Source organism: Malaya genurostris, chromosome 3 (assembly GCF_030247185.1).
Source record: "Malaya genurostris strain Urasoe2022 chromosome 3, Malgen_1.1, whole genome shotgun sequence".
NCBI classification, from domain to species: domain Eukaryota; kingdom Metazoa; phylum Arthropoda; class Insecta; order Diptera; family Culicidae; genus Malaya; species Malaya genurostris.
The window spans coordinates 264,003,717-264,292,074 of NC_080572.1; the positions used below are offsets into that span (position 1 = coordinate 264,003,717).

At 37.2% G+C, this 288,358-nt stretch overlaps 4 protein-coding genes across 11 annotated transcripts in view; 3 read left to right on the top strand and 1 right to left on the bottom strand.

Annotated features, from left to right (window-relative positions):
* The first annotated feature begins 10,472 nt into the window (after positions 1 to 10,472).
* On the top strand, positions 10,473 to 22,442 carry LOC131434309 (hybrid signal transduction histidine kinase B-like). Its single transcript, XM_058600975.1, has 3 exons — positions 10,473 to 10,523; positions 21,418 to 21,948; positions 22,389 to 22,442. The coding sequence occupies exons 1-3, from the start codon at positions 10,473 to 10,475 to the stop codon at positions 22,440 to 22,442; spliced, it is 636 nt and encodes a 211-aa protein (XP_058456958.1).
* An 8,587-nt stretch (positions 22,443 to 31,029) lies between these two features.
* Positions 31,030 to 31,395, top strand: LOC131434310 (uncharacterized). The gene has a single exon (XM_058600976.1). It carries the CDS (start codon positions 31,030 to 31,032, stop codon positions 31,393 to 31,395), a length of 366 nt encoding a protein of 121 aa, XP_058456959.1.
* Positions 31,396 to 50,916: 19,521 nt separating this feature from the next.
* On the bottom strand, positions 50,917 to 233,921 carry LOC131434544 (RING finger protein nhl-1). Of its 7 annotated transcripts, none has more exons than XM_058601359.1 (14): positions 233,752 to 233,921; positions 232,932 to 233,279; positions 118,546 to 118,686; positions 113,867 to 114,002; positions 113,665 to 113,807; positions 112,316 to 113,602; positions 110,876 to 111,576; positions 110,546 to 110,779; positions 109,804 to 110,484; positions 102,941 to 103,100; positions 102,727 to 102,867; positions 101,630 to 101,706; positions 51,571 to 51,798; positions 50,917 to 51,488 (listed from the first exon to the last, which is right to left on the bottom strand). In XM_058601359.1, exons 3-13 carry the CDS (start codon positions 118,678 to 118,680, stop codon positions 51,585 to 51,587), a joined length of 3,909 nt encoding a protein of 1,302 aa, XP_058457342.1. In that variant the 5' UTR covers positions 118,681 to 118,686; positions 232,932 to 233,279; positions 233,752 to 233,921; the 3' UTR covers positions 50,917 to 51,488; positions 51,571 to 51,584. The 7 variants fall into 7 exon arrangements, with proteins under 7 accessions (XP_058457342.1, XP_058457336.1, XP_058457337.1 ...); XM_058601353.1 differs by having other exon boundaries at positions 50,917 to 51,492; XM_058601354.1 differs by having other exon boundaries at positions 50,917 to 51,492; positions 233,748 to 233,921.
* Positions 233,922 to 267,342: 33,421 nt separating this feature from the next.
* The window catches only part of LOC131435963 (5-hydroxytryptamine receptor-like), a 494,311-nt gene continuing 473,295 nt past the window's right edge, over positions 267,343 to 288,358 (top strand). For both annotated transcript variants that reach the window (XM_058604276.1, XM_058604277.1), the window contains exon 1: positions 267,343 to 268,925. The gene's annotated coding sequence lies outside the window, so the exon portion shown is untranslated. The remainder of the gene's footprint in view (positions 268,926 to 288,358) is intronic.

Sequence of the window (288,358 nt, forward strand, 5' to 3'; positions counted from 1 at the left end):
CTCAAAAATGTTTAATTTGAATGCCATATTTGATACTGGTCATACGAATCAACAACGGCCATACTGGTCCTAGGAATCAGTTTCCGGGAATACCGAAAATAGTGATCCAAACCTCCAAAACAGAACTCTCTCACTTTTCCCCAGAATGAAACCGATTTTTACAAACACACGGATACAAATCCACTATTGGTACCATGATTAGGCAATCATGAAAATCATAATACATGTCTTCTCTTGAGACCATGCCTATTACTAATAATTTTATTATCAAAATGATTCATATCATCTTCCATAAAAATTTTGCTCGAAACGTCATTAATAATAGGTATGATCTTATGGGAAGAGCTGTTTCATGATTTTCATAATTTCTCAATCACGGTACCAGTAATGAAGTTTCATGCAGAATCTCTGAATTTGTTATGGATACCGGCTCCGAAACTAAAAGGCGTAATTGGATATGCATATTATGTTAGTTTATGACCGATGTTCCAATGAATTCCACAGTAATATTTGTGAAAGTCTGAGTAATATGAGAAAGGCATAACATTATTTAAATCGGATGATCGCGTAATAATAAACATTATATCGAGAAAACGCAGCTATTTCTGAATGCAAAGTGAAACCTTGGTATTACATTCCTTTTGTTAAATTTGACCTTCTTTTTCAACAGACTTCACAACCAATTCATATCGTACAGAACCATAGCAAGACTGGTGCTTCAGTCCTACTGACACTAACAATCCTTACAGGTCGGGGCTCGAACGTACGAAAACGGCCTTCTGAGTGCAAGTGAACTCGAAACTTTTCAAATATCTTCTCAGTTAATATATCTTTCGATCGACATCGAATTTGCTTCAACGGAATTAAACTGATAACGTCGTATACATACAATTCTACTCGAAGAGTAGCTGAATTCGCAAAAAAAATAAATCGCCGAAAGCCTCTGCCTTTTCATGCGATTTTCCATTAAATCATTCGGCACATATGATTAAAAACGAGAAACATGGCAATATTGTAACAACCTGATACCGACGGTTAGTCTTGCGAGAAACCGGATGATAAATAATCTACACCTACGGTACTTCTACTTCACTGAGCCTCACAAACCACAGTATTTCTGTGTTAGTGCGTAATTGACTCGGAATGAATTGAAAAAAAATACATATTTTTTAGATTTTTGTACATTTCATTATTATTGCCTTCAAAATAGGCTCCTTTTGAACCAATAACAGATCGGCTGAAAAGTTCGTATCGTTTCTATGAGAGGGCGCCACTAGAATTAAATCCATACTATTTTCAGTTAGTATCAACCTTCAAAAGATACGTGTATAAATTTGACAGCTGTCTGATTATTAGTTTGTGAGATATTGCATTTTGAGTGAAGCTACTTTTGTTATTGTGAAAAATATGGAAAAAAAGGAATTTCATGTGTTGATGAAACACTACTCTTTGACTCTGCACCGGGCGAAGCAACAATTTCGTACTGGTCATATGAGCACCGAAGACGATGAACGCAGTGGACGTCCAAAAGAGGCTGTTACCGATGAAAACGTGAAAACAATCCACAAAATGATTTTCAATGACCGTAAAGTGAAGTTGATCGAGATAGCTGACACCCTAAAGATATCAACGTTCCGTGTTGAACATATTATTCACGAATATTTGGATATGAGAAAGCTTTGTGCAAAATGGGTGCCGCGTGAGCTCACAATCGATCAAAAACAACAACGAATTGATGATTCTGAGCAGTGTTTGGAGCTGTTATATCGAAATAAAACCGATTTTTTTCGTCGATATATAACAATGGACGAAACATGGCTCCATCACTTCACTCCGGAGTCCAATCGACAGTCAGCTGAGTGGACTGCACGCGATGAACCGAACCCAAAGCGTGGAAAGACTCAACAATCGGCCGGTAAGGTTATGGCGTCTGTATTTTGGGATTCGCATGGTATAATTTTCATCGACTACCTTGAAAAGGGAAAAGCCATCAACAGTGACTATTATATAGCGTTATTAGAGCGTTTGAAGGACGAAATTAAAAAAACGGCCTCATTTGAAGAATAAAAAAGTTTTGTTTCATCAAGACAATGCACCGTGTCACAAGTCGATGAAAACCATGCTGAAATTGAACGAATTGGGCTTCGATTTGCTCCCTCATCCACCGTATTCTCCAGATTTGGCCCCCAGTGACTTTTTCCTGTTCTCAGACCTCAAGAAAATGCTCGCTGGTGAAAAATTTAGAAGCAATGAAGAGGTAATCGCTGAAACTGAGGCCTATTTTGAGGCAAAGGACAAATCGTACTACAAAAATGGTATCGAAAAGTTGGAAGATCGCTATAATCGCTGTATCGTCTCTGATGGCAATTATGTTGAATAATAAAAACGAATTTTGGCAAAAAAATGTGTGTTTCTATTAAACGATACGAACTTTTCAGCCGAACTGTTACAGGCATTTCAGAGGTTAATCCAATTTTCCATACACTTGCCAAAGGCCTCGGCCGGGATGGCATTCAGTTCCTTCAACGAATTACTTTTTATGTCCTCGATCGAGTCATGGTGCGTTCCCCGGAGTGGATATTTTAGTTTAGGAAATAGGAAAAAGTCACAGGGAGCCAAATCTGCCAAACAGCTGCCAAACACACACTAATTGGCATATCCCGCTCAAACTTAACAGGAATATCGAAAGAGGTTGTGCAAACCTAGGAAAAAAAATTACAGATTGGGGGTTTATGCGCGTGGTTTCAATTGACCAGTCCGGGTCAACTTTGATCAGAAGGTAAACTGCTCCATGCACTGATGAGTCGAAGACGAGACGTAAAAACAGATTTCAATGGTTTTATGCGTTCATCGAAAATTTTTTAACCCTCAAATTTCCGAAGCAAGATTCTTTTTAAAAATTTCAAACATATATTTTATATGGGAAAACTATTTGTTGAACGAAGAGAAGACACTAAAAAAATCTAGCAATTAAAAGTGGGAAAGTAGATCTTTTACGACATGGAAGTAAGAACTCAGAGGATCTTTTATTTTTTTTGTCGCCGGATGCCACACGGCCTAAACGTCTATCAGGTTAAAAAATGATTGGTGCTATCGATTTCCTGGCGCACCTTAGCTGTCTCATAGTTTAACTCGTTTTTCTGCTACAAGGTTCTAAAATTTAAGTTTTGTCATCCTTCTAGTGAAGAATAAAAATAGGAAAGGATGACTTCCTTCAACCTCTCATAATAATTTGGAATAACTGATATATTTCGTAAAAACTTCTCAGATTCCTGAAATTTTCCACTCCATGATGAAACACCACAATGCTCGTTTCGAAGCCTCTACTCGACACGCAGCCATCAGTATATTTTTTCACTCTAGATTCTCGAAGGTTATTCCCAATGGGCGCACGTTCCTTACTTTTTCGGCGAGCCTGTCTCGTCTGGTCTTTGTAGCGTGATTCCCCACGCTTCTTACGAGTATTACTGGAAAGAGGCTTACGGCCTTTACGAATTTGACTTTATTCCATCAGCATCAGTGCCGTGTCTCTGCACGTCGCGTCCGCTGATGTCCGCTCAGAGCAAGAATTCATTCCTCGGGCCATCGACTACAGAGTAAAGTGTGGCTCCGTTGAGATCGGCTCGCTTTCCTCGTTTGCCAAATGTATCTCTGGTGCCCGGTCTCGGGAAAATTTATGACAACCATTGAATTGTTGCTGCGTGCCGTTTTCCGGAAGGCACAGGAAGATGGAACATAAAAAAACTAAAACACAGATTTGATCCGACCTGAACTTTTTGTAGAGGAAAGACTAGCATGATTAGAAAAGATAATTTTGAAGCGGACGGTAGTGACGGCATTCGGGAATAAGATTCGTTAGAATCTAGTTGAGCGTTGTCTAATGAGATTAGACAGTATGATATTATTTAGTACATAAGAATAAAAACAAAATGAGCATGGAACTCGGATATCGGAATCTTAATTAAATTTTTAAAAGCTAGTAGGAGGTGAAAATGCATCAGAAGACAAAGTTCAATAAACATAACTGAACAGATTTTGAGCAAACGATTTTTTCTGTATTTCTTTATGTTTAAACATATCCAGAGATTTGCGTTCAAAAGCAACTCGGTTTCTGATTTTGACACTATTTCCGGTAACAGAATAGTCAAGTAAATTTGTATGGCCATCAGCTATTAAGACCAAAATAGTGGATTTTTTCGGAGAATACTTATTCAATTCTCACAATCGTTGGTTCAAATCAAAGGTCTTACAACCCCATATAACTCTACCAAAATTCTTCCGGATACGGTTGGAAATGTATGTATGTATGTAACAAAAATATGCACTCACTTTTCTCGGAGATGGCATAACCGAAATCCACAAACTTAGACTGCTATTGAATTTTATTTGGATCCGACTTCCGGTTCCGGAGTTTTAGGGGAATATGTAAAAATTAGGTATAAAATGTGAACTGATTAGGTATAAATGTGGAAACGGCTCGCGAGACTCAAACGAAAGGTATTGAAGTTATTAAAAATTTGCTAGAACATTTCATCCAGGTCCTGCTTTTTGTTTCGGAACTGGAGCGCGATAAGGGGGAAAATTTCAATTTCAAGAGTATATTTTAACAAACGAGTGCAAAAACATTTATAAATCCCATAATTCTGACTGATAAATTCTTATAATATAAACTTAATTCGGCAGAAAGGAGTGTATAAAAATTAACTATCCACAAATTTGTCTTTTAAATTATGACAAAAAACGATAGTTTGAATAAAAACTAAAAATTGATCCTCTATTGTACGAGGTTAAACTTGAGCATAATGATAACCGGATTAAACTTAAGTTATTCCTTCACGAATTTTCGAAGTTTTGATTGAACGCTCTTCATTAAGTTCCGGACAAGTGTTGCATCGCATTTTTTGGACGTTTGAGCCCGAATTTTTTGAACTGCTTTACTGAAAATTTTGAAGACTCTCGTCACGATTGCCCAGTAACTTTCGATGGGTCGAAGCTGTGGGTAATTTGGTGGATTGATATTTTTCTCAACGAAATTTATACCCTTTTCTGCAAGCCAATTGAGAGTACTGAGTTTTGGAATAGTGAACCGACGCTAAATCCGACCAAAAGAGTGGAGGTGTACTATGCTTCCTATATAAATGTAGCAATCTCCCCTGGAGACACTCAGATCGCAATCTCTCCTGGAGACACTCAGATTTCTGCATTTATAGTTGCGGTAGTGTAAAACATGGTTGATTTCAAACCACAGGAACATATTGCTTGCCATACCTTTCGACCGAATTTCTCCACTTGAATCGACCTGTCCGCATCGCTCACATCCTCCCCAACGACGACAGTAAAGTCTTATAGACCTGAAAGAGTTTTTGAGTCCTCCTTTACGCAAGTCTCATCGTCCATCAAAACGCATGCATCCGGACACTCCAAAAGATGCGAATACAATTTCCGGGCTCTTGTTGCTGCTCGCTTGTTCTGTTCTACACTTTGTTTCGAGATTTTCTGCTTCTTGTAGGTCTTCAGGTAATTTCGCCTCTGGATCTGGATCATTCCGACACTCGTTCCTGCGTTTTGACCAAATCTCGTATTGATATTCATTTGTTCTTCATGATTAGAGGTACCACTTTCTGATCCAGTTTCGGGTTGGAAGAACCGGGTTTTCTGCCTCTTTCTGGTAGCTCATCCAAAGAATAGTGTTCCCCAAACTTATTAATGATGGTTTTAACACTGGCATGATAAATTCCAAACCGCTTCGCCAATTTTCGCATAGAAATACCCTTCTCACTTAGCCATGTGTCCAGAACCTTAATTTTCACTTACTTCTCAATACGCGACATTTTGAAATCGCAGAACCGCACAAACAGGCAAACAAACGAAAGCTGAGAGCCAAACGCACAGCATGCTGTGATCTGAGTATAAAAAACCATCACAAATGCATGCGTACACCACAAATGTATGTCGATAGCTTATTTTCGATACACTCCTTACTGGTCCGATACAAAGCCGTTAAACAACGGTACGGACTGGCACAGAAGAAGAAAACACAACACGCCTTCACAAACGATGCACACACCGAAGCTGATTACTTGCCCACTTTCCTCAGATATAGCGTGTCCGATTTTCAATACAAAGCTTTAGAATTTCATCTGAATACAACTTTCAGTTCGGGGGTGAAGAATATTAAAAAATGTAGGTAACTTTAGGCGGCGACGCAAAAAACCGTAAAAAGATTTCCGAACTGGGTTCGAAACTATTCCAACCGTTAGTCATTGTTAGTAGACGGCCTATCAAATTAATTCCAGCTATCCTGGCTCTCGATTTCTGATCCCGGAAGCATCGAAAATAGTGTTGAAATACTCCAAAATGAAACTCAGACTGTTTTCTCAGAGATAGTTAGGCGTTGAATATTTTATACCGTCACCTAAATCGTCAAGTGAAAGAGGGAAAAATTCTTTTGTCGTGAATACGACTTACTTTACTATGGGGCGCCTTTTCAAAATTTACCCTCTGAGAGAGAGAGAGTTTTTGATCGTGAATATCTCCTGTTGTATCTAATGAATCAACATTATTCTTGCTACACGCCATCGGAAATATGATCACAATTTTATGATAAAATTTTCAGTTGTGTGACATGATCTCAAATAGTTCAAAATTAAACTTTTCTGAAATGTTTGGTATAAACGAGTATCAAAGAGGATAATTCATAAGGCGCGTTTGCCTTGAACTTGAACGTGTATTGCAACAACATTGAAGTTTTTCAATAGTACACTATTGAAAAACCTGTTTGATTTAACCCATGACATGAGCATCCATATAAAAGTTTTTCCTACCATTTGCTTTGCTGAGCAACTGTTCCCGAAATAAGACACACGGGAGCAACATCGAGGACTTGTCGTCTCACTGTTTCCCGTTCTGCGAACAGGAAAAGGAATTTTGGCAAAGGGGCTGTTCGTACACCGCTGCCAGTAGCAGGTATAAAATGAAATGTGATGTGAGAAATAGCGTCATTTAAGTTAAAGCAGTTACTGTGAACGTACGAGACACCGTTAGCACGATGGCACCGAAAACCGGTAGAAATGCCGCCAAAAAGTCCAGCAAGGCCTATTCAAAACACTTTTCAGACAATTCAGAGCACTATTCAGTACTAAAGATTATCATAAAGAACTAGTTGAATTTTGTCGCTTCCCTACCATTTCCTGAGCAACTGTTACCCTTGTTTCGGCAACACACGAGAAGTTAACATAATTTGTACCGTCACTAATACATTCAATTACTCAATTATTATTATTATTATTATTATTATTATTATTATTATTATTATTATTATTATTATTATTATTATTATTATTATTATTATTATTATTATTATTATTATTATTATTATCATTATTATTATTATCATTATTATTATTATTATTATCATTATTATTATTACTGTAATTATTATTATTAAGATGACCCTTGCATACCGAAGATCGTCGATACATTTCAGACCAGGCCATTGCAATTGTCTCGTACTAAAATTTCGAGAAGAATCAGATATCTTCGAACTTCATAGCTTCAATAAAAATAAACGACAAATTTGTCGTACCTAGCCTCCTATATTGGGAAATTAAAAAGGAGTTGTTTCAAATTTGGAATATATAGTTGTAGAATAGTAGCTAATAGTAGTGTAATTATTCTGTACTTTAATGTAGGTGCATCGCTTCAAACTCTATAAGTGAAAAAGGGGAAAGCTTGCACAATTTATACAACCAATCAACTAACTGATATTCGGAAAAGTGATGGGAGCGTGCCAGTTTTTTCGTATTAACGACATCCAGTTATGTCTCTGACATTACCCACCCGTCTTTTTAACTGTTCCAACTTCGGTTATTCCGGTCCTTGAAATTAGATTTCGGGAGTATTGGGAATAGTGATTAAAAACTGCCAAAAGGATCTCACTCACTTTTCATTTTTCCTCATTACTCCAAAACCGGAAGTCTAGTCCGGACATAAATATACAGTAAGCTATGGGACTATGAGACCTTTCATAAATATCCAAGGTTGTGATAATCGGTCCAGCGGCTTTTGAGAGTATCAAATGCAATTTTTAAGCATATTCTACCCCCTTACTCTAGAACCGCTGATCGGATCCGGAAGAAATTTCAAAGCTGGCTGTGGGATTCGGAATTCGTGGGCACATTTTTGAATTCCACTGCAAAACCGGAAATAAGATCTGAATACATTGAGGTCTTTGGTTACACGGTTTTTTATTCGGTTTGTACGCGGATTTTCGAAGTAAGCCGGCTTTTCATGCGAATTTTCAAAGTTATCCTGTTTGCTTGTTTTGTCTTAGAAATACATGAAACGTCGAGATCTGTGAAATTTTTTTCAAGTCAACCCTCTAACAATTTAGATTTTTTTCAACAAATTCTTTCGCTTTTTTTCAAAATAATTTTTTTTTGGATTGTCATCACCAGATTACAACGTTTATTGTATTTCTAAGACATTTGGCAAGAAAGAAAAATGTTCGATTTCGGAAATCTCAAAATTCATTTATTTTGATTTCCCAAAGTCGATATTTTTCAAAAAATTGTTTTTTTGGGATTACACCGGGTATGGACGTTTCCTGTATTTCTAAGACATTTGGCAAAAATTGAAAAAAAATCAATTTCGTAAATTTCAAAGTCGATTTTTTTTTCTTAACAAAACTTCGTTTCCTTAGAGATGGCCTAACCAACCTGAATGCTGATTAACATCATACAGTACACACACACATTTATATAAAGAGTGTATCGCAAAGTAGTTAGCAACATTGATTATTGAATAAAAAAGCGAAAAAAACATATTTTGACATCAGTTTTCGATATATTGTTGAAAAATTACATTTTTATGCATTTCACTGATTATATTGAAGAAAATCCTAGTTTTTGTGAAACGCTCGCACTTTGGACTTGACATTTTTCCTTAAATTCTGCACAGTTACTTTTGTGAATTTCCTGGTGGCAGTTGTCCAGTTTTTTTAACTCCTGCATGTTTTGGGACACTGTACCTTCCTTCCGAAAGTGCCGCTTGACAGTTGCCCAATACCTTTCAATTGGCCGAAGATCCGAGCAGTTCGGTGGGTTGATGTCCTTTTCCACGAATTGTACATTATTTTTTGACAACCACTGTAGAACGGAGTTGGCGTAGTGGGCTAAAGCCAAATCCGGCCAGAAGAGAGGAGGAGCCTTATGCTTTCTGTACAGTTGCAGCATTCTTTTCTTCAAACATTCTTCCTCGTACACCTTGGCGTTAATTGTGCCCTTCGTGAAGAAAATCGACGACCGCAAACCACAGGTACAAATTGCTTGCCAGACCAACACCTTCTGCCCAAACTTTTCCATCGCCATCGTGGTGTCAGCGTCGTGCAGATCCTGGAACACCGGTTTCGTATAATATTGCGGTCCGGGCAGCGCTCGAGAGTCTTCCTTGGCGTAGGTTTCGTCGTCGATCAGGATACATCCGTCTTTATTATGTAGAATTCGGTTATACAATTTTCGCGCTCTTGTTTTGGCCTGAACTTGCTGTACCAGGGACTTTTTCGGCACCTTCTGTTCGTTGTACGTTTTCAGGGAGTTCCGAACTTTGATCCGTTGAATCATCCCGATGCTGGTGTTGAACTACTTGGCCAAATCCCGCGTCGACACCGATGGGTTCTTTCCTGATGTACTCAACCACTATCATGTCCCGGCCGGGCTGGCTGGGACCCTTTTTCCTACCGGATCGGGGCAAATCCTTCATGGAAAGGGTCTTAACGAATTTCTCGACAATATTTTTGACACTGGTGTGGTGCACTTTCACCTGTTTTGCAATTTCGTTGTACGTGACACCACTTTCTGAGCACCAAGTGTGCAGAATTTTTTTTCGCGTTTCCGGATCAATTCGACTCATCATTGAAACGATAAACCGCACCGAAACCAATCGATTGCGCAGCTGTTATTGACATGTAAACAAATATTTCACCGCAAAACACGCTGCAAAAAATTAAGCCATTTCAGAGTAATAACTGTTTGAATGTTGCTTATATCGATACACTCCTTATATGAGAATATGAGAGATATGAGAAAGGCATCATTAAACCACTGGGTGCATTAAAACAGGTTGTTTGACGTTTGATCAGCTAACATTCTTTTTGAGAAGGAATTTCAGATGAAAAGTAACCAATCAAGTTATGATATTACATAAATTAAAAAAAAACACTTTCCATTGTCCATTTTTTGCCTTCGTAGGTCAATTTTTAACGTGGCTAATAAATCGCCTAAAAACCGGTTATCAACTTTTTCTCTATTACTCCACGTAACAAACTTCAAGCAAATATTTTCCTATTTTCCTGACAGCACTCGGTAAACTTTCCGGTCAAAATGCTTGACACGAATAACAATCTAAGCAGAATTTATGTTGTCGAAAAGTTAGTTGGTCCCCTTCTCCGAATTAAATACGATCCCAGGTCCCGTATGTCCCGTATTACCAACGCCGTCCCTCTCGAATTGCTTCTGCAGCTGACAGTTAGTCATATGAAAGTAACCACCGATCGGCCATAGTTTACCCCTGGGGGCACATGCACATTGATGGACGGTCGGTGGTCAGATAAAGCAAAACCGTTTCCATACGGGCAACAAACTGAAAGTTTGATAAATGGTTACATCGAGTAGCCACCGTTCCGGGCTTCAATCCCATCGGACATTTAACGGTCGGTACGGTACCGACTGACTGACTGACCGTTTTCTAGTGATACTTCCAATGAGTTATTCTTTTCTTGATAGCGCTGGGCTGGGAATTGTTGGATAAAAGTTCAATAAAAGCAACGTCACTTGGAACCCGTATCTAAATGATGGAGAAACGATTTACTCCCTGTGAGAGAATCAAATATTTATATCTTTTAGAAATTAGTTGTTTGAATTTATGCAGCATGTTTTGATATTTTTCTTACTCATTTATATGTGAGCAAAAAAAAATACATTCAAACTATAATTATTGAAAGTCGTTCTCCAATAGGCATTGAAATGCCTCATCTTTTATACAAAGCGATTTATGCATTAAATGCATAAAACAATGTATAATTGATTAGTTCAAGACCTTTCCCCTGCACTTCAAGGCGAAAAGCAATCATTCGATCAAAACAAAAACCAGTTTGAGAGTTTTTTTGGCCCGGGTTGGTGGTTCAATGCATAGGGCGCTGCTTCTACAATATAGTTGTCGTATGTTTGAGCCCCGACTTGAAAGGATCCTTAGTGTCAGTAGGATCGTAGTACCAGTCATGCAATGGTTTTGTACGCTATGAAGTCTACGAAATGAATGTAATGCCAAGACTTTGCTTTTAGTTTAAGAGTTTAACCAAAGATAAACTCAACATAGAGGGTTCTGCGATTTATTATGTATCATTTAAATAGGACTCTCTAGATGCGTCGTAACTATGACAATGATTGTTTATGTTTGAAACAATATCAAGTTACAGTATGAACAATATTTTCAATTTTGTTTCATATCCTCTCTCACGTAACATAAGAAAGTAAAAATTTTTTAGAACTATTGCTTAGAATTTATTAAGTTTGTTTGTCTCATCCCACGAAGCATTAAAGTCAATTGAAGCAAGAAATTATTGCTGAATGTGAACATATATTTGCTTTTCTCCTAATTTGTATTGTTTCCATGGCATTTTGCCGGAACTAGTCGACGATTGCTAACGAAGGGTCAATAAAATTACCTAATTACTAAGCCTTCAGGTTCACTATTACTGACCCAACATTTTTCAATGGATTGTATGGGACATTGTAATCTTGAGTATATCTTTGGTTTAATTCTCTGTTGGTGTACTCGATATTTTTTTCAACCAACGGAATATTCGAGCACCTTCAGTTGTTACCAACCTTTTTTGAACAAATTGCACACCCATAAAGGCTTTATTACACTAACTAAGGAAATAAAACTTCTCTTGAGCTGGAACTACCAAAAGCAGTACTCGCGTCCCAACTCCAACTAAGAAATCTACAATCACTCAAATTTCTCAAGTGAGAATGTCGGACAAAACTATTGCCACCACTTTCGGACATCGTCGCACCGAAAAAATCATCCGACGGTAAAAATCTTTTCTCGTACCTGACTTGAATATGGGAAATTCCAGTATTCGGGATCGAATACTCGAAACCCGACCAGATTTTTTAACCCGAAACCGACTCGTACCTGATAAAAATGAAAAATTCATCGCCTGTACTCGACCCGAACCCGACAAGAATTTTTTTGTTGAACCCAAACCCGACCAATACCCGTTGGGTTCGGGTTAGGTTTCAGGTTTCGGGTACAAATACCAGAAACCCGACCGTCTCTATTTACTGGATCGCCTTCGCACTCTACGACACACTAGAATAAATGTTCATTTTACTGTATTGGAATAGGAAAAGGTACGAAAATTCCGTTGATAGTGTTTGTAGCTGATTTTTTGAGGGTATGGTATAACATTTTCAAAATAAATTCAAAATGACAACATTTCATGTGGTTTATGTTTTTCACTATTAGATGCTCTTGAGATTTAGTTTGAATTTTGCTACTTGAAATTTTTAACTTCCTTCACTATTCTCTAAGCTTTCTATTTTATACTAAATACTGCTTACGCTCTGTACTTTTTACTATATTTACTACCATTACTTTTTGCCTTTCTCATAGAGAAAGGTTATGCAATCACTGTGAAAACCGACTTTTGAACCGAGGCCCGGAGGGCCGAGTGTCATATACCATTCGACTCAGTTCGTCGAGTACGGAAAATGTCTTTGTGTGTATGTGCGCATGTGTATGTAACGTTTTTTTGCACTAACTTTTCTCAGAGATGGCTGAACCGATTTTCACAAACTTAGATTCAAATGAAAGGTCTCGTGGTTCCATACAAAATTCTTGAATATTATTCTGATCCGACTTCCGGTTTCGGAGTTATGGGGTAAAATGTGCAAAAAATTGTGAAAAATAAGTGCACCAACTTTTCTCGGAAATGGCTGAACGGATTTTCACAAACTTTGATTCAAATGAAAGCTCTTTAGGTCCCATACTAAATTCCTGCATTTCATTTAGATCTGATTGTCGGTTTCGGAGTTATGGGGTAAAATATGCAAAAAATGAAAATATGTTTTCCAACTTTTCTCATAGATGGCGCCATCTATTCGATTATCACAAACTTAGGTTCAAATGAAAGGTCCTGCGGTCCCATATGGAATTCCTTAATTTCATCCGGATCCGGAAATATAGGGTAAAATGTGTCAAAAACTTTATACCATCACTGAAAAGGGCAAAAAACCGTTGTAAATTTTCCAAATTGACCTCAAATCTTCTCAAATTGATAGTTTTTATTAGTAGATGGTCAAACAAACCGATCTCAGTTATTCTTTCAAGAATCGAAGAAAATTATTTTGAAGAATACTACAGTACTTTATATGATAGTATGATCGACGACACGACCTGCCACTCGTCTAACAAAACTGTATCGTAAATTTCACTACCCCTAAGTAACTGGAAATGTCAAATCGAAAACGCTAGTGAATTTTTTTAAACTGGCAGCACAAGTTTATATATTTATTGATTTTGAATAACAGTCACCATAACCTTGGTTACTGCATATCGAAGGCAAGATGAATGTAAACAAAATAAATTTCAGATCGGTTATTATATTACGGAACATTTTAATGGATTTACCTGACTCGAGTGGAATATAAAAATTGAGGAGTATGAGTTATGTCTTTTATAAAGCCAAATTCAAAATTCAGGTCTTGACTTGGAACCGTTGTGTGAGATGGAAGACATGGAAATGACCGACAACGAGCTGAGCGAAGCTAGTGCTCTGCGGTACTGCATAACGTACGGTAAAATGATTTCTTCGTGAAATTCCACTAGTAATCCTCGAATAGTGGCCAACAAAGTGAAATACTGTTTCCACTGCTGCGCAATCAACCGACACAAAACAATTTTGACACCGGCATATTACACCGAATCCTACTGCCCAGAAAAGCTAGCAGTTGAAGTGTACGGATGAATCGCTGGAAGCAGATCATTGTCCTCGTTCGTTGGTTTCATCCATAGTTTCGATTAACTTCCGAAAATCGAGTCCATTTAAATGCATTTCTGCTTAATTTGGACAAAGTTTAACACTAATAGAACTATTCCACCGCTTTCAAAACATGTTTATTTGTTTTGGGGTTCCTTGGTAACTAGTCCATAGCAACTTAAACAGTGTTGCTCGAGAAGATTATTTTTATCATTTACGGGGGGTCGCTAGATTTGTGGTAACTGACGGTGAATCGTTAGCGAACAGTTTTAATGCTGATTTTTCTTCGGAGTGCCTGGTCGTGTCGTCGGTATGATTGTTATGAGAAATGCATCATTACACCACTATGTGTTTTTTTTACTTTTTTCTTTTCTTACTCTTTGTACTCTCGGTACTCTCTTTACTCTCTTTACTCTCTTTACTTTCTTTACTCTCTTTACTCTGTTTACTCTCTTTATTCTCTTTACTCTCTTTACTCTCTTTGCTCTCTTTACTCTCTTTACTCTCTTTACTCTCTTTACTCTCTTTACTCTCTTTACTCTCTTTACTATCTTTACTCTCTTTACTCTCTTTACTCTCTTTACTCTCTTTACTCTCTTTACTCTCTTTACTCTCTTTACTCTCTTTACTCTCTTTACTCTCTTTACTCTCTTTACTCTCTTTACTCTCTTTACTGTCTTTACTCTCTTTACTCTCTTTTCTCTCTTTACTCTCTTTACTCTCTTTACTCTCTTTACTCTCTTTACTCTCTTTACTCTCTTTACTCTCTTTACTCTCTTTACTCTCTTTACTCTCTTTACTCTCTTTACTCTTTTTACTCCCTTTACTCTCTTTACTTTTTTTACTCTTTTTACTCTATTTACTCTCTTTACTCTTTTGACTCTCTTTACTTTGTTTATTCTCTTCTTTCTCTTTACTCTCTTTACTTTCTTTATTATCTTCTCTCTCTCTACTCTGTTTACTCTCTTTACTCTATTAACTTATTACTCGCTTTACTCTCTTTATTCTCTTCACTCTCTTCACTCTATTTACTCTCTTTACGTTTTGTATTTTTTTACTTTCTTTACTTTAACCTGAATATTCTAACGTTAATCTTTTCTCTCGTCATAATTCAGTTTTGCGTCTAACGACTGGTGTTGGAATGATATCAAACGAAATACAGTTGTCACAGCCTGATTCAAACAACGCGAAAGATTTGTTTAGGAAATTGTCTGACGTTTCGATTGTGATCGATCGCATTTTTCAAGACAAATTTGGTGCAATTGATATTGTCAAAGACGTTGTTTCCCAACGGTGGTGAGTCTGGGCTTCGTTCGACTCCACTCCGTTGGTATTTACTTGTTTTCTCTTCATTTTCTTCACTTTTGTTGTCCTCACTCTCATTCGTTTCCTTGCTCTCGATCTCTTTCACTTTACCTTTCTCATTTAGAAATGCTATACAATCACTGTGAAAATGGACTTTTGAATCAAGGCCCGGAGGGACTCAGCTCGACGAACTGAGCAAATGTCTGTGTGTATGTCACAAATAATGTCACTCGATTTTCTCAGAGATGGCTGAACCAATTTTTACAAACTTAGATTGCTACTGAATTTCATCCCGATCCGACTTTCGGTTCCGGAATTACGAGGTAATATGTGAAAATATATGAGAAAATGCGCACTCCATTATCTCGGAAATTTCTTAACCGAATTTTACAAACTAAGATGCAAATGAAAGGTCTTGAAATTCTTAAAAAAGTCCTCTAAAAGTTTATTCGGATCCGGTATAACAGTTCAATTAGTCAAAAGTTTCCGCTTCCGAACGCGCCGGTAATAGTAAAGAAAAGCTCAAAAAACGGTACTCACTTCGATTGTTCAGCAACTGTTAAACTATTTTCACAAATCATACGTGAAAATAAAGTTCTTAGTGTCTTATAAGTTACTGTGCAATTTCATACTGATTGAGATTTATTTCTATAGGCTTGTATTTTCAATCAATTATTTTTTCATTTTTTCAAATAGTTGACATCTAGTAAACGTTTAAAAGTTGTGATTTTCGATCAGTATTCACTTTGTTTTCTATGCAATTCATGTTTGAAAATTTTCAAAAAATTGTGAATTTTCGTTGATTGACAACCCTAGCCCGCGATTTTTTGTTGACATTGACGTTCACCTTTTGCGATAATGGTTTGAAATTTGAAAATTTCATTGAACAGCATCGAGATAAAAACAGTCACTAATGAATTGCTTCATAAATGTTAGTTACCAGAAATGAAATTCGCTTCGAAAACAAAGTGCAGGCGACCATATTGATGACTATCATTCTTTCGTTCAATTCATCGTCCAATACGAGTGAGACTGACGTAAATATATTCATGCGGCGCTCGATCATGACTGTTACATGCGACATTCAACTGTGCGATTCGACATTCATATATGACTGCCCGGATAGCAGGCAACGTGAAAGTTTTCATTCACATGTCATTCATAGCAAAACTCTACAGAAAGTCGTATCTCTAATCATGAAGAACAAATCAATGTTAGTACGTGATTTGGACAAAAAAAAGCAGGAACGAGCGTCGGAATGATCCAGCGTATCAAGAGGCGAAATCACCTGAAAACCTACAAGAAGCAGAAAATCTCGAAACAAAGTGTAGAGCAAAAGAAGCGAGCAGCGACAAGGGCCCGGCAATTGTATTCGCGTCTTTTGCAATGTCTGGATGCATGCGTTTTGATGGACGATGAGACTTACGTAAAGGAGGACTCAAAAACCCTTCCAGGTCCACACTTCATTACTGTCGTCGTTGGGGAGGATGTGAGCGATGCGGCCAGGTCGATTCAAGTGGCGAAATTCGGTGGAAAGGTACTGGTATGGCATGCAATATGTTCCTGTGGTTTGAAGTCAACCATTTTTTACACTACCGAAACTATAAATGCAGAAATCTATCGATCTGAGTGTCTCCAGAAGAGATTGCTGCTTTTATATAAGAAGCATAGTACACCTCCACTAATTTGGCCGGATTTAGTATCGGCTCACCATGCCATAACCACTCTCAATTGGCTTGCAGAAAAGGGTAAAATTTTTTATCAATCCACCAAATTGCCCTAAGCTTCGACCCATCGAACGTTACTGGGCAATCGTGAAGAGGGTCTTCAAGAATACTGGTAAGGCAGCTGGGAACATGCAGGAGTTCAAATAAATTTGGGATCAAGCGTCCAAAAAATGTGATGCAACACTTGTCCGGAACTTGATGTAGAGTGTTCGAGCAAAAGCTCGAAAATTCGTGAAGGTGTAAGGTTGCCCAAAGAACCTAAATCATTTTGTGCTTCGGTTACACTGAAACCAAACAAGGGAGGAAGAAACCGAAGCCGGAACGTAGAAGAATGAAGGTTTATTTTCGTCTAGTATTTTTCCATCATGGAACACTTGACTGTCGCTCACCGCGTTTGAAATTGATAACTCGTTCTTGTAAAAATCAGTCGCACGTCACAACTATTCGTGAGCTTAAATTTGTTTTTAAATTAAAGCCTAAATGCCGATGCCTTTGCGTAATACTGTGAAGCTGTGGGTGAAACTTTTTGTAAAAACAAGCTCTGTGACTAAAGAAAAACCTTCGGGCCACGTCCGGACTGTTCGGACACCAGAGAATGTTGAACGAGTTTCGATCCGCTATTGTGAATAGTTCTGCGCCTTTGGGCAAGAAACATACGGTTGCTCTTCAAATTTCTCGTCGTTCTTTCCATCGAATGGTCAAGGAAGATTTGTCGTTTCATCTATATTAGATCGCCTTCACGTAGCCGTTAAAACCGTCGGATTATGGAGCTGGTTTGTCGTTAGCGAACAAGATGCTCGAAATGCTAGACAGTGGTGAAGTTTCTCTAAGTGACATAATGATGAGTGATTAAGCCTATTTCCACCTGGACGGGCGCGGTAAACAAGCGTACTTGTCAGTATTATGCCATACGGCTGATTCTTCATAAACGAGTTATAAATAAAATCGCGGTCAACGACACTTCAGTGCTCCATGATGGAAAAATACTAGACGAAAATAAATCTTTTATTTATTATAAAATTTTATTTGGCTCATTTGCTTCAGACTAACGTGGCCGATTGTGAAAGTAAACCTTCATTTTTCTACTTTCCGATGCCTTGTTCGGCTTTTTCCTCCATTGTTTGGGTCCAGTATAACCGAAGAATCTTTCTAGAGTACTAACCTTTGCTTGAAACGGACCAGAAACAGCTGAGTTATCGAGGTTGGTGTAAAGTCGTTTTGTAGTTTGTTTAAAAAATGGAAAAAACCGAGTTTCGTGTTTTGATAAAACATTGTTTATTAATGGGTAAAAACACCGTGCAAGCGAAACAATGGATTGAAAAATGTTATCCGGACTCTTGTCCATCAAAAGCAACGATTTGTCGGTGGTTCGCCGAGTTTAAACGTGGTCGTACCGACATAAATGACGCGGAACGCTCGGGTAGACCTGTGGAAGCCGTTACACCGGAAAATGTGAGTGAAGTGACAAAAATTATAATGAAAGATCGTAAAGCTCCGTGAGATTGCTGAGATGACACAGATATCATATGGAAGTGTATTTACTATCCTTCATGAAAAATTGAGCATGAAAAAGGTTTTTTCCAAGTGGGTGCCGCGATTGCTTTCGATGGAACAAAAACAGCAACGAGTCGATGAAAAAAAAAATTGGAAAAACGTTAGAACCATTGTATCACCCTAAAAGGTGATTATGTTGATGAATAAAAAAAATTTTGCAAAAAAAATGTTGTTTCCATTGTTAATCTCGGGACTTATTGATCCATGTGTTAAAAGCTCATCTACTTCGGTGATTCCGGCAACACTGCAATAAGTAAGTGATATTGTTCAATACCATCTAGGTTGTGAATGAGAGCATACAAATGGAAGTGTAACAGACAGAGCAGACAAATGGCTTACACACTTCATGAAAAATATGATTATAAATGAGATTCAGAGGAGTTGATCAAATGACGAACATTTTCCAGCAGGCTCTTCGACCATAGTCTATCGCGGCCCTCCCATTTATCACTGTCACAAATAGGCGCCTCTAATGTGAACACGTTCCACGTCATCTGCTCTCTTCAAGGACACTAAGACGGGCTTTAGATACGGTAAAGTAATAAGCTAACATATTCATCCCTGATTTCCAATTTACATTCAATTGAAAGCAGCCTCACCGAACAAGACATCAAAATCACTCACGCTTCATGCACGCGGGCACGCATCAAAAACCTTGACATATCGGGATAATCCATTCAAGATGCATGAACGGTACCTTGATTGTGAGAAAAGGTCCTTCTTCCTTTCGGTTTTCATGGCGAGCTGCTTCGAATTCATCGTTAATGGAGATAGATTTGTACGCGAAAGGAAAGCAAAAAAGTCTATTTTACCATGATCAAACCGCACACCCCGCAGAGGAATCCTACGAGATACGGTGAACTCTACGCGGGAGCAGTACATCAATTCCGAACATGCCAGAGTTCCGCATCAAAAATATATGATAATGATGCCAGTCGAAAATATGCTGTCATTGAACAGAAGGTAGTACTGATGGATTCAGAAGGGTTCGGCGAAAACGGTAGAGTGTATCAGCTATTTGAATAATGGGAACCGGGTAGTGTTTCGGGAACGACAATCGGATTATTTGAAACAGTACGGAACAGTTTTCATTATGAAATATTGACAGAGAAGTTAATTCTGGTTGCATTATAATAGTGGAGATTGAAATTTCACCGCACCCTACGGCGACGATCGACGACAGACAAAAGTTCGCCTGCCAGAATGCTAACGATATTCGGAATCAGCACACAGACGAACGAGAGTAACCTGATATGATAAACGGATGACGTGATAGCCATGTCAGTCATTGGTCCCCACCTGCTGGCATACCCCCCAGCCACAGTAGAAGCTTATAACTAAATCGTACGGATTCGGATACCTACGCACAGGTGAAATATTCGAACAGCAGCGAATGTCAGTAATCGAATCTTTCTCTCAAACCGACAAAAAAAGCACCCTCGTCGTTCGACAAACCGAAATAGGAACAATCCGAGAAAGTGGATTGCGGCTGACGGAAGCGAACAAAAACTGTAGAGTATTTCAATCATGCCGATGAAGAGGATACTCCTCTGCTTTGCTACCTTTAATTGGCAAATCAAAAGGAAAAGATTAAGTTGTCAGTTTCCCTCTTTGGCGGTGGAAAACCAGACGAAGGTTGATTGGCGGAAATTATGAATTCGATGGCAAAGCTCGAGTTCAACAGGTTAAGCTTCGATACTCTGTTTCCGCTGGGTGCTGAAGTTGACTGGAGTTGATTGGATGGAATCTGTGTTCGCATGAGGTTAGTTTTCGGTTGACATACTTAACCCTAACATAAATACCTTCAGTTTCAATAAGATACTTGAATATTTCCTCTTGACGACGCTGAGGAAAATTTCTTATTCTATGGCACGACATTCTAAGATCTGATTGCTCTGCTCAAATTAACGGCGAAAAATGTTATCAAGTTTACGGCTAATTCTTTTTTTTTTAAATTAAATTATTTTAATAACAAAATAGCAAAAATATCCGATAAATCAGTAGATATTTAGGATTTATTTTGCAGAAAGAATTCTTGTTCTTACTGAATACGATTATTTGGCGAAATCCTAGGCATAAATTAGTAAAATATTGATTTGACGCGAAATTCTCTTTGACAACTAATTTTGTGGTTAATATAAGAAAATCGAGTCCATTCAGTAAAAACCATTCAAGCGAAGAGGCTGTGTTCCGATTATACTGGCTCGTGAGTTAACGGCTGCAGGTAGTTAAAACGTGCTTATTCCACCTAGTAGGGAGATGATACCTTTTTTTTTATCCATCCGCATGTGTTTTTTGCATGAATATTCTTCGGTGTTTTAGTTTTCATGACATTATTCTAATGGCCGTCGTTTTAGGCGACATTTTGAGATTTTAATCACTCATTACTCTGTAATGTCGAATTTGCAAAACGGATCGAATTTGAATCTAAACGTGTGATAATCGTTTGAACATTCCATGATATGTCGAACTAAGTTCCACTTTAGAGTTTATGGTAATTTAAGGTACTTCCAGTGCTGGTATTCAGGAATCAGCATAACCCAAACCGATTCGTATGGCCATATGACGAATAAATTGCAATATTTTTAAGTCCAACTTTAAAGGTTTTCCGGATTGTCATCTTCTATATCGCTTTGAATTTTAAAAATTCATCATCCTACAATTCCAGAATCGGAAGTCAGAATTGGATAAAATTGAATTTATTTTAAATTGAACTTTTGTATCTGAAATTCGATTTGGCTTTTTTTAAGAAAACGATTGAGCTTCGAAAAACGACAGTAAAAAAAGAAGCGGGAACAACAAGAACAAGAGAAGCTAGAGAGAGACCAACCTGCCCGCGAGTGCTCGAAGCTGCAGCAGCAAGAGCAGCAACAACAGCAGGAGCAAACACAACAGCAAATGGCGTGGAGTGTACTGCCGAATTCCTCGAGAGTGGAAGTGGCGAAAAGACTTGTTGACGATCTCCATCATTATATTGATAAGAGACACAACGTTCACAAAGACATTAAGGTGATGGTGGTCAAAACCCGCGGAGCTATTGGATCAGCCACTAAAGAGCTCAAAAGAGAAATGCAAAGAGCTGAATCTGCAGAAACTGAACTGGAAGCGGCCAAGATTGTCGCAGCAGCAGCAGCAGCAGTGACCCTTCAGACAAAACCTAGTACGACCTCGGAAAAGTACCAAAAAGGAGGTCGAGGAAAGCTAGCGGGTACGGCCAACACACCGGCCTCGACATCCAAGAGGGTCAGATCTTCACCGGGCGAAGGAAAAACAGGGGCGTCCAAGAAACAAAGAGATACCCTGGGAAGACGCATCGATGTAGGTTCAAGAGATGAAGAGGTTTGTTTGTTTGTTTATTGTCCAGTAGTGTAAGGTAAGACATCTTTTGATTATTACTACCTCCGATTTCACCGTTCGCATATTCATTCTTATATCTAATTATATCTAATTGAAATTTCTTATTTTAACAATTAAAATACTACTAGGTACTAGTTACGATTGAAAAAATCGATGCAGCCAACTTTAAAAATTGTTTCCGAGGGAGAGCGTCTTACTGCAGGTGGCAACAAGTTCCAGTTTATCACACCTCGAACGAACAGTGAATTAGCGTAACACACCGTATTATGAGCAGGAATCACTAAGTTTTCCAAACGACGTCCTCGAGACTGAATAAGTTTTCCATAGAGTACAGCGGGGAACTGAGTTTTCTGAAGACCTCTAAGGAAAACACAGGAACGATATGCCTAAAATCCATTTAGAGTACATCCAATGAGGTTCTGTTGCAGATGACTAACGTGGTCGTAGCGATTTAATCCATATACGTATCGCACACAGCAGTTCAATGCTACGCGTAGCTGGTTAAATGAGTTGGCACTAGGGGAGACATGAAGAACATCTCCGAACAAGAAATGTGGCAAGATCAATGATTTGAACAGTTTCAGTTTTGTTGATGACGGGGCGGTAGGAACACAGCTGTACAACGTTCGCAAGCTGGCATAAATTTTTCCGCATTGTTGCTTTATTAGTCTATCCCACTGCAAGTAACTTTGAAAAATGAACCCAAGGTTATTTGCGTTTTCGGACCAATCGATTTGTTGCCCGTTCAATACAATCGAGGGTACTGGTAGAGTAAATCCGTTGGTTCTACGTTGCCGGTTTGTTATAAGCAATGCTTTGCTTTTATTTGGATTCACGTATAAGTTGTTTCGTCGAGACCAGTTCACGCACGCACGGTCCAACCCGACCAACATAGAGTTGCACATCGTCAGCATAAATCTGAATCGAACAGTACTTCAATACCGTTGGGAGATCGTTTATATGGCAGCAGAACAGTAGGGGACCAAGAACTGAGCCTTGCGGAACACCAGACATAACATCAGCAGTGTTTGAGTAACGATTACCACAAAAAACGGTTTGCTTTCTACGACACAGGTACGATTCAATCATGTTTACAGCAGGCGATGAGAAATTGAACTGTGCTTTCAGTTTTTCCAGCAGTAAGTTGTGTGGAATTGTGTCAAAAGCCTTGGAAAAATCCAAAAGAAGAAGAATGGCAGTTCCTTTTTTATCAACGATGGTTCCTAAGTCGTGTACTCGTAGAGTGGCGGTTTTGATGCTTTGACCTCTGCGAAAACCAGCCTGAAAGTCCGACAACAGATTGTTCGTTTCGATATATGTGGTCAATTGCTGCTTGAGAAGCTTTTCAAACACCTTTGACAATGACGGTAGTATGCTGATTGGACGAAGATTGGTGATGTCGTTCAGATGTGCTTTTTTCTTCAGCGGCACAACTTTAGCGTGTTTCCAACAATCGGGGAATGTACTTGTTCGAATGAGCAGATTAAACATGTGTATTATGTGTTGAACGATTAACGGACAGATAATCTTAATAAATCTAATCGGCAAACCATCCAGTCCGAGTGCATTCGACTTTGTATCCCAGAGAGCTTTGACGACATCCCAATATTCCACCTGTTGGAATGAGAAATTCTGTGGCGATGATTGTGCTGATGTAACAAGTATTTCACTTCGAGGAGTGCTATCCGCAAAGCTAGCCAAAAATGCGCGATTTACTTCGTCTGGATCGTGCTCACACGGTAGCGTTGTTTTTACTTTACCAACACCAAGATTTTTTATCCGTCTCCAGAGGGTTTTTGACGGAGTCCTACTGTCCAAAAATCGGTTAAAATATCGCTGTTTGGCATGACTTATGCTTGTGTTGGCGCGATTTCTCATCACCTTGTAACGTTGTCGTTTTTCGTCTTTCAAATTTCTTGGAGCCTGTAACCAATCCCTGTAAGCCAAGTCTCGTTCGAGTAAAGCTTGACGTACACTTTCCGAAAACCAAGGATTATATCGTTTACGGGTTGACCGCAGGGCTTGCATATTGAAGCAACGAATATGAACGAAAGGGTTTCACTATCTGTGCTGTTCACACACATTCGTATGTCAGGTAGAATTCACAGCGCAACCCAAGCCAGGAGAGCTGCTTCGTTCGTTCATTAGTTCATGAATATGCCCGCTTGCTGAGACCTATGCTTCATGAGGTTAGCATTTGATGAATGGTTCTCATATTGTTGATGCCTATGAGGAAACTAGTTTCATAACTTTTAGTTCCGATGAATATTAATTTAAAGAACATTGCTTTTAGTGTTTCTAGGATATGTACACAGTGTAAACTGCCAAGAAACAAATGGATCGTTTTGAAATGGGCTCAAATGCAAAATTTCTGCTATAAAATGTTTAAAGTCTGTTTGAAATGTGATCAAATTTGGTCTTGGAATGCGAACATTATGTTAAAAATGATTTCTGTAAACCTACTTTTTAAAAATAAACCGTAAACATTGCCTATATGACGTTGCTTCGCGTCTTGTAGCACACCGTGAGGCATGGTCTTCTTTCTCGTACAATACTAACGAGAGTGAACCCTTCATTTCATTACATTGTCATGGATTGCTTAGTTCATGTGTTAACTGAGAATGAGAGCACAGACAATTTACTTGGCAAGGGGAATTGGTCTGCTCAGTAGCATATACTCTCACGCATCCAGTTTCTCTCTAATATAGGTCTCTCATTCAGCTATGTCAAGCAAAGTGTTCACAGCAGATATTTTTTGTTGCTTCGTTCGTTTGAGGATTCACAATACAAGCCCTGGTTGACCGAACACGAAGCGGAATACAACAGTCGTGTATCGTTTTAATGTGTGCGTTGAAGAAAGCGATGGCACCGTCCGGGTTTCCAATTTCATAAAATTGATTCCAGAACGGTCAGAAGGTCGAGAAATCTCACAGTCAATTGACGCAAAGATGAGATCGTGCTGTGATAATGCCGGGAAACTTACTTGGCCGAATTTTAAAACCTTCTCGCTGTTATTTGTTATCAACAGATCAAGTTGAGAGCACCCTTCATTGTGATAAAAAGTCGGTTTTCGCTCACGAATGACAGTGAATGATTCAAGAGCATCGATTCAAAACGTGCACGTTTTGTACTAGGACGAAGCATATCAGTGTTGAAGTCTCCTATCAGAAAAATTGTCTCATAGCGAACAGCGAAATCAACCAGTTTTTCTGCCAAAAAGGACGAGCAATCGTTATCGGGAGGACAGTATACCGTCAAAAGCAATATCTTTTGACCGTTTATTCGGAACTCTAAAGCCAAACATTCAGTTTTATCCATTGAATCTTCCAATAAGGCCGTGTTGAAAACCTTGGAACAGATTAGATGTTTTCTATAGTAAACAGCTATTCCTCCACCGCGCCGATAACCCCTGTCGTTTCTCGCAACCGAAAACCCAGGGATTCCGATACTACTGTCACTAATTTTTGAAGTCAACCACGATTCGGTGAAGCACGCAATCTCGATTTTGGAACAAGACAAAAGAGACCGAATTTCGTCAAGCTTGTCTGCATTACGCGCACAAAGACTTTGAGCGTTCCCGTGACAAATGTTTAGCTTTCCAGATAATAGAGCAGCATTCAGCACCGCTCCAGGAATGTTCGTTGAGGTGTGATTCTGTGGTAGAACCATCAAGTATAATAAGGGAAACAATTTTTAGTGGGCTGCATAGTGTCAAAGGATTTTACAATAATTATCTCTGTCATAAATTTACAATAATTATCTCTGTCGTCTCAACAATTCACAATACAAATAATTTTAACATCATAAACAAAAACTTCAAAAAGTAAACGAACAAAAAATAATAATAGTACTGACATATAGTTACGAATACTTATTTAAGTCATCTACGGATTTTATCACGATGGATGGTGCACCAGCAGCAGTTCTCACGTAGACGATCCCTTGTTTAGTGTACACTGACGCTAGCTTACCCGCCTTCTTCAGATGTAGAGCCACCGATTTCAGTTTGCGTGCTTCGGAGGTAAGACTCTCGTTGATGTACACACGGCGATCGGAATCCCATCCAATGTGCCTTAGATTAAGGTCGCGTTTTCGTAGGTAGGCACTGTAGAACTCGTCCCGTGATGTCTTCAATGCAAACTCGACCACTATAAGGCTGTCGCTGTTAAATTTGCCGTTGTATTTCATACGCCTGATCACCGCTGGGACGTTAGAGATGTCTTTTACTGTTAACTGTTTACCGATTTCCTTCAGTGTCAAATTTAGATCTTCGTCGGGTTTGTAAGGAATACCGCTTATGATAAGCTCGCTTCGGTTTTCCAGTGCACCAATTTTATCTGTCATACCATTCATTTGATTGCTTAGCGATTCCAGTGCAGTGTCGTGGTGTAGAAATTTTACGGCACATTCTTCACGAACGGATTTTAAATCGGTTTTAAGTTCAGTTTTAACGGCATCGATTTTGTTGTTTACGTCTTTAATTTCACTCCGTACCGAGTCAATCAAACTCTTGGTTTCCGCAAACTGTTGCAACTGTTGTCTTCATCATACCTTCAAGAGAAAACGAATCGGTACTGACATTATCCCAGCTTTGGTCATCGGTCCTCTGGCGCTTTTTCGTTAACGAATTGCCGCTCCCAGCAGCAGGAGGAGTGCGCTGTAAGTTTGCCATTGCGTGTGTAAACAAAAAAGCAGCGTACACTGATTTCGCACTGACACTATTGATACTACCGAGCCGGTATACAAAAACAATGGAGAATTGATAAACGGTTTGTTCGTGGATTTGCGAAGCAAAATTTCAGCTTATTAGTCGCGGTACACGCTGTATAACATGAACTGTACTGAGCTTAGACACTCCGAAACGAGCTAGAGAACTTTCGATTTTGTACGTACGGTGGAACTTCACTTTTGAAGCAGTTTAATTTGCTTCTGTTATCGACACATACTCGCGTCGTGTTGTCGTGATACCATCAACGGTACTCCCGAAACTCCCTGGCAAGTGGTTGGGGGTCGACAGGACGAGACTAAAACCCGGGACGGCAAAAGGAAGCCTCCTGGAGAGAAAAAGATTAGGAAGAAGGGCGAAGCACTCGTCGTGAAGACAAGCGCGGAGGATTATCTTGAGATTCTGCGAACCATAAGAATTGCTCCAGAACTGAAGGAGCTTGGTACGGACGTGTACAAAATCAGACGCACCCGAACGGAAGACATGATCTTTGAACTGAAAAAAAAAACTCGAAGAACAAGAGCTTATATTATAAAGATATAATCCAGAAATTTGTTGGAAATCAGACCGAAGTAAAAGCCATAACCGCAGAAGCGATCCTCCAGTGTGAAAATCTGGATAAAATCACTACCGAGGAAGAGGTTAAGAATGCCTTGAAAGAGACATGTAAAATGGCTGATGCTGAGTTTAATGTTCGCCTAAGAAGAGGAATACTTGGTATGCAGGTGGCAGTCATAAAACTACCAGTTGACGCAGCCAATAAGGCACTGGAGATCGGTAAAATCAGAGTCGGTGGGGCAGTTTGCCCGTTGAGCATCCATCAGCAGCCGGAGGTGTGTTTCAAATGCCAGGGATTTGGCCATGTAGCAAGAATCTGCAAGGGACCTGATAGGACTAAGCTGTGCAGAAGATGTGGTGAAGAGGGCCACAAGGCAAGGGGCTGCTCGATATCTGCCTTATATGCGCGAATGAAAAAGGTAACAATCATGTGACCGGAGGCCTGAGATGCCGGCCTTTAAGAAAGCACAATGGAGGTAACACAAATTAACCTCAACCATTGTGACACAGCACAGCAATTGCTGAAGCAATCCGTGTCGGAAATGATGAGCGATATTGCTATAATATCAGAGCCATTGGAGTTCTTGCTGAGGATGGGAACTTGATAGCTGATAAAGCTAAATCAGCGGCTATATGTACAGTGGCAGATGGATGGACGATAGAGCAGTTCAACCACATGCTGAATAAGCTAACGGATGAGCTCATTGATCGAAGACCAGTTGTCATCGCCGGTGACTTCAATGCTTGGGCGGTGGAGTGGGGCAGTCGTTACACCAACATGAGGGGACGCAGCCTATTGGAAGCTCTAGCAAAGCTTAACGTAGACCCTGCCAACGAAGGCACTACTAGCACATATCGAAGAGATGGCGGAGAGTCGATCGTCGATGTCACCTTCTCTAGTTCTGGAATAGTGCGAAACATGAACTGGAGAGTAAGCGAGGAATAACACATGGATCAATAAGTCCCGAGACTAACAATGCAATGGAAACAACATTTTTTTTGCAAAATTTTTTTTATTCATCAATATAATCACCTTTTATTGTGATACAATGGTTCCAACGTTTTTCCAATTTTTCAATACCATGTTTATAAAAAAATTTATCTTTCACTTCAAAATAAGCTTCAGTTTCAGCGATGACCTTCTCATTTGAGCCAAATCTTTTTCCCTGGAGACTGCTGCGTTTTCGGACGCTTCGGACGGCTTTCGCCAGCTGTGCGCCACTCAGATGACTGCCGCTTCGACTCTGGAGTGTAGTGATGTATCCATGTTTCGTCCATGGTCACGTAACGACGCAAGAAATCTTTTTTGTAGCGAGTAAATAGCGTTGAACTGCTTTCTGAATCATCGACTTGTTGCTGTTTTTGTTCCATCGAAAGCAATCGCGGCACCCACTTGGAAAAAAACCTTTTTCATGCTCAATTTTTCATGAAGGATAGTAAATACACTTCCATATGATATCTGTGTCATCTCAGCAATCTCACGGAGCTTCACTTTACGATCTTTCATTATAAGTTTTGTCACTTCACTCACATTTTCCGGTGTAACGGCTTCCACAGGTCTACCCGAGCGTTCCGCGTCATTTGTGTCGATACGACCACGTTTAAACTCGGCGAACCACCGACAAATCGTTGCTTTTGATGGACAAGAGTCCGGATAACATTTTTCAATCCATTGTTTCGCTTGCACGGTGTTTTTACCCATTAAAAAACAATGTTTTATCAAAACACGAAACTCGGTTTTTTCTATTTTTTAAACAAACTACAAAACGACTTCACTGACCCGTTTCAAGCAAGGGTTAGTACTCTAGAAAGAAGTGGTTACTGGTTTACTACGAGCGCCATCTCTGCTTTAGTCTCGGGACTTATTGATCCATGTGTTATACCCACAGCGATCATCAAGCAATCCAGTATCGTATCGGGAACAGGAGACAGTTGGAACCACGTGAAAGGCAGTGGAGCGAGCGAAGGTGGAGAACGGAAAACTTTGATAAGGACGTGTTCGTCAAGGCACTTCGTTTTGAGCAAAATCCGTTAGATCTGAGCGCGGAAGAGCTGATAGCAGTAATAACACGAGCCTGCGATATAACTATGCCGAGAAAATCGAAACCAAGAAATGATCCAGCAAGAAAGCCTGCATTGACGAGCTCTGTACAGAAGCCAATGTGAAACCCTGGGGAGATGGAAAACCCGGATATGTTTAGGACCACGATGCAGCGATGTATAGACGAAGGAAGCGACAGAAGCTGGTGCTGCTACCGAAGCCGGGAAAACCCCCCGGTAATCCGTCGGCATATAGACCTATATGCCTGTTGGACACAGTTGGTAAACTACTAGAGAAAGTAATTTTGAATAGGTTCACGAGATAACAGTTCGGCTGAAAAGTTCCTATCGTTTAATAGAAACACACATTTTTTTGCCAAAATTCGTTTTTATTATTCAACATAATTGCCATCAGAGGCGATACAGCGATTACAGCGATCTTCCAACATTTCGATACCATTTTTGTAGTACGATTTGTCCTTTGCCTCAAAATAGGCCTCAGTTTCAGCGATTACCTCTTCATTGCTTCTAAATTTTTTACCAGCGAGCATTCCCTTGAGGTCTGAGAACAGGAAAAAGTCACTGGGGGCCAAATCTGGAGAATACGGTGGATGAGGGAGCAATTCGAAGCCCAATTCGTTCAATTTCAGCATGGTTTTTCGTTGTTGTTTTTGATCGATTGTGAGCTCACGCGGCACCCATTTTGCACAAAGCTTTCTCATATCCAAATATTCGTGAATAATATGTCCAACACGTTCCTTTTATATCTTTAGGGTGTCAGCTATCTCGATCAACTTCACTTAACGGTCATTGAAAATCATTTTGTGGATTTTTTTCACGTTTTCATCGGTAACAGCCTCTTTTGGACGTCCACTGCGTTCATCGTCTTCGGTGCTCATATGACCAGTACGAAATTGTTGCTTCGCCCGGTGCAGAGTCTGGATAACACTCATCAAGCCATTTTTTGGTATCGGCGGCACTTTTTTTCATCAAAGAGTAGTGTTTCATCAACACACGAAATTCCTTTTTTTTCCATTTTTTTCACAATAACAAAAGTAGCTTCACTCAAAATGCAATATCTCACAAACTAATAATCAGACAGCTGTCAAATTTATACACGTATCTTTTGAAGGTTGATACTAACTGAAAATGGTATGGATTTAATTCTAGTGGCGCCCTCTCATAGAAACGATACGAACTTTTCAGCCGATCTGTTACACCGAGAGTGATAACGGTCTTTCAGATATGCAGTTCGGTTTCCGAAGTGGCAGGTCGACAGTGGATGTCATTCACGTGATGGTAAAAGCTGCAGAAGTGGCACAGAAACAGCAGAGACGGGGTAATCGCTACTGCGCCGTTGTCACCTTGGACGTAAAGAATGCGTTCAACAGTGCCAGCTGGGAAGCCATAGTCAACTCGTTACACAAAATGAAAGTACCGGAATATCTTCGCCGAATTTTGAAGAGCTACTTTCAAAACCGAACTCTGATCTACGAAACTGAGAGAGGAGAGGAAAGAAGAACAGTCACAGCAGGCGTTCCTCAGGAATCTATTCTTGGCTTGACGCTCTGGAACGCGATGTACGATGGAGTTCTGAAGCTGGACCTTCCCAGAGGCGCGAAACTGGTCGGCTTTGCGGATGATGTGATGCTAGTAATCGTGGGTGAATCAAAAAAGGAGGTTGAAGTTCTTGTTACAGAGACTTGGTAGAAGATTGGATGCGAGAGAAAAAGTTCACGTTAGCGCACCATAAAACCGAAGTGGTGATGATTAGCAACCGGAAAGTTGTACAACAACTGAAAATTACGGTCGGGGAACATATTGTCAACTCAAAGCGTGAGGTAAAGCATCTAGGGGTGATGATTGACGACCGGCTGAGCTTCAACGGGCACGTAGATTATGTGTGCGAGAAGGCGGCGAGATCGATCAAAGCTTTGATTAGAATCACGCCAAACAACTCGGTGATAAACAGCAGTAAGAAGAGGCTCCTGGCCAGTGTGACTACGTCAATAATGAGATATGGCGGATCAGCCTGGGCGTCGGCGCTCAAGACAAAAAGAAACCAGAAGTGTCCACGTGGCTAGAGAGAAAACATGGAGAGATCAACTTCCACCTGACACAGTTTCTATCTGGTCATGTTTCAGGAAGTACCTGCATAGATTTGGGCACGCAGAGTCTCCGCGTAGTCCGAGCTGTGCAAACGTCGAAGAGACACCGGAACATGTGATCTTTGATTGTCCTCGATTTATGGCAGAGCAAATGAAATGCGTCTAGTAGTCGGAGAGGACATTTGCGTCGACAACATAGTGGAAAGAATGTGCGGCAATGAAGAAAGGTGGAAGGCGGTCAACAGAGGGGTGATGTATATAATGTCATGAATTCAACGGAAATGGCGAGAAGAGCAGCGTAACGGTCAATAATGGTGAACGAGAGCCTGAATAAGGATAAACAGTGGATATCACTGAGCAAAAATGTAATGTGAGCTAGAGTAGATGTGCAAGAACGCAGCCCCCTCCCGGAGTAATAACTGTTATATTGTGGTCCCGGGAAGATAAGGGCAGGGAGAAAAGGGGGTGTTTTAGTGGGTTCGACTCCCACATACCGAGCTATCCTGCCTGCATACAGAGCTATGTGAAGATAGTTTGATGATCCGGCGATTTCACCTCCTATTACAAAAAAAACACACACACACGGAAATTTGCTCAGTTCGTCGAGCTGAACCGATTGGTATATGACATCCGGCCCTCCGGGCCTCGGGAAATTTGTCTAAAGTTTGAGCGAATTCTATACCTATTTTTTATATTTATAAAAAAAGGTAAAACTGCTGGTGCTAATCGCAAAGGCAATATTCGGGGCGTTTCCCGACTGAAAAGCTAGCAGCGAAGGCCATCACGTTCATGCGCACAGAGGTGTAGAGACACAGAGGTGCGAGCGCATAAAGGTGCGAAGACGAAGGGGTGCAACCCAGTGCTGATCTCCAGGTACCAGAATTTGTACGCTGCGTAGGATCGAAAGAGACTACGTATATCCCGAGGTGATACACTGCAAGCATCACATTTGATGCCCACCAAGAGCAATAGCACTCACCTGGGGTATGGTACAGGCAGCACTCCAAGTTCAAAGGTGACAACAACGACGGCAGAGCAACTGAGATAGCAAAAAACGATACCAAAAGACTGCCAATTGGAAATCGTTGGATGAGTTTCACGTCGTTCTTTACGACAGAGGAACAGAGACAACAGCAAAAAGGTAGATTTAATTTAATTTAATTTTTTTATTTCTCTTATAACTGAAACTTTACTATACATAAGTTTTCATTTTGTTTTTTTTTATTTACAAAAAAAAGACAGTTAATGTAATGGATGATCTCATGGAAGATCACCTCGAATTCGATTCCGGATACTAGTAAAATAATAAATACTCCAAGGGTTAAACATTATCCAGATCCATGGATAGTCTATTTTCGAAAAAAGGAAAAGGTATTAAATTTGATGCAAATTACAAAGAAATTGACATCACATTTTTCAAAAGTTGTAAAAATCTCTAAAGTTAATAGAGATAAAATTCAAGTTGTTGTTGACGATTTGAAACAGGCGAGCGGAATTTAACCTGTCAATTATTTGCTTTTGAATATAGAGTTTACATTCCATCGAAGGAGGTGGAAATTGACGGTGTTGTGACTGAAGCCAGTCTGACAACCGATGATTTACTTAAAAATGTAGTTGGTCGTTTTAAAAATTCCATGCTTGAGGGAGTTAAGATACTCGAGTGCAAGCAATTGTACTCAGCATCTATTGACGATGGATTTAAATCTTATCGGCCCTCAGATTCGTTTCGAGTAACATTTACCAGATCTGCGTTGCCTAGCCATGCATATATCGATCAAATTCGTCTTCCTGGTCGGCTTTCGTATCGCATGTTATGAATTGCACGAATTGTAAAAAATTCGGACATACTCGGCTACTTCGGACATATTCGGCTACTTATTGTAGTAATAAATCTAAATGTATAAAATGTCAAGGATCTCATAAGGATAATCTTTGCGATAAAGATATTGAAAAATGTGTTTATTGTGGGGAGAGTCCTCATGATCTTTCAGTATGCGCTGCGTTTAAGTTGCGTAAAGACAAAATGAAGCTTTCTTTCAAAGCACGGTCTAAGCGCACATGTGCAGAAATGCTTAAAACGATAAAACGATCATTGATGTCCCTTCTTCAGAAAACGGAAACCGTTTTTCAAATCTAGAACCAGAGGAATCTGACTCTGATGAAAATAGTGAAGTCACTCTTTAAGGTTCTGTTGAGAGGAAGAAGGCATAAAAAAATTTCATCTGGATCCGACCTCCGCGTTCCGCAGTTACAGGGCGATGAGTGTCAAAGTTCTCAAATCTCCATATAGATTGACAATAGGTTTAACACCGAAAAAAGAAGAAAACACAAAACAAACGAACGATGCGTGCTTTATTCTATATCGTACAAACTATAAAGAAAACGAAACGGTTACGGATGTCTGCTACTAGTGTTTGATATTGGTAAAAGATGGTGCTACTGTTGATAACATTTGTAGCTAATTCATGATAAGTGCAACCGAAAGAATAAAAGAATGTAAAGCCGGTGTAAAATAAATGATATAAAAAAATAAAAGAATGCCAATGAATTGAAGTTTATTTGAAAAAACATGCAATTTTCGCAGCCGGTAGTGCAGTAGTAATAATAATAATAATAATAATAAAAATAATAATAATGATAATAATAATAAAAACGCAGGTTCGCTTCGTTTGTTAAATTTCGTTTAATTGGTTGAATCGAAATAGAGTATGAGATGGTAAGTCTAGGTTAACCTAGCTTCAAAACTGTTCAAATTTGGAAGTCATATTTGTTCCTGGCAAACGAACCGACTTCTGCGGTTCCGGTTTCTGAAGAATTTGAAATAGTGACTAAAAACTGCACTCACTTTTCTTCAAGAAGGCCAAATCTATTTTCATAAACTCAACACTAGGTGAATTAAAATAGGTTTCAGGAATATGTTGATAGTTCTAAAAAGAAACGATTTATAGAATTCAGGAGCTGGATCTGAGTTCAAGAACTAAACAGGCTCAAAATTCACTTGAAATTAAGTTCCAGAACCGAACTATGAATTTAAATTCTGAAACTAGTTCCAGAATCTAATTTCGGATTTCAGTTCCACCATGCAGGTTCTTAACACTCAAATGCTCGGGTTGGGATTTTCATCGAATTTTTTTCAAAAATTTGTAACTACTGAATAAATTGACCGATCTTGATGCATTTGGTGTCAGAAAAACCGGGTATTCTTTAATTTCATTTTGCCTTAATCGGTGTTGATATGGTCCAAAAACACCGGTGTTATTCCAGATCGCCTTGGGGTAAGTCGGTTTTGCCATTTGGAGTATTCTATCTAAAAAACTAAAAATGTATATGGGAACAGTTCTGGAACAATCTGACATGTGCAAGATTTACTACAACGCATCAATTTGAATAAACTAATCATTTGGCCAACCATCCCAGAGGGTACTGGAACCGATTACAAAACTTATGAAAGACTTTTTTGAAAAGACGCAAAAATGTTATCAGGAAAAATAAATTCTATGTTAGAATGAACGAAATACAATGTAAAACTTCACTGATACCGCAAAACCACCTGAAATTGTTCACCGGTAAATCCGGATTATGGTCCCGGAAAACTGCTCTGGGATTTGGGCAAGGCATGCGACATGTCAAAAAACATCTACTGCTCTTCACAAGCTGTTTGAAGACATCCTAAACTGATTCGAAGACGATTTGGTGATAATGTCCCACTCCGGTAAATCCGGATTATGGCGTTTACTTTCGACTTTTTGACGTATTCCACACCGGGAATTCGGGTTCCTTCGTGGATATAGCTGATTGAGGAACGCCCCCGAAACCCATTTTTGCGCACTTGGTAGTCTTAGTTTTCGTTGTCATGGCATGCGATGAGCGTATTGTGAACTACCGCGGTCGATGCGTATTCGTAGTGTACAAAAAAGCGAAACCACATCCGTATGGTATCAAACTGTGGTGCATAACTAATTCCAATGTGGTGCATAACTGATTTTCCGATGTTTATACAGGTAAATATTATCCTTATCCAAATTATACGTAAATAGTATAAATGTACTGCAATGTAATACTTTCATCTTAACAATTCGTTTTAGGAAAAATAGGTGAAGTAGCCGAAAAAGGTCGTCGAGTGGTATTGGACATGGTTGCAAAGTTTCCGGATGCTAAAAGGAGAATATTTTTCGATGACTTTTTTACATCAATTCCACTATGCAAAGACCTTCTAGATCGGAGGTTAACGAGCATTGGTAGGCTCCGAGCTAATAAGCAAGAAATTCCTGAAGCTTTCTTGCTCGGTAAAAACAACAAAAACCCAATTCGCGAAACTGGTTCCTGTTTACAAGCTTACCATGGCCAAATTATGCTGACTTCATGGATCCCCAAAAAAGCGAAGAATGTCCTTTTATTATCGTCAGATCCAGAAATTATTGAACAGAAAAGGAAAGAATTTGAGAAAGATAAACAAAAAAGCTCACGAAAAAGAAGACAATCAGTTGAACAATGTTCCAGAAAAACTTTGATCAGAGAAATGAAAACAAAGGTAAGTAAATAAATATTTTCTTACATTAGAAATAATACAAGAAAACCAGAACGACCACTTTTGTTGTTATTGATTGAAAGATGATTTTTTTGTCAAATGTAACTTCTAAATATTTTTTTTGCGTTTATAGTCAACGTTTTGAAGAAATACCCCTTCTTCTTCACGACAAAACGGCTACAAATATTATTTCGTCGAGTAGGTTGTAACATTGAAAATGTTTTAAAACGGGAACGGATTGCACGCAAAATAAATATTTAGAAAGAAACATTTGACCAAAAAGCCATCTTTCAATTAATAGTTAGAAATAATTATGTATCCCTTAACGTTTATAATTTTAGCGTAAGTCTAAAATAAATAAACCGAAAGTAATAATGATCCACAATCAGCACAAATCAGGAGTTGACACAATTGATCAGAAAACCGGTGCATACTCCTGCCAAAGAAAGACAAGAAGGTGGACAATGGCACTTTTTATGAATGTAATTGACTTGTGTTGTCATAACTCGTCTATATTATTTATTGAAGCGCAACCAGCCTGGAATGCAGGAAGTGGATATAGAAAGAAACTCTTTCTGGAGTGGCTGGCGAAGGAGTTGTGCATAGAACAAGTAAAAACACGAATCAAGGAACCAGGTTACAAAGAGGATACAAAGCAACTGATGATGCTTTTTATTCAAAATTAAGACAAACTGTATGCAAAAGATTGTTGTCCTACAGCTACATGTTCCATATGCGACGACAAACAAAAATGTCGAAAATGCGATGCGGTAGTATGTATGTTTTGATCTTGGATGAAAATATGAAAATGTTGTATGGAAGTGCTCAAGAGTTATGGTATTAGATATTGCAAAATACATAATTGGAAAAAAAATCTGATTGTTTGCGACTGACAAATAGTCGGTCTTGGATCTCAGAGTCCTTTCATAATTTCATGATTCAAAATTTGAGAATAATCATTTAATTTTTTCAAATCATTTCTGTTTCTTTTCAACACGTATTGAAAAATAAGGAAAACTAGCGTCTTGCAGCAAGCCAAATCGTCTCCGAATCCGTTTTGGATTTCTTCAAACAACTTGTGAAGATCAGTAGATGTTTTTTGACATGTCGCATGCCTTGCTCAAATCCCAGAGCAGTTTTCCGGGACCATAATCCGGATTCGCCGGTGAACAATTTCAGGTTGGTTTGCGGTATCAGTGAAGTTTTACATTGTATTTCGTTCATTCTAACATAGAATTTGTTTTTCCTGATAACATTTTTGCGTCTTTTCAAAAAAGTCTTTCAGAAGTTTTGTAACCGGTTCCAGTACCCTCTGGGATGGTTGGCCAAATTATTAGTTTATTCATATTGATGCGGTGTAGTAAATCTTTCACATGTCAGATTGTTCCAGAACTGTTCCCATATACATTTTTAGTTTTTTAGATAGAATACTCCAAATGGCAAAACCGACTTACCCCAAGGCGATCTGGAATAACACCGGTGTTTTTGGACCATATCAACACCGATTAAGGCAGAATCAAATTAAAGAATACCCGGTTTTCCTGACCCCAAATGCATCAAGATCGGTCAATTTATTCAGTAGTTACAAATTTTTGAAAAAAAAAATCAATGAAAATCCCAACCCGAGCGTTTGAGTGTTAATTATGGACTTAAACTTTGACACATAATTTTAAAAGTAAATTTTGAAGCTAAATTCTGAGCCTGAAATTAGTTTCAGAATTCAGGTGGACCAGAATAGATTCGGAATTCAGTTTTAGTATTCAGTACCAGAAATCAATCTGAATGCGTTTTGCGTTAAAATGAGAGCACAACCTGGCCGTTTTAGATTTTGTACCACCCAAAAGGACTGCTTTCATTGCTGGCTACTGCTCGCCCCGACGACCGAAGTCCAAATGAAAGCTCTAAATTTAATGTTAGTATATTTATTAAGTTAAGAAGTAGAAATTCTTTGAATGCATTTTATGCAGTTTCTGATAAAAAATGGCCATTTAAACAATATACATATCGATGTACAGATGAAAAATACTGAATTTATTCATAATTTATTCATAATTTATTCCCCTAGAAAAACTCCGAGATCCCTAGACATGAAATACAAAGATCTTAGATATTTAATGAGAGCGCCGTTTCAGCTAGTATTTTATTAAACAATTTTCAAAAAAATAATTCTACTACTTTCAATACGGTCTAAACGTATTCTACATGGAGGTTTGGGAAAACAATTTCGTTTCAGTTTTATGTTTTATGACAAATTAAATTGAATGAAATTTCAAATTTTTCTAGTACAGTAAGTGTCTAAAAACAGGGCAACTGAAATGAGTGTTATTTATTCCTGATCAGACAAAGTTTTAAACCACTCCACCGAACCGGTAGGTTTCGAAATAGAAGAGTATCGTGCGCTAGGCTAATATATTCCAAATATCTAACCGATCAGTTTCTCATATCCGAAAGAGAACCGCATTGGGATAAATCCCATCCTTAATAAAAATCAATTCTATTATGCACTCACTATACCTTCCAACAAACCCAAGTGAAACGAAACCAGTGACTGCGATTGCGAGAAGAAAAAATAGATTCGATTTTCTTCGAAACGCAATGTATTCATGCAATATTGCTAAGTGCAATTGGAAATTCCCTCCCCCGCGACTCCACGACGCACGAAGAAAACAGCACCGGTGTGTTTTGCAATTCAATTGATTCTTCCTGCTCCAGCAGTCAGTCAGCCATTCAGTCCCGGTGGCCCGGATTCGGTGAGATGCAAACAGATGGCCTCACTACCGTAATCGAATGCATCCATTCTACACATCGGGCAACACGGGGGCACCTCCTTGGTGCAAAACTTTTCCCTGAGGTTGCAACCCTTCTGGAGATCCTGGGCACACACACCGAACAAAACTGCCTCGCCGCTTCCAACGTCATCCGGAGGAACGGTCAAGAATGGCGCCCGGTCAAAGTTTTTCTTTCTGTCCAACCCGTACGAAAAGTAGTCTCGCTCACAGAAATCTCATTACTATTTTAATTAATTTTGATTGAAAACACCAGCGCTCCATCGTTTCGTTGTCGATTACGAGTTTATCTGCTGCTACTTTTTTTGTGTGTCTGAATTTTCTCTTCACTACGCGGAGAATTTCAATATGGATATGTAATCGATGGGAGGACGGTTCGTCTAAACTGGGACACCGCTGTCGATGATGGACAATGAAAATAATGGAACCCTGCTGCTACGGGTGCTAGAATGTATGCGACAGCCACTCTTGCACGGATGAGAAGAGATTAGAGAAAAATTGATTTAGACATTGATTACGGGTAGCAGCTTTTGAGCAGGAAAGTGGTCCTTTTTTGTTTGGCTGCCGGATTACGTGATAACTAATGGGTAGTGATCCGGTGTTCAGTTGATGGATGAACTGTGGATTAGCATATTTTTTTTTAATCCGATCAAATGATTACACATAGTGGAAATTGGGGGCCAAGTCGATGGAATGTTCAAAGTTAGAAATAATTATCATTTAGTAAAAAACGCTTTTTCATTAAAAATGTAATCAGATAATCATTAGCACTTCTAGACTCCTACTTTTTTTTTATATCGTTTATTTATACCCGGTTTTAACCTAGTTGCGGTCGTTCACCGGGTAGACTCCTACTTAACTTTTCCCCATAATTGCCTTCTAAGTATTTTTCGTACCGCCCTTATTCTGAATAACGTCGTATAGATTTTACGACTGTATTTCATTTGTATTCCCGATAACGCTAGCAAAATCAAAGGTAGCTAGGATTCGATCGAACGTGGTCGCTATTCAGAATAAGGGTGATTAACCCTTCTGCTCAGAAACTCACCGTCTGCGAGTTGAGCCAGATTTCACAGACTTTTCTTAAATTCCCGTCATCATGAAAGCGAAAGTTTTATATTCTTTTGCACTTTTTTAAAGGAAAAAGTTTGCTAGCTTTTTAAGGGTTTTATGTGTACTTTATTTAAACAAGCAAAACACATTTTTGGTAGTACTATCGACGAAAAAAAAACACAAGTTTATTTAACTAAAAATAGTAAATATTGTTAGAGTTAAGGCTCCTCCTCTTAAGCGTGCTTTTTGGCAGAGGCTTGCGGTGATCACACTCCAAAGTGAACCGATAAACAGAAGGCCCTTATTACCGTTCTCACTTCCACTTCCACTTTCACTTCACTCACATATCACTTCACTTGATTTTACCTATTACCAGTATCAAGCTCAGTTAAATAATCACTGTAGTGAAAAAAATCATTTTTTTATCGTTTATCGTTTATCGTTTATCGTTTATCGTTTATCGTTTATCGTTTATCGTTTATCGTTTATCGTTTATCGTTTATCGTTTATCGTTTATCGTTTATCGTTTATCGTTTATCGTTTATCGTTTATCGTTTATCGTTTATCGTTTATCGTTTATCGTTTATCGTTTATCGTTTATCGTTTATCGTTTATCGTTTATCGTTTATCGTTTATCGTTTATCGTTTATCGTTTATCGTTTATCGTTTATCGTTTATCGTTTATCGTTTATCGTTTATCGTTTATCGTTTATCGTTTATCGTTTATCGTTTATCGTTTATCGTTTATCGTTTATCGTTTATCGTTTATCGTTTATCGTTTATCGTTTATCGTTTAACGTTTATCGTTTATCGTTTATCGTTTATCGTTTATCGTTTATCGTTTATCGTTTATCGTTTATCGTTTATCGTTTATCGTTTATCGTTTATCGTTTATCGTTTATCGTTTATCGTTTATCGTTTATCGTTTATCGTTTATCGTTTATCGTTTATCGTTTATCGTTTATCGTTTATCGTTTATCGTTTATCGTTTATCGTTTATCGTTTATCGTTTATCGTTTATCGTTTATCGTTTATCGTTTATCGTTTATCGTTTATCGTTTATCGTTTATCGTTTATCGTTTATCGTATCATTTATTATAGGCAAATAGTCTTCAATAAAGACTCTACGGTCAATTTCACCATCAATTATTTCGTAATGCTGGGCGAGATGTTTTGAGCGAGCAGGATTATATCTCACGCAAGGTTGGAACCAATAGATAATCCATTCGAACATAGTTTCATTTTCTTCGCACTTATTAAAGTATCTGGAGATGTTGCGCCCTACTGTATTCGTGTTCCATTTTTTGTGTGAAATTTTATAGTTTAGCCGTGCGGTTTATAAATATTGAATTTTAGGTTGGTCACTTCATCGTGACTTGGTACAAAATCTAATGCATGTTTTTTCCAAGTCACAAATTAGGAATTGTTACTGAAAGTCGAAGCTCCACAATTGTATAGATAAATTGGGTAAAAAACCTAGGTCCAAAAAGTGTCCGACTTAGCCTCGGTTTTCCCTTTATATGATCTGAGAGCTCTGTTCAAGTTATGTAATTTACACATAATTTGCAAGTCCCATGCTCGGAGTTTATGTGAACTTACTGTATGAACAGTTTAAGGCTTCATAATGGCTGACATCTCACTGACAGCTTTGAACATTATTTGTTGGAAGTTCACAAACGTGCGTACTGTCCGTAATTCTTGTGGGGAGACCGGGGCTAAGCCGGACAATTTTTTGACATTAAAAAAAGAATCCATTACAACTAGCTTTTACCCAAGTTACCTATACCTTTGTACAACTTCAACTTTCAGTTACAATTGCCAATTTGTGGTTTTGAAAAATATGCAATAGTTTTCTTGAAAGTGATCAACCCAAAAACAAAAAATTCAGAAACTGCGGGGTATCCTTGGAAATTAAAAAATATATCCATTACTTCCAATTTATCTACACAGTTGACTAGCATCAACTTTCAACTGCAATAATCCTGCTCTTTGGGAATATCGATACTGTCTTGAAACTTCGCGCCCTGCAGTACCAAATACACCCAAACCTCCGTTTACGAACACTTTTTATACGTTACCTCTTTTTATGTAACTCTTTTTACGAACAAAATTACAAATAACGTAAACTTTTTTTACGAACCTGCTTCGTAAAAAGAGGTTTTGGCATACATCGAAAGCGATTTCCGGCTCATTTATATTCCATGGAAACTACTAGAATATGGGTCTTTTTGAAACGGGTTTAAAGAGTAGATTCCGGAAAACGATGATTGAGGTGGTTCTGATATTCAAGATGGCGACTTCCGGTTTCTTGATATTCTTTGGAAATCCTTACAATATGGGTATTTTCGGAAAGAATTAGATTTAATAACGATCACAAACATCTTTCTTTTTTGGTAGCTACACACCAAATCTGTTCTGAAAATAACCATATTGTGAGTATTTTTAAAAAATATCAATAGAGCGGAAGTGATCATCTCTGAATCCAAGATGATCACTTCCGCTCTATTGATTTTTTTTAAAAACGATCACAAACATAGTTTTTGTGGCATCACATCAAATCCTTTTCGAAAATACACATACTGTAAGGGTTTGCTAGGAATATCAAGAAACCGGAAGTCACCATCTTGAAATTCATAACCACCTCAAACATCGTTTTCCGACATCTGCTTATCAATCCCGTTTCGAAAATACCCATATTGTTAGAAGTTGTAAGCAATATCAATAAACCGGAAGCCGCCATCTTGGATTTTGAAACGAGCGCAAACTTCATTTTCTTACCCTTACTCGAATCCGTTTCGAAAATAGCCGTATGATGGGCGGTTTCCACATTCAATACACAAAACTTTTTTTACGAACCAAATCCCAAATAACGTAAACTTTTTTTACGAACTACCTTTTTTTACGAGCCCCGTTTAGTTCGTAAATGGAGGTTTTGGTGTAATTGAAGTAGAAAATGTAGGAAACAGATTCGACAATACTATACGAATCTGATCTGAAGAGTTTCACTTTTGACAGCTAAGTCAGTGACATTACGAACATCCACCAAAATGAGTCGCAGCAATCCTTGACTACAAACGAGAACAAGCAGCGACTGACATCGGCCTCTTTCAATCATAAGCCGCAAACTAGGCAAGCGGAGTAATTTCCTGCAGTTCCATTGACAATTTTTACAGAAACTGACTACAGAATCTTGATTGAAGACTATTTGATTGTTTCGCTATATATAACGAACGTTTTGCTTAAATTATAGTAAATCTAGTTTTAATAAGTGTTTTTGTTTGTAATAAAATTTTTATTCTGGCCTTTTTGCGTTAAAGCTTTACGTGGCCGATTGGTTTACATTTTTGTTACTTAAAATTTATTTTTTGCTATTGGATCTCGTTGTCACCCTTTTTCTAGGGGGAGATGAGTTTCCAATTCCATCCAACGAGGATCGGGGCTCACTTCGTCCGCGGCTTATCTCATCATCCATTGCTTCATCGTCGGTGTTGTGTGTGATTTCCGTTTTCTTTTCATTTTCCTTGTTGATCGTAGTCTTGAGCTCGTTGAGAGTTGCTGTAGATGCGCCTTGTTGTACATTGGTTGCAGTTGCTGGTTGGTTGGAGGGTAAGTTGTTAACTGCAGCTGGTGTACTTTGTTCAATAGGGGATACTGATGGTTTCGTTGAAGGGGATGCTTCATTGTTGTTGTTGGATGTCATAGGTGTACTGGGGTTGCTTGGGGTTGGTGTGAAGGAAGCACCGTTGTCCTTTGGTGTAGTTGTCTCCTTGTCCAGCTTATCACATGGCTTACCGTAGTGAACAGCTTTTTGGCAATATGCCATCTGATTGTCATAGGTAACAAGTGATTTGCACGGAATTCTTGTATCTTGACCGAAAATCACATAAGAAGGTATAGGCCTCTTCAAGTGTATACGTAACAAACGTACGCCATTTAGAATACCGGGGAAATAGTTCTTCCACTTTTCTTTTTCGATAGAAAGAATCTCTCCGTATTGGGACATAGTTTTGCAAATATATGAATCGGTGACGCTTGAAGGAAGATCATGCACACGCACTTCTATAGTACTATCTTCCATATATACTGGTTTGTTGTACTTGATATTTTCATGCTCCACATAGTGCACATTATTGTTGTCTTTAGTGAATTGAATTGCATCCAACTCTTTATAGAACTGGATATAAACAACATTATTGGTCTTATTATATTGAAGTAAATGCACACGTTTAATGTCAAGATGCATTTGCTCCTTAAGCAAACCTTCAAGTTCTCGTATCGAAGATCGAATTTTGCACTGTCTGAAGTCAACAATAATTGTATTCTTTCGTACCGGCGGTAGCTTTTGTTCGTTTGGTTCACTCATTTCGAGGTCGTTCTATTGTTCACTACACAGTACTGTACTTGGTTTCTTCTGTCCGGAACGTAAGCGGTTTTGTTATACGACTGATTGGATGCGATGTGAATGCGAACTGTTAATAAGTGTTAAAAAATAATATATCAATATATTGAAATATAGATATCCCCTTTGGGACTTTGGGACTTGGGGACCGCGTAACTTCAGAAATCCGCATAGAAAAAAAAGGCAAAACTAAAAAAAAATTTCTTCCATGCCAAATGTCTTAGAAATGCATGAAACGTCCTGATTTGATGTGTAAAAGTTATTTTGAAAAAAAAATCGAAAATTTTCCAAGTGCCAGAAAAAACATTTCGTAATAACACCAGATCAGATAGGTTTCATGTATTTCTAAGATAAAACAGAAAACCGGATAACTTTGAAAATTCGCGTAAAAGAAACCATACAACTCTGGAAATTCGCGTAAAAAAAGTGGGTGAGTAATATCATAGACACAACTGGAGGACGTGAATGGGAAAGAAAAATATTCGTTCGTATTAGTTGATTTGTGAATTTTGCAACTTTTACTGCTTCGCTTTCAGAATTGCAATGGTGCTTTTATACTAAAGATTGACATATATTTTCTACCACACAATTTAATAACGCAAAACAAATGAGATTAAAAAAATTGCTACACACAGAGTTTTGATGTCGATTATTTCATTTCGGATATTTCTGTGAAAGAAACTATCAAAATGCTGTACGGGATTAATTTCTGGCATGCAGAAGGGCCAAATTGTGAAAATTTCTACGATATTAAACACTGCTCGGAACATTTCTCTCGAACACGAAGCAGTTAAATGCTGGCTTTATTCGTACTCGTTTGGTGCGAATTTTTCTCTTCGAAAAGTACACAAAACTAATCAATGTATTCTAGATTTCCGCTAAATTGATGGTTTTTGAAAATTGGATTGCAAAGAAGGAAACTAGACCGATCTTTAGATAACATTTGAAGCCATTTGAAAGGCTCATTTTCCTTTTTTCGTTATATTTTGCTCCAATGCAAACGACCAGCAACAATCGATCTTCTTTGAAGAGAAACTGGCTTTGTGGGCGACCCGCAATCGACTCAACACTGAACTGAATTCTTGACACTGAAAATGGAACTGAGCTCTGGACCTGAACCAACCGAAATGATGCACTTGCTTCACTTCCTGATCAGTCAATTGCGCAGGCTTAAATGAACGAAATATATCAAGTGTTAACCTTTCATACCTACCTAGGTAAGAGAAAGGTGTCATGAGTTTTCTTCTTTGATACTCATTGATACCAAACATTTAAAAAAAACTTTAATTTTGAATTATTAGTTACAGCTAAAAATATTATCATAAATTGATGATCATAATTCTGATGGCATGTAGCAAAAATTATGTTGATACGCTAGATACAACAATAGATATTCACGACAAAAAACTTATCAGTCTCTCAAAGGATAAATTTAGAAAAGGCGCGTAGAAAAAGTCGCAAAAAGAGCCGCATAAAAAACTACGAAAAAAATCACAGTATGTGCAATTCAGACTAAACGCCGAATGTCAAATATTTCGAACATACCGGCCCTTATTACCGGTATCACTTCACGGTGGAAATCAAGTGAAGTTAATGTAGATCCTTATCATGGAAATCGTTTCTGAGAAAAAAGTAATTACCTAGGTCTCAGATGAGCTTACGAAGATCACATCACCAAAAATTTTTTTTTCGCTATAGTGATTACTTCACTGTACGTGATACTGGTAATAAGGAAAATCAAGTGAAGAGAATGTGAAAGTGGAAGTGAAAATGGTAATAAGGGCCAAACCAAGATCCTGAAATCATTCAAAAAGTCCCAAAAAAGTTTATCCAGATCCGACTCTTGGTTCCGATATTACAGCGAGGTATGTGAAAAATTTTCAATTTCATGAGTATTTTTTCAAAAGTGATGTTTACATTTTTATAAAACTTACTGGTAAATTCATCTAGTTGGGAGACCTTGTTAGTTAGAGGATATATAAATCTGCTCTGGAACTACTCGTCTTAGGTTTCCGCTCCCGAAAGCACCGGTAATTCGTAAAGAAAAGCTCAAAAAACAGAACCCACTTGGATTTCTGAGTCATGGTTAAACCGACTTTCACAAATTATAATTCAAATTGAAGCTCAAGTGTCTTAAAATATACTGCGTACTTTTTTTCAGATCCGACTTCCAGTTCCGAAATTATTGAACGATGAGGATCGAAACTTTCAAACTGTCAAACAAAATGATGATGCACAACCGGTACGCATCCGATGTGATAGAAACAGGTGGGAAAATGGAGACACTTTAGTATTTTTAAAACAAATCTAACGCTCAACGAATTCGTGAAATCAAAGTATATTTCTATTCAATACATTTGTTATTCACCAGGCAAATTAAGAAGAATGTCTTCGTATGCTGTTAAAGGCCTACAGCCTCAAGCTTTTAATGAGTGCAGAAAAAATGATTTACATGTTATTTTTTACCAATGGTAGGAAATTATGGTTGCTGTTTAGTGGAATCAAGATAACCAAGAGCGTATTGATTTGCTCCAGGCATTTTACACGTTTTGATTACGAAAATATATTCAAGGAAAAAGCTCGAAAAAAGTTAAAATCAAGTTTTTATTAGCTCGAGACTTAGAAGCTTGAAAATCCATGTGTTTCTGATTCATCAATTAAGCAAGGATATCAATAATCAAAACCATTTGGTACAAACTTTGAAGCAAAATGTAATTTAAGATTTCTCCAGTTTCGCTAAAAATATTTTCCAAATTACATTTCTGCAAAAACAGTTATGGACAGGTGAAAAGAAAAAAAGGGAGGAAGATAGGGTCATATATGAATCTGGTTACATTACTCAAAGCCTTATTGATTTCTGAAGGATGAAGTTTCCGATTTTCACTAACTTAGACTTAAAAAAAACTGATGTACTTATTCACGATTATCAGTAATGCAACGATTTTCACTAGCAGATGAAGATATTCAGATGTCGGTAGTTCAATAGGCAATAGCAATAAACAATGTAAATACAGCGAAAATATCAGGTGTACAACTTTGCCGTTTTATCCAAAATTAAAAGCTTATTGCGAAAAAGTTCTTACAGATGTATTATTCAAAGTATTGTCCTTCGCTAGCGACAGCTTTCTCCCATCTTTCCGGCAATTTTCGGATCCCGGCTCGAAAAGGAGTCTTCTTTTGACGCTATCCATTTTTCCAACTCTTCGAAGGATTGAAAATGTTGATCTTCCAGGCCGTGTGCCATCGAACGGAATAGGTGGAAGTCAGAAGGGGCGACATCCGGGAAAAACGGCCGGGTGGGCAAGACTTTCCATGTCAGCGTTTCCAGGTACTTTTTGACCACTTTTGCGACGTGAGGCCGAGCATTGTCGTGTTGGAGGAGGGCTTTGTCATGTCGTTCTTGCTGTTGTGGCCGCTTTTCTTTTAGCGCGCGACTAAGGCGCATCAATTGCGTTCGGTAGCAATCTCCTGTGATGGTTTCACTCGGTTTTAAGAGCTCGTAGTAAATCACACCGAGCTGATCCCACCAAATACAAATTATGACCTTGGCGCCGTGAATATTCGGTTTTGCCTTCGACGAAGTAGCATGCCCGGGCTTTTTCCATGATTTTCTGCGTTTAGGATTATCGTATCGAACCCAATTTTCATCACCGGTTACGATTCGATGTGAAAACCCCGTACGATTTTGTCTTTGAAGCAGTTGCTCACATACAAATAGACGGCGCTCGATGTCCCACGGTTTCAACTCGTACGGCTCCCAGTTTCCTTCTTTCTGAATCATGCCCAGGGCGTTGAGACGTTTTGAAATGGCTTGCTGACTTGGATTTGGCACGAATCTTCATTAAGCAAAGCTTCTAGTTGTTCATCTTTGAAGGCTTTGTCGTGAATACGACTTACTTTACTATGGGGTGCCAAAAATTTACCCTCTGAGAGAGTGATAAGTTTTTGATCGTGAATATCTCTTGTTGTATCTAACGAATCTACATAATTTTTGCTACATGTCATCGGAAATATGATCACAATTTTATGATAAAATATTCAGTTGTGTGACATAATCTCAAATAATTTAAAATTAAACTTTTCTGAAATGTTTGGTATAAACGAGTATCAAAGAGATAATTCAAAAGGCGCGTTTTCCTTTCTCGTATTTTTAAAGCTCATAGCTCAGTGATCTGTGAAAGGATTTATGTAATCTAACTACCAATAGAATCGAAATTTTTCAACTTAAGCGTGTATAGAAAAAGCATTGAAGTATTTCAATAATACACTTTTGAAAAACCTGTCTCATTTGACCCATGTCAACACCAGCCAATCAGAACGCGTTCTGAGGAAGAGAACAAAATATTTGCTGCTGTACAACAAATGGTTCGGAAAAGTGTTTAATATCGTAGTGAGTTCCACAATTTGGTCCTTCTGAAAGGCAGGAATGAAACCCGTACAGCGTCCGGATAGTTTCTTTCAATGAAATGCAAATCCGAAATGAAATAATCGAAATTAAAATTCTATATGTTACTATTTCTATAGCCGTTAGGACCGCCCATTAGTGAAAAAGCTACAAACGAAATCAAGTAAAAACAAAACTCTTAACAAAAATTGGATCAGTTTGGATTCTATCGCCACTGCGAGCAGATGTATTTTGTGTCGTTTACAAAGCTAGTTTCGCTTCCGACAAGAGTGATTACGTCACAGCTGTCAGTTGTTTGCATTGGTGAAAAAACAACGGTAAGAGCACAACGGTGGAGAGCATTACACAAAATCAGCCGTTCTAATGGCTCTAAAAATTTGCTAAAGAACTATTAGGATTTGTTGTTCGGAAAATATCCTCAGTTTAGTGCAAATCTAGAACAGTTTTGTTAGATTTGTGTACTTTTCGCTGTGTGAAATTCACAGTAATCGAGATCAAGTGAAGTCTTCTTTGTTTTTGCGAAAAATGTGGAAAAGGTAAATGATATTCGGAAGTGTTAAGGAACATGTCAGTTGTTTTCGTATTCACGACATTCAGTTATGTCTCTGACATTACCCACCCGCCTTTTTTCTCTTCCACCATCATGTTTGTCTTCGACATCGAAATCACCATTTTTAAAACGTTGAAACCACTCCCGACACGTTCTTTTACTCAGAGTACCGTAAGTTTCTGAGAGCATTCGATGCGCTTCAGCTGCATTTTTTTTCGAATTGTAACAGAAAAGTAAAACTTCCCGCAAATGGCGAAAACTGGGCACATAAACAGATATTTTCGAGTGTGAATAATACGAAAACAAGAACAACTGTAACTGAAACGGCGATGACAATTCGTTAGTCACTGTACACACTCACTTTAAACGCATTATCATCTATGTATTTTGACCGGCCTCAGCCGGTACAGCCACCTATCGGAAAACGGCGGAAGCAAAGTTGTACACCTGACAAAAATTAAAAATGAAAATTTATATGACAGTTTGACAGTTAATAAAGACAAAAGATTTTGCTTTCAATTCAGGATTGACTAGCTCTCATGGTCAAATAAGACTAAACCCAATTAAACGCTATTTAGCATGAATTTGATTAATAGATATAACAGGAGTGCAGGGATTTGCGCAGCATTTGAGCCAGCTCTCTGTTGATAAGTTATGTTGGCTACGATGTAATAAAATGTAACTCAATAACTTTCAGTAGGAAAAATGAAACTATATCCACAAACATACATTTAGGAAATCAATTTGTAGAAAAATGTAAAATTGTAAGAGATTTTGGCGTAATCTTGGACTCCAAGCTCACTTTTGTGGAACACTACAATACCATAATCAATAAAGCGAATAGCATGCTGGCTTTATTAAACGCTTCAGTCATAACTTTTAGGACCCATGCACAATAAAATTATTATACACTACATATGTCAGACCTATTTTGGAATATTGCAGCCTAGTATGGAATCCATACAATATTATTCACGAAGAACGCATCGAATCTATTCAAAAACAATTTCTTTTATATGCACTTTGTAAATTAAACTGGACAGCATTTCCTCTACCATCATATGAAGCACGCTGCATGCTCATCAATATACAAATACTTAAAGAACGCCGCGACCTTGCAATGCTTTATTTTATCAGTGACATTGTTTCTCAACGCATTCAATCACCTTCTTTATTATCGCAACTAAATTTTTATACACCTAGCCGTCAATTACGAACCAGGAAATTATTTTTAGAAAGAAACACTAGAACAAATTATGCAAAATATAGCCCAATCAATCGTATAATGCACCACTACAATCAATATTGCGAACATTTCGACCTTGGTATGTCCAAAAATGAAATGAAATTACAGCTTAGTCGTAGAAATAATGCGTAGTAATTAAGTAAATATTGTAAACCATTGATGTAGTCTACATTTGCTTGACGAAATAAATAAATAGAACTTGGTCGAACGCTTGTTTGTATTCGCTCCTGCGCTCCTGCTACTTGTCTAAATGGAATTCAAAAACATTTTGAAATTTTTGAAACTGCTACATGAAACATGCTTTGTGATGTCACTGATGTAATTGTTTTTAATCACTGCATGACATAGTTTGAAATTGATTTCCAATTCAACACCTACCATATTGAATATCACCATTTCCAGTGAAAATCGCTGTAAGACTGATAATCCATACTCAATAAAATCGGTCATTTTCATTGTTTTCATTGTTGTTTCAAAGTGTCTTCAATTACATTAACGGGTGTGATATACGATAAATAAAACGTTTCACCTTTTCAGCTGTTCAAACACGAGTAAATCCAAAAATCTTTATCATATTCTAGTATTCTACTATTTCGGTAAAGGGTGGTTCTGTGTTCTCTACTCATTAATGTACTTTTTCATATGCTACCATAAATACGTTTCGCAGCCCGGAGGGGATTCATTATCAATTAGCACTAAATTCTCGAAAAAAAAAAAACTACTCAAAACTGCAATCACAAGAAGTAGCCAAGAAAAGCACGCGCGGAAGTCTATTTCTAGTGTGTAACATTTACCAGCAAAGCGACTTTCCCTGGATGAGTTAGAAAAAGGAGCCTTATGGCTCGAAGGGATGCAATCTGAAACCGATAGCTACAATCATGGCGATTGAGAAAAGAATCGACGAAGCGAAGCACAGAATAGCGTCGAACAACTGATGCTTTAAATTGATTTTTCTGATTTTCCGAAGTTGAGTTTCGCTATGTTAGAGAAAAATTATCATTGAAAAAAAAAAACAACTAGAGTGGGTAAATGATATGGTAACAGATTGTTTCATATTTCTTCCTTGTCGCGAACAATTGCCATCCGCATCCGGAGGAAAACACTATCTGAAACGAAAGTAACCGAATGAGTTGGGAGTGAATCGCTGGTTTTTTTCTTGGTTCCAGTGTCCATGCAATCCTTACCAATCTCCAGTAGCCTAGAACACCTGCACCCGGTGATTTTCCCGATCACACACAAGGATATTCCCGTTGGACATGATGGCCACTCCTTCCAGTCCCTTGAATTCGGCATCGCCGGAACCCCAGGAACCGAAGGCCCGCAGGAAACTGCCGTCCGGGTGGAAAATCTGGATCCGATTGTTACCCGAATCGGCTACACATATGTAGCCCTGGTCGTCAACTGCGACGCCTCTGTGGGTGGGAAAGCGGAAAAAGACAGAATACGTTAAAACAATGTCGCACGATTTTTTCTCTTTTTTTTTATTTCTTTCGACGACAAACTTTACGATGTGATAATGGCCGGTGTTTTGAACATTTTCGCTTGGTGGATTCGTTACAGAAATCCAGACGGTTTCGGCAAGCAGACGAAAATTAATGAAAACCGGTAAATTGAATTAGAGGACAAGTGAAAGATCGTTCTCGTCGTCGCAAATGGTGGCACGAGAAAAAGTTATAATCTGTTCTTTCTCTTTCTCTCTCTCTCTGCTGCCTCAGCTCAGTTCAGTTCAGCTCAGCTGGAACGTGGCTTCGTGGGCTGCTGTGTGCTGGTAGTTGTAATGGTTGACGGTAAAAGGGCGTGGGGCGGAAATGTTAGCTGCAGCATAAAAAATGATATCGCGTAAAGAAAAATGAAAATGAAATGATACATTGCAAGAAACAACACAACAACGCTAAGATGGGACAACATGAGTTGTGTTTAATGAAATTAGCCGGCAATGACAATCAATCATTTCGGCATGTCTCTTTGCGTGCGTTGGTTTGTGTTTGTGAATACGCGGGTGGAGGTTTACGTCATTTAATGCAAGGGGGATGTTCTCCTCCGAGGTGGATCCGAAATGGGTTTACTGGTTCCCGTCTAATTAATTAAGTGGAAGCTGTCCGCTATCGTAAAACTTTTCTGCTGTATTAGTGCGTTAATTTGTCAAGAGCTGTCTCAAGCGGTGCAATTAGTTTAAAAAATGTCTAAAGTTGTTTGAATTTTAAAAATTAGATAAAATTTCGACCGGAATTTAATTACTGCTCTGACGAGAAGTTGGCCGTAAGTAATTTCGTTTGTTACATTGTCCGAGCAGGTACGGTAAATGGCTGTCCATTTACTAAGAAAAAAAAATATTTATCGATGACTTGAAATAGCATTCAATATTGGACATTCTTCTACAAACAGATCCTAACACAATTTGTAAAAAATGTTACTTAAACTTCCGAAGCTTGAATCATTTAATATCTGGACACACTGCTTGTTTAATTGTGACGCTCTAACCCACACGGCATTTTGGCTGCTATGGCGGCCAGGATCGATTCAATGACGGCATTTAAGGGCTGATGACAGTACCGTAAAGTGATAGGTTTTTTGCTATTTTCCCGTTTCAAATTTTCTTGAAAACGGTGCAGAATATAGAAAATCCCACCTGACAATGTCTCCGAAATTTAGTTGAGAATATTCTGTGAAATTTTCAGAATGATTGATTGAGTTTAGTGGTCGTGTTGTATTTTTTTCTGACTGGAGAACTGCTGAAAATTGGAACGCTCGGAAATGCATACCTCTACTTGTTCATCGAATATCTCGGCTTTGAAGGCTTGTATCATAAATCTACCGTGACAAAGTCTAGATAATTTAGTTTAGATGCGATAGGTACATTAAAACATGTATGTTATCGCGATAAAAATAAAGTCTTGTATTTTCCTGTGAAACAAAGTCAGTTTCAATGCATCCGCCATTTTGTTTTTCGCTTTGGTTTCCTGATAGCATTCTGAAAAAGGAAAGAGAAGTAAAATTGGCTCGACAAGGCTGCCAAACACACGGACATTCAATCTTACGATGCGCAAAGGAAATTGAGCGAGCAACGTGGTCGATTTAAAACTCAACACGTGGCCCTGTGTCCTCAGACCTTAATGCAAATATTCGTCCGTCATCTAGCAACCCGCGCATTTTCACTGACTGTTTTAAGCTACACTGAGCCCAAACGACACATTAATTCTATGTGAAAAAGCATACACTTATTAAAAACTACCATTCACATTATGTTTATATGCATCATATGACATTTATGTGTTTATATGTAAATTTCAACGGAAACCCGATAGCTCTTAAGTGTACAGCACATACATCTTATGTGAAAAACACATGAATATTATGTGATAGTAAACTGTAAGAAATAAGAATTTCAAAATGGTGTTAAGTAACGAGACGTTGGTAGATACGTTGCTCGCGGATTTAGGATTCCCGAAAAGTTTACTGGAAGTTTTTGAACGTAAATATATCCTACTGATCATAAAGAATAGTACAATCATTTAGCTTTAAATTTTTCAGAGTTCGGAATTGGAGTATTTGAGTTGCTTACAATCACAGTCGAACAACTACAAACTTATTTAGAACCAACGGAAACTGCATGGAAGTATGACGATTTGTTTAATAATATCACAATCTGGAGACAACGAAATGTAATTAACACATATTTTTGAAGCCATATTTCTGTCAACCTTCACAGCCTATTTCATTTATTTATTTTCAGAAACACAAAATATTAAGAGCACTGAATGCACCAGAAATCGAAAACGCAGATCAACCGTGTGCAGATAACGATCAAGTTCCTGAGGACAGTATTGCATTTATTGATTGATTCTTGAAAGAGAAAATAAACAAATAGAAACTGTCACTTGTATTTATGCCCTTTTGTCGTGGGACAATAGATCTGATAATTATTATAACAACACAAAAGTTGCTTGAAAATTAAATAAAAGCTATACCAATTTCAGGTAAACTCCATGTGATTTTCCTATGATAGGTTAGTGAAGTTCACATGAAACATACATATTATTCAAATAGAAGATGTACAGTTTTCAAATGATATGTATGTGACATTCCCATAATAAATAAGTGTGGCACATGTATAATGCATATGTTTTCAACAATAATTTTTATTGTATGGAAAAAATGAATGCTATGTGTGAGAACAGTATCATTTACGTGTAAAACATTATGGAAAATATTTATATGGTTTTGCATCTGAAAATTAAGTGACATATTTTTTGAGTGTACGATTAGATTAGATTAGATTAGTTTATCTGCAAAAACTTATGCAGTTTGACCACAAACGAATTTCCAGACATGACAGTCACGATCTTTTTTTGGCGCACATCTGCAGTCCTCCGTGAAACTGGCACCAATGGTGATAAATTGGTTGCACTGCTGAGTTCCCATCATCGCATTCATAATGCAAATGTCAAACCGTGAGAACCCTTTCGATACGTTAGCTCATTTGTATATATTGAGATTTCATGGCACACTATGGTCGAAATGATAACAATGCAATTAATCTCGCGCTCCACCAAGCGGCGAGTGCGGTCATTTTAGAAGGTACCGGGAACGGACCAGATTTTTGTTTAATATTTGTAAGCACATACATGTCTTCATTATTTATGTTTGGTTTGACTGTAATATAGTGTAATCGGTTCGCAGTTGTCAAAATCGGTTTGACTGCCCATCTGTATGCAGTCTAAATGTGCAGATTATCTGTAACAATGCAATCACATTGTGATCACAGACAGACGAAGAGTTCATGACTGTACAGACAAATTTGACTGTTTCTGAAATTGTTGTGCAGAAGTTGTCTGCCACAGATTCTTGGAACCAAAAACTTGTTTATTTCATCCAAACCCAAGCAAAAACGTTCCAGCACCAGTGTGAGAAGTGAGTACACGTGGTTTGGTTTCGTGATCAATTTTTTTTTCTAATGTGTAGAAGTTAATATCAGATAGTAATAAAAAAAACCTGTTTGAATCCACCTAGTGGTGTATTGATGTCTTTCTCGTATTACCCATATTCTCACATTCTCACGTATGTGATGTTCTTCGAATTAATTTAATTGCTCTTGAAAGAAAACAAAAAAAAATCTACGCATCAATTGGTACAACCAACAAAATGAAACAGTTTTGCTATTGCAGGTACTTTTGCAAACGGTGTAAATGAAGCCGGTTCGAATAACCATCTATCAACATGACTTACAAATTGTATTAATTTTAGTCAATTTTATAAGATTTTATATGATTCGGTCGTAGTACTTAAAGTACGGTCGTAGTGCTTAAATTTTAAACGAATTATTTGAACCTAAATTTGTAAATATCGGTCAAGCGACTGCTACAAAAAATGAGTTCATTTTTGAGTATATAACCACTATTTCTGGTGCTCCAGGAATAGGAAGCCGGGACCCAGGATAGCCTAAAGCTCTTTGGATATGGAGCTGCGGCTCTTTAGTTCTATACATAAATATTGTTTATTTTACAAGAAGTACATAAAAATCGATCGAAATCTCTCAACCATGTGTACTCACTTCTCACCGAACTTATGGATTTTCATTGGATCTGATTTTTGAATCTACCACTCCATTTACAATTTATTTTTTTATCGAATAGCATTGACTTACCACCAATTCCTACGAAGAAGCCGAAAATTTAATATCTGATTGGCGAGTTATCTACAAATTGCCAGAAGGACGGTCACACTGTGTTTTTTTTTATTTGCTCATTAAAAGTAAGCATTTGCTTTTAACAAAAACACGATCACTTCATACTTGGGTAATGAATAGTTTTGAAATACATTGAAGAGCTTCGATTTCATTTTTTTTTATAAATGTGGAAAAGTTCAGTATTTGAGTTTTCCTAAAATAATGACCAATCCACCATGCGCCTCCGGGCCTCGGAACATTTTCCTAAAGTTTGAATATCTATTTTTATTATTTATAAAAAAGGTAAATAAGAAACCGAAGCACACTTATGTATTTAAAATTTATTTGGTCAATACTTAAAAATCTAGAGTTGCACCCACAAAAAATGTAAAAAATCGTAAAGCTTTGTCAAAATGGCAGTTCAAGAATTTAAATTTCGGTACATTTTTTTACAGTCCAAGCGACTCCAAATGTAACACAAAGTGATCGCAGTTCTACAGTTAATTTTCATAGAATATCAAATTTACAGAAGTTTAGAAATTTTAATTCGATTTAATGATTTGAATCAAATGCTACAACCCAAAAGTGGAATCAGAACTAATTATATCAAGTGGAACAATCGCCCTGGTGGTGGCTCAAAGCACAGTTCGCTGGTCTTATAAGCCAGTTGTCATATGTTCGAGCCACGACATGGAAGGATCCTTAGTGTCAGTAGGATCGTAGTACTAGCCATACAATTATCCTCTACGCTAAGAACGGATGCAAAGTCTGTTAAAACACCAATTCCACAAAAGGAATGTGATGCCAAGATTTTGCTTTGGCACGTTCCTCTGGTTACTTGTAGATTTGTGCCATACATTTGACAGCAGTTGCACTCAAAACTGGGATGGGTTTTACTTCAAGCGTAAGGAAAAGAAACCCAGTCTATATTTTGAAATAAGAATGGCTTTGCTCCGAACATTAACCAAATAAACTAATTAAATTATTTAACTTTCAATTTCCAAGACAAAATTGCTACAAAACGAGTGAATCTGCTGACACGAATTACTTTCGTATTGTTATAGAAAAAAATTAAGATAAATTTGACAACAGAGTGAAATTCATTTCAATTCAATTCAGAAATTCAAAGTCAAAAAATCTATCTAACATTTATAGTGAATACTGCTAGTTTAAATAGTAACGACATCCACTTTGATCCATTTGAAATAATTATTTTTTTTATAAAAAATATTATTTATTGTTGTTCAGAAAATGTTTCGTGGCTCTTCAAAAAGTTGTTCAATTTTGTAAATAGCATTTTAGGCTTTTTGGACTCAAAAGGTTTACGACCCCTGGGAAATAACTTTTTGGACATCTATTGATACTGAGTATCGATTTGAATAGTTTTTAGCTCAGATTACAATTTTTTTGTTTATATTTTGCTCACCGCTAAAAGCGACGGTATAAAATTTTGAATACCAGATTTTGAAAATGCTTAAAGCGACGCACAGTGGGGAAAAAACGATCAAAAACGCGACTTTGCTCAATAATTTTATAAAAACATGAGCAAATATTTTCAAAATTAGTATTTCTTATGCAAATTTTTCTGTAGAATCGATTTATGATAGCTAGAAGATCCGCAAAATTCACTATCATGCCCGTTTTGCTCCAATTCCTCTTTTTTTACTTTACTTTGAAAACTAACTGTGAAACTCAGGAAAAAATTCAATTCTACCAATCGGAAGGTATTCCTGACATGCTCATAAGTTAAATAAATGGATTGCTTTTAAAAAGATTGTTCGCGTACAACTGTATTCTGTTTTACCCCCTGTCATCTTCTTCCGTGAATTTACAGAAATAAAAGTTCTACTGATCGGTGTTAGGACCAATTTTGGTTAAACAAGACAGTTCTATGATTCGCATATAACCTCAAATAATAATTTACAGATAGTGTTCATGATCGCATGCATCGCATACCGAAAGCAAGCTGATTGCAGTTGATGAAAATCGATTGATGTTACGAAGAAAGACCTGTAAATTGGATTACAAATGAATTCAATGTGGAGCAAAATCTTAAGACTCAGTTGAAGGATAAATTGGGGTAAAACGGTATAGCAAGATTCGTGCGGTCATTGAATTCATTTGTAATCCAATTTTCAGGTCTTTCCTTGTAATATCAATCGATTTTCATCAACCGCAATCAGCCTGCATTCGGTATACGAAAGAAAGTTTACCCAGAAATACGACTTATGAATTAAATTGGGATAAAACGGGTTAAACAGGCTAGTACTGTCATTACCATTGTGTTTAATTGGATCACAGATGTTTTGCACGTATTATGAGCCAATATTGATAGATCGCATTGGATCTGCTTTTGGATTGTAGATCATATTTCAACTGAATATTATAACTAGAAAAGAAATGGGGTAAAACGGTGCAACGAGTTTTCTGCTGTCAATAAAACTATATGCAATCGATTTGTTAGACTTTTTTTACATCGGAAACACTCTATTCGCTCTTCTGCAAGTTCTTCGGTTTCATGTTATATAGTTAAGCTTGAATACAATACAGTATGAAAAGGGAACTTGGGGTAAAATGAACATGATAGCGTTTCGTGCGGTCCTTCTAAATACATGGAATCGATTTTACTGATAATTTTACACCAAAAAAGTGCTTTGTGGTCAGCTGTATCATGCCCTAAAAAAATTGTCGCGTTTTTGGTCCATTTTTCCCCACTGTGCGACGGTTTAAAACTTTTAACTTGACACTGTGCGTCCATTTTTGTTATATACGGAGATACAAGTAGTAGTAGTTCTTCGGAACTCTGTCGTGCTGTTGGAATTTTGGATAATCCTGAATAAAAAGTTCTTCAATTAGCTCAACATGGAAACCATCACTATGCCATTTTTTTATAAAATTTGAAAGCCATGTACGTCTGTGTTTGGTAGGTCTTTCTCCGTCTTTGATCGCTTTCAAACACAAAACACCAAGTAGCAACGCAACGAACTTCTTTTTGTAAGACCTGATCGACATTTTATCATAATGCGATATTCCGTGAAAAGTTCTTTGTCCCACAAACTGCCTTCCAATGTGATCACTGTGTGCAGAAAAACTGCAATAAACTGCCCACTCCCTATATTTTAGTGTGTATCCAGTTTTATCTGTCTGATCAATGTAATCACAATACAGACATGCTCAAAAAGTCTGTCGCAGCCAAACATAACAATTGTAAAAATATTGACTGTCGGCAGTCAAACTGGACTGTTGCAGTCATTTAACTGTGAATAATTTAATCACATTGCCCGATTAAATATAAACTGCCGAAAAATTACTTGTACGAGGTCCGTTTTTAAAAAGTTCCAAAAACATTTTTTTTATTGTGTTGGTACATATGTCCCTAATGTATGGTGAAATTTTCAGCTGTATTCATTGTTTACATTCTGTCTTGTTGCGGCTGGTGTAGACGTGTTTTTTTGAGCTCGGCGATTTTTGTGTTGGTGACGTTGGGTGCTTCCACGTGGACGATTGTGCTTTTGTTTCGACATCATAACCGTACACCCATGTTTCATCACCAGTTATGACCCTTTCAAGTAAATTTGGATCGTCGTTGATGTCATTTAACAGCTCCTGAGCGATGGTAATGCGTTTGTTTTTTTGATCAAAATTCAGCAGTTTTGGAACGAATTTTGCTGCCACTCGTTTCATGCCCAAAACATTTGAAAAAATATGATGGCATGAGCCAACTGATATGCCAACTTCATTAGCAACTTCTCTAATAGTGATTCGACGATCATCCATAATCATTTTTTCCACTTTTCCCACATTTTCATCGATTATTGACGTGCTGGGTCGACCGGAGCGTTCGTCGTCTTCAACGTCTTCGCGGCCATCTTGGAAACGCTTATACCACTCGTAAACACTTGTTTTTTTCATAGCAGACTCACCGTAGGCTCTCTGTAACATTTCGCACACTTGGTTACACTTTATTTCATTTTCACGCAAAATTTAATACAAATTCTTCAATTCTTCCGTTGTTTAAATTAACAAAAATCGCCGACCTCAAAAAAACACGTCTACACCAGCCGCTACAAGACAGAATGTAAACAGTGAATACAGCTGAAAATTTTACCATACATTAGGGACATATGTACCAACACAATAAAAAAAATTGACCACCGGACTCTCCAGACGCGCGCAATTATAAAATTCCGGAAACTTTTTGAACAGACCTCGTATGTGGCAAAGAAACTGTGACAGATAAACTGGCTAGTCTGATCGTATCTTTAGCTGCAAATGTTGACGAGAGTAGCGCAGTATTTTTTTCACGAAAACAGAAGAGTAGATCGATAAAATGAATAAATGCTTTGGTCGATGAAAATACAAGAATAAAAAGTGTTTTGATAAACAGTAAATCTTTTTTCTTTGCCATCTGAATTTTTTTCCTTGTACAAAAACTAAAATGTCTATGAAAAATAAGAAGAAGAACTCACATTGTCACATGCAGTTCTGGACATTTTGGCGGCCAGCAGCAGTGTTGCAGACCATTATCCGGAAGATATGAAAACAAAAAAAATAATGTGGCGAAACGACTTTCGGCTAAATGGCTTTCGGTGATCTGACCAGCTCCCGTAAACTCACATGTTTCAGTCCTTAATAATATGTCAGAATGCATTAAGTGTATGATTGATCAACTATAGAAATAAGCCATTTTTGCTTATAAATGTGCGGTTAAAAATTTTCTTAAAAGGGGAGGGGGGTGGCGGGGGCAGTGTCTAAATGATAAAAAAATCATCATTTAAATTTTTTTTCAGAATTATCGTGCAACAAAACAAATTCAAATGTTTTGCATGATAAAAAGCATCGTTCGAACAACATTTTGTGATTTTTTCGTGAAAAAAATATTGAGAAATAAGTCGGTGAAGAGGTACTTTTGAGAACGCTCCCATAAAAACCTGATTTGCGGTGTCCATTGTATCTCAGCGCAGACTAAGCAGAAGTGAACAATTCAAAGTAACATTGTTAGAGTAGAAGTTTTTCTAGACCCCAACGTTACTGTTTTATTTTGATTTGGTTGTTCAAAGTGAAAACTACGATTTTTTACGAAAAAATCTGCCATTTTGTAACTGTAAAATCTCTCTAAACTTACAAACAACGAAAAGGAAAACGATGGGGTCTGGTTTTTTATATGTAGAAAGTGTGTGCAAAATTTGAAAAAAAATTTAGTAGTTGACGATGGACACGGACTTTCAAAACCTGCTTTCGAGAAAAATGCGTTTAAAGTTTTTATCTATAAAATCAATGGGAACAATTTACTACTCAAGGGTCTTACATTTTCAAAACATCATATTTTTTCTTTTATAATTTGTTATAATGAAACATTTCAAGAATGTTTTGTCAAGTTTTTAAGTCAATTAAAGCAGAAGTTTTGGGTCTATGCGCCGAGTTCTTATTTTTTCGCAGTATAAGATAAACGAAGATAAAGTCCCATAACTTGTTGAGTTTTGTTCCGATAGGCATGAAAATTTCACATAATATTCTTGAAATGTTTTACTAGAAGGAAATATAAAGAAAAAAATTAATGGTTTTACCTTTTTTTATGTATATAAAAAATAGGTATAGAATTCGCTCAAACTTTAGAAAAATTCGATCAAACTTTAGAAAAATACCGGCTCTGGTAGTACCATAAATAATGACGAAAAACTCTAAAGTGAAACTTACTTCGACATCTCATGCAATGTTCAATCGATTGTCACACGTTAAGATTGAAATTCGGTACGATTTGCAGTTTTGATATTACAGGGTAATGAGTGATTAAAGTCTCAATTTGCCATTTAAAACGACGATAATTAAAATAATGTCATGAGAACTAAAACAGGTGGATTAATCACGTTTTTCAAAAGTGTTAGATCCTATCCGCCCCTTAAGTTTTACATCGATGAAGGAAAACCTCAAATCAAACTTTCGATTCAACTCATGTCTATTCCATGATACTATTGATTTACATGGCGTGTAAATTTCATTATTTATTTATGTGTACGGTGTATAGTTTATTTAATGATCCAGATAAAGACTAGAGCCGTTCAACAGATGCCGAAAGTCCGGCAGCCTGGTGGCTTCTTCAAGGCCCAACACTAGCCCGAACGGATGCAATCTGACTTATGCAATAATAAAAAAGAAATTTTAACAATATTTTGAAAGGACCCAGGAAAACGGAAACAACCCTTTTATCTAAAATTAAGTCCGTTTATCAGATCCTCGCTATGACAACGGAAGTACTTCTTTATACTTCAATCAGCTGTATAGATTGAGTTGAGCTGATATTGTATTAAATTTTATCACAATTTGTTAATTGAAAGTTGTATAATCGGCAAAATAACATGGCGATTCTGTTTCTAATGAGATGACTATTGGTACATAGTAATTCGTAATGCAAACGTTGTCCGGTTTGCGGAGCACTTCATCGGTTTCGACTATTAAATTCGCGAATTCCCAACTGATTTACACAGTAATTGCATATTTTTCCAATCTGAAATCGTTATAAATTAATTGAAAACCAAAAATAGGTCCGAAATTTTCGATTTAAAATATCCAAAACAATTGAAGGTTATTTAAAAATAAAAGAAAGAAAAAGTTTCCAGCCCCAGCCAGATTCTAGCTAAGTTTTGTTCAACAATCTGCGGAAACCTCTGGGGAACACTCCGAAAGATAATGAAATTTTTAATATTTCCCGTATCGCCTCCATCGGTTCGTGTGCCGCAAAAAAATAAAATTCCGGGTCAAGCAAATCCGGGTCGTTCCCGTTCTCGCGCGTTCACCGATTCATTCATCACAACAAAGTACAGGAAACGGGAGCGACCGCCGCCGCCGCCGCCTTCTCACGATCGTGTCTGCCAGCCAAGTAAAATCGGGCAGTTTCCTGTCGCTTGTCGAGATACCCGAAGGGCAAAGACCAAATTGCAAGTATAATTTTTCGTCGACCCCATTATTACGAAACTCGGCTTCCTCCCTTCTGGTCTCCATCCATCTTCCTGTTCTTACAAGAAAGTACGGCCCCAGCAAACAGTCTCCAACTTTTGCGTTATGCATGCGGGCTTCCAGGAAGCATTTGTCTGGCCGCATGAGCCACTGGTTGGACAGCTGTAGGATGACAGTCAGAGTTTGGATTATGCTGTCCGAATCGGGTGGAAACTACGGAATGGATATAGTTGTTTTTCTCATCTCATCTTTCAAAGCGGTCCTACTTCTGTGATTCCAGCTGATGATCCATCTTTTAAAATTACATTCCCGGCACAACTTTCTTGCAAAGTTTCGATTGTTAGACAAGAGTGGACCGGAGTGGACAAGACATTCGGAACAAGGGCAGACAGGACTGTGCTGCCCCGTCTTGCAGGCAGCTTAATCATCTTCTGCTAAACTCTGGTAAGCACTTTTCCATTCCTTGCCAAACCAAAATGATTATTAAATTAACGTTCAAATTTGATAAATCAGCCTTTTTATTTGATTCGGAAAAATGAGTACCGAAAAGTGGGCAGAACAGCCGGATGTAGCCGGAAAATGGAACTGGTAAATTTTCTGTCGACTCGACTTCTCTCTTCGTTCAGTACTAAATTGATTTCCACGCTAAAGTGCAATGTATTTGAAGTATTTCAACTAAAGTGCGTTCAGATAATTTGAATTCTACTATTTTAAGACTTAGCTAAATAGTAGAGTTAAAAGGTGACTAAATAATTGAGAATATTTTCTACTAATCACCTACACACTTTAAACCATTTCTTGAGCTCGGCATAATAAAATGCCGAAACTGATCAGCAACACGTAAATTTGCTGATTGCTCAGTAATCAATACGCATGTTTCTGAGCTTCGTTAAATGCATTCACTGATATTTCGGTAAAATGCTTGACTTTGCCGAAATTTGGCATAATTGCTTGCTGAATTTATCAGTAAACAACAGATATGCCGACATCAGCAGAGACGTTTGCCGAGATTTCGGAATATGCGCTAGCTGTTGCCGAGATTCAGCACGACAGCTGTCATTTATTGCCGCGTTACATTTTCGCTCCGCATTGCGCGATTATTTTCTGATGAAATTCTCGAGTGAAAAAATGGATAATCTTCGAAGAAGCGTGGAACCACTTGCAAGTAAAAATATTGAATAAATATAGTGACATGTTTTGCTTAATAAAAAGCGACTTTATCAGAGCACTCGCGATTATAAGGGAAAAACACCCAACACGGGGCTCAAAGCGTCCTCGAGGCAAAACTTTGGGGGATATGCGAAAAAATAACCCAATGCATGGAATAATTTAATAGATCAAAGTAACTTTATTTTTTTAACAATACCGTATATGCCTAAATAAATATTGAACATTTTTGTAAGCCAAATATAAATATATATTTTTATTTTCATATATCCAGCTCGACATAAGGTGGCCGGAAACGCCGCTTTTTTTATGCTACATGTTTTCAGGTAGAGGCTTTAAGCACTACTGGCAACAAATTTATAAGCCTCCTTTAAGTGTTAATAAAATAAATTTTTGATCCTGAATGGCGTGTTTATAATGTTGAGAAATTACAAACAAAATTAATTGACTAGATTTTTAATTACTAATGATTTGGTAATTTATTTTTTCATTTTTTCGTTTTATTGGATTGCCGAATATTCAGTTAACGTTTCACTGAGCAAACAGTAAATCTTATGCTGGCGATTTCGCCAATATTTGACGTTTGTCAAATTTGAGGGTGCCGAGACGCTCAGTAATTTTATTTTTGCCGAGATGATTGCTGATTACTCGGCTGTACGAATCTCGGCATTTTTTTTGCCGAGACTCAGCTAAAAAATTTAAGTGTGTAGTGAAGTTTTGTTTGCTTTTATTTCATTTATTTACTTGACACGGCTCTACACCCTATAGACTGAACGGGAGTTTATTTTATTTAAATAAGACGCTGTCTTTTTTCATTATTGGATTTCGATGTTGCTATCTGACAAAATGGAGAAAGGGCAGTGGTTCACTGTTCCAACCCTCGTCCATCGATTCATTGTTGCTGGAAGCATTTTCTTTGGGAGTTTGTGTCTGTTTTTCGTCTCCTCATGGCATTGGATTTGCTGTCAACTGAGATAAACGTTCCTTGCTGTATAATCGTTAGTGGGTTATGAAATAGCAACCCATCGTTTAGAGCAATAAGCAAAATAAGGAAAAAATCATCTAAATTTGGTTCAAAATTGTTTCAATTTGAAGGGTGTATTAGTTGCTAATCAAATGAATCGATAGAACAATTTATACCGTCATGTCGAGCGAAAATGCAAAGAAAACGAAGAATTTCTATAAACTTCACTCAACAACGATTTATTATTTAGTTGTTTGACGTAAAGTCGCCATAACTATCAGGAATCAGGAATCAGAACAAATGGGCTCAAATGGCACGTTCCCCTTGATATTTGGAGATTTGTGCCTTGACATCAATTTGTTTTTAGCATCATTTTCCCGATATATAAGAGGGAAGGATTGAAAGGAAATGGTAAGGGTTGGACTAGGAGGATGGGAAAAAATGACGACACAAAAACACATAAAAGCAGAAGTAAATTCTGCACCCCTAAGGGATGCCGAACAATCTGCTGGGGATCACATCTGGTGGAAGCAGAAGTAAATTCTGAACCTCTAAGAGGTCCCGAACAGTCTGCTATTAATAAAACCTCCAACCCCCGAGAGGATTTAGAGATCTTACAAAAGTGACACCATTCTGCACTCCCGGAAGAATGCAGAATGATTCGCAGTATGTACGAGCAGAAGTAAATTCGGTACCCCCTAAAGGATGCCAAACATTCTGCTAAACCCTATTTAAGGTGAATACAGAAAGGATTCATTCACTCCATGAAGAACGATGAACCCTTCTGACTATAGCTCCTTATCACATTGGGTGAGAAACGAGAGAATATCCTTCAATTTTAGCTCCGCATACACAGACTCAACCAGGTATGGAGAACCAAAAACCCGGATACGAAGCTGCGTCAATGCGGGGCAGTTACATATCAGATGATATGAAGTACCGTAATCGCATTCACACAAATCACACGAATAATACTCAGCACGTTGAATAGTAGCCATGTGATAATTGAGTTTGCAATGTCCAGTCAGAGCTCTGACCAGAATACTGCAATGATGCTTGGAGAAATGCAGTAGACACTTTGACATTTTCAGATTTAAATCTGGTAGAAATGCTTTTGTCTGAGCGCAAGTTTGCAAGCTGCGCCAGTAGCTGGCATGTTTGGATGCAGCCCAAGAACGAATCTTGTGCTTTATCCAACTAGTTGACAGTGGTAAAGCTGGTTCAGGACAAACGAAATCATTCGTTGCACCAGCTCTAGCCAACTCATCAGCCCATTCATTTCCAGTAATACCAGAATGGCCGGGTACCCATAAGAAGTAAACAGCATTTGAAATGCTGAGGTCCTCGATTTGAGTTCGACATGCGATCACTAGATTAGACCGTGAGTCATTCGAACTGAGTGCTTTTAAGGCTGCCTGACTGTCGGAACAAAAATAAATTCGTTTACCACAGATCCTCTGCTGAAGTGCCGATTGTACTCCACACAGAATCGCGTAGATCTCTGCTTGGAACACAGTACAGTATCTACCAAGTGAATGAGACTGCTCCAGCCTCATTTCACGACAGTAGACACCAGCACCAGCACGACCATTCAATAGAGAACCGTCCGTATAACAAACTATGTGTTCATCAAGTTGTCGTTCCAGACAACCAGACAACCATTCCTCACGAAGAGGATAGCTCACATTGAATGTTTTGAAAGGAAAACTGCATGTGAGAGTTAGGTCACTAGGAGCGAGTAAATACTCATCCCACGTAACCATTTGAGACCACAAGCGAGTGTGGCTGGTAGCATAATCTAATGGGTTACTGTTCCAAAGCCCTGTAACCTTAAGACGGTATGCACAAGATAATGCTTCTTGTTTTAGGAACACATGTAGTGGTTTAATACAAAGTAGCGCCTCTAGAGTAGAAGTAAGAGTTGTCGTAAATGCTCCTGTCATCGCCATTAGGACCATCCTTTGGAGATGATTTAGCTTTGACTGAACTGTCGCGACTTCTCCTTTCTGCCACCATACAAGACATCCATATGCTAAAATTGGTCTAACAAGAGTTGTGTAGATCCAATGAATATATCTGGGTTTGAGTCCCCATGATTTTTCAAAAGCTCGTCTGCATTGGCCGAAAGCCATGCAAGCTCTTTTAATCCTGAAGTCAATGTGAGCAGACCAATTCAGTTTTGAGTCAAGAATAACCCCGACGTATTTAACTTGATCGACCACAGTGACCTCTGAACCGAAGAACTGTAACGGACGAGCTCCTGTGATTATCCTACGATGAGTGAAAAGCACCATTGATGTTTTGCCCGGATTTACAGATAATCCAACCTGACAACACCATTGTTCAACAGATCGCAGGGCTTGCTGCATTAAATCAAAGAGAACGAAGAATTTCTATAAACTTCACCCAACAACGATTTATTATTTAGTTGTTTGACGTAAAGTCGCCATAACTAAGTTCAGTTTTTGCAATAACTGAGCGGAAACATATATTGGAGAAGCCAAATGAATGAAAAACTAACAGAAAAGATGAATTTTTGGAAAAAGATACGCTCAGAGACAGGGTCTGTCGCTGACGATGTCCAACCAGCGACTGGCACCATTAAAGAAGGTGACAAGCGATTATAAATACACTCTCCTACTCAATGCTTGATCGGAGAAATAGGTATAAAGCGAAAGGACTAGTGTTTGATGGACAGAGAAGATGTTTGGATATAAGGTATCGATCGGGTGACTGCCAGGATGTAGACCATGTTCGATGTACGCTCTACTATGTCTGACTGGCGTTTTAGAGTGACTAAAACAAGATTCAAAGTGACGAAATGGTAGCGCGTATGCACGGAATGCATAAGAACGCAGGTTCGAGTCCTGTCTCTGAGCGTATCTTTTTCCAAAAAATCATCTTTTCTGTCAGTTTTTCATTCATTTGGCTTCTCCAATATATGTTTCCGCTCAGTCATTGCAAAAACTTCACTCAACACTTTTTATAAATTTCAAAGGTTGTGCTAGTGTATACTCAAACAAACTTTTATGTTCCTATTCAAGATTCAAATAACAGTTTTCTGACGAATCCCTTACTAGTATTTATTACAACATGAGTTATATAAGAAAGGTATCGTTACACCATTAGGTGGATTAAAACGAAGGTGTTATCCTCATGAGACGCACATTAAAAGCAGCTTACCGTTCAAAAGCTTAGAAAGCTCATTATTTGGCAAGGTATTTGCAGCTGGTATTCATGACGAACAGGAGTGTACATTTCCAAGTGTACAAACAAGAGTACCTGAAAAGGTGTTGTTCTCCGTGCATTAGAGCTAAAAATGGATCAGTAAAATTTTAGCCTGATTTGACAAGCGATCATAGCTACAGTATTTTCGAGACAACGCAGTGGATTATTTCGAAAATACACCAATCCACCCAACTGCCCTGGTTAAAATGTATCAGGCAGTTGTCAAACAGAAGTTGAAGAAGAGTGAAAAGTGAAAGATAAAAAATGAGGAATTTTGTTTTTTTTTATAATTAACAAAGTGATGAGTAGCGAATTTTTCAAATTGGCTTATAAATCGCTTTAGTTCACAGATTTCATACCGTCATAGAGAATCGTAAAATATCTTCTAAGTTGTGGTCGAAACTGTCCCAATTTGTAGGTCATGTTAGCTTATGATCATGCGATCTGTTTTTAGTTATACTACACCCGTCATTTATTTCAAACCGTCATTCAAACCGAAAGTGCTGAAAATTTTGGGAATTCTTTCAAATTGAATTTAAAACTGTTTCAGTTTGTAGTTAACATTATTTGATGGTTTAAGGCTCTACACAGATAAAAATGATGAATTTTACATCAGTCGGGTTTGAACAGTCGTTCGCACCGCACGCGTATAGCTCTTGGCTCCTGGAATTTTTTTCTGGCTACCTAGAGTTTCATTGATTCAAGGCTTCAGTCTTTTTCAAGGCTACCTGAATCACTAACAGTCCTTTTAAAGACTAACAATTAGTCAGCCTTTCTCAAGGCTATACAAAGAGTGATATTATTTTCAAGACTAGGAAATTGATCAGCCTTTTTTAAGGCTGGCTATTCAAAGAACTATTCTTTGAACTAATCAGTCTTCATTAAGACTACCACAAAATCAGTCTTACTCAAGACTTTTCCAAACTAGGAGTCTAATCGAAGACTAATTTAGCCTAGTTAATTTAATTTCAAATTTCATTCATTTCAAAAATGCCTGCGTCCAACCGGAAAGGCAACAAGCTTAAGGCTAAAAATAATTCAATACGGAATAAATCACAATCCGTTATTCATCATTTTTCTAATAACATTAACGATCTTATAGAATCTGAATGTAAAAATAAAAGACAATGGACGGATTTCCCTTAAGTTGATTCTAAGCCGTCTAACAATATTTACGAGATTCTTCCTGAATCCGATTGTAGCGACATAGAAGAAAATTCTTCAAAAATTTCCAAAATGGACGCTTGTCGTTTTGGGAAGAAACATCAATCTATGCCACCAGTAACGGTGATGATTTCCGACTTCAAAGCATTCCGTACTGAGCTTTCACTTTTCTCCCGGAAGTAAAAGTCTCATTTCAAATCGGACGAAGAGGAGAATGTCGAGTCTTGGTTGATGGATTGGAAGATTACGAACGTCTCATCCGATATTTGTCCGAGAAACTTCATAAATTTTATTCATATGATATAAAATCAGACAGACCCTTGAAGGTTGTCTTGAAAGGCTTATCAAATGATCAAAGTACTGATGAAATGAAAAATGAACTAAAAGAATTGCTTGGTAATAGTAATACTTATGAATAAAAGAGCGAATGGTACTTCTAAACCACGTTCTGGACTTTCCCATGAACTTTACCTAATACACTTCAATCGAAGTGACTCAAACAATTTGAAAACTTTAGAAAAAGTACGTTTCATTCCGGTAGTGTAAAAAATGGTTGACTTCAAACCACAGGAACATATTGCTTGCCATACCAGTACCTTTCGACCGAATTTCTCCACTTGAATCTACCTGTCCGCATCGCTCACATCCTCCCCAACGACGACAGTAAAGTATTGTGAACATGGATGGGTTTTTGAGTCCTCCTTTACGTAAGTCGTCCATCAAAACGCATGCATCCGGACACTGCAATTTCCGGGCCTTTGTTGCTGCTCGCTTCTTCTGTTCTACACTTTGTTTCGAGATTTTCTGCATCTTGAAGGTCTTCAGGTGATTTCGCCTCTTGATACGATGGATCAATCCGACACTCGTTCCTACTTTTTTGGCCAAATCATGTATTGACATTGATTTGTTCTTCATGATTAGAGATACCACTTTCTAGTTCAGTTTCGGGTTGGAAGAATCGGGTTTTCTGCCTCTTCCTGGTAGCTGATCCAAAGAATAGTGTTTTCCAAACTTATCAATGATGGTTTTAATACTGGCATGATGAATTCCAAACCACTTCGTCAATTTTCGCATAGTAACACCCTTCTCACTTAGCCATGTGTCCAGAACCTTAATTTTCACTTCCTTTTCAATGCGCGACATTTTGAAAACGCAGAATTTCAACCGCACAAACAAGTAAACAAACGAAAGCTGAGAGCCAAACGCACAGGATGCTGCGATCTGAGCATAAAAACCATCACAAATACATGTGTACATCACCAATGTAAGTGGATAGCATATTTTCGATACACTCCTTATCAAACCATATATGCCAAAGTAATTCGCCTTTCTGTCGCAAACTACAGATGAATTTCGGATTCAGCCGGAAAGCTGGACAATTGATAGATTTTAAACGATATCAAGTAGTTTTCAGCAACGGACTTGTTTCGGAAAAGTTACCTACTTTTTCTGGAATACCACAAGGTTCTGTGCTTGGTCCAACACTGTTTTCACTGTGTGCCTATGACTTGCCGTCCCAACTGCAAAATTGTAATATTCATTTGTTTGCTGATGACGTTCAAATCAACTCCGACTGTTCTAACTTATCTGTAGAGCAAGCATCATCAATTATCAACAGAAATTCGGAGATTATTGCTAGGAAAAATTCATTGAAACTGAATGCTACTAATCTACTTTTCTCGAACAAAAGCCTTTACAGCCAAATCTACAACCATGTTTAATAACAAAATTATTGATTATAACGATATAGGAAAAAATTTAGGTGTAACAATACAAAACAACTTAGAATGGGACAGTTATATATTACAACAATGTGATAAAATTTATTCAATATTGCGAACACTACGTTTACTCGCATGTCATTTGCATGTGGCTCATCGACAACAAAAATTGTTAGGATGCACATTTAAAACGTTTCGAAAAGTCAGGTGCTTAACAGAGTATCGTAACAAACCGATCAGCTTTATATTTAAAATGCAAAATGGTTCTTTTGGAGGTGTCCACGTGGAAAAAATATCATATTCCAAGATTCAGGACTGCTCATTATGTCAAATTTATGCTTGGTGAAAAGCATTGCACACTGAAAGCAATCGCCACAAGCGCTACAATTATTTTTGTTTCAAGATAGGGTTTAAGAAAAAAAAAAAGCAAAGTCTTGGCATTATATTCCTTTTGTGGAATTTGGCTTTTTTGTTTCAACAGACTTCGCAGCCGATTCTTAGTGTACAGAATCATTGCATAGCTAGTACTATGGATCCTACTGACACTAAGAACCCTTCCAGGTCGGGGTTCGAATATACGACAACTGGCTTGTAAGCCCAGCGTCCTATGCACTGAACCGCCAACCCGGGACATATAGGGTTTAAAAAAGCATGTTTAAATTTTTTTAGTTAAATCAATAGAGCACGTTTGTTATATGTATTTTAATACGTATTTTTCTCAATTTAAAATCTGGCACTTCATCTTACCTCATAAGTGAACATAAAAGACACACTGTATTAGGTTTTTGGAATACAAATACAATGAGCATTGCATTGGAAAAGGCATGTCTCAGTACGGAATGATTATTTCCGTCATCGAGAAAATAAGTCCATTCTTGCGTAGGGAATGCTGTTCTAGTGTTCCGTCAGTTTTACGCGAGATTTGGTCAGGGCGAGAACATTTTAGAAGAAAATTAAATTTTAGCCATCTTTCATTCCAAATCGCATCACCGTGCAGACGAACTGTGTCGTTGTTAACCAAAACCAGTCCGCTTCACTTCCATAATTGAGGGGGAACTCACAGAATCGGTACAACTCTGGTTGACATCTTACTTGCTTGTGTAACCAAACGCCCGTTGCGTAAATACACAGCAATGGGAAAATGTTTGCGAACAACAACCAGCAATGATTCGTAGAACCGACAACTGTTCAGCGTCAGTTCTGTTCGTGTGGTAAAACTTCCTGGTTGGAGCTCGGAAACACACACTCGAAGGATTGTGTTATAATTTTCAGCGAATTGTTTGAATTCCGAGCCCGGTTAGTTAGTGGAACTTCACTGCCGCCCCGATCAGAACTGGGGTTCTCTTGCTAGAAGGGAAACACCATACCGGAACTGCAACTCGGTGGAGGATTCTGGGAAGCGAGGGGTTGCCATCCGTCCACCGTTGCGTACATAGTTCCATTTAGTAGTCATTTAAGCACTGGAAGTTACGCGCTTACAAGTTTATAATAAAAAAATAAATTGAAAAGTATAATCCTGAAGAGTTTGCGTCATTTAGAGTTCCGATCATGAGCAAGCAAGTATTCTTATGGCGTTTTTCATTGAAAAACACTGGTGGCGTGGATTGCTCTGGTTTTGTACTTTCGAGCAGAAGTCAATTTTTCGACGGTGTTTTATTTATTGCCATTTCTACTCGAAAGTTCAAAACCAAAGCAATCCACGCCACCAGTGTTTTTCAATGTAAAACGCCATCGATGTCAGTCGAATCAAAGCACTAGTCATGCAATTGTCCTGCACACATATGAAGAAACTGCAATAAAAGTATGGGATCAGGTTCCGCATCAGAATGTAGTATCCTAACCAGTGCCGTAAAACTTCATTTCAATCGAATATTATTAGATGGAAATGAAATTTATGACCGTTGACTGTCATTCATTTTAATTTTGTTTCCGAAGCTCCCACAATTCATCGTCAATTGAATAACCGTACCTAGTCGCTTGAAGTTTTGCTTTGCTCAGTTTGTAGTGCCAGGTAGTGTACCTGTTTCATTGTCTTCCTTGCCTTCATTGTGGGTAGTGAGCAAGTGCTAATGAATCAGCACTCTCTCTCTCTCTCTCTCTCTCTCTCTCTCTCTCTCTCTCTGACCATAATGATAAATAGAGGGTGGCGGTTCTCATTTGAGTTTTCAATTATCATCAGCGAATTAAAACCGATAGCTTCGACTGTTTGAAATGTATTGAGATGTGTTTCGAAATAATGAAAATGAAAACTGAAAGAGGGAACAATTAATTCATGTTTATTTTGTAATTGATATTTCAGTTATCATCTTTCATCCTTTATCTTGAACCAATTCGAATGTTTATATGAACCTCACTTGAAGGCCACTCTCTCAATAAATTGTAAGAGATATTTTGTTACTTCAAAAAATAAACTGACGGTGGTTAAACTGAGCTTCGGTAGAAATAGAAACGAATGAAGGACGGGATGATGCCCATTCGGTGCGACAGCGAAGGTTGTGTGTTGGCATGTGAAGTTTACTGCAGTAGAGCGATCATCCGGGTGTGCACACATTCGATTTCAATTGAATTGAATGAAGTTTTACAGCACTGATCCTAACAGTCAATGAACACTCTTGAAACGCATTATTTTTGCATTGTACATTCCATTGCAGCTCTCATTTCAATCATCCCGGAATTGCTTCGAAAATAGAAACCATTAGTCAGATGAATTATCCAAACAATATTCTAGTGTGACGCTGTTTGGATCCCGATCTTATCCGTGTATCCTCTTTACACATTTAGCAAATCATGTTACACCTGATACGTGAAGCACTGCAAATCACTGCCTAAACACTACTACATGTTTACTGGTTTTGCGGTTTGCAGCACAACAGGGAAATGGATGTCTACTTCTCGTCTGCGGGAAAATTTTTGCTACTTTATCAGCTCTGATTTAACAAGATGAACTGATTTCAGAAAACACCGGTGAAAGATGCTTTTCCGTTTGCAAAGTTCGTTATGTTTTGCTCTTCGAATGACTATTGATTGCACAAATCAAGTGAAAAAAAAATCTATGCTAGAATGAGTAACGTACCCCACCCGGGAGCAACTCCACAGAAGCAATATCTAGCTCATTTGGAAAGAATTTATTATGGTTTTTATATTGATTTTATGTTTTTCAACATGAGTTTGATTAATCGAAAATTCCCGAAGGAAATTATGCTTGAGCGGAAGCTACTTTTTCGCTTCATCTCAGATCTTGGCTTATGATTAAATTTTTTCTCTTATGGTAGAGAATAATGACGGAAGAAAAAACCCCTTACATCTTGCTGTTCCTCTGTTTGACATGAGGAAGACAAAAAAAAAACTTTCTATGATCGGAATGCTGTTTCCAATAGAAAGAAACCAGAAAATTTGTTCCATAAAATCAATTAACATTCTTCACTAACTCTTGATTCGCTTGGTTGTTTCCCGATGCGCAACAAAGTTATGGGAAGCAAACTCACCAAAATCAAGTTATTCCTTGATTAGAAGCAAATTATGTTCAATCGAGTCGTAGGATCCGAGGAATCTTTTTTTTTGTTTTCTTTGAGAGCAGTCACTTTGGAACTTTTTTCCGGAAACTTGATGAACCGAAATTCACTTCACGGTTTTATGTATCGTGACTTCATATACATTTTCATCTACCAATTTCTAAGATTGATTTTTCTACCCCAAATCGTATGACTCACCCTGCAACAGTTTTATTTCTGGAAAGAACTTGTTACTGGGGATGGATATTCTATGATAACCTCAAGAAGAAAAAATACGCTATGTCCGGTCAATTGTTGCCATCGACCTCAACCAACATCAACACCAAAGCCGAATATTCATGGTTCGAAAGTCATGTTGTACATGTGGTGGGACCAAAAGGGTGTAGTGTATTATGAGCTGCTACAATCAGGCGATACTATAAAGGGCAATCGGTATAGGATGCAATTGATGTGTTTGAGTCGTGCAATACGAGAAGAATGGCCGGAATACAAGCAAAGACATGATCAAATTATTCTCCTGTATGACAACGCTGGGGGTCATGTCGCAAAAGTCGTGGAAAAATATTTGGTAACGCTCAAGTATTCTCCGGACATTGCTCCTTCTGGTTACTGGTTGTTCCGACGGATGCAGCACGATCACTTCACGAGTAGAATATTTAAAGCTTCAACTTTATCGAGTCATAACTTTGTTTGCTAGTACAACAGAAAGCCAAAACTGTTACCATTATTGACTTATATAATTTAAAAATTTGTTTATTTTTGAAATCAATTCATTTACTATTTACAAGAAAATTTCACCGAATATCTAAAAAAAAATTGGTAAATATACCTAAAGTCTATTTTTTTGTGCGTTGTAATAAAGAAAGAACACAAAATAATGTTAATGTATAACACAAACTCAACCAATATCTACCACAATTTTGAATTTGTTCCATATTTTCCGTAGAATCTCAAAAAAAATCGGTGCAGGATCGGAAAGTTTGAAATTTCTGTTATGCATTCAACGATTCAGTATATCGAAATAAATATGTTTTCATACTTCTATCGTTTGCAATCAATACAAGCTTTAATTCCAATTAAATTTGAAGCTTCTAGACAAAACGGAAATTCCTAATTGTTGCGATAGCTCTGTGTAATAGGAAACGGAAAACACAACTACAGTTTAGAAAAATATATTGTTTGATTTTGTTTCCAACAGATCTCAAGAATTCAATAATCAAATTCAATTAATTTCATGAAAGTTTCCTAAGATTCCTGAGAGTTTTCGTCAATTGACGGGTTCATGTTTTTGGAACGAATGTTGAACAGTTTTGGTGGTATACTATTCTGCTGTTGATTTGGCATAATCAGATAGCAGTATGATCCTTATGACTTCGAGTCATTGGTTGAAGCCGTTGCTGTAAATATTGCTTGATTTTTACTTCGCTCTACATCGAAGCAGTTGCACAGTGGTTTGAATCGACAAAAACGAGAACTTAATGCTCTAGCTGCTAAACCGTTGATCCAATATACATAGTTCCTTTGGAGAACTCATTCACAAAAATATACTACGTGATTTGATCACAATAAAAAATGTGCAAAGCCTACTACGATAAAAGTACATTTCAACAACTTTTATCCCTTAAGAGATAGAAAAACAATGTCTTCTACAAAGTTTTAGAACATCTAACGAGAATAAACTTTGCCGAAGAAGCTATAGGTCTAACGTATATAGTTTCGGATAAATGAAGCATTTTTGTTTGAAATCACTTAAAATAAATTTTTTGTACATAACTTTTTTCGTAATTATTTTCAAATTCTACTATGTTCGAGACAATTACTAAAAACGTAAAATTACACATTTTTGTTGAAGACTGTGCACGGTTTGGAATTTAACATTTAAAATTTTATATACAATAACTTCAACTACTAATAGGAAGCAGAGTCGCAGACAAAAAGGCACATACATATACTTTTTGGAAAGCTTAAATCAAGTAATATGAAGATTCGAAGTGAGTAACGTGGCCTTTTTAAATTGTGTGAAAGAGACAACAAAATATAGAGTGCTTTTTTACAATTTTCTTAGGAAGAACGTACATTAATGAAATTGTTTATCTTCATATCACGCGTTATTTGTGATATTGACTGAAAAGTTACCTTTGAGCAAAAACTTTTGCAAGAAATTGCAGTCGAGGTATAAAAAATAGAGCATTAGTTTTAACACGAGACGAAAGAGAAGACTTTTCACTGTAGTTTACTATTATGACTTACTGCTTCATTTATCCGAAACTATATGCGTTAGACCTATAGCTTCTTCGGCAAAGTTTTTTATCATTAGAAGCTTAAAAACATTGTAGAAGACATCGTTTTTCTATCTCTTAAGGGAAAAAAGTTGTTGAAATGGACTTTTATCGTAGTAGGCTTTGCACATATTTTATTATGATCAAATCACGAGGTATATTTTTGTGAATGAGTTCTCCAAAGGAACTATGTATATTGGAACAACGGTTTATCAGCTAGAGAATTAAGTTCACGTTTTTTCCTTTCTCATATAGAAAGGTTATGCAACTGTGAAAACCGACTATTGAACCGACGCCCGGAGGGCCGAATGTCATATACCATTCGACTCAGTTCGTCGAGTACGCAAAATGTCTGTGTGTGTGTATGTGTGTGTGTATGTGTGTGTGTGTGTATGTGCGTATGTGTGTATGTAACGTTTTTTTGCACTAACTTTTCTCGGAGATGGCTGAACCGATTTTCACAAACTTAGATTCAAATGAAAGGTCTTGTGGTCCCATACAAAATTCCTGAATATTATTTGAATCCGACTTCCGGTTCGGGAATTATGGGGTAAAATGTGCAAAAAATTGTGAAAATAAGTGCACTAACTTTTCTCAGAGATGGATGAACCGATTTTCACAAACTTGGGTTCAAATGAAAGGTCTTGTAGTCCCATACAAAATTCCTGAATATTGTTTGGATCCGACTTCCGGTTCCGGAGGGGTAACATGTGCAAAAAAATGGAAATATGTTTTCTAGCTTTTCTCATAGATGGCGCGACCGATTTTCATAAACTTAGGTTCAAATGAAAGGTCCTGTGGTCCCATACGTAATTCCTGAATTTCATCTGGATCCGACTTCCGGATCCGGAAATATAGGGTAAAGTGTGTTAAAAATTGTATACCATCACTGAAAAGGACGAAAAACCGTAAAAAGTTTAGTAAATCGACCTCAAATCTTCTCCAATTAATAGTTTTTTTATCAGCAGACGGTCAAACAAACCGATTTCGGTTATTGTTTTTAGGAATCGAAGAAAATTATTTTGAAGAATACCACAGTATTATATATGATAGTATGATTGATATGAGAAAGGCATCATTACACCACTAGGTGGATTAAGAAGGGTTTTTTCGAATCAAACCACTGTGAGTTGTGATGATGGGGTGGGATATCTTATCGCAACCACAAATAGCTTGCTAGACAATATCTTTATTATCATTTTTTTTTCGATTTGAAACGATGTCTCTGACTATGCTTGCATCGTTTCACGTAGATTTCGGCGTCCTTGAGTACACCAATTCACAGCAAGCAACGTATCGTTCAACTTTCGAACTTGGCCAATTTTGTTGCCCACATCTCGTGCTGAAATAGTTTCCGTGAACGGTTATCCAAGCGCGTGTTTACAGGAATTTCTAAAGCAGTCCGAGTTCTGTTCACTACATGTGCACAAGCTTTGGACATTGTTTTGCTATGCATTTTGAAACAATCCTACGGAAACAAATGAATGGTAACAAAAGCTGTGAGAGAAAGGTGTAAACAGCAGGACACCGCCATACAAATTGCTGGAATAACGATTGTTGCGAAATGACACGGGCTTTCAACTGCCTTTATACTTTTTGAAACATTCGTTTGAGAAAATCAAAGATAGGAAGAAAGAGAAATAAGAACTACCTCAAACAATTTTCATGCGAATATTTCCTTATTTTTTTTATCGAAATTAAAGTCTAGTAGTTTCTTAGTTTAGCCTAGTTATTTGGTGTTCTTTGTTGTATCAGCTAAACTGTATCAAATAAAGCTCAATCTATGGTCGCTGTTCGGCAGTCAGTCAAGGCCTGGATACTTTGTAAATCCCGCTTCACTTGATCGATCCATATTGCTCGCTGTGATCTGCTTTTTCTCGTGCCTTCCGGTCAGATTCAAGAGCCATTTATACTGGGTTGCCGTCCGGTATTTTGATCATATGCCCAGCTCATCACAGTCGTCCGTCTTTTGATGGTTCTCCTAGGAGCTGTTGTAATTTATGGTTCATACGCCGTCTCCACGTTTTCGAAATAACTAAACATTCAGTGAATCTCTTTCAGCATAGTTTTGTAGAAAATGATCTTCTCGATTTCTCTTGCGGTATCATTATCGGCGAGCACCCGTGATCGCAAACACACGAACTCGTCAACCAACTCGATATCGTCATCGTCTATCAATATTCGTTATGGGAGAGGTAGTGTTTCTTCTCTAGAATCTCTTTCTCCCACTTACTTACTTACTTTACTATGGGGCGCCTTTTCAAAATTTACCCTCTGAGAGAGTGATAAATTTTTGATCGTGAATATCTCCTGTTGTATCTAATGAATCAACATAATTCGGAAATATGATTTTATGAATTTTATGATAAAATTTTCAGTGGTGAAACATAATCTCAAATAATTCAAAATTAAACTTTTCTGAAATGTTTGGTATAAAAGAGTATCAAAGAGGATAATTCATAAGGCGCTTTTGCATTTCTCGTATTTTGAAAGCTCATAGCTCAGTGATCTGTGGAAGGATTTATATAATCTAACTACCAATAGAATCGAAAATTTTCAACTTGAACGTGTATTGCAACAATCTTGAAGTTTTTCAATAGTACACTATTGAAAAACCTGTTTGATTTAACCCATGACAACACCAGCCAATCAGAACGCGAGATGTCTGCTTCTATACAAGTTGAGTGGTTCCATCCATATAAAAGTTGAGTGGTTCATTTTTCCTACATTTGCTGTGCAACTGTTCCCGAAACAAGACACACACGAGAGCAACATCTAGGACCTCTCGTCCCACTGTTTCCCGTTCTGCGAACAGGAAAAGGAATTTTGGCAAAGGGGCTGGTCGTACACCGCTGCCATGTGAAATGAAATGAAATGTGATGTGAGAAATAGCGTCATTTGAGTTAAAGCAGCTACTCTGAACGTACGAGACACCGTCAGCACGATGACACCGAAAACCGGTAGAAAGGCAGCCAAAAAGTCCAGCAAGGCCCATTCAAAGCACTTTTCAGTGCATTTCAGACAATTCAAAGCACTTTTCAGTGCTAAAGATTATCATAAAGAACTAGTTGAAGTTTTTCGCTTTGCTACCATTTTCTGAGCAACTGTTGCCGAAACAAGACACACACGAGAACCATCTCAGATCTAAATGCAGATCTTGTTGATTGTGACAATTCAAGGCACTTTTTAGTGCCACAGATAATCGTTAAGAGTTAATTAAACTTTCAATATTTCCTACCAAAAGATTCATCAAGATGGAAGTTAAATTAATTTGCACCGTCACTAACACATTCAATTACGAACGGGAATGCGAAAGTGGAAGTGATGATGTTGAACACATCTTTATACTAGTATATAAATATGCCGTGCGAAACATAGTTGTCACGTATACAGATCAATATGTATTTTTGTCGTGAATTCTTTAGTATGCGGCCGAAAACAAAAATGAACAAATTGTTAGAACAAAGGTTTCCGCTTGATTTGCGCATTCTACTTTCCAGGCGTATCAGAACTGGCTAAACTTAAAGCAATCTTAAATATTTCTTTATCACAGTGATGTGGTCGTCCTGAAAAGGGCGGGGTTTTCAACTCCTCGTCGTTACGGATGGCCAGCTGCAGATGACGAGGGATGATTTTCGTTTTCTTGTTGTCACGGGCAGCGTTGCCGGCCAATTCCAACACTTCGGTAGCCAAGTTCTCCATTACTGCCACCAGATATACCAGTGCACCGGCACCGACACGCTCGGCGTAGTTTCCCTTCCGGAGCAGACGATGGATTCTGCCAACTGGGAACTGCAGACCAGCACGGTTCGAGCGGGACTTTGCTTGCCCTTAACTGTTCCTCCTGTGTGCGTGTTTCTGCGTAAAAATTCCATGAGATGCTGTTCACAGCTAGATAGCCAATTCAGTATTACTGGCTGCTGCTCTACTAACTCTCTCTTTTATGTCGTCTCACTGTTGCCCGTTGTGTGAACAGGAAAAGGAATTTTGGCAAAGCAGCTACGGCGAAATGGCTTTCAATATGATCTCGAGGGCCAGTCAAAAACCACCGTTTTCTGATATGACTCGTTCAAGGGACCAAGGTCGTAACAAATCGATTGTTAGTCGAGCTGTATGGCATGTTGCACCGTCCTGTTGAAACCAGTAGCCAGTCAAACCATAACTCGATAACGAACGCCATTAACAGTTTTGGTTATTCCATCATCGTGTTGGAAAAAAATAGGGACTAGTCACCATGGGTCGTATAGAGGCTGTTTCTCAATTAATTGACGGTTTTCAGTGGCATAGAACCGACAATTTTGCTTATCAACGCATCCATTTAACAAGAAATGAGCCTCGCATGTCATGATGATTTATCGCCACAAGTTGGCATCGTTTTGAATGTAAAGCTGAACAATTTCAGCGCGTTCTTCTGGTGTGTACTGTTCCATGGTAAAATTGTTTTGGAATAACGCTTCCAACGCGGTATGTTATTAGTCGATCAGACAATTCTGTCAAAAGTTATTGGGTTGTCCGATGCTTCCACTTTAAGTGGCCCGTCCTGTAGTACTCTTGTTTACAGATATAAATGAAAAATTTATTTGTCAGAAAAGAATAGAATCCTTTCAACAATCTACAACAGCTTGGATGAATTAGTTTCAAACAGAATCATCAAACAACCGAATGAAATTGGCAATAATGTCAACATCATCCCATGCCCACTAGCGTCGGTCTTCTCCGTGTCTTTTTTCCCCGAAATTCGATCATCTCAATCAATATTCCTCTCCAGGGCAACATCATTCGCTTCCGGCAAACATCCAACAAAGACACCCGACTGTGGCTGCTGACCATGAAAATCAAACATATTGCAAAACACGTGCTGGATCAGTTGGTAGGAAAAGATTGCTTCTAGCAAGAAACTCCTTCCTGATCTGTCCCAATAACTCCCATCCCGGTCTAGCCCCAAACCAAACCAGGAGCTGATGCTTACAACAGCATTCGAACTCATTCATCTCTATCCCACCGTCATAATCTGCTGCATGCTTGTCGAGGAATATTGTTTATTTATCTTGGATCATAGTTTTTTTTCTTCCACAATCCGCCCGTCGGTTTCCTCAAGTTCTTTCCCTTGGCCACAAGTCCGCAACCGAGAACGCGCGTCTCCTGCGTTGTCCAAGGTGATGTTTGCAATCTGAAGATTGTTGCCGCTGCGATACTGCAACAAGGATGATGATGGAAGTGTTCCATCATCCGAACCAAACCAGCTGTCACATGACGGAAAGTGTATATCGACTTGGGCTTGCAGCTTGTTTTTCTTCCGTGGTTCAGCTTGCTTCGGTCTATTGCCGTCCGGACCACAATCGACGATGGAGGGGCTTCAAAAAAACACCGGATGGACGGACGGACGAGAGCCCAGGCGGTGAAGAGAAAATCAATTTTCCTACCGTTGCCTCTTCATTTTAACAACCCTTTGGATATTAAGCCGGACTCAGAAGAGAAAGTGTGGGAGTCAAGGGAAGATTTGGAAGAATGAATGCGAGAAGCCTTTAATCGGTTCTATTGGGGTAGCTGCAGCTCTTTTGCTCCATTATTAGAAGCACGGAAAGGTAACTGTGAGAAATGAGATAAATGTTAAATATTATTGCCGAATAAAACTTACTGATTTTGGTTGCCAATATTAATGACTAGAAACGTCGGCTTTCATTAGTACATCAGTTAGCATTTTTGACCCGTTCGGCCTCTCTAGGATGCATACGTGTAGGCTTCTGTCTACTTCCGGACATTTATTCTGTGTTCTCTAGTGCGGAATAATGGCAACAGATTTTATCGACAGTTACCAAACGTCGCCCAAAATTCCTTTTGACACCACATCAGAATGGCCAAACACGCTTCCAGAAAATACGCGCGTTCGTGTTTTTGGTCCAAAGCCAGAACGTATGGACTCAGCGGTTATGCAATTACTGTGAAAACCGACTTTGCAGCCAAGGCTCGGAGGACCGAGTGTTATATACCATTCGAATCAGTTCATCAAGATCATCAAATGTGTGTGTATGTGGAACGTTAATGCGCACTCGATTTTCTCAGACTTAGTCGATTTCGACGAACTTGTATTCAAATGTAAAAAAAATGATTGCATTAAATTTGATCGAAGACGTCTTAACCAATTTCTACAAACTTAGTTCAAGCGAAAGTGTTCAGGATCCCATAGGAATGTCCCGAATTTAATTTGAATCCGACTCACCGGATGATACATGCAAAAAAAATCAATTCCGAGAGATTTTTCTATAAGTGACCATGCAGACAGGAGCGGAATCTTCAAAACTGGTTGAAAAAAACATCTAATTCGCAGATTTTGATAGTTGATAGTCAAACAAATTCATTTCGGTTATATCGGTCAATAGTCAATCTAAACCGGAAATAGTGATCGAAAACTATAAATTAACACTCACTTCGATTCAAAAATTATTAAAAAAATTTAGCTACCATTGCACAGATTAATCCCCCTAAAAGTGAGATAAACATTTTATTTTAGCTCAGGGCCAACATAGGGGATAAGTTACTTCGACAAAGTTATGCAGAAAGTTATTTCAAACAAGTTTGCTGAAGATACTATTCCCGTAACTTACGTATAATTAAAGATATAATGTATTTTCTGAAAAGGGTGTCCAAAAACCAGTTATTGTAAGAAAACATATATATTTTCAATTTATATGAGTTTTTCATGTTCTACAAAGTTTTTCATCTTTAAAAACTACATAACTTTTTCGAACATACTATGCTGCTATCATTTCAGTTTAATGAAATAGAGCAATTTTTCATGTTTTTTAAAATAAAATTCTAACTTGTCTATTATCAAAAGGCGCAGGAAGGTGCAGATGAGGCTACTTTCATATTAAACTATTTCAAAAGAGCTTTCATACCGTGGTTGAATTACTCGTCTGCGATCGTCTGCAGGCGAGATATGTTCTTTTCAAATATCCTTGTCCTTGACATTTTCAATGATAAGGTTCATTGTATTTTAGATCAGATTTCAGTATATATTCATTACTATGGTACTTGCCACAAAATATTAATTGATTGAAAGTTTCAAAAAAAGAAAAAAAACTGTTATTCTAAAGAATTTATCCTACTGAACGCTAAAGAATTTATCCTACTGAAATGTTATCCGAATTCAATTTCCGGATCTGAAATGACTAGGAAAAAGGTGATTTTCGAAAAAACATATACTCTAAGGAGTGTATCGAAAATAAGCTATCCACATACATTCGTGTTGTACGCATGTATTTGTGATGTTTTTTTTATGTTCAGTACGCATGTATTTGTGATGTTTTTTTTATGTTCAGATCACAGCATGCTGTGTGTTTGGCTGTTAGCTTTCGTTTGTTTACTTGTTGTGCGGTTGAAATTCCGCGTTTTCAAAATGTCGCCTATTGAAAAGGAAATGAAAATTAAGGTTCTGGACACATGGCGAAGCGGTTTGGAATTTACCATGCCAGTGTCAAAACTATCATTAATAAGTTTGGGGAACACTGTTCTTTGGATAAGCTACCAGGAAGAGGCAGAAAACCCGGTTTTTTTAACCCGAAACTGGACCAGAAAGTGGTATCTTTAATCATGTAGAACAAATCAAAGTCAATACGTGATTTGGCCAAAAAAGCAGGAACGAGTGTCGGAATGATCCAGCGTATCACGAGGCGAAATCACCTGAAGACCTACAAGAAGCAGAAAATTTCGAAACAAAGTGAAGAACAGAAGAAGCGAGCAGCAGCAAGGGCCCGGAAATTGTATTCGCGTCTTTTGCAGTGTCCGGATGCATGCGTTTTGATGCACGATGAGACTTATGTGAAGGAGGACTCAAAAATCCTTTCAGGTCCACAATGCTTAACGGTCGTTGTTGAGGAGAATGTGAGCGATGCGGACAGGTCGATTCAAGTAGAGAAACTCGGTCGAAAGATACTGGTATGGCAAGCAATATGTTCCTGTGGTTTGAAGTCAACCGTTTGTTACACTACCGGAACTATAAATGCAGAAATCTATCGATCTGAGTGTCTCCAGAAGAGACTGTTGCCTTTATACAAGAAGCATAGTACACCTTCACTGTTTCGGCCGGATTTAGCGTCGGCTCACTATGCCAAAACCTCAAGAAGGGTCTTCAAGAAGACTGGTAAGGCAGCTGGGAACATACTGGAGTGAAGATTTTTTCTCCGGATTTTGAATTTTTGATCTGACTTCTAGTTTCGGAATAACAAGTTGTTAAAAATGTCAAACCGTAATTTGTGACGACTTAAGGGGGGAGCTCCATGAAAAAAGATGGGTGGGTAATGTCATAGACATAACCGGATGAAGTGAATAAGTGAATAAAATGAATGGCTCAGTTTCTTTGACATTGAATCTGATTTTTTTACCTGGATCTCTGGAACCAAACTTCGAATCCGACTGCTAGAGCTGACTTTTGAATCTGAACTCTCAATTTTGATGCTAGATTCTGGAATTGAATTCTGAAGCTGAATTTTAGAACTTAATTCTGGATTGCTGAACTGATTACTGAATCTGTGTTGTGGAACTAAATTCGAGACCAGGATTCTGGCTCGGCACGGAATTCTTAACCTGCATCCTAGTAATGTACTCTGCACCTAGATTCTACAACTGAGTGTTAGCTCGAGAATTCCGGTTCAGGATACAGTTTTAAAACTCGGATCTCGAACTCAGCTCCGAAAATCTAATTATTTAGTTAAAATATCTTCAGATTCTATTTTCTGATTTCAGCTATTCTTCTAGATTGTAGCACCGAATTCTTGAACCAAATTCTAATCCTGCACTGAACTGAATTTTGAACTTGGATTCTGGAGTGTACTTTTGAACTAAATGCTGGAAATACAATTGAATCTAAAACTTCAGGTTCAGAACTCAGTTTCAGGATTCTGATACTGAATTCTGAACTCCGGACAGAAACTTTGAAACTGAATTCTGGTCTGATACGCATTTTCAGTTCCAGAATTCAGTATAAAAATTCAGATCTAAGTCCACAATTCATTTATGAAATTTAGTTCGAAAACCCAGGTCGAAACTATGATCTCAGCTGCAGATTCAGAATTCTGGAACTCGATTCTGAACTTGGATTCTGGACGAGGAACTGAAGCTAACGTCTGGATTGTGGAAATAAAAAAGAATATCTGGTCTTAATCCGAAATCCAGAACTGATCTCTAGAACTGTTATCTCATGCTACTTAAAATTCTATCACACCTTTGCTGATCATATCTTCAATGACGTGGAGAGAAAATTATGTTAAATGGAACTAAAATCGAAAACTTTCCACTCACCCATACGATAAGCCCTTGAAAGGCGCTTCATAGTGAGCAAAAATTTTCTAATTAGAATCTATCAGACTCTAAACCTTTACTAAATTAATAATCTTCACTTTCGATTTGCATATTTCAACAGATAAATAATTCTAAAAGTTCTTTACGTAAAATTTAGAGCCCTTTGAAGGGCTGATTTAGTAGAATGTTCCCCATCTTTGTTCACTTTTCGTTGTATTTTTCTCCAATGCAAACGACTAGCAGCTGGATGACGCAATCGAAGTGAAACTCACACTGCGAACGATGCACAAAAGAAACCGTCACGCAGCAGAACTAAATGCTTAAATCTGTATCTGGAAATAAATTCTGAAAATTCGTTCAGAAACCGTATTCTCTACACTGGAACTGAAACTGAACTGTAGACCTCAACCAACCGAAATGATGCACTTGCTAGCTAATAAAGTAAATAATTTTTTTTTTGGAATTCCGTTCTGAGGACCATGAACCAATTTAAAAAAAAACATTCAAGATTTTTTGGATTAAACACAGGGAAATAAATAGGGGGAAAACATTATGATCTATCATTTGTTATTATCTTAAATCAATTCCAAATACGATATTAGAACAATTGAAGAAATCGGCGAAATTGAGCTTCCGTCGAAATGGCTTTCGGTAAAATGACATTCTGCGAAATGACCCTTTCGGTGAAACGACATTAGATTAAGCGACCCTTTCTGCGAAATGGCTTTCGTCGAAATGATCCTGACCCCTGAGAATATCATTGCAAAGTATTAGACACACAATATTTTTCTATGAAAAGCTAGAATTTGCATTGTTTTTATGAGGGATTTGAATTTGTTTATTTTTCGACGAAATGATCCTTTCGGCGAAATAGTCTCCTCCCTTTTGAAATATATGATTCAAATGTACTATTAAGGTTACAATGCTCATGGTGACTTGGGCTGGGCTTTTGTGCGATTGCAGTGCATGGCCGTAGCACTGTGATGGTATGGATTAACAGCTTTCTAAAAAAACTCATTGAAAAAAGAGCAATTCCAACAATTAACTACAAAAACTAAGGTGAAATGAATGAGGTCAGCTTCGATACAATATGAGAACTTCAACCGGCGCTTACAAAGGATCATGCACGCGTTTCGCGCTTCCTGATCCGTTTGTCTTCTGAGACGTTTTTCCACATGTACCAGAGTCGGTTATTTTGTTGAGCGTCTGTATGGTAAGTGGAAGGAAGTGGATACAAGTTCTATCTCTGGAGGTGCTTTTTCTAAAACATTAATTTTATCGTAATTTAATTCATTTATCTGTGGCAGTGATGAAAAGTGAACACACAAACTCACACAAATGGACCAATAAAGTTAACAACTTTTCTCTTTCCGTGTAAGACTGGCAAAAAGCAATTAATACTTATTGAATCAATCCGAGTTGAGAATGCTATCAATAATATGATACAAAATTTGATAATTAATGGGTTATACAACTGAATTACGATTGAATTTCTGTTTCATAGTTAGAGCTGTTCTTTGAAACAAATTTTCCAATCAGATTTTCTGCACCGGGATTAGGATCGGTTAGATTTATCAAGATGTGTAGGCTCTTACACAAGCTGCACAAGGACAATGGTGGTTTCAAACAAGGAACGACAATTGGCAACAAGCATTGTTCGGTTGAGTGGTCTTTCAACAATAACTGATACTCTGGGCTTAGCAAAGATAATTGTTTGACATAGATTATCAGTGATCTTGCTTTCTCTCTCTCCTATCTCTTTATCTCTCTTCGTGAAGTACGTGATTGCAACCGATCGGTGTATTGGCTGTGTAGCCTTAATAATGAATGATTCTCTGTTGTAAGTTTTCCTCACTGCAAGCAAGCCTTCACCATGGCACGGAAAACTTTTAGCCCCCGCAAATCCTGCAGAAGATTGCAACTGATAACTCTAGAATGGGAGTTAACAGAGACTGACGCACATAAATCCGGTTTCGCTTCCACTTCGTACCGGAAACCGTGGTGCCCGTTTGGCATTTGAGAAATCTGCTGGTAAGTGTACGAAAGATTCGGATAATTTCGTGGATGGTTTCAGGATTATTTTCAAAAATCCATTTGTGCCAAAAGTATTGAGAGTACAAATTAGTTCGGTCCATTTTCAAAAGATGGCTCTGGCTGTTATGAATTTTTAACAATAACAGCTGATGTCGATAGTATCGAGAGGTTAGACATCTGTCTTTGATATTCAGTTAATTTTGCTTTAAGTTTTTTTTTAACTTGTTTTTCACTGTGTTAATTATAAGCAATTTTGTGTTAACTAAGCATTTATTTGAAAGAAAAGTGTGATAATGCCCCAACTGATAAATCTAGTAGAAAATGGTTTCGATGGTTTCAGAATGGAGATTTCAGTGTCTAAGACAGTCCTAGCTCTGGACAACCTAAAAAAACTCGAAGACAAACAGTTGGAGGCATTACTCGATGAAGATCCGAGTCAAACGCAGAAGGAGCTTGAACAATCATTGGAAGTGACTGAGCAAGCAGTTTCTGTACGATTAAAATCCATGGGAATGATTCAAAAGCAACGCAGAGACATTTAAATGCGATTTTTCACTTGCGAGTAGCTGATTTAAAGGCAACAAAGAAAGGGTTTTTTACATCGACCTGTTAGTTCTATGATAACCCCCAATTTTTACCATCGATCTCAACATCAACACCAAAGCCAGATATTCACGGTTCGAAGGTCATGTTGTGCATCTAATGAGACCAAAAGGGGGCTTTGTATACTGTGAACTGCTACTACCAGGCGATACTAGAACGGGTGATCGGTATAGGCTGCAATTGATGCGTCCGAGCCGTGCATTACGAGAAGAGCGGCCGGAATACAATAAAAGACATGATACAGTTCGTTCTAGCCATCAGAAAGGATATAGCATCTCGGTTCAATATCCGAAAAGTCGTTACATAAATAGTGTAAACTTTGCGTCTGCTTAGCGGTTCAAATTGAACTGTTAGGCGGAGATGGCAGTTCAATTTGAACTGCTTTAAGCACTGATGAGCCGAAGGCGAAACGTGAAGAAAGATGATACAGTTATTATCCTGCATGACAACGCTCGGCCTCATATCGGCCGCACCCGCCGTATTCTTCTAACAATGCTCCTTTTGATTACTGGTTGTTCCAATGGATGCAGAACGTTTACTTCTTTCTCAGAAATCGAAAATTGGCTTGAAACTAGGATCACCTCAAAAGACGAGACACTTTTTCGAGATGGAATTCGAAAGTTGTCTGAGAGGTGAAAAAAGGAGTAACTAACAATGGACGATACTTTGCTTAATCTTAAAATTCAACATTCTTTTCTTAAAATTTAAATTTATTTTTTTTTCTTTTAATTATTTTGAAATAAATGCATTTTAAAAAACAAATGGACCGCACTAATGCTACCAATAGTATAAGCGTAAATTGGTAAAAAATGGGTTTCTATTTTAAACTTAAACTTATTGTAAATCTATCCTCTTCCATTCCTTAGAATTAACTAATAAATTTCTCATATTTGTCGAACTCGATAAAAAGTCAAACACACTCAATTCAGTTATACCTGTGCTGTACTCTGATTTCTCAAAGATGATTAGAGCAATTTTCACAATAAAAAAATCTGTGACTGCCAAATTTCATCCGGATCCGGTTATTTGCCGGGCACGTATGAGAAATTTTCCCCAAATGGAATTCATATCGTTCAAATATGGAATTTTGAAAGAGAATAAACAGGAGACAACTTTCTCAAAATTTTAACTTTTCAACTCTCTTGTTTACGGAGCTAGGGTGGTTCTGGTTGAAGTTCATTTTATTAGAACCGGTTCATTTGAAAAAAATTTGAACAAAAAATCAAAGATGTTTTAGGTATTGTCGGGAAGGTTTACAAGTTTGTTAATTTTTTTTGGATATATTTTTCTTGTATTAAAAAAACTTAAATATTTTGAAATTTACTTTTTCACCATTTTGGTACCACTTTCTTTTTCTTCTTCTTCACTTCTGGTGGCGTCACCTCACTTGAGATGACGCCAATTGATGGCACAGCGATTTAGCTATATTGCCAGTTAGTTTTCGTTTATAGTCCAATGGACTTTCTTTTCACTGGACTACAAGTGAAATCCTCGCTATGTGACAACGTGGAGTCACCGAAGTACGGATGAAAATCCTATCTTTCTCGCGAAATACTCGAATTTTCACCGCACTAACACGATACCACGTGTTCAATCGTTGAGGGTTTCACCGGAAGTCCGGTACCACTTTGAATATTGGAAATAAATAGTTTTTTTAACGTGTCAAAGTGCTTCTGTTTTATATTCTGTTTCGAATGTGGATGACTAAAATATTTGATCTTTTCAAAAAATTTAAAATTAATAATTATTCATGCTTTTCCAGTTAAGCTCTATTGTACACGGAAACGCATGGTGTTTAGTTCTAGTGAATATGCACCATGCTTTCCTTTCTAACAGAACTTCAATTCAGACGCATGGTTCAATGATAATCTACAAAAACTCTAAAACAGTAGTTTTCCGTAGAAAATATGAAACCAAAGCACTTTAACGTGTTCAACAGTTATTAAATTATTACGAAAAATCTAGAGTAGTACAAAAATTGGAGATGAAAAAAAAAGTTGTTAGATTTTTAATATATTCTAAAGCGTTGTTTACCTTTCTGACAATGTTTAAAAAGCACATAAATGAATTTCAAACAAATTTGTATTCCAGAACATATTAAATTGTGTGAATTCAAACATAGCTTGGAATCGAAAGAAATAAAAAACAAAAGATCAATTAGCAACAGTGCGACTAGAACCGAGAAAGATTAGATCACAAAGCCCGTCAGTTGATCGACTGAACCACAGAAGCACATATCTCCTTAATGAACAATTGATACATATAAATCCTTTCAGCGGCGCTTGGAAGCCGAGTGCAAATTACACTTGGAACCGGCAAATTCTGGACGAATAGAATATTACGTCGTTTAACAAGTTAAATAGTTATGAATTGTATTGTTTGTAAAATATGTCACCTGTAAAATTACTATTTTTTTCTGTGCGGAGTCAAATATTTGTAACCGCTCGATGACACCCAGGTACTAATGGAAAATGGAGAAGAATGGTACTAATGAAAAAGTATACGAAAGAAGAGTACGACGACACACGGTGGCAGGACTATAAAATAAACAGTCAGACAAAATAATCACACCAGAAAATATACGAAAAATGCAGTTCAAGTGACAGTTCCTAGTTATGGCAGTCTCAGCAGTTAGATTTAGGATTTCAACAACATACCCATTCTATTTACCACTCTCGCAATCAAATTGGAACATTGGAAAGATGGGCGTAAAAAGAAAAAGTTCTTGGTTAGGGTGAAAAATGAGACGATAAAAGCTTCTATTATTCGGTCTTTTATTGGCATTAGAACATTTTAACGCATTTATGGTTGACTTTAATTTTATGTGCCCCGCCAGATGCGACGCAGCTGTTCAGCGTCCGGAAATTGCTCGGAGCGATGGAGTTATTTTATTTTGTACGTTTTCGAAACTCCTTTAATAAGCTTTAATAAACGAATGTTTGATGTGACTTGTGAGATAAACTATTCAAACACTTTCATTGCAGACTGACAACTCAGATTACAAAGTAATTGAACAATGAGTCGATTTTAGTTTAATAACTTCTTCTTCAAACGTTTCAAGATTCGTTTCGTCGATAAATTTCCAACAAAACACATTGCGAGCTTCAAATTTTGTATTGCTGGAACTAGAATCTAGAAACTAGAAACTAGAAACTAGAAACTAGAAACTAGAAACTAGAAACTAGAAACTAGAAACTAGAAACTAGAAACTAGAAACTAGAAACTAGAAACTAGAAACTAGAAACTAGAAACTAGAAACTAGAAACTAGAAACTAGAAACTAGAAACTAGAAACTAGAAACTAGAAACTAGAAACTAGAAACTAGAAACTAGAAACTAGAAACTAGAAACTAGAAACTAGAAACTAGAAACTAGAAACTAGAAACTAGAAACTAGAAACTAGAAACTAGAAACTAGAAACTAGAAACTAGAAACTAGAAACTAGAAACTAGAAACTAGAAACTAGAAACTAGAAACTAGAAACTAGAAACTAGAAACTAGAAACTAGAAACTAGAAACTAGAAACTAGAAACTAGAAACTAGAAACTAGAAACTAGAAACTAGAAACTAGAAACTAGAAACTAGAAACTAGAAACTAGAAACTAGAAACTAGAAACTAGAAACTAGAAACTAGAAACTAGAAACTAGAAACTAGAAACTAGAAACTAGAAACTAGAAACTAGAAACTAGAAACTAGAAACTAGAAACTAGAAACTAGAAACTAGAAACTAGAAACTAGAAACTAGAAACTAGAAACTAGAAACTAGAAACTAGAAACTAGAAACTAGAAACTAGAAACTAGAAACTAGAAACTAGAAACTAGAAACTAGAAACTAGAAACTAGAAACTAGAAACTAGAAACTAGAAACTAGAAACTAGAAACTAGAAACTAGAAACTAGAAACTAGAAACTAGAAACTAGAAACTAGAAACTAGAAACTAGAAACTAGAAACTAGAAACTAGAAACTAGAAACTAGAAACTAGAAACTAGAAACTAGAAACTAGAAACTAGAAACTAGAAACTAGAAACTAGAAACTAGAAACTAGAAACTAGAAACTAGAAACTAGAAACTAGAAACTAGAAACTAGAAACTAGAAACTAGAAACTAGAAACTAGAAACTAGAAACTAGAAACTAGAAACTAGAAACTAGAAACTAGAAACTAGAAACTAGAAACTAGAAACTAGAAACTAGAAACTAGAAACTAGAAACTAGAAACTAGAAACTAGAAACTAGAAACTAGAAACTAGAAACTAGAAACTAGAAACTAGAAACTAGAAACTAGAAACTAGAAACTAGAAACTAGAAACTAGAAACTAGAAACTAGAAACTAGAAACTAGAAACTAGAAACTAGAAACTAGAAACTAGAAACTAGAAACTAGAAACTAGAAACTAGAAACTAGAAACTAGAAACTAGAAACTAGAAACTAGAAACTAGAAACTAGAAACTAGAAACTAGAAACTAGAAACTAGAAACTAGAAACTAGAAACTAGAAACTAGAAACTAGAAACTAGAAACTAGAAACTAGAAACTAGAAACTAGAAACTAGAAACTAGAAACTAGAAACTAGAAACTAGAAACTAGAAACTAGAAACTAGAAACTAGAAACTAGAAACTAGAAACTAGAAACTAGAAACTAGAAACTAGAAACTAGAAACTAGAAACTAGAAACTAGAAACTAGAAACTAGAAACTAGAAACTAGAAACTAGAAACTAGAAACTAGAAACTAGAAACTAGAAACTAGAAACTAGAAACTAGAAACTAGAAACTAGAAACTAGAAACTAGAAACTAGAAACTAGAAACTAGAAACTAGAAACTAGAAACTAGAAACTAGAAACTAGAAACTAGAAACTAGAAACTAGAAACTAGAAACTAGAAACTAGAAACTAGAAACTAGAAACTAGAAACTAGAAACTAGAAACTAGAAACTAGAAACTAGAAACTAGAAACTAGAAACTAGAAACTAGAAACTAGAAACTAGAAACTAGAAACTAGAAACTAGAAACTAGAAACTAGAAACTAGAAACTAGAAACTAGAAACTAGAAACTAGAAACTAGAAACTAGAAACTAGAAACTAGAAACTAGAAACTAGAAACTAGAAACTAGAAACTAGAAACTAGAAACTAGAAACTAGAAACTAGAAACTAGAAACTAGAAACTAGAAACTAGAAACTAGAAACTAGAAACTAGAAACTAGAAACTAGAAACTAGAAACTAGAAACTAGAAACTAGAAACTAGAAACTAGAAACTAGAAACTAGAAAGTCGAAACTCAATAGCTAAGCTAACGAAACTAAAGAAACTTGAGAGACTAAAGAAATTGAAGATATTTAGCACATTGAAATTACTGATGCTAACGAAAGTAATCAAACCAAAGAAAGTAAAAATACCAAAGAAAATAAAAAAACACTGAAGAAACTAAAGAAAATTAGGCAATTAAACAAACTAGTAAAACCAACGAAACGAAAGAATAAGAAACTAAATAAACTAAGTAGAACTAACGAAGCTATAGATACTGAAGAAACTTAAAAAAATGAAGAAATCAAAGAAAATAAATAAAACTAAAGAAAGCCATGCATATAAAAATATAAAAAATAGAGTCACAAAAAAGAAAAAGATGCTGAAGGAACTAAAGAAATTAAAGGAATAGAAAAATAAAGAAACGGAAAAAAAACTAACGAGTCTAAATAAACTAAAGATACTAACTCAGTGGCATATCAAGGTTGAGGATGAGGGTGGGGGTGACGACGACGTTATTGGGGAGCGACAAACTGCTCCTTGAGACCTTTAAGCTTTTGTTTTGCTCGCCCAAGTAAAAAAAATGGAGATGAAGTTCAACATTTTTTTTTGTTCACAAAACCAACGATGGGGGCGGCAAATCTCTTATTTTACCCCGGGCGCCAAATTTCCTCGGTACGCCACTGAGCTAACTGGAAACTAGAATCGTGAAACCAGATACTAGAAAATCTAAAAAGTATCTTTAATACTGAAAAACTGAACAAATTTAAGAAACTAAAAGCAATCAAAGAATGCATAGAAACAAGAAAAAACTAAAGCAACTGAGGAAACTAAAGAAACTAAAGAGAAACTGAACTATAGAAACTGAAAGATCATAACTTAGGAAACCAAATGAAAGAAGAAACTGGAAAATCTGGAGAAATTGAAGAATCTTGAGAAATTAAAAACTAAAGAAATTAAAAAACAAATGAATTGAGTAAATCATGGAACTATGTAAACTAAAAAAACTATAGAAAATAAAGAAACAAACAAAACTGAAAATACTAAGGAAACTAAAGAAACTAAAATAAATAAAGGAGCTGAAGAACTAAAGAATCAGACGAAAATAATAAATTGAAGAATAAACTGCAGAAACTTAAGAAACTTTTGAAACTATGTGAACTTCAGAAACTAAAAAATAGATAAAGAAAATGAAACTATTTAACATACAGAAACTACAAAATAGAGATGATAACAAAACTAAAGTAACTGGAGAAACTAAAGAAATTATAGAATCTAAACAAACTGAAGAAAAAGGCGTTGGATAATTTATAAGCGCATTTTGTACGGTCAGCGACGTTTAGAAAAGAAAAAAATAATTTTTGTATCGTTCAGGGGAAAGTTTCTACCTAAACTGTTCAGAATGCCGCTACTTGCGCGGAAAAAAGTACCCAAGAAACCGTAATCAACTTTAGACAACAGCTTTGTGACAAGACAGAAAGTAGAAATTAACACGTTGACTGCCACGACCATTCTCATACGACCAGAATATACGAGTTATCTCGTAGGTTGGCAGTCAACGTGTTAATTGTTGTAGGAAATATTATATAACATAATTTGTGATAAACCCTAGTGTAAAGGAAAATAAAACGATTTTTCAAGTTAGGTAAGTGAAAACCATACCTTGAGTAGTGAGAAATAGTTAGACTGAGTCAGCAATTTTTTTTTAATAGACATGAAGTGTTATGAACAACACATGAATTGTGAAGTGGAAAATGAGTGTCGTATTTATTTCAAACAAAAAGATGACACTAAATCCCAGTTTCCGGTTTTCGCCGCGAAGGCTCCCTAAGTGCCATAGTTCCATAGTTTCGATTCTAGTATTGAAATGTTAAAACTTTCACAATTTTAGTTGCTTTTGGCGATGCAAAAATCTCAAATTATTTAAAACTGGTTTGGATATGTTAGTTAATGTCCATAAAAAAATTATCTCTCTACACAAATTCTGAGAATCTAGGAATAGAATGTGTATCAATTTCTCATACTAATGATTATGAGAAAGGTATCACTGTAATTTAAAAAAACCAACACAATCGCTTTGAATATGTTCATATTTGCATTATTTTCAGGTTTGACCTTGCAAAAAATTTAGTAAATCTTTCAAGACGTAGAATTCCGTAATTTTTAAAATGCTTCTGGAGATCTAATGTGGCCTTGGAATAGCAGTAATAAACCCATCCAAAGCAAGTTGTTGATTTTTGTTCGCACGCTTTCGGTAGCTCCAAGTAACTTTGTCACCTTTGGTAATACGGTGAAGTTAATACTGGTTGTGAAGAGAAAGTATTCGATACGTCGTCTCCAAATTAGCAATTTGGAGACGACGTATCGAAAGCTATCTATTCGTGGCAATTACTGTGCACGTGTATCGAAAATATGATTTCAAATGTGAGGTAGAAAGAAGACATTTTATTAACGCCAGAAACATTTTGCGTACAGATTTTCCATTACTTCAATATGGCATCACTGCACCTGGCCGCTCCGATGCGCTAGGAAGCAAAACTTCTTCTACTCCTAGCAAAGCAAAGGAACAAATGTTGAAACGAATAGTTCTGATGCCATTGGAATGAAAATCGTCGAAACTTTACAAACCAATTTTCCCCTCGTTCCATCCCCACCCTTCCCTGGCATGGAAAGTCAATACGACTAACATGGAAAATTTATTTCCTTCCGTTCGATCGTAACTAATTTCTTCTTTCAATTTTTTTCTACAAACAATCGTTCTGATGAATGGGTCGAACATGGGCAAAGCCAAACTGAAGAAGCACCGAAGAACTAACAGACATAAAATTCCGGCAGGTCGCGGCAGGTCGAAACGGATCCTAATTTCTTTATTTGTTAAAGTGCCGATGCTTCGGTTGACCGACTGGCGGTGGACCAATCGAGAAACCGTTTGAAGTGTTTACGTCATTGATCAGACTGAGAATGTTTGCACGGACCCCCGCACCCGAATGGTTGGAAATCATTTAATTTTCGATTCGGTTTGATTATGCCGGGGTGAAATAGTTACGTGCTGTTGTCTTTCGAATTAAGAAGAATGGCAATGATTGTTTAGAAAGGGGTTTAAATCATGTATACGGGAGAACTTTTCAGTGAAATTATTTACAAACTGATCCTTATTTAATAACAACTATCAACTGTTTTGTAGTTTCGATTGTTTTGTCGTGAATACGACTTACTTTACTATGGGACACCTTTTCAAAGTTTACCCTATACAAGAATGCGTAGAACTTAATCCCGAATATCTACCGTTGTACTTAACGCAGCAACATAATTTCCTTCAATGTCATCGGAAATACGGTGAACAATTTATGACAAAATTTTCAGTAGTATGAGATAACCACAACTAACTCAAAATTGAAGTTTTCTAAAGTGTTTGGCATGAACTAGCATTAAGGTGAAATTCAGTGCCAAAATAAAATGCGCAAATTTTGCATGAATTGAACGAATCATCGCACAAAGCGTATCGCGCAAAACCGAAACATAGAAATAAGAAATATTTTCAGTGATCGAGTGCAGTGTGCTTACGACATGTTTCGTTCGTTAGTAAAACAGGCACTAATTATGAATAGATACAATCATACTTCATTAACAAAGACATATTTTTGCATGTTGTTTTAGATGGTCATTCATCTTATAATCAAAATGCTCTTATAATTGATCTATTGCGAAATGGTTCATTCTTTGTTACAAATCAAAACCTTTGGAAAACTAGAAACATCTAGTTGATGGAGAGCATATCATGTCAGTGTATAAATGAGTATCATTTTACCATTTTTGATTTAATCGGACTTGTCCCCCGAAATTTTTTGCTCTTGTGTGTTCCGCCTTATAATTGTACCATTACAACTATGAAAAAGACGCATAGAAAATTAGCGAAATTCACACAATCAATCAACTAGTACGTGCGATTATTGATGTTCGGATGTGTGGAAAAAGCACAATTGCATGATTTACATAACAGTACAATAGTAATCTTAAACTTAATATTTTTTAAAAAGTTTTTTCAGAGAAATTCGTAAGAAATTAATTTTGAATAAACCCATCGTGCTACAAATTTTTACCAATTCCATCATGTTTTGGCGCCCTCTAAATGTTACCGCCCGAGGCGATTACCTCACTTGCCTCACCTTCACTACGGTACTGCGATTTGCACATACTACAAACAATACAATTTTATTGGGCATGTTATTGTTACTAAAATGAGTATCTCTGAAGATTATTACTCATGAATTTTTAGTTTAAAAAAACAAAAAATAAACGGATCGGAATCTATTTAGTCAAACATTAAAATGAGAACCATTCGAAACCTGATCATGGTAGCAACATCAGATTAAAATGTTAGTTTGATTTCAGGTCATCTATTTTCAAATCGATATTACATGATGTTATAATTTTGCTATTCACTTAAAAAAAACAAATTTTGTTAAACTCAAACTAATAAAAGCAATGCATTAAAATTGGACCAATTTCAGAAGGCCATACAAAAATGTAAAAGGAAATCTCAATGGTAAAACTATTCCTTCAATCCTTAGTTGTCTTTGAAAACAATGGCGGGTGGGTAATGTCAGAGACATAGCCGAGTTGAAGTGAATACGAATAACAATGACTTGCTGCAACTCAAACTGTGGCCGGTATCAAGCCGGATATTATAGTTCAATATCAAATATGATAACACACAACGAGAGTATAAGAAATATAAAACCCATATCTTCACAATAACGCACGCGCTATCCAATATAATGAACATTTTAACTATAGTGGTTTTACAAAGCAGTGGAAATGTTCTGTGAAGAATATTATTCCTTGTATATTGAACCTAAAATCGTTACCTGTAGCATATCGTCAATGTTTCAATTACTGCATTTTTAATGTCACCGCAATCGGTCGTGTCTTGTACAAAACCCTCTAATTGTTTTAATAGTCTATGTTATGTATGTGTGTATGGGACAAATAAATGAACCGATTTTCAGAAACACAGATTAAAATAAAAAGTTTTATGATCTCATAGGCTGCTATTCAATTTTATCCTGATCCGACTTCCGGTTCCGGAATTACATGGTAATATGTGCAAATTTATGGGAAAATGCGAACTGACATTCGCTCTGAAACTCCTTAATCGATTTTCACAAAATAAGATTTGTTTATTTGTTAAAATAATTCATCTGACAAATAATAGTCTAAATGAAAGGAAAAAGTTACAAACGGTCAATTTATAAAAAAGAAACACTTGATACAAATTAAAAGTTTTGAAATTGTTTAAAATGTCTTCGAAAAGTCGATCCGGATCCTATTTCTGGTTCCGGTATTATAGCACGGAAATTGAAAATTTTTTAATTGCATGAATATGTTTTCACAAATAATAGTAAAATTTCATAGAGATCCGACTTCCGGTTCCGAAATAGTATGGCGATGAGTGTTAAAACTCTCCAACCGTCATACAAAATGACGATGCAAAACCGCTTCGATTTGTGCTGGTATGGAAGAAGAAAACACTACCGGCTTCGCGAACGATGCACACAGCGTGTTTTGTTCAATTTCGTACATGTACGGAAAACAAAAAGAAAACGAAAACTTATAATGTTTTCAAAACACAACCGAATCGATCGTTTGTGATTACATTGATAATAACAACAAAAATAAAAATCCAATCCCAAAGCATGTTTCATTATGCTGCTTGAAAAGTATAGCTGTCCATTTAACTTGAATTTCTTATACATCAGTAACAGAAGCACAGGTTTTCATTTGGTTTCCTTTTCGTGCAATCGACTCAATCTAAATAGTGCATGAGAGGTGAATCAACCAGTTTCGACTTAACAATAGTTTTTTCGATGAACGTATTATATGTTGGTCGAAATTTCTAATGAACATAAACAGATAACAACGAATTTTTATAAGCAGATTTTATCATTATTTAGGCTTGTAAGCCTGACTATTTGATGGCCGCAAAAAAAAAAAAAATTACGACTATGACGGTCTCCGAGTTCCTTCGAAATTATTTTGTAAAAAAAGTTTTTTGCATACAATGAATATGATTTTCGGCTGATTTATATTATGGCTGATTATGGGTTATCGAAACTTCAATTAGTAACCAACAATTTATAATTTTCCCTGTTTATTAAGCTGTTCTCATAACTTACCCTAACACAGAAGTCAATTTCGTATACATAAGATCACTTTGCATTTCGTACAGCATGGACGTGACTATTTAAGCAGCCTCTTCGCTTAGTATTGAACTGACTTGCACTTTGTGCGGTTCGTTAACGCCGTGAAAATAGATTGTGAACACCGTGAAAATAGGCCTCTGGTGGATTTTTATGCGCCGTTCGAGAAGCAATGATTTTAGTTGACGTTCTGCTGATTTTTCGCATTCGAGGTGTTGAACGACCTCGATAATCAAGTGCAAAATGATTTTCATCGGGGGTGACATTATACATTCAATTAGAATCAACTTATCCGTACAAGCGCTCGTACAAAAAGTCTTTCGCTCCGACATAGTTTATGCGTAACATAAGCAGACTAACGGTACTTTTTTTTATAAATCATTCATACTTTTGTAAAAAAACGTCTTTACTTCAGTTTCAGCGATTAGTTATATTTCCTATTTTTATCTATACATTCACGAGAAAAATGAAATCGCATTTTTTTTAATTTAAAAAAATGCGAAATGAAATTCTTACGATGTAATTCACCCGAACACATTTAATGTCTTCCGTAAAGTAGGTTTTAAAACTTTCGTGAATTTTAAAACCATTTCGAAACAGATTTAACTCGGGTTTATTCTGATTCTTTACTATGCTTTATAAACCGAATAATTGGCTGGAATATGGTCTTCAAACAGTTTTCAGTAATCTTTTATTGAGTTTAAAATTTGAATGCTAGATTTATGATGAAACACTCGAGACTGAAATAAGAATTCAACAAAATTCAAAATCGCTTGAGATTGACCATCTCGTCTTCAAAGTGTTGGTTGAAAAATTGGTGGGACGAATAATTTTGAGTTCGCCTCGGGCGCCAGAAACGCTCACTACGGCACTGCCAAATCGTGAAGTTTAGTCAAGTCTTGACAAATACCCGAATTTTCTACCGAACCTAGTAGTCGCCTGTAACTTACAACATTTTATTCATGCGAACCAACGTTTATGGCATATTTCTCCGTGATGCCGAGCCGAAACCATGGGGACCAATTTTTCCATTTGTTTTTTTTGTGCTCAAACGAGATTGTGGGCCCACATCAATTTCGAAGGAAAAAGAAAAAAAAAATGTTTCGTCTGCTTGTCCGAAATTTACACAGTTACGAACCGCAACATGTGATATCTGTCCCCAATTGGTTTCCCGCATGTATGTATTTATGTATGTATGTTCGTAAACTTACCTCGGAAATTTGAATTGACCCTCGTCGGAGCCTTCGCCACCGAATGTGGTCACCACGCGACCGTTGACGTCAAAGATCTACGGGGAAGAGATAGAGAGAGAGAGGGAGGAAAATACCTATAAAAATCATATAAAGTACGAATGAATATTTCAGTGATAATAAGATGATAAACAACAACGCCCTTCCGGTGTCCTGTTCGTGTGTGTGTTTGTGTTTGTGTTTGTGTGTGTGTCCATCAAGTAGTCCATCACACCGGAACGGATTCCGGAAACATGTTGCGCACCGGAGAGTGGGTGCTCTTAAAACGAGATGTGCGTGTTTGGGATGAAAAGGTGCGAACGTCACAAAACACTCGCAACACAGGACAGAGGAGGATGAAGAAAGAAGATGAAAAAAAAAAACGATTCAATATCGAAGTGCTGTTTTTGTTAGATAAGAGCCCTCACCTAGGTCAATCTACACGTATTTGCTGAGCCGAAATATTGGTTTCGTTGATGAAATGCCACTTGATAAGGGTCCTGTCACACGGGGGGACAGCAGCAGCAGGCAGCAAAAGCTGATGAATGGAACCGAATCGAATGAGATGGACTTTTATTGTCGGCTTACGCACCGACCGTGTTTGACCGGAAACAGTCTGCTTAAATGAAGGAACCGAAACGATTGGAACGGATAACTGGACTGGCAGATGGACACATGGACAAATGAACGAATGAACGAACCAACGGACGGTTTTGGTCCCATTGTTAGGAAAGGAATTCATCTGTTTTTACACCGGCCAAAAACACGTGTGAACAATATGTTCGACCAGATTGCCCTCTTATTGAAATTCCATCTTGATACAGCGTTGAATGGTGGATGGTTTTGTTGTTCGCCAAATCCAACCAACGAAAAATGGTTTCATTTTCATAGGGAGACCTCCGGCAGGTCACGGATATCTGTTTATATATTCTGTGAGTGTTTCACAACAAAAAACCCCCAAACTCCAAACCGACACACAAACATTTAAGCCTCCTTTGAACTTGATCCGAAAATTCCCGAAATCCGGGGCATCGAACTGCCGGGCCCCCCTTTTTCCCGTCCCTCCTGAGTCCTCTTACCTGAATGCGATGGTTGTTCGAATCGGAAACAACAACACGGTTCGTGTTGGACACTGCGATGTAATGTGGATGTTCGAGTTGACCTTCGTCCTTGCCGCACGAGCCGAACTTGCCGATGAAGGTACCATCCGATTGGAATACCTACGGAAAACGGGATAGCATTAGTAACCACCTTCGCTTTGAGGATCAGTTCGACCCAGGAATCCGTCCGTACCTGTATGCGGTGATTTTCCTTGTCGCACACGTAAATGAATCCTAACGCATCGGTTGTGATACCCCACGGGTAGTTGAATTTCCCGTCCGCTGTGCCCTGGGTGCCAAACGAGCGCAGGAAGCGACCGGCTGGATCCAGTACCTGAATGCGGTGGTTGTATCTGTTCGGAATAGTATCATTAGTTAAATAGTTCTACAGATTCTTTGAAAAATATTTCAACACTACTTTCATACGCATCTGTTATTTCCTATGCACCATTGCTTACATTTCATTCCATTACTGTACTGAGTCTCAAGTTCCGGTGCATTTAATTTTCATGGAAATGTGAAGCGTGAACAGTTCGTGCACAAATTCCCAACGTTTCTCAGAGCTTTTCGCAACGCGATTCGGAAACATGGTGAGGTGTTTTTCCCTCTCAGGACAAGCTAGAATCTGGGCGTAAATCGGACTTAGCGTACCAAAATCATGACCGGAAAATCGTACAAGCTTTCATCCATGAAAAAAAAAAATCTTTTCGCCTGAAATGTGACTAAAAGCCTAATGACGTCTACCAAGTGAAGTAAGAAAAAACCGAGACGAATTAAAAATGAAAAGACAGCACTCTTTAGTTATGTAATAATCTGCAACCGGGTGACTAGCCCTAAACGAGCGGTGCAAGTCAAAATACTAGAGAAACTCGGTGAAAAATAAATGGTTTGGCAAGCAATATGTGCACGTGGAAAGGTTTCCAATTGATTTGTAAGATATTGAATACGATGTTTGCGCCCGAGAATGCGGCGTCTATTGTTAATTATCCGAATACATCAGTCACCAGTAATGTATCAGTTTATCAGTTGAACTTGTTAAAATAAATTTAAATCAAAATCTTTTTCATAAAAACATAATCAAACAAGGTCAAAGATGAAAAGTTTATACTAAGTAACTTTTCATGTAACAAAACTAAAATAACATGATATGTAAAAATCCTTCTTATTCCACCTAGTGGTGTGACAATGCCTTTCTCTTTCATCAAAACAGTCTCATAAAAACATTTTTTATCTTTTTACAAAATAATTTGTGACATTAATTTGGGCTCATTTCTGACACCAATTGATTCAGATTGAATCGAGTAGTTCACAAAAGCATGCTTCAGTGTTTATATCACATTGTAGGCATCATTTTTCCAACCAATCGCTTGACATTTGCGTTGCCTATTTGTATGAGAAGAGTGATGCTAATATAAAAACCCTTCTTAATCCACCTAGTGGTGTGATAATGCCTTTCTCTTCTTTCATTACAGTCTCATGAAAATATGTTTCATACTTTTATTAAATATATTTGGATACTAATTTTGACACCAATTGATTCAGATTGATTCGAGTAGTTCACAAAAGCATGCTTCAGTGTTTATGTCACACAGTCAGCATCATTTTTCCAAACTAGTGCTTGACATTTGCGTTGCCTATTTTTAATCAGTGATGCTAATCTAAAAAAGCCTTCTTAGTCCACTTAGTGGAATTTTCATATATTTTGAAAAATCACCATAGGGAGTACATGAAATTTTCGAAATCGAAAAAAAATGGAACCAAAAGTCACAACCATTTGATCTTAGAACTTGATTAACGGCCCGACAGTAGCTTTCAAACGAGCCCAAGTTTGTTCAAATCGGTTCAGCCATCTCTGAGAAAATTGAGCGCGTTCAAATATCCTCGAAAAGTGCACACACACAGGTATTTTACGATCTCGTCGAACTGAATCGAATGGTATATAACACAAAATTTCAAAATTGCAAGTTGGAATCAAATAAAATTCACCAATTCTGTATGGGACCATTGGTTTATTTTAATTTTAATTTTCGTTTATTAAATTTGTTTTGGTCTTGATTTAGTTTCTCTATTCCCGATATTTTCGAAACAGAATTCGGAAATGGGTGTAGACGAATTCAGTTAAATTCGCGTAACCATTTCATTATGTTCTAAATTTTTGAAAATCGGTGTAGCCATCTTAGAGAAATTGTAGTGCGTTCCATATAAAATTATTGAGTACCTTCCGAGATCGAATACCGAGTACCGGTAAAACTAAAATAAGTTTATTTGGTCGTCGACTCTCAAAATCTGTGAATCTGATAAATTTTTAAGAAATTTTTTACACTAATTACCCAGTATCTCCTAAACCGAAAGTCATATCTGACTTAAAAAACATGCAGTTTTTATGGAACCTTAAGACCTTTCATTTAAATATTAGAAGGACGAAATCAGCTTGGCCATTTACGAGCAAAATGAAAGACGTTATTTTTATTTCATTGTATATATTATCCTGTAGTTCTGGAACCAGAAGTCAGATCCAAATGAAATTCAGAAACCTTTTATGGAAGCATTGAACTGTTCATATACACTGGGGTCTCTTTTTGCGCGGTTTTTTTTACGCGGATTTCCGAAGTTACGCGGTTTTTTTGTACGCGGATTTCCGAAGTTACGCGGTTTTTTTACGCGGATTTCCCAAGTTACGCGGTTTTTTTTGCGCGGTTTTATTTTATGCGGTACGTATCCCCCGCGTAAAAAGAGACCCCAGTGTAAGTCTAAGTTTGCAGAAATCAGTTAAGCCATCTACGAGAAAAATTAATGAAATAATTTTTCACACACAAATTTGCTTATCTCGACGAGCTTTTTCGGATGGTATGAGGGTGTAAGAAATTGTGTTCTGCTAAAAACTGAAAATTTTGATATTAAACTTCGTATAACTCAAAAAGTAAACATCCGATCTCAAAACGATTCAATAGCATTCAGGGTTCAGGGAGACCTTTCATTGGCGACTAGTTCGATCAAACTCACACACACACACACACACGAACATTTGCTCAGTTCGTCAAGATGAATCGGTTGTTATATGACACCTCCGGGCCTTAGAAATTTTTTCTAAAGTTTGAGCGAATTCTATACCTATTTTTCATATTTATAAAAAAGGTAAAAACGCAATAAGCATGGAGAAATGCGTAGACGAGAGCTGCACTATGTAAACCAACAAGCTGACTTGGAAAGGTTTATGAATGCGACAGTCCAACGTGAGATACAGTAGAGAACCTGTAAGAGGCCGTCAATTACGGGGTAGATCTCGCATTCGTTTGGTGTGGAAAATCGAGATCGCCTAAGATTGAGTACCCTGGAAATATCGGCTCACAAATCCGGAAAGAAATAATCGTCATCAAAGTTCTGTATGTTGCTAGTTTTGTGACCGTTGGGACCGCCCATTTGTGAAAAAGCTACAAACCCTATACCACAATAGCTTCAGTATTGAATCAATTCGCACAGGAAGCAGTTCTGCTGCGGGACGTTCGCAGAGACAGTTTCGCTTCAAACTAGAGCGATTGCGTCATCCAGCTGCTGATCGTTTGCATTGGAGTAACATACAACGAAAAGTGGACAACAATGGGGAACATTATGCAAAATTAGCCCTTCTAATGGTTCCAAATCAACTATTTGAATCACTTATCTGTTTAAATATGCAAATTGTAAGTGAGTTTAGTAGAGGTTTGCAGTCTGATAGACTCCAATGAAAAATTTTCGCATGTTTTTATCGGTTCTTTTTTATTTGGATTTAGTTTGCTTAGGTTTGAGTCAGATATTTTATTGTTAATTACATTTGCATTAAATCAAAGGGAATTTTACGTATGATTCACATAAAAGGTCTTATGGTCCAACATAAAGTTCCTGAATTTCATTTGGATCCAACTTCCATAAGCAAATTTATGAAATTTCTTAACCGATTTTCACAAACTAGGAATCAAATAGAAGTACTTGAAACTTTTTAAAAAGTCTCCGAAAAGTCGATCCGAATCCGAGTTGCGGTCCCGCTTTAGCGATAGCGATAAGTGAAAAATTTTTCAATTTCATGAATATTTTTTCACAACTGATGGCGAAAGGAGGTGCAAATTTTCATAAAACTTACTGTCATATTCATCCAGTTGACAGATCTTGTTAGTTGGAGGATATATAAACCTAATTTGGGATTACTAGTCCCCGGGTACCGGATCTGAAAGCACCGATAATAGTGAAGTAATATTTCAAAAACGGAACTCACTTCGATTTCTCAGCAACGGTTAAACCGATTTTCACAAATCATGATTCCAATCAAAGCTCTCATTATTTTAAAAGATAGTGTACAATGTCATCCAGACCCGACTTCCGGTTCGGAAATTATACGACGATAAGTGTCAAAACATTCAAACCGTCATACAAAATTACGCTACAAAACCGGTACGCATCGGTACCCACTGGTACGGAAGAAGAAAACACCATCGGCTTTGATCCGTTCGCAGCGTGCTTTGTTCAATGTCGCACAACGAGCATGGATGTAAATTTGTAAATCTTTCATTCAATTTGTACCTACTTGTCAATGTTATTACAAAATCATGATAACGATGCTTTTCTATGAAAGTACACTTATTTCCTTTCTCATATAGAAAGTTTATGCAAACACTTGAAAAATTGATTGTGAAAATTGGCCCGAAGGGCTTAGTATTCTGTACCATTTGACACAGTTCATCTAGCTGAGCTATGTATGTTTCTGTGCGTGTATGTGTGTGAGTATGTGTCAAATAATGTCACTCATAAAATAAAGATTCTCATAGTCCCCTAAGTTGCTATTAAATTTAATCATGCTTTCATAGGGTAAAAGGAGGTTAAAATTGCAGTTCGTCATTTAGAGCGACGATGCAAAAAAAATTATAGATTTGTCACAAAACTGATTCAATGTGTACGCTATATTCGTTTCTTACTAAACGAACCGACTTCGGCTATACTGGTTCCCAGTTCCCGGTTCCAAAAGTACCTGAAATATTAGTCAAAAACTCTATAATGAGACGCACTCATTTTTCTCAGCGATGATTTGATCGATTTCAACAAACTTAGGCCAAACTAAAGGTTCCTATAGTCTCATAGGTAGCTGTTAAATTTCATTTGGGTTCGACTTCCGGTTCGAGAACTATAAAGTAAAGTGTGTTTAACCATCTAGTGTGACGATGCAAAATTAAGAAAAAAAATTATTAACTTGACACAACTGTTTACAAATTGAAAAGGTTATGCTATTTCATACCGAAAGAAAGTTTCTTATTTAAATCAAGATTAAAAAAAAATTCTTGACAGCATCCTATAGTGAAATTTTTGGGAATATAAGTAATATGAGAAAGACATCATTACACCACTTGGAGAATTAAAAAAGGTTTTAATGTCGTTTTTGCTTAATGCCAAATCTATCCCCATTCCCACTCTAACTGCTGTCAAGCCGTTTGCTTGAAGCCAGCTTCGAATCTGGTTTCAACGAAATTGGCATCGTTATCGAGGTAGTTTCGAACCTGATTCATTTACCGAACTAAGCTAAGTGGGAACGCACTTTAGTTTCGTGAAAAGTTTTTGTTTGATAAAACTACCTTGAATCAGTTTCAGTTTTTAACGGTCTTTTAAAATTACGCTTCCGAGAAAAACGCGTCTAAATTTTATTATCGTCAAAATTGAAGGTAACAATTTATTTTTCTAGGGGTCGAAAATTCATATTTTTTGTTTGTATTTTGTTATAATAAAAAAATTTAGAATGTTTTGTCAAACTTTTAAGCCAGTCGAAGCTGAATGATTGTGTCTGTGTGCCGAGCTCATACTGCGAAGAGAACACTCGTCACAGTATAAGATAAGAAAAGATAAAGGCCCATGACTGCCAGTGTTTTGCTCCGATAAGCTTGAAAATGTTACAAAACATTCTTGAAATGTTTTGCTGTCAGAAAATAGAAAGAAAAAAATAAAAGAAAAAAAAAAGTGTTAGACCCCATCTGCCCCTTAATCATTAAATCAGTACCAGCTGGATTAAAAAACAGACTTTAAATACTGTGCCATTACACTTTGACCGGCAATAAGGCGGTACTAAAAAGAGCAAAAAACTGAATGTCCGGTTGCAGAACTGCAAACTGTGTGAACTACTTGCTTGCTGCTGCGATTTATGAACTTTTTTAGACCTAAAAGAACCATGTCGTGATATTGTTGGAAATAATTTGCCCTGGTACTGTTCAAACGAAACTCAATCAATAAACCACGACACGAGTAGGTGTTGACTACACACTTAGAAAAATTCACATCTTTATAGATGCACTGAAGCTTACATCGATACAGACGCAACATGTATTTTTAAATTTTAATAGATGTAATATTGTGTCATCAACGAAGGAACTACGGCATGCTTGAATTTACGTCTTGCTTGATTTTTTTACAAGGGTGTAGGTTTGAACGCTTTAATCTCATCAGCGTTTATATTTAGTACACAGAAAAAAATTATGAGTTTTACATGTGTCATAATTCTAAAAACGACACAATTCATAACTATTTAACTTGTCAAATGACGCAATATTCCTTTCGTACAGAATTTTACAGGTTTCAAATGTAATCTGCACTCGGCTACCAAGTGCCACTGTATGGATTTGTATGTAATATTTATTCATTATCCAGATATGTGTGTCTGTGGCTCAGTCGAATCAATGACGTACTTTGTGATCTAATGTTTCTCGGTTCAAGTCGCGCTGTTGCTATTGTTATTTTGTTTTTTTTTTTATTTCATTCGATTTCAGCCATGTAATTTTCAAATCACTCAATTTTACATGTTCTTGAATACAAATTTGTGTGAAATACGATGCTCAATTTATGTGCATTTTACGAGATATAAAATCACAAGACTTTTTTCGAACTGTGCAGTTTAATTTCAACTGCTAATCCATTGATAAGATGAAGACGAAACGCGGAAGGATAAAAATAAAAAAATGTGCATATTTTTTTTATAAAAACCCGTACCGATTTTTACAGATCAAACGCTTTTGAGTAATCGAATTTAAATCTCACGCCAATTACCTGTCGGCAATGATGAACTGTCCGATCCGGTTGACGGCCACGCCGGCCAGACAATCGAACTCTCCGTTCCCGTTGCCGTACTGGCCGAACTCCTTGACGAAGATGCCATTCGAGTCGAACACCTGGACGCGATGGTTGGACGAATCCGCGACCACGATGCTATTGTCGGGGCCCACGGCAATGCCGCGGGGCCACGTGAAGGAACCTGGTTCGCTCCCCCGACCTCCTATCTGGAACAGTTGTCGGCGCTTCTGCAGGTACTGCGTCCTAGGGGACATACCTGCTGCCCCTGGTATACCGACTACTGCCGCCGTAGGAGAGGTAGGGGAGCCTACCCCGTTTTTTGAATCGTCGTCGGAGCTGAGGATGTCTGTTTGGCGCAGGGGCAAACCTAGGCTCAATCTTCGTGCAGCGGCTGACGACGATGCAGACGATGTCGACGGGGTGGCCAGCGATGAGGAGGCGTTGGATAGCGAGGACGATGGCGTTTCCTTACTATCCTTGGCGGAACGGTTGCCGTATTTGTTCTTGAGGTAGCGGGCCCAGGAACTGAGGGCAGCTCCATCTTTATCGCTACCGGTGCTACGATCCGGTGAAGGTTCGCGTGATTTTAACGCATGCGTCGAGCGACTACGTGACAGATCGGCCGGTTGGGATGCGAGAGAGGATGATGCTCCATATCTGAAAGGAGCATGTTAGCCATTATTGTAACGCGTGATCAGTTGGAATTTCTAGTTCTGACCTAGAAGCCAGATATGCTGATGGTGAGGATGTCGTCGGTGAGACCGGTTCGTCATCTTCGTCATCGTTTCCGAAGTTGTGCGATGAGCGGCTTCGTGCTAACCGATTGCGACGATCCTGCAGGGCAGTAAAGCGGCTGCGGTTGCTCCGACTGTCGGAGTCATCTCCCGTGGCGTCGTCTTCGGGAGCAACCACGGCCGTACTTTTGCTTTTGTTCAGGAACCGGCTCGTATATCTGAAAGCATAGAATGTGTCCTACAAACGGATACCGGGAAAGAAAAGAAGGAAAGAAAAGCAAGCAGATAGTGATGCAATTGAAGCAAGACGTTACCCGGAGCTGCCAAATTTGCTCTCCTCTGGTTCCACGTGGGCAGTGGTTCGCGAACGGAGCGCAGACGATGTTGAGCTTCCGTATTTGGGACTTTCATCCCGGTCGTAATTGCTACGATAATTTGTGGGGCTTGAGTAGCCGCTGGATCGTGGTTCTTCACGTGAGTTCCGCTTGGAATCGAGTGCGGCCGCTTCACGAGCTTGAATTCGACTGAACAACGGAGAATTAGGTGTTTCCGAACGAATCGAGGGAGAAGTTACGGTTGGAGTTGGTTTGGGTGCCGGTTTCACCGGTTCTTCCTCTTCCTCTTCATCTGATTCTTCTTCCGATGAAGTTTCTTCTTCACTGCTGCTTTCGGATTCTTCCTTCTTAGCCGACGGTGGCGGTGCGGGCTGTGTCTGCGGCAGGAACCGACTCTGGAACGGTTTTCTCTCGGTGGTCGCGGTCGAGGTCGGTGATGCAGTGTTCCGTGCGGGTTCGGAGTTTTTCAGAATCGAAGCTTTCGGCTTTGGTGGTTCCTCAGTGCGAACTGGCGACGATGGAGCCGGCGATGCACTGGAAGATTCGCCGGACGACGAACTGGACTCGCTACTTTCCGAACGGGCAGGTTTTTTCGATTGAGGGCCCGGGGTTCCCGACTTTACCGTAGAAGACTGACGGGAGCGACTAGTGCGTTCCGTTTCGTCCTGGTCGCTATCGGCCTGATGGCGTAATTGATGATTGATGGTATGAAAAACAGAGACGGAAGAGGTTCATTTGATGTAAGAGATGTTGATGTGGACATTTAATTAGTTGAATCGTGTTTTTTTTTATTGTCGACAGAGAGCATCATGTGGTTTCATTTGGTCCGCGTCGGATGACCAGGATGGGACTGTGTACCTGTGCGTGTGTGTGTTTGGAGTTTTTGTTGTTCAACCACATTCGCGACTGGAATTTAGATTTAGCCGCAGCTCTATGAAGACAATTTGATAAATTGAATATTTTTCTCCTACGGCACAAGGCTTTTTTATTTAAATTTCGCGATGCTTCAACAATGGGAAAGAAATATTGATCAGTGAGTTGGACTTCGTTTGTTATTGACGAGACGTGGCGAAAGGTAAATTACTTTGGTGAGTTACAGTTTCGAGTCGGTGAAACATTGAATGCAGATTTGAAGTTTTAGGTGCAGTTAATACTGTTTTTGTTTTGCTAACAAAAATCCAAGTTACGGTGGGTTGATAAATTGACGAGCGTTTCTCTCTCACATACACACATTATTCGATAGCGCGCGAGACATTTCGGGATATACAAAGTAATACTTAGCAGCGAAAATTGTTGAAATGTCTTTTTTTCGTTGAAACTGTAGTGTATTTGATTGCATCTAAAAGTTTCCACTAGGTTTGTAACTAAGAAATAATCGATATCACTAGAATTAAGTTATGGTTCCTCTTCGGATCTCACCTCGACATGCGGAGACGAACGCCGAACCGGCGAACTCGGAGAACTGTCACTATCGTCACTAGCCGCTCCTGCTGACGCCGCAGTTACCCGTCCTTTCAGGGCGGAAACTCGGTCGGCAGCAGGACGCTCGGGCTCCGTCGCTACCGGGGAAGTTGGCGTGGCCGCCGCGTTCGTCGTAGCACTCGTAGAAGCTCCCTTGTTCTGTCGCTTGATCTTGGCGATCTCATCATCTTCGGATAGTTGTCTGGCTGTCGTGACCTTCGGTTTAATTGCAGCGAGTGGTGAAGGCTTCGGCAACGTTGGGGTCGTCACGGGAGAAGCTTTCTTGGTTTTACCTTTTTCCGTATCCTGAAGTCGTTTCATTACCCGTGGTGAATCCATCAGTCTGAAGATTCCACTCAACGGGCCCTTGGCGACATCCTCGGTGCTGGATACCTTGTTGGTTTTCTCTTCCTTTTCGTTGAAGCGCACCTGTTTCGACTCATTGTCCGAGTCATTGTCCATCTGGTGGCTGCGGGCGAACCGAGACCGGAAACGGCCCTTCGTGGACCTGCTAGCGGGTTCATCGTCATAGTCATAATCGTTTCCACGACCATACCGAGACTCATTTCCGTACTTCTCTTTCTCCGGTGGTGGTTTAATCGGCCTCTCTCCGAAGCGACGTCCTCCTAGCAACGGTTCCTCATCCGCATTCCATCCTTGGGCTTCCTGTTGACGAAATTGAGCCGCCAACCGGTGATCGCTCTTCGATCGCATCAATCCCGGCCCTGAAGGTGGTTGCAGCAACATGCTCTGACTTTGACTTGTACCGACGGAATCCGATGGCAGCTTCAAATCCCCGTACGACGACACTTCCATGATCAGCTTGTTCGGGTCGATATTCATGATAAATCGAACCTTTCGGCTGTAATCCATTGTTTCGCAGTCGAAATTCCTGATGAAGTCAACCGTTCGTAGGAAGATTTCCTTCGTGTCCATCAGCTCACAGTCATCCCACTCAACCGAGCCCTCGTTCATGTACTTTTCGGCCAAATCAGAGTTGCTCTGAATGTTGGCAATTTCCAGTTCCAAATTTTCCCTCATCGTTACAACGTTCTTCAGCTCCGTCGACAGATACTTGTCCATCTCACCACGCAGATGATCTGTCCGGTCTTTGAGTGACTTCTGGAGTCGACGGTAGATCTCGTCGATTTCCTCCGATACACTGCCGCAATTGTTCTGTAGATTTTGGGCATTTTTCTCGACCACCGCGAGAACTTCCTTCAGACGGTGAAGACCGCGTCGGATCTATGAAAAAAAAACAAGGAATTGTTTTCAACTTTCACTAGCCAGGCGTCAAGATTCCCTACCTGATTATTTATACGATTGATCTCCCGCCGTAGAATGTCCATGTGGGCACTTTTGCAGTCCGGACAGATCTTCTTGTCGCAGTGCACGCACTGAGTGCAGTAGGCTTTCTCAGAGCAAACGTTGCAGCGTTCCATCACTTGACCTAAAGGGCAATGAGTTAGGTTAGACCGTTGTGCAGGGTCAATGCCTTAGGTGACTTACCGGAGGTGGGATCTGGTAGTTCGCCAGTAATTTCGATGTGTAGCTCTAGGAACCGTTGCAGCGTCACGTTGGTCGGAAAGCCCTGCACTCCCTGGTAGGGGATGCGGTGTTCCGCGCGACATTCGGGGCATTTTACCTGACGATAATCCAAAGCACGGTTGAGTAAAGAGAAAATAAATATTAGGAAGAATTAAAGTTTGTTATTGGAAATACTGATCAGTTTATTTGCATGGATTCTACGAAAAGAGTCTTCGATTCATGAGTGCTGATGTTTAGTTTTTAATTTGTTATGCCACCTACCAAAACCCCAAATGAATAAACATGTATTTCTTATCCGATATCAGATAATGAATTCGATATCGGAAACCAGATGTAAGAAATCGGGAATTGGAAATCGGAAATTACAAACTGGAACTCCTAACCTCGCAACTCCGGGTTGTCGGGTCAATGCATAGGGCGCTGGTCTTACAAGCCAGACGTCGTATGTTCGAGCCCCGACCTGGAAGAATTCTTTACGCTAGTAGGATCGTGGTGCAAGCCATGCAAATAACGGTTATATGCCACAAAAAATATTCTGCCAAGACTTTGCTTGGACTTCTGAACTCGATACTTAGAATTCGGATCTCGGATCTCAGAAATCCAAATTCGGAGCTCGAAACTCGAAACTCGGGTCTTGGATCTTGGATCTTGGATCTTGAATCTTGAATCTTGGATCTTGGATCTTGGATCTTGGATCTTGGATCTTGGATCTTGGATCTTGGATCTTGGATCTTGGATCTTGGATCTTGGATCTTGGATCTTGGATCTTGGATCTTGGATCTTGGATCTTGGATCTTGGATCTTGGATCTTGGATCTTGGATCTTGGATCTTGGATCTTGGATCTTGGATCTTGGATCTTGGATCTTGGATCTTGGATCTTGGATCTTGGATCTTGGATCTTGGATCTTGGATCTTGGATCTTGGATCTTGGATCTTGGATCTTGGATCTTGGATCTTGGATCTTGGATCTTGGATCTTGGATCTTGGATCTTGGATCTTGGATCTTGGATCTTGGATCTTGGATCTTGGATCTTGGATCTTGGATCTTGGATCTTGGATCTTGGATCTTGGATCTTGGATCTTGGATCTTGGATCTTGGATCTTGGATCTTGGATCTTGGATCTTGGATCTTGGATCTTGGATCTTGGATCTTGGATCTTGGATCTTGGATCTTGGATCTTGGATCTTGGATCTTGGATCTTGGATCTTGGATCTTGGATCTTGGATCTTGGATCTTGGATCTTGGATCTTGGATCTTGGATCTTGGATCTTGGATCTTGGATCTTAGATCTTGGATCTTGGATCTTGGATCTTGGATCTTGGATCTTGGATCTTGGATCTTGGATCTTGGATCTTGGATCTTGGATCTTGGATCTTGGATCTTGGATCTTGGATCTTGGATCTTGGATCTTGGATCTTGGATCTTGGATCTTAGATCTTGGATCTTGGATCTTGGATCTTGGATCTTGGATCTTGGATCTTGGATCTTGGATCTTGGATCTTGGATCTTGGATCTTGGATCTTGGATCTTGGATCTTGGATCTTGGATCTTGGATCTTGGATCTTGGATCTTGGATCTTGGATCTTGGATCTTGGATCTTGGATCTTGGATCTTGGATCTTGGATCTTGGATCTTGGATCTTGGATCTTGGATCTTGAATCTTGAATCTTGGATCTTGGATCTTGGATCTTGGATCTTGGATCTTGGATCTTGGATCTTGGATCTTGGATCTTGGATCTTGGATCTTGGATATTGGATCTTGGATCTTGGATCTTAGATCTTGGATCTTGCAACTCACATCTCACAACTCACAATTCAAAATTCCCTATTGACAATTCACAACTTGTAATGCACAATTTGCTTTAATACTCGCAACTTAAAACTCAAAAGTCACAAGTCCACAAGTCACAAGTCACAAGTCACAAGTCACAAGTCACAAGTCACAAGTCACAAGTCACAAGTCACAAGTCACAAGTCACAAGTCACAAGTCACAAGTCACAAGTCACAAGTCACAAGTCACAAGTCACAAGTCACAAGTCACAAGTCACAAGTCACAAGTCACAAGTCACAAGTCACAAGTCACAAGTCACAAGTCACAAGTCACAAGTCACAAGTCACAAGTCACAAGTCACAAGTCACAAGTCACAAGTCACAAGTCACAAGTCACAAGTCACAAGTCACAAATCACAAGTCATAAGTCACAAATAACAAATCACAAATCACAAATCACAAATCACAACTCACAACTCACAACTCACAACTCACAACTCACAACTCACAACTCACAAATCACAACTAACAACTCACAACTCACAACTCACAACTCACAACTCACAACTCACAACTCACAACTCACAACTCACAACTCACAACTCACAACTCACAACTCACAACTCACAACTCACAACTCACAACTCACAACTCACAACTCACAACTCACAACTCACAATTCACAATTCACAACTCACAACTCACAACTCACAATTCACGACTCTCAACTCACAAGTCACAACTCACAAGTCACAACTCACAAGTCACAAGTCACAAGTCACAAGTCACAAGTCACAAGTCACAAGTCACAAGTCACAAGTCACAAGTCACAAGTCACAAGTCACAAGTCACAAGTCACAAGTCACAAGTCACAAGTCACAAGTCACAAGTCACAAGTCACAAGTCACAAGTCACAAGTCACAAGTCACAAGTCACAAGTCACAAGTCACAAGTCACAAGTCACAAGTCACAAGTCACAAGTCACAAGTCACAAGTCACAAGTCACAAGTCACAAGTCACAAGTCACAAGTCACAAGTCACAAGTCACAAGTCACAAGTCACAAGTCACAAGTCACAAGTCACAAGTCACAAGTCACAAGTCACAAGTCACAAGTCACAAGTCACAAGTCACAAGTCACAAGTCACAAGTCACAAGTCACAAGTCACAAGTCACAAGTCACAAGTCACAAGTCACAAGTCACAAGTCACAAGTCACAAGTCACAAGTCACAAGTCACAAGTCACAAGTCACAAGTCACAAGTCACAAGTCACAAGTCACAAGTCACAAGTCACAAGTCACAAGTCACAAGTCACAAGTCACAAGTCACAAGTCACAAGTCACAAGTCACAAGTCACAAGTCACAAGTCACAAATCACAAGTCATAAGTCACAAATAACAAATCACAAATCACAAACCACAAATCACAACTCACAACTCACAACTCACAACTCACAACTCACAACTCACAACTCACAAATCACAACTAACAACTCACAACTCACAACTCACAACTCACAACTCACAACTCACAGCTCACAACTCACAACTCACAACTCAGAAATCAGAAATCAGAAATCAGAAATCAGAAATCAGAAATCAGAAATCAGAAATCAGAAATCAGAAATCAGAAATCAGAAATCAGAAATCAGAAATCAGAAATCAGAAATCAGAAATCAGAAATCAGAAATCAGAAATCAGAAATCAGAAATCAGAAATCAGAAATCAGAAATCAGAAATCAGAAATCAGAAATCAGAAATCAGAAATCAGAAATCAGAAATCAGAAATCAGAAATCAGAAATCAGAAATCAGAAATCAGAAATCAGAAATCAGAAATCAGAAATCAGAAATCAGAAATCAGAAATCAGAAATCAGAAATCAGAAATCAGAAATCAGAAATCAGAAATCAGAAATCAGAAATCAGAAATCAGAAATCAGAAATCAGAAATCAGAAATCAGAAATCAGAAATCAGAAATCAGAAATCAGAAATCAGAAATCAGAAATCAGAAATCAGAAATCAGAAATCAGAAATCAGAAATCAGAAATCAGAAATTTTGAAAAATCTTGGGGAATTTCGAACCTTTGGCAAATTGTGACAATTCTAGCAAATATCGATGTCGTTGTTTCGGTGCCGCAGTTTCTGATTTATCATGTTTTACTTCGTAACGTGGAATACTTAGACACTGTTGACACACAATTTACTTTAAAGATTTGGCTTTAATCAAAAATTTTGGAACCCAATATAGTTTTTAAAACACCATAACACTATTGGAATCTTAGTAATCACTTGATCATCGCAGAAAGCACAAAATACGTCTAATCGGCACGACTGCAAATGAAAATATGCTCTGACAGAAGTTCCATATAGATTGATGTCAGATGATGACAGATAAGACTAATGGTTCTGAAAAACTCTGCTTTCCCCTACGTTATCATAAAAAGATCAATCTATATGTAAGGATAGTAGTCATTCAGGGGTGTTACCAGTTTGTACTAACTGCATACGACTATCTAGAAGCTTTATGTTTCGTCTTCGACTCATTAGAGCATGGACAGTTTTTATTAAACTACTAACACAACTTTGAGGTTCAATAGAAACCTCAAAGCAGTATTATGAGTTGAAGATGATACGTAATACGAAAGAGTAGGCTAGCTTTCATAGAGAACGAAGTGTCCAACAATTGAGTAAATAAATTCGCATAGAGTTTCTGGTAGGTAAATAATACTTAAACAGGTTTCAGTTCAAACGAAGTAGAAATTCAACAGAAAAGATTTGCCAGTATCTGATTTTTCACGTCAATGGATGATCATTGGACGATTTGAATACTACCGTTTACTTCCTTAGTGACTTTTAACTTTTAACTCACCTGTCGTTTGACGTAGTCGATCAGCCCGTCCATGCACGGTTCCATGCAAAATGAGTGCTGACATGGCAGTAGCTTCGGATTGCGGTATCTGTCCAGACACACGCAACACGTTAAAAGTTGTTCAAATTGCTCCATCTTTCACTGCAACGAGGGAAAAAAGAAAGAAAAGTGGGGGTAGATGAATAGATGTAATAATAAAAATTCCTGAAGCAATATAAAATGAAAGTAATACAACATTAATTGATGCTTGGAATGTGAGTCAGAATTTTAACGGAGGCGACTTCGGGTCCGAGTCGACTGTTGCGCTTCATTACTTTTCCTGCACGAAGATGGAAATTAAGCGGTGGGGGATGAGGTAAGATTCTTCAACGACAGAGAATGACAGCATTAGGAACGGTGGAAAATGTCGGTGCTGAAGGAGGCGGCAGATGTGCAATAAAACAAAGTTTCACTTGTCAGACCCTCACAACATGAGAAGCGTTTTCCGTCACGTTCCGAGAGACGCTTGCGACAGACTTTCTTTCGAAAAACTCCCACTCCCACGTTGGACTCGGGCAGATGTTTCAGTTCATCGTTTCGCCAGTTTGTTAGATTAAACTGCCCTTCAACGGAGAGGGAAGAATATGATTCCTTAACCAGGTCTAACAACCATTCGGATATAATTGAATAATCGGAAACATCACCTTCACAGTGGAATGTTTCACTGAATGCCTCGCAACCGGTGCAAATTAAGTTTCGAAATTCGGGCCCCGGATTCCACACCCAGCTGGAGTGACACATGTCCGTCTGACGAAACGGTGAAAAGATGGAAAATATTTACAAATCCCCCCTGATAGCCACCACAGAAAAGGGGCCGTCGTCGTCGTTAAATCCTTGTCACTGCCACATTTTGCACTGTCTCTCCGTCATCCAATGTCGAGAAAGACATACACACACGACATTCATCACATTTCATGTACCTACATGAGGAATAGCACCGTGGCCGAAGTTGACGGCTTAAGCGCAATTCCGGAAGGGGGGGCTGGAACCGACCAGCGATCCAGAACACAACAATAGAACCATGACGCGTCAGTAAAGTGAAACCGATGTTCGCAAACAAACAGATTATGGTAAGCAGGTACTAGCTGTTGCTTGTTAGTTGTTTTAATCATCAACATTGGAAGCGGTTTTGTTGTAGGTATTCATTCCAACTGTCCGCACGCATTACAATAACAAGGGTTTCTGTTTCGACGTGGTTACAATTATGAATGGGCCGACCCGACAGGGAGTGGGAGGTCCTTTTCTTCCCCAAAAGGCAGATTTTGTATTCAGATAGATATGTAGTACACTTCAAATTGGTAGAATAGAATAATACAGATTGGACTAGTTTACGTTCCTAAAATAACCTGGCTATTGAAGAAACGAAAGGTGAAAATAGTAGAGAAAGAGAGCGTAGAATTGAAACAAAAACGAACGATTCAAATCTTACGCGAAGGATTTTTTGAACTGGTTTTTCATACAAAATGGTAGATTCGTTCTGATTTTGTGGTGAAATCTAGGCGACCCTGAAGTTCCCTGATTGCGGTAATATCGGGTTTCTGTCGGTATCTGAATTTGAATTTGAGTTGAATTTTTGGCATCAAAAGCTTTTCTGTCGACTGTCGCTGTGTAACGCAGCATGGATCTGACCGTCCGTAACAAACAAATAAAACATGCTTCGTTTGCAGTGGCAGTCACAAAATAACTTTGAATGCAAGAGAAACATTTGTTACGGAAAATCCGGTTAAGTTTTTATCCTGTTTTTGCATTCAAAGTTTTTCTGTTCGGTCCCTGCTGAAAAAATGTTGTTCGGTTTTTGCACTCAATGTTTTTATCCGGTTTTTGCATTAGAAAATTTTAAAACTTAAACGCACTTATCTGATTTTTGCATTCAGTGGTTAAAATCATATCCGGATCAAGAAAATGTGCCCAACAGCTTTTAACTCGATTAGATTTGGGGAGCAATTTGTAATTGCGGAATTAGAGTTCAAAATTTCATTATCAAATTAATTTCATTGATTTGAAGCGGAAAAATATTCAAAAACCTACGTCTTAAACATACTGTCCTTAGTCTTCAACGCCATCAGAATAATTTTCGTTTGTAAAATTCCGCTTCTTTCGATTAGAACAATATTTTGATTAATTCATATCAATCATACTATAATAATGTATATTTTTCAAAATAATTTTCTTCGATTCTTAAAAGAATAACCGAAATCGGTTTGTTTGAATGTCTACTGATAAAAACTATCAATTGGTGAAGATTTGAGGTCGATGAATTTTAAAATTTTCAACACACTTTACCATATATTTCCAGATCCGGAAGTCGGATCCGAATGAAATTCAGGAATTACATATGGGACCACAGGACCTTTCATTCGAAAATCGGTCGCGCCATCTATGACAAAAGTTAGAACACAAAACTTTCATTTTTTTTAACATTTCATTCCCTAACTCCGGAACAAAAAGTCGGATCGAAATAATATTCAGTAATTTTATATGGAATCACAAGACCTTCCATTTGAATCTAAGTTTGTGAAAATTGGTTGAGCCATCTCCGAGAAAAGTTAGTGCAAAAAAACGTTACTTACACATACGCACATACACACAAACAGAAATTTTGCGTACTCGACGAACTAAGTCGAATGGTATATGACACTGGTTCAAAAGTCGGTTTTCACAGTGATTGCATAACCTTTCTATATGAGAAAGACAAAAACAAAACAAGGAAACATGCCAAACACAGAATTCTTTAAAATGGCTTGGTGTCGGGATTAGAAGCAAGGATGGCTTTTATCGTATCAAAGAACGCTCACTAGCAACTCTTCACACGATTGTATCAGTGCCATCAAAGAGAGACTGATATCATCGCAACAACAAAAACCCGGCATGACTCATCTAACATAGAATAGACATCAGTGCGAGAGCGAATTTCTCTCGATGACATTTCTGAGAATCAAAGTTTAGCACGCTGCTGTGGGGATCCTCTCTGAAGCAACAAACGGTCGCCTCTTCTCGTTTCGCGATCCGATTCTATACAGGCAGTTGATAATTGCGATAGAATCATTCTACTATTGCCGCTTATTCTAACTATGTGCATTTACCCTTTGTATGAGTTGTGTCTATGAAAATGTATGTGAATGCTCCACACAAGGGTTTTGAAATATTGCAACCCAGTATGAGAATCATCAAGTTGAATCATCGATTCGATTTTCTGCGATAATTGTCAACCTGCGATTCTCTCTTGGTAAATTCCACACAGCGGCGATCATTATCAGACTGAATTTTTTTTTAAGGGCCGTGAAATACTCAAAGTATGAAGTGGAGGGAAGAATTGTAGAAAAATTCTCTCGCGGCTCAATATAGATAGCAATATAGCAGCTTCTGTCAAATTTTCGGCAATCACCAATACTGATTAGAAGTATCGTTTATTGAAGACAAAAAAGTTTCGCAATCAATTACTGAAGTAGAAATTAAAAAAATACAAATGTCTGATTAGATTAAATGGCTGTCACTTTCGGGTACGAAGATATAATGATATAAATGATGTAACTGACAAAAAGTAGCTGTCAAAACGCTTTTTTCCCATCTCCGCTAAATCTCTTCGGAGATGACTAAACCGATTTTAATTGGGTTGTGAACCAAGTTTGAAGATCACTTAGCTATCATTTCCGGTTTATTTTGTTTATTTTGGGAGCAGGGAAAAGCCCGATGAAGATGAAATTTGGTAATCTCTCTCTCCAGCAGGCATTAAACCTCCTCATCTTTTGTATCAACAGATTAGAATGATCCAACAGGTACAGAAACGTGGATTATAAATGAGCCGGAAATCGTTTTCATTGTATACAACAACATTTTTGTACGAAGTAGATTCGTAAAAGAAGTTTACGTTATTTGGGATTTGGTACGTAAAAAGAGTTATGTAGAAAGAGGTTACGTAAAATAAGTGTAAAAATTTTACATTTAAGGTTTGGGTGTACCCTGCATGTGAAACACATGAAGGAACAGCCTAATTAAATAGAGAACGCAAAATGTGTGTGTGTCTGTGTGTGTGTCTGTGTGTGTGTCTGTGTGTATGTGTGTCTGTGAGGGAATGTGTGTATGTAAAGTTATTTTTGCACTAACCGATTTTCACAAACTCGAAATTCAAATGAAAGGTCTTGTGGTTCCATACAAAATTCCTGAATATTATTTAGATCCGACTTCTGGTTTCGGAGCTATGGGGTAAAATGTGCAAAAAAAAATGAAAATAGGTGTTCTAACTTTTCTCATAAATGGCGCGACCGAGGTACAAAAGTAGGACGATTTTTTTATGACTGAATTGTTCGGAACAATTACTTAGCGTAACGAATATTGAAGACACTAATAATTTCTAACCGGATTATAAGTAACCATAGACAGTGCAAACTTTTATACATAATAAATATTTCATTTAAAAAGTGGAAACAATCAGTTAATCAAAGTGTCCCCGCTTTGCCTCTCCTTCCCGTACAATTAGTGAATTGAACATATCGAAATTCTTGCCAAGTAAAGAGCAATTGCCGGAAGTGTTGAATCATTATTTTGTTTTGCAAAAAAGTGCTTCTGAATTCGAATTCTCGTTGAAGCTTACGGAGAATATGTTCTGGGGTTTTAAGTGTCAAAAGGCAAAGAGCGCACAGGTCACGATAGCACAAATAGCGAAAAGGTTAAACGATAGTTGCCAAAACAATTCTGTTCGTCTACACGTCATGGGAAAGATTCAGAAGGTGAGAAAATGGGTTTCTCATGAGTTGAATTCTGCTACCGATCGTGAGATGAGAAAATAATTTATTTTGAGATTGCCAAGCACCGAAAATTAATAAATTAGATTAACTGGTACCTTTGGTAAAAGCATGACATGAACACAATTTAAACTGACACACTTCCGAATTAGCAGTGCAAAAATGCAACAAACCGATTATCCTCAACCTACACAATTTCACAATAATCGCTTGTTTATTACGACATTCATTGATGCATGAAGATATATTGAGACCGTTATAAACTTTTCGCAACGAATATTCGTTCATTCAGCGAATCTTCTCAAGTTGAGTACTTGAGCATCGTTGAGTGTTGCAATTCTGGAATTACAGGTAAATAACTCCTGAACGACTTCCATGGAAAACAAAAAATCGATAGCACTGAGCAACAACAGCAAATGGAGATGATGCTTGAAATCGCCGTCGAACGAATGCCACGTAGGATGAGAAACGTAGCAACGCGATTAGAGATGATACAGCACCGAGTTCAAGGCCTACTGAGTTCAGCTCGATCGGCAAGCATCAAAACCTGAAATCAAATTTGTGACATTCTTCATTCCACTCAAGGAGTAATCCTTCCGTCGTTTTCGTCATCGTCGTCATCGTTCGGGGATAGCAAAATGACAACGCTATCATGCGAACCGTGCATGACACAAACATCTCAATCGAAAATAACCATGAAAACATCGTTGCTGCTCACAACGGCTGCCACATGCGCTTACCCTTTGATGATGAGTGCCGTCTTGATGACATACCATTGTCGGAGTTTCCCGAAACGAACTGCGCGCCCAAATTGCTGTAGGTAGCTCTCCATTAAAATTACGTTCGCTAGGTACATATTCGTCATTTCGTGGCAGCGTTGCTGTGTTCGCAGTGTGTCCCAGAATGTGGATCAAAACCAAAAAAAAAAAACACACACACACACACAGTAAGGCTTACTCAACCCAAAGCACAAGGGCACTTCGACACCGAAAGAAAACGATGAAAATTCATACTATGAGTCAACCGTCGTCGCCGCTTTGAGACAATATCGAATCAAACCCGAAATCAGAGACGAACGAAAAAAAAAAATACATCACCTACTCGCAAACAGCCAACCGCCACCCAGTGGAAGGTAGGAACGATGTTTTCCTTTTCGCTTCCCTACCAACCAATCCACCCACAGGTTTTTTTTTGGCCCAGTTTCGTCGGGGAGCGGCTTTGTTACAGAGATTGATTACACATTCATAAACTTTTGATAACATTGCGATGCAAATCGGTTCGGTCTCCGAATAAGTACTGTTTGGCGCCTTCGCGGATAAAAATTATTATGCCACAAAAACTCACCGGGAAACTCGAGTCAGTGTGCGTGTGTGTGCGAAGGTGGGTGGGTTGAATTTTTGTTTTTTTCAGTGGAATTTTCTGCATTGACAAACGAAAATCAGACTAAAATAAACGGGGCCGTTGATGCTCGATTAAGGGAATATTATTTTATAAAGTTTTTATAGACAGGTTTCCGTTCGTGTTCGCGTTTCTTTGGAAGGAGGTGTAAAACCGAGTAAAGAAAACGCAACTCGAAAAGTATTGAATCAAGTTTATTATTTTGTGGCATTCGTAAAACGAGATTCAATGGTACAGAAGTCCCAAATAGAAATGGTTGTTTGTAGGGCAGCAGACTTAATCCGGCTGAAATTTATTACTTAGTTTTATCCACGGTCAAAAGGCGGGAAATGCGTTGGGCGTTGGGGAAAAATTTGCAGAAATGGGCCATTCCGCTTTTCGTGAAATGAAAAAGAATAAGTTTTCTCACGAAGTCATAGTTGCTGACGATACTTTTTTGCCCTACTAGTCAAAGTTAGCCTGCGTTAATAACCAGATTCTAAAAAAACATTATTAACAGCATCCTCACTCGATTCCGGAGTTACGACTTAATTAGTTTGTTAGGATATAAAATTCTTGACTAAGCCATCAATCGATATATGGATCAAATGTAAAAAGTAGTGCACAGGTAGTTTTCCGAAAAAAGTAGAGCTAATCTTCATCGATTTATTCTAATCTATTTAGGACGCAGAGCCATCTGGAACTAATTTTAGGTTTGATCAGTATCTAAAGAGAAAAACAGAAAAAAACGAATACAACCTTGTAATGAAAACAGCGCAAAATATTTACCACAGTTAGTTTTTAGGTTATGAAAATACACCATGACTAACAGTCCTAACGTCATAAAGTCATGCTTTGTTGTTATTTTTGCGTAACATATCCTACAGTAAAAGAATCAATGATTCATAATATGTTTTGCTCTGTTCTAAATGTTTTTAAGGCGTACAATCTTTGAATGTGAATCAAGAGCTTTTTGTTGCCGTTGTGACATTTTTCCGTTTTGCACGGAACGACCGAAATCAGCATTTTCGCGAAAAATTTAGTTGATTTGCTGATTTTAGTTAGTTATTTTTTGAGACAACTAAAAAAATCTTACTTTTGCTGAGCTAGATTTTTTATTCTCATTCCCTTAATAATAATAAAATATTTGTTGAAATGACTATTTTTTTTAGTTGAATTCACAAATTAAACGTACTGTCATTTCTTAGCTAAGGCACACTTCATATCCAGTCAACTAATTTTTTAGTTGAATTAAAGAAATATAATGTTGTTTTCAACCAATATGAATGGTTGAATTGGCTTCTGCAATCTGCAGCTATATGGCGCCCTGTCACCGAAACGGTAACACCTTAATGACTACTAGCCACTAGATGGCACACTACTGCCGAAAAAAATTCAGACGCGGTTGTCTTTTCTATATTGGCAGGTATAAATACGATGTTGTGTTGGAGAAAAAGACATAAACGAAACGTAAACATCTTTTTGAATTTTTTTTTCTTCTAAATCACTGTTTTCTTCATTCTCACTGAAAACTTTGAGCACACGGAAAATAAAAACCGAATACAAATAGTACACCGGACGGCGCAGCTCGGAAGGTTTGAAGATACAAAAAAACTTCATCACAATTAGAGTGAAACATTCGAAATTCACTTCACTGTTCCGCGTAAAAACATTATTACGCACAATCGTTTCAAGTGCGCACAAATTCTGAATAAATACGATTTCCACTAACAGTTTACGACATTTTTACATATCGGGTTAGAAATTTAAATAAAGATATATCGAACACATGCGAAAAACATCAAAACAATGTTCCAGCAGTTTCAATAAGACTGTCCTTTTTAGCTTTTTAATGGATTGTTTTGCTTTGACACTTCTCATGAGTTTTTGGCTAATAAACTTGTTAATAATACCCATTTCAGTTTTAGTTTTTTTGTGCTGTCCTTCAGTAATGATGGTAATAGATAAATAGAAACAAATTTTCTGATTTTAATAACAAAATCAGTTGTCAATGAGAATTTCGTGTTGGATTGAAATATTGCTGGTTTGAGTCCAGGATATTCACCAACTAAACACATTCTCTAAAACTAAGAGTTTTTTCAGCAAAGTAAATTCTCAATTTTAACTAATTTTATAGTTATTTTGGAAATTTTGTTGTTAAAATCAACTTATTCAAAAACAGTAATACGAATTAGGCGCAGAGCTAATTTCGGTCGTTCCGTGTGCGTATGTTTTTTCTCCGAACATACTTCTTCAAATGATATATTTGAATTCAATTAACTAAACTGAATGCAGCCTCATTCAAAGCTACTGTTAAGGGCTGAGGACAGTAACGTAAAGTGGTAGGATTTTTGCTATTTTCCCGTTTCAAATTAAATTTTCTTGGAAACGGTGCAGAATATAGAAAAACCCACCTGAAAATATCTTCGAAATTTAGTTGAGAATATTCTGTGACATTTTCAGAATGATTCATTGAGTTTAGCGGTCGTGTTGTATTTTTTTTTCTGGCTGAAGAACTGCTGAAAATTGGAACGCTCGGAAATCCATACCTCTATTTGTTCATCAAATATCTCGGCTTTGAAGGCTTGTATCATAAATCTACCGTGACAAAGTCTAGATAATTTAGTTTAGAAGCGATTAGTACATAAAAGCATATATGTTATCGCGATAAAAATAAAGTCTTGTATTTTTCTGTGAAATAAAGTCAGTTTCAATTCACCATTTTTTTCGCTTTGGTTTCCTGATAGCATTCTGAAAAGGAAAGAGAAATAAAATTGGCTCGACAAGGCTGCCAAACACACAAACATTTAATCTTTGTGAAAGTTGAATATTTTTTCATTGTTCATTAGAATCCATGTAATGTCCAACCCATACGATAGATTAATGTGATAAAACTTCACATCAAAATAATAACATGTATGCTGACAACCCGGTACAGTTTGCTCATATACGAGAGAGTACAAGAGAAATACGATGCGCAAAGGGAATTGAGCGAGCTACGTGGTCGATTTAAAACTCAACACGTGGCCCTCTGTCCTCAGACCTTAAGTCATCGATTGAGTTTAAAGATCAAACGCCAATCAATTCCGGTTCCGGAATTAATGACGTAACCGACAAAATGCGTTGTCTTTACCGCTCAATTTTCTCAGCGATGGCTTAACCGATTTGTACAATCTAAAGTTCGTTTGAAAGCTTGTTTTTATTATTTTGAGCAAGTTTAAACTAAAAGACAAAGAACGCACAGGTCAACCCAAAAAATTTGAAAAAGTCGAATTGCAGGTGTTGCTGAATGAAGAACACGCCGCTAAATGAGTTTGTCTGTTTTTGTAAGAAATCGTTAAAAAGATGGAGCAATTAAAAATTTTCTTATCGATTTGACACCTCTTGCTAAAAGTATCATCTCTAAACAAGCAGAGCCTCTACATTTCATTTTAGCGTCATTGTGCCTATCGTTGCGAAGATGGAGTCGCAAGAATAACAACAGCGTAAAAAGATTTCACGCACGCACCTTTAAAATCTGCATCTCTCTCTTCGTGTCATCGGCAGAAAGCATGAAATTGCATAATCTGCGGAATCGTGTTTTAAATCCGTACAACGAACTTAGAACTGTTGATCGGAAGGAAAAATGTGACCGAAATAGGTTCCCGTATAGTGAAAATGAGTAGTTTCAGCCTTCAAATGGAATCCAAACAGCTCTGTAAGAGATGTGGCAAAAACTGCATTTGAGTAAAACTTTCATACTTACCTTACCTAACAGCTATAGTCCTGGGGTGTCCTTTGCTGTATCAAGTATACGTCTCCACCAGGCCCGTGCGCAGGGGGGGGGGGCTTTGGGGGTTTTAACCCCCCCCCCCCATGAAGAATTTTTTTTAAATTAAGTTTCATGAACAATGGAGTACTTATTATATTAAAGTGCAAATAACTTGACAATTCATACTACGTTTTCAGAATTTTTTTACAGTTTCAATATTGTGGATGACGCAACTTTCTTTTTCAAATTTTGCGTGCCTGAAGTACCGACTACCACCGCTCTAAATAACGCGCATCTTTTCTCTAGAGTAAAGCCCAATACTTACATGCAGGGGAACTATTTCTTTTATCGTTTTCGCTAAAAAAGGTTCGACAAAATTGTCCCCCCCCCCCCCCCTTTAATGATTTCTGCGCACGAGCCTGTCATAATTCGTTTTACATTGTCAATATAGTGGACACCCTTGAAACCCTTGAAACCCCCCCCCCCATGGATGATTCCTGCGCACGGGCCTGGTCTCCACATAACTCGGTCCATGGCTGCTCGTCGCCAGCCACTCAAGGTACGGATGCTTCTGAGATCACCCTCCACTTGATCGATCCACCTTGCTCGCTGCGCTCCTCTTCTTCTTGTACCAGTCGGATTAGATTCAAGAACCATTTTCACTGGGCTGTCGTCCGACATCCTTATGACATGCCCAGCCCATCGTAGACGTCCGATTTCAGCTGTCCGTACGATGGGTGGTTTTCCTAGCAGCTGTTGCCATTCGTGATTCATACGCCGTCTTCACGTTCCGTCTTCCATCTGCACTCCGCCATAGATGGTCCTCAGCACCTTTCTTTCGAAAACACTGAGGGCGTGTTGGTCCTCTGCTAACATAGTCCAGGTCTCGTGGCCATAGAGAACAACCGGTCTAATTAGCGTTTTGTAGATGGTCAATTTCGTGCGGTGGCGTACTTTTCTCGATCGGAGGGTTTTTCTGAGTCCAAAGTACGCACGATTCCCTGCCAAAATACGTCTATGAATTTCTCTGCTGGTGTCATTATCGGCGGTCACCAGTGAGCCCAAATACACGAACTCGTCAACCACCTCGATATCGTCACCGTCTATGAATATTCGTGGTGACAGGCGTATTGTTTCTTCTCTAGAGCCTCTTCCTCTCATGTATTTTGTTTTCGACGCATTTATGGCCAGTCCGATACGCCTAGCTTCAGCTTTCAGTCCGATGTAGGTTTCCGTCATCTTCTCAAGGTTACGTGTTACAATATCAATATCGTCAGCGAAGCCAAAAAGTTGTACGGACTTTCGGAAGATCGTGCCACTCGTGTCGATTCTCGCTCTTCGAATCACATCTTCCAAGGCAATATTGAATAAGATGCAAGAGAGTCCATCACCTTGTCGTAGCCCTCTCCGAGATTCGAAGGAGCTCGAGAGCGTCCCAGAACTCGAACGTTGCACATCACTCTATCCATCGTTGCTTTGACCAATCGCGTCAGTTTATCCGGGAAACCGTACTCGTGCATATCTGCCATAGCTGTTCTCGATCGATTGTGTCGTTGTATTCACGTAAATCCCGTTTGGTAAGGCCCTACGAATTCCTTAGCTATTGGTGATAAACGACGGCAAAGGATTTGGGAGAGTACCTTATAGGCGGCGTTCAGCAATTTGATTGCGCGGTAATTGCAACAGTCTAGCTTATCGCCCTTTTTGTAGACGGGACATACCACTCCATCCATCTATTCCTGCGGTAGAATCTCCTCCTCCCAAATCCTAGAAATTATCCAGTGCAGCGCTCTAGCCAGTGCCTCTCCTCCATGTTTGAGCAGCTCGCCTGGCAACTGGTCATTGCCCGCGGCATTGTTGTTCCTCAACTTGCCGATCTCACTGCACCCAGATTGATTCCTGTGTCGTTCTCTGTATTTTGTGCTTCGCCATTCAGATGCTCGTCATAGTACTGCTTCCACCTGTCGATCACCTCACGTTCGTTTGTGAGAAGGTTACCACTGGTATCTCTGCACGTTTCGGCCTGTGGTGTGTAGCTAATAAAAATGTTTAGGTGAGTAAGCCAATTCTAATCGTCTTTTCGTCATGGAAAAGATCCAGAAGGTGGAAAAATGGGTTCCTCACAAGTCAAATTACAGATAGGGACAAACGTGTCGAGCGACATTTACTTTCACAGCAAGAAACAATTTTTGCTAATCCAAAGTGCAAATAATCGCGGTCGACATAACTTTGGAATTGAATCAAGCATTGCTCGTGAAATGACAAAAATTTTTCCCATGTCATGAGAAAGTCATTTTTCAGTACGACATCTTCTCTATCCATCAAACACTATTTTTCGCTCAAGCACTGAGTATGAGAGTGTATTTGATATTATATGATGATTTATATTGTGGCTGGTGTTTTAGAGTGTCTGTAACAAGATTCGGAGTGGCGAAATGGTAGCGCGTATGCACGGAATGCATAAGAACGCAGGTTCGAGTCCTGTCTCTGAGCTCTCTAATAAATCATCTTTTCTGTTGACTTTGATGTGGAACACATCGTTATTTTCTATATAGGGGTGCAAATTAGAAACTTAAAACGATTTGAAGCTTAAATTGACATGCTCTGATCTTATGTCATGCATGCTCGGATGAAATTCCATGTTATGTTGTTTCGCCTGAGAAATTGACTACTATCCCAGGGTAAATTTTGAGTGCTTAAGAATAATTTGTAATTTATATAAGATTAACTCGATGGATAATGAGAAAAAGTTTATCGCTTCAACCGAAATCACAGAATGGTAGATAACTTAATGCTATAAAAATAACTGCTTGCATACAAAACTTGAACACAAGCTTGGCGAAGAGAAGCTTAAATACCAAATCGTATCGCAAGTATGTACAAAGATATAATTGCACGATTCTGGAGTTACAGGGTGATGAGTTTTTAAAATTCAAACTGATATAGAAGATGACAATTCAAAAAAGATTAAAAGTTGGACTCAAATCTATTGCAATTCATTCGTCATATAAATTTATGGCCATACAAATCGTTTTGGATTATGCTGGTTCCTGAATACTGGTTCTGAAAGTACCGTAAATAATAACGACAAACTCCAAAGTTGACCTTATTTAATGTTCAATCGTTTGTCACACGTTTTGATTTAAATTCGATCCGTATTGCAGAATATTCATGATAAAAACACATGTGGATTGATAAAAAAAGTTATCATCTCACTCCTAGGTGGATTAAGCACGTTTTTTTTTTGAAAATTCTATACCTTTTGAAAAATCATCCTTTAGATTCAAACAAATTTTTTACTGCTTTTACTCGATCGCCATTAAAATGCTTTCGTCCAAACGAAGGTTAGAAGAACCTTATTGTAGCTCAGTTTACAGTTTATCCTCAAAGCGGTTATAGTTTTCTTCGCTTATTTTTTCAATTTTTTGCTATCTTTTTTAGCCCGGGTCACCGTTTGTGTACAATATTTCGATTTTTATCACACGGAACGACCGAAATTAGCTCTGCGCCTAATTCGTATTACTGTTTTTGAATTAGTTGATTTTAACAACAAAATTTCCAAAATAACTATAAAATTAGTTAAAATTGAGAATTTATTTGCTGAAAAAACTCTTATTTTTAGAGAATGTGTTTAGTTGGCGAATATTCTGGACACAAACCAGCAATATCTCAATCCAACACGAAATTCTCATTGACAACTAATTTTGTTTTTGAAATCAGAAAATTTGTTTCTATTTATCTATCACCAGTTTATTAGCCACAAAATTCATGAGAAGTGTCGAAACAAAACAATCCAATAAAAAGCTAAAAGGGACAGTCTTGTTGAAACTGCTTGCAAATTGTTTAGATGTTTTATGCATGTGTTACGATATATCCATATATAAATTTCTAAACCGGTATGTAAAAATGACGTAAACTGTTAGTGGAAAGTGTATTTATTCAGAATTTGTGCGCATTTTAAGCGATTGTGCGTAATAATGTTTTTACGCGGAATAGTGAATTGAGTTTCGAATGATGCACTCTAATTGTACAAGTCAAATGATGTATTTTGTATCTTCCAACCTTCCGGGCCACGCCGTTCGATGTACTACTTGTATTCGGTTTTTATTTTCCAAGTGCTCAAAGTTTTCAGTGAGAGAGTCGATTTCGCGAAGTCGAATGAAGAAAACAGCGATTTAGAAGAAAAATGTTCAAAAAGAAGTTTATGTTTCGCTTATGTGTTATTCTCCAATACAACATCGTATTTATACCTGCCAATATAGAAAAGACAACCGCGACTGAAATTTTTTTCGTTTGTAGTGTGCCATCTAGTGGCTAGTAGTCATTACGGTGCGTTATTTCGGCGACAGAGCGCCATATAGCTGCAAATTGCAGAAACCAATTCAACCGTTTATGTTGGTTGAAAACAACGTTTTATTTCTCTAATTCAACTAAAAAATCAGTTGAATGGATATGAAGTGTGCCTTAGCTAAGAAATGACAATTGGTGAATTCAACTAAAAAAAATAGCCATTTCAATAAATATTTTATTATTATCAAGAAAATTAGAATTAAAAAAACTAAATTAGCAAAAGTAAGATTTTTTTAGTCGTCTCAAAAAATAACTAACTAAAATCAGAAAATCAACTAATTTTTTCGCCAAAATGCTGATATCGGTCTTTCCGTGCAGCTTCCAACGGTGAAGCTATTGGAAAAGAGCTGACGAGGTGTCGATCAGAAATGAGATTTCATGAAAAAATCCCCGCAGAGACAGGACTTGAACCCGAAACTTTTCCTATCCGGGGAATAATTAGCAAAACGACTTCCGGTAAAAGAAATGTGTAAACAACATGCATCCAAATTGACAGCCCAAGTAGCAAATGTAACTTATTAATCTTTCAAGATGTTTTACAATTGATTTAGAAATGTTATTTATGTTAGATATGTTCAGAAAGATTTTTAAATATTTTAAAATTGGTTGTGCAACTTATCACTGTTAAGTTTCACAATACTACCGAAAAAATCACTGTAGAACAAGTTTAAGTACATCTAAAACAATTGTGCAGTAAATCACTAACTTGTTAATGTTTCACTAGAAGCTCTACAAAAAATTTCACATCGTCATGTAAAACGGGAGTAACTATAATTATGCAACTTATCCAAAACTTTTCAAACGGCTGTGATAATTGAACCGGACACAATATGCTTGATAACGTTGCTGTAAAAAATATATTTCTGCAGAGTCCGCATTGTTTTTGCAGCCTCGTGAATTTTTAGATCAGTGTGCGCAGTTTTCTTCAGTTTTAGGAAAACATTGATATAAAATTCAAAACTGCAAACATGAGATTATTATCATTATCATACGCAATGAAAACAAAAATCAATCAGATAGTTGGTATTCGGCTTTCATCTCGCGAAAATAAGCAGACCTGACATCACTTTTTAAAGATATTGAACGAAAAGTTAATTTCATCATAATTACTCCCATAGTTATATATTACCGCTTGTGCAACTTGTTTTTGCAACTCCAGCACACGGACTTACCAAAATAATACCTACATTGCGTATCACAAAAGTCGGGTCCGCTAAGATGAATGACTATACTGTATTGTTGTTTAATTCAACTAGAAGATTTAAACTGATAAAAAAAAACAAAACGTGGAGCATTTCTTTTCGAAAAATTAACATGTTAATGTTTCCTGTTATTTAGATAATATATGTCATTACGTTGGGTGAACCATTTTCTATTCAACTCACTGTTACCATCGATGCCATATTGGAAAATATTCAGGAAAAATTCATTTCGAGATTTTGCAGGTTTAATTACTTATTAACTTGATCAAAATCATCTGAGTATTTTAAAGAATGTTTGAATACACGTATTTTAAACACCATTCCGACGATTCTCATTAAAAATAATAGACTGTTATTTTCACAGAATATTGTGTACAATCATCAAAACACGTTAATTCAAAGGCGTTTGAAAATATCGGGCGTACGAATACATGTTTCACCATAAAAATGCAGTTCGTTGTCGATTTTTCATTTACCAAAACACAAAAGATTAATTCTACAATATGTAGCATTATCATTTTTCATGTGCAGATTATTTTACAAGATCCACGTTTCTGTTGAGAGCAGTTGTATTGAAAATCAAATGTGAAACTTATTTTTTTGAAATTGTGATTGTTATGTATCTGCAAACGTCATTCCATTTCTTGTTTACATTACGTAGTAGATTGCACGAGTTTCACCATTGTTTTTTCGCTGATTTTATTACTGCCTTTTTCATGGGATCGACGCATGAGTTTTAGTATCAGTTGCACAATCGTTGTGAATAAATGTTCTTAATAACGGATGAACTTGAAAGTATGTTGCACAACACATAAAAATTGCGCTTTTTCCATAACACAACAGTTACAAGAATAGTGATAAAAGCTAACTTGATAAATTGCACAATCAGTAGAAAAATACAGGACAGCAACTAAACATGCTACTTGGGAGATTCTGAATTATTGCAAAATAGCATTGTTGAATGCATCCGTACTTTTTGGGATCGTGTTTTGAAAAAATAGCTCAGATTTAATTTTGTCCATCATCTTTATCGGGTGAACGAGGAAAAAATCGATAAATGGAAATGGTTTTTGGGTCCATGCTCGCGATATGAGCACTGCAGATGGTCGGGCTTCGGGTATTTGTACTCGAAACCCGACCCAGTGCCAAACCCGTCGGGTTCAGGTATAGATATGTTTGTCGTGTTCGGGTCGGGTACGGGTTAAAAAATTTAGTCGGGATTCGGGATTTTTTCTGGATTTCGGGACTTTTTCCGGGTTCGGATCGGGTACGGATAAACATTTTTAATTGTTTATCGAGTACGGATCGGGTTCTGGTTTGCAAAAATGCTCACCCAACCATCTTTAATAAGAACATACTGCTAAGATTGAAGACAGCTTTTCATCGACCATGCAAGATACGATAACAAAGGTATTTTGGCCACTTCATATATTTCACCTAACAAACTTTATGGATTTAATCGAAGAGAAGTAACCCATGTTGCATCAATTTCAAGCTAATCACATTAAATTACCTTGTGCGGAAGGGGTTTTTCAAAGATATTACAACAATTGGTGGATATTTTTACAAAGTGGGCAAAAATAAAATCAATCCTAAAGTGGGCCAAAATACCTCTGTTACCCTATAAATCGGGTTGATTGCCTTTTGAAATGAATTCGATCTATCCCAAGATGTTTAAATTGGTGCAATAGTTCCAGGGATTGAAGAAGGTGAGAAATTTGGAGTTCTGCCTACCAGGAAAACTTTTTAATTTTGCTATCACATTCCACTGTCTAGTTTTATTGTTAAAACAATCTTTCGTTTAAGTATTGACTATTCCAGAATATTACTCTTTAGCAGTCGTCTATCGTACTGCAACCTGGGTGTGATTTCCGGAAGTCCGACAACTTGCCGGGTGAGATTCGTGCAGGTGGCAACCCTACACTTGAAGTCAACTGAAAATCGCGTCCCAAAATCCCTTAAATGTAATGGAGTAATCGATACCAGAACATTATCGTTATTGTTAACGTTAAGTTGGTCGGTAGGTCGTTTAAGGACCCTTCGCCTATAAGTAAGAATTAGAAGTGGATTACATTTATTTAATTCCTTTCAACGATCGGATAGTGGCAGTTGGACGTCAGCAAGTATACCAACAATCTGCGTAGCTTTGTAAAAGGACCGAAAGTCTTGAGCCCGTGTCGTTGGAAATGAATTACAATCGGATTACATGGTGTACGAAATCAAACCAGGCAAGTTCGCGTCGCGGCTAGGCGGAATATAAACGAAACTATGAATACTGGTTGGTGGGTGGCAAAGCTTAGCTGTGAGTTTATGTTTATTTTTCGTCATCCACGACGCGCGATGGACTGATAATAATCATCATCGGCAGCAGCAGCAGCAGCAGCAGCAGCAACAATGACAACAAGGACAACAACTAAAATAACAACAACAACAACACCAACCGAGGATGTGGGTGGAACAATATGGGCTCAGTTGAGTGCTGCGGGGGATCTCCTTACTGGATCCTTAGCGAAATACAAAAGCAAACTTCCGAGATTTCGGAAGCGGACGCCTGTGGCGGCCGTGCGGGGGGAAAACATAATAAGATCGTTTATTGTATTAGTGAGCGTTGAACGAATCAGAAACGTGATGGAATTTACATTCGATTATCTGGGAGACTATGTCGGGATTTTCGTATTCCGAAAACGCACGAGATTCAAGCTCGTGTGTGCGTGCGTGTTGTTTGTTTGTTTGTTTGTTCTTAGATCAACAATATTTTAACCTATCGAAAGCGGCGACCTTGCTGGTGACGCCTAAATAGCGGCTTGATCCGTCGAGAATTTGCTGAATTTGCTATGGCAGAAGCTAAAATAATCGAATTATTTAGTAGGACCAATTCGGCACAGCAGTGATTTCGAATGAATAAAATCATCGTCGTCAGACGGCAAAGCGGTGCTAGCGGTGAAGTGTCACTAATTTTCGAAATCTTATTTGACTGCTGCTGGTGCTGGCTGCTCATCACAAACAACCGAAGCGGGAAAATTCATTTCGGATTTTCTATTTGTTTTCTGATTTAGGATTACTGAGATTGTAAGTCCACATAGCAGTACGGGTCTGGCCTTTGGTGAAGATTAGAAGCGAGAAACCATCATTCACTTACGTATACCTACTCTGGTTTAGAAACACCCAAAACACTGGATGCCTATGCTATTTCCAGACACTGCGCGTGTGTCAGGTCAGCACCCAGCTGACATTGAAAAGATCAATATTTACGCAAAATTCTAATTTGGTTGTTCTCATATTGATCGTGTCATACGTGTGGCATCAACAAACGCACTCGCAGTCGATTGGTTGATTGGTAAGTCGATCGGACCGAACGACCGACCGACCGACCGACCAGCCGACCTTCGTGTTGGTGAAAACTATTTTTGGCCAAAAAATGAATGGCGACCGAATGAGCCACTGGATGGATGTGATGCAGAGCAAGAATGAAATGAGATATAATTAGCCAGTGCCAGGTTAGTGGGAAACTCATCTGAGATGGTCGAATATAGAACTGATTCCGAAAGGATCAGCAAAATTAGTTCCGATTTAGCACTAAAACAAATATTTTTCTTTTTTCTCGTTTACTGACCCTTTGGACGATGGTCATCGAATTGAATGGCGATTTTCCGATTACATGAGAAACAAAAACTTTCACTCCGAAGTTGACTCGGATCAAACAAGAGCCAGCTAATTAGGTCAGCTTTCAGTTGCTGACACTGCTGCTAGTTTTCGGTACGGTATTTTTGCAGTAAGCCAGAGTAGTTGCAAAGCCGGAAACAACAAACTGAAATAAGCTTTCTGTGTGATTCTGGGATACTGGATGAAATACTCACATTCTCTTCACTTAAGCTCAAGTAACTAAAAATCTATTTAAGGCTTGTTCCCCTGAATAATTAAATCTCTGGAAACACTTCACAAACGCCTGAAAAATTTCTTTCATATTGGTATAGAGCGAATGGAGTCCATGTTGTATTGAAAGAGGCAACCTAACTGCCCGGAGTTGTGACCTAGCGAGTGATATTGGGCTCTCACAACAAAAACAACAAGCAACAACTATAAAATAATCTTGATAATCTTGGCCAAAAGCAGTTAAACCGGTTACAGAGAAGTCAGCACATATTTTCATGGCTAAAGAAAACTTAAAAAGTTCGTTATTTCTTCATGCCGCTTAATTAAGTAACTGTAACTAGTTGAAGACAACTAATAATTCACAAATAAATGAATGAAAAATGCATTTTTAGTTAGCCTAAGTAGCTGTTTGTAGCTTTAACATTAAACTCACAGATGATATAACATGAAACAACAACTACGGGGTTCTTTTTGTAGCAGTTTCTAACAGCTCCATAAAGAAATTTTTTTTTCGTCGTGAAAACGCCTTTGCCAATTTTATGCTGTATAAGAATGGGTAGAACTTAATCGTGAATATCTATTGTTGTGTTTAAGGTAGCAACATAGTTTTGCTCCATACCATGAAAAATATGTTCAGCAATTTATGACAAAATTTTCAGTAGTATGAGATAACCACAAACAACATAAAATTTAAAGTTATCTGAAATGTTTGGTATGAACGAGCGTTAAGGTGACAATCAGTGCGAAAAAAAGGTGCGCAAAACTTCAGATATATGAATTGAACAAATCATCGCACAAAGCGTATCGTTCAAAACCGTCATATGTTTTGCCCTGACAGCCAATCAATGAAACGGTTTTGTAAAGTTTGGTTTGCACGTATGCTGCTCGGAAAAGAAAACGGACTGCACGAAAAGTGCACGAATCGAGCAAAACACTCCACGAGTGTTCTCAATGAAAAACGACATATGCGTGTTTACTCTTAGAACTGATTTTCCCGCATATAACGAAATTGTTCATTCTTTGTTATAGACCAGAATCATTGTCTTGAGCTGTGTACTACTCATTCTGTTCATTAGCGAGAGATGTGAATACTGAGTGTGATACTTGTTGTGGTCAATTTATCGCCTATACATGTGTGTAATTCCTTCAAAACTTTTTAAAACTCAGATACATGGTAGTTCCCATAGACAATACGAGTAGTGAAAATTTGGCTATTCACCATTTTTCAAGTTTTCAAATTCAAACAGCCAAAACGGAATTTAGTTTCATTGTATCCTCTTATTTTTGCAGTGAAAGCCGATTTTACTCAAATATCATTAGTCTCTCTCTCTCTCTCTCTCTCTCTCTCTCTCAATTTTCTCAGAGATGGTTGAACTTTTCACTAGCTTAAATTCAAACGTAAAGTCTTACAACCTGAAACAAGTTTCTTGAATCACATTTAGATCCGACTATACCAGTTCCGGAATTACAAGGAAATATGCGCAAACTTATTAAAAAATGCGCTATCAATTTTCTCGGAAATATCTTAACCGATTATCAAAAACTAAGAAGCAAATAAATAGTCTTAAAATTCAATTTAATTTTCAATTGCATGAGTATCACTTCACAAGCACCGATAATTGTGAAGAAAATCTCCAAAACGGAACTCACTTCGATTTCTCAGCAACGGTTAAGATGATGTACACGAATCATAAATTAAATTGAAGCAAGCTCTTATTGTCCTTGAATATACTCTTCAATTTGATCCTGGGGTGGCATTATGTATCTCGATTCGACTGAAATTTCATCTAATCGACCTTGTTTCGTATTATGGTTCTCGATTCGAAGTCGATCATCGAGCTTCGTTCGACTTCACTCGAAGAAGTATTAGATTATCGAGAAGTTTTGACATTATAGAACCAAAACGATCGAGCTCGTAAACGACTGAACTCGATAAGAAATGGTCGAAAGCCTTATTATTATCGACTATGAGTTTTCGAATACGTTTCTTTTTTATTTAGGTAGTTATCGATGACATCCTAGATTTTCATAAACATATTAGTATCGATAATCTTTATTTTAATGCATTGTTTTGTATATCGTTGTTTATATTTTGTGTGTTTGGCATATTATGTACAAGTCGAACTGTTTAGAAAGCATATTAATTGAAAGCTGCGTGGTGTTTACTTAAAATAACAAAAGTAAGTCGTAACTAACCTATGTCCAGTAACTGTAGTTTGTAATAAAATTTCTGAATCCTGTGGACAGAAAACGTCGCTCAAACGGATTGTAGGAAAAAGCTTATTCGCTCGATAACAATGAGCAAATAATGTTTTTACCCATATATCTAACTCAAGTAAATTGAAAATTTTTTTCAAACACCTTGAAAGTATTTAGAATATGCCAAAAGCATCACAATCTCGTGCTATTAGCGTGTATTTGACTCTTCAATAGTATCTAAATAGATTATGAATACTACAAAGGATGGGTTGCTCCTGGTATATTAGCTAAAGCAATGTCTCCTATGATAAAATACTACAAAGAAAGCTGCAAAACCTAAAAGCCTTTGATTAAAACTACACATATGGATGACGTAAATTGTATTAGACTTGAAACAATACATGAAAAATACAGATTTTTTTTATTGTAATTTCAAAAGTTCATCAATAAATTGTGTACAAAAACACGCTTGAAAAAATTCTTTACGTTTTCAAATGAAGTGGAAACGAATCTGCTTCTTGATTTAAATTTCAGAAATGTGTTCATGTTAATTTCGTGCGGCAACTTAAAACCGCAGTATTACAAACAGTTTACTTCTTTTCAGTACTTGAACTGAATAAATGTATTCGAAAATACCCAAACAATAATTCAGTTTGATTTTTTTCATGATTGCAATGTATATGGGTTTGTTTACCTATGTATGTTATGACCAGAGATGCCAGATATTTTCATAGAAAATCTGTATTGATTCGTATAAAATATCTGTATTTATCTGTATTCGCTAATAAAATGAAATGTCTACAATACAATTATGTTAAAAGGTGTCATTCCAATAGATTATGGTTATAGAGTGGTAGATTAAATTTCATATCTTATATTATATTCATCGACGAAATTTTATAGTTTTTTCCTATCAACAACAATTGAATTATGGTGCTATATACTTGTCTATTTTGAAAATGTTCACTTCATAAGTTGAGATGGATTTCCAAAACCCAATATGCAACGTTAAGTCAGGTAATACAACTGTCAGTCTGGGAATAATTTTTCATGATGCCAAGACTTGTCTAACTTTTAAGTTCAATTTAGTTACAAATTTTAATATAAATGGATTTCAGTGTTCTTCATCAAATATCTGCACAAAAAATATATATTTTAAAAAGTGATTTGTACGTTGATTCCTAAACGTTTATCTCGTCATTGCAATCAAATACTAATAGATAGCTCAAATACTAATAGATAGTTTAATTTTTTCCTTAATACTTTTGGTGAAATCTGTATAAATCTGTATTAAATTTAAGAAATTTGCACTCTGTATTAAATCTGTATGCGCATGTAAAAATCTGTATAGTACAGATAAATCTGTATAAATGGCATCTCTGGTTATGACAGCTCGAGCAGCGTCAGTCGAAATCTAGTACCACATTGTTAGGATCTCGATCACGAGGTCGAAAGCGATACGTAATGCCTCAGTTCAGTCGAATCGACTTCAAAAATAATCGTTTCGAGCAACTCGATTCGAGATGCATAATGTCAGCCCTGATCTGACTTTCGGCTCCAACATTATAGGGCGATGAGTGTCAAAACATTGAAACCGTCATTCAAAAAAAACGATGCAAAACTGGTACGCGTTAGTACGTGCGGCTTTGCTCCGTTCGAAGCGTGCTTTGTTTAATTTCATATAGCGTGCAGGGTTGCTACAATAAAATTTATATTTTTCAAGTGAATAAAATGTAATTTTCTAATTCTTTTATTCAATTTATACCTACTTGTTAGTGTTATTACAAAATTATGGTAACGATGTTTTTCTATAAAAGTATACTTATTGCCTTTCTCATATAGAAAGTTTATGCAATCACTTGAAAAATTGACTAGTGAAAATTGGCCCAAAGGGCTAAGTGCTCTGTGCGTGTATGTGTGTGAGTATGTGTTAAATAATGTCACTCATATAATAAAAACGTGCTTAATCCACCTAGCGTTGAGATGATACCTTTTTTTATCATCCGCATGTGTTTTTTGCATGAATGTTTTTCGGTGTTTTAGTTCTCATGACATTAATTTAATAACCGTCGTTTCAAGCGGCAATTTAAAGTTCTATTCACTCATTACCCTGTAATATCGAAACTGCAAATCGAATCGAATTTGAATCTAAAAGTGTAATAATCCATTGAACATTCCATGATATGTCGAAATAAGTTCCACTTTAGAGTTTTTCGCCATTATTTACGGTACTTCCAAAACCGGTATTAAGAAACCAGCATGAACGAGAACGATTCGTATGGCCATAAATTAATATGACGAATAAATTGCAATAGCTTTGAATTCAATTTTGAAGGTTTTTGGTATTGTCATCTTCTATACCGGTTTGAATTTTATAAACTCATTACCCTGTAATTCCAGAATCGGAAGCTGTAATCGAATAAAATCACAAATTTTGTATGCAACCATAAGGAATCGGAGTTCGAAAATCGATGTAGCCGAAGTCAGTCAAATCCACCTCAGGAGCTGTGTAGTTTACATTTGATTCAAACTGTTTGAAAATCAGTGTGGACATCTTTGAGAAATCGTAGTGCGAGTTAAATTTTTTGGTACCTTCCGAATAGAAAACTGAATACCCCTACAACTGAAATAAGTTTATTTGGTTATCGACTATACAAATCTGCAAGTCCGATGAATCTGATTAATTTGTGTGAAATAGACATTTTTTATACTAATCACCCTAATCCGGAAGTTGGATCTGACTGAAAAGCAAGATGTTTTATAGAATCATAAAACTTTTCATTTGAATCTTAGATCGGTTCAGCCATCTACGAGAAAAACACAATTTCAATTTCGTTTCACATATCATCCTGTAGTTCCGGAACCAGAGGTCGGATCCATACACAATTCAGGAACCTTGTTTAGGACGACTTTTTATATGATAAATGAAAATATAGTATATGGGTGTTATGTTCTTCCAATATTTATTGCTATACTGTTTAAATCAGTATAATTATGGAATTGCTTTCAACTGGAAAATGCTTCTATCATGTGGTTTACATATGGCATATTCGAATGACTATGTTGCCAATAACGAACCGTGCTAAATTCGGTCCGAAGCATAATGTAATGAAAAGGATGTCGATATCTCAGTTGAAAATGGACGGATTTTAACAATCTATGGCTTGTTGGATAGGTATTACCGTGCGAAAACTAAGTATGGAAACATATTCTGTTTTCAAGGTCAAATGAGACAGATACTTTCAAAAAACTGAAAATTTTGACATAAAACTTCGTATAACTCAAAAATTAAACATCCGATCTCAAAACCATTCAATAGCGTTCTGGATGACCTTTCATTTGCGAGTAGTTTGATCGAAATCGGTCCAGCCATCTCTGAGATCTCGAGCTCTTAGTTGACAATACACATACACATACACACACGGACATTTGCTCAGTTCGTCGAACTGAATCGAATGTTATATGACACTCGGCCTTCCGGGTCTCGGAAAATTTTTCGAAAGTTTGAGTGAATTCTATACCTATTTTTTATAGATAAAAAAAAGGTAAAAACATCGTAATCCGTCATTTAGAGCGACGAAGCACAAGGCGTGAAATATTTCTATATTTGGCTTAAAAGTGATTCAATTTGTAAGCTATATTAGTTACTTACTTAACGAATCGACTTCAGCTATACTGGTTCCAAGTTCCCGGTTACAGAAGTACCGAAAAAAGTGGTCAAAAACTTTAAAACGAGACTCATTTAATTTCTCTGAGATGATTTGATCGGTTTCCACAAACTTAGGCTCGAATAAAAGTTCCTATGGTTTCTGTTTAATTTCATTCGGATCCGATTTCTGGTTACAGATCTGTAGGGTAAAGTGTGTTTAATCATGTAGTGCGACGATTCCAAATAAAATAGGAAAAATTCTTATTGACCTGATATAACTGTTTACAAATCGAAAAGGTTATGTTAGTTTGTACCCAAGGAAATCTAGTCATATTTTTGGAAATATAAGTAATAAGACAAGGGCATCATTACACCACTAGGTGGATGAAAAAAGGTTTTAATTTATGGCATATATGAATACTTCAGATACAACAATTTACCAAATATGTTTTGACTCTTCCCAAAAGGTACCCCTGAAAATACAAAAAAAATACGAATATTTTTCGTAATAGTTTGAAAAAATTGGGTTCGTTTGATTTTTGCCTGATATACATTGTTGTCATCATTTTACTTACAGCATGAATTGTAAAATACAATTGATAGATGCAATGGACAAAATTTTTGAATTTCTATTACGTTTTTTTACCATTTTTTTAATAAATGAGTATTGAATTGTCTTGAACTAAAAAAAAATTTTCTGAAGTGTAGAAAATCATGTAAGTTTTATTCGTATTCACTTCATGCAGTTATGTCTCTGACATTTCCCACCCGTTTTCTTAAATCCACGTTTGAAATGACGAAACGAAAACTCCCGTTTACAGAAGAAGCTCCCTCTAACGATTTTATGCAGCGTTGTGGAAATATTCCTTCTAAAAACGGCTGATAGAAGATTAGATAACCTTCCAGAGGAGCACACAACGCGTTCGCTAGTCTGATATCCTGACGGCTTAATTTTTTTTCAGAGTAATTTAAAAAATGTCACACAAGAGTTACATGTAATTCTAACTTTTTGGAAATTTAGAAAACAAAACCACGGCTCCGTGATCCACTTTCATATGTTGAAAACGGTAGGAATTTCAGCGAAATACCTCAAATCACAAAGTGTGACGACCTTACATTGAGTTACAAGACATCTTATGGGAAATGAGTGCGCGAATACGTTCATAAATGTTTGCAGTCAAAATCTGAACCCGCCTATAAAATATCCATTTGAGACTACAGGGCTGATTGAAGGCATCCTTATCCTTGTTTCACGTTTATATTCGCTGAATTTGAAATTTTTAACTGCATTCCGAAGCGATGAGTAATTTAACACATAAAAAAACCATTCTCTCGCTTCCCCTCACTTAAAATACATCGACAACCTCCCCGTTGGTGACATCCTGGTAACGTCGGCTACACTGGCCTACTTTGACCAATGTAGCCGTGCTCGATTCAGCTACCGGTCGAGTTAATCAAAAAGCCAAACATCATATTCCATATGTTCCAATGACGTTCTTCATGAAATCACACCACGGTAACCCTGCACAATGCCAGAGCTCTGCGCAAATTGTCCCACTCACATCACTCACCGTGGGACTGACTCGTCTTCTAAATACGTACTTTCATTCCTTTGTGTGCACCGACTCGAATGACTTCCCTAGTCCGTTTTGTATTGCGCCTTGTTTGGCAGTTTTGAGTCTTAAATTGTTTTCTGTCACTGCTCGCCTGTCTGCCTGCCTCCGATCCTAAGATTGAAAATGGTGGTGTTTGTGCGCAACGGAAGTAACTTCACTCACAGCGAGCACCTCGGACAATTGTGCTTATTTCACTGGTTTTAATTAAAATAGAACAGCAATCACGAATTATTTTCAGCTGAGGTATTTTCACTTTTTCCGCCGATATTCCGCGTTTACCGCTCTTCACTCGATTCTTGGCTAGGAAAGCTAATCCTCGCCACGGTCGGCAAATGTTAATTATTACCAGGCAAAAACGGGTTACTTTGAAGATGAACCCGCAACACGCACAACCTCGTACTACCTTTCGCGGCCTTTTCTTTTAATAATTTTCCTACGCTTTTTCACTCGTAACAAATTATCGGTGGTCCGGAGAGAGTGGGATCTATGATACGGCTTATACACGGTCGAACGAACGGGAGATGACTGCCGTCAGAATGAATCTCCGTCTTGACCAGAAACAGCAGCAGCAGCAGCACCAGCAGGAAAAACACCTTCCACCACTTAAAGGAAAAGTGCAAAATGTAGATGTAGTTCGTTCCCTACCGACACCACGACTACCACATACGGATGGAAATTTCGCAGGAAAATGAACCCTTGTTATTTTTTTTGCAACCACACACACACACATACACACAATCATCTCTTTTTCTCGACGATCGCGTACGATCACGACGAATTGGTATTCCCGACAAAAGTTGGTGCCGGGTGTTGTGTGAGTGGGATCGCGCCTACGGACTGCAATACGTCATACAGTTTTTCCGGAAACGACTGAACGATTCACTACACAACAAACCGGGTCGAAACCGCGAACGATTTCGTGTGCGTCAATGTGCGGCTTTTGTGCACTGCGAGACTCGGGGGGAAAGCGCGCACCTGTTGGCTGTGGTGATGGCGGCGGCTGCGTCAAATGGTTTATATCGGAAAATCGGACTGAGCGGAGTTGTTAGCCAAGTGCATTTCGGATTCGGTTAGTCCGTGGTGATCGTTGTTGTTTTTGCGATACAAGCGTTGAACTGTATTATTTCTTAAATGAAATAGATATTAGCGTTTTTGTATTCTATTCATCCTTCAGCAAAAAAAAATACTTCAGATTCTGGAAAATATTGAACAACGTTCCTTTTTTTACCTTCATTGGTTCGAACCGTACGTCTCCGTCAATGACAGCGCAACATGCTTAAAATTACGTCATGATTCAATCCAGATCAATAATCTTGAACAAAATAACACATCATTCAAAAAGTCGTGTGACTGATTACGTATTGTGTTCTTTTTCAAACGTAATACAATCATTCCAACACTCTCTCTAACATATCGATGACGTGCTTGTAGAAGGATTTGTCATTTGAGTTGACTGTTGAGCCAGTAGTTACTCGGGGCCAGATCTGGTCTATACGGTGAATGAGGAAGCAATTCAAAGTGTTATTCGTTCAATTTGACAATCGTTGTCATCAACTTGGTGGAACAGTGGTTTTTCATTTCCTTATATGATAACGGTTTTTCGTTATGTAGCATAATCGATGACAATCATACCTTGTGCATCCCAAAATACTGAAGTCATAACCTTCCCGGCTGACTGTTGTGCCTTAGATGATCGTGTTGATTTGGGAGTGAAGTAATGGATCCATGTTTCATCCATTCTCACATATCGACGCAAAAATATGATTTATTACTCGCTGAATGCTCTGATGCTCGATGCTCTAAACCATGATCACATTTTTGTTTTTGATTGGCTGTAAGTGAACGCGACTCCTACTTTGAAAAAACCTTTCTTAATCACCCTTGTGGTGTGATAATGCTTTTCTCTTCCTTCAAAACAGTCTCATAAAAACATTTTTTATCTTTTTATTAAAAAATTTGTGACACTCATATTTGACACCAATTGATTCAGATTTAATCGAGTAGTTCGGAAAAGCATGGAGGGAGGGGGTTGGGACGAAATCGAAAAAAATTGAAACTTGATAGCAAAAGTTTTAGAATCGCATGAAACGTCGAGATTTATGTCGTTTTCGTTTTTAAATTGCACTACACCGGTGTAGCGAAAGGTGCACTGAATCCGTTCGTTTTTGCCAATTGCACTACACCAGTGCTACACTTTTTCTGCACCGATACCACTGGTGTAGCACTCATCAAAAGTTTGGTGTAGCTCTGTGCAATGGAATCGTTTATTGTAGTCAATGGTTACTGTTTATGTTTTCGTCAGTTTTGTTCGTTTATTCATGCCTCAGTGTAGCACTGCACCGGTGTAGTGCAAATTAAAAACGAAAACGCCATTAGTGTCATCTAAAAAAAACTTTTTTTTTTAAATCGACTTTCTGGGACTTAAAAAATAAATCAACATTTTTCTAAGTCCGAGAGAGTGGATTTTTTCAAAAAAAAATTTTGTCGTGAATAATACTTACTTTACTATGGGGTGCCTTTTCAAAATTTACCCTCTGAGAGAGTGATAAGTTTTTGATCGTGAATATCTCTTGTTGTATCTACCGAATCAACATAATTTTTGCTACATACCATCGGAACTATGATCACAATTTTATGATAAAATATTCAGTTGTGTGACATAATCTCAAATAATTCAAAATTAAACATTTCTGAAATGTTTGGTATAAACGAGTATCAAAAAGGATAATTCATAAGGCGCGTTTGCCTTTCTCGTATTTTTAAAGCTCATAGCTCATTGATCTATGAAAGGATTTATAAAGGGTGATTTTTTAAGAGCTTGAGAACTTTTTTAAACAATAAAACGCATAAAATTTGCAAAATCTCATCGGTTCTTTATTTTAAACGTTAGATTGGTACATGACATTTACTTTTTGAAGATAATTTCATTTAAATGTTGACCGCGGCTGCGTCTTAGGTGGTCCATTCGGAAAGTCCAATTTTGGGCAACTTTTTCGAGCATTTCGGCCGGAATAGCCCGAATTTTTTCGGAAATGTTGTCTTCCAAAGCTGGAATAGTTACTGACTTATTTCTGTAGACTTTAGACTTGACGTAGCCCCACAAAAAATAGTCTAAAGGCGTCAAATCGCATGATCTTGGTGGCCAACCTACCGGTCCATTTCTTGAGATGAATTGTTCTCCGAAGTTTTCCCTCAAAATGGCCATAGAATCGCGAGCTGTGTGGCATGTAGCGCCATCTTGTTGAAACCACATGTCAACCAAGTTCAGTTCTTCCATTTTTGGCAACAAAAAGTTTGTTAGCATCGAACGATAGCGATCGCCATTCACTGTAACGTTGCGTCCAACAGCATTTTTGAAAAAATACGGTCCAATGATTCCACCAGCGTACAAACCACACCAAACAGTGCATTTTTCGGGATGCATGGGCAGTTCTTGAACGGCTTCTGGTTGCTCTTCACTCCAAATGCGGCAATTTTGCTTATTTACGTAGCCATTCAACCAGAAATGAGCCTCATCGCTGAACAAAATTTGTCGATAAAAAAGCGGATTTTCCGAATGGACCACCTAAGACGCAGCCGCGGTCAACATTTAAATGAAATTATCTTCAAAAAGTAAATGTCATGTACCAATCTAACGTTTAAAATAAAGAACCGATGAGATTTTGCAAATTTTATGCGTTTTATTGTTTAAAAAAGTTCTCAAGCTCTTAAAAAATCACCCTTTATAATCCAACTACCAAAAGAATCGAAATTTTTCAACTTAAGCGTGTAGAGAAAAAGCATTTCAAAAACCTGACTCATTTGACCCCTGTCAACACCAGCCAATCAGAACGCGTTCTGAGGAAAAGAACAAAATATCTGCTGCTGTACAACAAATCGTTCGAGAAAATGTTCCGAACAGTGTTTAATATCGTAGTGAGTTCCACAATTTGGTCCTTCTGGAAGGCAGGAATGAATCCCGTACAGCATCCGGATAGTTTTTTCAATGAAATGTAAATCTAAAACGAAATAATCGACGTTAAAATTCTGTTTGCCCTATTTTTATAGCCATCCATTAGTGAAAAAGCTACAAACGAAATGAGGTAAAAACAAGCCTCTCAACAAAAATTGGATTAGTTTTGATTCTATCGCCACTGCGAGCAGATGTATTTCGTGTCGTTTGCAAAACTAGTTTCGCTTCCGACAAGAGCGATTACGTCACAGCTGCTACACGGAAAGAAATCCGTTACTGATGTCATGATTAGAAAATCATGAAACCAATCATGTTAACTTCTCATAAAACCATGAGCGAAAAGTCTACTCCCATGAAAATTAATCATGATCCGAAAATGCGTTACTTGAGGAATGAATTTCTTTTAAAGCTCGTAACTTAATAGATTATTGGTAAGACAAAAAGCAGACATTGAAAAGCATGGATTACTGAAAATTTTTACTTGATCCTGAGGCATATTCAGTTTATAATTGTGTTGGTTTACCCACAGGCTGACAGAGAATTGACAACATAAAGATAATGAACCGAAAATTAACATCATAAGTTTTACATTTTGTATGAATTTATCTGAATGTATTCTTACATATTCGATGTGACTATTGTTGTTAAAATAACAGATAACGTAAACCGAAACATAATTTCGACTGTAAATTAGGAGCACCATCTAACGAAAATAAGATTTTTTTTGTTCAACAAGTTTAATTAATTTGTTTCATAGATATAAGAACACAAGGAAAAATCGATCCGAGGTATTTGCAATAATTCAACATACAGTATCTTTTTTAGAGGTTTGATTCACACGTGTATTTTCATGCAGTTCGTTTATGTTTTCCAAATTCTGAAACAAAAAATCAAATCAGGAGCAATGAACGCAAGTAAACACGTTCTTTTAGATGTCGTAGTTGTTCAAAAACCTATTTAAATTGTTGATTCTTCAGATTAAAAGAAATTCATTGTGCTTTTCACTGTTTTGCTATTTAAATGTACATTATTTGAGACATTAGTTGAAATAATCGTATAAATAAATAAATCGTATAAACAATACGCCACACACTTTCGCACCATTCCATTTAATTCATATTTAAAATTTTCATATTTGAAAACGTAACGCCTGAATTTATGTTGCAACAACGTCAAATGCGTTACGCTAAATTTCAACGAAATCAGTCTAAATGGATCATGATCCGAGAACTTTTAATCATGGTGTATTATCATAACATGAAAATATACTATTTTCCCCAAATCATGACTCGTTTTGCTCATTTCTTGAAGCGGAATTTTGCCCGTGTAGTCATTTGCATTGGTGCAAAAGCAACGGTGGAGAGTCAAAATCACAAAATCAGCCGTTCTAATGGCTCTAAAAGTTTTCTAAGGAACTATTAGGATTTGTTGTTCGCAAATCGAAAGGAAATATCCTCAGTTTAGTGCAAATCTAGAACAGTTTGGTTAGATTTGTGCACTTTTCGCTGTGTGAAATTCACAGTAATCGAGATCAAGTCAAGCCTTCTTTGTTTTTGAGAAAAATGTGGAAAAGGGGAATGCTTGCATAATTCATACAATTGATCTACTAATTGATATTCGGAAGTGTTAAGGAACATGTCAGTTGTTTTCGTATTCACGACATCCAGTTATGTCTCTGACATTACCCACCCGCCTTTTTTATCCACTTCTTGAAAATCCTGATGCGATCTTGCTCAACACCACCATAGAATTTCTTTAAAATTGTTTGCGTGGTACATAAAAATCATTCAAATATGATTTAGAATTAAATATAGTAATCACGATAGTAATTTTAATTATATGAAACTACTTTTTAAACCTGAAAATATCGATAATTGAAGTAATTTATCACACTTTTATGAATTTTGATTGCGAAATATATTTTAATATGCATATATTATCGAACTTAATTCGTCAAGATAAAAATATCCGAATTCTATATAATTAGAATAAAATGAAAGCTTCGTCATCAATATCCAGTACACAAAAAAAATCTTTTAGATCTCGAACAACATGTAGGTTAAATAGTGGACTGCAAGCGCATACGTTTAATTAATACAGCAAACTACTTTGAATCTGTTAGATAAAATATATAACATATAATATTTGGAACAGGTAGAAAGTTTCCATGCGAAAATCAACACATTTGCTCTCAAAGTTATCCGATTCAAAGTAGAAAAATCAAGATCGTAATCGTAATCGTAACGTAAATCCTAAACACTAGCAAAGATGATCGATTGTAATTTTTTAAAGATCAGTTGATCAGTAATCCTTGAATCACATCGATCAAAATCAATACTGATCGGTGGTGATTTTGAGCTACTATTATTGCTGATTCCTGTGAGATCCAATTACAGCACGATTCGATCAGCTTTGAGCATTTTGGAAGAATATCACGTATGAGCAAAATCAGACATGAGTGCCGACTGATTTACATCTAAAATCGTTGATCCCAATGAGAGGCGTGAAAATTAGTGACAACAGTAATCCTATAGTAATTTTTAATTAAGGATAACGCGTGTCAATGAGACTTTTAAAATCATGGAAAATTACAAATTTGGCATCTTTGGGAAAGGAATATTAAAGGAGTTTGTACAGCAATGATTTTCGTCAATTTATATGCATGAGGGTGCTCAAATCGGGGAAAATTGTCAATTTGTAACTTTAAGGAATGCGCCTTTAACAGTATTTATCACCAGAGTTGGGAAAAATGCCGATTTCGTTACGGCACAGTTTACGAAGTTTCAACACATGTTCTCCTTTGATACAAACTGTATTCGATTTCGCCACCTGTTGTATAATTGCAGTAAAATGAATACTGGATGAAAGTTTTATGAAAATAATCAGATTGGATCGTAATCCAATTGATAATGTTAATTTTACAGTTTTCGCTGCGCAATATCAATACGCAATGCAAAATTAGTAAAAAAAATATACCACACCAAATAGTGATTATAGCTACAAAAGATTTTGTTTTACTTCCAGCTGTTTGATGCTGATGATGATGTTTATGCACTATCTAGATTAAACCCAGCTATTTGACATGAATTTGGTTCAAAGAAGTAACTGGAGCGCAGCATTTGGCGCAGCGTTTTAATGGTACGCTTGAATTGGCGTAGTCAAATCATGCACTCCTGTTCTTCTGTGTATGATATTCAAGCTAAATAGGGTAATATTCATCAACTCCATAGCATACTTTGTGATTTAACATATTTTTCTTATCGTTATCATTATTATTCATCGCAGCATGTATGTTAAAAATATTAGCTGTTTTTATTGATGATATTACTCCATCATGACGATATTACTGAATAAATTTCAAGTACATAACGAAACATGGAGTTTAGATGCCACCGACGAAATAAAATTACTTATCGAGCCTAAAATTATTGATATCTGATAATCCATATCCGAAAAAACTGAGTGGTAATCAATTTTGACTTTAACGTCACTTATACCATTACATCGCCGGAACCATAAGTGACAGCCTTTTGAACTTCAAACCTGTTTGATGAACACAGAGCATTAAAACGAACCGAACTTTGTTGAAATATTGATTCCGAATCAGACAGTAATACTGATAGCGATGAATACATTTATAAATTCTAAGTAAAATCAAATTTATCTTACCAAAAATCATTCGTTGCAGAATTCGTTATAATATCTAGAATAAATATGTGATATGAAAAGATAATACTAACTATTTTTATTTACTGTGAATCAAAAACTTCACTTATTTCCAACCCTGATTTGATGCCAAAAGTCTTAGAATCGCATGAAACGTCGAGATTTAGTGTCATCTCGTAAAAAAACTTTTTTTTTAAATCGACTTTCTGGGATTTAGAAAAAAATATAAACAATATAACAGTCCGAGAGAGTTGATTTTTTCAAAAATAAAAAAAATTTTTTTGAGATAAACTTTTGAAAAATAGTGCTTTACGAAATTAGAGGTGATCCCAAAATATTGGCACCCTTATGTACATTATAGCGGTAAAAAACAACGTGTTTTGTCGGTTACGTCACTTAAACCATTATATCTCCGGAACCGAAAGTCACAGCCATTTGGTCTTCGAACTTGAACAATGGCCTAACAATAGCTTTCAAACGAGCATAGGTTTGTTAAAATCGGCTCAGCCATCTCTGAGAAAATTGAGTGCGTGAAAATATCTTCGAAAAGTACACACACACACACACACACACACACACACACACACACACACACACACACACACACACACACACACACACACACACACACACACACACACACACACACACACACACACACACACACACACACACACACACACACACACACACACACACACACACACACACACACACACACACACACACACACAGACAGACAGACACACACAGAGACATTTTCCGATCTCGTCGAATTGAGTCGAATGGTATATAACACTATGGGTCTCCGAGGCTCCGTTCGAAAGTCGGGTTTTCTGCAATTCTAATACCTTTCTATAGAGAAATCTTGATTGTGGTCTTTTGTTTATACATAATTGTAAACACACTTCATTTTGATATCTCTACAGCCTCAGCCATCTCACGCAGCTTCAATTTACGAGTAAATATAACCAATTTGTGGACTTTCTTGGTGTTTTCCAGACTAACCGTTTCATTTGGCCGACCAGAACGTTTACTATCATCGATTTCTGTATGACCACGCTTGAGCTTGAAAAACCGATAACAAATTACTCTTTTCGAGAATATCATGAAACAATGATAAATTGACATACGAAATTGTTTTGAATCCATTGTTCTGAAAATGACAAAGGTAGCTTGACATAAATGGTTGTCACTTTTTCTGACTAATCGAGATGTTATAAAATTTAACACATAGTCTTTCGAAAGTTGACTACTTCATACTTTATGAAACTTTATAAAATCAAAGCGTAGAAATATTCCCATCAGAAGTGATGATATCGAGAATCTGTTTGAAATCAGTTGAGATGTAGATATCCAAAAACTGATAACTGTTTGTACGGGTTTTTAATGTAATTTGAATCCGCACTCCTGTATAGGAAACAAAGATGCAGTCATATGTAAAAAAAATTGCAATGAAAATTTCATAGTAGTATTCGTTTGCCTTTTTTTCTATCTGTTCTTCTCGTTAGATCCTGATGAAAACCGAAAAAGAAAATTTTTAAATGGGTTAAGATAGAAAAAAGTGGATAGAAAAGAAGCAGCAATAAATTTAACCAGTTCTTAGCTGCAACATAAAAGAAATTCAACCCAAAGTTTGTACTAAGCGCTAATAACGAATTTTATCTAGTTTCACGTTTTGTATTGGAATCATCAGTGTTTCATCATCTGTGTCGAATCAGAAACTGTCTAAACTAACGTTTTCTGACAGAACAAGTTGCGAATTACTGGCTACGAAGACCGTGGTCATTTAGGAGTTGGAAAAAAAATTATGTTTAAGTATGGGTTTTGTTTTTGAAACAAACCAAAAATTCATCTCATTTGCAGTCCCAATGATTACTAAATCAAAGCCAGAGATACCGAATCAATCAGACCAACCGTTTCTGAGATATAAAGGGTGATTTTTTTAAGAGGTATATGATTTGATTTAAAAAAAAGGCGGGTGGGTAATGTCAGAAACATAACTGGATGTCGTGAATACGAAAAAACTGCCATGCTCCCATCACTTTTCCGAATATGAGTTAGTTGATTGATTGTATGAATTGTGCAAGCTTTCGTCGTTTTCACTAATAGAGTTTGAAGCGATGCACCTACATTAAAGTACAGATTAGTTACCTTAAACAGCTACTATTCTACAAGTATATATTCCAAACATGAAACAATTCCTTTTTAATTTGCTAATATAGGAGGCTAGGTACGACAAATTTGTAGTTTATTTTTATTGAAGCTATGAAGTTCGAAGATATCCGATTCTTCTCGAAATTTCAGTACGATACAATTGCAATGGCCTGGTCTGAAATGTATCGACGATCTTCGGTATGCAGAGTCATTCTAATAATAATAATGATAGTAATAATAATAATAATAATACAGATTAACCTGTATATATTGCAACCCTGTTTCGCATGGCATATTTTCACAAGACCCCATACTAGTATAAAGATATGTTCAACATCATCGCTTTCGCTTTAGCATTGCCGTTCGTAATTGAATGTGTTAGTGACGGTGCAAATTAATTTAACTTCCATCTTGATGAATCTTTTGGTAGGAAATATTGAGATCTGAGATGGTTCTCGTGTGTGTCTTGTTTCGGCAATGCGCATTGCTGGACTTTCTGGCTGTCTTTCTACCGATTTTCGGTGTCATTGTGCTGACGGTGTCTCGTGCATTCAGATCGGGAAACAGTGAGACGACAGATCCTCGATGTTGCTCTCGTGTGTCTTGTTTCGGGAACAGTTGCTCAGCTAATGGTAGGAAAAATGAACCACTCAACTTGTATATGGATGCTCTTGTATAGAAGCAGACATCTCGCGTTCTGATTGGCTGGTGCTGTCATGAGTTAAATCAAACAGGTTTTTCAATAGTGTACTATTGAAAAACTTCAATGTTGTTGCAATACACGTTCAAGTTGAAAATTTCCGATTCTATTTGTAGTTAGATTATATAAATCCTTATACAGATCACTGAGCTATGAGCTTTAAAAATACGAGAAAGGCAAACGCGCCTTATGAATTATCCTCTTTGATACTCGTTTATACCAAACATTTCAGAAAAGTTTAATTTTTAACTATTTGAGAATATGTCACACAACTAAAAATTTTATCATAAAATTGTGATCATATTTCCGATGGCATGTAGCAAGAATTATGTTGATTTATTAGATACAACAGGAGATATTCACGATCAAAACCTTATCACTCTCTCAGAGGGTAAATTTTGAAAAGGCGCCCCATAGTAAAGTGAGTCGTATTCACGACAAAACAGTTTCGTTCCTCTTAGTGGCGTAATGATGCCTTTCTCATATTACTCATACCATCGTAAATATTACTGGGGAATTCTAAAAAAACAGCTGTCGGAATGTTGTTTTTTCGGACTAGCAAAATCTACCAATTCCTGTTCACTCTGTAGCTACGCAACCGGAGTTAGTACCCACAACAAATTCAGGTATGAAACTGTAAAACTAGGAGTATTTTTAATGTGGAACACATTTTTGTTTTCTATATAGCGGTGCAAACTAGAAACTCAAGAAAAATACACGTAGAAATGTGGTCAGGTTTTGAACAATTACAGCTCAGTCAATTTTGTATCAATTATTAATATTATGTCATCATTTGATTGGAAATATTTCTACGTATTGATTTGAATGTGCATAGCCATGTATTTTTAATTTTATATCATTGAAATGTTGATTAATAGCTAGCAGTGTCCTATTTTGGCTGCAAAAAATCTCCGGCATACCGGATTTCCCCGCCATAGTCGACGGTTTTGAAGGAGTAAGCGATATATCAAAGGAAAAGCAGCGCTCTGATTGGTCAATCGAAGCAAAAGCAAAGCTGTTGAAAGCACGCGAATCTACAAATAGAAGCGACATTATAGCTAACGTTTCAGTCTTGTGCGTAGCTTGCTAGAGGTAGGTTGTTGCTACACAGCAAGACAAAAAGTGCCATAAACGATTTGAAGCTTTAATTGGTATGCTCTCATTTTGTGTCATGCGAGATTGGATGAAATCCCATGTTATGTCGTTTCGCCTGAGAAATTGACAACTACCCCAGGGTAAATTTTGAGTGCATAAGACTAATTTCTAATTTATATAAGATGAACTCGATTGATAATGAGAAATATTTTATCGCTTCAACCCAAATCGCAAAATGGTAGTAATGGTAGAGAAACGCTATAAAAATAATTGCTTGCATACAAAACTTGAACACAAGCTTGGTGAAGACAAACTTATGGCGTTTTTCATTGAAAACCACTGGTGGCGTGGATTGCTCTGGTTTTGCTTTTTCGAGCAGAAATGACAATGAAACACCGTCAAAAAATTGCACTTCTGCTCGAAAGTGCAAAACCAGAGCAATCCACGCCACCAGTGTTTTTCAATGAAAAACGGCATTAAATATCGATATCCGTATCGCAAGCATGTACTAACATTCAATTGTATACATTTGGGCTATTGATGTAATTTCGTCGGCTACGAAACAAATACAAATCATGATAAATAGAGTCTATATTCTGGGTTCGCGTGTTCGGTGTTGATTCCTAATAAGGATCAATCTAAGCAGACTCTTGTGCATTGTGCATTTGCGGATTCAAAAGTGTGACAATTAATTGAAAATGTCAATCATTGGAAATTTTGGTTGCCTTGTTCCACATCAACGGCTCGAACAACCCCATGGGGCTGATCCTTGTAGTTTTTTGATCTAAAAGTTTATGAAAAAATATTCAGCCATCTTGATAAAAAAATGAGAGAGATCCTTTTTACAGTTTTTGATCACTATTTCTAAAGCTTCCGAGGACCGGAATAGCCGAAGTAGTGATCCATACGAAGACAACCGATGGTGATATGATCCATTCGTTCTAATTTTGGCTCAGTCGAAGACTAACTCGTTAGCCGAAATGATTCATTCGATGAAATGATTTATTCTTTGTAATGGTTTATACAGCCAAACGGATCTCTCGATAAAATTACATATTTGAAGACATAATTTAGCTCTGAGAAGCAGAGTTGCCAGATCTGCAGATTTCGTACATAGTGCTGCAGACTTTTTTTGTTGTGCACACTTTGGCAGACTTTTGAAAATCGAGTTTTTCGCAGACTTTCGTCAAAATTTACAGACTTTTGAAATTGTCGTGACCTTTTATTTTTTTGCTCGCCAAATCAGTTTAGCGTATCATACTTTATAGAGAAATGGCTGCCAGCAAGACATACTTGCTGACTGCAGATTTTTTTTTCGGTTATACAGACTTTTACAACCCTGTCTGAAGATATTTGATATTTTTACCTGGCATCTCTGCTGAGAAGGGTTATTTTGCGAAATGACTCATTCGTAGAAATTTCCGTTCGAAGAAAAGAAAATCGATTGGTTCGTTCTAATATTTTCTTCCAACGACAAAATTGCTCGTTTGAAGACTGTCGTGTTAGCTGAAATGATTTATTTGTTGAAATGGTTCAATCTTTGAAATGTTTTACACGACAAAAAGAATCATTCGGAAAATTTCCAAAGCGGAATATTAAGAAATTCACAAGTGACCATGCATGTCACAATTTATTGAAACCTGATTCGTTACATAACGGAACTTTAATAACTTGACAATTGGCCAAATGGCTCACTAGAAGATTGTCTCGTTAACCGAAATGATTAATTTGATGAACTGATTCATTCTTTGAAGATGTTCATATGGCGAAAAGGACCATTCGAAAAAATTACATATCGGAGACTTTATTCATCTTCGAAATAGCTCATTCTGCGACATTGATAATTCGTTGAAATAGCTCATTTGAGGAAACAGATCTCATAAAAAAAAGGTTTTCGGCAAAATGGCTCATTCGGTGAAATTATCCGTTCGAAGGAAATCGATGGTGAAATGATTCATTCGTTCTGATTTTGGCTCATTCCAAGACTAACTAATTAGCCGAAATGAAATTCGATGAAATTGTTCATTCGAAAACATATCTCACTAAAGATTAAAAAAACACTTTCGGCAAAATGGCTCTTTCGATTAAATGATCCGTTCGAAGAAAATCGATGGAGGCATGAATCGTTCACTCTAATGTTTTCTTTCATCGGCAAAAGCTCATTCGGCTCATTCGTAATGAAATCGATGCAATGGTTCATTTAATCGATTAAATCATTTCACCGAAATGATTAAATCGATGAAATGGTTCATAGTTTGAAGTGGTTTATAAGGCAAAAAAGATCATTCGAAAAAAAATCCTAACATAATTGTTCTCTGAAAAAATGCATTTTTCATTTGACGAATTTTACGCTAACTCGAACGCATGTTGGCAGCATCCTCTCAGATTTTATTAAAACGTGCTGTACATGGAGACTGTGTAAAAAAAATTGCCTGCTTAGTTTTTCCAAAAATGATCTAGACTGGCTTTTGAAAAGGGCTAAACTTGTTTTTACCTTTTTTTCAATTTTCTGTCGAATACTGACAAATCCTACAAAAAAGGGTTGTATGATCTATTTTTACAAAATTAGTGAAGTTTTCGGATGGAATAACATGAAAAAAAAAACTAATTGACTTCTACACTGAAAAAAATCAATTTTAAGAATTCAAAGTCGATTTTCAATAAAAAAGAAAAAAATTTTGATCAGGATAAAATTTTGTAGCAATATAGGTGATTAAAGCTTTCTTTAAAGAAGAAAATGCTTTATGAGGGAGCATATTGTCCCGTGGTTGTCATGAGCTTTAATCCGTTGTTTTATGGATGTTTACCCGTTGTTAAGATCATCCTGCCTCTTTGTTCAGATAATCGTCACTTCGCGTAATTTAGAATGTATATTTTTCAAGGTTTTCACGATCGACCGTCATGCCCCGCATATATTTCAGTGGACAATTTTTAAGGGTCTTAGAAAATAAGATATTTCATGTATTTTTCAATGCGTAAAATTTTTACGTAATTTTGAGAACTAATGATTACGGAAGATAATCATGCATGAAACTCTTCCGTGTTATTCTCTATAGTTAAGATATAGCTACATTTCCTTAGGGGGTACATTTTACCCCATCTACCCCTACCTGTGTAATAGACTCTAACATGTAAAAAATGATAATGAATCCGAAAGGTTACCTTGGAAATTTCGCTTGCCGAGTAATTTTAACAGAAACGTCGTTTCATTATCTCGTGAATCTGAAAGCAACAAACTCGGCTGCTGTTGAACATAGCATGCAGATGCTATTAGAAAAACCGCATCCCTATCGAAAAAAAAAGTGTATTCGCAGAACCATACACAGTCACGTTCCGCAACAAGTCCCGGAGGAATTCCTTATTCCTAACAGCTTTATCTGCCCGCCATACCGGTACGGTACTGAGAAGTGATGTCATATATTTGCACGGGGCTAAATATAAACAGGATTGCGGATTTCGAAGCGTGAAACAGGATTCAGCATCGCAGAAGGAACATCACACGAGCGTGCTGTCCCATTTGACAGTGAACCCAACGTGAACTGTTCCGGTTCGGATCGGGACTGTTGTAGGGAAGCAAAAAAAAAAAACAGAAAACTCGGATAAGAGTCCCGGAAAAAAACGAAAGGAGAAAAAAATTCACCTCCGTTGCCACAGACATGCGGTATTTCGAAACGACGCCCGATTCTGCAACCCTCATCGCATGAAGGTATTCAATCAGCTCGAAAACAAAATCATAAACTTTTTATCGACATAAATAACAATGTTTGATTCACCGAAGTTGGTCAAACTACGGATGGTAAGACGTTCGTTTGAATTGGCATTTCCCCGCACCGTAGTATTCCGTTTGACTACCAACAATCGTAGAATTATTTGAATTGAGTTCCCTCCGGTAATGTTTTATGACTGCCTTGTTCGATTTAGAAAAAAACAAAACTGAACTTCTATGTGTGGAAGTAAATGAAACACTCAAGACACATTATTTTTAGATGGTGGTCAACAATAGTTTGTCCTTGTCAATTTTCGCTTTCATATATTTTCCAACCTTGTTCCTAATTTTCGGCCTGTACTAAAAAAAAACAAAACCCAAAATTACAATCCAACCCTCGCCCGGTCAACGAACCATTGTCGGGCGCAATTTCGAGATCGTGCCAGGATGTGTTCGGCCAAGGTAGGACGCACCGTAACGGCAGGAAAATTTTTTTCCGGTTCTCTCGGCCATGGCCATTTGCCGTACAAAAACAACAACCGTGTCAATGGTGGAAATGGAAAATTTAACCAAAAAACAAAATGTATGATTCGGAAGTCATATGAGCGCGACCCACACAATTTCACCCGGCAACGGTTTCGTGTGCGTGATCACGATCGCGATCGGTTAACAGTCGCAAAAAAAACACACACACACCCACACTTACCGAAAACCCGCTGTGATCGGGACAGTGATCTATTTTCGGCATATGGTCGATTTTTTTGCGTCCGAAAAAATTTACTCTGGTGCGGAGCTATTTTTGGGAAACGTGCTCACCGATCAAGTGTTTTTGTTTCGGTCCTCGGCAAAGATCGTTACGTTGCGTGAGAGTTTTGCACGGCTGGTTTCGACGATGGTGTGTGTGTGCTAATTTCGTAGCATTTATAGTTGCTCATTGTGTGTGTGTTTGGGAATCCGTGATATGACGTACGACGGCTGTGTTTTTTTCTGGAAACGGTACAGAGCTCAAAACCGATCGATTGTTTTAAACAGGCACGAGAAATGTTAGAATGTTAGTAGAAGTTTTTGAGATTGTTAGCTATTTTCTATTTGCATACGATTCCACAAGTCGAATAAACTGTTTTTTTCGACCAATTTTCTCTGATTCTTGAAGCACCAAGATTTTTAATGAAGTTTCACGACTGCTGTGAATATTGATCCTTAAAATAGTATCATGTTTTCATTGAACTTATCTATTCCAACAGTCTCGCCATTGGTCTTTTGATATCTCATTCTTAAATGATCGAATTCGAAACATAAAATCACAGACGAAGCATTAGTCTAGTCTATTTTGCCTATTTCATACGACAAAGTTGAACTGAGGTATACACTCTTACCAGCCGCTACCTAATTGTGAGTTGAAACCTACCCAAAATCAACTAAAGTGCATTTCCATATTTTTAGGTAATAAGATGACCTCAAAATTTAGATAAATGTATTGATTAGGATGCCCAAAGTGCTTTGAAAATGTTGGCAATCAATTTCTTACGATCAAGTCAACGTTTGAGTGGATAACGACCTAATATTGGGTAGCTCATAGAAAAACTCAACAATGTAGTAAATTCGATTTTGAATGTATCGCTTCAAAAATTGAGAAACGTGTATCAGTGCGCACATTTTTCCTATTTTATACGACAAAGTTAAACTGAGGTATAGTCAGTAGAGAATAAGAGAAAATTCTGTCAAACTGTTAAATAAAGAGTGCTCAAAAGTTGATAGATTAACGTCACTCTTACCAGTCGCTGCCTAATTTTGGGTACCCAAATCATCGTGTGTTTTGATTTGTGTTTCTCTAAAAGTGTCACAATTTGTTTTTAATGACACGAAGAAATATGAAAATTTTGTCCCAAATTTGGTTTTATTTCAAAAATCAATTCATGATTATTTAGGGGTTATCCAAATTTTGTGCGTTTCGTCTTTGACTCATCAGTGCAGAGCAGTTCAAATTGAACTGCTTAGTTTAGCACTAAGCAGTTCAATTTGAACTGCTGTGCACTGATGAGTCACAGACGAAACGTAAAAATAATAAAAACGGTTATGTGCCCTAGCACAAAATTTGGCTAACCCCTAAATGACCATACCTGCATCGGCCAGAAATAGTCGAAAACACGTTTTCGTTCGGCACGTCAGAAAAGACGTTGCACTCTGTTGCAAAACAAAAAGTGTTCTGTAAGTAGCAGAAACTTTACGTCTGCTTAGCGGTTCAAATTGAACTGCCGAGTTTAGCACTAAGCAGTTCAATTTGAACTGCTCTACACTGATGAGTCAAAGACGAAACGTAAAAATAATAATTTATGATTATTATTTTTGAATATGATTTTTTTTATATATGAATATCGGGATGTATTTCACTGAACACTTGTGCTTGTTTGAATAGCGCAGTGACTTAACATAGCCCCACAAAAAAATAATCAGGGGAAGTCAGATCACACGATCCAGACGGCTAATTGACGGGACCAAACAGTATTCAATAAATAGAAACTTTTGGCCGAAATTTTATGTAAAATCTGCTAGTTTTACTTACGTTTCAACGTTCGTCGCGATACATTACTTTTAACGCTTGTTATAATTTTTCTCAATCCCGCCTTTTTCATAATAGCGTGAAGTGATTATAATATTTAAACGGGGACCCTGTAAGCAACCAGTATTAGCATTGAACCGATTTGCATTATTTTAGATAAACGCTGAAGTTTGAAGTGGCTAGCATATAATTTTTTCTAGTGTGTAGCTTTTTAACTTCCTAGATTTAAAGTTCCCTAGTTTTCTAGTTTTCTAGTATTCAGGTTCCTTAATTTCTCAGTTTCCTAGTTTCCAATTTTCTTGTTTCCTAGATTTACACTTTCCTAGTTTTCTATAGTTACTTGAAGCCTAGAATCACCAGTTTTCAAGTTTGCTAGTTTCTGAACTTCCTAGTTTCCAAGATTCTTAGTTTACTAGCTTCTTAGGTTCTTAGATTTTTGATTTCCTAGTTTAAGGTTTTAATGAATTCTGGATTCTTAGTTTTTTTTTAATTTTCAATTTCAATGTGTACTAGAATCCCCCAGTTCCTTAGTTTTTTGGTTGCCTTGTTTCGTAGTTTGTACTAGTACTCCAGTTTCCCTGATTCTTAAAGCTTCAAATCTCTAGTTTTCCCGATTCCTAGTTTCCTAGTTTTTTACTTTCTTAGCTTTCTGGATTCCCAATTTCCTAATATTCGAGTATTCTAGTCTCCTAGTTTTCAGATGTACTGTTTTTTCTGTTTTCCCTATTTTCTAGTTTCTTAGTTTACTTGTTTATTTGTGTCCTGGTTTCCAAGTTTCTTTGCTTAATAGTTTCATAGTTTCTCACTTTAACTGTTTCTTTGTTTTCCGATTTCCTAGATTCTTAATATCAAATTTCCTGGTTTCCTGGTTTTATCAGATTACTAGTTCTCTAGCTTTCTAGTTATTTAGAATTCTGATTCCTAGTTTCACACTTTCCTAGTTTTCTAGTTTCTTGAAACTTCGAATTTCTAGTTAAAAAGCTGCCTAGTTTTTGAACTTCTTAGTTCCTGATCTTCCTAGTTACCAAGACTCTTAGTCTCCTAGCGTCTTAGTTTCTCAGATTTACTATTTCCTAGTTTGCACGTTTCATTGTTTTCTGGATTTCTAGATTTCTAGTTTTTTAATCCAAGTTTGCCAATTTCCTAGAGTTCTATTTCCTTAGTTATTGGTTTCCTTCTTTCGTAGTCTCCTAGTTTACTAGTTTTGTAGATTTTTGAAACTTCGAATCTCTAGTTTTCAAGATTTCTAGTTTTTTACCTTTATACTTTCTTAGTTCTATGGATTATCAGTTTCTTAATTCCCGAGTAAACTAGTTTCCTCGTTTTTCAGCTACTGGTTGCCTGTTTCCCTGTTTTTCCAGTTTCTAGTTTTTTAGTTTACTTGTTTATTTGTTTTCTGGTTTTCTAGTTTTCTCGCTTCTAGATGTCAAAGTTTCTTAGTTTAACCGTTTCTTTGTTTTCTGATTTCCTAGATTTTCATTCTAAAATTTCTTGATTTTTTATATTCCTAGTCCTCCAATTTCTTAGAGTTCCAGATTCCTAGTTTCGTTGTTTCGAGATTTGAGAGTCGAGAATCGAGAGTCGAGAATCGAGAGTCGAGAATCGAGAGTCGAGATTCGAGATACAAGAATATCGAGACTGTCGAGATATTCGAGACTTTCGAGACTTTCGAGACTTTCGAGACTTTCGAGACTTTCGAGACTTTCGAGACTTTCGAGACTTTCGAATCTTTCGAGACTTTCGAGACTTTCGAGACTTTCGAGACTTTCGAGACTTTCGAGACTTTCGACACTTTCGAGACTTTCGACACTTTCGAGACTTTCGAGACTTTCGAGACTTTCGAGACTTTCGAGATTTTCGAGATTTCGAGAATTTTGAGAGTTTCGAGACTTTCAAGACATTCGAGACTTTCGAAACTTTTCATACTTTCGAGATTTCGAGAGTTTCGAGACTTTCGAGACTTTCAAGACATTCGAGACTTTTGAGACTTTCGAGACATTCGAGACTTTCGAAACTTTCGAAACTCTCGAGACTTTCGAGACTTTCGACACTTTCGAGACTTTCGAGACTTTCGAGACTTTCGAGATTTTCAGGATTTTAGAGACTTTCGAGACTTTCGAGACATTCGAGACTTTCGAGACTTTCGAAACTCTCGAGACTTTCGAGACTTTCGACACTTTCGAGACTTTCGAGACTTTCGAGAGTTTCGAGACTTTCGAGACTTTCGAGATTTTCGAGATTTCGAGAATTTTGAGAGTTTCGAGACTTTCAAGACATTCGAGACTTTCGAAACTTTTCATACTTTCGAGATTTCGAGAATTTTGAGAGTTTCGAGACTTTCAAGACATTCGAGACTTTTGAGACTTTCGAGACATTCGAGACATTCGAGATTTTCGAGACTTTCGAGACTTTTGAGACTTTCGAGACTTTCGGGACTTTCGTGAATTTCAAGACTTTCGTGACTTACGAGACTTTCGAGACTATCGTGACTATCGTGACTTTCGTGACTTTCGTGACTTTCAAATTTTTCGTGACTTTCAAATTTTTCGTGACTTTCGAGACTTTCGTGACTTTCGTGACTTTTCTGACTTTCGAGACATTCGAGATTTTCGTGACTTTCGAGACTTTCGAGATTTTCGAGATTTTCGAGATTTTTGAGACATTCGAGACTTTCGAGACTTTCGAGACTTTCGAGACTTTCGAGACTTTCGAGACTTTCGAGACTTTCAAGACTTTTGTGACTTTCGAGACTTTTGAGACTTTCGAGACTTTCGAGACTTTCGAGACTTTCGAGACTTTCGAGACTTTCAAGACTTTTGTGACTTTCGAGACTTTTGAGACTTTCGAGACTTTCGAGACTTTCGAGACTTTCGAGATTTTCGAGACTTTCAAGACTCTCAAGACTTTCAAGACTTTCAAGACTTTCAAAACTTTCAAGACTTTCAAGACTTTCAAGACTTTCAAGACTTTCAAGACTTTCAAGACTTTCAAGACTTTCAAGACTTTCAAGACTTTCAAGACTTTCAAGACTTTCAAGACTTTCAAGACTTTCAAGACTTTCAAGACTTTCAAGACTTTCAAGACTTTCAAGACTTTCAAGACTTTCAAGACTTTCAAGACTTTCAAGACTTTCAAGACTTTCAAGACTTTCAAGACTTTCAAGACTTTCAAGACTTTCAAGACTTTCAAGACTTTCAAGACTTTCAAGACTTTCAAGACTTTCAAGACTTTCAAGACTTTCAAGACTTTCAAGACTTTCAAGACTTTCAAGACTTTCAAGACTTTCAAGACTTTCAAGACTTTCAAGACTTTCAAGACTTTCAAGACTTTCAAGACTTTCAAGACTTTCAAGACTTTCAAGACTTTCAAGACTTTCAAGACTTTCAAGACTTTCAAGACTTTCGTGACTCTCGACTTTCGACTTTCGACTTTCGACTTTCGACTTTCGACTTTCGACTTTCGACTTTCGACTTTCGACTTTCGACTTTCGACTTTCGACTTTCGACTTTAGACTTTCGACTTTCGACTTTCGACTTTCGACTTTCGACTTTCGACTTACGACTTTCGACTTTCGACTTTCGACTTTCGACTTTTGACTTTAGACTTTCGACTTTCGACTTTCGACTTTCGACTTTCGACTTTCGACTTTCGACTTTCGACTTTCGACTTTCGACTTTCGACTTTCGACTTTCGACTTTAGACTTTCGACTTTCGACTTTCGACTTTCGACTTTCGACTTTCGGCTTTCGACTTTCGACTTTCGACTTTCGACTTTCGACTTTCGACTTTCGACTTTCGACTTTCGACTTTCGACTTTCGACTTTCGACTTTCGACTTTCGACTTTCGACTTTCGACTTTCGACTTTCGACTTTCGACTTTCGACTTTCGACTTTCGACATTCGATATTCGGGTTTCGGGTTTCGGGTTTCGACTTTCAACTTTCGATATTCGGGTTTCGGGTTTCGACTTTCGACTTTCGTCTTTCAACTTTCGACAAACCATTAATAGACCAATTTGACCCAATAGTGAGAGCGAATGAATTTTTATTTTAATGCTATTACTCGAATATTTGCACATAAAGCTGCAATAAACTTAATTTTTATTTTAACGGTTTTTAGTATTGAATGGGAAACTGAAAGGAAAAAGAAAAATCCTGCCACGCTTTCGATTTTCGTAACTTAACTATTTTTGCGAAACTTTAGCTAGCTATTGGTTAGTGTTCATTTAATTTAGTATAACTTTTCCTTCTTGTATGCTTAGACTTGAAAATTATAAAAAAGCTAAAGTTCTTTGATTTTTAAGTCAACAGCTCTCCAGAACTGTTTTGCCTATGAGAAAGGTGATCGTGAGCTTTTTTTCTATCTGTATTTATATCAAAAACTAGAATTTTGGCTACTTTTTTGTTTGTAAATTATTGCAGCTGTTAGTCATTTTTTCATTGAAACTTATTAAATTAACATCGAATGTGGAAGATACTTGAAAAAAATGAGTTGAGGTTTTTTTTCTTCAATTGAGTTTCTCGGTAAATTTTCTAAATGATCGAAAAAGCATTCAACCTTTTTGCCTTTCTCTATAAAAAGGTATTGGAACTGCTGGAAAAACCGACTTTTTCAGTGTATATTTTATTAGATTACTCAAACGAGTTTCTACAACAGCGTCTTGGGCATCGTTTTTGTACAATAAACCATCTCCGAATTTTGAGCCAAATTAGTCTCTCCATCCGAGCAAAATTAATAGTTTGACATTTTGAAAACGAGTGCAAAGTTTCATTCAACCTGGAGATAGTCGATCCTGAATTGCTCATATAATAAAAGTTATGGTGAAAGGATTTTGAAACTACTGCGGGGTCCACGAATCCGGCTGAGTTGTTTTTCTGCCCAGACAATGAGTTGACGGAATTGTGAGTGGCGTTATTCTTTCGTCTTTTTTGTCAATTTTGAACAAAAGAATAGCATCCTTTCCTGCTCCACTCAGAAGATTGGCCGGAATTTACCTGGTTCTAGATTTGAGCTTATGCTTCATGAACTTTTACTGGTCTTACAGATTTTCAACAAGGTGCAGTTCTGTACTTATGAAGTATTATTTAAAACTTCTTCGGTGGCACCTTTACCAGTCGAATTGATTACTATCAGAATAGAATTTGAATTGATATTATTTAAACACGATTCAATTTTCGTTTTACACATTCGGCTTCATCCGCTGTCCGGGCGATTGTCAGTTCGACGGAAATATTGATTTTCCATCTAATTTCACACATTTGCAATCCGTATGCTGCAAAGAGCCGCAAGCTGCTGCCAAACCCTGGAAGAGGAGAGTGTAGGAAAAGTTATTATCACGAAGGACGATTAATGTTGATGGAAGAAGAAATCCGCTTCTGTCATCAAAAGAAATATGATTTTTTTTGCGCCCCATCGGAGTTCCCCACCTATCGTCTACATGGGCGCAAAAGTAGGCCATTTCCGCGGCGGTTTTCGCAGCCCCTCGGCGTTCAGTTCACCGCCTCCTGTGAGCTTCGTTGGAGTGACATGCATTTTTCGCCTCACTCATTTCGTTTCGATGGAGCGATGGATAGACGTCTTCAAGCGGCAAACTCGATGATTCTCCCTCATATATCCAACAGCTATCCGGAATATCATCAATAAGTTCTTTTTTTTTTTCGTCGGAGTCCTTCGCCTTGCAGTAGGTCGCTTCGCTAGCTGCCAGCAACGGGAGGCCCACATCAATCAGGGGAATCTGCGCCGCACACTTTCGCGAATGATTGACTTCAATAAAATTGCGAGATTATGATTGATATGCTTTCCGGAGGACCGAGCAGTTCGGTGGGGGTTTGGTGGAGCACATTTTTTAATCAATATTTGTCATTTTTGACATTTCTCTTCTCGATGGTACTCTAAAATTGAAAACATGTTGAGATAAACTAACTTTCCAAGCCGGCAGCCGGCCGAAGCCGGGTTTCTCAATGGTTTGTTTGCCCTTCTCCAGGCGCTATCTATCCACTTCAGTAGTCTGCTGGCACTCAACCGAATTCCCTTTCGCATGTTTTTGGCCTACACACAGGATCATCGCAAAGCGGTTGACATTTGGAGTGACACTGGGTGCGGCTGTTTTGGCGCAACATTTTCCACTCAACCCCTCAAACTCAGCAGCAATCAGCACCAGTCGTATATCTTTTTCGTGATTGTTGCCGGGTTTTTTTTTTTCTCGAAGGAAGCGTCCGACGTTTGTCCAAGCTATTGATTTTCGATGTGTCGCTATTTTGTCGTCTTTGCTTGTTTGTTGATTTGGCCGGCTGTAAGTCACACATACGCAGAAATGATAAACCGATTCAATTCCGGGATGGTTTTGTTGGATTTGGTTCGGCGGAAGTTTCATAAACAGTTTTGGTTCAACTCTTCGAATTTTCCTAGCGGATTTTCACTGTTGCACATCCACTATGACGCCTGAATTTAGAAAAAAATGCGTGCCCTTTTCTGTTGAATAATTCAAACCGTTGAATCGTTCTAGTGAAAATCCGAATCATCGCCCACACACACACACGAACGAACGAATCCCCCAGCATGGTCACTCTCTTTGTCATTTTGTGGCATTTGCGACTTCTGCCCCATCACCACCGTTGGATGTCCTCCGACCGAGTTCGATCATTACCTCCCACCAACAACCAGCACCCAGAACCATTTGTCTTTTTTTCCGTGTGTGTGTGTGTGTGTGTGTGTATGTATCTCGACCGTGACAGCAAATCGATTCGATTCATCTTCCGATAATTGTTGTTATTGTTATCATCAGCGGCACCACTCCGGAACCGTGCTCACTTTTCGCGTTTGTAGTTCAGTATTCGGTCCGGGTTTGGGTGTTGCAAACTTTAGGTGCGGCCAGCATGGGAATCATCGTCCCGGCAACAGCTGAAATTCATGAATTACACTAATTAGTGTCTGGAGTGTTTCACTCGACGATGGTTTGATTGCAAATTTAAGGCAATTCGAGAGTGTGGATAAGTGCTGTTGATCACTTTGGGCCTACATTGGGTCATCTGTGGGCCACAGCGGAATCATTTGCCAAGAAAATGAGACAGCATTTCTTTCGATTGGTTTGAGTAAACATTACAATAAATATTGTTTCAGAATCTTCGTTCGTTTTAACAGGGTAGGGTCTAACACTTTTGAAAAATCATTTATTATTTTCTTTGTATTTTCTCTTAATAAAACAATTCAAGAATCTTCTGTGAAATTTTCAAGCCTATCGGAGAAAAACTCGCAAGTTATGGGCCTTTATCTTTGCTTATCTCATACTGCGAAGAGATAAGAGCTCGGCACACAGGTCCAAGATTTCTGCTTCGATCGACTTAAAAACTTGACAAAACATTCTTGAAATGTTTCATTATACAAGAATACAAAAGAAAAAATATGATTTTGTGATACGGGCTCCCTTGAGTAATAAATTGTTTCCATTGATTTTATAAACAAAACACTTTAAACGCTTTTTGATCGAAAGCAGGTTTTAAAAGTCCGTTTCCATCGTCATTCAAAAACTACTGAACCATTTTTTTTTAAATTTTGCACACACTTTCTACATATAAAAAACCAGACCCCAACGTTTTCCTTTTCCTTGTTTGTTACTTTGGGGAGGTTTTACAGCTACAAAATGGCGAATTTTTCCGCGAATAATCGTAGTTTTCACTTTGAACAACTACCAAAAATTCCAAAAAATCGAACAGAAACGTTGGGGTCTAGAAAAACTTCTACTCTATCGATGCTGCTTTGATTTATTGACTTCTTATTAGTCTGCGCTGAGATACACCACAAATCATGATTTTTAAGAAGCGTTCTCAAAAATAAGTCTTCACCGACTTATTTCTCAATATTTTTCCACGAAAAAATTAAAACATGTTGTTCGAATGATGCTTTTTATCATGCTAAAAATTAGAATTTATTTTGTTGCACGATAACTCTAAAAAAATTCTCAAAAATGATTATATTTTTCATCATTTACAACCTACCCAAACCCCCCCCCCCTCCTTTAAGGAAGAATTAATACGAAATGAGTATTAACTAATTCATTTGCGTACTACAGATAAAATGGGTTAAAAATTGCTACTTCGTAAGGTTTTTCAAACAAACTTTCTTAGTCTGTCATACATTACACACTTAGAAAAATTTACATCTAAATAGATGCACATAAAAGGAGCGTCGCGATTTACTTACATTCACAATTCAAAGCATGTAAAGATAAGTCATATCACTAACTTCACAGCTCATCTAGCTGAAGCTTACATCGATAAAGATGTAGAATTGATTTTTACATGTTAATAGATGTAATATTGTGTCATCATCGAAGAAATTACGACATGCTTGAATTTACGTCATGCGTAAATTTCCGTTTTTCTAAGAGTGTAATGCTAAATCTTTTTACTATACTAGTGTACTAAAATACGATCTAGCTCACAACCTTAAATTTTTCAAACCTTTTTGATGTGGAACACATCTTTATTTTCTATATAGGGGTGCAAATAAGAAACTCAAGGAAAAATACACGTAGAAATGTGGTCAGGTTTTGAACACTTACAGCTCAGTATATTTTATATCAATCTATATATATAAAAATGCAGAGATCATTCTTTGTAATCGCATCACGTAAGAACGGATGGACGGATTGAGATGATTTTTCGTTTGTTTGATCAGTTTTTACCCCCACCGGGTTCGTACATAAAAAAAATTAGGAAAATTTGCCGGAAAAGTGGGAAAAATCCATAAAGTTGTTTTGTATGGAGAAAGGAATTTTCCACTGAAAAAGTCGCCAATGATTGCTAGATCATTGATAGGTGTTTGGCGCATAACGAGTTATTCGTCATTTCGAGCCACGTGCTCAAAATTATTGCTTATCAAATGACTCAATGACGGATGCATATGACTGTTCTAGAAAACTACTGTAGGCAGGAGAAAAACTTCTGATATCATTTACCAGTTTATGAATTGTGTTCAATGGAGTCAGATGAATAGTATTAGTCATCGTGGGCTCGAGTACAAAAATTTAGAAAAATTTTGAATGAATCAATGAAAAGATCATGCTGTAGAAGCACTAATGTAAAACTAAGAGATTTTCCTGCATTTGGCTTTCTAATGATTTAGATTAGACTAAGCGCATACAATAAGTGCCAATTAGATATCAATGAAAAGCTTTCTTCACGTTTCGTCTTCGGCTCATCAGTGCTTAAAGCAGTTCAAATTGAATTTCCATCTCCGCCTAACAGTTCAATTTGAACCGCTAAGCAAACGGTGTAATATCAAAAAAGTCGTTACATAAATAGTGTAAACTTTGCGTCTGCTTAGCGGTTCAAATTGAACTGTTAGGCGGAGATGGCAGTTCAATTTGAACTGTTTCAAGCACTAATGAGCCGAAAACGAAACGCGAACAAAGCTAAAATAAAATATGTGGTTTTCTGCACAAACCCAAAAAACCCCTAAATATCAATGATTAGTTGATAATTGATTATAGTTCAAGAAGATTACTATAATTGATTGAGACTGTTATATTTATGTTTCATATTATGTGAAGAAGGTTCAAATTGGTAAGATCAATATCAAGTTAAAATTCAAGCGTCGTTTCTCCAAGCAACAAAAAGTTCAACAGTACATGAAAAATATCCACTTTATTAGAGCTCTAAAGTACGCATGGCACATTTTAGCAGCCTGAACATACAGAATAAGTACTGCTTCAAAGTTTGTTCTGTTGCTTTGGGTGAACATTCAAATGTGAGTAATTCCATAAAAACGAACTGTTCAGAATGCTTTGTATGCTGCTGAAGACAAATCTTTTTACGAACTTTTGGTTACTTGGGCTAAATACAAATTGTAAGTATATCCTACTGTACCGAATGAACAACTCTAGAAGAGAAACTCTTCAACATTGTGTTATGTTTATCAATACAACATTATGGTTAGTGAGCTTTTTTATCAATTACCTGAAGTAAGAGTCACATCTGGAACGGAAAACGTGGCATCTTATGTCCATTATGTCGAAGCCATTAGAGAGGGATCTCGGATTCAAAGGATGAGAGTCGGTCTGTTTGACAGTTCTGCTCTACGGAAACATGAATTCGAACAAATATTTTTTGGGCGAGACGAAGTTCGACGGGTCAGCTAGTTATTAATATTATTTCATTATTTGATTGGAAATATTTCTAAGATTCCATTTGAATGTATCAAGCCACGTATTTTCCATTATAAATGATTGAAATTTTGATTAGTAGCGAGCAGTGTCCTATTTTGTCTGCCAAAAATCTCCGGTATATCGAATTTCCCTGCCATAGACGACGGTTTTGAAGGAGTAAGCGATATATCAAAGGGAAAGCATCGCTCTGATTGGTCAATCGATGCAAAAGCGAAGCTGTTGGAAGCACGCGAATCTATAAATATAAGCGAAATTATAGCTAACGTTTCAGTCCTACGCGTAGCATGCTAGAGGTAGGTTGTTGCTAGACAGCAAGACAAAAACGTGCCAGAAAACGATTTGAAGCTTTAATTGGTATGGTCTGATGATGCTCGAATGAAATTCCATGTAATGTCGTTTCGGCTGAGAAATTGACCTCTGCCCCAGGACAAATTTTGAGTTTTAAATAGTTTTTAATTTATATAAAAAATTTTTAATTTATATAAGTTTTTATTAATTTTTAATTTATATTAGACTAGCTGACCCGTCGAACTTCGTCTCGCCCGATTTTTTTTTTGAATTTATGTTTTCGGACAGTAGAATTGTCAAACGTCTTATGCTGTTAATGTATTTTTCCATTATTTTACTGATTACTTGGCTGCGATTCATAAAAAAAATTGCGAATATGTTAAATGCTTTTGTTACGCAAAAATTAAGCGAATGCACCGATCGCCATTTCATCTTTGGAGTCTGTGCATCGAATAGCGATTGTTGATCTCTCTGAAACTATGGTTTCGACATATGGAATAAAAAGTGAAGAAAAATAACTAAGATGACTACTTTAAATTGATTCCACAAATTTACAAAAGCTGCCCTCGCGACTTGTAGTTCGTCACTTCTCGCTAGTCTGGTTATTTAGTCGTGTTTGATGAATGTTCGTAGCGTGACAATCACAGGGAAAAAATTCGATTAATAATTTAGCGATAAAACGTTATTTTTACTTTTAATTTATGACTTCTGGTCAGTCAGTAATTATTTAGTAAATTTTTCTCAGAGACTCGGATGTTTCGCATCGCTAAGTTCGACTGCTCTGGTAGAAGGTAAAAGTTTAGATGCGAGAAACCTTCTTCTTACTTAAATGAATTTTTCCGCACTTTATCTTCAAATCCTTACTCTTTCTTGAGTACTATGGCTCCACATTTTTCATATTCTTTCGCCTCTCACAATCTCTAGTTAGTTTGATATTGTTAAAAAAACCGAAAGATAAAATGAGTAATTCTTGAACATACGAAAGTTCAAGTTAACATTCCTTTAAATATTGTGTCCATTAACTTTTACATGAACACTGAATTCGTTTAATAGTTTTATCAATAGTCGTCTCATTAGCCGACACCACATCATTTTGTTTAGTACCCCACCTACAATTAACGAATGGTGGAATTCGGTACTGAGAATCTATATCAGAAAGTTTTGTATGAAAATAATGTGCAATTCTTCTGTTATAGCGGAGTGAAGATGAGGAGTGATTGTATCAGTATTCAGCTTATCGTTCGAGTCAATGCATAAAATCTCACAACTAATGGTTTTCAATCCACCAGAATTTATCCGACGCGAACGAACTTCAGCAAGCTAAATGCAAGACAAACCTCTTTGTTCGATCTCATTATTTAAATAGAAGGATCCTATCATTGATTGGTACAAAAATCGTTCTATAATGTGATTTGTTCAACTCACGTCTACGATGGCCAACATTAATCATCTAACTGATTACATTGCACACAATGCATCTTCTGGTGAACAATATCCGAACTTTTGATCCTGTTTACGGTATAGCTAGAACACTCATACGCGTTCCATTATTAAATCATTTGGCAAGCAATAATGTTGATACCCAATTAAGCACGTGGCTCGGAATGACGAATCACATGAATCAAGCATCAAATAAAAATCTCGTTGCGCGCCAAAAGATTCATTCAATGATCTAGTATTCTTTCCTTCGACGGCCAAGCACTTATGAAACTCGTTGCGTGCCAAACATCAATCGTAGATCTAGCAAGCATGGACGACTTTTTCAACGGAAAATTCCATTGTCCATACAAAATAACTTTATTGGTTTTTCCCACTTTTCCGGTAAGTTTTCCTAATTTTTTTGATGTACGAACCCGGTGGAGGTAAAAACTGATCAAACAAAAAAAAATCATCTCAATCCGTCCATCCGTTCTTAGGTGATGCGATTACAAAGAATGATATCTGCATTTTTATATATATGGACTAGCTGACCCGTCGAACTTCGTCTCGCCCAAAAAATATTTGTTCAAATTCATGTTTCCGTAGAGCAGAACTGTCAAACAGACCGACTCTCATCCTTTGAATCCGAGATCACTCTCTAATGGCTTCGACATAATGGATATAAGATGCCACGTTTTCCGTTCCAGATGTGACTCTTACTTCAGGTAATTGATAAAAAAGCTCACTAACCATAATGTTGTATTGATAAACATAACACAATGTTGAAGAGTTTCTCTTCTAGAGTTGTTCATTCGGTACAGTAGGATATACTTACAATTTGTATTTAGCCCAAGTAACCAAAAGTTCGTAAAAAGATTTGTCTTCAGCAGCATACAAAGCATTCTGAACAGTTCGTTTTTATGGAATTACTCACATTTGAATGTTCACCCAAAGCAACAGAACAAACTTTGAAGCAGTACTTATTCTGTATGTTCAGGCTGCTAAAATGTGCCATGCGTACTTTAGAGCTCTAATAAAGTGGATATTTTTCATGTACTGTTGAACTTTTTGTTGCTTGGAGAAACGACGCTTGAATTTTAACTTGATATTGATCTTACCAATTTGAACCTTCTTCACATAATATGAAACATAAATATAACAGTCTCAATCAATTATAGTAATCTTCTTGAACTATAATCAATTATCAACTAATCATTGATATTTAGGGGTTTTTTGGGTTTGTGCAGAAAACCACATATTTTATTTTAGCTTTGTTCGCGTTTCGTTTTCGGCTCATCAGTGCTTGAAACAGTTCAAATTGAACTGCCATCTCCGCCTAACAGTTCAATTTGAACCGCTAAGCAGACGCAAAGTTTACACTATTTATGTAACGACTTTTTTGATATTACACCGTTTGCTTAGCGGTTCAAATTGAACTGTTAGGCGAAGATGGAAATTCAATTTGAACTGCTTTAAGCACTGATGAGCCGAAGACGAAACGTGAAGAAAGCTTTTCATTGATATCTAATTGGCACTTATTGTATGCGCTTAGTCTAATCTAAATCATTAGAAAGCCAAATGCAGGAAAATCTCTTATGGCGTTTTCGTTTTTAAATTGCACTACACCGGTGCAGTGCTACACTGAGGCATGAATAAACGAACAAAAATGACGAAAACATAAACAGTAACCATTGACTACAATACATGATTCCATTGCACAGAGCTACACCAAACTTTTGATGAGTGCTACACCAGTGGTATCGGTGCAGAAAAAGTGTAGCACTGGCGTAGTGCAATTGGTAAAAACGAACGGTTTCAGTGCAGCTTTCGCTACACCAGTGTAGTGCAATTTAAAAACGAAAACGACATTAGTTTTACATTAGTGCTTCTACAGCATGATCTTTTCATTGATTCATTCAAAATTTTTCTAAATTTTTGTACTCGAGCCCACGATGACTAATACTATTCATCTGACTCCATTGAACACAATTCATAAACTGGTAAATGATATCAGAAGTTTTTCTCCTGCCTACAGTAGTTTTCTAGAACAGTCATATGCATCCGTCATTGAGTCATTTGATAAGCAATAATTTTGAGCACGTGGCTCGAAATGACGAATAACTCGTAGCTCGCCAAACACCTATCAATGATCTAGCAATCATTGGCGACTTTTTCAGTGGAAAATTCCTTTCTCCATACAAAACAACTTTATGGATTTTTCCCACTTTTCCGGCAAATTTTCCTAATTTTTTTTATGTACGAACCCGGTGGGGGTAAAAACTGATCAAACAAACGAAAAATCATCTCAATCCGTCCATCCGTTCTTACGTGATGCGATTACAAAGAATGATCTCTGCATTTTTATATATATAGATAGAAGATAGATGAACTCAATTGAGAAAAAAATTATCGCTTCAACCGAAATCGCAGAATGGTACAGAAACTTAACGCTATAAAAATCACTGCTTGCATACAAAACTTGAACACAAGCTTGACGAAGAGAAGCTTTAATATCAAAATCCGTATTGCAAGTATGTACAAATATATAATTGCATACATCTGGGATATTGGTGTAATTTCGTCGGCTATAAAACAATGTTCGGTGTTGGTTCCTAATCAAGATAAATCTAAGCAACTCTCGTGCAATAGCGGATTCAAAAGTGTGTCGATTGATTGAACTGTTTGATTGTAGATCATTAGAAATTTTGGTTGCCTTGTTTCACATCAATGGCTCGAACAACCACATGGGGCTGATTCTTGTAGTTTTTCTGTTAGAAGTTTTTTGGAATGTAAAAGTCTGCATTTTTTTTATTCAATAGTTAGATCATTCTTCCCATCATATGAAGCTGAAGCTGCGCGGGATCATGCTTTCTTGAAAAAACGACCAGCTCTGTTTTCTCCGCAGAGAATTCGATACCCAGATGAACAGCCCAAACGGACAAGTTATCTAAGTTATCTTGCAATGGTTTTTGTAGATCAATAGCTTTGGGTCCAGTAACTGAAACCACGCCATCATGTCATGCCAATTGTCTTAGTGTACATGGGAATACTAGATGTCGTTCACCAAGAAATTATACAGGAGCGGACTGAGGCATGAGCCTTGCGGGAGACCCATGTAGCTAATTCTGATTGTTGCCAAATCGGCATGTCAAAAATACATGCATTTCTCCGACAAAAGGTTGTGCAAATAATTATTTATAACCGGTGGAAGTCCATGTTGGTGGAGCTTGTCTGAAAGAACATAAATAGAAACTGAATCAAATGCTCCTTTAATGTCTGAAAATATAGATGCCATTTGTTGTTTTTGAGCGAAGGCAATTTGGATGTCAGACGAAAGTAATGCAAGACTCATTCGTCCCTTTATTTCTACGGAAGCCAAACTGAGTATCTGACAACAAACCGTTCGTCTCGACCCAAGTGTCGAGATGTCGAAGAATATTTTTTTCGAACAATTTTCTGATGCAGGACAACATTGCAATGGGTCTATATGAGTTGTGATTGGGAACTGGTTTCCCCGGCTTTTGAATGGCGATAGCTTTCACTTGCTCAATAAACTTGTTGAACAATTACAACAAACGTCTTTTTGCAAAATTTCGCAGATTCTTCACCAAGTTGAATTTAATTCTGTCCAACCCAGGAGCGTTATTGTTACAAGACATGAGTGCTATGGAAAATTCCATCATTGAAAAGAACCATTATTTGGAGAAGACTCCCTAATAATGCTATGCGCAGGAACAGAATCTGGAGAAACTTTCCTCGCAAAATCAAATATCCAAATATCACATGCCACGTGATTAATTGGGTATCAAAATTATTGCTTGCCAAATGACATAATGACGGAATGTTCAGTCATATGTTCTACAAATCCCCTGTAGGCCGGAATAAAAAGTTCTGATATCATTTACCAGTTAATGAATTGGAGTCAGATGAATATTATTGGTCATCGCGGGCGCGATTTTCACTAATCAGAATATTTTTGAATGAATCAATGAAAAGATTGTGCTGTATAAGCGCTAAGGTCAAACTAAAAGACTTTCTTTGCATTTTGCTTTCTAATGATTTAGATTACACTAAGCGCACATCATAAGTGGTAATTAGATCAATGTTCAAGATGATTACCATAATGGAACGAGACTGTCATTTTATAATTCATATTATGTGAAGAATGATCAAATTAGTAGGATGGATATCAAATTAAAATGCAAGCGTCGTCTCTCCAAGCATTCAAAAGCTCCGCAGTACCTGAGAAATATCCACTTTATTAGAGCTCTAAAGTACGCGTGGCACTTTTTGGCAACTTGAACGTACAGAACAGGTTCTGAGAAAACTTTCTCACTGCTTAAAAGCTGTAAAAGCTTCAAAGTGTGTTCTGTTGTGTCGGGTGAACATTCGAGTATGAGTAATTCCTTAAGCCAAATCTTTTTTTATGAACTTTTACTTACTTGGGCTAAATACAAACTGTAAACATATCCTACTCTACCGAATAAACAACTCTAGAAGAGAAAATCTTCAACATTGTGTTAGGTTCATCAATACAAAATTCTGCTTAGTGAGCTTTTTCATCGATTACCGAAAGCAAGAATCACATCTGGAAGAGAAAACGTGGCACTTTATATCCTTCATGTCGAAGCCATTAGAGAGAGATCTCTGTTCAGTGCTTTGATTCAAATGATGAGATGATAAGCTGTACCTTTGCTCAATTTTTGCATAACACAATTATTTCACATTTTCACATTAATTTTAGGTGATATTTTTTTTTGACTAAAGCGAATGTGTGTCGAATTACGTTGATTGTAGGTAAATCAGAAAAATAATGGAGAGAAGCGTTAACAACATTAGACGTTTGATCACTCTGCCGTCCGAAAATGTAAATAACAAAAAATTACGCGAGACGAAGTTCGGCGGGTCAGCTAGTTAGGAATACAAATGCAATACGATCGTCAAACTGATACGACGTTATTCAGAATAAGGGCGATTGCCTTGGCGATTAGCACCAGCAGTTTTAAATACCTGCAGCCGTTAACTTACGAGCAGTATAATCGAAACACAACCTCTTCGCTTGAATGGTTTTTTGAATTTCATTTTGATTGGTTAACTTTGTTCATTGAGCTTATGGTACCGGAAGAAGCGCCAAAAACGTTAGACGCGATATTATATGCAAATGTTACGGATGACAGTTGGAGGGTAACGGACAAAAAGTATTTCGAAGTTTACGACTATTTGATATTGTCACTTTTCAGTTCATGAAATTTTAGTTCGTTAGAGAACTGATATCCTTCCAGAGGTTTGAGAACTTCCTAGAGTAACATCAAAATCAAATCAACGGGTTACAATATTTAAAACCTAACGAAACGTGAAAAAATGGAAAGCTTTCGTCATCCCAGGGAAAGTCAGCATTCTTCGATGCTGTAGCTCCGAAACGAGTAATCTGCAGTAGTGGTAACTCACCTCCGGGCATGAGGTCCTTGTTGGCAGCTCTGGCAGATTCAATAAACCGTAGCGGCACGTGCTGAAATTTACCCGACATTGTGATGTGAGAAAGTCTCAATGCCGATGCCGATAGTCAGTCAATAAAACGTTCGTTCGACGAGTGTCTGTTCTTCGAAGGTGCCGCCGCCCCTCAAACAGCAGCAGCAGCTGGTGACAGACCATTATTATGAATATGCATGCTGCTGTTGTGGCTTTTAGATGGTACAAAATCGCAATAAAAAGCTGCAGTACGCAGTGGCAATAAGCCTGAGATTTGATCTGGAGCAGCAGCAGCAGTAGGCGACAGATTTGGTTTGAGACGTCGTCCTTAGGAAAATGATAGCCAGTAGTGATGGCATAGGGTTTTTGAAAAAGCGAATAGCAATTCCCGGCACTGATTGCATACAAAACAGGCTCCATTCAGGCGACAGATGTCGCTCCATTAAACTTCCATTGCGTTCTTGTTACGAGCCCTAGATCGAATGAGGAATCGTTGTTCACATTTTTCTTAGCTGCGGATACGGATTTCTGGATGGAGTCAACAACGGTTGCCAGGAAAAAACTGGCCACCCTCACCAGCCGTATCCATGCGGTATCTTGCGGCTAACAGGCTGAATGAACTGTGATATGGTATGTTTAACATTCACAATCAATCATACGGCCTCATCTTTGTCGATCTCGACTGACTAGTGGCCAGGGTTGTGTAACTTGGAGTAATGGGTATCGTTAACATCAGGAGCTTTCCATCCGAGATATCTATCGAGCGTAATTGATGCTTCAGTATGATGCTGTCGGTACACAGTTGGCAACAGAGTCATTACGCAAATGAGATTATCTGATATGGGAATTCTCGTACCGATCGAAAAGTTTAACGTAAACTGTTTTAATCTACTAAAACATCACTGCTGGCTTCGTTCGTTTAGGGAGCAGTTTGCCGACTCCACACCTAAAAGCTTGACTTTGTGACCCCGAAGTTTCTCAAAGCAAACACAAACGAAACTGTTGCTCTCCGCTTTCACCCTGGAAATTTGAAATATCCAATTGGTTTTTTTCCGAAGAAAAGTTTTGAAATGCAAATAAACTCACCTTCCGAGCAGCTGCCAATCGCTGAATGTGGAACCGTGAAAAGAGCCTTCCTGCTAGGGAATGCTTGAATGAACCTAACTTGATTTGACAGCTCGGATGGTTCGGATGGAAAAGGCATGGCTGCCTAGGATTAGTGCGATAAGAGCAATTATACCCTTATGCAATGTAAAAATAACAGCAGCAACAAGCGTGAACCAACGCACAGTGGGGAAAAATGGACCAAAAACGCGACGATTTTTTTGGAGGCATGATACAGCTGACCACAAAGCACTTTGTTGGTGTAAAATGGTCAGTAAAATCGATTCCATGTATTTAGAAGGACCGCACGAAACGCTATCATGTTCATTTTACCCCAAGTTCCCTTTTGATACTGCATTGTATTCAAGCTTAACTATATAACATGAAACCGAAGAACTTGCAGAAGAGCGAATAGAGAGTTTCCGATGTAAAAAAGTCTAACAAATCGATTGCATATAGTTTTATTGACAGCAGAAAACTCGTTGCACCGTTTTACCCCATTTCTTTTCTAGTTATACTATTCAGTTGAATTATGATCTACAATCCAAAAGCAGATCCAATGCGATCTATCAATATTGGTTCATAATACGTGCAAAACATCTGTGATCCAATAAAACACAATGGGAATAACAGTACTAGTCCGTTTAACCCGTTTTACCCCAATTTATTTCATAAGTCGTATTTCTGGTTAAACTTTCTTTCGCATACCGAAAGCAGGCTGATTGCAGTTGATGTAAATCGATTGATATTACGAAGAAAGACCTGACAATAGGATTGCAAATTAATTCAATAACCGCACGAATCTTGTCATACCGTTTTACCCCAATTTTTCATCAACCGCAATCAGCCTGCTTTCGGTATGCGAAAGAAAGTTTAACCAGAAATACGACTTATGAAATAAATTGGGGTAAAACGGTATAGCAAGATTCGTGCGGTCATTGAATTCATTTGTAATCCTTTTTTCGGGTCTTTCTTCGTAATATCAATCGATTTTCTTCAACCGCAATCAGCCTGCTTTCGGTATGCGAAAGAAAGTTTAACCAGAAATACGACTTATGAAATAAATGGGGGTAAAACGGTATAGCAAGATTCGTGCGGTCATTGAATTCATTTGTAATCCTATTTTCAGGTCTTTCTTCGTAATATCAATTGATTTTCATCAACCGCAATCAGCCTGCTTTCGGTATGCGAAAGAAAGTTTAACCAGAAATACGACTTATGAAATAAATTGGGGTAAAACGGTATAGCAAGATTCGTGCAGTCATTGAATTCATTTGTAATCCTATTTTCAGGTCTTTCTTCGTAATATCAATTGATTTTCATCAACCGCAATCAGCCTGCTTTCGGTATGCGAAAGAAAGTTTAACCAGAAATACGACTTATGAAATAAATTGGGGTAAAACGGTATAGCAAGATTCGTGCGGTCATTGAATTCATTTGTAATCCTATTTTCAGGTCTTTCTTCGTAATATCAATTGATTTTCATCAACCGCAATCAGCCTGCTTTCGGTATGCGAAAGAAAGTTTAACCAGAAATACGACTTATGAAATAAATTGGGGTAAAACGGTATAGCAAGATTCGTGCGGTCATTGAATTCATTTGTAATCCTATTTTCAGGTCTTTCTTCGTAATATCAATTGATTTTCATCAACCGCAATCAGCCTGCTTTCGGTATGCGAAAGAAAGTTTAACCAGAAATACGACTTATGAAATAAATTGGGGTAAAACGGTATAGCAAGATTCGTGCGGTCATTGAATTCATTTGTAATCCTATTTTCAGGTCTTTCTTCGTAATATCAATTGATTTTCATCAACCGCAATCAGCCTGCTTTCGGTATGCGAAAGAAAGTTTAACCAGAAATACGACTTATGAAATAAATTGGGGTAAAACGGTATAGCAAGATTCGTGCGGTCATTGAATTCATTTGTAATCCTATTTTCAGGTCTTTCTTCGTAATATCAATTGATTTTCATCAACCGCTATCAGCCTGCTTTCGGTATGCGAAAGAAAGTTTAACCAGAAATACGACTTATGAAATAAATTGGGGTAAAACGGTATAGCAAGATTCGTGCGGTCATTGAATTCATTTGTAATCCTATTTTCAGGTCTTTCTTCGTAATATCAATTGATTTTCATCCACCGCAATCAGCCTGCTTTCGGTATGCGAAAGAAAGTTTAACCAGAGATACGACTTATGAAATAAATTGGGGTAAAACGGTAAAGCAAGATTCGTGCGGTCATTGAATTCATTTGTAATCCTATTTTTAGGGCTTTCTACGTAATATCAGTCGATTTTCATCAACCACAATCAGCCTGCTTTCGGTATGCGAAAGAAAGTTTAACCAGAAATACGACTTATGAAATAAATTGGGGTAAAACGGTATAGCAAGATTCGTGCGGTCATTGAATTCATTTGTAATCCTATTTTCAGGTCTTTCTTCGTAATATCAATTGATTTTCATCAACCGCAATCAGCCTGCTTTCGGTATGCGAAAGAAAGTTTAACCAGAAATACGACTTATGAAATAAATTGGGGTAAAACGGTATAGCAAGATTCGTGCGGTCATTGAATTCATTTGTAATCCTTTTTTCAGGTCTTTCTTCGTAATATCAATCGATTTTCTTCAACCGCAATCAGCCTGCTTTCGGTATGCGAAAGAAAGTTTAACCAGAAATACGACTTATGAAATAAATGGGGGTAAAACGGTATAGCAAGATTCGTGCGGTCATTGAATTCATTTGTAATCCTATTTTCAGGTCTTTCTTCGTAATATCAATTGATTTTCATCAACCGCAATCAGCCTGCTTTCGGTATGCGAAAGAAAGTTTAACCAGAAATACGACTTATGAAATAAATTGGGGTAAAACGGTATAGCAAGATTCGTGCAGTCATTGAATTCATTTGTAATCCTATTTTCAGGTCTTTCTTCGTAATATCAATTGATTTTCATCAACCGCAATCAGCCTGCTTTCGGTATGCGAAAGAAAGTTTACCCAGAAATACGACTTATGAAATAAATTGGGGTAAAACGGTATAGCAAGATTCGTGCGGTCATTGAATCCATTTGTAATCCTATTTTCAGGTCTTTCTTCGTAATATCAATTGATTTTCATCAACCGCAATCAGCCTGCTTTCGGTATGCGAAAGAAAGTTTAACCAGAAATACGACTTATGAAATAAATTGGGGTAAAACGGTATAGCAAGATTCGTGCGGTCATTGAATTCATTTGTAATCCTATTTTCAGGTCTTTCTTCGTAATATCAATTGATTTTCATCAACCGCAATCAGCCTGCTTTCGGTATGCGAAAGAAAGTTTAACCAGAAATACGACTTATGAAATAAATTGGGGTAAAACGGTATAGCAAGATTCGTGCGGTCATTGAATTCATTTGTAATCCTATTTTCAGGTCTTTCTTCGTAATATCAATTGATTTTCATCAACCGCAATCAGCCTGCTTTCGGTATGCGAAAGAAAGTTTAACCAGAAATACGACTTATGAAATAAATTGGGGTAAAAAGGTATAGCAAGATTCGTGCGGTCATTGAATTCATTTGTAATCCTATTTCCAGGTCTTTCTTCGTAATATCAATTGATTTTCATCAACCGCAATCAGCCTGCTTTCGGTATGCGAAAGAAAGTTTAACCAGAAATACGACTTATGAAATAAATTGGGGTAAAACGGTATAGCAAGATTCGTGCAGTCATTGAATTCATTTGTAATCCTATTTTCAGGTCTTTCTTCGTAATATCAATTGATTTTCATCAACCGCAATCAGCCTGCTTTCGGTATGCGAAAGAAAGTTTAACCAGAAATACGACTTATGAAATAAATTGGGGTAAAACGGTATAGCAAGATTCGTGCGGTCATTGAATTCATTTGTAATCCTATTTTCAGGTCTTTCTTCGTAATATCAATTGATTTTCATCAACCGCTATCAGCCTGCTTTCGGTATGCGAAAGAAAGTTTAACCAGAGATACGACTTATGAAATAAATTGGGGTAAAACGGTAAAGCAAGATTCGTGCGGTCATTGAATTCATTTGTAATCCTATTTTTAGGGCTTTCTACGTAATATCAGTCGATTTTCATCAACCACAATCAGCCTGCTTTCGGTATGCGAAAGAAAGTTTAACCAGAAATACGACTTATGAAATAAATTGGGGTAAAACGGTATAGCAAGATTCGTGCGGTCATTGAATTCATTTGTAATCCTATTTTCAGGTCTTTCTTCGTAATATCAATTGATTTTCATCAACCGCAATCAGCCTGCTTTCGGTATGCGAAAGAAAGTTTAACCAGAGATACGACTTATGAAATAAATTGGGGTAAAACGGTAAAGCAAGATTCGTGCGGTCATTGAATTCATTTGTAATCCTATTTTTAGGGCTTTCTACGTAATATCAGTCGATTTTCATCAACCACAATCAGCCTGCTTTCGGTATGCGAAAGAAAGTTTAACCAGAAATACGACTTATGAAATAAATTGGGGTAAAACGGTATAGCAAGATTCGTGCAGTCATTGAATTCATTTGTAATCCTATTTTCAGGTCTTTCTTCGTAATATCAATTGATTTTCATCAACCGCAATCAGCCTGCTTTCGGTATGCGAAAGAAAGTTTAACCAGAAATACGACTTATGAAATAAATTGGGGTAAAACGGTATAGCAAGATTCGTGCGGTCATTGAATTCATTTGTAATCCTATTTTCAGGTCTTTCTTCGTAATATCAATTGATTTTCATCAACCGCTATCAGCCTGCTTTCGGTATGCGAAAGAAAGTTTAACCAGAGATACGACTTATGAAATAAATTGGGGTAAAACGGTAAAGCAAGATTCGTGCGGTCATTGAATTCATTTGTAATCCTATTTTTAGGGCTTTCTACGTAATATCAGTCGATTTTCATCAACCACAATCAGCCTGCTTTCGGTATGCGAAAGAAAGTTTAACCAGAAATACGACTTATGAAATAAATTGGGGTAAAACGGTATAGCAAGATTCGTGCGGTCATTGAATTCATTTGTAATCCTATTTTCAGGTCTTTCTTCGTAATATCAATTGATTTTCATCAACCGCTATCAGCCTGCTTTCGGTATGCGAAAGAAAGTTTAACCAGAGATACGACTTATGAAATAAATTGGGGTAAAACGGTAAAGCAAGATTCGTGCGGTCATTGAATTCATTTGTAATCCTATTTTTAGGGCTTTCTACGTAATATCAGTCGATTTTCATCAACCACAATCAGCCTGCTTTCGGTATGCGAAAGAAAGTTTAACCAGAAATACGACTTATGAAATAAATTGGGGTAAAACGGTATAGCAAGATTCGTGCAGTCATTGAATTCATTTGTAATCCTATTTTCAGGTCTTTCTTCGTAATATCAATTGATTTTCATCAACCGCAATCAGCCTGCTTTCGGTATGCGAAAGAAAGTTTAACCAGAGATACGACTTATGAAATAAATTGGGGTAAAACGGTAAAGCAAGATTCGTGCGGTCATTGAATTCATTTGTAATCCTATTTTTAGGGCTTTCTACGTAATATCAGTCGATTTTCATCAACCACAATCAGCCTGCTTTCGGTATGCGAAAGAAAGTTTAACCAGAAATACGACTTATGAAATAAATTGGGGTAAAACGGTATAGCAAGATTCGTGCAGTCATTGAATTCATTTGTAATCCTATTTTCAGGTCTTTCTTCGTAATATCAATTGATTTTCATCAACCGCAATCAGCCTGCTTTCGGTATGCGAAAGAAAGTTTAACCAGAAATACGACTTATGAAATAAATTGGGGTAAAACGGTATAGCAAGATTCGTGCGGTCATTGAATTCATTTGTAATCCTATTTTCAGGTCTTTCTTCGTAATATCAATTGATTTTCATCAACCGCTATCAGCCTGCTTTCGGTATGCGAAAGAAAGTTTAACCAGAGATACGACTTATGAAATAAATTGGGGTAAAACGGTAAAGCAAGATTCGTGCGGTCATTGAATTCATTTGTAATCCTATTTTTAGGGCTTTCTACGTAATATCAGTCGATTTTCATCAACCGCAATCAGCCTGCTTTCGGTATGCGAAAGAAAGTTTAACCAGAAATACGACTTATGAAATAAATTGGGGTAAAACGGTATAGCAAGATTCGTGCGGTCATTGAATTCATTTGTAATCCTATTTTCAGGTCTTTCTTCGTAATATCAATTGATTTTCATCCACCGCAATCAGCCTGCTTTCGGTATGCGAAAGAAAGTTTAACCAGAGATACGACTTATGAAATAAATTGGGGTAAAACGGTAAAGCAAGATTCGTGCGGTCATTGAATTCATTTGTAATCCTATTTTTAGGGCTTTCTACGTAATATCAGTCGATTTTCATCAACCACAATCAGCCTGCTTTCGGTATGCGAAAGAAAGTTTAACCAGAAATACGACTTATGAAATAAATTGGGGTAAAACGGTATAGCAAGATTCGTGCGGTCATTGAATTCATTTGTAATCCTATTTTCAGGTCTTTCTTCGTAATATCAATTGATTTTCATCAACCGCAATCAGCCTGCTTTCGGTATGCGAAAGAAAGTTTAACCAGAAATACGACTTATGAAATAAATTGGGGTAAAACGGTATAGCAAGATTCGTGCGGTCATTGAATTCATTTGTAATCCTATTTTCAGGTCTTTCTTCGTAATATCAATTGATTTTCATCAACCGCTATCAGCCTGCTTTCGGTATGCGAAAGAAAGTTTAACCAGAAATACGACTTATGAAATAAATTGGGGTAAAACGGTATAGCAAGATTCGTGCGGTCATTGAATTCATTTGTAATCCTATTTTCAGGTCTTTCTTCGTAATATCAATTGATTTTCATCCACCGCAATCAGCCTGCTTTCGGTATGCGAAAGAAAGTTTAACCAGAGATACGACTTATGAAATAAATTGGGGTAAAACGGTAAAGCAAGATTCGTGCGGTCATTGAATTCATTTGTAATCCTATTTTTAGGGCTTTCTACGTAATATCAGTCGATTTTCATCAACCACAATCAGCCTGCTTTCGGTATGCGAAAGAAAGTTTAACCAGAAATACGACTTATGAAATAAATTGGGGTAAAACGGGTTAAACAGGCTAGTACTGTCTTTCCTTTGTGTTGAATTGGATAACAGATGTTTTGCACGTAATATGAACCAATATTGGTAGGTCATATTGGATCTGCTTCGGGATTTTAAATCTGAATTCAACATAAAATTATATTAGTGGGAAAATTGGGGTAAAACGATGTAGCACGTAGCATGCGATCATGAACACTATCTGTGAATTATTATTTGAGATAATTTGCGAAACATAGAACTGTCTTGTTGAACCAAAATTGGTCCAAACACCGATCAGTAGAACATTTTTTTCTGTAAATTCATGGAAGAAGATGACTAAAAAAATAAAAACAGAATACAGTTGTTTACGGTCAATCTTATTAAAAACAATCCATTTATCTAACTTATGAGCATGTCAGGAATACCTTCCGATTGGTTGAATTGAATTTTTTCCTGAGTTTCACAGTTAGTTTTCAAAGTAAAGTCAGAAAAAAGAGGAATTGGAGCAAAATGGGCATGATAGTGAATTTTGCGGATCTTCTAACTATCATAAATCGATTCTACAGAAAAATTTGCATAAGAAATACTCATTTTGAAAATATTTGCTTATGTTTTTATGAAATTATTAAGCAAAGTCGCGTTTTTAATCGTTTTTTCCCCACTGTGCAACGGTTGACCACTTTCTCGTTGTTTTAGTTATCCCGCATGGTCCAATGGTTCCAATGAAACCTGTCTAAGCGCGGGAGTCTCGAGAGCCAGTGTAACTTTTCTTCCCTAATGTTACAAACCCACTGGTTCAGGCGTTGCACCGGAAGGCTACCGATTGAACTCTTTCCCCTTGACCGATGAGGCGAGTCTGATGACAAAGCACACACACACAGACCAGGTGGTAATAAACTGCGGGGACTGGAACGTATGTATGGGTTGGGAAATTATCCCTTTAACGTGTTTGTACAAAGTAAAACTGCAAACGGTGAGTGAGGGATTAGAGATGGTAACATTTTGTTTGTTTGGAAGTCTGGACGTTGAAGGAAGATAGTTCCAAGTACGATGGACTACCATTAGTGTGTGTTTTATGTTAGTTATACACGGAAAATAAAAACTACCTATTATTTGACTTCTTTTTACTTAATTTTGAGTACTTCCTTTCATTCGCTCCTTCAATTGTTGTCAAAATACAAAGAGCAAAACCACCCAACAGCGAGAGTTTCGTTCAATAAGCTAAAATTAAGTAAAACGTATTAACTTGAAATTGAGTCAATATGACTCAATTATAGAGTAAATATAACTCATCTTTGAGTATTTTTTTGCACGTGTCTTACGAAAACTACCTAGAGCCACTTTACCTAAAATTAGGTTATTGAACGAAACCCCCAAATTGGGTGGAATGTACTTAAAATTAGGTTGATTTGCGGTTCCGTGTAGATTTATCAGATGCAGTGCAACGTTGTCAACAATGGTGCTGTGGAAAATATTTGGATATAATCAGTTTGAGTAGAGTAATATTGTCACAGCTAGTGAACATGTCAATATATTTGTGTATATCAACTATGTGCGAGCATTGCAAACTTCTCCTGTTAACAGCTTTCTATCTAGAAAACTTCGAAACGAACAAGAAGCACGTCTGTTTTATGTTTCAGATACGAGTTATACGAGAAACTTTGAATTTGAGTCCAGTGTTTAACATTGTGATGGACTGAGAAGAAATGGATAGCTAAATGACCTGTGGATTTTGCCATCGAAAAAAAATGACCAAAATTATCTTTAAACATGTTTACACTTTTTGACGTCCGCTCATTGGAAATCTCAGGGTTTAATATTTTTTTACGAAAAACAGTACATTTGGCGAAAAAATCAAGAGAGTAGTACAGCAGTACATCGACTGCGAAAAAAACAGTACATTTTACAGTACACATTTTCCTGGAAATAGTGAATAAAAACCAAAAGCCAATAAATTTGATAAGCATCTCACGAGGAAAACAGATTGAAAAAATGACCTGCGAATACAACAGTGTTATGAATACTGCGAAAAAGCTACCACAGAAATGGGACTCGAACATGTAGATAGCTCCTATTCGGGGAAATCGTTTTGCCAATTATGCTATTCTGCATGTGAAACACTCGAAGAAACAGCCTAATTGAAAAAAAGAACCGAGCATGTTCAGCTGTGCTCGAGCGCCACTGCGTTCTTTTGTAGTCATTTCTCTTTAGCAATTCCTCCGCCAATTGTTTGAGCCCTCAATTAGTTTGTTTTTTTTTCGTGTATTTTACATGCAGGGTAGAATAATTGGCAAAACGATTTCTCCAGATAGGAGCTACCTACAGGTTCGAGTCCCGTCTCTTCTATGGCTTATTCGCGGTTTTCATTACATAGTTGTATTCGCTTGTCATTTGTTTCAATCTGTTTCCCTCGTTCGAAACTGATCAAATTTATTTGCTTTTGTTTTTTATTCACTATTTCCAGAAAACATGTGTACTGTAAAATGTACTGTTTTTTCGAAGTCGGTGAACGATTCTCTATTCTTTTGAGTTTTACGCCATTCGGTATTCTTTTAATTTTTACGTCAAATGTACTGTTTTTCGCAAAAAAAAATCGCATTTCATTTTTTAAATCTGTTTTCCCCGTTAGATACTTATCAAACATAAAACTAGCTTAATACAGCTCTACGCCTTGACAAGACTAAACAAATCGTTAAAATCAAATCATTATCAAATGATTTATTTTCATAATCTCAATATTTTTTATTTCCTTTTTAGGGCATTTTTTAGTTTCGACAAAAACTAAAAAAATGCATGAATTATTCATCAAACATTTTATTTTAGAAGCAAGTATTTTTGAGGATGATTTTAATTTAGTGTATATTTGTTTTGTCGTGAATACGACTTACTTTGCTATGGGGTGCCTTTTCAAAATTTGCACTCTGAGAGAGTGATAAGTTTTTTATCGTAAATATCTCTTGTTGTATCTAACGAATCAACATAATTTTTGCTACATGCCATCGGAAATATGATCACAATTTTATGATAAAATTTTCAGTTGTGTGACATAATCTCAAATAATTCAAAATTAAACATTTCTGAAATGTTTGGTATAAACGAGTATCAAAAAGGATAATTCATAAGGCGCGTTTGCCTTTCTCGTATTTTGAAAGCTCAAAGCTCAGTGATCTGTGAAAGGATTTATATAATCTAACAACCAATAGAATCAAAATTTTTCAACTTAAGCGTGTAAAGAAAAAGCATTGAAGTATTTCAATAGTACACTATTGAAAAACCTGTCTCATTTGACCCATATCAACTCCAGCCAATCAGAACGCATTCTGAGGAAGAGAACTAAATATCTGCTGCTGTACAACAAATCGTTCGAAAAAATGTTCCGAACAGTGTTTAATATCGTAGTGAGTTCCTCAAATTTGTCCTTCTGAATGCTAGAAAAGAATCCCTACAGCATAGTTTCTTTCAATAAATTATGCAAATCCGAAATGAAATAATCGACATTAAAATTCTGTATGCGGCTATTTTTATAGCCGTTAGGACCGCCCATTAGTGAAAAAGCTACAAACGAAATCAAGTAAAAACAAACCTCTCACCAAAAATTGGATTAGTTTGGATTCTGTCGCCACTGCGAGCAGATGTATTTTGTGTCGTTTGCAAAGCTAGTTTCGCTACCGACAAGAGCGATTACGTCACAGCTGCCAGTCATTTGCATTGGTGAAAAAGCAACGGTGGAGAGCATTACACAAAATCAGCCGTTCTAATGGCTGAAGCCTTCTTTGTTTTTGCGAAAAATGTGGATAAGGGGAATGCTTGCATAATTCATACAATTGATCTACTAATTGATATTCGGAAGTTTTAAGGAACATGTCACTTGTTTTCGTATTCACGACATCCAGTTATGTCTCTGACATTACCCACCCGCGTTTTTTTTTTGTTGAGACATTTTTAATTTTTTTTATCGCTCTGAACAAGAATGATTAATGAAAAAAATGTTGTTTGCATGCACTTACATTCACATTCACATTCACATTCGCTACGTGTTATCTTTGTTATTTCTGACGTTTTGTACTGCCACAAATCGAAGTTCGATGAGTTAAGGTGAAATGTAGCGGAATGCGCTAATCGCGTTTTTGATCAATTATTCAAAAACTAGACCGATTTTCGAAAAACCAAAAACACTTAAGTTTTCGAAATCAAATTTATCACAACTAAGTATGCTTAGAATTTTGAAGTTTTGCTTTGCCGAGCCGTAATTGGTTTTTGAAATGTATAAACGGTTACTGTTCCGTTCCACAGGGATGGTTTTAGAACTGAAAAGTAGTGTTTGTAGCAGAATTGCCCAAAGAATCTAAAATATGCAACTTAAAATTATAAAATTTAAGCCAAAACAACTGGAATTTGAAAAAGTTCACTCAGCAACACCATTTAAAGAGTTTTGTGACTAACTAAGAAAAACACTTCTTTTTCAAATTTGATCAGTATCAAACGGAGAAAACAGACTCGAAAAAAGACATGCGAATGCAACTATGTAATGAAACCGCGAAAATGTTACCGCTGAGACGGAACTTGAACCCGTTGCTCATTTCTTACTGGGGAAATTGTTTTACCAATTTAACAATCCTGCGTATGAAAATACATGAAGAGATAATTGGCTAGAAGAATCAAGTACGCTTCGCTTTACTTGGCCACCACAGCATTCAATTAAAGTCCTATTCCATTTTCATCATCATTGACGAATGTCGCGCCAAATCGTATTCGCAAGTTGGCAACACTCTCTTTGAATTGAATGAAACTTTCTGGACGTGTGGATTTTGTCACAGAAAGCCGCTTTGCATACTTTGTTTTTCCAAAATTAATCTGAACTGCTTTTTAAAACCTTTTCTAATCCACTTAGTTGTGTAATGATGCTTTTTTCATATTACTTATACATTCAAAAGCATCGTTAGAAGATTCTGTCAAGATTTTTTTCTTTCAAACTTGAATAAAATCAAAAACTTTCTTTGGTTATAAACTACCATCACCTTTTCAATTTGTAAACAGTTATTGCACGATAATATAGATTTAAATGTGACAACCCAGCACGCTATACAAAACTGAACAAAGCACGCTGTGTGCTAGGCGGTGGTGTTTTCTTCTTCCTTACCAGCATGTACCGATGCGTACCGGTTTCGCATCATTTTGTATGACAGTTTGAACATTTTGATACTTATTGCCCTCTAATATCGGAACCGGAAACCGGATCTGGATGAAATTGCACAATATCTTTTAAGACACCAAGAGCTTTAATTTGAATCATGATTTTTGAAAATCGGTTGACCCGTTTCTGAGAAATCGAAGTGAGTTCCGGTTTTGGAGCTTTTCTTCATTATCAACGATGCTTTCGGAAGCGGAAGCCGGAGAGAGAGAGATTTGTGATCTCGACGAGCTTTTTTTTTATTAGATTATATAATTTATTAAGGCACACTGCTTAAGCTCTAAGATGCCAAGGGCTTTTTCTAATTTTAATTAACAAATAACTTAAAACTAGGATAGTATATTAAGATAATGTAATGACTTTGGCAGATCCCGCCTTCAGCTGGCAATCGGCACCGGCCGGCGTACTGAATGTAACACGTTGGTAAGTATCTTGGTATTAGCCGCTTTTTTCTGTCCGTGTGGGTTCGCTCGGAACACCCCCAGGTTACAAATACCAGGCGGGTGGCCCATATTCATCTCATAGACTACAGCGGCCGTCCGTGGGCAATGATGATGATGTTACGGAGGAAAATGAAAAAAAAATATACAGAGAAGTAAATATTACGGAAAACAGAGTAACAAGGGGATATGGGAACAAAATGACTAAGAACGACAAAGATCTAATTAGTTGACATCGAGATGGTGAAAAAGGCGGGTGGGTAATATCAGAGACATAACTGGACGTCGTGAATACGAAAACAACTGACATGTTCCTTAACACTTCCGAATATCAATTAGTTGATCAATTGTATGAATTATGCAAGCATTCCCCTTTTTCACAGTTTTCGCAAAAACAAAGAAGGCTTCACTTGATCTCCATTACTGTGAATTTCACACAGCGAAAAGTGCACAAATCTAATCAAACTGTTCTAGATTTGCACTAAACTGAGAATATTTACCTTCGATTTGCGAGCAAGAAATCCTAATAGTTCTTTAGAAAACTTTCAGAGCCATTAGAACGGCTGATTTTCTGTGATGTTCTCCATCGTTGTCCTCTTTTCGTTGTTTTTTCACCAATGCAAACGACTGGCAGCTGTGACGTAATCGCTCTTGTCGGAAGCGAAACTAGCTTTGCAAACGACACACAATGTGGCAATAGATTCCAAACTGATCCAATCTTTGTTAAGAGGTTTCTTTTTAAGTGATTTCGTTTGTAGCTTTTTCACTAATGGGCGGTCCTAAAGGCTTTAAAAATAGCAGTATATAGAATTTTAATATCAATTATTTCATTTCAGATTTGCATTTTATGAAAGAAACTATCAGGATGCTGTACGGGATTCATTCCTGCCTTTCAGAAGGACCAAATTGTGGAACTCACTACGATATTAAGCACTGTTTTTCTCGAACGATTTGTTGTACAGCAGCAGATATTTAGTTCTCTTCCTCAGAACGCATTCTGATTGGCTGGTGTTGACATGGGTCATATGAGACAGGTTTTCCAATAGTGTACTATTGAAATACTTCAATGCTGTTGCTATACACGTTTAAGTTGAAAAATTTCGATTCGATCACTGAACTATAAGCTTTCAAAATACGAGAAAGGCAAACGCGCCTTATGAATTATCCTCTTTGATACTCGTTTATACCAAACATTTCAGAAAAGTTTAATTTTGAACTATTTGAGATTATGTTTCACCACTGAAAATTTTATCATAAAATTGTGATCATATTTCCGATGACATGTAGCAAGAATTATGTTGATTCATTAGATACAACAGGAGATATTCACGATCAAAAACTTATCACTCTCACAGAGGGTAAATTTTGAAAAGGCGCCCCATAGTAAAGTAAGTCGTATTCACGACAAAAACGTGGGAGGGGGAAGCAGAAAATTTAGTGACAGCAGAAAGATCTTGTTAGTTCCAATGAAGATGGTGGACAGACGAGGGATGGGGAGATTCGGGCGGATGTTAGTGTCGAACCTGTGGGTGGAGTTTCTTCTTAGCATCAGTCGAGGAACAGGGGTAACTAACGCAGATTACACTTGTATATTAATGTGTTTAAGGAATTTATATATGAGTAACATATATGATATATCTCGACTCGCCAACACATCTCGAACCGGAACATCAGGTGGTCTACCTCGGGCCCTGAGGGAGTCCTTTAAAACAGACCTGGCGTCACAATACCCCACACATGACCATACGACATGCTCGATGTCCTGATAACCGTTGCCACAGGTGCAGAGACCAACTTTTTGCCAACTTTCAAGTGCTCTTCGACGAGAAATACTGAAAAATTCATTGAAGCAGATTGGTCTTTCATAAATATCACCTTCTAATGCGCCCACTTTAGCCAATGAGTCTGCCTTTTCATTTCCCGGAATGGAACAATGTGAAGGGACCCAGACTAACGATATTGAATAAGACCGTTCAGATAAAGTTCGCAAGTGTTCCCGTATTTTCCCCAAGAAATATGGGGGATACTTTCCTGGCTTCATTGCCCGGAGAGCTTCTATTGAGCTTAGACTGTCCGTGACAATGAAGTAATGGTCTTTGGGCGAGGTTTCAATGATCTCGAGGGTGTACTGAATAGCAGCTAATTCTATTAATTAAATTCTAATTGAAGATGCCGAAGCCTGTGGACTCGTTGATGTTTGATCCGTCAGTGTAAAACATCTTTTCACAGTTGACTGTTCTAAATTTATTATAAAAAATATTTGGGGCCACTTGAGGGCGCACGTGATCCGGAATTCCAAGAAACTCTTCTCTCATGGATGTGTCGAAAAACACAGTAGAATCAGAAGTATCCAACGAATGAGCACGGTTGGAAACAAACGAAGAAGGATTAATATTCTGAGCCATGTAATCAAAATACAAGGACATAAAACGGGTCTGAGAATTGAGCTCGACAAGCCTTTCGAAGTTTTCAATCACCATCGGATTTAAGATATCGCATCGGATTAGCAATCGATATGAGAGATCCCAGAATCGATTTTTCAACGGTAAGACGCCCGCAAGCACTTCGAGACTCATCGTATGAGTCGACTGCATGCAACCTAAGGCAATACGCAAACAACGATACTGAATTCTTTCCAGTTTAATGAAATGGGTGTTCGCGGCGGATCGGAAGCAGAAGCATCCATATTCCATCACGGACAATATCGTTGTTTGGTACAACCTGATCAGGTCTCCTGGGTGGGCACCCCACCATGATCCGGTTATTGTGCGAAGAAAATTGATTCTCTGTTGGCATTTTTGTTTCAGATACCTAATATGACATCCCCAGGTGCCTTTGGAGTCGAACCAGACCCCGAGATATTTGAATGTGAAGACCTGAGCTATGGTTTCACCCCTTAGTTGAAGCTGTAGTTGTGCTGGTTCTCGCTTCCTTGTAGCTAAATCGTATTGTCGACAAATCACCATGTGCGAAATACATGTGTTTCTCGGACAATAGATTATATAAAAAGGTGTTCAAAACCGGCGATAGACCATGCTGGTGCAGCTTCTTAGATAGATATTTATAGAAACTGAATCAAAAGCCCCCTTGATGTCTAGAAATACTGATGCCATTTGTTCTTTACGAGCAAATGTCATTTGAATTTCTGTTGAGAGCAACGCAAGACAATCGTTCGTTCCTTTACCCCTGCGGAAACCAAATTGTGTATCTGAAAGAAAGCCATTAGTTTCGACCCAATTGTCTAGACGGAAAAGAATCATTTTTTCGAACAACTTCCGGATACAGGAAAGCATAGCAATCGGCCGATACGAATTGTGATCGGAGGCTGGTTTCCCAGGTTTTTGAATGGCGATAACTCTCACTTGTCTCCAGTCGTGTGGGACAATATTACCCTCGAGGAACTTGTTGAATAAATTCAGCAAGCGTCTTTTGGCGGTGTCAGGCAGATTCTTCAACAAGTTGAATTTGATTCTGTCTAACCCCGGGGCCTTATTGTTACACGATAAGAGCGCAAGTGAGAACTCTACCATCGAAAACGGTGTTTCGTTTGTATTTGATGTCGCGGCGCGGGAGATCTTCTGTTCCGGAACAGAGTCTGGACATACTTTTTTAGCGAAATCGAATATCCAACGGTTGGAATATTCGTCGCTTTCGCTCGTGGTGTTTTGGTTTCGCATTCGTCGGGCTGTGTTCCAAAGAGTGCTCATCGATGTTTCTTTTGTTAATCCGTCAACAAACCGTCGCCAGTAACCTAGTTTCTTTGCTTTAACTAAGTTCTTCATTTGCTTATCTAGCGCTGCGTAATTTCTATAATTATCAGGTGTTCCATATTTTCTGAACTTTTTGAATGCTAAAGATCTTTCCGCGTTCAGTTCAGTGATGAGCACTCTTTGTCCCACCACGGATTGGGAGGAAGGATGTTAGTTTTCGCGCCGGGTACACGTTTCGTCTGAGCTTGAATCGCGGAGTCGAGAATCAAGCCAGCCAAAAGCGTGTACTCTTCCTCCGGAGAAAGTTCTTGTGTTGTTTCAAGTTTCTCAGACATCGAATTTGCGTAATATTTCCAATCAATATTTCGTGTGAGGTCATACGAAACATTGATTGTCTCCGATGGTCTTAATCTGTTGGCGATTGAAATTACGATAGGTAGATGATCGCTACCGTGGGGATCGGGGATTACCTTCCACTTGCAATCCAACCGTAGCGATGTCGAGCAAAGGGATAAATCCAGCGCACTTGGTCTTGCTGGTGGTGCAGGAATCCGTGTCATTTCTCCCGTATTCAATATTGTCATATTGAAGTTGTCGCAAATATCATGGATCATAGCTGATCTGTTATCGTCATGAAGACAACCCCATCCCGTACCGTGTGAGTTAAAGTCTCCTAAAACCAACGTTGGTGCGGGAAGGAGTTCTATGATATCACTGAGCCGCTGATGCCCAACCGAGGCTCTAGGGGGAATGTAGATGGAAGCAATACAAAGGTCCTTACCTTTGATTGTAACATGACATGCGACAACTTCAATACCTGGTATCGAGAGGAGGTTAATTCGATAAAAGGAATAGCACTTTTTGATTCCCAAAAGTACTCCTCCATAGGGGGTTTCTCGATCCAAACGAATAATATTAAAATTGTGGAAGTTGAGAGATATTTCAGAAGTTAACCAAGTTTCGCACAATGCAAATGCATCGCAATTCGTGGTATATAATAGATGTTTGAAGGAATCAATTTTTGGGATGATACTTCTGCAATTCCATTGTAAAACAGTGATCAAATCCTTGACCTCATTGGATAAATTAGCCATCGAAGGATACAATCGCTGAAAGAACCCATCTCGACGAGCTTATTCGTATGGTATATGACATTTGGCTCTCCGGGTCCCCGTTCAAAAGCCAGGTTTCATAGTGATTGTATAGACCACATTTTTTTCAAATTACAAATCCTGAAAAAAATATTTAAATAAAAATACTGTGAAACATCTTTAGCAAATCCCGCACTGAGAAAAACAAAGTTTTTCCATCAAAAACTATTTCTAAACAGATTTTTTATCAAGTATCTTTTTATCGAAAATTGAACTAAACTGAAATCCAAGAATCCAATGAAAATTTATTTGTGAGACAATTACACCGGATATCCTATTGCTAGTTGCCCGATATTAGCAGAAAGAATCAGTTGTTGGGAAAAAACGCCCCTCTTCCAACGTATGGAAAGTTGACAGAGAATATAATTATCTACCTTGAGACAAAATTTCATTAAATTCGAATATTCGAATTTTTTAAATCGACTTCAAATTGTGAAAATTGTTTTATTTTTTCAGTGTAGGATTCACATAGACGAATTCCGCGCCAAACTGTGTTCGGATTTGGCAGCACTCCTCAGATTTGAATGAAACTTTCTCGACATAAGAACTTTACAACAAAAAGCCGCTTTGCTTATTTTGTTTTTTTTTCCAAAATTGTATAGACTTTTTTTAGTTTCAATTATAGAGGTTTCAACACCTTTCGCCTCTAAGATTTTGAAAAAATGAACTGTTATTTTAAAAATCATCCTCACTAAGGCTATTTAAGTCTTTCTAATATAAAACCGATAACAGATACAGATCGAATATTTTCAAACAAGTTGCGTAAAATTGATTATTTTAAATTATTTTGAAACAATGCATTGTTATATCTCATCCAGATTTCGATGTATTTTTTTTTTAATGGTTTGATTTAGTACCACCATAAAACCTCTGTAGTAAAAAAACGAAGTTTATTAAGTGCAACTAATGTCCTGATCACTTCAAATCTCTAAGTCCAAAGATCAGGATAGTAGCATAAAGAATAGTTTCCTACAAAATTTTGCGTCCAAGACCACTGTGCAATGGCATATGACAAACATTTGCAAAGACAATTTTTCAAAGTAGAACACAAATCTGTGGTGATGCTGTTAGTCGCAAAAAAACAAAAATTACCAAACCGAATAGCAATTCTCTGGCTTTGATTTTACCCATCAGAACCAATCGGCTTCTGGGCTTGATCAATATTGTCTGTCACCGTTTTGCATCGCGAAAGCACAACCCGCGAGCGAGATCACAAGCTGAATGTGACAACAACAATCACAAAAAAAATGTTGTCACTCGCAGTCATGGCCTGCTGGAACTACAAAAAAAAAAAAACACCGCCAACGTATAGCTCGATTGGCACACGCTGACTGATAGAAGTTCCTACCGCCAGGGCTAAAGCATGTGCCGGGATTCTGAGCAGGATCTCAATCGAAACCCTGCCCCAGATGCCACGAAAGTTCGTTAGAATGGAACCTGCATATCAATTCGTTCCATTATGGTGGAAAGTTCCTTTTAATTTCGACCGGCTTTCGATTGCTTGTTATAAAGTTTTTCCATCTTGTGCTGCTGCGTGTCCAAACCGAGCTCCCAGCGTGCCACCAGAAGCTGTGACGTATTGATTTTTTTTTTATTGAGATGTCATGACAGAGAAGTAGCCTGTGCATTTTGAAGGAATCGGATATTTAATTTACCCAATTTAATCAACCCAACCTGTTTCAATCCATCTAGCAGTGTGAGATCATGGTGGTTTTTTTGTTTTCAAAACGCACACAAAAGCAAAGTGCGGAACTTAATGCAAATTACGTCATCAGACTGTTGGGGAATAACGGGGAAAACTTTTCCCAAATTAATCCCATTCGGTTGGTCCGAACCATTTGACCAAAAGTTTCGTTATGATAATGCTGCTGGAATAGAAAAACAAACACTCGCAGAAACATGACTGAGGGAAGTTCCTTCCTCGCATAAACAAACCCTCAATGAACCGGAAAAGCGGATAAAAATGCTCTAGATTCCTTCCAGTACGTAATTGATTTGCTTTGTCGTCGTGGCCGTGGCGTCCACGTCCACCGAACCGGGCAATTAGGGACCATTTCGAATGAAAACAAACAGTCGCCGCGACGGAGTGGATCAGCGGCCGAACAAAGAGCCCATTATGTCCCATTAGGAGGAATCGTTCTTCACAACTGTTCGCCGATTGAGTTTCGGAGCGCCAAGCGCAGATTCGTCGCAGCACCGCATCACTGCCAGCACGGAACTAATGGTGGATCATTTTTCACCGGCCAATATTTGTTGTTCGGTTTGTGTGTACGAACAAATGAGCTCGTTGTACGAGTTTTTAAGTTTTTTTGGTGGGAAAGGATCTTGATAGCAACATTTAAATCCACATCTTGAAAACGTTGGTGGAATAACATTTTACACGATGGGAAAAAAATCAACTTTTTTAATATGACCTCTGTATCCGAGTGGCAACAGGTTACGCACGTTCGACACCACACTGAATAGAAGCCATGGAAAATCACACTCACGCACACCGAAAATGCTATTACTAAACGATTATCAGGACGAAGCTTTTGGCAAACATCCGAAAATCCACACCAGCTTCAATCCAACACGGTTCGAAATTTTAATTAGACTTCATCATGTTTGCTTGTGACAGCTTGTACCAAGAATTAACCCGGGTTCGCAGTTTGAGCATCCTTCGCAACCAGAGCCGTAATTCCGGAGCACGTCGCCGGTTGAAGTCCTGACAATAGCTCATACATTTTTACCCCGTCGTTCCGCCAACCACGTCAACGGAATATTGTTTGTCAGCCCATCGCAAAAACCCGTTTCATGCACATGACAATTGCGCAAAAAGCTTGTGTTGTGTTGCGGTGCGCTTTTGCTGACTATCAACTTCAGCATCACACAAGAGAAGCGAAAAATATCCGCGGTCGTGCTCGGTTGCAAGCGTCCTTGCGTGGGGTGTGGGGAAATTCACACGCCTCACCGGTGTTCGTGTCGTACACACACAGAAGAAGAGAATCTGAACCTGATGATGCTTCTCATAATTTTCTTATGAATGCAAATAAATTTGACATATAATACTTGCCCTTCTGACAACGGTGTCCCCGATCAAAACAGATATTGAAAAATCGCGGTTGGGTAATGTTAGGTGTGAATCAGAGGTGGAAATAAGCCCATTTTGCGCACGAAAATGTGAATCAAAGTTTCAGATTGTGAATCGAAAAATCGAACATCGTGAATTAAAAACTTTATGTATACGCGCTTTTTTATTGCGCTGAGACAAATTTTTTTTTTCATTCTCAGAAGTCAACCATGCGCAGGCGAAGAGCTTTAGCTGCTCTCACAGAAACTCGTTCACGCATTTATGTACCGCGGCAGAAATGAATGTACGACGCTTCGTACGTTCTCAGCGTATTTAGCCTAAAACGAGGTTCGAGTACTGTTTTCGTGGTCATACGTAAAAACCATTTAAATATGATCTGGAATTAAATATAGCAATCACGTTAGTAATTTTAATCATATTAAACTACTTTTCAAACATGATGATATCTATTATTGGAATAATTTTTACACTTGTATAAAATTTTGATTCCGAAACATATTTTAATAGACATAATATACAATCAGATTAAAATGAAAAACTCGTCATCAACATCCAGTTTAAATAAAATCTTTTAGAACTCAAACAACTTGTAGGTTAATTAGTGGGTTGTAAGCGCATACGTGTGGTTAATACAGCAAACGACTTTGAATCTGTTAGAATTTCCAACTACCGATTCTACAATTCCAGAATTATGAGGTTTTTATTCTAATCTCCGGTTCAGAAAAACTCCACAAAAAAAAAATTAAAAATGGCATATAAATGAACACAAAAAGGTTATAAATCTTCAAAGCGTGTCGCACGCATACATTTCAAATTACCTTCTATGTCGAATATATAAACAAAAACAGGAATATATTCAAAAAATATGCGAGTTTTATTTGTATGCTCATTTGAGAGAACGTTTTGTTAAGAATCTACGAATAGTTTAGGCTTAATTTTTTTCAAATTTCTGCATCTTATTAGAAAGCGATACCTTTATGTAAAAAATCCTGTTGTTGAATTCTTAAACTTTTCAGGTAGTGTAACTGTTAACTTAGAATATGCTCTTAAATTCAGGGCTAGGAAAATCAAGATGCCTTTCAGGAATGCCCCTTAAACAGTCCTTATCACCAGAGTTGGGAAAAATACCGGTTTCGTTACGGCACGATTTACGAAGTTACAACACATGTTCTCGTTTAATACAAACCGTGTTCGATTTCGCAAACTGTAGTTTAATTTGCAATCTAATGAATGCTAGATGAAGGTTTTTTGAAAATAATCAGTTTGTATCGTAATCACATTGATGATGTTAATTGAAGAGTTTTCACTGCGCAATAGCAATACGCAATGTAAAATTAGTAAGAAAATAGACCACACCTAATTAAGTAATTATAGCGACGAAAGACTTCGTTTTACTTCCAGCTGGTTGATGCTAATGATTATGTTCATGCACTGTTTAGATTAAACTCAATTAAAAGGCTATTTGACATGTATTTGATTTATACAAGTAACAGGAGCGCATCATTTGACACACCGTTTGAATAGTGCGTTTGAATTGGCGTAGCAAAATCCTGCACTCCTGTTACTTCTGTTTATGATATTCAAGCTAAATAGGGTAATTTTAATCAGCTGCATAGAACGCTTTGTGATTGGACATGTTGTTCTTATCATTATAGTTATTATTCATCGCAGCATGTATGTTAATATTATTAACTGTTTTTATTGATCGTATTACTCCACCACGACGGTTTTGCTGAATAAATTTCAAATAAATCACGAAGCATGGAATTTCGATGCGACCGGCGAAATAAATTTACCTAACGAGCCTAAAATAATTGATATCGGATAATCCATATCCGAGAAAATTGAGCGGTTATCATCACTTATACCATTTTATCACAGGGCCTATAGGGGAAAGCTGTTTGAGCTTAAAACCTGTTTTATGAACACAGAGTAGCATTGAAATGAGCCTAACTTTGTTGAAATGTTGATTCCGAATCAGATAGTGATGCTGATAACAATGAAGGTATTTTTAAATTCTAAGTTAAACCAAAATTCATCTTATCAAAATTCATTTGTTCCAAAATTTATTACAATATCTACAATAAATATGTGATATGAAAAGATAATAGTGAATATTTTAATCTACTGTGAGTCAAAACATTTGCTTATTTCCACCCCTGGTGTGAATAATGCGCGGACTGAAAATTGAAGTATTTTAAATCCTAATATAACTAAATTGGTAGAAAACGTATAGACAGGCAGCATCACTTCAATCTTGCAACTACCAATATCATGAATCAGACGTTGAAACAAATTTCTCTACCCATCTTGGAGATGTGCTTGCTTAACTCACCTAATAATATTAACAAATGCACTGATATAGAGCTATTCCAGAAATCAACAACAGAAAAAGTGTCAAATTTAGGGTCGACTTACTCCAATTCGGGCGAAATTCTGCACACATTTTCAGTATGATCAACCTTTTGTTTCGCGCTGATGGATAGACTCTTGACTAGTTTTTCAAAAGGGAAAAATATTTACATTGTAAAAAGTCAAACGTTTTTTTTTTAATTTAATAACCGAACGAAAAAATTATAGTTATAAAAAATATGTCAATTTTTTTAAATTTTGAACCCGTTTTTGAAACCAACTTTAATACGACTCATGTCTTTTGAAAACTTAGGTAGAGAGAGCTAATTTTTTTCCAGGTTCGTTCCAAGATTTTAAGCTCTTGAGTCTAGCTAGTGAATTAATCACAACAGACCTAGAAAAAATCGAGTCAGTTTACGTCTTCTAGGCAGTGTTGGGAATATATCAAATTATCAACCCGCTGAAAAGAATCATTTCAGGCATCGATTATCACTATCCGCAAAATCAGCGATGATTATGATCACTCGAAAAGAGCATGGACAAAATCTCATTCCGTTCAGTATCACTGATAGTGATGTTCCAAAGGCTCACACGTGATAATGAAATGATAATCATTCAAAACCATTCTCACGATTATTAGCCATACTGCAATTTTCACTGAAATTTGTGATATTCAATATGCTTATTTCAATATGCCATACTGCGTTTGAATATAATTATAATGCCATCACAAAGCATGTTTCAAGCAGCAGTTTCAAAAATATGAACACTATTTACTTGAATTTCATACAGCGAAGTAACAGGAGCGCAGGATCTAAAACAAATTAGCGTTCAACCAAGTGCTATCGTAGCCATGAAAGCTTCTCAACAGAGAGCTGGTTCAAACACTGTGCAAACCCTTGCACTTCTGTTACTTCTATAAATCAATTCCGTGCTAAATGGCGTTTAATTGGGTTTAATCTAAATAGACCACGGGAGTAAATCTATTATGGAATTAAAACAAAGTCTTTTGTCCCTGTAATCAATAATCAGAATGGTTTTTTTTTCGCAGTATTTCCGATGCATATTACTATTGCTTATTGTACTACCGACATCTGAATATCATCTTCTGCTAATGAAAATTGTTGCGTGGCTGAAAATCAAACGATTTTTGTTATCGATGATGATTTTTTTAATTATTATTATGATTTTTTTTATTTTTTTAGAACGACAATGCCAACATTGCTTCTAAGCCCGACATACAGTCAAAAAAGTCTCATTTCTAGAGTAGATCTAACATACATACAATATATTCTGACATGTTTTCTAGGGCTGACACAAGTTAATTTCCCTTTCTCTCCTTCTTATTTGCAAACTTATCAATCATCGCTCTTCAATTTTTTCATGATTAGGGGATGTTTTCCACGAACCTACACGGACTGGATAATGCAGCCTAAGGTTTGTTGGCGCTAAATTGTAGACCCCCCTAAATACGTATATCCCCGGAAATACTTCATTCATGAGTGAAATATTTCGCAGACTGACGAACGTATGTGTGTATGTTGGGTAAAGTCATTTTCTGGTAATACTACAAGCATTCAGTTCGAAGATGGCGTCGAAAGAAGAGCGAGTGAGAAAAGCAATTGTGTGCGATCGCAATGAAAATCCGTTTCGCTCAGTAAGGGTGAAGTCAGAGAGAAAGCGACGCGAAGCGGAGCGATACGAAACTTGACAGATCGCACAGAGTCGCGCGGCAGAACTTCTTCAACTCAAGTTCAGCAGAAAAACGACAAGTATGTCAGAGTGAGCTCGATGCATTGCGAAGCGACTAATGATCGATCGCATCGCACTCACTCTGACATATTTGTCCTTTTTCTGCTGAATTTGAGTTGACGGAGCTCTGCCGTGCAAATCCGTGCGATCTGTCAAGTTTTGCATCGCTCCGCTTCGCGTCGCGGGTCGCTTTCTCTCTGGTTTCACCCGAAGGTTGATGTCAGAGTGAGTGCAGAACTGTGACAGATTTGTTTTGATCAAATGCAACTAGCTCGCATGCGCGCCTCGACGCTTCGCGTGACGCTTTCACTCTGGCTTCACCCTAAGACAACTTGCAAAAAAGTTTGGTTTTCCTGCAAACACAGTCCATAACGTTTTTAAATCTTTTGACACACGTTTTACAACAGTCAGGAGGGCTGGGAGCGAAATAAAAACGGATCTCAGGAATCACCAGAAGAACGCGAAGCTGAAGCAAACATTGCAGAAGAGACCAGATCTTTCGGTACGTACTGTGACTAGAAAAATAAAAACATCTTCAACTTTCGTCCATGCCTTCAAACACCGACAACGTATGAAGTCGTTCTAGGTGGAGACTGTACCAAACCGTAATGTTAAACAGAATGTGATACCTAAAACCCGGGTTCGCGAATGGTATCGTGAATATTTGACGAAGTTTTTCTGCGTGATAATGAACGATGAATCTTTTATATTGGAGCAGCCTCCCGGAATGTCTTTTCATGCTGCCATGTAACGGAATGGTGTAAAGGGGCATTTCTGAAGGAATAAAAAGATCAAGTTTCCCAAAAAAGTATTTGGTTTGGCCGGCAATATGTAGCTGAGGTCGTGCATATCCTCTGCATCATCATTACCGGAATGGTGAACAAGAAATTATGCCATGGAAAATACCTTAAGAAGCGATTGTTACCATTTCGACGCAGCCAAGACGCTTTCTCGCTATCAGTGGCGTATCTAAGGGGAGATGGATTTGTACTCACTGAACCAAACCAACAAGAAATCAAATCAAATCAAAGCAAATCTCGCTATTCTGGCATGATTTAGCATCTTGTCACTACACCAAAGATGTTTTAAAATGGTACTGAGCTGCCCGGAGTTATGACTGATCGAGCGATTTTGGACTCTCGTGAACAGAGAACTCTCTCAATATAAACAATAAGCCACAACTAATTAATAAATAAATAAATAAAAAATAACAAAAAAATTAATGTATGAATATATCAATAAATTAATAAATAAAAAATAGGTAAATAGATAAGTAAATCAATAAATGAATTATAAATAAATAAATATATCTATTCATCGATGAAGAAGATTTTTACATGAAAAATATCAAATAATAATTAAAAAGGTATTTCTTCACAGATTTAACTGAGCCAGAAATTTGTATTAAGCACAACTTTCCATTAAATCTAATACCAATTTTCGAGCACTTATTTACATATCAATGTTAGGTTTGTTTCTGATAAATTTCTATCAATTCTAAGATTGTGAGGAGCGTTTTTTGTCTTTCAACTCTGTTTTCCGTTTCTCGTAATTTTCGTTTGCCGCTTTCACGCGGCTAGCTATTTTCCTACCTATCAAACAAATATGTTCGGTACAAGGACGTTCTTTGTGATCTAATGAATCACGATTTAAGCTGTTACCAACATTTTTTCTTTTTTCTTTTTCATATGGAACAAGATGGCTGAACCGATTTTTTCAAAATTAGATTCAAGCGAATGGTCTTACGGACCCATAACTTGCTAATGAATTACGGGAGTCATTCAGTATTTGGAGCAGGGAAAAGCCCATTCGACTTCCACTTGCGGTATTACAATTTGTAATTTGTGCAAATTTATGAGAAAATGCGAATTCAATTTTCTCTGAAATTTCTTTTACCAATTGTCTCAAACTAAGATGCAAATGAAAGTCCCGGAAAAGTTAATTCCGATCCGACTTCCGTTTCCGGTATTACAGTACCATAATTGAAAAAAATTCAATTTCATGAGTATTTTTTCACAAGTGATGGTGGAATGAGGTGCAAAATTTCGTAAAACTTTCTTGTGAATTTACCTAGTTGACAGATCTTGTTAGTTGAATATTAAAACCTGCTTGGCACTAGTAGCTCCCGGTTTCCGGTTCCGAAAGCACCGATACTAGTGAAGCAAAATTGCACAAAACTGTACTCACTTCGATTTCTCAGTAACTGTGATTACATTGATAATAAGAACAAAAATATAAATCCAATCGCAATGCATGTTTCATTATAATGCTTGAATAGTATTAATACCCATTTAACTTGTATTTCTTATACAGCAGTAACAGGAGCACAGGATTTCGTTTGGTTTCATTTTAATTGACTTAATTGACTCAATCTAAAGAGTGCAATAGTTTTTTCGCTGAACTTATTATATGTTGTTCAAAATATCTAATCGTCATAAAATCTACGACACAAATAGTTACGAAATTTTCAAAGCATATTTCATCCTTATTCTTAATAACGACGTATCAAATTTTCGATCGTATTTCATTTGAATTTTTAGTAACGCTACAAAATTCAAAGGTAGTAAGGATTCGATCAAATCACATTTGATCGAAAAATCAATACGTCGTTGTTCATAACGAGGGTGTTCATAACTATTTAAACTTGTAAGCCCGGCTTTTTGGTGTTCGCAAAAACTTTTTAGGACTGTGACGATGCCCGAGTTACGGCTCTGGAAATAGATTGTCAAAAACTTAATCGGAACTTGCATCGATTGCTACACCACATTGCTTACACCACTAGGTGGATTAAAATATGCTTTGGACTAAATATCAGCTCAATGAAGTAGTCTGTAAGTTCATCTTTTCTCAACCGCATGACAAGTAAACAATTTTTCCTACAACAAAAATCACAAAACTGAAGAAGAGAAATAGTATCTCATTAATAGTTGTTACCTTTCATCATTGAATAAATAAGACTGAAAACGCACACTTGTGATAAAACACTCAACTTAAATTTTCACAATGTGAAATTAGATTTGGAATAAAAATAAAAAGTTTTCCTCTTAGGGCGTTTCACAAAGCGTGGAGGTGCGGATGACGCGAATCTGTAATCGGTAAATTTCGAAGACGGCTTATCTGGTCATTACCGGCGGCTAAGTTTCCTGATTCTACGACTGATTTAATTATGCTCTGCGAATGACGATACTTTAAATACCGATGCGTTATGCGTGACTAAAGCCGCCCGGGAATGGATTTCCTCCAGCCTTATCACTTTACAAACTGTATATGCATTAGCCCAATCCCATTACTTGGGAGTGATGTGATACTTTAACAAATTATAAAAAACTCACACTTTTGGCCTTACTGTAAGCTTACAAAAATATGGTAGCATCATCTCATCTAAATTCAAAAGATATATAACCGGATTTGAGTTCATAAATTGATTTGATTTGGCTCTTCTCTTCGTTTACAGCGTATCATCTGCCAGGCCTAATGCGAACCATCTTTTCAGTAGCTTTGATTACTTGGAATTGTCAAATTTATTTATGTATCTCGTTTCAACTCCGATTCTAGCGTTTTTCAAAGACGGCTAGCTCATGTCGTTTAACTAGAAGTTTGTCGTTACCGGGTAAATGAAGCTTATAATTAGATAATTTCTTGCTTCAACATTTCGATCGCATCTGGGTACAATCTATCCCTCGGCTCGGCTATGATCCCAGATAAATATTTGCATTGTAAAATAAGCACCTGATGAAAAGGTAAGACTAGCGTACCGAAAATCCTGAAGCTCCCACCAAAAATCACAAAGATCCAATCGGGGAGGGGAAGGCGAATAAACATGGAAGCCCCCAGCTCCTCTTCTTTTCTTTCTTTTTTTTGTCACCCATACAGCTTTTCATCGACAAGAGTTTCAATAACCGAACCACCCACTCACGCACGGTATGCGCACCGGAATATGTTCCACTTCAGCCGTTTACCGGCGGCACACGGCGTCGACTAGCAAACGTAACACCCGCGACACTTCCGTCAGCTGTGGAACGAAAAAAGGAAAAGGAAAAAAAAAACGAAATACCAGGAAAGATTGTCGGCTTTGCCGTGCATGAACGAAGTGAGCAAAGGAAAACAGTGATGAGGAAAATATTAACGATCTTCGCCTCGAGAGCCCGAACCGGAAAATAACGTCCGGAATAAGTAGATGCTATCTGTTTCCCAGGATGCCTCACCGTCCGGTCGCCAGCTAACGTTTCATCGGCAAACAAACGTAACCTTCACTAAAGCGGAAAAGTGATAAGGACCCAAGAATCCTAATACTCCGGGGGGGGGGGGGAGGTGCGGACTTGTTCGAAGCCGGAGATGAGAGAAGAGAAATTGACTAACATATGTGATTCCAGCATTCAAATGTTTCGACCGCTATTTATCAACTGATTGAGTGGAAGTTTTTTTCTTGTTTGTTCCCTACTTGGGTTTATAACTTGGGGAAGAAAAAGTGCCAATTCGAAAGTGATCTTTTTTGTTTGAATTGAATGACTTCAATCGTACTTTTGTTGATGTTCAGCATCATTTGAAGACTCATATCAAAGGATCCAAAAGAGAATTAAAGCTATCTAGTTAAGATGAAATATATGTTTTGAGAAACTGCGTTGTAAAAATCTAATATTTTGCAATGCAAGGAACTTGTCACAGCAAAATTTAAAGAGGTCTTCCAAAGAGCGTTGAAGGGCGCTACGCTCGTGTATCGTGAAAATTCAAGCCACTCGCGCGAAATGTCAAATCCGGGCTGGCGGCTCAATTCATACGGCGCTTGTCTTACAAGTCAGTTGTTTCTAGTTGATGTTTCAAGCGAAAACCTAACCGTTCCGTTCGAGATGTCGCAAGGAAACTAGGAAAGCCGTCAACAGCCGTGCATCGGTCTCAAATGCGGTGGTGGACTAAGGTGGCAAAGATGTTCAAACTAATTAAACTGTCGAAGCTAGCTGATAAATATCTCGGCCATCTGTTTCTGTTGTTCCACGGCGGTTCCCGTAGATCTATGGATCTCCAGAAATTCGATGAATTCAAATTATCCGAAAATTAAATTTATAAAAACTCGATACATCCAGGGTCCACTTTTTTAGTGTCAAAATTCTTAACGTCCTTATTTTCTTCATGAAGATACAAATACAAAATTCGACAAAATAAAACCATATAAATAGTGGTCAAGTTCAAAACACCAGCAGCTCAACAAATTTTGAATAGACTTTGGATATCATTGCATCCACTACTTGAAACTGAACTAAATATGAACTGAATATTTTTGACGATTAGCGGTCAAATACTCAATTAACAACAAACAGTATCTATATTTTCCTGTTCTCTAAGACACCATCATAGCCTAATGTAGTCGACATTTTTGGCAACTAAGTTCCCGTAGCAATTTGTATACACCAAAACCTTCAGTTACGAAATAAACGGGGGTTCGTAAATCGAATTAGTTTTGAAAAAAATATACGTTATTTAAAATTTAGTTCACAAAAAAAGTTTGGGCTGTGAATATTTTTCAACCTAATCATATGAATATCTTCGGAATGGATTTGATGAGTAGGAGCCGAAAAATAATGTTAGGGGTCTTTCATGAATCCGAAATGGCGACTTCCGGTTCATTTATATTCCATGAAAACGGGTCAGGGTCATTTCGCCGAATGATATTTCACCGAATCCTTCAATTGTCTTGATATCATAATTCGAATTTATTGAATATAAAGACAAATGAAAGATGATAGCGTTAAAGCCCAATTTTTTTACCTACAAATATTTTCCTACGTTTAATCCCGACAGACTACTTCCTTGAATAGAGATTAATTCATGTGTTTCAGAACGGAGTTCTCAAAAAAACATCAATTATCCAGTAGACATACAAACAAAACAAAATAATGTGATGTATTCAAAAAGACCCTTTCGGCGAAATGGCCCTTTCGACGGAATGACCCTTTCGGTGAAATGACCCTTTCGGTGAAATGACCCTTTCGGTGAAATGACCCTTTCGGTGAAATAACCCTTTCGGTGAAATGACTCTTTCGGTGAAATGACCCTTTCGGTGAAATGACCCTTTCGGTGAAATGACCCTTTCGGTGAAATGACTCTTTTTTTTAAATGTCCCTTTCGGCGAAATGACCCTTTGGACGAAATGACCCTTTCGACGAAATGACCCTTTCGGTGAAATGACGTTTTCGACGAAACGACTTTCGGTGAAACGACTTTCGGTAAAATGACCTACTAGGTTAAACGACTTTCAGCAAAATGTCATTCGGCGAAACCACTTTTGGTGAAATGGCTTTCGGCGAAAAGACCAGCTCCCGTGAGTACCGAAAAACGCTTTTGAGGTCGACCGGAAATCCAAGATAGTGACTTTCGGTTTATTGATATTCCTTGAAAACCTTCAAAATATGGGTATATTGAAAACGGATTGGATGAATACGTGCCGGAAACAATGTTTGGGGTAGTTCCGAAATCCAATATGCCGGTTTAATTGATATTCCTTCGAAACTCTCATAATATGAATATATTCTGTAGAAGTTTGAAGAGTAGATTCTGGACAGCTATGTTTGAAATCGTTTTGAAATCTAAAATGGTGACTACCGGTTAATCAATATTCCTTGACAACCATTACAATATGAGTAAGGGTTTTCCAGAAATTTTGATAAACCGGAAGTCGCTATAATGGATTTCAGAAAAAAAATCAAAAATCGTTTTCAGATATCTAATCATCACATCCTTTCCGATAATACTCATATTGTAAGGGTTTTTAAGGATTATCAATAAACCGGAAGTCGTCATTTTGAATCTTATGGTGCTTAGTTCTAACAGTTATTCACCATGCGTTTCCCTCTAGTAGAACTTTAATGGAGACGCATGGTTGATTGTTGTTTTTTATAAAACTCAAAAACGCGTTGTTTTTAAACTCCAATATTGTGATTTTCCACCATTTTTAAAAATGTGAAACTCAAACACTTTTATGTGATCAAATATTTTTCATTGCTGGTTTTTTTACAGATTGTAAGTGTAAGTAATTTAATTTATTTGATTTAACGAAAACCCAAAGAACCACCTATTTGAGGGTCAAAATTTTGGGAAATGGCTCTTTCAAATTAGGTTTATGAATTTCATTTTGGGAGCTGATTCTAACTAAGTTGAACAGCTCCTGCCCTACTTCCTACTTTCCATGATAGTTAACCACCAACGGTCCTTTTTAGTGTCAACGGAGGATAGAGGCCCATTTCAGGCTTGGTCTGGTAGAATTATCTTCGGAAGTTTATTTCGCACAGATACAAGCAAATGTATGCGGAGTACAATGAAAAATATTGTTCTTTAAATATTCAAATGGTAATGACGAAGTAATTTTTACACTTTTCCTACGTCAACCATTGAACGGTTCCTTGTAGTTTTAATAGTATGATAGTAATCCTCGTTAGAAATCTATGTTTGAAGAGGATAATATATTTTTGATAGAGGCAGTAGACTTCTAAAGATTATGGTGTCTAGTCAAAGATTGTGATCTACACATATTGACGAATTCATGGAACATTCTGCAATTTTTTCTATCCTACACGATACGATATCGCAATTGCATTTCGCGTGAAACCACTCAGCTTTTCTTGAACATCTCTACATCGAATAAACGTACTTCGACTGTTAATTGGTTACCATGGCTCAAGTTCTACATTCCCATGGAATTATCATACCATAGCATACTTCGATACCATCGAGAAACAGCTTCATGCAACATTCTTCGACACACATTCGAAACTACTTATCCTCGCCACCCTCCATCTCTATCTCGCTCGCTCGTTCGCTCGCAATCTGCACCTCTCATATGTCACGGTGCATCAATTATGTAATCGATTGGGTTCTCTTCATAGACCAATGAGCAGCTGCGGAAAAGTGGGTACTCTGCGCGGAACACAATACACCGATTCATGCAGAGCCCTGTGAAGGAGAGCTGCATCGATCACATCAAAGCAATTCCTCCCGAAGGAAGATAAAGCATGTCCGGGAAAATGACGATGCAGAAATTCAGGTCGCCGAACAGTGGAACAAATTGTGAGCTGAAATCAATACCAAGTCGTAGCGGTTCTCTAAAACACTGTGGAACGTTTTTTTTGTGACAATATGGAATGGTTTAACAGAATTTGGATGTCTTCGGTTTATTCCAAAAGAATATTTTCTCAAACAAACTCGAAACATCAAAATCGCCTAGTCTAATTGCAAATAATTGTGTTATATTTTTTTCTTAGTTAGTCTTTAAAACAAATAAACGGCACAATAAAAAATAGAAAATAAATTAATTGAATATTTTTTTGAATGCTTTTACGTTGCTGTTTTTTCTTGTAAACATTTAGTCTTTTCGTGACATCTAGTAGTCAGTTTTTAAGATTGAGCAGTTATACTCATGATTAGATTTTACGTTTCGTCTTTGACTCAACAGATTATGTTGAACTCAATATAAACCGCTAGGCAGGTGTAATGTCACGTCTTATTAGTCAAAGCACCACGGTATTTCAATGATTATTTAGCCTGTCGTAATAATGATTCACTTTAATTCGTGTCTAATCAAAAGAAAAAAAAATGAATTGAACGCTTCGATTGTAATACGCAATGTTATGCACCACGCGTTGTTTTAAAATAGCACACCGACAACATAAAATGATTTTCTCAGAGCGACAGAGCGCAAGCGTTACGCGAAGTGTCAAAACGCGCGTGCGAGCTTGCTACATTAGATCAAAGCAAACCTGCCAGTACAGCACCCTGACAGGTTTGTTTTGATAAAATGGTTGCACGCGCGTCTTGATGCTTTGTGTGACGCATACAATCGGGCAGCAACCTTAGGTGCTTCATGAAAAACGCTATATCGAAACAAAAAATAGTCGATTTTTCGCATAATTTTTTTGCACAACTTTTGGAATAATCAATTAAATAGAGACCCATTGAAAGGTTAAGAAAAGGCGAAAACAAGAGAAAAAGTTGAACAACAGTGAGTTAGAGAAAGCTACTGTGAGACAAGATAAATAGAACGAGAGAAATAAAGAGAAATAAAAAGATGAGAAATACAACATAGTTATCGAAAACAAAAAATGAGAATGTCGGAAGAAAAACAGCTAAATGGCTGTCGATGAATTTAGTGATTAGAACGGATATAACTATACTGATTCGGATATATGTACAAAATGAGTTGAAAGTCGAGCAAAAATTAGAGCTAGAACCAAAGCAGGAACTAGAGCAATTACTTCCATCTTCTTACTTCTTACTTCTTACTTCTTACTTCTTACTTCTTACTTCTTACTTCTTACTTCTTACTTCTTACTTCTTACTTCTTACTTCTTACTTCTTACTTCTTACTTCTTACTTCTTACTTCTTACTTCTTACTTCTTACTTCTTACTTCTTACTTCTTACTTCTTACTTCTTACTTCTTACTTCTTACTTCTTACTTCTTACTTCTTACTTCTTACTTCTTACTTCTTACTTCTTACTTCTTACTTCTTACTTCTTACTTCTTACTTCTTACTTCTTACTTCTTACTTCTTACTTCTTACTTCTTACTTCTTACTTCTTACTTCTTACTTCTTACTTCTTACTTCTTACTTCTTACTTCTTACTTCTTACTTCTTACTTCTTACTTCTTACTTCTTACTTCTTACTTCTTACTTCTTACTTCTTACTTCTTACTTCTTACTTCTTATTTTTTACTTCTTACTTCTTACTTCTTACTTCTTACTTCTTACTTCTTATTTTTTACTTCTTACTTCTTACTTCTTACTTCTTACTTCTTACTTCTTATTTTTTACTTCTTACTTCTTACTTCTTACTTCTTACTTCTTACTTCTTACTTCTTACTTCTTACTTCTTACTTCTTACTTCTTACTTCTTACTTCTTACTTCTTACTTCTTACTTCTTACTTCTTACTTCTTACTTCTTACTTCTTACTTCTTACTTCTTACTTCTTACTTCTTACTTCTTACTTCTTACTTCTTACTTCTTACTTCTTACTTCTTACTTCTTACTTCTTACTTCTTACTTCTTACTTCTTACTTCTTACTTCTTATTTCTTACTTCTTACTTCTTACTTCTTACTTCTTACTTCTTACTTCTTACTTCTTACTTCTTATTTCTTACTTCTTACTTCTTACTTCTTACTTCTTACTTCTTACTTCTTACTTCTTACTTCTTACTTCTTACTTCTTACTTCTTACTTCTTACTTCTTACTTCTTACTTCTTACTTCTTACTTCTTACTTCTTACTTCTTACTTCTTACTTCTTACTTCTTACTTCTTACTTCTTACTTCTTACTTCTTACTTCTTACTTCTTACTTCTTACTTCTTACTTCTTACTTCTTACTTCTTACTTCTTACTTCTTACTTCTTACTTCTTACTTCTTACTTCTTACTTCTTACTTCTTACTTCTTACTTCTTACTTCTTACTTCTTACTTCTTACTTCTTACTTCTTACTTCTTACTTCTTACTTCTTACTTCTTACTTCTTACTTCTTACTTCTTACTTCTTACTTCTTACTTCTTACTTCTTACTTCTTACTTCTTACTTCTTACTTCTTACTTCTTACTTCTTACTTCTTACTTCTTACTTCTTACTTCTTACTTCTTACTTCTTACTTCTTACTTCTTACTTCTTACTTCTTACTTCTTACTTCTTACTTCTTACTTCTTACTTCTTACTTCTTACTTCTTACTTCTTACTTCTTACTTCTTACTTCTTACTTCTTACTTCTTACTTCTTACTTCTTACTTCTTACTTCTTACTTCTTACTTCTTACTTCTTACTTCTTACTTCTTACTTCTTACTTCTTACTTCTTACTTCTTACTTCTTACTTCTTACTTCTTACTTCTTACTTCTTACTTCTTACTTCTTACTTCTTACTTCTTACTTCTTACTTCTTACTTCTTACTTCTTACTTCTTACTTCTTACTTCTTACTTCTTACTTCTTACTTCTTACTTCTTACTTCTTACTTCTTACTTCTTACTTCTTACTTCTTACTTCTTACTTCTTACTTCTTACTTCTTACTTCTTACTTCTTACTTCTTACTTCTTACTTCTTACTTCTTACTTCTTACTTCTTACTTCTTACTTCTTACTTCTTACTTCTTACTTCTTACTTCTTACTTCTTACTTCTTACTTCTTACTTCTTACTTCTTACTTCTTACTTCTTACTTCTTACTTCTTACTTCTTACTTCTTACTTCTTACTTCTTACTTCTTACTTCTTACTTCTTACTTCTTACTTCTTACTTCTTACTTCTTACTTCTTACTTCTTACTTCTTACTTCTTACTTCTTACTTCTTACTTCTTACTTCTTACTTCTTACTTCTTACTTCTTACTTCTTACTTCTTACTTCTTACTTCTTACTTCTTACTTCTTACTTCTTACTTCTTACTTCTTACTTCTTACTTCTTACTTCTTACTTCTTACTTCTTACTTCTTACTTCTTACTTCTTACTTCTTACTTCTTACTTCTTACTTCTTACTTCTTACTTCTTACTTCTTACTTCTTACTTCTTACTTCTTACTTCTTACTTCTTACTTCTTACTTCTTACTTCTTACTTCTTACTTCTTACTTCTTACTTCTTACTTCTTACTTCTTACTTCTTACTTCTTACTTCTTACTTCTTACTTCTTACTTCTTACTTCTTACTTCTTACTTCTTACTTCTTACTTCTTACTTCTTACTTCTTACTTCTTACTTCTTACTTCTTACTTCTTACTTCTTACTTCTTACTTCTTACTTCTTACTTCTTACTTCTTACTTCTTACTTCTTACTTCTTACTTCTTACTTCTTACTTCTTACTTCTTACTTCTTACTTCTTACTTCTTACTTCTTACTTCTTACTTCTTACTTCTTACTTCTTACTTCTTACTTCTTACTTCTTACTTCTTACTTCTTACTTCTTACTTCTTACTTCTTACTTCTTACTTCTTACTTCTTACTTCTTACTTCTTACTTCTTACTTCTTACTTCTTACTTCTTACTTCTTACTTCTTACTTCTTACTTCTTACTTCTTACTTCTTACTTCTTACTTCTTACTTCTTACTTCTTACTTCTTACTTCTTACTTCTTACTTCTTACTTCTTACTTCTTACTTCTTACTTCTTACTTCTTACTTCTTACTTCTTACTTCTTACTTCTTACTTCTTACTTCTTACTTCTTACTTCTTACTTCTTACTTCTTACTTCTTACTTCTTACTTCTTACTTCTTACTTCTTACTTCTTACTTCTTACTTCTTACTTCTTACTTCTTACTTCTTACTTCTTACTTCTTACTTCTTACTTCTTACTTCTTACTTCTTACTTCTTACTTCTTACTTCTTACTTCTTACTTCTTACTTCTTACTTCTTACTTCTTACTTCTTACTTTTTACTTATAAAGGGTGATTTTTTAAGAGCTTGAGAACTTTTTTAAACAATAAAACGCATAAAATTTGCAAAATCTCATCGGTTCTTTATTTTAAACGTTAGATTGGTACATGACATTTACTTTTTGAAGATAATTTCATTTAAATGTTGACCGCGGCTGCGTCTTAGGTGGTCCATTCGGAAAATCCGCTTTTTTATCGACAAATTTTGTTCAGCGATGAGGCTCATTTCTTGTTGAATGGCTACGTAAATAAGTAAAATTGCCGCATTTGGAGTGAAGAGCAACCAGAAGCCGTTCAAGAACTGCCCATGCATCCCGAAAAATGCACTGTTTGGTGTGGTTTGTACGCTGGTGGAATCATTGGACCGTATTTTTTCAAAGATGCTGTTGGACGCAACGTTACAGTGAATGGCGATCGCTATCGTTCGATGCTAACAAACTTTTTGTTGCCAAAAATGGAAGAACTGAACTTGGTAGACATGTGGTTTCAACAAGATGGCGCTACATGCCACACAGCTCGCGATTCTATGGCCATTTTGAGGGAAAACTTCGGAGAACAATTCATCTCAAGAAATGGACCGGTAAGTTGGCCACCAAGATCATGCGATTTGACGCCTTTAGACTATTTTTTGTGGGGCTACGTCAAGTCTAAAGTCTACAGAAATAAGCCAGTAACTATTCCAGCTTTGGAAGACAACATTTCCGACGAAATTCGGGCTATTCCGGCCGAAATGCTCGAAAAAGTTGCCCAAAATTGGACTTTCCGAATGGACCACCTAAGACGCAGCCGCGGTCAACATTTAAATGAAATTATCTTCAAAAAGTAAATGTCATGTACCAATCTAACGTTTAAAATAAAGAACCGATGAGATTTTGCAAATTTTATGCGTTTTATTGTTTAAAAAAGTTCTCAAGCTCTTAAAAAATCACCCTTTAGTTAGAGTTACCAGAGTTAGAACCAGACCTAGAACTAGAGCTAGAACAAGAAATATTACTGAATCGAGAGTTTGAGTTATAGCTTGCACTATAACTGGAGCTAGAGCTAGAGCTAGAGCTAGAGTTAGAGCTAGAGCTAGAGCTAGAGCTAGAGCTAGAGCTAGAGCTAGAGCTAGAGCTAGAGCTAGAGCAAGAGCTAAATCTAGATAAAATATCAAATTTGATATTTTCTATATTATTTCCTTGAATCAGTAGATTAATATAATAGATCATATAATTTCAGTGATGGGCATTCCAATTCCAATTTCCAATTTTAACATGATTGCTTTTAATTATATCGCACTCCAACAGCTTGTTTTTCAACTATTCTTTTGTATTGTATTTTTTCTTTAAAAAGAATCTTCATTTATTCTAAATAAACTTGAGAAACTATTCGAAAAAATGTACATGAATCGATTTAAGTATTAACAGTCAAATGAGGGTTGTTATAGGAAAAGAACCTTAGACCAGTTATATCTGCGGTTGTTCTTCCCTGTTCAGAGAAAAATTGGCCTATATACTATCAGGAATCAGAACAAATTGGCTCAAATGGCACGTTCCCTTGATATTTGGAGATTTGTGCCTTGCCATCAATTTGTTTTCAGCATCATTTTTCCGATATATAAGTGGGAAGGCTTGAAAGGAAATAGTAAGGGTTGGATTAGGAGGATGGCAAAAATTGACGACACGAAAACACATAAAAGCAGAAGTAAATTCTGCACCCCTAAGGGATGCTGAACAATCTGCTGGGGATCACATTTAGTGGAAGCAGAAGTAATTTCTGAACCTCTACGAGGTCCCCAACAGTCTGCTGTTAATAAAACCTCCAACCCCCGAGAGGATTTAGAGATCTTACAAAAGCGACACCATTCTGCACTCCCGGAAGAATGCAGAACGATTCGCAGTATGTACGAGCAGAAGTAAATTCGGTACCCCAATCTGCTAAACTCTATTTAAGGTTAATACAGAAGGGATTCATTCACTCCAGGAAGAACGATGAACCCTTCTGACTATAGCTCCTTACCACATTGGGTGAGAAACGAGAGAATATCCTTCAATTTTAGCTCCGCATACACAGACTCAACCATGTATGGAGAACCAAAAACCCGGATACGTAGCTGCGTCAATGCGGGACAGTTACATATCAGATGATATGAAGTACCATAATCGCATTCACACAAATCACACGAATAATACTCAGCACGTTGAATAGTAGCCATGTGATAATTGAGTTTGCAATGTCCAGTCAGAGCTCTGACCAGAATACTGCAATGATGCTTGGAAAAATGCAGTAGATACTTTGACATTTTCAGATCTAAATCTGGTAGAAATACTTTTGTCTGAGCGCAAGTTTGCAAGCTGAGCCAGTAGCTGGCATGTTTGGATACAGCCCAAGAACGAATCTTGTGCTTTATCCAACTAGTTGAAAGTGGTAAAGCTGGTTCAGGACCAACGAAATCATTCGTTGCACCAGCTCTAGCCAACTCATCTGTCCATTCATATCCAGTAATACCAGAATGGCCGGGTACCCATAAGAAGTAAACAGCATTTGAAATGCTGAGGTCTTCGATTTGAGTTCGACATGCGATCACTAGATTAGACCGTGAGTCATTCGAACTGAGTGCTTTTAAGGCTGCCTGACTGTCGGAACAAAAATAAATTCGTTTACCACAGATCCTCTGCTGAAGTGCCGATTGTACTCCACACAGAATTGCGTAGATTTCTGCTTGGAACGCAGTACAGTATCTACCAAGTGAATGAGACTGCTTTAGCCTCATTTCACGACAGTAGACTCCAGCACCAGCTCGACCATTCAACAGAGAACCGTCCGTATAACAAACTATGTGTTCATCAAGTTGTCGTTCCAGACAACCAGACAACCATTCCTCATGAAGAGGATAGCTCACATTGAATGTTTTGAAAGGAAAACTGCATGTGAGAGTTAGGTCACTAGGAGCGTATCCATTTTCTTCCCTGTTCAGAGAAAAATTGGCCTACATACTAACTTCTTAGTTCAACATTCGACTTCATCAGTCGACAACGCATAATTAGGTACTTTTTTGACAAAACTAAATTTTCAGATCGAATCTTAAAAGATTTTTTAATTATGTTTTGTTTACATCAGTCAAAGTTTCCCAATTAGTACATCAATCATTTGCGATTGCTCACCGAATCGTTGAAAAAAAGTAAAACAACAAAGTCTTATGTCATTCGTTCCGCGGCCCTGTCGAAGGCAGCGGTACAAGCACAATTCGACCCTAAAATCTTCATTAGCTTCAACGATGGGACGCGGATGGAACATAAATCAGACGCATAATCGGCTTATGGTGTCACCTACCGTGATAGAAATAAACACCGGGCCGGGGTCGTTTAGGAAAGCTCGGGTGTACGGAGAGCACAGGGAGGAAACTAGCGCTGACAGATTTCCACTTGTCTTGTCCTAGTATCTTAGGGTGTGTTTGTGTTGTTTCGTGTGTCAAACATGTACAGGGTGATTTTTTAAGAGCTTGAGAACTTTTTTAAACAATAAAACGCATAAAATTTGCAAAATCTCATCGGTTCTTTATTTTAAACGTTAGATTGGTACATGACATTTACTTTTTGAAGATAATTTCATTTAAATGTTGACCGCGGCTGCGTCTTAGGTGGTCCATTCGGAAAATCCGCTTTTTTATCGACAAATTTTGTTCAGCGATGAGGCTCATTTCTGGTTGAATGGCTACGTAAATAAGCAAAATTGCCGCATTTGGAGTGAAGAGCAACCAGAAGCCGTTCAAGAACTGCCCATGCATCCCGAAAAATGCACTGTTTGGTGTGGTTTGTACGCTGGTGGAATCATTGGACCGTATTTTTTCAAAGATGCTGTTGGACGCAACGTTACAGTGAATGGCGATCGCTATCGTTCGATGCTAACAAACTTTTTGTTGCCAAAAATGGAAGAACTGAACTTGGTAGACATGTGGTTTCAACAAGATGGCGCTACATGCCACACAGCTCGCGATTCTATGGCCATTTTGAGGGAAAACTTCGGAGAACAATTCATCTCAAGAAATGGACCGGTAAGTTGGCCACCAAGATCATGCGATTTGACGCCTTTAGACTATTTTTTGTGGGGCTACGTCAAGTCTAAAGTCTACAGAAATAAGCCAGTAACTATTCCAGCTTTGGAAGACAACATTTCCGAAGAAATTCGGGCTATTCCGGCCGAAATGCTCGAAAAAGTTGCCCAAAATTGGACTTTCCGAATGGACCACCTAAGACGCAGCCGCGGTCAACATTTAAATGAAATTATCTTCAAAAAGTAAATGTCATGTACCAATCTAACGTTTAAAATAAAGAACCGATGAGATTTTGCAAATTTTATGCGTTTTATTGTTTAAAAAAGTTCTCAAGCTCTTAAAAAATCACCCTATACTTCGCAGAAGCGTAGAATTCACAGAAGCAGAAACAACATAATTTCTGTGTTACCTAATTGTCTTTAATATAAGAATTTATGGTATAGTTTTCCATTGCATCATCAACAGACGATAATCAAATTGAATTTTCTTTCTATGAATAATAGTTGTTGAAAAATTTTTTAACATGGCAATGTATAATCAAAGTCTTAGCATTACGTTCCTTTTGTGAAATTAGACCATTCTGTTTAAATAAACTTCACAGCCGAAGGTTAGCCTACAGAATCAATGCATGGCTAGTACTACGATCATACTGACACTAAGAATCCTTCCAGGTCGAGGAGGCTCGAACATATGACAACTGACTTGTAAGACAAGTGCTTTACGCATAGATTCATCTAACCGGGGTAAATTATAGGATTTTTATAGGATCAATAAACATTTCATTTGATTCTAAGTTTGTAGAAATCGGTTCTGAGAGATAAGTATTTACCAGTTTTGAAGTTGTGTAGGCCATGAAGAGACTATCAAGACCTGCTAAATAGTAGAATTTCCAAGAAATTTGCGGCTTGTTTAATCGCCACGATCCGAAACACTCTCTACAAATAGTTTCTTTTTTCTATATACCCAGTAATTCCGGAACCAATTGAACTCTCACAGAAATCAACATCATTCAAGAAGATTGAGCTTGAATCTAATTTTGTATACTTGAGGTAAGCCACTTCTAAAAAAATTCTAAATTGGGTCTTGGAAAGCAGTCTTATAGATGAGGTTCTGAATCATTGAAATTTGAAGGTTATTTTTATACCCTTCACTACGAACCATCAACATATGAAGTTAATAGATGAAAATGCATGAAACAACGAATCTTTACCCTTTTTCATCCCGGGGAGACGCTCTACCAACTACGCCACTCTGAAAGATGTGTAGAACAGGCTCCAGAACGCATCAGATTTTACACATGTTCCAGAGTAGCTTAGCTGGTAGAGCGTCCCCAGGACCCCCCCCCCCCCCCCCCGGAGGACCATGTGTCATATACCATTCGACTCAGTTCATTGAGCTGAGCAATATCTGTGTGTGTGTGTCAAATAATCTCACTAGTTTTTTTTGGAGAAGCATAGTGGTTCAAAAGCGCAATTTCACGCTCTTACTTGATAACTGATAGGAACGTGGTTTTTAAGGTACAGTATCTTCAGCAAAGTTACTCGGCATGATGAACACCATCTTTTGGCAAATTTTATTTATGTGATTAATCCCCCTAAAAGTGAGATAAATATATTATTTTAGTTCATGGCCAACAGGGGGCTAAGTTACTTTGACAAAGTTGTGCAGAAAGTTATTTCAAACAAATTTGCTGAAAGTACTATTCCCATAACTTGAGTGTGATTCATGATATAATGTATTTTCTGAAAGAGTGTCCAAAACCCTGTTTTTGTAAGAAAACATATCTATTTACAATTTATATGAGTTTTTCATGTTATACAAAGTTTTTCATCTTTTAAAACTACACAACTTTCTCAAACATACTATGCTGCTATCATTTCAGTTTAATGAAATTGAGCCATTTTCCATGTTTTTCTAGATAAAATTCTAACTTGTCTATTATCAAAAGGCGCAGGAAGGAGCCGATGAGATTACTTACATGTGAGTTGGCTGAACTGATTTTGACACACTTAGATTTAAACTAAAGGTCTCATCATACGGAATTCCTGAATTTCATCCGGATCCGATTGCCGTACAAAATAAACTGTATACGTTATCCTTTTACCTCGTTTCGATTTTAGGACGGTTCGTTTTTGGTAATATAATTATTTAAATATAACGTATTTAATAGAGAGATGGCAGTATGTTCGAATTCAAAACAATTTAAAAATTATATTGATTTAAATTGCTCACACCAATACCATTCGAATCAGCTCGTCGAGATCAGCAAATGTGAGTGGGTGTGTGTGACAAATAATTTCAATTTTTGGAGTTTGAGCGGTTAGTGGAATGGAACTTTACCGTTTTTGAACAAAATGGAAGATCTCTTAAATATCTCTAGGAAGAATTTAGATCTATTCTAAACTGATACACTGATACAGGATATATGCAAATAGCATTCGAAATACAGGTATCTCTCTGTCACTATTACGTTAGTATTATAACGAAATAGTTAAAAGTTCTTCAACGTGGCATTTAAGGAAACTTTCATTTATTTCAAAACAAATTAAATAATTTTACTCAATTTTCTCGTGGATGGCTGAACCGATATCCTCCAACTAAGAGTCATATGGATGGTTCTAAGATTCCATTGAAACTTCTTGTTTCATAATCAGATCCGACTTCCGGTTCAGGAGATACAGGGTAATTAGTGTAAAAATGCCAATTTCACATAAATTAATCGGGTTTATCGCGGTGGCAGATTTTCACATTCAATAATAAAATAAACTTTTTTTCAGCTATACCGGTATTCGGTTTTGGAACTCGGAAGGTACTCAAAAAATTTATCCGGAATGTACTACGATTTATCAAAGATACCTACAGTGATTTTCCGTTAGGTGAATTTAACTGGCATCGGCTACACCAATTTCCGAATTCCGGTTCCGAAAGTATCGGTAATAGAGGAGCTCAATTGTTTCCTCGAAGAAAGCCAAAACGAATAGCACAAAGAAAAATTCAAACTAAAAGACTTATGGTTCCATTCAAAATAGGGGAATTTTATCCGATTCCGACTTCTCTTTTTGAAATCACAGGGTGAAGAGTTTTTAGAATTCAAACTAAAAACCTGTTTGAATCGACCTAGTGGTGCTATAATGCCTTTCTCATACAACTCATATTTTCCTTAAGGGCTGAGGACAGTACGTTAAAGACGTAGGTGGTTTTCCCGTTTCGAATTAACTTTTCTTGGGAACGGTGATGAATGGGTGGGAATGACCAACCTGTACTTGTTCATCGAAAATCTCGGCTTTAAAGACTTATGCCTTAAATCTAGCTTGACAAAGTTTAGGTAATTCTCGCGATAGCAATAAAGTCTTATATTTTTCTGTGAAACATAGTCAATTTCAATGCGTCCGCCATTTTATTCGTTTTATTTTCGTTGCAGTATTCAGAAAAGAAGAGGAAAGGAGAGGAATACAATCTACTCAACAAGTTTCCGAAGCACACAGAGGCAAAGAGAATTCAGGGAGTCAGGAAGGGAGATTCAAAATCTATACGCGACCAACTGTCCTCAGGCCTTAATAGCATGGATATGAATAGGAACAAAAAAGTTTGTTTGAGTAGTTTTAACCATAGCTAACAGGAATTCTTCGTGTTTTGCATTTTCGCTCTTAGTGATGGTATAAAGTTTTAAACACATCTCACCCTATTGTTCCGGAACCGGAAGTAAGATCCGAATGAAGGCCAGAAGCAGTCTATTTTTATAGATGTTGACGCTTTTATTTGAGCCAAAGTTTGCAGTTTCTGAGAAAATGGAGAGAGCTCCGTTTTTGAGTTTTCGACTACTTTTTCCGATACTTCCGGAACCGGGAGCTTGAAACCTGCATAGCTGAAATTGGTTTGCTTGGCCAACAACTAGCATAACCTATAAATTGAAACACTTTTGAACTAGATGGACTTTTCTCGCTCTATTTTCAATTTCATACACACCACCCTGTATTTCCGGAACCGGAAAACGGATCTGGATAAAATTCTACATTAATCTACACAGAAAGAAATGGTGAAACTTACACGACATGTAAACCGATAGTACTATGAAAAAGGCATCAGTTGAAACAATAATCTGATTTAAAACCATGATTGATGTAAAATTACATTAAAATTCATTTAATTTTTCATTAAACAAGACTGCATATTTACAAACCGCTTCGTTTTGTAATGTAAATTTCCAATCAATTGCCTGCTCCAAATATGTGCATGAAAATATATGTTCACATTTATAAATGAAATTCACAAAATATTTTTATCTGTGTATGGTAACACAATACTTTTAATTTCAGTCTGAGATTGCGAAGTTCGGTTCAGTCGTTTCTGAGGAATTGTAGTGATTTCTGGTTTGGAGCACATGAGCACTTTTCCAATACTTCCGGAACGATGATTCGGTATACTCAAAGTTAACATATTTAGTAATAAACTAACCATTCCCACCTAATTTAAGAGTTATACGGCTGTTTTAATGTATTTGGCTTGATTTTTCCGTGTCATGTATAAAAACACGCTCCTGAAAATTAATTGTTTATACTTATAAGCCTATAATTCCGGAATCAGAAGTCTTATCCGGATGAAATTTGGTAGTATTATATGGGGTTGTAAGACCATTCAGTTTGTGAAAATTAGATGAGCGGTCTCTGAGAAAATTGAGTGCACTTTTCTTTGCACACACACATACATTTGCTCAGTTCGTCGAGTTGAGTCGAATAATACATGACTTTGGCTTCAGTTAAGTCAGTTTTCCCAGTAATTAATTGATTGATTGATTGTATGAGAAAGACAAAAATTATCAAAGTTGGATTCAAAACTATTGCAATTTATTTGTCAAGTTAATTTCTGGCCATACCATCCGTTTTGGGTTATGCTGGTCCCTGATTACCGATTTCTGAATTATCGTACACTACCGGCCAAAAGTTTGGGTCCACTATGGTTTAGAACTGCAGAACGTGGACTGATAATAATCTGATCTAGTGTAAATCAGTGTACACAATTAGTGTATATTTACACCTCCAGAAATGCACATATGAAGAGTGTCGTAACCCGATCAACAAGAGATAACAAAATTGTATCTGGGGTTGTTTCGTTTTTTCTATCTAAATTAGTCATAATCTTGGCCTCGTTAATAGTTAAAATAACAAAAGTTATAACTCAATTTAACCTAGGTGATAACAAAATTGTTACAAACCTTGATATGTAAATATCAATATTATATCTAAATTTGTTACAAATTTAGTACGACTTTCCAGCTGTTATTACTCATTTTTTGGGGGGAAAGGCTGTATCGTTCAAATCTGAAAATAGATTTCGCGAAGTAAGATAAAATTGCAACCTTTAGGCGATTTGATAAAAAAAAAACAGTTAAGCGATTGGTTTCGAACCGGGAAGTTCTGAGTTGCCAACATACGCTACGATTGCATCGGGGCATGAGAACCAACCGAGGTTGGGAGGATATATTGGCATCATATAATAACTAGTGTAGGTCCATATTGCTACAAAAATAATCTATCGCTCTCCACCTCTTTCGTCGTTTCCTTCCAACCGGCATACGAATGACAAAGGGGCTATTTTAGAACCATGAGCAAGCTTTTTTGTGGTACTGAAGAAAAGTTGTAAATAAACGGAAATGAATACATTCTGTGAAACAAAACTACTTTATAGAATCTAAGGAAATTAACTAATGAATGAGAGTATTTCAGTTTTTTCTTCTTTGTACCAAAAAGGGCCGACTTTCAAATAACATTCGAATCAGTTCGCTCGTTCAAATGAAGTAGTAAATTGTCTGCAATTCGTATATTTTATTAATTGATGACCTAACCAACTCATTTCGATTTTACTGATTTTCGATCCAAAAATTGTGAACGTGATTCGATATTACTTCAGTTTGCTTTAGGCCATGATAATATCATCAGCGCCACAAGTGAACATTTTTCTATAGTATATTATCAAAGTTTTTTTTTAATTTAGAATTGCGTAAAAAATCATCAGATCAACATAGTATAAAGTACAGCAAGAATTAAACATAAATGGATACGAATTTTTAAAGATTTTTTTACTGTTTTCAGTACATCCGGGGTCCGGTAAAACTAAAGTCACTATTTTCAATCTGCAACTAAAAGACCTATAAATCGAAAAAGTATTGAGCTGATTTTAGATTTTGGTTTTGAGCCCAGTTTAGATTTTGTTTTTCGTTTATTGCAGCGTCACTTTTGAATTATTTTCAATTTAAAATTAATATTTGAATAAAAACTTTACACAATTCAAGTAGGAATTACTTAGGAACGTTTTCAAATTTAAAATTTAGGCTGTCATTTCAAAATCAAATATCAAATTATTGTTTTCAAAAGCATCTTCAGGTATGTGAAATTGGAAAAAATGTTTGTTATTGCTGTTTATTGAAGCATAGCATTTTTTCGGTTTGAAAGCCAAAAACAAAAGGCAAAAGTGTTTGAACTCTTTTTTTTAATTCTCTAGTATAGTTTTACCTAAAATGTAACGGCCCTTAATATAATATCTGGACTTGCTATAATCTTAATAAAATCTGAATGTTTGCTTCTGATTTGGAATCATATTTATAACATAATGAGATATAAATATTAAGAACCCATACAATTTTGAAAGAATCCTGTTATGCTCTGTTGAACGGGAATATGCTCAAATTTACAATTAAAAATATGTAAAAAAGAATCATTTCATTAACTACTCTGCTTATTCAACTGAAGGTAACAGACAAAAGCATTGTTTTTACGTGTTAAGGCCATCGTCCAAGTACCATGCGCGCGGGTGGTTTTAGGAAATTTTCGATGGATATTTTGAAAAATTTGCCAAAACCGAACACATACAGACCTTTGAAATACTTTGATCTATCAACAGGGTGAAAATGGCTGGAAAATTCGGAGTATTTTCCGAGTCTTATCAAAAATAGCTCTGAAAAATGAGTGTTTTTGTGATCTTTCACAATTATCTGGAAAAATAATGCGATGATATACATTTTTTGTTCAAATAAACCTTATGATGACTATAGAAAATCAACAAATTTCGAAAATTTCAACGAAATCGGTTATATGAAATTCGTTGATTTTCCATGAAAAGCGTGAAAAGGTTTTCCAAAAATATGTCCGAATGTAATCTTTGTAGTCATTATAAAGTTTATTTGAAAAAAATTTAAATTATTGCATTATTTTTCCAGATAATTGTGAAAGATCACACAAACACCCATTTTTTCAGGGCTAAAAACACTCATTTTTCAGAGCGGAAAATCCTCTGAATTTTTCAGCCATTTTTGCACTGCGGATAGATAAACGCTTTTCAAAGGTCTGTATGTTTTTGGTTTTGGCAAATTTTTCAAAATTTCCATCGAAAATTTCCTAAAACCACTCACGCATGGTACTTGGACGATGACCTTGAAAGATGTAATATTCTGTAATCGCCAGAGAAATTGCGTAGAGTGTAAGTTTCGGTTTTTCTTAGGGTGTAGATTGTTAACGATTATTTCGAAATGCGAGCGCTACCCGATCAGATGCACATAAACAAAATCATAACACAAGTATATCAACAGTTGATATGTATAACAATTTGTGCTGTTTTGAGATATTTAACAAATGGAAACAGTTGAAAGTTAAAACTTATGATAACAATATAATAATAAAATCAGTTATGATGTTCTATTTTCGTTTGCAAAGGCTCATGATAACGTTCATTTATTGGTTCCCGATCAATTGGTAATAACAGAATTATAACAACTGGAGTAATTTTTTTCAGAAATATTTTGTAACAAATTTTGAAATATTTTTGGTTGGTAAGCTGTTAAAATAACAAAAATCACAACAAAAAAGACACTAGAGGGAACAAAATCGTAACAGATTTTGAAACGTTTGTATCACAATTATTATTAAATTTGATATAGCTACAGAAGTCCGAAAGCAGAAATTTATAACAATAGTTGTAATAAATTAGATTAAATGAACAATTTATTTAGTGATCTGGTTTCTTGTTTTAGTTTTTTGAAATTCTGATCATTATATTTCATTAGCCTTGCAAACGAAAAAAAAACATCATAACTGATTTTGTTATTATATTGTTATCATAAGTTTTAACTTTCAACTGTTTTTATTTGTTAAATATCTCAAAATAGCAAGAATTGTTATACATATCAACTGTTGATATACTTGTGTTATGATTTTGTTATGTGCATCTGATCGGGTTACTGCTTTCGGACTTCTGTAGTTATATCAAATTCTATAATAATTGTGATACAATCGTTTCAAAATCTGTTACGATTTTGTTCCCTCTAGAGTCTTATTTGTATTGATTTTAGTTATTTTATCAGCATACCAGCCAAAAATATTTCAAAATTTGTTACAAAATATTTCTGAAATAAATTACTCCAGTTGTTATAATCCTGTTATTACCAATTGATCGGGTACCCGATACACCAGTAACAGCATATTTAAATAATAATAATTTCAAATCTTGATTAAGGTAAGTCTCCAAAAACGTTATGAAGATTGTAACAGAAAAGAATCTGAAATAAACCGTTTTGTATATTTCACAACAGTTTCCAAAGTCCGGTTCTTCCATACTCCACCCGCGCTCTCTGGAATGCAAATGTAATTATCAGAATCTCAGTGAAACTTTTGATGAATTACCAATCTTTCGGAACGAGGAAATTACTTTTTCATTTCCTGTTTGAAAAAGGTATTTTAAGCATTCACCTTCACTCGAAACGATTGTGTCAGAATGGAATGACTTCAACCACCGAAAATACCTACTACACTCAATTCCAGTGACGCAAGTAACTGTGTTTTTTTTCTGCCGGTATATTTCAAGGTGACAACTAGACTTTCGAGCGCGAAAGAAGAAAAAAAAGTAGCAAACGCGTGATTCCGTCACGCCTCATCTTGCCTCGTCTTGTCACTCTAGTTTATTTTTCTTTCGTTCTTTTCTTTCTGGAACTAATTTTCGAATAACGACCCCGGGGTTAGTATTGAGCTTATATCCGATTAACATTAAGATTGTCGTTTGGGCAGAGGTCCTCAGCTGTCACGGGTGAAGACGCTCCAAGACGCTTCGGATCGTTAGTGTCAGCAATCAACACCCTCTCCGTTCGGTGACCTTCCGTTTCTGGTGTCTGCCGACTAGAATCTTCTGCCGTCGCGAGAAAGAGCAAACGAAAAAAAAAAGAAATGTAGCAATCAGGTCTCGGCTCATTCCACCGATTCGCTCGATGTCGGCTCTATCCGATGACAATTATTCATCAACGCACGAAACGAAGGCGAAAAAAAAATGGTAGCTACCAACCATGTTTGCCTAGGATGGGGGGTGTGGGTGGTGAATATTCGCTACATGGTCGGGCTCGTAATCACCTTTCACTACTGGCACTAGCACGAGGTTACAAACGACGACACATTTGTTCGAGAAAAGCCAAGGCTGCTGCCTGCCGCAACCCTGATAATGTTGTCTACCTCAAACCTGTCCGCCCTGGTCCGCTTCTCAAGTGCCCGGGTGTCACAAATAGCTCATTAGTCACTATTCGTTAATGGCCATGAAATCGGAATGAAAGTGCTTCAACTTATTTGCTACTTCTTGCTGAATGTTCGGCTATTCTTCTTACGATTGTCACTCTTGCGACACTCAGCAGCTGTGGTATCGCCCGACCGGTGAAGTGTTTTTCCTTTTATTTTTTGAGAATTTCAGGATTAATTTTTTTTTCCGTTGAAAGAACTTGTTTATTTACACACGAATGATGCCAAGCACAACATTAGACAACGACATCCGATCGCACCAGCGGACAAAGCAACAATCTGTGAAGCATCGTTCCAGAAACGTCAGGAATTGTTTTCATTAGTGGACAGCACCCGGAATGATAAATCACAGACAGACACAGATTCCGTTGCCAAAGTACACTATTCACATAATTGTCGACCTTGAAATTCTATATCCCCTCGTGGTGGTACATTTCTTTTTTTTTACACTTTTTCCCATCAACTATCACTCGGGAGCAGAAGCCCTCAATAGATTGTTGGGCGATGGCAGGAGAGGTGGTAATGTTCAAACAAAACAAAGAAAGGAAAAACAATCTACCACAAGAGACTAGACTCACTTTTTTCCTTGGTTCGCCTGGTTATCCTGGTGGCACCACATTCAGCATCAACGAATCATCAAAGCACTGAGCGATGGTAGTCGAGTTTCACATCCCACATTTCCGGACCTGGAAGTAGGTTGCTGGACTCGATCCTCCTCTTGTTTTTTTTTTACTTCAAAGCGACGGTTCCTCCTCCTCTGCTTCTTCTTCTTCTTCGTCTTCGTCTATTTCTCGCTACCGGTGAAAACAGTTAATCACTGCTTGGAAGGAGGAACACGCTTTCACTATCAAGTGCTGCCCGGCTTCGCCAGTCCCCGCCACTGCCAGGAGGCTCTGTTGGACACTCAATTTTTTTCCTGCTGTACTCTATAAAAAAAGACCAACGTAGCTTTTACTTTCAAGCACTTTTGGGTTGCAATTCGCGAAAGTTTCTGGTTTAAATCTTTCTTCAAGGAGTTTTTTTTTCGCTTCTCTCTCCAAAACGAATCCAACCGACCCGATCCCGGTTTGTCTCACCTTTAGCTGAACCGAACGTCTCCCAGCGGACAGGTCCGGAGCAGGTAGTTTGATTCGAATGGGGCACACACAGAGAAAAAAAACACACAGCGAAAAGCAAAATTTCAACCAGGAGACTTATGCTCTCAGCGGCGCAACGGATTTCGCGCAGGTGCAGAACAATTCACGCATTTTCCGAATCAAAAACACACACTCTGCTGTTGGGTTAGTCACTTAAAATGGGAAATATTTTTTCCACGCTCTTTGACCGACCACCACCTGATCGACCGACCGACCGACCGACAGACCAGGTAAGGTGACGGGACCTACGCGACGCACTCACGTTAAGCTGGTATCAGAAAAACCGGCCACGTGTTCTTTGTGAAGTTCACCGCCACTGACTGGCCGCTGCCGGTGAGGGAAAATTAGCTAAACTTTTCACCGATCGCGCAGGGGAAAAACCTAAACTATCAGATGTAGATGTTGGGCCCGAAGGCCAGTGGTCGACTAATGTTCGAGATGGGCCGAAGTGTGGAAAGTTACCCACTCAGGCGCAGTGCTGTGACATGCCGACCGATCGACCGACGGAGGCAGGCTTCTAGCGCCGGGAGCGGCGGGAGTTTGCGGTGCGCGACGCAATCAGCCGGCGATGACCGCACTCGGGATCACGCGGCGTGTGGCACTCGGAAGTATTTCAATTTTGATTTGTATGAAAAACCTGTGTCAAATTTTCTTTTAGATAACAGGTCTCTGATGATTTAACGCTGGGTAAGATTAAATTTTTGACATAGGATTACGTCTTTTGTTTTATGTGCCAACTAATTTAAAAAATAATACTCGGCGAACTAGCTAAAATTTTTATGAGGGAAAAGATCGTTAGACCTTTCATTTGAATATAAGTTTGTGAAAATCGGTTCAGCCATCTCCGGGAAAAGTGAGTGAGAATATTTCTCACACACAGACACACACACATACACACACACACACACACACACAAAGACACACACACACACACTCGCACTTGTGTCAATTCTATGTTAAATGAACCATGTCGGTTTTTTGGTGCTGCGATGATATCCGTCTCTCTTTGATGGCACTGATTGGATCGTGTTGAGAGTTGCTAGTGATCGTTCTTTGATACGATAAAAGCCATCCTTGATTGTACGTTCGTACTCCGTGCTGTTGAAATTTTGCGACAAGTAATGGTAGATAGATTTTAAAAAAGCTGAAGTTGAATCACATATGATTACCTGGTGACAACCACTTTTGCAAATTTGGAAACACTTAACGTTATAATAATCATGCTCAGTTAACTCTGCGTGCTTAACTAACGTTCATTTTTGTCGTGAATACGACTTAGTTTACTATGGGGCGCCATTTCAAAATTTACCCTCTGTGAGAGTGATAAGTTTTTTATCGTGAATATCTCCTGTTGTATCTAGTGAATCAACATAATTCTTGCTACATGCCATCGAAAATATAATCACAATTTTATGATATAATTTTCAGTTGTGTGGCATAATCTTAAATAGTTCAAATTTAAACTTTTCTGAAATATTTGGTATAAACGAGTATCAAAGAGGATTATTCAGAGGGCGTGTTTGCCTTTCTCGTATTTTGAAAGCTTATAGCTCAGTGATTTGTGGAAGGATTTATATAATCTAACTACCAATAGAATCGAAAATTTTCAACTTGAATGTGTATTGCAACAATATTGAAGTTTTTTAATAATACACTATTGAAAAACTTGTTTGATTTGACGCATGACAGCACCAGCCAATCGAACGCGAGATGTCTGCTTCTGTACAAGAGCATCCATATAAAAGTTGAGTGGTTCATTTTTCCTACCATTTGCTGAGTAACTGTTCCCGAAACAAGGCACAAGAGAGCAAAAATCGAGGACCTGTCGTCTCACTGTTTCCCGTTCTGCTAACAGGAAAGGAATTTTAGCAAAGGGGCTGTCCGTACACCGCTGCCAGTAGCAGGTATTAAATGAAATGTGATGTGAGAAATAGCATCATTTAAGTTAAAGCAGCTACTCTGAACGCACGAGACACCGTCAGCACGATGACACCGAAGAAAGGTAGAAAGGCAACCAAAAGCACTTTTAAAAGCTAAAGATCATCCTAAAGAACTAGTTGAATTTTGTCGCTTTCCTACCATTTTCTGAGCAACTGTTACCGAAACAAGACACTGAGAACCATCTCAGATCTCAATATTTCCTATCAAAAGATTCAGCAAGATGGAAATTAAAATAATTTGTACTGTCACTAACACATTCAATTACGAACGGCAATGCGAAAGCGAAAGTGATGATGTTGAACACATCTTTATATTAGTATAGGATCTTGTGAAAATATGCCATGCGAAACAGGGTTGCCATATATACAGATTAATCTGTATTATTATTATTATTATTATTATTATTATTATTATTATTATTATTATTATTATTATTATTATCATTACTAGTATTAAAATGACTCTTGCATACCGAAGATCGTCGATACATTTCAGACCAGGCCATTGCAATTGTCTCGTACTGAAATTTCGAGAAGAATTTGATATCTTCGAACTTCATAGCTTCAATAAAAATAAACTACAGCAAATTTAAAAGGAATTGTTTCAAGTTTGGAAAATATAGTTGTAGAATAGTAGCTGTTTAATGTAACTAATCTGTACTTTAATGTAGGTGCATCGCTTCAAACTCTATTAGTGAAAAAGGAGAAAGCTTGCACAGTTCATACAATCAATCAACTAACTGATATTCGGAAAAGTGATGGGAGCGTGTCAGTTTTTTCGTATTCACGACATCCAGTTATGTCTCTGACATTACCCACCCGCCTTTTTAGAACTACGTAAGGTGATTGTCGCCAACAATTTATCACCTTTAACTATCACTTCCAATATCAGAAAGCAAGAGGAGTTGCTAGAGCAATAATTTTCCGTTCGGTGAAAATTTCGCAATTTATATGGCTTATATAAGAAATAAAACAAAAGGAATTATTTCCCACATATAACTGTAGCAACACTTTTAATATTCTCTCGGGTTGGTTTGATATCTATTTTATTTATGATTTTGAAATGGACTAAAAAATCTACAGTGATATTCTTTAAAATCACACATGATTATGAATGATCATTTCCACGATTATCATCTATGCAGTAATTTTCATTAGCATATAATGATGTTCAGATGTCGGAAGTTCAATATGCAATGCAAATACAGTGACAAAAATATATTCTGAATATTTATTATAGAGGCAAGTTTTATCTGTTAATTCCAGGGATGATTTATTTACTCATGGTTCATTAGATTAAACACAATTCAACGCTTCTTAGTATAGAATTGATTTATAGAAGTAATAGGAGTGCAGGATTTTCCACAACGTTTGAGCCTACTGAGAAACCATGTTACTGTGGAAGGCATGCTTCTGCAAAAATTAATTAATGCAATTAAGAAGTATGGCTAACAAAGAAATAGTTATTACTAACTAAATATTCATTTACATTTATCTTTTACCTTACATCTCCACAAATTATCGATTAGAATAACTTTACTACGATCCGGAAATTAAGACTTTTAAATAAAGGATCACGGTTCTGGTTCCGGTCAGCTGCCACAGGATGTCGAAGCATTTTGTAAAACGCAACATAGGATTGGAAGAATAGAATTCCATTGAAATCTACTTTTACATTTTTGTATCGCCTTATTAACTCAGCCCTATATTTTAATGCATTCATTAAATTTTTGCATTTAATATTATCATTTTTGGAATTTTACAAAACGTTTGCCTCGTAAGTTTTTTTTTCAAAAGTAAACAGCAAAATAATAACGTGAAGTGATATCAATTGAGAAATTGATGAGCTGAAATCAAATAAAGATTTCAATCTGATTTTACGTTCATAATCAGTTTTTGATTTTTTCGCGTTGAATTGAATTCAAACACTTTCATACCAAGCTTTCTACATCTCCTCCGGACGTTAGAAGCATACATATTCATTATTTAATTAAATCGGTCAAAGTTTCTCTAAATAGTTTTTTCAATGTAGAGGAAACAGAAAACGAATCATAGGAATCGTCTGATAAATTCCAATAAGAATTATGATTATTTGAGTAATATTCCACAATCGATGATAGTTTATCAATAAAATTTGAAAGAAAGTTGCGCGTGTCACCAGCACATAAAGTGCATACCCAGCAGCCGACAGCATGAGCAGCGTAAGCACTTTAGGATAAAATTAGCTCAGCAAGTCAGACCTCTGTAACAAAATGTATTGAAAATAAAATATTCTACAATTGACTCCGGAAGAGATCGGTTTATGCCCCGTTTACACTTCTGCTGGCTGCCAGCATGCTGGTGTCTTAGGAAAAAAACGTTCAACGGTGGTCCTTCGTTGGTCTAATACTTTGGATCATTGGACCATTGTTGAACGTTTTTTCCTAAGAGGGCAGTACACTGACACCAGCATGCTGGCAGCCAGCAGAAGTGTAAACGGGGCATTAGCTTTTTTTTTAAAAAAAAACTTCGCTAGAGGAAATTGTGACTTCAACTTAATAACATTTTACAATATTCATATTACAGAGGAAACGATTTCAATTTGAAAAATTACGCAATCCGCGTGGTTTATCGATTTACATCCAGTTTTGAAACTATGCATTGTATTATTTACCGTAAAATTATATTGAGCAATAAAATTCTTACGTGAATACGTTTTACTTTACTCAAATATAATCAGAAGATAGCAGGAGAATAAAGACTGTCCCAGAAAGTATGGACGCAACCAAAAACCGCTGCAATTTCGCAATGGTTCAGAATCTGTCAATTTTTATGGCTTCGTCCTGTTGTTTACACTCTTCGCTAACCACTTGTGCAGTTTTTTTTATTCGTTTTCATTAGTTTGTTTCGAAATGCGTGGACTTTCAGCAGAACGTGAAACTCTATTACAAATCTTTGCCGGAACCACAATATTATACGGCGCGAGAAGGGCAAGTGTTAAACCAGTCCGAGACATCGATTGAAGTCGAAAAATTTGGTAAGAAAGCTATGGTCTGGCAAGCAATTTGTAGCTGCGGTAAGATTTCGAAACCCTTCATCACCACTGCTTCAATGAACAGTGAAATATACATCAAGGAATGTTTACAAAAATGACTTCTATTCATGATTCGAAGCCACAAGGATCCTGTTGTCTTCTGGCAAGATCTTGCTTCTTGTCACTACTCGAAATCAACGGTAGAATGGTATACTACCAAAAATGTCACTTTCGTCCCAAAAGACATTAATCCAACAAATTGCCCACAACTTCGACCAATTGAGGAATTTTGGGCATTAACGAAGGCACATCTTAGGACACATTTCTCGGCAGCCGAAACCATTCAACAGTTCGAAAAATATTGGGAAAAAATGTCAAAACGTGTCGCCAAGAAGACAGTACGGAATTTAATGAGGAACGTTCGCAAGAAGGTGCACCAGCTAGTCTACAATGGCTAAGTAGCAAATGGTGAGAATAATATTCTGTTGTTGTAGTCTAATATTATCAGTATATCGAATAAAATTTGAATATCTAACACTTGTGAATTATTTACAGCGAAATCAAAGTGCGTCCACACTGTCTGGGACAGTCTTTAAGTTTATAAAAAAGTGTTAAATTATATCAATCTTTAAGATAAAAATGACATAACAATTAGCTCCAACCATTTTTCAGTTTGATTTTTATGTAATTATTGCGACATATTCCCTCGAATTACGTACTGTCCGTTTCATAAATTATTGCGTCCCTCTCAATACGGTCAATTTATGAAAGGGACTAAATAAACATATTAGTTGACTATTGGCAGTTAATGCATTTCACTTCAATAGTTTAATGATAAATGCTTTCTATTCGACTCTAACTTAATTAAAATATATTATCAATCTCCTACTAGGATCTTAAGGTCTGAGGACAGAGGATCACGTGTTGAGTTTTAAATCGACCACGTGGCTCGCTTAATTCCCTTTGCGCATCGTTTTTCTCTTGTACTCTCTCGTATATGAGCAAACTGTACCGGGTTGCCAGCATACATTTTATTATTTTGATGAGAAGTTTTATCACATTAATCTATCGTATGGTTGGACATTACATGGATTCCAATGAACAATGTAAGAATATTCAACTTTCACAAAAATTGAATGTCTGTGTGTTTGGCAGCCTTGTCGAGCCATTTTTATTTCTCTCTCCTTTTTCAGAATGCTATCAGGAAATCAAAGAGAAAAAAAATGGTGGATGCATTGAAACTGACTTTGTTTCACATAAAAATACAAGACTTTATTTTTATCGCGATAACATATATGTTTTTATGTACTAATCGCATCAAAACTAAATTATCTAGACTTTGTCACGGTAGATTTATGATACAAGCCTTCAAAGCCGAGATATTCGATGTATAAGTAGAGGTATGCATTTCCGAGCGTTCCGATTTTTAAGCAGTTCTTCAGCCAGAAAAAAAATACTACACGACCGCTAAACTCAATGAATCATTCTGAAAATTTCACAGAATATTATCAACAAAATTTCGAAGACATTGTCAGGTGGATTTTTCTATATCATGCACCGTTTCCAAGAAAATTTAATTTGAAACGGGAAAATAAAAAAAATCCTACCACTTTACGGTGCTGTCCTCAGCCCTTAAAATCAAAAATGTCCCTTTCATGCCACCTCTTTCCTACTTGAGGAATGAATTCCGTGCTAAACTTGTAACTCTAATTTTCTACCTGGATATCTTTTTGAGCCATCTGCCTCCAGGGATGTGATAGATGATGAATAATGGGCAGATATTGCAAAACATTGAAATGAAATGAACATTTACAACTAGAAATTATAGTGTTTTTTATCCACTAGCTGACAGACAATTGACATCATGAAAGATAAACAAGTAAGTAAGGCTACAACTTTGATTTGTCAAACATCAACGTTATATTTCTTATGAAAATATAATAATTGTCTAAATTTAACCACTTCGTAGAACAACAACAACAACACAGACTTTATTGATCCTACTAAATGTTTTTAATTAGATGGGGATTAAAACAATTTTTTGCTAAGAGAAAAAATCATTCCGCGGCTTATAACAAAAGTATTTGCAAAACTTCGATATAAAGTATGTTTTCATGAGATTTGATTCACAAGTTTTTGCCTTTCTCATATAGACTTTTTAACCGCAGGGCCGAATGTCATATACTATTCAACTCAGCTCGACGAACTGAGTAAATGTCTGTGTGTGTATGTAGCAAAAATATGCACTCACTTTTCTCAGAAATGGCTGAACCGATTTTCACAAACAAAGATTCAAATAAAAGGTGTTATGGTACCACTTGCTGTTGAATCTCATTTTGATCCGACTTCCGGTTCCGGAGTTACATGGTAATATGTGAAAATTAGACAAAACTCAATTTTCTCTAAAACATCTCATCCGATTTCCACAAACTAAGGTTTAAATGAAAGGTCTTATAGTTTCCTAAAATTTTCTAGAACATTTTATCCGGATCCGACTTCTGGTTCCGAAGCTAAAGTGTGATAAGTAGAAAATTACCAATTTCATGGGTACTTTTTCACGAACGATTGTCAAAAACAGGTACAAATCCCATAAAACTGTCTGATAATTTTTTTTAGTTTGCAGAGCATGTTTTTTCGTGGACATAGAAACTTCATTCGACACTACTGGTCCCCCTTGAACCTTGAAACTTATATTGAATACAGATTTCACAACGAACAGGAAAAAGCGAATCGAGAAATCGTTTTGAAAAATTCTGCAAACATCGAAACAGTAAGAAATCATTTAAATAATTACATAATTTAAATTGAAGTTCCCTTAATTGAATTCACTTATTATCGGCGACAGTATTCAGCTGCTCATTCTTTGTTCGTTCGTGTTCGTCGACGACAATTATCAATCTTCTCGTGATCTTGCTGTGAATACCATAGTTAAGGATTTACAAAAAAGAATAAAACATAGGTTTACTCTTTTGGGAATTCAAAAATTGAGCAAATAAACCATATTCTCAACCTTTCTAGAAACTTTCTAAGGTTCTTAAGCAACCTCAGAAACCAATTCCTGCTCACAAGGAAGGGAATCAAACAATGTAGTATTGGAGTGGCTAACTCATTGGGTAGACTAAAACCCATTTGATAATTTGTGGTGAATTTTGGATCAAAGGTAATCATTTCAACCATGACAAGCTGTTCGTATCCCGGGAACGAGCTTTGAAAAATATAGTCACTCTGCACATTAAAAACTTAGTAAACTGTCATCGGAGGAAAATAGAGTCAAACGAAATTTGTAGTGTCTAAATAAAATAAATTAAACTAATAATTCGAAGTTTGTTTTCTTTTAATGAAAAAAAAAGAAATTCAACAATTTAGTTCGCATATATTTAGTAAAGCTTTTAGCAGGAGCACACAACATATCAAAGGCTCAGATTAAGGAAACTAGGAAGATATCGAATGTGCAAGTGAGTGCTTTCTGAGAGTACTGGATAAATTTGAATGCATTTAACTTCCTTTTAATCTGCACTATCTACCGCATATAATCATCACAGAGTGTTGTTATGAATTTCATACCAAACGGATTTTTATTTTCAAATTTCTGAAAGCACTACTAGAGTGCATTATTCCCCTAGAAAGCCACAGAAATGGAGCATAATTCATTCTGCCAGTTTTAATTATCATCAAGTTTTTCCACTGCCACCGACAACAATTTTGCCTAACCAGAGCAAACTTTCTACTCGGTGATGTGACGACACCCTTCCGTAAGGAGAAAACCTTAAGATAGACAATTAGTTCGTATGAACTTTGGCCGGACTGGAACCGTTTTCGACTGTAACAGTTGGGAGGATCGTTACGAGCTGGGAGGGTAATTTCCCCAACGAAACTGACAGTACCAGTACCAGATGATGCAATAGAAAAAGGCAAGATCATGACCAAAAGCGCCTTGTTTGAAAAAGTTTTCATTATGTCACACCAGCTGTATCGCAAATTTATTTGGCCGTCTGTTGCCATTCTTTATGTATGCAATTAAAGTACGGATATGTTTGAAATGTTCTAAATTATCATAATGTTAACCTTTTTTTTTACAATTTTAGAAACGCTCTTGTGGGCTTCGACAACGTTTGAGCGTTTCAATTATAAGCCACAATGTATGTATACAGACATTTATCCTTCAAGTGGCACAAAGATGCCTTTCTCTTAATCGTTAATATAATAATTTGATGCAAATTCCATTTTAGATTCTAGGTCTATCACTACTTCCGGTATTTTCAAGTAGATGGCACAATAAACTGAAGAAATTTGAAAATTGATCACGCTGTAATTCCAAAAAGTTATTGAACCCAGCCTTCGAGGATTTCATCAGGAAGGGTAAGAAAATTCACGTGAAATGTCTTGAGTATGCACATGGGTAAAATTCCGATTCTAGAAATGAACAAAACGAGTCATGATTTGGGGTAAAGAATGTATTTGCATTTTATGATAATACACCATGATTAAAAACGTGATTAATCCACCTAGCAGTGAGATGATACCTTTTTTTATCAATCCGCATGTGTTTTTTGCATGAATATTCTTCGGTGTTTAAGTTTTCATTACATTATTTTAATCACCTTCGTTTTAAGCGACAATTTGAGATTGTATTCACTCATTACTCTGTAATGTCGAAACTGCAAATACAATCGAATTTAAATCTAGAAGTGTGATAATCGATTAAACATGCCATGAAATGTAAGTTCCACTGGCCATATGACGAATAAATTACAGTTTTGAGTACAACTTTGAAGCTTAATTGGATAAAATTCATTAATTTTTGTATGTATGTATAAAACTAATTAATTTTGTATCTAAGTTTAATTCAATTTGAATTTTTGTTTCTGAAATTTGATTAGGCTTTTTTGAGAAAACCATTGAGCTTTGAGAAACGATTTTATACTGGAACCGGAATTCTAAAATCGGTATGGCCAAAGTCAGATAAATTCACCTGAATAGCTGTATAGTTTACATTTGTTTCAAAATATTTGAAAATCAGTGAAGACATCTTTGAGAAATCATAGCACGAATTAAATTTTTAGGTGCCTTCTGAATCGACAACTGAATACCACTAAAACTGAAAAAAGTTAATTTTTTTTTATCGACTATCCAAATCTGCTAACCCGATAAACCTGATTAATTTATGTGGAATAAACATTTTTAAACTAATCACCCTGTATCCCCGAAACCGGAAGTTGGATCTGACTGAAGAGCAAGATGTTTTAAAGAATCTTGAAACTTTTCATTTGCATCTTAGATGATTCTTAGATTTCATTTGAATCTTAGATCGGTTCAGCCATCTACGAGAAGAATGAGTTACACAATTTTGATTTCGTTTCATATATCATCCTGTAGTTCCGGAACCAGAGGTCGGAACCAAACATAATTCAGGAACTTTGTTTGGGAGCATACGAATTTTCGTATGAATCTGAATTTGTGGAAAAGAAATTTTCAGAGAAAATTGAGTGAAATTATTTGTCACACACGCATTTGCTGATCTCGACGAACTGATTCGAATGGTATATGGATGTTATGTTCTTCCAGCATTTATTGCTGTAAGTAGTTTCAAACAATATAATCAAAAAAAAATCTGCCATCATCTGGTTTATATATGTCATATTCGAACGATTATGTTGCCAAAAACGAGCCGTGCTAAAATCGGTCCGAGGCAAATTGTTCTGGAAAAGGATGCTGTACACAGTCTTTTTGGTACTTAGAAACAATTGTATGTAACAGAATAAAAAATCGTGTTTTCCGTTGCTCCCAAGCATTGCTTTGTCATACAGCGCTCAAAACTCCTACTGCTGGAATAGGGGGAAAAGTCGTTTACACAAAAATTTCGATATCTCCGTTAAAAATGGACGGATTTTAACAATCTATGGCTTGTTGAATAGGTATTATCGTGCGGAATCTAAGTCTGAAAACATATTCTGTTTTCAAGGTCAATTGTGACAGATACTGTCAAAAAACAGAAAATTTCAACATAAAACTTCGAATAACTCAAAAAGTAACAATCCGATCTCAAAACCATTCAATAGCGTTTTGGGTGACGGGGAGACCTTTCATTTGCGACTAGTTTGATCAAAATCGGTCCAGCCATCTCTGAGATCTCGACCTCTTAGTTGACAACACACATACAGACACACACACATACACACACACAGACATTTGCTCAGTTCGTCGAGCTGAATCGATTGGTATATGTCATTCGGCCCTCCGGGCCTCGGAAAAATTTTCGAAAGTTTGAGCGAATTCTATACCTATTTTTTATATATATAAAAAAAGGTAAAACTCTCGGACAATTAAATTTAAGCGTAACCCACCTTACATTGACGGATATAACTTTAAGCGTATTTCTGCTACGTTACTGATCTTTGCTTCATCAGTTGTACAATTCAAAAGGTAAACATCCGATCACACAAATATCCACGGGCGACGGGGAGACCTTTTGTTTGCGCCTAGTTTGATCAAAATCGGTCCAGCCATCTCTGAGACATCGACCTCTTTGTTGACAACACACACGGACAAATGCTCAGTTCATCGAGCTGAATCAATTGGTATCGGCCCTTTTTCTAAAGTTCTACGGGAGGCAAAAACTTTATCTATCGAAATATATAGGAAGCCAACCAATACAGAGCGAGTTATACCTAATATTTCTAACCATTCTCACCAACACGAAATGGCAGCATTTCACCATATGTTTCACAGAATGCTAACCTTACCCCTCAGAGATAATGCGGTGGTGAAAGAGAAAAATTTTATCTTCGAAATTGAAAAGCTCAATGGATATCCGGAGCGCTCAATCCAAACAATCCTCGATAAGAAATTAAGATCATTGAAAAAATTATCACTTACAACATTGACCCCCCTATCAGTAAATTTGAAAAGAATATCGGTAGACTTCAATTCTAACATGGCATATCCACTTAAATCAAAATTAAAACCCTTTGGCTTGGATTCAGTGTTCAGTAGTACTAACTACCAGTTGAAAACTTTACTGATAAATTATACATTGGACAAACAAAGAGATCATTAGATATTCGTTTCAAGGAACACATAGCGGAAATAGGGAAAGCATCCAAGGATTTGGAACGGGGTTTATCACACCATTTCAAGTCGAAAGTAGCTGAGCATGCCTTTTCCGAAAACCATGATTTCACTACAAATGACATAAAAATCTTAAGACAAATTTCCAACCCATGGAAATTGGATTCGGCAGAAAGTCTAGACATTTTCAAACATAATTCCACTTCTTTATTAAACAGAGACCAAGGAAATAGGTCTTCCTGGCTCTTTAAGTTACTACCTACACACAGGGGACAGACAAACATAGGAAACACTTAACCTCTCCCTACCCTAAACAAATTAGATAAATTTTTTCGAGGTATTTATACCTGTTGTAGGAATCTCCCTATTTCCGTTTCATAACAGATCGGCTGAAAAGTTCGTATCGTTTCTATGAGAGGGCGCCACTAGAATTAAATCCATACCATTTTCAGTTAGTACCAACCTTCAAAAGATACGTGTATAAATTTGACAGCTGTCTGATTATTAGTTTGTGAGATATTGCATTTTGAGTGAAGCTACTTTTGTTATTGTGAAAAAAATGGAAAAAAAGAATTTCGTGTGTTGATGAAACACTACTTTTTGATGAAAAAAGTGCCGCCGATACCAAAAAATGGCTTGATGAGTGTTATCCAGACTCTGCACCGGGCGAAGCAACAATTCGTAAGTGGTTTGCAAAATTTCGTACTGGTCATATGAGCACCGAAGACGATGAACGCAGTGGACGTCCAAAAGAGGCTGTTACCGATGAAAACGTGAAAAAAATCCACAAAATGATTTTCAATGACCGTAAAGTGAAGTTGATCGAGATAGCTGACACCCTAAAGATATCAAAGGAACGTGTTGGACATATTATTCACGAATATTTGGATATGAGAAAGCTTTGTGCAAAATGGGTGCCGCGTGAGCTCACAATCGATCAAAAACAACAACGAATTGATGATTCTGAGCAGTGTTTGGAGCTGTTATATCGAAATCAAACCGATTTTTTTCGTCGATATATAACAATGGACGAAACATGGCTCCATCACTTCATTCCGGAGTCCAATCGACAGTCAGCTGAGTGGACTGCACGCGATGAACCGAACCCAAAGCGTGGAAAGACTCAACAATCGGCCGGTAAGGTTATGGCGTCTGTATTTTGGGATTCGCATGGTATAATTTTCATCGACTACCTTGAAAAGGGAAAAACCATCAACAGTGACTATTATATAGCGTTATTAGAGCGTTTGAAGGACGAAATTTAAAAAAAAACGACCTCATTTGAAGAAGAAAAAGTTTTGTTTCATCAAGACAATGCACCGTGTCACAAGTCGATGAAAACCATGCTGGAATTGAACGGATTGGGCTTCGAATTGCTCCCTCATCCACCGTATTCTCCAGATTTGGCCCCCAGTGACTTTTTCCTGTTCTCAGACCTCAAGAGAATGCTCGCTGGTAAAAAATTTAGAAGCAATGAAGAGGTAATCGCTGAAACTGAGGCCTATTTTGAGGCAAAAGACAAATCGTACTACAAAAATGGTATCGAAAAGTTGGAAGATCGCTATAATCGCTGTATTGCCTCTGATGGCAATTATGTTGAATAATAAAAACGAATTTTGGCAAAAAAATGTGTGTTTCTATTAAACGATACGAACTTTTCAGCCGAACTGTTATTAAAAGAACAACATTGCAGTATTCTTTCAATAACTAAACAAATCTAATACACTGAAGATGAATATAAATTGTATTCGAAATACGTATATGTGATGTGACGTTTATTATGCATGATTTATAGTGTTGTGAGATACATAGTGAATTTGTATAGTAACGTGATATACTTATAACAGAATTAAATGGTAATATTAAAAAATGTATCCTTGTCTAAAGTTCTAAGTTTAAGCGAATTATATACCTATTTCTTATATTAATAAAAAATGGAGCAATTCCAGGAATGAGTAGACGAAAAAGTGACAAAACCTTCCCCGATTTGGATGAAACTTTGCACATGGCTTCAGTATGGCAAACCATAAATTTTGAACCGAATCAATCCGACTGTTATTTAAAAAGGGCGTATGTACTTTTGCATTTCACAAAAATTGTCTTTTGGCATTAAACATGCCTTACTCTTCACTATATGGGGCCGGGTGTCAATTAAAAGTTTCAAAAATAGTCGCGTAACCGTTTCGTGTCATAATTTTGAACGTTAATAAATCGGTCATTTGTTGATGGATTGTTATAATTTAACAACCAATCGATTCGGAAACTTTTAACTTAAACATGTATGACGACGTCGTTTCAGTATTTCAATAGCATACTATTGAAAAAATGGTTGGAATCGACCTATATTTTCATCCACCAATCCCTGTTGTACAAAATGACGTCAACTTCTTGCTCGGCATAGGAGGCTTTGCGTCATGTATAAAAAACACCGCATCGTTCTGCGTAGTATGAAGAGAAATCTATAAATAGAGGCTGCTCAATATTCCTTTGTCTAGTTGATGTTTGACTGCGAATGCGCTCCCTCGTTGGATTGTCGCTATTGCATTATGCGTTAGTGAAATTTCCTGTTGTCTGCGCAACACCGTGTTCGCTTGAGTATCTTATATATCATCTAGCTATTGAAGAACCGAATCAGCGTTACCGTAATTACCGATTCTTCCGGTATATCCCATGTATTTAGCAAATTTTTGGTCGATTTTGCCATTAAAAATGCCTATTATGAGATAACGACATTTGAATATTTCAATTGCATCCCATTGAAAAATTGGTTTGAATTAAGTATTTTATTTTGGTTCTCTGGTAACTATCAGGCCAATTTAGATTTATCGGCGATAGATTTTTCGGATCTGATTTGCAGCGCTTGTTCCTCGATGATTTTTTAATGGATGTTCCTAATTTAAATGATTCCAAAGCTTCAATATTCTAAGCTTAAAAATGTTTTAATTTGTCAACGGATCGGTTTGCATACTTTAATCTCCATTCCCATACGAACAAAACGTGACAATGAGACTGAACAAGTTGTTGTGCCACCAAGAATTAAGCGCTTCAAAAGATTCAAAATTAAATTCTGAAACTTATTTAAAAGCGGTCTCCTCGGTTTAGTAGTATAAATGAGTTCCACAGGCTTACATATACAGTACAATTAGATGCAATATCATATAGTATCAAAGATAAACTCAAGGTAAGTTTAGCTGCGATTTTACATGTATCGTTTGAATAGGAACCCTCGTAGAATTTGGTTGACCGCCAGTTTCAGTTCAATTATTATTTGCTTCAAAACAATAAGCGTCTGATGACTACACGCGTTGTAACTATGACAATGTTCATTCATGTGTTAATAACATCAAGTTACGATATGAACAAAATTTCAGAATTTTGTCGCGTATCCATTCCATATATTCCTAATATGCCAAAGCGAAAATTAATGTAAGTAACTAAATATTTTATACGGACTGTTTCACATGTTTTCTTCCTCGTATTGTTGCCATATTATTTACCGACACTTTCCGAAGATTATCGACGATTTTGAAGAATGATAATAAAATTACACCATTACTGAATTTACTGGTACAACATTTTTCGTTAAAATAAATAAAATCTTCTCTTGGATCGATTAACTGTTTATAAAATTAATAAGTTTGCACCTTTCTCGAAAATTATTATCATAAAATAAAACAGTTTTATTTGTTCAGGTTCAAATCTTTAAGTAACTTTGAATTCATCATAATTGACTTCTAGTTAAAGGACGTTATTCAAAAACTTGACAATGTAAAAATTTGTGGAAATGGATCAAAATTGAATAGAATCAATTATCAAGAAAGAATCTAATTGTCAATTTTATCATTCGCTAACAATCTAAGCGCTTAAACTAGAGCAAGTCTGTAATTAGTCAATTGAATAAGTATTTAGTCCAGTGTATCATCATCATTATCATCATTATTTTCGTATTTATTATGGGAACCCTAGAAACATTTCATTTTTAATGTTATTGTGCTCGGTCGTGTCTTGAATACAACCCTCTATTTTTTCAAATCGTTGTAACTCGGAAACCGTTAATTGTACAAAAATGGTGTTCAGGAAGATGTTGTAGGGAATCGATTGGTCACTCTAAAAAAAATATAAACACATGTAGAATCAAAGAGGTGTGCCAGTTGATTACCTACTGCTTACAACCAACGTTCGTACCGGCGAATTGCCACACTGAAGCCATGTGCAAAGTTTCATCCAAATCGGAGAAGGTCGAGTCTGATGATCTGCAAAGCATGTCTGGAATTGTCCAAGGTAAGAATATAGATTTAAATGTGGTATCCCTTCACGCTTTACGAAATCGAACGAAGCACTCAGCGAACGGATCACAGGCGGTGGTGATTTCTTCTTCCGCATCAGCACATACCGATGCGTACCGGTTTTGCATCGTCATTTTGTATGACGGTTTAAAAAGTTTTGACACTCATCGTTATATAATTTCGGAACCGGATGTCGGATCTTGATGAAATTGTACAGTATCTTTTGAGAAAACGAAAATTTTAATTAAAATCAAGATTAGTTAAAAATTGGTTTAGCCGTTGCTGAAAAATCGAAGTGAGGACCTGTAATCACTCGGCCACGAGCTCGCTGCACTCTTTTTTTTTTTACTAGATGAAATGCTTTTACGCACGGAGTGTGGGACTCTCCACAGGACTACCCAACTGTTGATTGGAACTACCCACTAAAACACCTTGGATCTCCAACCCTACCTCCCCGGCACCACCGCTAGGTATTACTTCGAGGTGGATATTGGTGCTCACAGCACCCTCCCCAGATTTATGCAGAATGGGGATCAGCATCCTGCTCTCGAGGGATCGACCAGTATCCAACTGGTCGATCCAGTGATGCCGGCTGGAGGGTAACTTCCGGTTCACTGGCACCTCGACGACCCAAAACTGATGCTACGTCGCGGAACTACTCGACTAGTCTCCGCCAAAAGATCTAGTCTACACCGACGGAGGGTTCCCCGACGAGGAAAGTCCTCCCGAACCGACGCTTACGGTACGCGTCTACGACCCGACCGAAAGGATGCCTAAGTCGATCCAATGATTCCGGTTGGAGCGTGACTTCCGGTTCACTGGCGCTCAGATGATCCTAGCGGTACCACGCGAAGATCTACTCATCTAGTCCCCGACAAAGGATCTAGACTACTCCGACGGAGAGTTCCCCGGCGAAGGAGGCTCTCCCGACACCGATGCTTTCGATACCCGTTAACGCCCGACCGAGAGGATGCCTGGGTCGATCCAGTGATTTCGATTGGAGGATAGCTTCCGGTTCACTGGCGTCCCGACGATCCTAGCAGTTTTACGTACTACTCGTCTAGTCCCCGACGATGGATCTAGACTACCCCGACGAAGAGCTTCCCGGCGAAGAAGGTTCTCCCGAACCGACGTTTGTTCGCTGATCCCTCTTGAGCCTACTACGGTTGCACGCGGCTAGCGGTCGCAGCTGCCTGTTGTTGATCCGCACTCCATTTCCGCTGCACTCTATGGCGAACCAAGCATCCAGAAGGTGGCCAAAGCCGGAAGGATACAGGGTATGTTGTAAGAATGCCGGACAACAACCCTGCTAAATTGGTATTTGCCCCACAAATCTGGTTGGAACAAGAAGGCAAGGAGCGCAGCGGGCAAGATGGGTAGACCAGCTAAGCAAAAGACGTGATTGAGGATGAAGAGCGGCAGAAAAAAAACCGAGTATTGTGGCGTGCTATAGTTAAGTATGTGTTGTCTTAAATGTGATGTAGTGTCAGTGAATGTATTCTACTTCTCTCTTTAAGAACCCCAAAATAACAAAAAAAAAAGCCGCTAATCTTGTAATCAGTATTTCATTAAGCTTTTGAATCCATTTAATGCAGACATTGCGTGAAGGTGGGGCTGATCGATGGAAAAATGTCTTCTAAATTCGTTTTGTTCTGAATTCTGAGCTCGATTGATTCTAAAATCAAACTAGAAACAACTAGAATCTCTTCGTTGGGAGTAGGCTTCGCCTAAGATCGAGTGTTCTGCGTGGAAACCCGTAAGTTTTTAAGGCCATAGTTATTTACAGTCAAGCAAAATTAATTTTGAAACAATTTAAAAACATCATGGTCGAATTGACGAGAAGAATTGAAAGTAAAACAAGTTTCAGAAAACTTTCTCCCAACATCTCCCCATTGAAACACCGTGTCGATTTTTTCCCACACCCAAGGAGCACTTCGACAGCAGTTTTCAGTTTTTAACCAACCAAAAACCCGACCCGAGCAGCGATACCGGCCGAAAATACCAAAATATGGCCTCGCCGCGAGTGTGTTTATTCGACAGTCGCAACAACGACGACGACGACGGGGACGACATTCAGCATTCAGGCCTACCGTCGGTTTGTTTGGTTGGTTGGTTGGGAAAATTTTCCCACAGCTACCACCCACCCGCGATCGTGTCCGAGTCCGAGAGTACAATATTACCACCACACGGAGTTCTCGGAGAGCATTAATCGTATTTAGAAAATGTGATGTAACACTGTGCTGTGCGTTATTTTGCCTCGGCGCTTTTCGTTTTAGCTTCTCTCCTTCTCGACGTCAATTTTCTTCATTCATTTCTCGCCTTCACCGACAACCGCGCACAAATAAATGTAAGGATTTATTTATACTCCATTGATCTCAGTCCGAGCCGGCTGGTGGAAAAAACCCCCGCCCCAGCCGATTCCTCCTGTTCGGCTAACGAGACAGCTGAGGCAATTGGGCGTTTGATTTAGAGATGGTACTTCCTCGTGGATGAGAGGCAATTTCCGAAATATTTTTTCGACGATGAAAATAAACATTTGCATTGGTTGGAAGCTCACCGACTTCACGGCTTCGCGTTCCGGAGACATCGGTCTACTATTTAACATTTGAAAATTTTTCCAAATATTCATCAGTTCGAGAAATTCAACGTTGTTGCATTGAAACGTTTTAAACAGCAGACTGTTTTTCCACACATTTTCGTTTGTGGTTCGGTTAAAGTTTATTTCCGAAGCGAGCAAGATTTTTCCAGCGGGTTGGAGAGAAGTGTTGATTCATATTTCAAATAAATGAGTTTCACTAGCAGTTTCGTTTGCTTTCGCCTCTGGTTTCTTGTGCACAGGGCAATAACGAAGCTGGCATAAGATGTTCCTGACACTAGAAATCCAAGCCAGCTCAGAGTGGCATACCACTGAAATGCCGGGGCAGAATGAATGAGCTTTTCGTGATAAAGTTGAATTGAAAAACATCATGCAATGAAAACAACCGAAAACTCCCGAAAGAGCATTCAACTAATCTAAACAATTTCACAATTGAAAGTTAGTAGCTGCAGCACAAAACATCTAAAACCTTCTTCTCCCATCCCACCAGCACCACCAACAAGGACCCCATGCGTGTGAACAGAAAATTTCATTTGCTTCGGTGAAGTCAAACGACTAAATGAAAAATCAACACCGCTACCGTCACCGTCACCGTCACCGGTTCTCTCGTCCGAATGCAACAGCTGAGTGCATGCCACGTTGAACATGCCACCGATCCTTGCCACCGTGTGCCATCCACTACTTGGTTAGCATTCGCAAAGAAGAGGCAGTAAAGGAGACGGTGGCCAGGATTCATCAGCTCAAAGAGCAAAACAATAAATCAAACCGCGTGCGGCACCCACCTCCGCCGCCGCCACCACCCATCATTGTTGCATTACATCGTTCTGTCTCGACACTCAACAACGACGACGACGACGACGCTGCCGCCGTCGCCGTCGCAATTGCCGCTTGCCAGCAACCTTCAACTGCGATGCTGTTGCTCTAAATTTCTCTTCCTCTCGGTCTCTCGGGTGTGTGTGCAGTTGATTCCTTTTTATTTTGCTTTTCGGCAAAATCGTTTCGATTCTGCTGAAACATTCCGATGCTCTCCAATTGCAATTCCGGGGCTCTCAGTTGATCTCAAAGTGCACGAGAAAATGGTATATCATCATCATCATCATCATCGTCGTTGCCATCGCCATCATCAGCAACGACTCTCCACTTCTGTTGCGAGACTCTAACGAGACTCTCTAGTTAGAACGCACACGAGAGATCATCTCCAAACCGGAGCGTAAATGATAAGAGACTGTTTATCGGTTATCTCGGCATTCAGTTCGACACTTGGCAGTCAATGCGAGAGCGTATAGTACGTGGTTGATTGGTTTTTCAGAATAGCGGTAACCCGATAATTAATCGAACCGATAAAGAGAACCAATCGCCGGAGGTAAAGGGGTCCTGATCTGCACCGAACACGTGTTAACAACTCTTTTGTTTATCGTTTATGATTTGATTTAAAATACAATTCGCTTAGATTTACTTCAGATTTATTTCTATTAAAGTTTGCTTCAGATAGAATTGGAACAAAGACAATTCCTGTATTTCAGTTATTTATTATTGAATTAAAGATCTTTTTACCTTTTTTTATATATAAAAAAAATAGGTATAGAATTCGCTCAAACTTTCGAAAAATTTTCCGAGGCCCGGAGGGCCGAATGTCATATACCAATCGATTCAGCTCGACGAACTGAGCAAATGTCTGTGTGTGTGTGTGTGTGTGTGTGTGTGTGTGTGTGTGTGTGTGTGTGTGTGTGTGTATGTGTGTGTGTGTGTCTGTATGTGTGTTGTCAACTAAGAGGTCGAGATCTCAGAGATGGCTGGACCGATTTTGATCAAACTAGTCGCAAATGAAAGGTCTCCCCGTCACCCAAAACGCTATTGAATAGTTTTGAGATCGGATGTTTACTTTTTGAGTTATTCGAAGTTTTATGTCAAAATTTTCAGTTTTTGACAGTATCTGTCACATTTGACCTTGAAAACAGAATATGTTTCCAGACTTAGATTTCGTTCGGTAATACCTATCCAACAAGCCATAGATTGTTAAAATCCGTCCATTTTTAACGGAGATATCGATATTTTTGTGTAAGCCTTATTCCAGTAGAAGGAATTTTGAGCGCTGTATGAAAAAGCAATGCTTGGGAGCAACATGAAACACGATTTTTTATACTGTTGCATATAATTGTTTCTAAGTACCAAAAAGACTGTGTACAGCATCCTTTGCCTCGGACCAATTTTAGCACGGTTCATTTTTGGCAACATAATCTTTCGAATATGGCATATGCAAACCAGATGATATCAGTATTTTCGAGTTGAAAGTAATTCCATAATTATATTGATTTAAACTACTTACAGGAATAAAAGCTGGAAGATCATAACTTCCATATACCATACGATTCAGTTCGTCGAGATCAGCAAATGTGTGTGTGAGAAATAATTTCACTTAATTTTCTCGGAGATGACTCAACCGTGTTCTACAAACTCAGATTCATATGAAAAGTCGTATACTCCCAAACAAGGTTCCTGAATTACGTTTGGATCCGACTTCTGATTGCGGAACCACAGGATGATATGTGAAACGAAATTAAAATAATGCAATTAATTTTTCTCGTAGATGGCTGAACCGTTCTAAGATTCAAATGAAATCTAAGAATCATCTATGATTCAAATGAGAGGTGTTAAAATCCTATAAAACCTCTTACTTTTTAGTCAGATCCGACTTCTGGTTTAGAAAATGCAGGGTGATTAGTATATAAATGTCCATTTCACATAAATTAATCAGGTTTATCGTGTTTGCAGATTTGGATAGTCGATTGCCAAATAAATTTATTTCAGTTTGAGCGGTATTCGTTTTTGGATTCGGAATGTACCCCCAAATATTAATTTGCACTACAATTTCTCAAAGATGTCTACACACTGCTCAGGTGAATTTAACTGATTTCGGCTACACCGATTTTAGAATTCCGGTTCCAGTATCGAATCGATTCTCAAAGCTCAATCATTTTCTCAAAAAAGACCAAATCGAACTTCAAAAACAAATATTACAGGACTTAAGGTCCCATACAAAATGGGTGAATTTTATCCGATTCTGGAATTACAGATGATGAATTTATAAATTTCATGTAAATTGTTTGGCGTAATAATTTATGGCCATTCGAATCATTTTGGGCTATGCTAATTCCTGAATACCGGCTCTGGAAGTACCATAAATAATGACGAAAAACTCTAAAGTGGAACTTACTTCGACATCTCATGGAATGTTCAATCGATTGTCACACGCTAAGATTGAAATTCGATATGTTTTGCAGTTTCGGCATTACAGGGTAATGAATGATTAAAATCTCGATTTGCCGTTCAAAACGACGATAATTAAAATAATGTCATGAGAACTAAAACACTTAAGAATATCCATGCAAAAACACATGCGTATTGATAAAAAAAAGGTATCATCTCACTGCTAGACGGATTAATCACGTTTTTTATAAAAATGTAGCGTTTTCTTCATACTTTTAAGGAAAACGGATAAAATTATTCGTCACGGTTTCGAAGGAATTCTCGAATTTTTTCTGTAACACGGCTCATTAGGCGGCGCAAACCTTCTTAGTCCATCGTTTTAGCTATCTTATTCCACCAGGTCGTCATCTGATTGATGTCTTTGACAACCTTTCCCTTGAGTCTCCTCTTCATGATTGCCCAGTATTTCTCAATAGGGCGGAACTGAGGACAGTTGAGTGGATTAAGGTTTTTCGGAACAAACTGGACTCCTTTCTCTGCATACTTGAACTCGAACGACTTTGCTGTAATGACAGCTTGCCAAATCTGGCCAAAACATTACGGGATGGTCGTGGGATCGAATGAACGGCAAAATACGTTTTTGGAGACCCTTTTTGGGTATAGCTCCGATGTCAGAGCCGTTGCTAAGTAAAATTTTTGACCTGGGATTTGCCCGAAGTCAGCCTTGACATAGGTTTCATCGTCCATCAGAAGACACCCGTCGAACTTGGTCAGCACCTGGTCATATAGTTTCCGAGCACGAATTTTGACCACGCTATTCTGTTTTATGGTCTGATTTGGCTGTTTGCTAGCTCGATACGACTTGATTCCTTCCCGGAGTCGAGTTCTCCTTACGGTACTAGGGGCAGCACCGAATTTTATGGCCAAATCACGGTCCGACAGATTAGGATTCCTCTTAATCGTCTTCAAAATCTTACCACGCAGTTTCCGGTCGACAGTTCCAGTTCCGACGATTGGCTTGAGGCTTCCGAATCGTCGTCAATGTTTTCTTATACCGTTTGATAACGCGCCATTCGGTATTTTTGGGCAATTTCAGCTGTTTAGTTAGCCTAGATGCAGACCACAATGGATTTTCCAAATAACTGTGCACAACTTTTCCCTTCTTTCGCCTTTAATGTTGATTGTTTACAAAGTCCAGTCGATTTGCGGAATGTCAAAAATTATACGTGAAGCTGACAAAATTCTCGACACGTGAGCGCCAAGAACTTCCAATTGCGTCCACCAGGAGCGACACAATATGAGCAAAAGTTTCTTCCAATTCTAAGTGAAGCAAGCTTTATTGCCAAAAGAGGACGAAGATTTGAAAAAAAATGATGAATGGAAAAGCATAAATGAAAATTTGCATAGAAACGGGACTCATGAACATAAACTTAGCGAATCACCCATCCCCGGTGATAAGGCAAATAGGTGAATAATTTGTTGCTAAATAGTTTCTAATTAGTCATATACCATTCGACTCAATTCGTAGAGTAGGCAAAATGTCTGTGTGTGTGCACTTTTCGAAGATATTTATACGCGCTCAATTTTCTCAAAGATGGCTGAACCGATTTTACCAAACATATGCTTGTTTGAAAGCTACTGTCGGGCCATTGATCAAGTTCAAAGATCAAATGGCTGTGACTTTTGGTTCCGGAGATATAATGATATTAGTGACGTAATCGACAAAACACGTAGTTTTTATCGCTCTAATGTATATAAGGGTGCCAATATTTTTGGATCACCTGTAATTCCGTAAAGCGCTAGTGTTCAAAAGTTTAAGCACCTCGAAAAAAGTCCTCATGCTAAATTTGAACTAAATCGGATATGGGTAAGAGGTGCTGCCCGACGGTTAAGGTTTGAAAATTGTCGATCTTGAAAAATCACAATAGGGGTTGGGGGAGTATTTGATGTCAAACGTCTTAGAATTGCATGAAACGTCGAGATTTTGTGTCGTACGTACATACGGTGGTACGGAAGAAGAAAACACAACACCGCTTCTACGAACGAAGCACGTAGTGTGTGTGTGTGATGCTCGATTTCGTACACGCGATAAGGAAAACGAAAACCAACACCCAAACTTTGAGGTCATGTTTGATGCGGGTTTCCTAAGCTACGCGTTTTTTTTACGCAGATTATTTTAATGTAAATTTCCGAAGTTACGCGTTTTTCTTGTTTTGTTTTAGAAATGCATGAAACGTCGAGATCTGGTGTTATCTCGAAATTCAACTCCTGACACTGAATTTTCACAAAAAAAATTTTTTCAAATTGCATCAGATTTCGACTTTTCTTTTTCTCTAATCTAATCTAATCAGATTTCGACTTTTAAAATTTCTTCAAATTCCAAAGTCGATTTTTTTTTCAAACAAAATTTTTTTTGAGTTTATATGAGATCTGGACGTTTCATGCATTTCTTAGACATTTGGTATCAAACAATTTTCGGAAGTTACGCGGTTCTTCCAAAGTTGATTTTTTCAAAAGAAATTTTTTTTGGGGATTATACCAGATTTTACGACATATTGAATAATAATTATCAAATCACAATAATTTCGGTCCCGGCTGATTACTCCATTCCAGGCAATGAAAGAGCCGATATTTTAGCCAAACGTGGTGCTGTTGAGGATGAAATTTATGAGAGACCGATTGCCAGCTGGCAAGCTTCTTAGGATAAAGATGATCTGGGTCGGTGGATGCACTCAAAAAATAGCAAGCACACATGCATTCCACTTCGATTCGACGGAGTTGGAGTTAAGTTGAAATTGCAAGTTTTGAATAAATGTTGAATTCCAGCCACAAAATTGAAAAGTGTAAATGAAATAAAACAATGTAATGAATAATCAACTGATAAATGTGTTGTATTTACATACTGAATCCCATTTTACTTTGGAAGTCGTAACTCCGAACCTGTTCATTTCTCCATCGCCAATTTTTTACAGTCAATTCAGTGATGCTACAGTTATATATTCCAATTTAAAAAAACGGAAAAAATTAGTTCCATTTTTTACACTGTCCGATTTTTTTTAGAAACAATTTATTTATGAAATTTAATGAATTTTCAAAAAAAAACGTGATTAATCCACCTAGCAGTGAGATGATACCTTTTTTTATCAATCCGCATGTGTTTTTTGCATGAATATTCTTCGGTGTTTAAGTTTTCATTACATTATTTTAATGACCGTCGTTTTAAGCGACAATTTGAGATTGTAATCACTCATTACTCTGTAATGTCGAAACTGCAAATACAATCGAATTTAAATCTAGAAGTGTGATAATCGATTAAACATGCCATGATATGTAAGTTCCACTTTAGAGTTTACGGTAATTTAAGGTACTTCCAGAGCCGGTATTCAGGAACCAGCATAACCCAAACCGATTCGTATGGCCATATGACGAATAAATTACAACAGTTTTGAGTCTAACTTTGAAGCTTTTCGGGATTGTCATCTTCTATATCGGTTTGAATTTTAAAAACTCATCATCATGTAATTCGAGAACCGGAAGTCATAATTGCATAAATTAATTAATTTTTGTATGTATGTATAAAATTTATTAATTTTGTATATAAGTTTATTTAAATTTGAATTTTTGTTTCTGAAATTTGATTAGGCTTTTTTGAGAAAACGATTGAGCTTTGAGAAACGATTTTATACTGGAACCGGAATTCTAAAATCGGTATGGCCAAAGTCAGATAAATTCACCTGAATAGCTGTATAGTTTACATTTGTTTCAAAATATTTGAAAATCAGTGAAGACATCTTTGAGAAATCATAGCACGAATTAAATTTTTAGGTGCCTTCTGAATCGACAACTGAATACCACTAAAACTGAAAAAAGTTAATTTTTTTTTATCGACTATCCAAATCTGCTAACCCGATAAACCTGATTAATTTATGTGGAATAAACATTTTTAAACTAATCACCCTGTATCCCCGAAACCGGAAGTTGGATCTGACTGAAGAGCAAGATGTTTTAAAGAATCTTGAAACTTTTCATTTGCATCTTAGATGATTCTTAGATTTCATTTGAATCTTAGATCGGTTCAGCCATCTACGAGAAGAATGAGTTACACAATTTTGATTTCGTTTCATATATCATCCTGTAGTTCCGGAACCAGAGGTCGGAACCAAACATAATTCAAGAACTTTGTTTGGGAGCATACGAATTTTCGTATGAATCTGAATTTGTAGAAAAGAAATTTTGAGAGAAAATTGAGTGAAATTATTTGTCACACACGCATTTGCTGATCTCGACGAACTGATTCGAATGGTATATGGGTGTTATGTTCTTCCAGCATTTATTGCTGTAAGTAGTTTAAAACAATATAATTAAAAAAAATTCTGCCATCATCTGGTTTATATATGTCATATTCGAACGATTGTGTTGCCAAAAACGAGCCGTGCTAAAATCGGTCCGAGGCAAATTGTCATGAAAAAGGATGCTGTACACAGTCTTTTTGGTACTTAAAAAAAAACAATTGTATGTAACAGAATAAAAAATCGTGTTTTCCGTTGCTCCCAATCATTGCTTTGTCATACAGCGCTCAAAACTCCTACTGCTGGAATATGGGAGAAAAGTCGCTTACACAAAAATTTCGATATCTCCGTTAAAAATGGACGGATTTCAACACTCTATGGCTTGTTGTATAGCTATTACCGTGCGGAATCTAAGTCTGAAAACATATTCTGTTTTCAAGGTCAATTGTGACACATACTGACAAAAAACTGAAAATTTTGACATAAAACTTCGAATAACTCAAAAAGTAAACATCTGATCTGATCTCAAAACCATTCAATAGCGTTTTGGGTGACGGGGAGACCTTTCATTTGCGACTAGTTTGATCAAAATCGATTTAGCCATCTCTGAGATCTCGACCTCTTAGTTGACAACACACATACAGACACACACACATACACACACACAGACATTTGCTCAGTTCGTCGAGCTGAATCGATTGGTATATGTCATTCGGCCCTCCGGGCCTCGGAAAAATTTTCGAAAGTTTGAGCGAATTCTATACCTATTTTTTATATATAATAAAAAAGGTAAAAAATGCATCGTTACGCGTCATACAGCAAAATAGATGTTTTCTAGTTAAGTTACTTTAGCAAACTGTAAATTTTATGTTTTCATTAATTAACTTCCAAAATGTAGTCACATTTTCCATCCGATAGACAAATTTCGTGTCAACTCGAATAAACATCGGTAGCATCCTTTCAGATTTGAATGAATCTTTCTGGAGGTGTGGACTTTGTAACAAAAATCCACTTTACGTACTCTGTTCTTGCAACATTGATCTAGACTGTCTTTTGGAAAGAGCTAAACTATTTTAGCTTTTTGTTTTGCAAATTTGCTATAGTGGTAAAACGACAAATCTTACAAAGCGATTTTCAACAAATTCACAAATTTTTGAGTAAAAATACTAAAAAAAAAACCTGTTTTAATACACCTAGTGGTGTAATGATGCCTTTCTCATCGTCATTTTCTCCTGTATAGTACAGCAGAAATTTCCCGAAATACTACAATTTAAAAAAAAATTAGAAAATAGTTTTGAAGATTTCTGTACCGTATTATATACAAATTTATTTACAATTCTCTATGAAGATTTGAATTTTGAAAATAAAAAAATGTACCGGTAGTCGGACTTGAATAAAATTCAGCAGATCTTTCATGGGATTATCAAATTATCAGACTTTCATGGTCGGCAAACTAGAAAAAATAACTAGCAAATATAAAGAGGTAGCTCATGAAAAAAGAGGTCGCTCATTTTACACTAAGCACTCTACCTCCGGAAGTAGGGGTTTAAGCCGAATGAAAATTGGAAATTCTTACGGTATCTTAGGACCTTTCATTTGAATCTAAGTTAGTGAAAATCGATGAAGCCATCTCCGGGAAAGGCGAGTGACAATATTTGTCACACACACACACATGCACACGTACATACATACACACACAGACATTTGCTAAGTTCGTCGAGCTGAGTCGAATGGTATATGACTAATGTGTGACTAAGTCTATATTTCCAAAAAGTTTTATTCAAAACTGAGAAAGTGCTGCCAAATCCGAATACGATGTGACGTGAAATTCGTCTATTCGAATCCTATAATTAAAGGACAATTAAAGGAAAGTCGATTTACAGAAAAAAAACCAATTTTAGAATTCAACGAAATTTTGTCTCATGCTAGGTTATTATTTTCCCTGTCAACCTTCCACATGTTGCATTAGGGGTATTTTGAGGAAGAAAACAGTTTTCCTAACAGGTTATGTTACAGGATTTAATTATGTCATATATCATTATCGGGCAAACGATAGGGACGACAAAGGTTTGAAATATATGACAATAGGAAAAAACTGTGGCCTGGTCGGTATTCCTGCGAAATTGAAAACCTGCGATTGCATTTTAAATCACGAACGCGTAATTTTCGGCAAAGTCTCAAATGATTAGATATTCGATAAGTTGTGTTATTAGATATTTGTGCATTAGCGTTTCTATAGAGAAAATCTTGTTGTGTTGCTATAAAAGAATGAGAAGGAAATATCAAAAAGCTTCGATTTGGAGCCCCTTTGTAGTGGACGCAACTAGTCTATGCGGAAAACAAGAAATAAATATACACTGGCAATTATAATACTAGAAATACAAATTTAATGATGATACAAAGTTTGCCGAGATTCTAACACATGGATCAATAAGTCCCGAGACTAAAGCAGAGATGGTGCTCGTAGTAAACCAGTAACCACGTCTTTCTAGAGTACTAACCTTTGCTTGAAACGGGTCAAAATTTTAAGTCGATCCGACGAGAAACAGCTGAGTTTTCGAGGTTGGAGTAAAGTCGTTTTGTAGTTTGTTTAAAAAATGGCAAAAACCGAGTTTCGTGTTTTTTTTTTTTTTTCATAAATACGTTTATTTCATAGGCAATATACATAAGTTTTTCTTCGCCGTGGCATCCACAATACATAGTAGTTTAAACCTAATACATTTCGAATATCATATTAGTATGTTGGTACTCATTAGTTAATCTAAACACTGTTTTTATCAAGCGAGTTGCTATTTTAAATTACATTAAATAAAATACATTTATTTTGTACATGATCTTATAACTATTTCAGGATTGTTTGTATCAGTTCACCACTTATATTCAATATCCTATAGTTGGCTATTGGTTGAACTCATGGAAGAGAAAACAGTTTAACATAAAATAAAATTTAAATTGGAACTCCAATGGATTTAATGAAATGATAAAGAAGTTTCATGTATGGAAGGTCACGACAAGCAAGAATGTCGCGAACTGGGACATTGGATAGTCTACCTTGGGTACGCAAGGAATTTATTAGTTGAGATCTGACATCACGAAACTCCACGCATGTCCAAACAACATGGTCAATATCGCGGTAACCTTCGCCGCAAGCACAATGATTAGTCTCGGAAAGTCCAATTCGAAGGAGATGTGCATCTAACGTGTAGTGATTGGACATGAGTCTGGACATCACACGAATGAAATCTCTACTCACATCCAGTCCCATGCCATGCCTTTGTCGATATTTTAGGAATAATTGAGTGCATCCACCGACCCAGATCATCTTTATCCCAAGAAGCTTGCCAGCTGGCAAGTGTTCTTTGGCGAGACGCGCTATAGAATTCGTTGAAAGCAATCGGTCTCTCATAAATTTCACCTTTCGTGTTTTGATAAAACATTGTTTTTAAATGGGTAAAAATACCGTGCAAGCGAAACAATGGATTGAAAACTGTTATCCGGACTCTTGTCCATCAAAAGCCACGATTTGTCGGTGGTTCGCCGAGTTTAAACGTGGTCGTACCGACACAAATGTCGCGGAACGCTCGGGTAGACCTGTGGAAGCCGTTACACCGGAAAATGTGAGTGAAGTGACAAAAATTATAATGAAAGATCGTAAAGTGAAGCTCCGTGAGATTGCTGAGATGACACAGATATCATATGGAAGTGTATTTACTATCCTTCATGAAAAATTGAACATGAAAAAGGTTTTTTCCAAGTGGGTGCCGCGATTGCTTTCGATGGAACAAAAACAGCAACGAGTCGATGATCAGAAAGCAGGTTATCGCTATTTACTCGCATCACAATAGATTTCTTGCTTCGTTACGTGACCATGGACGAAACATGGATACATCACTACACTCCAGAGTCGAAGCGGCAGTCATCTGAGTGGCGCACAGCTGGCGAAAGCCGTCCGAAGCGTCCGAAAACGCAGCAGTCAGCTGGCAAAGTCATGGCGTCAGTTTTTTGGGATACGCATGGTGTGATTTTCATTGACTACCTCGAAAAAGGTAAATCGATCAATAGTGATTATTATATTGACTTTTTGGTGCGTTTGAAGGGGGAAATCGCAAAAAAAAAACGACCGCACATGCAAAGAAAAAAACCCTTTTTCATCAAGATAATGCAACCTGCCACAAGTCGATGAAAACAATGGCGAAATTGAACGAATTGGGCTTTGATCTGCTTCCCCACCCCCATACTCGCCAGATTTAGCCCCCAGTGACTACTGGCTCTTTGCTGATCTTAAAAAAAAAGCTCCAGGGAAAAAGATTTGGCTCAAATGAGGAGGTCATCGCTGAAACTGAAGCTTATTTTGAAGCGAAAGACAAATTTTTTTATAAACATGGTATCGAAAAATTGGAAAAACGTTGGAACCATTGTATCACCCTAAAAGGTGGTTATGTTGATGAATAAAAAAAAAACTTGCAAAAAAAATGTTGTTTCCATTGTTAGTCTCGGGACTTCTTGATCCATGTTCCAAAAAATAAATTTATTTTTTTCCTGCACTGTATTAATTTTTTTGAATTCTCAGATAAGTGAAGAATTATAGTTTAAAGTATAAAAATTTTTAAATAAGAAATAATTTCTCCATATCCTCTCAAAGGTAGGGTAGTGTAAACTTTCTTTTCATCCTTCCATACAAAATATATGGCGCAATGACGATGTTTTGCGATTAGAGTTTTATATAGGTAGGAAAGGGCTGCCACTGTTCAATAGTATTTGATTTTATAGCATTTTTTCTCTACTTTTCAGAAACCACTATGCGATTCTGCACATTTCTGCACCTTAAAGGTTATTTTCAATAATTTGTGGGGACGAGAATAAAAATCACAGATACAAGGGCTTTTGTAACTGAAGTCGGTGTCAGTAAAAATTTAAAAAACGGCTTTATGATAAGTGAAATCAGAATATTTATAACATACATAACATAAAACACCTATATAAATGTCGTTATATGAATCTATATCAGACGTTGGAATAAATTATTTTATTATTTTTTTAGTGAGAGTATCTTTGCAGTCATGAAGAAAAAATACTATGCTTTGAAGATCTTCATATTGCGTCCGCTTTTCATGGAATGCTCTGTCCAAACGCATTCGAGTAGCTCATAATAAATAGCGCCCAGTTCATCCCACCACATGCACTTTTTCTGTTCTCTGGAACTTTCTTGTAGTCCATATATAAATTTCCAAATTTGAACCACGAAAACCACTTAATGCACTTTTTTTGTCATTTTTCATTTTAGATAGTTTAATAAGATACTTTAACATAATAAAAATTCACTATTATTAGTAAAGCGGTACTATTCAACCAAATTTTATTTTGTACTTGTGTTTGTGTTCTTTCATAAAGTCGAAAAACTTAAAAAATGCAAAATGCAGAGCATTTTCCAAAAATTAGAATTTTTGTTAAAACAAAAAAAAAACAACACTTTTTTGATTGTTACTCTCCCATCTTCAATCATAGTGCAATAAAGTACATCAGTTGTATGTTACAGCATATTAGACAATAAAAATAATAAAATAAGCCCTTCTGGAGAAAATTGATATTTTCAAGATATAAGAAAAAGTCTTTCTTTCTCTGTGTATACCTTTTCCACACAGGTTTAATCATTATTTTAAATATTAGTTGAAGCTCCTAATCAATCACGAAATAAATAAAAATACACAAGTTAATTTATTTAAAAAAGTCGTCATTTTCCAGTCCATAACCGAATGGTGCATCATGTCACTTTCAGGTGGATCGAATATTTTTTCATACGTTATCAAGATGGAAATATATTCAAAGACCTCAAATTATTAATAAAAAATCATCCAGCTGACGTTTATCGACGTATTTATGGTTTTTGCCAACTTTTGTATGGAGAGGCATCACTGTGCGACGTCTGCTTTCATCCATGCGTTGTTTTGAGAAAACTTAATTTTCGAGTTGTTTGTGGTTATCTCACACTGTTCAAAATATTATTATAAATTCCTGATCATATTTTTGATGAAATAGTGAAATAATTATGTTACTGCCATTAATACAAGTCGAGATATTCACGATCAAGTTCTGCCCATCCTTCCATATGGCTAATTTTTAAAAAGCGCCCCATAGTAAAGTAAGTCGTATTCACGCAAAAGTTAGGAGTGAGTGGGTATGTACAGTGAAAATGATTTGCTTCTCCCGAGCTTCATTGTCTTTGTTCATTGTACATTTCCACTCATTCGCTCAATCACGAAGTGCAACTACGGGCGATCTACTTCAGCTCAGCTCATCTTAAAACTGTTTTTGATTTTGTTACCCACTTTTAATGAGTGATTTTATGAACATTATTTTTTTTTTTCAACGCATCAAGAATTTGCTTTTGGAAGTGTTCATTAGTCGGACATGTTTTGAATTTTCCAAAGTTACAATCTTCTTAAGGATTTTCACATAGTGATAGTAGCAAAATATCTTCATAGTGATCCACATGACAGTTTTCAGTTCACATCAATGTGACCAACTGACCTCCTAAAATACAAAAAAGAAACACGATTAGATATACAATCTGGAAAAAAACACGATTAATTCAAATTGAAATAAATTTTGTCGAATTTTCCTATGTATGAGCCAATGTGCACTAATTACCGAACGCCATTAAATTTATATTTTCGTGGATGAGACAAACGCAGACAGTGTGGGTTCCACCAGAGCCTGCTAAAATACATAGTCGGATGTTGAGGCAACTTTATACATATATTTTAGCAGCATTTACGCACCCATTTTTCACCAGACGACGCTTTTGGTGTTACGGGTTGCTCAACTACATTACTATTACACTGGGGAATCTAGATCACCAACCACAATTTCCCAGCCAACGTGATATATGAACAACCCCTAACACAAGCCATGTCCATCAAGTAACCAACAAAGTACCATGCGCAAACACAAAAATGCATTACAAGATGTGCTACCGAACCAAACGACGGCGGTGAAACTTGGAACGGGATCGGCAAACTAGTCGATTTCTGCAACACCACGACCATCACCACCACCACCGTCCATTCCCTCTCACCTATCAATCGAGTCTAAAAATCAATAGAGACTTCTTCTTCTCCGAGCCGAATTTTCCGCTCGCTAATTTCTCTGGGGAAAATTACTCTCTGTTTCCGCCGGTCGCCCGACAGCTGAGAGTCATCATCAGTGCCACAGTGTCTCAATTCGCTCAGCTCTCACGACGGCGTTTGTTAGGAGGAACGTAACGAACGATAAGACACGCTGCTCTGGCGGCTCCCAACGAGATTCGTTTCGTACGCGTGTTTCATGTTTTTGTTGTTGTTGTTGTTGTTTTACGAACGGCTCCTTCATTCCAGCAGATAAACCTGCTGCTAGCTGGAACGGCACACTTTGTCATCCCGACTGGTGAATACCAGCCAGCTCAGCCAAAGCTTCTTCAGTAAGGGTGTTGCTTTCGATGCGTTCGCAACGTACTGCCGGAAGCTGAAAAAAAGAAAACCGTGTCGGGTCCTGTTCCAGCGGTCTGCTGGTGTTCAGCTCAGTTTTGTGTTGAATCCCGTTGTTTGTGCTCGACTCCTCAGGCAGGGAGAGATCCGTGGTGATAAGAACGTAAACGAAGGACGTGGTGGTGCTGCTGCGAGAGTTGATAGTGCTGTGATTTCGAGGTCTTGGATTGATTACGGTTGTTGGAAACCCGGATATGCCGTAGGACTATCGAGCGAACAGAAACGACAAACTGAACAGAACACGATATCACTGTTATTAAATACTCGTTGATGGAAGGCGACGGTTTTCGTCGGGAAAGTATACTTTCGGAACCGTAGGATACAGACAGACCAATCAAAACATCATCAGGAGCGAGTGTTTTGCGTTGTATCATTAGGATCGGGTGCGTGTGAGGCTGTGTGAGGCGTTATATTTTTTTGTTGTACTTTTCCGTGCGTAGAGAGTATCGTGAGTGTGTGTAATGTGATGAAATAGTCGTCTTAACTTAGCCGAGGACATCCTTAGAGCCTTTGGAGATTTGGCTCAAACCGTAGCTTAGGAAGCGGGCGTGATGCTGAGGGAGTCTCGCTAGACACAAAAGCCTACCCACAGGCTTGCCGCACAACGCAACGGTGGCGGTGGTTTTCCGTTAGATGCGAAAAGCGAACCTCCGATCCCCAGCTGTTGACAGTGAGCTCCCAAGTGGCTACACTAGTGAATAAGTGATGATGTGACGAGTTTGCATTGTACTCTCCTTTCGAGCTTTGCCGTTTCCCGTCCCGTTAGCGTTGATGGAGAACGGTAGCAACTTTAAAAGAATTCTGTTGAAAGCACCGAACTAGGAAGACAAAAGGCACCGTGGCAAGGAAGAGTTGTAAGATTCCGGAAAGTGCACTTTCGTAATGATTCAGCGGGAAAAAGTTTGCTAAAATATGGGACATAAGTGGATGAGAAAACATTTCCCAAATACTTGAAACAGGGGATTCAATATTTCAGCATCACCTGCGGTTTCGGATGATAGCACAAAGTTCACATAAGGGAAAAACCGAACAAAAAACTTTCATGCTTTTGCCGTGCTTTCGAACAATGAATAGCGATTCCGGGAAGGAAAAATCCTGTGTTGATTATTATTGTTATTGTTATTAGAAGACCGTGGGAAATTAACGAAAACCCTAACCGTTAAAAGCTTCCGTGCCGATTGCGGGATGTGGAGTTGAAGTGGTTTGAACGAGGACTAGGCTAGTGAGAATTTGAGTGGAACAAGTTCCACCTGCTGAACCGGTGCAAACGAGAACTTCCTCGTGTTGTTAAGCGGCCAAAGTCAAGCATACGGAAAGTGGTCGTGTTGTGATAGTTTTATTTTGTTTTTTTTTTTTGAATCGCAAGCCGGCTGAACCGGAAAGTGTTTATCACGCTATACTGGCTTCCGGTAGTGATCTATCGTTGTTCATGGTGAATTCATTCAGTTTACTCGAATTGGCTTCCGGAATCTGCTGAATCCTGAAAGTAACGAGTTATCTGGATTTTTGGAAAGGTAAGGATTGATGGATTCAAAATTTTCGTATTCTCATATTTCAGTGATAGAAACTATCGTAATCCTGTACAAAGTTCATTTCTGGCATTCAGAAGGGCCAAATTGTGGAATTCTCTACGATATTAAACACTGTTCGGAACATTTTTCTCGAACGCGATTCAGTTAAATGCCGACTTTATTCGCACTCGTTTGGTGCGAATTATTCTAGATTTGCATTAAACTGATGTTGTTTGTCTCCGATTTGCAAAGAAGTAATATTTATTGTTCTTCGGATAACATTTGGAGCCATGTTTTCGCATAATGTTCCCCATCGTTGTCCAGTTCTCGTTATTTTTTCCCCAATGCAAGCGATAAGCAGCAGAGTGATGCAATCGATCTTCTTTGCAGAGAAACTGCTCTGGTTTTGGGAACGTCTCGCAATTGATTCAATACTAAGCTGAACTCATGAAACTGGTACTGACCTCCGGTCTTTAACCAATCGGAATGATGCACTTGCTTTACTTCCTGATCGGTCATCTGCGCAGGCAATTAGCAAAAATTACGTTGATACGTTATATAAAACAAGAGCTATTCACGACCAAAAATGTATCACTCTCTCAGAGGATACATTTTGATAAGACGCCCCATAGTAAAGTAAGTCGTATTCCCGACAAAAAAAAAACAATTTTCTTGTTGCTGGTCGTGTGATAATTCTTAGCACAAACTTTGGACACCTCGCAGTGTGGAGTTACAGTGGGGTTCCGTACAACGCGGATTCGGTTTTGCCGGTATTCGTTGTTGCCGGATTCGTTATTGCCGGAGAACCGCGATAAACGGGACCCAGAGCAAATGGGATTTCGACTGATTGGGGCTTCGGTCGATAGATAGAGCCACACAATCTTCGGCAAACTTGTTGTAGATACTTAGACCAACAATTAAGTGTAGTTTGACAGACAATTAGTTGAGTGCTTGACTACACATTTTAGTTATCAGAGTTATGCTCTTATCAAAAAACTTTATGATATGGAGTTGTTTGTTTTGTTGGAAAGTTGTTAGGAATGTCAAAGTATACATTATGAAAACCATGTTAGTTAAGATCTTGTATACCGAATGGTCCAAACCCTGATGATATAGAATGTTGGTGTTTTCGAAAAGAATGTTTCGGAGCTCAAAACAGATCAAATAGTGTAAACAATATCTGAAAATAATCCAATTGGTGGCAATTCTCCAATTGGTGGCGCTAGTTGACTCATTCAGATGGTTTCTTAGACAAGTTGTTCTAGGGTTTCAATACCTATTAGAGGATTGCCTAAACAGTTCGTATTGTATCCAGTGTTGGTGATTGCCGAAAATTTGACAGAAGCTGCTATATTGCTATCTTTATTGTATAAAACATTTTCAATCCGGTAGAAGATGCTACAAGAACTCGAGTCTCTCAATGCATGAATCTTGAGAGAATTTTGCTACATTTCTTCGCTCCACTTCATACTCTAAGTATTTTACGCCCTTAAAAAAATTTAAAGTCTGATAATGATCGTTGCTGTGTGGAATTTCCCAAGAGAGAATCGCAAGTTGACAATTATCGCAGAAAATCGAATCGATGATTCAACTTGATGATTCTCATACTAGGTTGCAATATTCCAAAACCCTTGTGTGGAGCATTCACAGACATTTTCATAGACACAACTTATACAAAGGTTATATGCACATAGTTAGAATAAGCGGCAATAGTAAAATGATTCTATCGCAATTGTCAACTGCCTGTATAGAATCGGATCGCGAAACGAGAATAAGCGACCGTTTGTTGCTTCAGAGAGGATCCCCACAGCAGCGTGCTAATCTTTGATTCTCAGAAATGTCATCGAGAGAAATTCGCTCTCGCACTGGTGTCGATTCTATGTTAAATGAGCCATGCCGGGTGTTTGTTGTTGCGATGATTTCCGTTTCTCTTTGATGGCACTGATTCAATCGTTGAAGAGTTGCCAGTGAACGTTCTTTGATACGATAAAAACCATCCTTGATTGTATCTACAAGATAGTCTTCAGTAACTGAGTTGTTTACGAGAGTGATGTTATTGATCAGTTTTTCAATAAATTGAAGGAGGATAGACAAATCAAAAAGTGTTTTCTTAGAAGGCGTTAGTAAGCTACTAGAGTTTATGCAAGAATAAGCTATGGACATCTGAAATCTGAGGAACTTGAGAGAGTGAAACTCAAACTTTATTTTAATTTTTTTGATTATTTGTATTGCCAGTTATAATGACAAGTACATAAAAACTGATATTTATGGTTTTTTTTTCAATTTAATTTTATAACAAACACCAATTCATCAACATTTCTTGAAAACTCTTATAAATTGAGTAAATTTGGCGAATGATCATGAACGGTTGAAGTCGTTTATAAAATGAAACAAACAAACAAACAGTATAGTATGGAACCGTACTGTCTCCGGAGAGTTTTTGTGTGTTTGTAGCCACTAAAAGTGATATTTTAATTAAAATTAGTTGACACCTATCTCACCAGAACCGCGTTGAAAAAAGCACGAACAAAAATATATTGCATATATTGTTTCATCAGATTTCAGATGTCGATATTCATCCTAATACTCCAGTAGCTTACTAGCCTCTTCTAGTAAAACAGTTTTCAATTTGTCAATCCTTCATCAACTTCTTGAAAAGCTGATTGATAACATCACTCTCGTAAACAAATCTGATTTTGAGTTACAGAAGACCACCTTGAAGATACAATACGAACTGTATAGTCAATCATTTAATAGTTATTGAAACCCTAAAACAACTTCTCGAAGAAACCGTCTGAATGAGTCAATATGAATTTTCAACCATGAATTGCACACTAGCGCCACCAATTGGAGACAGTTATTGTTTACACTATTGTTTGTCTGTTTTGAGCTCTGGAACATTATTCTCGAAAACACCAACATTCTATCTCAACAAATTGCAAATTGCAAGATATTATAGAATCAATTTTCATTGGCAAAATTGTGATCCCACTAATGCCACTGGGTGGATAAGTTGCTAACTAATATGATTTCCATAATGTTCCGCTACATTCCGAACATTTTTATAGAAGACAAAATCGCTCTAAATATTTTAGTTTTCGCACTAGCGCTTAATTTTGATATTGAAATTTGTACCATAGCAAGCACACTAATTCCATCTGATGGAGTGATTCCGAAATATACTTTCAACTTGGTCATAATCTTTGAGTCTCTCGAAAAGTTGTTTGAAGATTCCAGATGCTAAAATATTCGCGATATTTAATGTTCAATCGGTTTTTTTTCCACTGTAAACTTATGAATTATTTCATGCTCTTTCCAAAGCGCCCCTGGCGGACTATTTTCTCAACTAATTGTCTATCAAACTACACTAAATTATTGGTCAAAGTATCTACAACAAGTTTGCCGAAGATTGTATAGCTCTATCTGTCAACCGAAGTGAGATAATCGTTCACAGCCCCAACCAATCGAAATCCCATGTGCTCTGTGTCCCGTTTATCGCGGATTCGCTCTTCACGCCCCCGGTGATCCGCGTTATACGAGACCCTTCTGTAGGTGTCATGATTTTCCGTTGAGAACAGGTCAGTTGCCGTTGTGGTATCGTTTTGTCCTCTGATGAAATAGTGCATTCGGCGTTTAATTAAACCCTTCTTTTGTCAGGCAACCCTTTTTGTTCTTTGGCCATTCCTCATTCGCGCGCGAAAACCGTCGCATTTACTACTGTCAGAGAGGTACCCGTTTGCCACATTGACGTCGAAACCATTGGCAGTGTAAAAGACCGGAAATTGTCAATTATCACAGTAGGCCTGTACTACTGATTACGATTTGCTTGTCGGCCGTTGGACCGTTCAATGAAGGACTGTCCTATGAGCAATTGTACTTGTGCTTTACCGAGAACTGAAGATTCATTCGATAAAATTATTAATTGTTTTCAAGTTTTGCTTTAGGCTTGTGTTAATGCACTAAAGAATTATTTTTTTCGCTGGTATCTTTTTGGCAGAACTGTTCATGAAAGATCACGCGTGAATCGTCAAACTTTTTCAGTTTGGTCTATAATTTAATCATGATCATCAACCGTCTTTTTAACGTAGGCCCGGAGGGCCGCGTGTCATATACCATTCGAATCAGTTCGCCGAGATCACAAAATATCTGTGTGTGTATTTATACATTCCTGTGAATTTCCTCAGAGATGGCTGAACCGATTTTAACAAATTCAGATTCAAATGAAAGGTCTTATGATCCCATAGATCGCAATTGTATTTTACCCCGATCCGACTTTCGGTTTCGGAATCAAGGGGTAATATGCACCAAACAATGTCACTCACTTTTCTCAGAGATTGCGTGACCAATTTCCACAAACATAGATCCAAACGAAAGGTCTTATGGTTCCATTGATCGCTATAGAATTTTATCTTTATTCGTCTTCTGGTTCCGGAATTACTAGGCAATATGTGCAAATCTATAAGAAAATGCGCACTCAATTTTCTTGGAAATTTCTCAAGCGGTTTGTACAAACTAAGATGTAAATAAAAGGTCTTGAAATTCTTTAAAAAGTCTCCAAAAAGTTTATCCAGATCTGACGTTCGGTTCCGGTTTTACAGTGCGATAAGGGTATTTTTGCAAAAGTGATGGCGAAATGAGGTGCCAATTTTTATGAAACTTGCTGGTTGGCATACCTTGTTAGTTGGTGGATATATAAATCTACTTAAGGACTACTAGTCTCCGGTTTCCGCTTACGAAAGCATAGGTAATACTGAAGAAAAGCATGATTCAAATTCAAGCTCTCTGTGTCTTAAAAGAGACTGTATAGTTTCATCCAGATCCCACTTCCGGATCCACAATCATAGGCCGATGAATGTCATAACTTTCAATCTGTCATGCAAAATTATGCAAAACATCACCGCCTAGTACACAGCGTGCTTTGTTCAATTTGGTTGCACGCTATACGGGTTGCCACATTTAAATCTATATTAACTTGACATAATTGTTTACAAAAAGGTGATGGTAGTTTATACCCTAAGAAAGTTTTTGTTTTCATTCAAGTTAGAAAAAATTTATGTTTTTGAAAATATAAGTAATATGAGAAAGGCACCATTAGAACACTAGGTGGATAAAAACAGGTTTTGCTTTTCTCATATAGAAAGGTTATGCAATCACTTGAAAAACCGACTAGTGAAAATTGACCCAGAGGGCCAAGTGTCATATACCATTCGACTAAGTTCATCGAGCTGAGCAATGTCTGTCTGTCTGTTTATGTGTTTGTGTGTGTGTGTGTGTGTGTGTGTGTGTGTGTGTGTGTGTGTGTGTGTGTGTGTGTGCGTGAGTGTGTGTGTATATGTGTCAAATAATCTCACTAGGTTTTCTCGGAGATGGCTGAACCGATTTTGATAAACTTAGATTCAAATGAAAGGACTCGTGGTCCCATACGGAATTCTTTAATTTCATTCGGATCCGACTTCCGGTTCCGGAGTTATAAGGTAAAGTGTGTTCAATATTGTACACCGTCACTTAAACTGTAACTGGAACAAAAACCGTAAAAAATGTTATAAACTGGACTCTAAACCTATATTCCCAATCTTAGGGTCAATTGAAAGGTCTTATGGTCCTACCAAAAATTACTGCATATTTTCGGATGCAACAAACATTTAAATCGTCATTTAAAGTGCGTACTAGTAGAGTTTGTATGTCACGTTAGTTGGTGGCCGTACGAACCGACTTTGATTATACCGGTTCTCGGGTTCCGGTGCCGGAAGTGCATATAATAGTGAACCCACTTCGTTTTCTTAAGGATGACCTACGCAATTAAAGCACTGTTTTGTTCTGTATGTTATACACAAACAATCTCTTGGTTTCTTTCAAAAATCGAAGAAAAATTTTTTGAATAGAATACCACATGTACATGAGAAAGGCATCATTACACCACTAGGTGAATTAAAACAGGTTTTTTCGGAATGAAATGCGTCACGATTTTTAAAATTGGTACTATTCAATTTCTTCTCCCATCCAGAAGGTTGGCATTGTTCATTTCGCTTCATCCATCAAGCTTTGTAATAACATTTTGCTTAGTGTTTTTTTGTTCTCATCTAATTTTTTTATTCAATTTTTGTTCTATTTCAATTGTTTTGGGTCGGTGTCGAAGTTTCGTCTTCATAATTGCCCAGAATGCTTGACTTAACTGAAGTTCCTGTGAGTATGATGGGTTCTTATTTTTTTGGTACAACATCGACTCCGTCGGCATGGTACCACTCCCACACGCTTTGAGTGTAGTGGCAAGATGCTAAATCGTACCAACACATAGTTAGTTTTATTACTTCCTTATTAATGATAAGCGACGCATCATCAGGTACTGTTACGTGTAAATCTCACCGTTGATTGACGAGGAGAGTGGTACAAATTGCCTGCCAGATCAGAAGTTTTTATGCAAGTTTCATACTTGCTCAGTAAGATGACAGATGTCGTTTTTAGTTTAGCTTGATCCTTCATGATGCAAAACGATTTGGTATGCTTTCAGTCATCTTACACTGGCATGTTAGCATCAGCTATTTGAAAGTACACACTTAAAAAAAACGAAATGATTTTATATCTTATTAGATGCACATAAATGGAGCGTCGCAATTCACGCAAAATTTACGTGGAAGAACATTTAACAGTGTGTCCTAAATTCCATGATATGAAATTAACTGAAATGAAAAAAAGAAACCTGATAGCGACCGTCGCGACTTGAACCGAGAATCATTTGATCATAAAGAACGTCTGTTGATCGACTGAGCCACAGAAGCACAATCTGCTTGGCTGATAAAAGGTGCATTTAAATTCATACAGTCCCACCTGCTAGCAGAGTTTAAGCTACAGTCGAAACCAGTAAAATTCATGTTAATCTAACATTAAATCATTACAAATGAAATTTTTCGTCATATGACAAATTAGATCTTTAAGAATTACATCCCCTCGCGATTTTGGCCCCAAACACTGCGATATTTTTATACGCCGTCGCTACTCAACATGTGAAAATTACTTCCACTAGATTTCCCAAAACAGTTCCGGTGATATTTTAGGTAAACGTACATGTTATTGTGAGAGAATCGACTCGCAAATCTCACACGTTCTGGCAACAAACAAGCAAAGCGAACTACGTTTGCATGTTTATTTACGTGACAATCAGCTGATTTTTGACGTTCTGATCATGCACGCCTGAAAATAGTTACCCGAAACTGTGTAAGATCCCACTCATCTTCAGAAAAAGTGGAACAACTCTAATTTAGAGTAACTCCTTAGTTGCTCAAATTTGAGTTCTTCCACTGGAAACGATGTTTGGGTAAAATTTACTCATTAACTGAGTAATGCTTCATTTGTACATGAGCCAAAATTTGAATAACTAGCACTCAAATTTTGAGTGATCTTTTTTTCACATATGTCGAATTTGCGTAAAAATTGCTCCTATTTCGAGTATATTGTATTTAAGCATAAAGAAATTTACACTCAATACTCAAAATAACCCTACTGTGTTTATTTATTATCGCGTTCACAATAGATTTCTAACTTCGGAGCATCATATCAAGTGGCGGTCGCTTGGAGTAGTGTGTCAATCGAACCTTCACACAAATGTCAGTAATGAATCCGTAAGTAAACATGCAATCGTACTTCGTTTTACTCATTCCTCACAAATGACACGCTTGAGCATATTCGTCTCTATTCTGAAGCACAATACGGAGTACTCCTGGACACATTATCTGAGTCGTCTCCACAACGAAGAGCACATAATTCTAGTTTTTGCAGACACAAAATGCGATCCCACTAACAAAAACCTTTTTTTCATCCATCTAGTGGTGTAATGATGCCTTCATCATACTATCAATCATTTTGTGGTATTCTTCAAAATAATTTTCTTCGATTTTAAAAAGAATAACCGAAATCGGGTTGTTTGACCGTCTACTGATAGAAACTATCAATTGGAAACGATTTGAGGTCGATTTAGAATTTTTTTAAAGATTTTTCCCCACTTTCAGTGATGGTATACAATTTTTAACACACTTTACCCTATATTTCCGGATCCGGAAGTCGGATCCGCATGAAATTCAGGAATTACGTATGGGACCACACGACCTTTCATTATAACCTAAGTTTGTGAAAATCATTCGCGCCATCTATTAGAAAAGTTAGAACATATATTTTCTTTTTTTTTTTGCATATTTTACCCCATAACTCCCGAACTTGAAGTCGGATCCAAATAATATAAAGGATTTTTTATGGGACCTTGAGGTAGCGCTTCGCCGTGGTCAGGTCGATGTAAGACAACTCACTGCTTCCTCTTGCTTTGTCGCCGAAATTTCACCCTAAATTGCAAATTTCTAAAATACTAACCCGATTCACGAAAAATCAAAAACATACGATTGTAGGTAAATGATTTTACTATGCATTTGGCGAAAAATATCAGTTAGAAAGCTTTTCTTTCGCGAGATTTCGTGCGAGTTTTGTTAAAATTTGGTTTTCTTTTTTCCTTTTCTCGCTATAAACAACTCGCATATGTAGGGATGTGCTACGTTTTCAACAAAGCGTCAAAGCTAGTAGCGATGAAAATCATTACTGATTTCTGGTTCTACTGAAACATGAATAGAAATTATTTTACAAAGTAGTAACACTTACTTACATTTTCTACTCATCTATATTCAACGTTTACGCAGAGAGAACGGACAACGAAAACAAAAGAAATGTTGTTAGCGTCTACCGCATGTAGCATTTTGCACACCCCAATGCATGCGTTGACATTGTGTGCGTGCGAAAGAATAAGGAAAAACTAATTTATTTTTATAACTCGCACGAAATCTTTCGATAAAAATGTTTATCAGGCACAATTTATATACGAATCGCTAGAAAAATTAATTATCTAGAATCGTATGTTCTTGGAATTTCCGTTTTCTTCCCCGTTTTCTCACAATTTTGGGTAAAGTGCGTGAAACCCCGGGATAGGCAGCGAACTCTCGTGACCACGGCGAAGCGCTACCTTAAGACCTTTCATTTGAATCTAAGTTTGTGAAAATCGGTTTAACCATCTTTGAGAAAAGTTAGTGCACTTATTTTCACAATTTTTTGCACATTTTACCCCATAATTCCGGAACCGGAAGTCGGATCCAAATGATATTCAGGAATTTTGTATGGGATCACAAGACCTTTCATTTGAAACTAAGTTTGTGAAAATCGGTTCAGCCATCTCCGAGAAAAAGTTAGTGCAAAAAAACACATACACACACAGCCATTTTGCGTACTCGACGAACTGAGTCGAATGGTACATGACACACGGCCCTCCGGGCCTCGGTTCAAAAGTCGGTTTTCACAGTGATTGCATAACCTTTCCACTATCGCACTATAATACCGGAACCAAAAGTCGGATCGGGATCAACTTTTCAGAGACTTTTAAAGAATTTCATGACCTTTCATTGGCATCTTAGTTTACAAAAAATCGGTTGGAAAATTTCCGAGAAAATTGAATGCGCCTTTTCTCACATATTTGCACATATTGCCTGGTAATTCCGGAACAAGAACTCGGATATAGATAAAATTCAATAGCGAGCTATGGAATCATAACACATTTCGTTTGAATAAAAGCTTGTAAAAATCAGTCACGCCATCTCTGGGAATAGTGAATGACAATTTTTATCATATTTTTTGGAAGTCGGATCGGGATAAAATTTAAATGTGAACTATGGGACCATAACATCTTTCATTTGAATCTAAGTTTGTGAAAAACGACGACGCCATCTCTGAGAAAATAGAGTGTCATTATTTGTCACATACACACATACATATGTACATACATACACACACATACACGCACAGTCATTTGCTCAGTTCGTCGAGCTGAGTCGGCCTCGGTTCAAAAGTCGGTTTTCACAGCGATTGTATAGCCTTGCTATACTGCCCATACTTGCGTATCAGTCCCATATGGAAAAACGGCATGTCGAGAAAAAGACGATCAAAATTTTATTTCCGATTTTTTTGATTTATTGTGCTACCTGGTGCTAAATCATGGTATTATTACATGAAATATCGGTAATACACCTTTGCTATTCCTATATTGCAACAAATGAAATTTTTGAAATTAGCACTGAATGGGACTGATATGCGGACATGCGGATATGAGACAGACATGAGTTGATATTTTTTTCACATTTTACTGAACAAACCTTCAACTCTTATTGCAGTTTCTAAGAGTATATTGAGGATAGATTTCATTCCTCAAGCTATCTCAAAATTGGCGAAAGTCGATATAGGACTGATATGCGAGTATGGGCAGTATATGAGAAAGGCAAAAATGGCGCCTGTTCCTACAAATGGTACTACGTCTTTTTTTCGAATAGTAACCTAAAAATGAGTTCTTACTTTAAACTCAAATTTAGAGTAAGAGTTAATTTAGAGTAATAGTTATTACCATTGATGGTCACTACTCAATTTTTAACGTTTCCATGTATCATTTGAGAATGATTACACAAATTCTGAGTACATTTTTATAAGCGTGTAGTCTCACCAAGATGGTGCCATGGCAGGGGTTGCATTTTAATTGGATTTTAATTGTAAGTGCACAAAATTTTTTCACGAACAAATTCTTGATGCGCCGACATGACTGAAACTACCGCATGAATTTCTACAGATGTAAATAATACACTGTGCATTAAATTTACTCAATTTTTCAGGTTTTTTACTCATACCGCTCAAAAGTAACAGTAGATTTACGGATGGTCGTGCTGAGTTTGACACGATTTTTTTGTTAGATAGTTTAACTTTGGTTCGGAACAGATCCAGAAACAGATTACTCCTAAGCGTCTACTCTATCGTGTCGAGTTTTCTAGACTAGTCATTCTCGATTTGACATGTCAAAAACTCCGCCATTCCACTATCAAACTCATCGTTTCCTTTGGTGATGGAACACAGACTGTGTTAAGTTAAAACGGCAGTTTTATTTAAATTCAATAAACACATTAAGTCCAAATTAACTAGTTGTAACCAAAAACCCTTAATTGAGTACTTTTGAACATCATGAAGTTAATTACAGTAAATACAAACCGTCTTTATGAACTGAAGTTTGCGAACAACAATTCGAAAGACGAGTTGAAATAAATTGAACTGTGAACATTAATTGTCGCGTTCCGAAATATCAAGAGCTTCCACATTCCTAAACGTACTCCTCGGTAGAGCTACTTCAAGCAGAGTTTTCCGCTAGAGTTACTTTAAACTTTACGAGTTAATAAAGCAGTCGAAAAACTTAGCCCGATGTGATTACTGAGAAGGCTGGTCTCCAATCGAGCCGTCCTCTCGTCAGGTCCAGAAGGGACTGTTCGTAACTAACGGGTTCGCTAAAATAACTGCGCTGTGTGAAACTTTGTTCCACTTAATTTACACTCTGAAATAAACCCCTTTCTAATCCTCGTCTCCTTTTTTTATGGCAAAATTATGGCTTTATGTTCTAGTGAAGGATCAATGACGGGACAAAATCAAATATTGTGTGAAGTTTTACGACCGCCGAGTAACGAGCGACGGTTCTCTTCTCCGACAAACCACGGGTATAGTGAAATGGTGAAAGCCCCGGGGCCATTCCGAAAAACCCGGGTAACTTTGGGACGTTAAGCTACTCTTGTTTGATTACCACTTTCGGTACCGTAAAACGGAACATATTCTAAACCCTTAAAAGATTTAGAATTTATCGATGATAAAATTGAGTAAACGAAGATTTTTTCCAAGCGACAATTTTAATCGTTATCCATCTAAACTATTTTAATTGGATTTTCTTTGTTTTCAATTATTTCCAACTGAAGTTTTTTTTTCTCGATTGAATCAACACGCGAATCTAGTAGCCCGAGAAAGAACAAAAAATGATACGAAACACGTTCGCTTGGTGCGTTCCCGCCAGGTGGCCGAGCCGAACGATTCCGACCTGTTTCAATAATTAAAAGTGACATTTTGTAGCGGAACGACCGGGAGGACGTGTTCGCTTCTGTTTTGTTTCCTGTTGTTAGAGGAACCATTAGAGCAATAATTGCTGGAAGTTTTTCTGCTCGGTTGTGGGCAGTGCCGGGCCGCCGTGCGTTTCTTTTGCTGTTCCTGTTTTTGGGGCTAATTAGGATTCTGTCTTTTCGTATTAATGGAATTGTGTATTGGTTAGTATAGTGCGGGGGTTCGAATTTTCGCTTCCCGTCACTCGGCCCAGGTATCTCATTATGAGCCGTTTTCGTCGAGGGGAAGTTTTCGTCCGACGAGGTCTGCTCGCATTAACAGGCATTAACATTTGTTTGATTGAGAAGGGCCAGGTTGTTGTCGTTTTTTTCTAGGGGGTGATTTCCATTCGGGGTGTGGAAAATGGGAACGAAAACGTGATCTGCAACAAGAAAACAAAACAAAAAAATAATGAGATGAACGATTTTTTTCTCCGTTTCGATACGCATATTTAAGCATACGAATGAGAGAAATCTGCTTGGTCATTTTGATAACTAATGGCTTGCTGCGATTGGTATTTATTCAAAGCGGATATTTTCGTTTTCGGATGTTTTTTTTTGCAGTAAATCTTCTCCAAATCTTCAATCATTTCGTCTAACAGTCTGGATTATGCCACTGGTCGCAGAAAACTAATAATATAATATTGATTACAAGTATTGATTGAATTGTTACATTTCAGTTTTATTTCAGAATCAACTTTTAATCAGCTGATTCTCGTAAATTGCCAGCGATTTTCGAAAATACTTTCAACTTGGTAAAAGCCTTTATAGAAGGGAAAACCTTTTCGTTATCGCAAGTAAAAATGCACCCTATTTCGTATTTCACGTAAAGAGAAGCTTCTTACTTCAATATGGTTCTTTGAAAATAATGCAGGTCACGCACTTTTATGATACAATCTTTCTGTAAAATTCGGTATTTAAAAAACCGGGTGGGCAGTGTTAGAGACCTAACTGGATGACGTGAATACGAATAAAACGGACAAGCTTCCATCACATTTCCGTATATCGATAATCGATCTCGTTGTCTGATCAATTGTGTGAATTGTGTAAGTTTTCTTTACCGAACCGACTTCGTGTTCCGTTTCCACAGTTCACCTATACACTAACACATCAATTTACGCGAATTTAATTTACGTTACTTTCTTTACGCCCTTTCTTTGAATTAACACGTTTATCGATTTAAATACCCGACAATCTCATGAAAATAGTTTTTGAATAATGACGGAAATTTTTATTTATACAATGTACAATGCGGAATAGTTTGGTTTCATAGAATCTAGTTTAGGAGCAAGTAGGGTCAAATAATTTTGAAAAATCGTTGATTATTTCTTTGCATTTTATTATAGTAAAACATTTCAAGAATATTTTGTCCAATTTTAAAGCCTTTTTAAGCAGGTTCCGAAAGTACACGGAAATTTGAAATGTGAGAAAAACTTCACAAATATTTTTTCAAATTTTGCACATTTTTCTTATATGTAAAATACCAAACTCCAATGTCTTTCTTTTCGTTTATCGTTATTTTGGAGAGGGTCCACAGATACAAAATGGGTTCTTCATTAAAAATCACAATTTTAACTTCAATTTATCACCATGAAATGTGGCAATCCTGCACGCTATACAAAATTGAACAAAGCACGCTGTGTGCTCGGCGGTGGTGCTTTCTTCTCCTTCCGTACCACCACGTACAGATGAGTACCGATTTGGCATCATTTTGAAAGTTTTGATACTCATTGCCCCCCTATAATTTCGGAACCGGAAGTCGGATCTGGATGAAATTGCACAGTATTTTTTAGGACACTGAGAGCTTCAATTTGAATCATAATTTGTGGAAATCGGTTTAACCGTTGCTGAGAAATCGAAGTAAGTTGCGTTTTTGGAGTTTTTCTCCACTATTGCCGGCAGTGCAGTAAAACTTCAATTCAATTCAATTGAAGCCGAATGTGAAACATACTAACGATCTCGCTACTGCAGTAACCTTCACACTCTGATACACACACAACGTTCGCTGACGTACCGAACCGGTAGCATTCAGTTCTTCAATCGATTCTCTTCAAATCAAAGCTCAGTTTAACCATCGTCATTTGAGCTCTTGAAGTAACAAAATATTTCTTTCAATGGTGTGAGATGAGGTTTATGTAAACATTCGAATTGGTTCAAGATAATAGATGAAAGACAAATTAAGTAGCTGAAATATCAATTACAGAATACACATAAATTAACAGTTTCCTCCTTCAGTTTTCATTTTTAATAGCATACTCCATTTATAATACTATTCATTCGAACTCGCTCACTAAGGAGTGTATCGAAAATAAGCTATCCACATACATTTGTGTTGTATGCATGTATTTGTGATGGTTTTTTATGCTCAGATCACAGCATGCTGTGCGTTTGGCTGTCAGCTTTCGCTTGTTTACTTGTTTGTGCGGTTGAAATATTGCGTTTTCCTAATGTCGCGTATTGAAACGGAAGCGAAATGTTCTGGACACATGGCTACGTGAAAAGGGTATTACTATGTGAAAATTGGCGAAGCGGTTTGAAATTCATCATGCCAGTGTTAAAATCATCATTAATAAGTTTGGGGAACACTATTCTTTGGATGAGTTACCAGGAAGAGGCAGAAAACCTTGTTCTTCAAACTCAAAACTGGACCAGAAAGTGTTATCTCTAATCATGAAGAACAAATCCATGTCAATACGTGATTTGACCAAAAAACCAGGAACGAGTGTCGGAATGATCCAGCGAATCAAGAGGCAAAATCACCTGAAGACCTACAAGAAGCTGAAAATCTCGAAACAAAGTGTAGAACAGAAAAAGCGAGCAGCAACAAGGGCCCGGAAATTGTATTCGTGTCTTTTGCAGTGTCCGGATGCATGCGTTTTAATGGACGATGAGACTTATGTAAAGGAGCACTTAAAAACCCTTCCAGATCCACAATACTTTACTGTCGTCATTGGGGAGGATGTGAGCGATGCGGACAGGTCGATTCAAGTGAAGAAATTCGGTCGAAAGTTACTGGTATGGTAAGCAATATGTTCCTGTGGATTGAATTCAACTATTTTTTACACAACCCGAGCTGGTAATGAAGAAATCTATCGATCTGAGTGTCTTCAGAAGAGATTGCTGCCTTTATATAAGAAGCATAGTACACCTCCACTGTTTTGACCGGATTTAGCGTCGGCTCACTATGCCAAAACCACTCTCAATTGGCTTGCGGAAAAGGGTATAAATTTCGTTGAGAAAAATATCAATCCATCAAATTGCTCTCAGCTTCGACCCATCGAACGTTACTGGGCAATCGTAAAAGGGGTCTTCAAGAAAACTGGTAAGGCAGCTGGGAACATGCGGGAGTTCAAAAAAATTGAGCTCAAGCGTCCAAAAAATGCGATGCAACACTTGTCCGGAACTTGATGAAGAGTGTTCGATCAAAAGTTCGAAAATTTGTGAAAGGAATAACTTGAATTTCATCCTGTTTTCATTATGCTCAAGTTTAACCTCGTACAATAATGGATCAATTTTTAATTTGAATAAAATATCGTTTTTTATCATAATTTGAAACAAAAATTTGTGGATAGCTTTTTTTCGATACACTCCTTACCAACAGCGAAGACAATGAAGCAACTAGACTACTTGGCACTTGAAACTGAACAAGCAAAACTTCAAACGACTAGGTTCGATTATTCTACTGACGATGAATTCGGGAAGCTTCACTTGAAAATGGCAGCAAAAGTCATGGCAGTTCTTGCTAACAAGGTTGAATTTATCAGTAAATTTTATAAAAAGTTTTTAAAAAGTTTATCATTTCGCCATTACTTATGAAAAAATTCTCATGAAATTTAAAATTTTTCACTTATCGGGGACATTTCAAAGAATTTTAAGACCTTTCATTCGCATCTTAGTTTGTAAAAATCGGTTAAGAAATTTTCGAGAAAATTGAGTGCGCATTCCGGAACCGGAAGTCAGAAAAAGATAAAAATCAATAGCGAGCTATGGGACCATAAGTCCTTTCGTATGAGTCTAAGTTTGTGAAAATCGGTCACACCATCTCTGAGAAAATCGAGTGACATTCTTTGTCACATACACACATAGATACAAACATACACACAGACATTTGCTCAGTTTGTTGCGCTAAGTCGAATGGCATATGTTATTCAGCACTTTGGGCCCCGATTCAAAAGTCGGTTTCCACAGTGATTGTCTAGCCTTTCTCTATACGAGAAAGGCAAAAATCAAATAAAAATGTAGAGGCCGGTAAAAACTTTTACTGTAGCTATGCTGCTTTAATTTGTTGACGTATGTTAAGTCTTGTGGACGCTTCTTGGAAAAATCATGATTTGCGGTGTCCACTGTATTTCTTGCGATACAGTGGACACCGCAAATCATGATTTTTTTAAGAAGCGTCCACAAAACTACTCCTTCACGGGTTGCACAGGTCGTTTATCGTTTATCGTTTATCATTTATCGTTTATCGTTTATCGTTTATCGTTTATCGTTTCTCGTTTATCGTTTATCGTTTATCGTTTATCGTTTATCGTTTATCGTTTATCGTTTATCGTTTATCGTTTATCGTTTATCGTTTATCGTTTATCGTTTATCGTTTATCGTTTATCGTTTATCGTTTATCGTTTATCGTTTATCGTTTATCGTTTATCGTTTATCGTTTATCGTTTATCGTTTATCGTTTATCGTTTATCGTTTATCGTTTATCGTTTATCGTTTATCGTTTATCGTTTATCGTTTATCGTTTATCGTTTATCGTTTATCGTTTATCGTTTATCGTTTATCGTTTATCGTTTATCGTTTATCGTTTATCGTTTATCGTTTATCGTTTATCGTTTATCGTTCTCGTTTATCGTTTATCGTTTATCGTTTATCGTTTATCGTTTATCGTTTATCGTTTATCGTTTATCGTTTATCGTTTATCGTTTATCGTTTATCGTTTATCGTTTATCGTTTATCGTTTATCGTTTATCGTTTATCGTTTATCGTTGATCGTTTATCGTTTATCGTTTATCGTTTATCGTTTATCGTTTATCGTTTATCGTTTATCGTTTATCGTTTATCGTTTATCGTTTATCGTTTATCGTTTATCGTTTATCGTTTATCGTTTATCGTTTATCGTTTATCGTTTATCGTTTATCGTTTATCGTTTATCGTTTATCGTTTATCGTTTATCGTTTATCGTTTATCGTTTATCGTTTATCGTTTATCGTTTATCGTTTATCGTTTATCGTTTATCGTTTATCGTTTATCGTTTATCGTTTATCGTTTATCGTTTATCGTTTATCGTTTATCGTTTATCGTTTATCGTTTATCGTTTATCGTTTATCGTTTATCGTTTATCGTTTATCGTTTATCGTTTATCGTTTCTCGTTTATCGTTTATCGTTTATCGTTTATCGTTTATCGTTTATCGTTTATCGTTTATCGTTTATCGTTTATCGTTTATCGTTTATCGTTTATCGTTTATCGTTTATCGTTTATCGTTTATCGTTTATCGTTTATCGTTTATCGTTTATCGTTTATCGTTTATCGTTTATCGTTTATCATTTATCGTTTATCGTTTATCGTTTATCGTTTATCGTTTATCGTTTATCGTTTATCGTTTATCGTTTATCGTTTATCGTTTATCGTTTATCGTTTATCGTTTATCGTTTATCGTTTATCGTTTATCGTTTATCGTTTATCGTTTATCGTTTATCGTTTATCGTTTATCGTTTATCGTTTATCGTTTATCGTTTATCGTTTATCGTTTATCGTTTATCGTTTATCGTTTATCGTTTATCGTTTATCGTTTATCGATTATCGTTTATCGTTTATCGTTTATCGTTTATCGTTTATCGTTTATCGTTTATCGTTTATCGTTTATCGTTTATCGTTTATCGTTTATCGTTTATCGTTTATCGTTTATCGATTATCGTTTATCGTTTATCGTTTATCGTTTATCGTTTATCGTTTATCGTTTATCGTTTATCGTTTATCGTTTATCGTTTATCGTTTATCGTTTATCGTTTATCGTTTATCGTTTATCGTTTATCGTTTATCGTTTATCATTTATTGTTTGTCGATCACAAATAAAATATTTCTGACCACGTGTATACGTTTTTTTAAAGTTTTCTTAGCTCTTTCGCTACAAAGCCTCGTTTTATCGAGCTCACCCGGATTGTGCGCTCAAGCGACAGCATTTTCACATGCGTGAATGGCTTCCCTGAGCCAGACAGTGAATCAGATTATGAGTGAAATGCTTTTTATTTATATAAATGTGGGGCTTAAATCTAAAACAATTGCATTTTATTTCGCATATTATTTTCTCATCATTTTTCATTTTTCTTCTTACAAAAAAATGGCGGGTGGGTAATGTAAGAGACATAACTGGATGTCGTGAATACGAAAAGAACTGACAAGTCCCTCACACTTTCGAATATCAATTAGTTGATCAATTGTATGAATTATGCAAGCAATCCCTTTTTCACATTTTTCGCAAAAACAAAGAAGGCTTCATTGGATCTCGATTACTGTGAATTTCACACAGCGAAAAGAACACAAATCTAACCAAACTGTTCTAGATTTGCACAAAACTGAGGATTTCCCTATGATTTGCGAACAACAAATCATAATAGTTCTTTAGAAAACTTTTAGAACCATTAGAACGGCTGATTTTGTGTAATGCTCTCTACCGTTGCTTTTTCACCAATGCAAATGACTGGCAGCTGTGACATAATCGCTCTTATCGGAAGCAAAACTAGCTTTGCAAACGACACAAAATAGATCTGCTCGCAGTTGCAATAGAATCCAAACTGATCCAATTTTTGTTGAGAGGTTTGTTTTTACCTGATTTCGATTTTAGCTTTTTCACTAATGGGCGGGCCTAACGGCTATAAAAATAGCATCATATAGAATTTGAATTTCGATTATTTCATTTCGGATTTTCATTTCATTGAAAAAAACTATCCGGATGCTGTACGGTATTCATTCCTACTAAATTGTGGAACTTACTACGATATTAAACACTGTTCGGAACTTTTTCTCAAACGATTTGTTGTACAGCAGCAGATATTTTGTTCTCTTCCTCAGAATGCGTTCTGATTGGCTGGTGTTGACATGGGTCAAATAAGACAGGTTTTTCAATAGTGTACAATTGAAATACTTCAATGCTTTTTGTATACACTCTTAAATTAAAAATTTTGATTCTATTGGTAGTTAGATTATATGAATTCTTTCACAGATCACTGATCTATGAGCTTTAAAAATAAGAGAAAGGCAAACGCGCCTTATGAATTATCCTCTTTGATACTCGTTTATACCAAACATTTAAGAAAAGTTTAATTTTGAATTATTTGAGATTATGTCACACAACTGAATATTTTATCATAAAATTGTGATCATATTTTCGATGGCATGTAGCAAAAATTATGTTGATTCGGTAGATACAACAAGAGATATTCACGATCAAAAACTT

Excerpts from the sequence above, each read along its gene's own strand:
- LOC131434310 (XM_058600976.1), top strand. The coding sequence starts at position 31,030 with ATGCGAGAGAAAAAGTTCACGTTAGCGCACCATAAAACCGAAGTGGTG.
- LOC131434309 (XM_058600975.1), top strand. The coding sequence starts at position 10,473 with ATGTCCCGTATTACCAACGCCGTCCCTCTCGAATTGCTTCTGCAGCTG. Across the intron at positions 10,524-21,417 it reads AATTGCTTCTGCAGCTGACA|AAGCGGGAACAACAAGAACA; the intron begins GTTAGTCATATG and ends CAGTAAAAAAAG. Across the intron at positions 21,949-22,388 it reads CCCTGGGAAGACGCATCGAT|AGTACATCCAATGAGGTTCT; the intron begins GTAGGTTCAAGA and ends AAATCCATTTAG.
- LOC131434544 (XM_058601359.1), bottom strand. The coding sequence starts at position 118,680 with ATGGAGCAATTTGAACAACTTTTAACGTGTTGCGTGTGTCTGGACAGA. Across the intron at positions 113,603-113,664 it reads TCAATCGTATAAATAATCAG|ATCCGACGCGGTCTTCACCG; the intron begins GTAGGGAATCTT and ends TTTTTTTCATAG. Across the intron at positions 103,101-109,803 it reads CAGTTCATCATTGCCGACAG|ATACAACCACCGCATTCAGG; the intron begins GTAATTGGCGTG and ends TATTCCGAACAG.